General features: G+C 39.0%; 3 protein-coding genes, 1 long non-coding RNA gene, 1 other non-coding gene and 1 pseudogene across 14 annotated transcripts; 2 read left to right on the forward strand and 4 right to left on the reverse strand.

The window, feature by feature from the left end:
• Positions 1–8,371: 8,371 nt before the first annotated feature.
• Positions 8,372–27,940, reverse strand: HINT3 (histidine triad nucleotide binding protein 3). Its single transcript, XM_019418271.2, has 5 exons — positions 27,612–27,940; positions 18,799–18,916; positions 14,805–14,874; positions 12,711–12,837; positions 8,372–10,599 (listed from the first exon to the last, which is right to left on the reverse strand). Exons 1-5 carry the CDS (start codon positions 27,810–27,812, stop codon positions 10,567–10,569), a joined length of 549 nt encoding a protein of 182 aa, XP_019273816.1. The 5' UTR covers positions 27,813–27,940; the 3' UTR covers positions 8,372–10,566.
• Positions 27,941–28,221: 281 nt separating this feature from the next.
• LOC109248509 (uncharacterized) lies at positions 28,222–37,349 on the forward strand. Of its 4 annotated transcripts, none has more exons than XR_002072099.2 (3): positions 28,257–28,516; positions 32,584–33,048; positions 34,156–37,349. It is a non-coding gene; the product is annotated as an uncharacterized LOC109248509 (long non-coding RNA). The 4 variants fall into 4 exon arrangements; XR_002072097.2 differs by having other exon boundaries at positions 28,259–28,516; positions 32,584–34,290; positions 35,719–37,349; XR_002072098.2 differs by having other exon boundaries at positions 28,261–28,516; positions 32,584–32,755; positions 32,919–37,349.
• Positions 37,350–44,752: 7,403 nt separating this feature from the next.
• Positions 44,753–199,238, reverse strand: NCOA7 (nuclear receptor coactivator 7). 6 transcript variants are annotated; one of them, XM_053904521.1, is made up of 16 exons: positions 198,907–199,235; positions 173,591–173,703; positions 130,490–130,710; positions 109,844–109,923; positions 106,548–106,655; positions 101,836–101,949; positions 101,124–101,249; positions 99,192–99,376; positions 94,014–95,059; positions 93,002–93,170; positions 70,184–70,331; positions 61,145–61,270; positions 59,653–59,805; positions 47,723–47,818; positions 47,211–47,284; positions 44,753–46,836 (listed from the first exon to the last, which is right to left on the reverse strand). In XM_053904521.1, the coding sequence occupies exons 2-16, from the start codon at positions 173,638–173,640 to the stop codon at positions 46,701–46,703; spliced, it is 2,832 nt and encodes a 943-aa protein (XP_053760496.1). In that variant the 5' UTR covers positions 173,641–173,703; positions 198,907–199,235; the 3' UTR covers positions 44,753–46,700. The 6 variants fall into 6 exon arrangements, with proteins under 6 accessions (XP_053760496.1, XP_019273814.2, XP_053760497.1 ...); XM_019418269.2 differs by having other exon boundaries at positions 94,014–95,026; positions 198,907–199,232; XM_053904522.1 differs by lacking the exon at positions 198,907–199,235 and adding an exon at positions 198,204–198,318.
• A 10,108-nt stretch (positions 199,239–209,346) lies between these two features.
• TRNAE-CUC (transfer RNA glutamic acid (anticodon CUC)) lies at positions 209,347–209,418 on the forward strand. Its single transcript has one exon. It is a non-coding gene; the product is annotated as a tRNA-Glu (tRNA).
• A 13,320-nt stretch (positions 209,419–222,738) lies between these two features.
• Positions 222,739–234,638, reverse strand: HEY2 (hes related family bHLH transcription factor with YRPW motif 2). Of its 2 annotated transcripts, none has more exons than XM_019418259.2 (5): positions 234,373–234,638; positions 232,363–232,441; positions 232,146–232,229; positions 229,766–229,847; positions 222,739–225,363 (listed from the first exon to the last, which is right to left on the reverse strand). In XM_019418259.2, exons 1-5 carry the CDS (start codon positions 234,453–234,455, stop codon positions 224,678–224,680), a joined length of 1,014 nt encoding a protein of 337 aa, XP_019273804.1. In that variant the 5' UTR covers positions 234,456–234,638; the 3' UTR covers positions 222,739–224,677. The 2 variants fall into 2 exon arrangements, with proteins under 2 accessions (XP_019273804.1, XP_019273805.1); XM_019418260.2 differs by lacking the exon at positions 234,373–234,638 and adding an exon at positions 234,019–234,181.
• A 21,904-nt stretch (positions 234,639–256,542) lies between these two features.
• On the reverse strand, positions 256,543–256,946 carry LOC109248531 (phosphatidylinositol N-acetylglucosaminyltransferase subunit P-like; annotated as a pseudogene).
• Between the last annotated feature and the right edge of the window lie 31,412 nt (positions 256,947–288,358).

A 288,358-nucleotide genomic window follows, 5' to 3' on the forward strand; every position in this document is an offset into this window, starting at 1 on the left:
GTAGGAGGTTGTGATGTTAGACTCACAGGCTCAATCCACAGCCAACTCTATATTAAAACGATGGAAATGCTTCTAACTATTCGCACTGGCACAAATTTCATAGTAGCACATAAAATAAGTAGTAGCATATTCACAATTTTTTTTAATTTGCATAGTCCATGTATATGTGTATTGCTTTTGAGAGTACTGAATCCTTTGCCTTATTGAGAGCAATTTCTTTTGCCTCCCACCATAACATTGTGCATAATACAAGAGTACTGCATATCCCGAGCACCATGTGCTGGGAATATACTAGATACTTAGTAGCAGTGATTAAGAATTTAGGCTGTGGTGTCAGTCTTAGGTTCAAATCTCAACTTCACTATTTACAATCTATATGTTCTTAAGCAAATTTCTTAGCCTCCTTTGACAGCAGTTTTATCTAAATTGGAGTACTACTGCCTCTGTCAAGGGATTATTAGGATTAAGTGGAATAATGTACATAAAGTGTTTAATGTTAATACCTGGTATATTGTACAAACCAATAAATGGAATTTAAGGAGACTTTTCTCCTCTTAAAGTGTGAAAATTTTCTCATAACAAACAATCTCTTTGCTAGGAAAATGTCTTGATAAGTCCACTTAAGTGATAAAGTGAGTCTCTGAGGAACACAGATGTCTCTTGGCTCCAAGGCCTCAGAAAAGGGATAAAAGTGCTCTGAGACATGAGAAGAGAGGTCAAGGTAGGACAGAGAACCAATGAAACATTAGGGGAATGACATGCAGTGCTTGATATGTCCCATCACCAAAACTTGTCAGAATCACCAAACATTAAATTTTGATGGGGCAACTTTTTAGGGGATATCATGCCTGGATTATGATGATGCTGTGTAGAGACAGCAAATGAGAATACACAGTCTAGGAGAACCCAGACAAATTCAAGTTTCACTGGTTCTTCACATGAATTTCCTTAGCTTCCTTTAAGCTAAATCCCCACTAATTCTCCATTCCATAAATGAGCAGACCATGTACATCATGAATCTCAAACTGTTGGGTACATGGTCTGGGAAAGTAGAAATTAACCCTGCATAGGCCAGGCCATTAGCAGTAGTGTGGAACTACTCATTAAACAGCCTTTGAGGAAGTCACACAGCTGTTACATGTTTTTGAGCTTAGAGTCCTTAAGAAGCAGCAAGAGAGTACGGACTTTGAAAGTTGGTGTTTAAACATCTGGAGATTTGCAATTTTTTTTTTTTTAATTTGTACTGGAAGGGGCAAGAGAGTTCATAGTCCGTCTTCTGGGAACTGCTCTAAAGCTCTGTCCATTCTTCATCTACCAGGGCAGACTTCTTAGAAACTTGGCTGCTTCTGTCAGATTACTATTGTGCAAGCATTGGAGTATCTGGTAATAGGCTGATGATGATTGGAAAACCATGGTTATTCCTGAATATTTGGGACCAGAAATTGGAGAGAAGGATCTTGAGTTCTGGTTATAACATGTTGCTATACTGCTGAGACTAGTAGGGCAGAGTCAGTGAGGAAAGGAAATGAGTAAAGAGTTCATAGGTCCCAGCAGCAGAAGTTATATGTAATGTTAAAACTGTCCATACATCTGTCTCAGCCTGAGCATCTAACACTTGAAAAGGGATTGGGTATCACAGAGAACCGTGGAGATTTGTGTACCAGTGAGGGGTAGCAAATTTATTTACAATATGTATTAAAACTAGAAGATTTTTGCAATGAGGAAAAAACAGTTTGAACAGTTTGGAGAATAAAGTTTTATTGGAAGAAGTTATGTAACAACTATGGAAACTTCACTATAGTGAAGTGAAACTTCCTGACAGAGTTTCAGTTTCATGAAATGCCAGAGGGTCTCCAGTAACTTCAATCTTAACGAAGATAATCCAGGAAGAGGGTAAGAGAGAACTAACACTGGGTTCTCTTAGGAAATAAAACAAGTAGGGACGAGGCACCAATTTAAACTTATGCAGCTGCAGTTGATTTAAGTATGACTCAAGATCTCCAGAAGTGGAAAAAAGTAGAGCTTGTCATCTGCTCAAAAAACTCCCCAGAACAAATCTGAAATGCTGATTGTAAATTAGGCCTACTAATTTGCTACCTGTGAATTGTTGGTTCTTGTGCACAGAAAAAAATGTGAAGGAAAATGGGCTGGAGATTCAGCCTTCTGTCCAGGTCATCCTTAAACTCTTAATGCTGCCACAATTCAAATAATCAAAAGCCATGCACTTCCAGACAGATGATTGAGCTAAGCTAGAGAACAACTTTTCCCATATCTTAGCAACTGGCTGCAATAGAAACAGGTTTCCATAAGGAGCCTAACCTAGGGCCTACCAAAATTAGGGATGCCTTCCTTCCTTGGGCCAGTCCTTAATTTGGTTCTTTTGTTTGCAATGAGGTTGAGATTGTAAGATACCAAAAAACATTTTACTCTACTTGTATTCCACTCCAAATACAAGGTAAGGCAAGACCTGGATATTATCCACACTGCACCAGGCTTCAACTTTGTAGCTTCGGTAGCTTTGCACATTTTTGAGTGGGACGCCATTTAAATACTTCTCTTGGGTAGAACTTTGTGAACCAGAGGTAATGTAAATTCACAGTGCATTTGCCAGGTTTGAGCCAGGCCTTTTGTCCTTCCTCCTTCCCTGCTTCCCACTTTCCTTCTCCCCTTCCTTCCTTCATTCCTAAAATATAAGAAGCAAACATGATTTCTAAACAAAGAAAGGCTTTTGGCAAGTAATATGCAAATATTAACATTCCTTCCTGAGAATCTACTGTAACAGGGCACTAGAAGGAGTTTTACTCAGTCCTACAGGACACGGGATCTTAAAGTTGGCTGCGTGTTGGAATTACCTGAGGAATTTTCAAAAATACAGGGCCTGGACTCTATCCCTAGGGATTCAAATTGAACTTGGGGTGTGGCATGAACATATTTTTAAAAACTCCTCAGTTAATTTGATGGCAACCACCAGCAACTTCATTACTTGAGAACCACTTAGAAATGCAAAGTCCTGCCTACCCTCAAATTTGCTGAATCAGAAACTCGGGGGAAGGATCCAGCATTCTGTTTCAAACAGTCCCACCAGGTGGTCTGGTGCACACTGAAGTTTGAGAATCCTTGCCTGGGAAAGAAGAGTATGGATAGATAGGCTTTGAGTCCCAGTACTGTGTACGCCTGCTTGGGGAGAGAACTTATGTGATAAATTGGCAAAATGCTGCAAATATTTTTCTGAGAAGGTGAAACAAGAAGAAAGTATTCCTCTCTTAGCAACTTGAGAATCTCCTTAGCTGAGAAAATATCTAGAATAGCCTACTTAGGTGATTTCCTGTGGGCAATGAATGTTGGCTAGAACAAAGGCTTCAGAGAGAATTTTAAAAATTCTAATGTAAAGAGAAGAGAAATATGTTCTAGGGGTGCCTGGGTGGCTCAGTTGGTTAAGTATCTGACTTAAGCTTAGGTCATGATTTTTCAGTCTGTGAGTTCGAGCCCCGCATCGGGCTCTGTGCTGACAGCTCAGAGCCTGGAGTCTGCTTTGAATTCTGTGTCTTCCTCTCTCTCTGCCCTCCCCTGTTCTCTCTCTCTGTCCTCTCAAAAATAAACATTAAAAAAAGAGAAATATGTTCTAAAGGCAAGGGGAGAAGTAGAGGAAAAGTCAGCAAGATGGCAGGAACTAGATGACACTTTACCATTGCCCTGCCAAATTTGGTTATTAAATGCTTGAAATGCTTGGTGTGGGTTAATTCTTCAGAAACTCAAAGAGGTTTTACACCTAAATTATAGTGGTTGTGCATACTGCCATTAAGAACATAAGGCCAGGGATATCCAGCTGACATCTAGGTTATACTCTTGATTTTTAGATTGAAAGTAGTTGAAATGAAAGTTATCATAGTACTCAATTAGATTTTGGTTTGTTGTGGTAACATTTTAAGGGACTCAGAGATTAAACTAAAACATTTATTGACCAGTTCATTGAGCTAAGGCAATGGGGGCATAAGATAAAAAATTAGATTCCCCAGCTCAAAAAAAGGTCAAAATCCAGTGGCAAGAGATATCCTATTATTCCCCAGTTAGACTGTGTAAGGTTCATGCTAAGAAAAAATATCATGGATTAGAGCTGAAGAACCAATACTGTGGTTGTGGATTGGAGTATTAGGGAAGACTTCCAAGAGGCAATAACCCAGTTTTGAAAAGTAAACAGATTTCCATGGGTGTGCTCAGTTTAGTTGGAATAGTAAAAATGGTTGGCATATGGGATACAAGTGCAGGAGATGAAGGTGAAAATGCTGATGAATAATTCTGAGGGAACACAGTGAGGTTTTCATAAGCAGGAAAATTGCATAATCAGGTCATAATGTAGAAAGAACTCTGATGGAGACTGTGCTAGAAAGCAAGCCAGTGGGGGCATGGAGCCCAGTCAAGTGATTCTAGAAATGTTCAGAGCAAGAGAGGATGGATGAAAAGGCAGACAGACACTGGACACTGAGAGGAATGAGTTGATTTTTGTTTCAGGCCCCTCAAGGTAACATCATGTCTGAGGGCAAATTGTTTGGGACCAATGGGCTGAGAGAATATTCAGGCATACATGTTCTGTAAACTGAATGTACAAATATGTTGAGAATACACTGGAGGGTGGACGTGGACAAAAGCAGGGAGATAGTGCAGAGGCCAACTGCAATAATCCAGACAATAGATGATGAGAACTTGGCCAAGATGACAGAAGTATGAGTGGTGGGAAGTGGTCAAATTCTGAATATATTTGGAGAATACTGCTAAGGTTTGTGAATGGGTCGGATATGAAGTATGAAAAACAGGAGTCAAGGATAACTGCAAGATTTTTGGCCTGAGCAGCTGTAAGATTGCAGTTGCCATTAATAAAAATGGGACGATGGAAAGGAATGGGCAGGGTGGAGGGAAATAAGCTTAAGGTGCCTGTTTTATATCAGTAAAAAATATAATACATTCACCTAAAAGAAAAATTGACTTTGGGATTGGTTTTGATTGTGGATTCATCCCTACCTATGTGATTTGAAATAATCATACAAGAATCTGATTCTTATTTTTTAAATTAATTAATGATTTTTTTTATTTTTGAGAGCTGGGGTGGGGCAGAGACAGAGGGAGACAGAGGATCCAATGCAGGCTCTGTGCTGTCAGTGCAGAGCCTGATGCGGGGCCTGAACTCATGAACTATGAGATCACGACCTGAGCCAAAGTTGGACACTTAACCAACTGAGCCACCCAGGTGCCCCCAGGAATCTGATTCTTCTCAATTAAAGGTAGACTTTTCATTAAGGTTATTTAAGCTGAATCAGAAATACAGGGTTTTTTTTGTATTTATATTGCTATAATAAAAGCTGATTCACAAGCAGATAATCAACAGGTATCAGCTTCATTTTAGTGAATTGGAGTAGTGGGCACTTAATGAAAGTATGGGTATCAACTTTTGTAGATGGTCTTTTGATATCAAAATCTAGAAATGTATGAGCATAGCAATAATAAAGGCTGTGCTCTTGACCTCGGATTCTTAGAAGAGGTATGTCTACAACTCTGTCAGTGGATCTTTCATATATTAGGATCAATTTATTATACATCTTTTATGTCAACCTCTGTTTTTAGTACTATTTTAAAAATTTCAGATGACTCGTTGGGACTTACCCCAAGTATCAAGGTTGGTGCAACATTCAAAAATCAACTAATGTAATCCATCACATCAACAAGCTAAAAAAAATCACATGATCGTATCAATAGAGAAAAGGCATTTGACAATGCCCAACACCTATTATGATAAAAACTTTCACTGAACTAGGACTAGAGAGGAACTTCCTCAACTTTGATAAAGAATTTCTTTAAAAAAAAAAAAAAACCTACAGCTAACATCATACTTAAAGTCATAAAATCAAAGTTTGCCCACTAAAATTAGGTACAAGGCAAGGATGTCCCCTCTTACCACTCCTCTTCAGCATCATAATGTAGGATTTAGCTAGTACAATAAGACAACAAAAGAAAATAAAAGGTATACAGATTGGGAAGACATAAAACTATTTTTGTTCACAGATCAAATGGTCATCTAGGTAGAAGATCCAAAACAATAAAAAAAAAAAAAAACTGAAACCAATAAGCAAATAAATAGTGAGGTTGCAGGATAAGTTAATACGCAAAAGTCAAGTGACATTTGAAATTAAAAACACATTACCATTGACATTAGCACTCCCAAAAATGAAGTACTTAGGAATAAACCTAACAAAATATGTATAAGATCCTAACAAGGAAGACTACAAAACTCTGATGAAAAAAATCAAAGAACTCAATAAATGATAGCCCATGTTCATAGGTAGGCTCAATATTCCATATTGTTAGGATGTCCATTCTTTCCAAATTGATCCGTAAAATCAATTGGATTTGGAATGCAATCTCAATCAAAATCACAGCAAGTTATTTTGTGGATACTTACAGATTCTGAAGTTTATATGGAAAGGAAAAAGACCCAGAATAACCAACACAAGGTTGAAAGAGAAAAATGAGGTTGGAGAACTGACTCAACCCAACTTCAACACTTACTATGATGCTTCTAGTAATAAAGACCGTGGAATTGGTGAAAACAACCAGATCAATGGAACAGAACAGATTGCTTAGCAATAGACCCATATAAATATAATCAACTAATCTTTGACAAAGCAACGTAGGCAATAAAATGGAGTAAAGATAGTGTTTTCAACATATGGTGCTGGAACAACTGCATATCCACATACAAAAAAATGAATCTAGACACATACCTTACAACCCTCACAAAAATTAACTCAAAATTGATCACAGGCCTAAATGTAAAATGCAAAACTATAAAACTCCTAAGATATAAGAGAAAACCTAGATGACATCAGATATGGCAAGATACAACACCACAGTCATGATCCATTAAAGAAATAACTGATAAGATGGACTTCATTATAATTAAAAATTGCTCCATGAAAAGACAATGTCAAGAAAATGAGAAGACAAACCACAGGCTGGGAGAATATATTTACAAAAAGGTACACCTGATAAAAGTGATTATCCGAAATATACAAAGGGTTCTTAAAATTCAACAATAAGAAAACAACTCGATTTAAAATCGGGCCAACCCAGGGGCACCTGGGTGGCTCAGTTGGTTAAGCGGCTGACTTCGGCTCAGGTCATGATCTCACAGTTCGTGAGTTCAAGCCCTGCGTCAGGCTCTGTGCTGACAGTTCAGAGCCTGGAGCCTGCTTCGGATTCTGTGTCTCCCTCTCTCTCTGCCCTTCCCCCACTCACACTCTGTCCTCTCTCTCTCTCTCTCTCTCTCAAAAATAAATAAGCATTAAAAAAAAATTAAAAACACGCCAACCCAGACATCTCTACAAAGAAGATACACAGATGGCAAATGAGCATATGAAAACATGCTCCATATCATAGGTCATCAGAGAAAAGGAAATTAAAACAATGAGATACCACTGCACACTTAGTAGAATGGCCAAACCCCAAACACTGACAATGTGAAATTCTGGCAAGGATGTGGAGCAAAAAGCTCATTCATTGCTGGTGGGACATGCAAAATGGTATGGCCACTTTGGGAGACAATTTGGCAGTTTTTTATAGAACTAAACATATGCTCATCATACAACCCAATAATCATGTTCCCTGGTATTTACCCAAAGGCACTGAAAACTTATGTCCACACAAAAACCTGCATACAGGTGTTTACATCAGCTTTGTTCATAACTGGCAAAACTAGGAAGCAACCAAGATATCCTTCAGTAGGTGAATGGATAAACTGTAGTACATCCAGACACTGGAATACTATTCCGTGCTAAAAGGAGATGTGCTATCACACCATGAAAAGACAAGGAAGATCCTTAAATGCATATCACTAAGTGAAAGAAGCCAATATGAAAAGGCTATATACTGTGTGATTACAACTATATGACATTCTGGAAAAGGCAAAAGTACACAGACAGTAAAAACATTACTGCTTTCCAGAGGTTGGTGGAGGTAGGGATGAATAGACAGCACAGAGGAATTTTAGGGAAGTGAACATACTCTGCATGATACTATAATGATAGATATATGTCATTATATATTTGCCCAAACTCCTAGAATGTACCACACCAAGAGTGAACCCTAAGCTAAACAATGGACTTTGGGTAATTATATGTGTCAGTGTAGGTTCATCAATTGCAACAAATGTACCATTCTGATGGGGAATGTTAATAATGGGAGAGACTATGCATATGTGTGGGGGGAAGTATATGGGAAATCTCTGTACCTTCTGTTCAGTTTTGCTGTGAACTTACAACTGCTGTAAAAAAATAAAATCACTAAAAAACCCCACATACATTAAAAACTCCAGAGGCAAAACTTGACATAGTATTTTTCCATATTTATTTAGCCTTCTTTTATATAAGTAAGAACAGTTTGAAACAGGTCACTAATAATTTTACAATTCTGCAATTACAAACAAGTAAAATCATAACATGCATAAATAATTCTCCAGATAGTACTTTAAACATTTTAAAAACAAGTTATGAATTAGTTTTGTGCTGAGCTAATGTTATCGATAGCTACTAAGTTATCAAATATTTTACTGAAAAGGCTCAGTGAATTTTAACTGTAGTAACCTTATTTTTACAAGTAAAAGACAAATGCTGCTAAGAATATGAGGATCAATGGTTTTCCAACAGAGAAGGAAAACAACTATGAGAGGGTATAAACATATATAAATTAAATCAGTTGGCTAATCATATTTTTGAAGAGTCCATAACGCATTTTAGAATTCCTTAAATACCTTACATGTTGTTATCATCATACTGTCAATTATACCATTGCAAACTCACTTAGTACAACATGTTGTACATGCAGAAAATTCCTTTTCTGAAGGTGGTCATATTTGATTTCTGCAAACTTGCAACTGCTTATCCGTGTAGGTGCTCAGAGAGCTACTTAACAAAGCTGTCCTGGAAACCCTGGAAATCTAATTTTGAGAGCCTATAACCCCTACTTCCACTTTCAGTGAATAAAATTGAAAGTGAACATTCATTTCAATTATAAAATAAATAATAACAGAAGAACTCAAGAAAAGTACATGTGGGACTCTTGGCCTAACTGAACTCCCGCTGTCTACCTGCCTAACACTGAGTCTTAAATATTCAGTTCTACTGACAACCTGCTCTCAAAATTGTATTCCTTTCCACAGCCTCTTCTGAGAACTTTATAGCACTTAACACACTACACTATGATCACTGGTTTTGTCTTCAGATTAGCATTTGAAGACAGACTGTCCTCTCTCACTTCTCTATTTCCTGATCCTGGCAGTGTCTGGTAAATGCTAAATGCTCAGCAAATGTTTGCTAAATGAATAAATGAATATTTATTTCAGATGCTGTAACTAAACATTATAATAATTATTTCATTGCATAAAACTACGTTTAATATCATGCCAAAAATAAGAAAGAAAACTAATCATCACAGCCTGTTTCTAACATCAAAACTTTAATCCTTGTGTTCATTTATATTCATGCACATGGTATTATTATATGCCGGCACAATGTAGGATAAGCTTTCACTACCTACTCTTTGTTCACATTCACTATTGTTAGGGTAGATCAGCACAATTCCTAAAGATATAGGTCTCATGAAATGATAGATCAATAATGCTAACTCAGTGCTATTAAAATAAATTTTCTCACCTAAGCTTATCTATCACTACTTTCTAATCAGGATTTCTTCATGATAAAAGCTAAGCATAACCACTTTTGAATGCTACTTTTCCTTTGGTACAATAAACAAACCATAAAACAACAGTTTCTGTCCAGTTTTAATAACATTATTATAACCACTTTGTATTTCTTCCCCATTTATGCTCTTACAGGTAAAATTCCATTACAGCAACTTCTCTTGGATAACCAAGTTGATTGTTCTTGTAAATTCACCATTAGAAATTACTTTACGTATATTATATAGCTTTCAATTTATTACAAAAACATTAGTCTTTCAGAAGTGAAAACCACCCGAAATCTGAGTAAAACGGAATACATATACAATTCTTTCCAGCAACAAGAACAGAGCTCACTATGTAGTATGGTACTCTTTGTTTTTAAATTTCATGTGTAAAATTACAGAACTGTCAAGAAATGGTTACTTTTCCCCCCTTTATAGTAATAAAGGCTCCAACAAAATCAGCAAAGTACTTTCTATATCAGTTTATTTTTCATAAATAAATCATGATTATAATTGACTACTGGAAAAATGAAAACATTTGAACTTTTAAAAAAGAAAATAGAGCCCTCCCTGATTAACAGAACTTGTTTTAATGGGATATTATCTACAGTATCTTATACCTTAGACATGTAACCATTAAAACAAAGAAGTTAGTGACAAAGTATCCATGTAACTGTATCACAGATCTCAAGAAACATTCAAAAAAGATTTAAGGCTACCCAGTAATAGCCTCTCATAAAACCCAACAAATCTTACAATGGCAATTAGACTTCAAAGGGACCAAAATATTAGTTTATGTTGAGCCAAGATTAGGAAAATCTTCCACTGTTGACATTTTCATGTTCTTAGTTTTTCAATCAAACAATCAGCCTGTAATTTTGAAAACATAACATATTTTTAAATTCTAATTATTAACAGCCTACATGAAATAATTCTACTGGCATCCCTATTATAATAAGTCACAGCAGAAGAGGTGGATATGACATATTCTGTTCCTAAAAATATCTTAAAAATTTTCTCAATAGTTTTATAAACTATAGTAAAAGGGTTCAATATTGTATATAAGTAGGCAGATTTTTATCCACATTGCATATTTGTTAAAAAGCTTCAATAAGAAAGGGAAAATAAATACTGACATTTTAAAAAGTAAACTAGATGTGCAAGAATCTTAAATGCATAATACTAAGTAAAAGAAGCCAATTTGAAAAGGCTACATACTGTATTTTTCCAACCATAAGACATTCTACAAAAGGCTTAAAACTGTGGAGACATTAAAAAGATCAGTGACTACACAGAGGATTTTTTAAGGCAGTGAAACTATTCTGCATTATACTATAATGGGGGATACATGTCATTACACTTTTGTCCAAACCCATAAAATATACACTACCAAGAATGAACCCTAATGTAAATCACGAACTGTGGGTGATAATGATGTATCACTGTAATTTCATGGGTTATAACAAATGTATCACTATGGTATATAGGATGTCTATAGTATGGGGGGCAGAGGTTATATTGGAACTCACTGTACTTTCCATTCAATCTTGCTGTGAGCCTAAAACCACTCTAAAAAAAAAGTAAACCAAAGTCTTCTAATTATTATTTCAAATGCTTTTCTCAAACATCTTATATATCTGAAACATCATATAAGAGATTTTGAAATAAACCTTAATAATCTTTCTCTTAATTTTCTTCAAAGTCTCATAATACATACTGACAGATTTAAGAAGAGTTCAGATTCACAGGATGAACCATTAACAGATCCTATAACTTACAATGTTCATTCATTTTTTTCTAACTAAAAAGTCATGTAAGGAAGTATAGTTAAAAACCCTACAAGAATATATTTTAATGAGTTTTTTTATTATAAAAGCATGGATAGTGTAGAAAATCAAAAATACAAATAAGGAAAAACATTCCTTTTTTAATCACACTGATTTTTTTAAAGAGACCACACCAACTGCCCTGTCAAACATCCACTTTTTAAATTTTGAACACACACACACACACACACATATATCTTAAATTATTTTTAAATTAATCATCTGGACAAGTTAATTAGAGGGATAAGTTTGAAATATGAAGTTTCTAGAAATCATGCTTTTTAATTTCTTGTGTACCATGGCTATAATAATAATATGCATTAACTAACAGTAATTATTTAATTTGTAATTCAGTGATAATTGGTATATGGCAACTACGGGTCACCTTAACATCATGAACACAATAGCAACTGGTATATTACTTAGTCAAGTGGCCTTGGAAGGACAGTCACTTATCAACTAAGGCTTGACTGTCCAGCAACAGGCCTATAATCAGCTGAATTCTATTCTACTTTTGCACTAGCAAAACAGAATTCTGCATTTTTTTAGGCTCAAAGCTTCAACCTCAGATCTGACAGGTGATGCTACTACTGCAGTCCTTTTCTAAACTAGAAAATTACAAAAATTCATTTCTATAATAATATTGATGATGATAACAAAGGCAGCAGGTAATATTTACTAGCACTATTTGCAAGGTAGTTTTAAGTGCTTTACATACAAATTATCTTATCAATCCACTTATCAACTCTACAGGTAGGCAGTATTCCTTATCAGTAGGTAACAGATAAAGAACTTGGGCCTTAAAAAGTTTACGTGACTTGCACACAGTACCTCAAATAACTAAGGGAGCCACAGTTTCAATCCAGATTGGACCCTGGATTCTAAACTATTAATGCCATGGTTCTTTTATATCATACTCACTGCCTGCAATGGAGAGACTTAGCCATAGCTTCTCTTCCTACGGATACAATAACCTGGAAAATCCCTCAAATTAAAAATAATTATTTTGCATACATTCGAGCAGTATGTTAAAAGAGATGATCAGGTCTATGAGAGCTGTAAGTGCCTAGTGTTGCCAAGAAAAGAAGATCTACAACAGAAAGGACAAATATTTTAAATACTTTTGTATGCAGCTACTACAATAGTAACACTTACTGTGATAAACCAATAGGAATTCACTTTATAAACCAATTTTGATAAGAAGCCAAGTTGATCGACAGGTGCCAGAACATGAAGGTGCAAGTGGGAAATGGAACAAAAAGGCGGCATATGGAAACCCATTCTAAAACAGAAAGGTAAGAGATACTTGGCAAATCAGTTCTACAATAGTTTAAAACTATTTTTTTTACGATAAAACACATAAACATTAAGGACGTCCCAAACAGGTTACCACTCAAGTATCTTTTACTGCCTTCTTTCTATACTTAAAAGTATTCACAATTCCTCCTCTTTTCATGAAGTTCATAGTAACAAACTCTTCATCAAGGAAGGGCTTAAAGGCATACTATGCCTCAGTAAAACTTTGATGAATTCTAATTTGGCATTATGTTTTATCACCTTGGTCCTTAACATTTTAACCTTTAATTTTCCTAAGATATGGCTCTGCAATGAATCTTTAAAAAAAAAAAAAAAAAATTACAGGACACTCAAGTAGAAGGGTTCCTTTATTCCAGGACATAGCCAGTAGATGGTGTGCTTTCTCCTTTAATAGTGATTTCCTTACCAACCAATATTTCAGTAATGAGATTAATGATACCATTATTTTAAAAATTTTATCATCACTCAAGTTTCTTAATAATGAAGATAACCTAATTATTCACAATTTATCTGCTTTATAAAACAGTCATAAGAGAATTCCTTGGACTACTAACAAATTTCTACTAAGAAATGTGATTCTACCTCTTAAAAATAAGTTCACAGTTTTGTTAAGTCCACTTAGCAATTCTGAGTGGAGCAAGGCATACCTGTAAGAATAATCCAAGCCTAGGAATATTTGCCTGCTCAAATATTTGTGAGTCTCCATTAAAAAACAAACAAACAAACAAACAAAAAACTCCAGTGAGTGGAGTGTAGGAGGAAGGCATGGGAGAAGGGCTATGCTGCAGCAACAGTATAGCTGACAATGTGGAGTCAGATACACAAGACAGATTGAAAAGCTTCCACCACTACTGAGAAAAGGAGACTGGGTCTTCCCTCCATGAAACAGGAGCTCACATAATATAGAATCAACTAATCTAAAAGGTAGAAGCGACTCAAGGGTTCATTCAACCCTTTCATTTCAAAGACGGGGAAGCCAAAATCCAGAAAGTGGGAGACTTCCCAAGGTCCCCAAGTAAGGAAGTGGTAGAGACAGGCTTGAGACTCAGGGCTCTTGACTCTCATGGTGCCGTTCATTCTTCTAGTAGACACTCCTGTGACTGGAAAGGCAATGTGCTGCTTTTGGCCAAAGGGTCTCAAATACTATCTGTTCCTTGTCATTATCACTCTTGAATAGTGCTTAACAGATTTCAGAGCGTTTTCTCACACACCATCTTATTTGAGCCCATAGGTAGGCAGAGCAGGTGTTATCTTGGGGAGGTTAAATGTCTTCAGGTAGCACAGCCAGTACAAGCACAGTACTCAGCAAGTAGCACAGATAACATCAGAATTCAGATCTCTTTCACTTCCAGTTCTGATGTTAGACGTGATCTCTGCTACACCTGCCTTGTTACTCCTTTGGTCACACTAGGCAAAGTCACAAGTCTTTTAAAAAGGAAAAAACCCACCATTTAGATTAATTAAAATAATTGCCAAGTTGAATATTTTTATTACATGCTTTTTGCTCAAACTTTGGCGAATGCCAGAGTTCAGTTCAGCAGGGAAAAAACTCAAGTAGTTTCACACAACAAGTATAATAATACATTTTTAAATCATATAAAATATTTTCTAAAGAAATTCAATTTACACACAATTTTATAGAAAAACACATCTTGAACAAAGAAAGGTAGACTCAACTATTTTACCTATGCACTGCTTAAATATACTTGTCTGTCTAAACTATGAGTGGCAATCATTAGAAAATCTTGAGACATGACAGGAGGAAGACTTATTTATTAAATTTACACTACCACTGAACAATGAATGCTTCACTCTCAGGAAAACTGCATTTAAACCAGGCTCTCTGCTGCCTCTGCTCTCATTTCCCACGAAGAAACAATATTTCAGAAAAAACAATTGCATATATTGGTTTCTATCTGCAAGTACACATACCTCGCATTTTTGAAGTCAGTGAAATTATTCCTTTCAAGAATGCTTTTTCCAACAGTTACCATGTTCTCAACTATAAAACAGAAAAATGACATTACACAGCAGGAGACATTACTAAGTTGTAATTAATATTAATTTTTAGTGTCCCAGTCAAAAGTTGTATCAAATGGGTAAACATTTAAACCGCCTGTTTAATAGTTTTAAGTTCCTGAGAAGTTTGCCCATCAGCACTGAAATGAAGGTTCAACCTATCACAAAGCGTCATGTATAGGTTGACTTTGAACAGCTGTTAAGGGGTACTATCAAGTGACTACTTAGGACATCTGATCCTACTGAAGTCTAATTCAAATCATAAGGAGACCAACTAATAAAAAAAATACTTGAATTAAGAAAAGACAGACGGGAAAACTTTGAATTTGTCTTTCAGTCAAAATTAGAGATATGATAGCACTTTGTGTCAGGCCACCTTTGACTAGCTAAATGTTTGTATAATTGTTTTGGCTTCCAAACTCTCTCTGCCTTACTGTCTTTATTATCTTGGTCCTTTATGGCCTTTGGATGGAAATATGCTTCCCATGAGAAAAAAATTTGGTAACCTGCAATGTCCAAAGCACAATGCCAAGCTTTAGACCCCTTTTATTTCTGAATGGAGTAGTCAAATATTTAGAAGAGGAAGAAATGAGAATCTACAGAAGATGGTTATCATAAAGAGGATTATAAAATTATTGCTAATTTTTCTTCTCTAAGTCAGGCTTGAGCCAGGAGGACGACAGTAGCATATCATCCAAAAAGGCTCATTACTTCAAGCAAGATTGTATCTTGTTTTCTTTTAAAATATTCCCAAGATCCTAGACATGGGGGTAAAGAATGTTTTTTTTTTCTTTTAATTGCTTTAAAGCAATGCTTTTAACAGTACCATATTATAAGGTGTGTAGATGTAATATATATGACAACAATAACACAAAGTGGTGCAGAGTTACATTTTTCATGAATTGCTACAATGTGAAGTCTAAGTAGACTGTGATAATTACACAATGTATATTTTAATCTCTCTAGAGCAACAATTTTTTTTAATATGAAGAGAAATACATGAAAAGGAAAGAGATAAATTACAGTGGAATTATAAAAAATATACATGTATCTGATCAACCACAAGAAGGAAGGAAAGAAACAGAGCAATAACAAAAAATGGGGCATAAAGCACCTGGGTGGCTCTGTTGGTTAAGGGTTCAACTCTTGATTTTTACTCAGGTCATGATCTCATAGTCATGGGATCCAGCCCCGTGGCAGGCTCCATGCTGAGTGTGGAGCCTGTTTGGAATTCTCTCTCTCTCTCTGCCCCTCCCCAGCTCATGCTCTCTCTCTTTCAAAATAAATACATTTTTTTAAAAATGGGACAAACAGAAAACAAATGGCAAGACAGTAGACCTAAACTGAACTGTATCAATAGTTACATTAAACATTTATGAACTAAACAATTAAAAGTCAGATTTTCACATTAAATTTAAAATAGAATTATAAATAAGCAAGACCCAAGTCTATTGCTATCTTCAAGTCTTTAAATATTAATATTAAATTGGTTGAAAGTATAGAAAAAGATACCCAATGTGAACAATAAGAAAGTTAAAGTAGCTAAATTAATATCATACAAAATAGACTCAAGAAGTATTCCCAGAGATCAAGAGGGACATTTTACAATGATAAAAAAGGCTCAATTCATTGAGAAGGCATGACAATCCTAATTATGTATTCACTTAAAATCAAACTCAAAATACATGGAGTAAAACCTATTGTCTCCTTTACATTTCACTGTTATGCCCTCTGTCTTTCTTTATACTTGGTTTTGACTGATTCACCTTTCTAGCATCCTAAGGCAGAAACTTAGGTTATTGGTTTTAAACCTCATTTTCTAACATAAACACAGACAGCTATAAATTTCCCTGTAGGCATGGTTTTGGCAAATTCCACAAATCTTGGTATGTTGGATTTTTGTTACCAATCAATTCAATATTGTTTTCTTTGATCTATTTATTTAGAAATTATTTAAAAGTATGTTAATTTAAAAATACTTAGTGCTATTCTAGATTTTATTATTTTTCTAGTTTAATTCCATTGTCATCTGAGAACAGATGTTATAAGATTTCAATCATTTGAAATGTATTTAGACTTAGTTTACTGCCCAGAATATGGCCTACCTTGGTAAACATGTGGTCTCAACAAACTGTGTATTCTATAGTTAAGTGGAGTTCTATAAATATCAGTTATAATCACAGTGCTTGTGACAGTGTTATTGAACTCTTCCATATGCTTATTATTTTCCCAACTTTATAAACTGTATAAAAATATTAATTGCAAGATCTTTTTTTTTTTTTTAAAGTTTATTTACTTTGAGCGAGAGAGAGAGCAAGCTGGGGAGAGCCAGAGAGAGGGGAAGGGACCTAATCCCAAGCAGGCTCCACACTGCCAGCATGGAGCTCAATCTCACAAACCACAAGATCATGACCTCAGTTGAAATCCAGAGTGGGATGCTTAACAGACTGAGCAACCTAGCACCCTGAAAGAACTTTTAAACTTTTATTATGAAACTATTAAAATATAAACAAAATCAGAAATAACAGTGTAATGAAACCTCAAACACCTACCATGCTGCTTCAAAACGGGTAACATTTTATTTGCAACAATTATAACAACTTTCAATAAAATAGAAGAAATATTAGAAAAAGAAAACCAAGCATTAACATATTTTTCGCTCCTTAAAAACAGTATAAAAAGGAAATACTTAAGGCATGGTAGCTGTTGCTTGATACTAAATATTGCATATATATTGGCCTTTACCTGCTGGAATGAGTATGAAATGTACTCACAGAACTTAAGATGACTAAGGCATTTGGCAATATGGAGAAGAAACAATTTAAAAACGGGTAATTCAGTAGTCTAAACACTAATGAAGTACACATCAAAGTTTTCCCTCAAAGATATTTCTTATTCACCTTCAAAAAAAATCTGGCACAGGGGCGCCTGGTGACTCAGTCAGTTGAGCATCTGACTTCAGCTCAAGTCATGATCTTGTAGTTCATGAGTTCAAGCCTCACATCAGGCTCTGTGCTGACAGCTCAGAGCCTGGAGCCTGCTTCAGATTCTGTATCTCTCTTTCTCTCTCTGCCCTTCCCCTGCTTTCTCTCTCTCTCTCTCTCTCTCTCTCTCTCTCTCTCTCTCTCAAAAATAAATAAACATTTAAAAAATTAAAAAACAAACAAAAAAACCACCAAAATAATCTGGCCCAATTTATCTATTTTATTGGCTACTTAATTTACTGACCAAACTAATCCCAGACCCTGTTGGCAAAGGCTATCAAAACATATATGAAGTGAACTTAGAAATGTCTTAGTAAATGATAACTGGTAACTCACAGAAATCATGAGTAGGAAAATACAGGATAATCCTATAAGGACAAGATTCAAAATCTTCTTTTCAGAAGTGAAAAATTCATTGCTAAACCTCATAACTAAATTTTGGTGTCAGTTCATCTACACCAGAAGCTTACAAGGGAGGTACCAATATGGTCTCACTCCCAGGCAATATGAGCTTCTAGGCCATATCACAACTTATTTGCTTGTTATTTTTTAAATAGCATCTTCCATTTCCAGAGTCGAGAAAAGCCATCACTTAAAAAAACAAAAAGAGGCATTATCTTTTAGGGATCTTAAAGATTAAATAACATGATGTCTGGAATTTCAAATCCAGTGGGAGAAGGTTAACACATGAAAAAGACTGGCCACGAGTTAATAAATGTTGAGCTTGGGTGATGAATAAATGGAGACTACATTATATTCTTTATTTTTGTATATATTTGAAAATTTTCACAGTGGAAATTTCGAAGAGTCATAATGCTCCTTTTTCATAATATCTGCCAGACTTGTTCTCTTTTAAATGTCACGGCCATCACTGATGCCAACTGAAAACGATATAACCAAGAAGAACACTACTGTCCTCTTACCCAGTTCTATGTGATCTTTCTTTAGCTCTCTGCAGTTTCCAATATGCTTCTTTGGCACCACAAGATAATGATGAGGTGCTGCTGGTTTGATATCTTTGAAGCAAACTAGGTCTTCATTCTGAAGGAGAAAACATATCGTTTGTTAGTGGATTTTTTTTTTTAAGAACTTCCTAATGCTGTTCTGGCATGTCTTGAATACCATAAATCTCAGTCTGATAGGGAAATAGTACTTACGTTACAACTAAGCCCACCTGGGCAATTTTGTGAATATGCATTTAGTCCACAAAGACAAGCCTTACTGCCCCTCATGATATGCTCATTTATTCCAGAAAATGAGAAGATTTATATAAAGCTAATTTCAGGAAAAAAATTATCAATGAAGTTAATTAAAACTTCATTACCAACAATGATAGAGTTTTATTTTCATTAGATATTTCTCCATCTCTACCTACCTAAGGGTCTTTCACTCTTAATATGTACTTCTAAAGTTTGCCTACAGAAACATAGCGAGATTGATAAATTCTTTTTCACATACAATTTTTTTACAAAATAGATATTCCTCAATTATAACAAGAAAATCATCTAGCATCTACAGAGATTACCTTTTTAAACATTTTTCCATAAACTGTATATAAATACATTTGTTATATTTGCAACATTAAAAAGCCTTTGAAATGCTAAAACAAACTCCAGTATATTGTACTAAGTGTCCGATCCATTAAATCAGAAGGTAAATTAGCGCAATTACTGTGGAAAACAGCATGGGAGTTTCCTCAAAACATTAAAAACAGAAATATCATATGGTCCACCAGTTCCACTACTGTGTATTTACCAAAAGAAAATGAAAACACTAATTCAAAAACATATATGCACCTCTGTGTTTAGTAGAGCATTATTTACAATAGCTAAGATATGCAGGCAACCCAGGAATCCATCAATAGATGAATGAATAAAGAAGATGATGTATACACACAATACATTCAGACATAAAAAAAAAAAGGACATTTGTGACAACATGGATGCACCCAGAGGGCGTTCTTATGCTAAGAACAAATTGGTGGTTGCTAGAAGAAAAGGGGGCGGGGCAAAATAGGTGAAGGAAATTAAGAGGTACAAAGTTCCAGTTATAAAGTAAGTTATGGAGATGAAAAGTACAGCATAGGGAATATACTCAATAATATAATAATGTTATATGGTGACTACACTTACCATGGTGAGCACTGGGTAATGTGTAGAATTATTGAATTATTATTTTGTACAGCTGAAATTGTCATTGTGTGTCAACTACATTTCAGTAATTTTTTTAAGTCAAAAATCACTATCAATCAGTATATCAACAAGTTTCCCTCAGAAAAATTCCCAGAATACACTGTTGCTCATTAGTTCTCTGTTTCAAGATCAAAAATTCAATTTAATGAGGGCCTCATATCCTTACCAGTAATCTTGGTTTCAATGAGAACAATGGTGAAAGTCCATTGTACATATTATACCATGAACTTTCTTATCAGGAGCCATACTGCTCATCACCTAAGGTTCAGGGGACTGACAAGTCAACTTTTGATAAGACCACACTTCAGAAAATGAGACTTTTTTGTCTACTTTAGTCCTCAGGAGAGCCATGATTGAAATGGAAGGCAGCAAAAACAGGGTATTATGTGTCCCTTCCCTATCTCAAAATTTCTATAAAATGCCCACAACATCATGTTATTAAAACAGTGTTTGGGGTGCCTGGGTGGCTGAGTTGGTTAAGCGTCTGACTCTTGATTTTGGCTCAGGTCATGACCTCACAGTTCATGAGTTCGAGCCCTGTGTTGGGCTCTGCACTGATAGCATGGAACCTGCTTGGGGTTCTCTGTCTCCCTCTCTCTCTGACACGCCCCTGCTCACAATCTCTCTCTCTTTCAAAAATAAACATTTAAATAATAATACTAATAATGTTTAATTATTGACTTTGTTGCTGTCCTCACTTAACATACCTTCAACCCAAATTTGCAAAAATGAATAGGCACAACAACATGAAAATCTTGAATATTATGCAGCTTTTAAGAGTAACTTGTCTATGTATCCCTTTGAATTAGCATTTTTGTATTCTTTGGATAAATACCTAGTAGTACAATTGCTGGATCACAGGGTAGTTCTTTATCTTTTTAACTTTTTGAGGAAACTCCATACTGATTTTCAGAGTGGCTGCACCAGTTTACATTCCCACCAACAGTGCAAGAGTACCCCAATGGCTATAGCAGCATTATCTACAATAGCCAAATTACAGAAACAGCCCAACTGTCCACTGACTGATAAATGGATAAAGAAGACGTAGGACATGTGTGTGTGTATGATATATATATATTATATATATAATGGAATATTACTCAGCCAAATCTTGCCATTTGCAATGATGTGGATAGAGCTAGAAAGTATTATGCTAAGCAAAATAAGTCAGAGAAAGACAAATACCATATCCTTTCACTCATATGTGGAATTTAAGAAACAAAACAGACGAGTAAAGGGGTAAAAGGAAGAGAGAGGCAAAGCAAGGAACACATTAACTATAGAGATCAAACTGATGGGTTACCAGAGAGGAGGTGGGTGAGAGGATGGGTTAAATAGGTGATGGAGATTAAGGAGGGCACTTGCTGTGATGAGCACCAGATGATGTATGGAAGTGCTGAATCACTATATTGCATACCTGAAATTAATATTACACTGTATGCTAACTAACTGGAATTTAAATAAAATCTTTTTATTTTTTTTAAAGAGTAACTTGTCGGGGCACATGGGTGACTCAGTTGGTTAAGTGTCCAACTTCAGCTCAGGTCATGATCTCACAGCTTGTGAGTTTCGAGCCCTGCATCAGGCTTTGTACTAACAGCTCAGAGCCTGGAGCCTGCTTTGGATTCTGTGTCTCCCTCTCTCTCTGCCCCTCCCCTGCTCATGCTCTGTCTCTCCTGTCTCAAAACTAAATAAACATTAAAAAAAATTTTTTTAAGTGTAATTTGTCTATAAGATGAGGATGGGGAGGAGGGGGAAATGGTTACTTTTAAGATCCTGTAGTAAACTTAGCCTATGCAATCAATGATTGAATTAGATTTCCATCAAGCTTTCTAAAATATTGAAATTGGCCCTCTGATGTTACCCTCTCTCCCACTGCTACTATTGAACCAGCCATTATTTAGACTTTTTTTTTTTTTTTTTTTTTTTTTTTTTTTTGTGAGAGACAGCACAAGCAGGGGAGGGAAAGAGAGAGAGGGAGAGAGAGAGAATCCCAAGCAGGCTCTGCCCTGTCGCTGCGGAGCCCAATGTGGGGCCCAAACTCACAAACCATGAGATCATGACCTGAGCTAATAAAATCAAGAGTCAGGCGCTTAACCAGCTGGGCCACCCAGGTGCTCCTTTTAGACTCTTCATTTTAAGAAAAACTTTCTCCTATTACAAAGATACAATGACAAAAAAGTATGAAATGATGCATGTACAAAGCTATCCTTTACAGCATGATTTGTGATAGAAAAAGAAAGAAAGAAAGAAAGAAAGAAAGAAAGAAAGAAAGAAAGAAAGAAAGAAGAAAGAAAGAAAGAAACAAGAAAATAACCCAAGGGTCCATAATTCAACTAGGAGACTGGTTGAATAAATCATAGTAAATACATACAATAAAGTAATATATAGCTATAAAAGGGAATGAGGATCTTTATATACTTATGAAATGATTGCTGAAAAATATTTTTTTTTAATTTTTTTTTTAACGTTTACTTATTTTTGAGACAGAGAGACAGAGCATGAACAGGGGAGGGTCAGAGAGAGAGGGAGACACAGAATATGAAACAGGCTCCAGGCTCTGAGCTGTCAGCACAGAGCCCGACGCGGGGCTCGAACTCACGGACCATGAGATCATGACCTGAGCCGAAGTCGGACGCTTAACCGACCAAGCCACCCAGGCGCCCCAAAAATATTTTTTTTGAGAGAGAGAGAGAGAGAGAGAGAGAGAGACAGCATGCATGCGCAGGGTAGGGACAAAAGGAGAGAGAGAATCTTAAGCAGGCTCCGCACTCAGTATGCAGCCCAACGCAGAGCTCAATCCCATGACCCTGGCATTGTGACCTGAGTAGAAATCATGAATCAGAAGCTCAACCGACTAAGACACCAGGAGTCCCTGAAATATACTTCTAAGTTAAAAAAATAAATAAATAAAGCAAGAAGCAGGAGAATTGTTAGGCCATGTCTCGTGTAAGAAAGAAGAATACAAAATTAAACATACACATACATATTCTTACAATGGAAGAAGGATAAACCAAAAATATGTTTTTTAGTTTTTTAGTTTCTTGTGAAGGAAGAGCAACAGGGTAAAGATGACAAGAGAATGGATGCTACATTTTTCCGAATGTACTTTTCTTTACAATTTTGACTTTAAAACATGAATATTTAACATACCTTTTGGACTTAAATAGAAAAAAAAAGGTAATCCCTAAAAACTGAAAACAAACAGAAACAAATAATCCTAACTGTATGCCATGTTGATAACACAACTACACAAAGAAAGATATTTCCAGTAACTCTAAAACAGAATTTTGATTCTCCATTACTGACAACCACTAAGTGAGAAGTTTTCCTTTATGCTTTCAATGCAGATCACAGCGAGCTTGTCAAGTATAGGACATGCCATGTTTATCCTTGAACTTCAAGTGAATAACACATGGTAAACCTGAAAAACTGTTTAATAAATAAATGTGAATAAATGACAGAAGCTTAAATACAAAGATAAAGCTATCAATGCTCCCTCCTCTAATCCTCGGAAGAAGGAAAGAAGAAAGAAAAGAAAAGAAAAGAAAAGAAAAGAAAAGAAAAGAAAAGAAAAGAAAAGAAAAGAAAAGAAAAAAGAGAAAAGAAAAGAAAAGAGAAAAGAGAAAAGAAAAGAAAAGAAAAGAAAAGAAAAGAAAAGAGAAAAGAAAAGAAAAGAAAATGGTGTTGGAGCACTTGAGTGGCTCAGGTGGTTGAGTATCTGACTTTAGCTCAGATCGTGATCTCGCGGTTCTTGAAACTGATCCTCACCATCAGGCTTGCTGCTGTCAGTGCAGAGCCCACTTTGGATCTTCTGTCCACTCTCTCTCTGCCCCTACCCTGCTTGCTGTCTCTCAAAAATAAATAAACATTTTTTTAAAAAAATTTTAAATGATGTCATTATAATTTTTACATACTTTTCCAATAAGAGATGGACTTTCCATGATCTTTCAGTCTGTCCTTGCAAAACACCTTAAGTTGGAATTTTGGCCACTGTTTGATTTTAACAGTGTTTCTTCAGCCTTTTTTCATTATCATCCCCCTAAGGAAACTTTATAGATTTTTTTTTTCTAATTGCTCCCCTCATCTGATATTTTAGAACCACAGCCATTCGGACATCCATTTATATCCTATATGCTATGCCTGTATTTCATATATATAAATAATAAGCTTTTTGCCCCTGCCCCAGGCAAAAACATCAATTTTTAACACTTTTGAGAATGCACAGATTAGACAAACAGCTAGTGTCTCTTGACCTCATTATACCACTGACTCTAAGCAATGTAGGCTAAGCATCCACTTACATACAACAAATAAACTGCGGTGAACAGGGTAGGTAGGTACTCAACCTCCATCGCAAATACTTCTGTGTCTTTAGTACTTCAGAAATTTTAAAAAGCCAAAATCCCCAGATGGAACTCAGCTCTTGCCAATTAGATGTACTTCAGACCTAGGTGCTTTGACGAGCTAACCTGAAGCAAAGCCATCTTTCTGTTGCTTCAGCTAGTTCCAGCCGGCGAACTGGTCAGCTGTAGGACTACCCAGTTTCCTTTTTCTTCCTTTCCCCTCCCATTCCAATGTCTAGTCAACAGTTTCCTGGGAGTCAAGAGACACACAGGAGACACCTTTTGTTTTGTCGCCATGGCCTACCGGTGTGGAGCTAGCAGGTGCAGTAGAGCTCTGCCGCTGTGTTGTTGCTCAAAGAAGAGTAGAAATACGTAGGTGCTACTGGCCTTCGTTGTCCAGAGGTCAGAAATGCAAAACATCCTGCAAGAGGCGGAACAGCCGTGCACAACGAAGCAGAATCCAGCCCAAACTGCCAACAGTGCTCCCACTGGAGAAACCGCTCAACAGTGGCAGTCACACTGCTTCCTCACCTCTGGGTCACACCTCAAGAGACCTCTTCCTGAAGTCTCAGCTCCAAAGGCTGACTGCAGCACAGGAAATGACTCCTCAGGGCTCCAGTTCTGCAAAAGCTGTTCTGGATGTCATTCTTGAAGGCTTTTCTAGATCCTGTTCCTTCAGCCCTTGCAACGACTTTTTTAGCAACTAATTCCCTATATTAAATCCATTTCTGCTTTAAATAACTAGTTTTTATTTCTGCAACTGACCCCTAATATCTAAAGCAAATTAAGAAGAAATAACATTTGAAGGAACATTTCAGTACCCTGCCATCTGAGGTTTGATTTAAGAAGGGGGAGGACATCAAAGTTAAACTAGTATTTCCTCAGTGTGGTCTCAAGCAAGGTGAAAATAAACATCCAGCCTTGTGTTTCTCAACATTCTTCACTGTCACCCCTCAAAAGACATTCTTAAGACTTTTTTTCCTGATTCCACTGTCATGATAGTTTAATACCGCAGATTATGCTTTTTCTGTTTGTGTCCACTATGTTTATCTTTGCCTCATACAAAAAGAGTAAGATACCACACCCCAAAACCAACTTTTATCCCCTCAGAAGTGATATCTCCCCCACTGAGAATGTGTGGTCTACTATTTGTTTAGTCTCTTCAGTACACAACAAGAAAACACTATATGGATGCTTATGGAGTGAGGAACCTTCTCTAGCTTTTGCCAGAAAGGTTTCCCAGACTGACCCACACATTATGCTAGTACCTCCAATGATTCCAAATCAATGTTCTCCTCTGTACTTAATTATAAATCTACTCTACTTTATATAAACCCAATAGTTTCTAAATATTTATTTCTAAAAATAAACATATATGAATTAATATAGGAATATAATGTGTATAATACAAAATACATAGGCTAAAGATTAGGTTCTCTTTTTAAAAACATAATCTTTAACATTTAATGAGCTCTGATATATCAAATCATTCTAGATTCAATTGTAAAAAGATCTGCACCTTTTTGAGGCACTATTGTACAAGCATGTGCATCTTGCTTATGTTCTGTATTGCATGGACTAATGTCTATATTCATCGTGTGCCCCCTAGATAGGGTATAAAAGTAAAAAGTGTTTATTTGTCTAATTTCCTCTATAAAAATGTCCCAGGCTTTTCACATAATTTTCTCTGAAAATGTTCTTCACAAAGAAAAAACCCCGACCTTTGGCCAAGAAAAACAACAACAACAAAACCTGTGATACAAGTTTGGGCCATCCCACTCCGCCCCCCCCCCCCCCAACTATTTGTAGACAAACTTTTTACACTACTAGTATCTACTATCTCCTAGTTTTCCTCAACATCGGTGCTGGAGTGTGCAAAATTTAAAAGCAGTCTCTGGGAATCTACGAAATACTGAATTCTGTGAAGTTAAGAACCTCACTTTACCTCTTGCTAGCCTAATTTTAAATTTAGTAAAATAAGGAGTGAATGAAGGAGGAGAGCTTGGTGGTCCCTGCTGACTCTATGGATCAGCTCAAGAGGCCTACTTGGCAGACAACCGACTACTGGGTCTTCCCCCCAGTCAGCTGCTGCCTGTCTTCACTTCTTCCCCCATTCAGCACAGATGTCAAGGTCCATCACTTCAGCCCTCTGTCCAGCCATAATTTCTTACGTTTGTTCCACTGCCCTTCTGTAACACCCACAGAGCCAGACCCAACCCTGGGTTGACACAACTGACCACCTGGTCTAAAACTAGATTGGGGCTGTGGCTGGCGGGATCAAACCGAACCAAACCCCCAGCTCAGCAAAATACTGCAAGCGGTAGAACCACCTCACCAAGCACAGAGCACTGTCATCAGTTGTCTCCTCCGTATTCATGCCACCCTTTAGATTACAAGAGCTGAACACTGACTATCCTTTATCCTATTCGCCAGTGAATCTCCGACACCAGGTGCTTAGAACAGATTCCAGTTCGCTTTTAACGAATGCATTAATGATTACTAAAAAGATACCAGAATCTCTGGAGCTGATCCTCTCCAAAGGCTGCTTCTTTAAAGGCAAGTAGAACCGGTAGAAGAAAACGTGTAGCAGGTATCTGTGTGCAAGCATCTGAGCAAAATCTTAGTGCTCTGAAAATCTGCATACATTCCAAATGTCCACACCTGTAGGAACTGTACCCTGCAGTGGAAATCTGCGCCGGCTAAGAAATAGTTCGACCTCTGCCCCGCTCCCCCCCGCCCCCAGCCTAATTCCAGTCTCACAAAGAAGCTTTCCCCAATTACCATTATCTCTTTTCCACCAGTTTGCTCCTCAGTAGCAGTAGCAGACTGCGCAGAATTTAAAAGCAGTGTCTAGAAAGCAGGCGGTGGGGGACACGGCGGAGGAATCCCTCAATTAAAAACATCACAAATGCTATTTTCTGCCAAATACCTGGTATCAGCAGACAGAAGCCGAAGTGTTTGGCTTTATCACTACAATGTCCTCCCTTCGGCACAGCAAGGATACTGCTGGAGACAGTCCCCACTCCGAAAGAAGCAAGTCCGTCATTAACACCACGACACCCAGCCTCCCCAACCCCGGTCCACACCTGCGAGGCCTCCCTCCTTCCCGGGAGCCTGACACGACCGCACCACGGTCCGCCACGCGAGGCCTCGGACCCGGGGCTCCCGCACCCACGCCCGGTCCGCTTCGCAGCCCACCTCACAGTCCAGGAGCTCGGTGCCCGGTTCCTGCCGCCCCGCGATCCGGCAGAACACGCACTTGCTACTGTAGTCCTCGGGCTTCGACGATCTTGCGACAACTTCGGCGGTCTTCGATGAAGACACCTTAGGTTCCGCAGTCGCCGCTGCCTCAGAGCAAGGCTCGGATCCCACGCTGTCGCACCTCTGCTCCTCCGCCATCGCACCCGCCCCGGGTGGCCAAGAGCTATGACGGCTCGGGCACCACTGGCCCTGCGCAGAGTCCGCCTCCTGCAGCTCCTCAGTTTTACCTGGAGGCGTCGCCCTTCGCCTGCCGCAGAGAAAGGCAGGGAGTTGGGCGCACGCGCTGATCCAGGATGATGATAGACAAAGGGCGACGCAGGGATGGGCCTCAAAGCCAGGGAACACGAGGGGGCGTGCCAGTACGCACTTGGGTGCTAGCGGGAAAACCCGTTGGTAGCTACGGGAGTCGCCCCGCCCCCTCCGTCTCATTGGTAAAGACGCAACACGTCCTTCGAGACGCAGGAGCGCGCACCGTCGCGATGACGTCACCTGCGCGCTCTCAGGTCTGGCAAAAGGAACTTGGTGGGTACGTTGGACTTTCTTTTCCGAAGGTGGAAGTTCGCTTTATTTTGAAGAAAAAAAGAAAAAAAAAAAGAGAGAGAGAAAGAAAAAAGTGTTAAAAATTTCGTACGTTTTAAACGAATGAGCACAATTTCTAGAGCCTGCTTTTCAACATAGATTATGTTTGATCTTTTCTTTCGTGTGTGCATTTTCAGCCACGATGGTTTGCTAAAGCTCAGAATATCCAAAACTGAACTTCATATCTCTGTCTACTTTTTTGTTGTTTACAGCACCAGCTAGATCAAAATAGCGGCTTTTATTTCACATTCCTCAATACACAGGTAAATGTGGAGTCTTGTAGTTTATAGTCTGTAATAGTCCAGAAATTCATTGCTCCTGCTTCATGCTTTCATGCTACAGTAACCCTCTAATTAGTTTCCCTCCTCCATTCTCCTGTTACTCAGTAATTATCGCGCCCCCCCCCCCAAAAAAAGCCCCAATTTGTTAATTTGATACTCAGGGTTGACTCTGATTTGACCTAAGCTTTTCATTTTGTAATACTTGGCATTTACTGAACGTCTAAAATGTGCCATATATTTCTCTAATTGTTAAAATAAACAAGGTTGGTTTAGACCACTAAGATAAAAGTTGGTCTAACTCAGGAATCCACCAGCATTTTTTTTTTAATTTTTTAATGTTTATTTATTTTTGAGAGAGACAGAGTGAGCTGGGGAGGGGCAGAGAGAGAGAGGGAGATACAGAATCCGAAGCAGTCTCCTGACTCTGAGCTGTCAGCACAGAGCCTGATGTGGGGCTTGAATTCACGATCGGAGAGACCATGACCTGATCTGAAGCTGGATGCTGAACCGACTGAGCCACCCAGGTGCCCCCACCAACCTTTTGAACACAGAACTCCTTTATTCACACTGAAAAATTTCTTAGACTAGCTTGTTATAGTAACCTTGTTATTTGTTGGCTTAGAAAATACGTAATAACAAAGCCCTATTGTGAATGCAGTCGTTTTTGAATGATTTCTGTTGTATTATTTGAAGACATTTAGGGGTACCTGGGTGGCTCAGTCAGTTAAGCCTCTGAATCTTGATTTCAGCTCACGTCAGAAAATCACGGTTGGTGGGTTCAAGACCCCCATGGGGCTCTACAGAGCCTGCTTGGGATTCTCTCTCCCCCTCTCTCTCTCAGCTTTTCTCCTGCTCGCTCTCTCTCTCAAAAATAAGTAAACTTAAAAAAAAATTATATTTTTAAGTAGTTGTACACATGTGTTCAAGATATTTTTCATTCCTTTTGCAGTTTTCCAATGGTTTGGGGGACCACTATAATAGCTTCCTAGCCTCTCTCGGGAGTCCAAGGCAAAGTTCAGAATCGATGCACTACTTTGCCTTACTTAAGTATCCACTATTTTCATGCACTGTAATATACACTTTGATATACACTTTCACATCACTTTGTTTTTATCCACACTTTTCCCTCTGAAATATCTTTGTTTCCATCTCTGCACATCCACTTTCCAATCCATTCCTCAAATGCTACTGTGGTAGCTACTGTGGTCCCCTCCCTAAGGAAAGAAAAAAAAAAAAAAAAAAACAACCCTCAAGGCAACCTGGCTATATATATGCCTACGTGACAGCATGCCTCACAACCTTGTAACATGAGACCACTTAATCAGGCTGCATGTTTGTGTGTTACCATATATGGGAAACCAAGAAGTAAAAAATATATAAAAAACTATGCCACATGGCATTCGGGGCTCAGTTCTTTGGGTACAAACCCAACTGAGTGGTGCTGGCAGGAATAAAGTTGCTTCCTGGAAAGAAAAGCCTTAGTGTCACGACTCCCTGTGCAAGAATCCTGCTACACTACCTCCTTCATGACATTTTTTTTTTAAATTAACCAAACTGAAAATAAGTACTTCCTCTTGTGAATTCACATAGCAGTTTTTCAACACTTCTCTTGTAGAACTAAACACTTTGTATTGTATACTATTTATGTGGATATCTTTTTTCTTACTAGAAATTATGTTCCTTGATAAAAAGAACAAGTGTCTGAATCTACTGTAGTGCCTCCTATAGCCCTTTGCTTGTAGGTAGACACTTAACAATTGCCTAATGAATAAAAGTGTCTAGGAATAAGGTTGCTGCATGGAAGTGTTCAGATTGCACACTGTACAAGCGTACTATAAATGCAAATGTGTTAATTTGCATCATAGATAAATATCCTCTAAAATCACAGGCAGGCCTAAGAGTTCCAGAGCAGTGGAGAGCTGGGTCCTACAAAAACCCACATTGGGGGGGGCGCTTGGGTGGCTCAGTCGGTTGAGCATCTGGCTTCGGCTCCGGTCGTGATCTCACAGTTTGTGGGTTCGAGCCCCGCATAGGCCTCTGTGCTGACAGCTTAGACTGGAGCCTGCTTCAAATTCTGTGTCTCCCTCTCCGTCTGCTCCTTCCCCCACTCGTACTCTGTCTCTCTCTCTCCTTCAAAAATAAATTAAAACATTAAAAAAAATTTTTTTTAAACCCACATTGGGTGCATATGACCACACACACACACACTCAGGAGACCATTCACCTACACACTGGCACATACCTGCACAAGGTGCACCTGTCCTGTCTTAGTGACACCTGTGATTGGTCCCTCCCCTACCTGGCAATTTTGAAGACTCCCTTCCCATTCTCCAACTTTGAGCTTGATAGAGGTGTCTGCCATGGAAGTGGGAGAAGCAACACAAACTATTTAAAACTTGTCTGGAGTCTTGGTGTGGGATCACGCAAAAGCATAGGCAGTTGTGTGCACACAGAGCTGCTACCAGTTGGTGCTCTGGTTAGCCCCCCTGGGAATCAGCCATTTGGGTTTTGTGACAATAACTACATTTTACTTGTGGAAATGGAGTGTTTTCTGATTTCACAAGGGCACCATATGGGCTAGTAGCAGCCTTGCTTCAATCATGCTCTGGAGTCAGAAAATTCTACAACTTACCATCTGTGAAGATGTAGGCTAAGTTATTTATCTTTCTGTGTCAAGGCTTTCTTCATCTATAAAATGAGGATAATAATAATGTTTAATGCAAACATTATTTTGAGAACCAAAGCCTGGAAGCCTGGCACAAAACTCTCAATAAATGTTAAAAGTCATTACCAATAAATAGGTAGTGATGGTAAGGGATCATATGGTTTACTTGCATTTAAATATAGAAGGTTCAGTGCTCCTATTTAACATAGAAACTGAATTAGACTTTTGTAACATCGTTTCCTCTCCCCCATTTTCCCCTCCCCTCCTTTCTCTCCCCCTGACATACAAAAAGCTGTACATATTTACTAAGGTTCTTCTTTTTGGCTACGCTCACCCCCTTGGTAATCTCACGTCTGTGGTTGTGAACACATGTATGCCAGTGACTCCCAAATTTAAATCTCTAGTACAGACCTCTTCCCTCAACTCCAGACTTGGGTAGCCAACTGCCTATTCAACTACCTTATGCACATGTATAACATATATTATAAACATGTCTGAAACTAGGCTATGGGGAAAGCTCTTTCCTTCCCAAATCTGCTACCATCTTACTTGAGGGAAAACTCCTTTCTGCCATCCACTGAGGACAAAAATTTTGAGATCATATCTGATGCTTCCCTTTAACTCCATATCCAATACATCAGGAAATTTAAAGTACATCCAGAATCTGATGTCATCACTACTGTCAACCTTGGCTGAGCTACCATCACCTCTTATGTAAATTATTCAATAACCTATATGGTCTCCCTACTTCGAACCTTCTTCCTGCCCCCTTTACTGTGTAGTCTTAACACAACAGCCAGAGTGACTCTTTTAAAATGTGAATCAGATCGTGTCACTCCTCTGTTCCACATCCTTCAATGGTTCTATATCCCACTGAGAGTAAAAGCCAAAGTACTTACTTATGAGGATCCATAAGTCTCAACATAATAAGCCACCTGCCCACCTCCTCACATTCTGACATCAGCTACCACCACCATTTCCATTGCTTACTCTACTCCAGCCACACTGGACTCCTTGTTGTTACTTATGCCAGCCAGGCATGCACCCACATTTAGGCACAATGGTTGTCCCTCTGCCCAGAACACACTCCTTTCTACTACTGGCAGTGCAGATTTCTCCTCTCACCTTTTTCAAGTCTTTGCTCAAATGTTTCTTCCCTAATGAAGTCAATTCTGACCACCTTGGCAACCTACCCCTCATTCTCACCCCCTAATTCTCCCTTTCCCTTTTTCTGTTATTTCCATCCTGCCCATTACCTTCTAGATATTTATATTTAAATATTTAAATATTTAATATTGTTATATATTATTATTGTCTGTTTCATCCTCTTTGAATGTAATCTCAAAAATTCTCAGGAATTTTTATCATTTTTGTCTGTTTTTAGTTCATCGAAGTATCCTCAGGATCTGCATGTGGAGTATAGATACCAAGTGTAATCAAGGACAACTCCAAGGTTCTTAGTCCAAGAACTGGAAGGTCAAAGCTGATATTTACTGAAATGGAGAACTCTGCAAGAGCAGGTTTGGGAGCAAGGAAGCCTTGGAATTCAGTTCTGGGTATATGAATTTGAGTTGCTATATCAGGCTCTTTAGAGTAAGTTTGTTGCAGTAAACAGCTCCAAAAATCTTAGTGCCTTAAAACAAAAAAGTTTATTTCTTGCTCACCTGTGTGTCTGCTGCATGTTGACTCTGGCTGTGTTGACTTCATCCCATGACCCAGGCTGAAGGAGCAGAGATGGTTCTGATTTTAGAACAGACGGAAGAAAGAGCACAGTGGAGCCGCATCATGGCCCTTAAGGCTTCTTCTCAGGCTGGCACAAGTCACTTCTACTCATATGTCATTGATCAAAGTAAGTCATGTGGCCAACTCTGACATCAAGGTTAAGTATAATCCTAGGACTGTAAAAAGCAGAAGGCAAAAAATATTTCAAATAATAATACAGTACACTGCAGATGCCTATTTGACATTTAAGTGGCAATGTCACTAGGTAGTTGGATGTATGAATCTGAAGGTCAGGAGAGAAATCCAGGCTGTATATATGAATTTTAGAATCTTTAGCATGTAATATTTACATTCCTGAAGTTAGAAGAGATCACCAAAGGAGTAAGTATAAGTAGAGAAAAGTTCAGAGGACTGAGCCAGGGGCACTCTGGCAATTTAGAAATCAGAAAAGTGAGAAATAATCAACCATGACTGAGAAAGAGTGGCCCTGGAGTCAGTGGTGTGCTGGAGGTAAAGCAAAGATGATCTCGGGTAAGAGGGGGTGATGAGCTCTGTCAAAGCCTGCTGATAGGATACAAAGAGGACTGGCAGTTGAGTGGAAGTTGTTGTAAAGCTGAGAAAAGCAGTTTTACTGCTGGGGTTGGGGAAGAAGCCTCATTCTAGTGGGTTTAAGAGAGAATGGTAGTAAATGAAGTAAAGGGAGCAAATGTGAACAGACCAAACAGATTATTCACGGGAAGAAAAAAGAAGGTACTGAAAGAATGCCAAAGACACAGCTACACTGGTAAAGATCAGAGAAGCAGAGATGCTGGAGTTCTGAGTACAGGAGCAGAGTGGCTGTTCCATCTCAAATACACATCATTTAAGTGCATCTACTCAGGTGTCTCCATTCCTCACCACCAGAGGAAGCTACATCAACCCACCACCCTTTCCCGATCAATTAACTCCACCTTTATAACATTTAAAAGTTTCTTTCCTTGTACATCTTCTCTAAACCCCTGGTCTTGGAGTGCCCCAGATTTTACTCCTTGCTCTTCTTGTCTATCTGCATTCACTTCCTTGATCTTATCCAGTCTCAAAGCTTGAAACATCTATATGCCATGACTCCCACATTTCTAACTTTATTCATCCTTTTCTTCAAATCACAATCCAACTGCATACTTGGTATTTCCATTTGGGTGTCCAATAGATTGAACTGCTGCTGATAACCCTACTATAAACCTCTTATTCACAGACCTCTGACCTCGGCTGATGGCATTCTGATCCTTCCACTTCTAGATTCTGTGACTCCTCTGCTCAAAACCTCCAATCCCATAGGCAGAATGATTAAGAAACTTGCCCAGTGTCATCCCATTAATCAATGACAGAGGTGAGACCCCAATTCAAGCAGCTTGATGGGAACCTGTGCTCTGCACCACAGTACTTTGACACATGCGCATGCTCAGTAGGTTACACGATGTTACGTCTAGTATGAGTCCCTGTTATATAGACATATGGATTTGTAAGAAAATGCGAAAAGGATATATACCAATATATTTGCACTGTGATCTCTGGATGGATAAGTTATGGTTTGATGTTTTTCCTTGATTTTGTTTATGTGTATTTTTTACATCTTCAACAATGAAAATATATTACATTTACCACAAGGAAAATATCCTTACAGATTTTTTTTAAATTCAGGATTCCAGATGAACTTCATTCCCTTTAATCATTCTGTTTAATAAACAAACATCTCATTCCATAAATTTTTGAGTTGCTCAACCCCGATATCAGAAAGTACAGGACATTTTCAGGCAAATTTTGTTCGTATTTTTGGCAGAGATGGACTATAGAACTGGTACAACTATACATCGGATACAGTATAGTGTGTCTCTTCCCTTTTCAGTGAGATAGGGAGAGTGTGTGGGTGGATTTATCTTAATCTCACACTGTGTCTCCACAGTAGACACCCTTCTCCACATCCTAAATAGAAATTTCCTAAACATAAATACAAAGACCTTCCCTGGCTTCTACTTTGTAAACGGAGACAACTTTTTGCTATTTCACCAGTGTCTCAAGAATATTTGATTTTTATTTTCTTTTAATTTTTTAAAAATATTTATTTTTGAAAGCTAGAGAGAGCATGAGTGTGAGTGACTGAGGGGCAGAAAGAGAGGGACACAGAGAATCCGAAGCAGGCTCCATGCTGTCAGTGCAAAACCTGATGCGGGGCTTGAACCCAGGACCCACAAGATCATGACTGAGCCAAAATCAGACACTCAACTGACTGAGCCACCCAGGTGCCCTAAGAAAATTTGATTTTTCTGAAGGTAAGAGGAAAACAAGCATGAACACATTTCTCCTTCCCTAAGAAAAGCAGTATAAAAGGAACTATTTCAGGCTAAAATGGCTATTGCCTGGTACTAAATATTAGATGTGAACTGGCCTCCATCTGTTGGAATGAGTGACGTGTCAGGCGAAGGAAGGGGAGGGAGGAGTGCTTATCTGTGGGAAAGGAGAGAAATTTCCAGTTTCTGGTTACTGGGCTGCCTTACTTAAAACTCTCTTTGAATAAATATTGGCAAGTGGCCCAGAGTCCCAACTTGTGGCTGTTTGAGCTTTGCTAAAGTGCTTGAAGGAAAGTCCTGAATTGTTGTTCTTAAATGGAAACTGTAAGTCATTTGTAGTGGAAAGGATGACAAAAGAAAAAAAAATCCCTTCTTACAACAACTTTGATTCCAGCCATTCCCCTGATGAATTATTTTGTTTATTTGTGTACAGGTGTAATGCAAACATTTCTGCTTTTTTTCCCCCATAGTGCTTTCCTGAAAGCCACGTCTTCAAACAAATTGTTGAAAGTAATTCTTACTTTATCAGGAACAAAGTTACACTTGGACTTTGTATTTTTGATAAAGAATTCAGCATAAACAAAGTTCGATATAACCAACACCCTAATCAGTAGTACTAACTTACCTTTGTCTGGCATTTTATAATTTTCTAAAGCACTTTCTTGTATGTACATTAATTTGATTCTCTGACAATGCAGAGAGGTAGATATTATTGTCCCTGGTTTAGAAGTGGATAAAATGAGACCCAGGAAGATGAACCAACCTACTCAGGATCGATTTAATTGGTGGTTGATAGAGGGGGCTATCCTCCACCCCTTCAGTAGGACCAGAGGTACTTTCTGTTGCCCCCAATGGACAGAAGACAGCTACTATGTAAATTAGCACACCCCACCATCTTGAAGTTAGTGTCAATTTTTAGTCAGATCCACACTTGCATTTCTTTATAACTTCAAGGCCAAATAACTCATCTACACCATTCATTCCTGTTCTTATTACTTACCCTCAAACTCTTTACTCGTACATAAATTGCCTATGCTTCTTTCCCCCAGCTTCTTTCCACCGCTGACCTCTTTGAAACTCTTTCCACTGCAGAAGCCACAGTTTCATCGTAAGCACTCTCTATAGCCTCAACATCCTCACAGAGCCATACCTTCACTTTCTTGCCTCAAGTGAAACCTGGCTTTTCCCCCAAAGACATCACTTCCCTTGAGCCCTGACAAACAAAAACTGCTTTTTCCCCTGCCTTTCAACATGCTGAGAGGTATGTGGATGCAGTGTTGATATTCTCCTAGCTTCTAGCTGCCAGTTCCAGGTGATTCCATTCTTACCTGTATGAAACTCCCCAGTTTATGCCCCCTTTTGAGTCTCATGCTGTAGCATGAGGTGTAATCATCATCATCCACCAGCTTAAGGTCACTCCCCCAGATTCACTGAAAGCTTCAGCACCTGGCCCACACAAATGCTGCCAGACTCCCACTGTAATCTCAGACAGCCTTCATGCCCATGATTCACAGCCCCTCAAGCACCTGGATTCCATTGCCCTTTGCCTCCATTCCTCTTTAACACAACTCATTCCTGTGGCAAAATCCTAACTTTATGTTTACTCACATGCTCTGAAAACCAGAACTCTAGTGACCCTTCACACCTCTGCAACTTTGACACTTTCCTGACTTCTTAGTAATTTCTGTTCTTGATCTTTCTTCAATTCTTTGAGTTGCCCTCCCATCTTCACTTTCATCCTTGCCCAGCATAGACCCCAAAGGCCCATAAGTTCTCTGAATGGCTTCTGGGTACCCACCATGCCCTCCTTCCATCTTTGCTATACTCCCAACCAATTCGCTCTCTTCTGTGGTTATCTGAGTGGTTAAAGGCATGGGCTGGGGAAGCCTGTTTCTATCATTTGAAGACTTTTTCCACCATGTAATAATTCTACCTTGGACAAGTCATTAATTTTTCAGGGCTTCCATTTCCTCAATTGGGAAATAGTAGTATCTTATCTCCTGACCATCATAAATTATTGTGAATATTAATTGAGAATATATGTAACATGCTTAGAATAGTACCTATCTCATAAGTACTCAATAAATGTTTAATAAACTGCTTTATGATGTTTCTTAAAAAAAATCACGTAGCCAGATTAATAAGTACCAATACATGCCCAAATCTGCAAAGCAAAATGTAATCCAACAAACACCCTCTTTTTTCACTCCTTCCCTAGATACTGCCTGCTTCAGGGAGACTTTTGAGACAATACCTTTGTAGGGCCTGAGAACCTCTGATTTCATCATATTAATTATTTGTCCTCCTCATCAGAAGTAGATAGGATTAGCAGGCTGACTAATGTTTATTATTTGTAAGGCAGGAATAGCAAGGATTTCATGTGACCACTTCCCAGAAGACAGACTAGAAGAAACAGGCAGAAGGCATAAATAGGCATCTCATAAGAGAGAAAACATGGATGACCAAGAAACATATTAGAAGATGTTCATCCTCATTAGTAGGGAAATGCAAATTAGAACTACAATGAAATAACCTTGCACACCCTTGAAAATGGCAAAAATGAAGAAATTTAACAATATCAGATGTTGGACTAGGTATTCTTATGGTGGGCATGTAAATGATACAATTGCTTTGTGAAACATTGTGGGGTTTTGTAAACCCAATATTCACATACCCCAGGGACCAGCAGCTCCATCCATTGAGAGTCTTTCACATTTTGTCAACCAAACATAACAAAAAGCACAAAGCTGCAAATAACCCTATCCACTGACAGGAGAATGGATAAATAGTGGATAAATAGTGGTATATTCACCAGAGGAATATTTAACACACACACACAGTAAAATATAGCTGCAGTAACAACATGAACGAATCTTAGAAACACAGTTAAAGGGTAAAGAAAAAACAAGTAAATGTATGTATTATAATAACACTTTAAATATATTAATCTATTTAATTCTCACAATATCTCTTTGAGGAAGGTACTATTGCTCTCATTTGACAGATAAGGAAACTGAGGCACAGAGGAAACAGTTACAGATGAGAAACCAGCTAATAAGTGGAGGTTGCAGGATCTAGTTAACATTTACTACATGCTTACATAGTATCAGACACTGTATTACCTTGCCCATACCCACATTATCTACTTTATGAAAGATGCTCTTATAAAATGTCCTTCTTGGTTGTTTTTGTCTTTGCCTGATAAATCTTCCTAAATAAACACAATAAGTTAGAGAATCCAGTTTATCATTTGACTTAGCACTCTTCTCTCAATCCCATAACCTAAGTGCAAACTCAATGGATAGTTTCCTCTTCATTTAAATGGTCTTCAGAACCATTTTCTAGGATTTGCTTTTGGAAACGAAATGTAACCCCCAGCCAGTGTCCTAAATCCCTGAGGCCCTGGAACTTCCCTACAGCCTACATTTTTCAGAATGCCAATAACTAAGAGATCTACAAATGAAGGAATTCTTCTCCCAAGGGCAACCACACATGCCACCACCATCACGACCACCATGCCCCCCAAATATAGGGAAGACCTAAAGGGAAGTACCTGAGGAGCTAGAGGAAGGATCATTCTTTCCTGCACCACAGTCTTAAGACACATGCTTGGAAGTTTGTGATTGAATATTGTATGGGGTGGAGGAGGGGGAAGAGAGCCAGGAATCCAAAACCTGTGGTTCAGTCCCAACTCTGATGCTTAGTTGTGGAATGTTGGGCAAATCCATTAACTTCTCTGGGGCTCACTTCCTTCAGTAATGCACTTCAGTTAAACTTGACAAACATTTATTGAATGCCTCCAGGGTATCATGCACCCTGCCAAACATTGGGGTTATAAGGATAGATAAGACCTGATTGGCCATAAGAGGAGCTTCCAGCCATTAAGGAGCTTTCTGTCTAGAGTAGAGGACTGTGGATTTTGGTGCCTCAGGTGGTGAAGCAGAGTGTGGGTAACCAGGTAGTAGAGATATTGCAGAGACTATACAATGTCAGTGTACTGCTATGGTTAAGAGCTCAGCTCTGGGGTCAGTCATAACTAAACATATCCTGGCTATAACCCTCAAGAGTTCTGTGACTTCAAGCAAGATTTCTTCTCCTGAAGAATCAGTTTCTTCATCTTTAAAACAGAGGTAATAATTATACTGTCTTCATTTTGAGGATCAAATAAGATAACACATATAAAAATGGAAGGTGAGTCATGATCAGTAAATGTTACCTGTCCTCCTCATTCTTCCCTTAGCACTGTTATTACTGTTATCACATCAGTTGTTCCTTAAGGCATTGTGACACGGTTTGGAGATCCAGGAAGTTGTCCATCAACACTGCTCAGCTCTAGCTAACTCACTGGGGGAATAAGATGAACATTCAGTTCTTATCCCAAAACCTTTCCTGAAGACATTGACATGCATTAACAGGATGATTACTGGCTAGTGCAAGGTGGAATTTATCTTCGAGGAGGTTATTTCTAAATATTCTGAAGTATGAGAGGGGTGTGTAATTTAGCATAGCATAAGCAAGAGGATAATTTTAGATAAGGTGAAGGATTGTGTTGATACATACTTTTGGAAGATGTTTACGTGAGGAGTGGATATCATGCTAAATAAATTTGATCTAATAAATTAGGGCCCAGAAGTTATAATGAAAGTGATTAATAAATATGACTACAAAGCAATTATAATTAAGAAACTCTTCATGTATATTAAAAATATAACCTGAATGAAATATATTTTTTAACATTTATTTATTTATTCTGAGAGACCGAGAAAGCACACGAGCAGGGGAAGGGCAAAGAGAGAGGGAGAGAGAGAATCCTAAGCAGGCTTTGTCTGCACTGTCAACACAGAGCCCAACTCAGGGCTCGATCCCACAAACCGTGAGACCATGACTTGAGCTGAAATCAAGAGTCAGACGCTTAACAAACTGAGCCACCCAGGCTCCCTCTGAAAAAAATATTATGTGTATATATATATATATATATATATATATATATATGTGTGTGTGTGTGTGGGTGTGTGTGTATGGCTGATTTTGTGACTATGCAAAGAATGCTTACAAATCAGTAAGATGATGAAAACTTAATAGAAAAAAATGCAAAGGACTTGGACAGAACATTCAGGAAAAACACAAAAATAGCCAATAGATGTGGGAAGATGTTCAACATCATTGATGTGAAAAAAAAGATAACATTTTAGCAAAGATTAAAAAGAGGAACATAATCAGTGTTGGTGAGAGTGTGAGGTAACTGGCATACTCATATATAGTTGGTGTAAACAAGTTAGTGTAACTTTTATGAAGGAATAATTAATAGTATCTTTTTAAACAAAAAGTGTAGTATAACTCTGACTCATTGCTAAAAATTATCTAAAACATATATCATTCATAAAGGCACTATATACACTATATAGAAGGATCTTACTCAATTATTTGTAATAGCCAAAAAAATTCTATCAATGACAAACTGTTTAAAAATGACAGACCCATGCAATGAAGAATGAAGCGCATATACTGATACAAAATGTTCACAGTATACTGTTAAATTTGAAAGACAACTGAAGAACAGTATGTACAGTATGCTTCTGTTAATGTGAAGAAGATATAAATAAGTATATGTGCACAGAAATGATCCAGAAGGAAACACAAGGAAGTTTGATGCTTTTTACCTCTGGGAATGTAAGGGAGAAATGTCTGCCTTTTACTGAATTGCCTTCTGTACTGTTTGAAAACTTTATCATGAACATGTATTACTTTTGTAATAAAAAAAGGAAACAAAACCTTAGTAAAAATATCTAAAGAGCAAATAGGAGCCATTTCAATGTGTCTGAAAATAGTTTTCATAAGTTGCTCTCTTAGAAAATGAATTTTCCTTTGCAACTCACATCATTAGTTTTTTTTTCTCCATTTGAAGGAAGAATTCCTTTATTATTTAGTAATGATTACTTTATGCTGAGCACTATTTTGAGCGTTCTAATCGTCATGGTGGTCTACAATCATGGGTGGTCATTATTATTATTCTCACTTAAAGAAAATGAGGCACATGAAAGTTAAATTACTTAATCAAGTTCACATAAATAGTAAGCTCTAGAGCTGAGATTCAAACCCAGAATGTTTGGCTCCAGAATCCATGCCTTAGGCACTATGCCTGCTCCTTTTGAAGTCCTTAGAAGCTTTGAGTTCTACCTGGATGATCTGATAATGTGACCTATGCCTTATACGGTGAACTCTCCCTGTGGCATCCCAGGTCAAACCTATCCACTGTTCTGACCCTTTGGAGAACCTAATAGAGAAACAAGATGCTGCAAGAGGACAAGATGAGGCCTTGCTGGGTATGGAGTAATAACGGGGCCTTTTAACAACTCTAAAGGTTGACACAATACCTCAACACAGAATATCTTTGTAGAAATATCCTTACTGTTAACTGGAGTCTTCAAAGATGAAAGGGCTGATCTGAGTCAGCTGTTAGGTAAAATGCTGTTGATCCATCAGCTAGTGGAGATTGAGGTTAAGCCAATAAGGATTGCTGTAGGGAATAAAGGCTGAACTCATTGGCTGAATTCCATTGTTTTCAAAGTATGTCAAGGTAAGGAGGATTATTTTTTTTTTACCTGCCAAGACATGAGAAAACATGCCATGTCATCCAAGTTTATTGAACGTGAATGTGTTTCTTGGTGTTTCTTGTTTAGCATTTTCCTCAAGGGTTACTAAGAAGCTAAATCAGGGTTCCTTTTTGTAACCCTAGAAGTGGAGTGGTTGGTCAAATGATGGGCCCTTGTTGACGAATAAATAGGACAATAAGATCATCTAATGGTCTTTAATGCTTTTTGGTCACCCTTCATTCTAACATGTTGATAGTGAAAATTTTCTCCACATGCAAGGTTCTCTGGGTGTGCATGTTGCTAGCGGGCATCCCAGCTGGCAAGCTTAGTAAAGAAGATTGGTCACCAAATAGAACTTATTTGAGGCACTCTTTTTTTTTTTTTCCACCAGCCATTTTATTATTTTAAATTTTTTTCTGTAACAATGGATTTTTTAATTTTTATTTTATTTTTAATTTTTGATTTTTAAAAATTTACATCCAAATTAGCATATAGTGCAACAATGATTTCAGGAGTAGATTCCTTAGTGCCCTTTACCCATTTAGCCCCCCCCCCCACAACTCCTCCAGTAACCCTCAGTTTGTTCTCCATATTTATGAGTCTCTTCTGTTTTGTCCCTCTCCCTGTTTTTATATTTTTGTTTCCCTTCCCTTATGTTCATCTGTTTTGTCTCTTAAAGTCCTCATATGAGTGAAGTCATATGATTTTTGTCTTTCTCTAATTTCACTTAGCATAATACCCTCCCAATTCCATCCACGTAGTTGCAAATGGCAAGATTTCATTCTTTTTAATTGCCGAGTAATACTCCATTGTGTGTGTGTGTGTGTGTGTGTGTGTGTGTGCATACACACACATCTTCTTTATCCATTCATCCATTGATGGACATTTGGGCTCTTTCCATACTTTGGCTATTGTTGATAGTGCTGCTGTAAACATGGGGGTGCATGTGTCCCTTTGAAACAGCACACCTGTATCCCATGGATAAATGCCTAGTAGTGCAATTGCTAGGTCGTAGGGTAGTTCTATTTTTAGTTTTTTTGAGGAAAGTCCATAGTGTTTTCCAGAGTGGCTGTACCATCTTGCATTCCTAATTGAGGCACTCTTGGCAGTTCATTATTCTTTGATGATTCTGAAACTGGATGCACAATTCTGTGTAAGGAATAAATTGTTTTTCCTTCCTGTGGTTCATCATGCATTGTGGATGGGTGCCTGGTGAGGGATATGGCATCCTACAGGACTACCATTAGCAGTAGAATGTCCAGTGTAGGAACAAAACACATGCTGATGGCCATGGCAGAAAATCTTGATTTGAAACAAGGCCTGGGAGAGGTTTTCAGTAATCCTATAGAGATTCAAGTTTTCAGTGTGGAAGGATTCAGGGAACTCAGCTCCCTGGTTGCTCACCTAAACAGTAAGACACACACTGTTATTTTAGGTGGTGCCACACATGTAGATAATAGCATAAATGAAAGGACTCAGAACTAAAAGTTCTCTTCTGGTGAGGAAATAATAATCTGAGTTGATTGCTGATGAATTGCTGATGAAATACAATTAGGCTGTGTCAAATCTTCATCTAGAACTGTGCTGTTCAAAATGGCAGCTGCTGACCACATATGGCTAAATTTAAATGAACTAAAATTAAAAATTCAGCTCTTCAGTTCCCCAAGTCCCATTTCAAGTGTTCAACACTATTAATGGTAGCTAGTGGCTACCATAAAGGACAGTGAAAAATTTACATTACTGTAGGATGTTCTATTGAGCAGCACTCATCTAGAAAATAAACAATAGATCCTCAAAGATATTTTATCAAGAAACACCATTTTGGTGGTTTGACCACACCAAGGATGCCCTATCTAGTTTTTATTCTGAACCACTAGAAATTTGAATTAGAAAGGAGGGTAGTAAGACCTTAGATTTTGGTGTGAATTGTAAAGACTAATTTTCTCAGTAAAGACAATTTTGTTAGGGAATCACTATGGATAATAGTCCTAGGCAAGGAGGTGGGAGCAGAGGATGTGATGCTCTGAGGTTAGGGTTTCCTCTGAGAAAAACTGTGTGACCCAATTGGGCAGAAGGAAGTGGTCAGAGGAACTTTTGATATTTGCATAAGGGGTAAGTGTAACTGACCTAGAATTTCTGGAACTCCCTTTGGCTTAGACCTCCTTTTCTTTCTTTGTATGCTTATATTTGTAAAAATAAGTTAGGCATCTTAAAAAGAACATGAATCTTAGCTTCCCTTTCTTGTTTAAGAGACTCTCAATGCCTTCCTCAAAAGCAAAGTGTTCTTTTGTTAGTCTTGTTTCACAAGGCTTTAAAACTTTAAAAGTAAATAAAGAAAAGGACATAAAATAAAGGGCAATAATACGTCTTACACTCATTCAGGATGTCCCTGGTGACTTGTAGCATGGGCATAGATCTAAACCATTTTCAACAGAGCCTAGTGAGACATTAGTTTGCCCCCTTGCACCCTAGTCTTTTGATGTAGATTCATGAACTGAGAAATTGAGAAGCAGTGAAAACTGACATCTTCATCTGTAGGACCTAGGGGGCAGAGACAGGATAGCTGGGATCAAAAATATTGATCGGAGGGTAAGATCCTTCATTGATATTAGGAAGTATGTCAAGAGAGATGTTAAAAAGAACTATTCGAAGAACAGCTAGAAGGATTAAGAACAGAGAAACTGGTAGGTAGAGCCAAGAGTTATCTCTAGTAACTGTAACGGGTTTTCATGAGCTGATGAGAAAGTAAGAGGGTGGCTACTGGGAACAAAAAGGGACTTTCCAAGGCAGCAGTAAAACATGAATACTGGACCTTGTTTAATCTTGCATATTTCATCATCCTCTCACACAAGTAAAACTTCTAGCATCCAATAAATACCTGTTGAATGAATCCTCGGGAAAGAAAATCACACTGGATGCATAAATTCCTTTATTGAAAATATTGGGCTAGCACTGCATTACATATACTCAATATCCATAAATGAAGGGCCACACACTTCTGATTGGACAATACTGTTTTAAATAGAGAATACAGCATCTGGATATGCTCTCACAAATATAATATCATGGACTAAACTAGGTAGGAGTGAACTATATGCAAAATGACCATTTTGTTCATTAATAGCATATGGTTGCAAATGGCATAAATGGTAAACTTGATCATCATGAGACATTCCTGATATCTCACACCAACACATCATTAACGAGCAGATTAAACTGTCAATATGTTGTTAATCAAGAGTTCTCAATAAGAGAACCTGGGTGAAAGCACACCAGGGTATATATTTAAGATTTAATAGAATTCATTTCAACTTGCATGGAATGTGAGTAGGGTAAAATAATTGCTGATCTGACAGGAGGCCACTTGGCATTTGTTCTCTTTTGTAAATATTCTAATAAGAGAATAATCTAAATTAGGAAATATTATGCCAGCTTAAGGCTACATTCTAAAGATGGTTTCATTTTTTTAAATGCAGGTATATAAATACTACTTGTTATTTATGTTCCCTTTCAAAGATCACAGGGGGCGTAATTTATGACAGACCACTTCTCAGCTTTGGCTATTATTTAGAAATTTTTTCCATTAGCAGTCTTTGGCTTTCATAAAAGTTTGGCAATCAGTAATATTGTTTAGTTTTTACCAAGGCTTTATTAGCATTTTTAACAAAGAGTATTTTATGATGTGAAAATGGGTTGATGTTAGAAATAGTTTTTACTTTTTATTCCAATTTTTGTATGAATGCATTTCTTTGCATTGCTTTTTCTCAAATGAAAGAGTCTAGAAACCAAGACAATTGGGCTAATTTGACATTTTTCATTTGGTATAAAATATGCAGAAATGAAAACATTCAGTCTCTTTGAAAACAGAGGCCTGTTCATTAATTTAAGAACTTGGGGGAAATTATGCACAAAACACTATGAAAATAAAGTTTTTGTTATTAACACACATGATATTATAAGAAGCAAAACACTTTCTGTTCAAAGCAGGGTTTGTTCTAAGTCTAGATTCAGAAAGGTATCCATTTCTGTAAATATCAATTTACAACTGTGAGAAATGGCTTCTTCTTTACAACAATTATGTTCAGAGTAAGTAAAAATGTATCTTTTTAATGGCTAAATGGAAAGATGGCCTACAATAGTCAAATCAATAAACATTGGTAATGAGTTTTTAAAAATTCAGAATTATGCTGCTTAAGACCTATCACCCTAAACAATCAGGGCAAAAGAAAATTCAATATAAAACTATATAAATCAAATGGGTTTGTTGCCAAAACATAGCACAAATGTATACATTTCTTTATTTCAAGATTTGACACATTAAAAGAAAAACTGCCAACACATTTTAGACAATATTCTAGAAATAATAAATAAGACAATTAAAAAAATCATATATTCCCTTTAAGTGCTGAGCACTTCCAATTTTTCTAAGTGAAACTAAGCTTTTCCATGGCAAACAATAGTATGCTGTACATTTTGGTAATGAAAATTATGTTGATAAATACACAAGGCATGTATATATTTCCACAGTATCTTTTTTTTTTTCACAGTTACCAAAAATAAAAATAGCATTCAACTCATACATCTATAAATATTTTGATTCCTCACTGCATGGATTTGAAGGAAGTGGGAGCATAAAGTCTTTCAACAATCCGGACTTCAAAATTCTTTCTTTGTTGTCTGCCCTCCACATGGACCTTTCAGAAACTCTCTGCAATGTGACCATGCTCTGAGATGATGGCAGAAAGAAAGCGTTATGGTGGGATGAAGCAGTCTGGGCTGTGGCTAGGTCTTCCAGCCAGCTTTAGGAGGGCTGATGGAACCCAATCTTTTTAATGTGGTATTTTAAGGCAGTCTGAATTTCACTCGAATGTCCATACCTCGAGGTCTTGAACTATGAAGTCTTCCTTTTTGGAAAGAATATCATTATTGAAAGTGCTGCAGGAGTTGCTTCGTCCATGGTATAAATCAGCATCTAGCCATAAACCAAATCGTCCCCTGAAAAGATCAAAAATACAAAAAAGGTGAAAACATTTCAATCTCACGTGGCATACCTTCTACCCTCCCTCGCCTCATCTTTCCTTTATGCTATAGACAGACAAAACCCTAAACTGCTTGTAAAACAAAGTCTACATTTCCTTTATTTCATTTAAATGACCCATCTTTCCCAAAAGACAAGTGATAGTAGTCCATCATTTAGACACATAAGTCATTTCATCTCTGATTCTTAGCATCCTATGTTAGGCCACTGTCCTAATTACTCTAAGCACATGGCCTAGCTAAAATCACCTGACACAAGGTTTTGGTTATCTGGGTCAAAACAGACTCTCACAGATCAGGTGGTAAATAAATAACAACAACAAAAACCTTACCCTCCACCACCAAGTTCCAAAGAACTTATGTCTCCATTAATAAAGTATGAGTTTTCTCCACTCCACTTAAAGACCTTAGGATAGAAACACAAGACAGAGAACAGACATTTCAATCTGGAGAATCAGTGAAGAGGGAATTATTAGGATAATACCTCTGTAGAGAAGGAAACTGCCCATTAGCTGAGGAAGTTCCTAATTGGCAGATCTTTCCTACACCAGGATGAGAGCTTCAAAGGGGTTATGAGAGGAAAGACCTCTCAAGCACATGTTGGCTCTGACTTGCTATCCCTCCCTGGGTCCCAGAACATGCACAAGAGCAGTTTCCAAGGCCCAATGAGGGGCCCTAAAAGCACTTTGTGTGCTACAACCATGAAAAGCTGACCCAGGCTAGAACGAGTCCAAATGAGGTTATGGGACAGCTGCTGCTCCCATGATAGTCCCCCACCTCCAACCCCATCCAGACTCCTGACACTGGGACATTGGGAATTTAGGTATTTCTTTCATTTACATACCTTGAAATTGGGGCTAAATGTGTAGAGAAAAGTTTCGCCAGTGCCGTAATAGTGGTCACTGAACTTGAAAGGATGAGTTGCATATGCTCCAAAAATCTGTCAAAAGAAAACAGAAACATTATCTACTTTCAAACCTAAATGTCCCAAAGAGTGGCGTTCTGAAATATTTTAACATAATCCTGCTCTGAGATATCATTAACCCTCTTTCAGCAAAGACCATTACTAAATTTGAGTTCTTAAATAAAAAAGCTCACCCCCAACAAGCAGATAAATAAAATATCCCTAGTTCTAATTGAAACTCAAGTGGCTCAAGGGAAACTTATTTGACAAAGGCCAACGATTATTCCAATTTTAAAGGACTTCCAAAGTCTACTATGGGGTCAAATTTCCTTTAGTGAATATGGATGACATGCTGGGAACATTAAACAACAACAAGCACCTTGCACACTGAAATGAGTGGTTGAAAGACCAAAATCATGTGTCTTAAGTGTTTTATAAGTGAATTCAAGGCCAGATATTTACCCAGAAATAATAAATGTTTTCTCTTTTGATTTATAAAAATTAGTTCTCAACATGCTTATTAAAACTGTATCCTTAACATAAGTGATCTAATATCTCTCAGCTGAAATGCCTTTTAAGAAAAAAATAATTCCATAATACAATGGGCTTTAGGGGTGATTTAGATGTATTTGAACCAGTAATTTGTCCATTTTTCCTTACTGAGGGTTTGAATAAGCAGGGTTTTCAGGATTATGTGGGCCCACTGTCCCAGCTTCCTATCCTCCTCACATCCTGAGCAGTGCTTGCAAGGGTGAGAGCTGGCAAGAGTGAACATTATATTTTGAAAATGTCCCTAAGTGATTCTGATATACTGTCTACTTCAAAACCCACTTGGGAATCACTGTTTCAAATGGAGGCTATCTTAGCACAATGCACTCTAGTTCCATCCATGTTGTTGCAAATGGCAAGATTTCATTCTTTTTTGATTGCCAAGTAATAATATTCCATTGCATATATATACCACATCTTTTTAAAAAATTTTTTAAATGTTTGTTTTTGATAGAGACAGAGCATGAGCGGGGGCGGGGGGGGGGGGCGACGCACAGAGAGAGAGGGAGACATACAGAATCTGAAGCAGACTCCAGGCTCCAAGCTGTGAGCACAGAGCCTGATGCGAGGCTCGAACTCACAAATGGTGAGATTATGACCTGAGTCAAAGTCCAATGCTTAACTGACTGAGCCACCCAGGGGCCCACAGACCACATCTTCTTTATCCATTTATCAGTCGATGGAGATTTGGGCTCTTTCTGTAATTTGGCTATTGTTGATAATGTTGCCATAAATATTGGGGTACATATGTGCCCCTTCAAATCAGCACTTTTATATCCTTTGGATAAATACCTAGTAGAGTAATTGCTGGGTAGTTCTACTTTTAGTTTTTTGAGGAATCTCCATACTGTTTTCCAAAGTGGCTGCACCAGTTTGCATTCCCACCAACAGTGGCATAGTGCTCCCCTTTCTCTGCATCCTCACCAATATCTGTTGTTTCCTGAGTTGCTAATTTGAGCCATTCTGAAAGGTGTGAGGTGATACCTCACTGTGGTTTTGATCTGTATTTCTCTGATGATGAATGATGTTTAGCATCTTTTCATGTGTCTGTTAGCCATCTGGATGTCTTCTTTGGAAAAGTGTCCATTCATGTCTTCTGCCTGTTTCCTCACTGGATTATTTGCTTTTTGGGTGTTGAGTTTGGTAAGTTCTTTATAGATTTTGGATATTAACCCTGTATCTGATATGTCATTTGCAAGTATCTTCTCCCATTCCTCTGGTTGTCTTTTAGTTTTGTTGATTGTTTCCTTCACTGTGCAGAAACTTTTTATCTTGATGAGATAAACAGTTCATTTTTGCTTTTATTTCCATTGCCTCCAGAGGCATGCCCAGTAAAAAGCTGCTGCAGCCAAGGTCAAAGAGGTTGCTGCCCATTTTTTCCTCTAGCTTTTTCATGGTTTCCTGTCTCACACGTAGATCTTTCACCCATTTTGAGCTTATTTTTGTGTATGGTTTAAGGAAGTGGTCCAGTTTCATTCTTCTGCACGTTACTGTCATTTTCCCAGCATATGCTGAAGAAACTGTCTTTTTTTCCATTGGATACTCTTTCCTGCTTTGTCAAAGATTAGTCAGCGATACATTTGTGGGTCCATTTCGGTTCTCTATTCTATTCCACTGATCTGTGTGTCTGTTTTTGTGCCAATACCATATTGTCTTGATGATTACAGCTTTATAATACAGCCTGAAGTACGGAATTGTGATGCCTCCAGGTCTGGTTTTCTTTTTCAACATTACTTTGGCTATTTGGGGTCTTTTCTGGTTCCATAAAAATTTTAGGATTGTTTGTTCTAGCTCTGTGAAGAATGCTAAGTGAAATCAATCAGAGAAAGACAAATATCATAGGATTTCACTCATTAAATTTAAAACAAATTTAAGAAACAAAACAGATGAACATAGAGGAAGGGAAGGAAAAATAAGATAAAAACAGAGAGGGACGCCAACCTAAGAGACTCTTAAATATAGAGAACAAACTGAGGGTTGCTGGAGGGGAATTGGGAGGGGGAATGTGCTAAATGGGTGATGGCCATTAAGGAGGGCACTCTGTAAGTGATGAATCACTAGGTTTTACTCCTAATACCAATACTACATTGTATGTGAAGTAACTTGAAGTTAAATAAGTAAATTAAAAAAAAATAATAAATGGGGGTTATCTGAAAAATGTCTTATAACTTTTCAAAATTATTATAATTGGATTACAGTCATTGTGAAATCTCTTCTTTACCAATTACACGTAGTTCCTGGCAACCTGAAATACTAAAAATTAGACAGGATAGAAGTCTAGAAACTCTTTCTAACCAATGTTCTTCACACTCCCTACTACCAAACCTTTCCCTAGAGCTGCTAAGAACAAACAAAACAGTAACAAATACATCAAAAATCCATTTCCTTTCTTCTGGTGATATTTCAGTAAAAGAACTAAAGTATAGCTGTGATAGGCATCTTTTTTTAAAAGCATGGGCTTAAAATAGGACAAGAAGGGCAATGGCCAGAAGTGGAAGAAAGTTATTCCTTTTCTGATCAATGAATAGGAAAAGCCACCTTACCCACTCACCTTCTCAGGATTCTAATTATATTTTTTCTTAGCTAATATTTCTTAGCAATCATGGAAACCTACTTAAGGACTAGAGATTGGATGATACTAAGGAATTACTGTTTTGTTAGGTATATAGCATTGTGGCTATATAAGAAAATGTCTATTTTCTTTTTTCTATTAATTTATTTAGAAAGGAATTGTATTAATATGTATATAATGATATTGTTGGGTCTAAACCATTAAAAATGTAATACATTTGGCAATAATGGAACAAAGGAATCCTTGGGGAAAAAATTAAGACAACCAAAAGTGGAAAAAAACCCCAAACAAACAAGGTTAATATAACAAAATTTATAAATGTATATTTGCTCTCCTCTCTTCTCTCAGCTTTTAAAAAAAAATTTTTTTTTTTAACATTTATTTATTATTGAGAGACAGAGAGAGAGCATGAGCCGGGGAAGGGCCGAGAGATGGGGAGACACAGAATCCAAAGCAGAGTCTAGGCTCTGAGCTGTCGGCACAGAGCCCAACGTGGGGCTTGAACTCACAAACTGTGAGATAATGACCTGAGCCGAAGTCGGACGCCTAACCGATGGAGCCACCCAGGCGCCCCCTCTCAGCTTCTTTAGTAGGAAAATTTATATAAAGTAATAATCATAACAATTTATTTTTGGGTTTTTAATATATATCAATGTAATATATATAACAAAATTACCACAAAAACTGAGAAATTTAATTGAGCAATAAGGGAATAACATTTCTGCACCTCACTGGAATTAAGCTAGTATAAATCAGACTTTATCAATTGCTTGATGATCGCTCTATTTTCCACAATGCCTTATGGCGTATATTTCTCCACAGTCTAATTTGACTAAAACTGAGCCCCTTTGCAGGGGTTTCTTTGGCCAGTTTATGAAATTTACCCTGACTCCAGGAAGGCCCTCATTAGTGGTCTCTTTTCCTGGTTCTCTCTGGTAGACTAGATGGTCTTCAGTTTGGCTTGTTGTCTTCATGCAGATGCCAACCTCCTCTTCATCATTTTCTAGAGTATCCTTTGACTTGAACTTCTCCATACTCTTCTAAATAAAGTCAGTTCCTTTGGGAAAGCTTCAAAATCTGTGTACCCTCCATCCTTTCTTTTTACATATTCATAAAGAGTTAAAAATTTGTATTAAGTTGATAATGTAATATTACGTGAGCTTCAGATGTACATTATAATTTGACATCTGTATTCATTACAAAGTGACCATCTCCATAGATCCAGTTACCACCCATCAACCATACTTTTGACCCCTTCTTTCCACTTTGCATACAACCTACTGCCCTTTCCCTTTAACCATCAATCTGTTGTGTCTAAGTTTTTGTTTTTATTTATTTTTTTGTAGTTTTAGACTCCACGTGAGTGAAATCATACTGTTTCTTTTTCCTGACTTATTTCATTTAACATAATACCCTCAGGATCCATCCATGTTGTCACAAATGACAAGATTTCAATCAATTTTATGGTTTAGTAGTATTCCAGTATGCATATCCACCCATGTGTATATATGCCACATCTTCTTTATCCATGCATTCATAGATAGACATTTAGGTTGTTTCCATATCTTAGCTACTGTAAATAGTGCTGCTATGAACACTGGGATGCATATATTTTTTTGAATTAATGTTTTTATTTTCTTTGAGTAAATACCCAGTAGAGGAATAGCTGGATAGCATGGTAATTCTACTCTTAACATTTTGAAGGATCTCCATACTGTTTTTCATAGTGGCTGCACCAATTTACATTCTTACCAACAGTGTGTGAGGGTTCCCTTTTCTCCACATCCCCACCAACACTTGTTATTTCTTGTGTTTTTGATGTAACCATCCCAGCCAGTGTGAGATGATATCTCATTGTAGTTTTGATTTTCATTTGCTTAATAATTAATGATGTTGGAACATCTTTTCATGGGCCTGTTGGCCATTTGTAACTCTTCATTAGAAAAATGTCTGTGCAGATCCTCCACCCATTTTTTAACCAATTGTTTGATTTTTTTTTGGTAAAGTCATATGGGTTCTTTATATATTTTGGATATTAATCCTGTGTTAGATATATGATTTGCAAATATCTTCTCCCATTTAGTAGGTTCCCTATCCTTTGCAGTGCAGAAGCTTTTCAGTTCAATGTCCCATTTGTTTACTTTAGCTTTTGTTTCCTTGGTCTTTGGATTAAGATTCACAAAAACATCACTAAAATAGATGTCACAGAGTTTACCTACTATGTTTTCTTCCATGAAACTTATGGTTTCAGTTATCGTGTCCAAAACTTTAATCCATTTTGAATTAATTTTTGTACATGATGTAAGTCAGTGGTCCAATTTCATTCTTTTGCATGTGGCTGTCTAGTTTTCCCGGCATCATTTATGGAAAACATTGTCATTTCTCTGCTGTATGTTCTAAGCCCCTTTGTCATAAATCATCCATATATGTGCGGATATATGTTGCATTGATCTGTGTGTCTGTTTTTATGCTAATGCCATACTGTTTTAACTACTAAAGCTTTGTAATATAGTTTGAGTCAGGGAGTGTAATACTTCCAGTTTTGTTCTACTTCCTCAAGATCGCTTTGGCTATTTGGCATCTTTTGTAGTTTCATACAATTTTTTTAAAATTATTTTTTCTAGTTCTGTGAAAAATACCACTGGAATTTTGACAGGGATTGCGTTGAATCTGTATAAACTCTGGGAAGTATGGACATTTTAACACTATTGATTCTTTGAACTCATATTTTCCATTTGTGTCTTATTCAATTTCCTTCACCAGAGTCTTATGGTTCTCTGTGGACAGGTCTTTCACCTCCTTGGTTAAATTTATTCTTAGTTATTTTACTGTTTTTGATACAATTGTAAAAAGGACTGTTTTCTTAATTTTTCTGATAATTCATTATTAGTGCATAGAAATGCCATTGAGGGGCGCCTGGGTGGCTCAGTCGGTTAAGCGGCCGACTTCGGCTCAGGTCATGATCTTGCGGTCCGTGAGTTCGAGCCCTGCATCCAGCTCTGTGCGGACAGCTCGGAGCCTGGAGCCTGTTTCAGATTCTGTGTCTCCCTCTCTCTGACCCTCCTCCGTTCATGCTCTGTCTCTCTCTGTCTCAAAAATAAATAAACGTTAAAAAAAATTAAAAAAAAAAAAAAAAAAAAAAAAAGAAATGCCATTGATTTCTGTAGATTGATTTTGTATCCTGGAACTTTACTGAATTATTAGCAGTTCTAACAGGTTTTTGGTGGAGTCTTCAGAGTTTTCTATATAAAGTATCATATCATCAGCAAATAGTGACTGTTTTACTTCTTCCTTTCCAATTTGGATGCCTTTTATTTCTTTTTCTTGTCTAAGTGCTCTGGCCAGGAATTCCAATAATATGTTCAATAAAAGTGGAGAGAGTGGGCATCCTTGTCTGTGACCTTAGAGGAAAAGCTTTCAGCTTTTCACCAGTGAGTATGTTAGCTGTGGATTTGTTATATGGACTTTATTATGTTGAGGTGCATTCCCTCTACACTTATTTTGTTGAGAGTATCATAAATGGATGTTGAATTTTATCAAATGCTTTTTCTGTACCTATTCAGATGATCATTATGAAATTTAACTTACACTTTGTTAATGTGGCATAGCACATTGATTGATTTGCAAATATTGAACCATCCTTGCATTCCTGGAATAAATCCCATTTGATCATGGTGTATAAGTTTTTTAATGTATTGTTGAATTTGGTTTGCTACCATTTTTTTTGAGGATTTTTACATCTATGTTCATTAATGATAATGGCCTGTAATTTTCTTTTTTTTCTCTTTTGTCTGGTATTGGATATCAGACTAATGCTGGCCTCATAAAACGAGTTTGGAATTGAAACCAACATTGTACTATATGTTAACTAATTAGAATTTAAGAATAAAAAATATAAAATAACAGAAATATAAAATATTTAAAAAATGAACTAAAATATAAAATATAATGTAAAATAAAAATAAAATAATTGAGTTTGGAAGTGTTACATCCTCTTCAATTTTTTGGAAGAGTTTGAGAAGAATACATATTAAATCTGCTTTGAATGTCTGATAAAATTTACCAGTGCAGCCATCTGGTCCTGGACTTTTGTTTGTTGGGAAGTTTTTGATTACTGATTCAATCTCCTTACTAATAATCAGTCTGTTTAGATTTTCTATTTCTTCATGATTCAGTCTTGGAAGATTGTATGTTTCCAAGAACTTGTCCATTTCTTCTAGGGTGTTCAATTTCCTGGTATATAACTGTTCATAGTAGTCTCTTATAATTCTTTATATTTCTGTGATATCAGTTGTTAACTTCTCTTTCGTTTCTGATTTTATTTGGGCCCTCTTTTTTTCTGGTGAATCTAGCTAAAAGTTTGCCAAATTTGTTTTATCTTTGCAAAGAACCAGTTCCTAGTTTCACTGATCTTTTCTATTTCTTATGAAAAAAAATTTTTATTTCATTTATTTCCTCTCTGATCTTTATTGTTTCATTCCTTCTACTAATTTTGGGCTTGTTCTTCCCCCCCCCCCCCACTAGTTTCTTTAGGTGTAAAGTTAGATTACTTGAGATTTTTCTTGTTTCTTCAGACAGGTCTATATTGCCATGTACCTTCTCTTTTAGAATTGCTTTTGCTGCATCTCGTAGATTCTGGTATGTGGTATTTCTGTTTTCATTTTTCTCTATATATGTTTAAAATTTCTTCTTTCATTTTTTTCAATGGCCTCTTGGTAATTCAGTAATTGATTTTTAGTTTCATACCACTGTCTACAGAGAAGATGCTTGATATAATTTCAGTATTACTGAATTTACTGAGACTTGTTTTGTGGCCTAACATGTGATCTTTCCTAGAGAATGTTCTATGTACACGAGTAGAATGTGTATTCTGCTGGTTTTGGATGGGATGTTCTGTATATATCTATTCAAAGTTCATCTGGTTTAATGTGTCATTTAAGGTCAGTGTTTTCTTACTGATTTTCTCTCTCTCTCTCTCCACACACACACACACACACACACACACACACACACACACACACACTACTTAGTTTGTTATCTTTACTTTTTTGTCTTTTAACCTCATACCTGCTTTTGTAAGTACTGCCAGGTCTGGAGGAGGCCAGAGGTAGGCTGCTTTTCACACCTGGTGGGGCAAGGGCTGAGGGGATCTCTGCCATGGACAGGGGCCAGGCCAGGGCAAGTTTGCCCACTGTGTCTAGCAGGACAGTGATTGTGGCAGATAAGCACAGGCTGGGGTGACCATGTGCAAGGGATCTGACGAGGGCCACAGTGGACAAGTGGATGAGTGCAGGGCTGGAGAGAGTCTGTGGTGGATGAGCACAGGGCTAGAGCTAGCCTAAGTGCCTGGTGTGGCAGGGTAGAGGCCAAGCTGGATGAGCACTGGGCCAGCCTGGTGGGGTGGGGTTACAGGGGAACACAAGGTAAGCCTGTAGCACTAGCAAGAGAAAATGACAGCACCAAAAACACCACCCACCAGCACTAGGGTAGCAAGGAAGTAGTGTAAAAAAATGGCACCCTCCAGTGCCTGTATCCACAGAGAGATCTCCATCAGACTCCTGCCCCACTGGTATACTTTCTAAAACTAGTCAACAGATCTTCCTCACATGTGGTCCAGGTGCTTCTCAAGCTACTGCCTCTGTGTTGAGACTCAAAGCAAATGAGTCCATGTGTGGCCCCTCAATGATGGAATTTTCCTTTCCTACAGCCCTTGTGCTCTCCTGAAAATTAGCCTCAGGTTTTCAAAGACAGTTATTTTGGGGGTCTGCCTCTCTGGTGCAGGTCCCATGGGCTAGTGTGTCTAATATGGGACCTGAACCCCTAGATTCTCAGAGAGGAGCTGCATGTTTTGGGATCTCTCTCCCTCTTGTGGGTCGCTAGGGGGGTTCCTGTCAAGACTGCTTTTCTGCCCCTCCTACCCATCTTGATGTGGCTTCTTTTTGTCTTTTTTTTTTTTCTGTCCTGTGTTATAGAAGATCTGTTCTGCTAGTGTTCAGGTCTTTTTCAGAGAGAACTGTTCTACAATTCTAACTTGGGTGTGTCCATCGGAGGAGGTTAGCAGAACTCTGTGTCTTATGATCCACCTTTTCTCCTAGAGCTAGGAGCCAGGGGTTCTGGTGGGCGAAGCAGCAGCCACTGGTCTTGGCTTGCCTCAGCTGGCATGGAATGTCTGCTCTAAGAGCTGAGGCAAGGGCTTTATACTCCTATTTTCTCCTATGCCTAAGGTAGAGCATCTCCCCTATGAATAGCGGTTGGGTAGAAGAAAAGAATCCTCTACCTCTAAGCCATACTTGCCTGGAATTTAGCCTCTGAAACACCGATCTTGGGTAGGTTATAAGAAGTGCTGGGGACCTGCCCCTAGAAAGTATATCATAGCCCTTGCATGGGAGCTGGGGGAAGTGGGAACCCCATCTTCTTGTCCACACAGGAGCTTCCATCAGTCTGAACTGAGGGCTGCAGGGAAGGAAGCAGGTTGTGCTTCAAATGCCACAGAATCTCACTAGTACTAGTGATTTATTAGATTTTCTTAAATAAATGTTTCTTCACTTGCTGTATGCCCTTAGGACAATTTTCAGAGACTTTAAGTGATTATTGTTTTTATAATTTCTACCAGTTATGGCTGTTTCACTGACGGATTCTGCAGAGCTCCTTACTGCTACCATTCTGCATATGTAATTCTTTTATATTAGAATTTTCCATAATTCATTCCCAGACAGATTTACAGGTGTTGTTCTATCATGTCCTCAAACACAGCAAAGCCACATTCTTGCCTTGGGGGTGAATGGGGTGTGGAAAGCAGAGTTGGTATCCAGGTGTTTTCAAACACAAGCGCCTCCAGGGTACCAGATTCAGTAAGACTACATCTCCTGATGAATAGAGGAGCCTTCAGGTACAGGCCTCCTTTACATGCCTGCTGACAGGAAGCTTGGTGGAATTGTGCGGCACACCTGCTCTGTGTTGCCAACACCTTCCCCAACAAATGTGGTATCTTTTGGTAAACTAGTACGAGAACTAATCTATACTTATGGTGAGGGTTTGTGTGTGGTCTAAAGCCATCTAGCCATGTCTCATCTAAAACATAGCATCCAACATCTCAAACATTTCACTGAATCCCTGAGTAATTCTATTTTACATGTACTTCGTTATTACTTTTTAAATTTTTTAAAGTTTATTTATTGAGAGAGAGAGAGAGAGAGAGAGAGAGAGAGAGAGAGAGAGAGAGAGAATCCCAAGCAGGCTCTGCACCACCAGCACAGAGCCTTACATGGGGCTCTAACCCACAAACCACAAGGTCATGACCTGAGCTAAAGTCTGACACTTAATGGACTGAGCCACCCAGGTGCCCCAACCTTTGTTATTATTTTAATTTTTTACCTTGACTGTACCCAGCTGGATCATGATTAAATAAAGTGTCATCAATCAAGAAATAATAACAGTAACCATGATAATAAACTTCTCCCCATACTTCTTTATCTATAGTAACACAGCAATAAAGTCCCAGAAAAGATCACAGTTGAGAAAGACAGTGCCTTCAGTACTCCCATGTCTCCACTAATTTCTCCTAAGACAAATTATGATAGCAAAGATCTATTCCCCTAAAATGATGCCAATTATATAGCTTCACAGCAAGCTCCCCAGGGCTTAATAGTGCCCCATATGTAACAGGCACTCATACATTTTCTGAACATATGAATAAATGAAAGACTGTTGAATAAAACCTGCTTCCATGACAGAAAGAGAAAAGAATGACATCTATATCTTACAAATGTAAAGGAATTTCATCTTGATATAACACAGACCAGACCAAAGTGAATAAATAGCAGATGAGACGTCTTCCTTTTGTGGAGCAAATGCCTGACTAGGTAGTATATGAAAGAAATCTATAAACATTCCACTCATACCCCAAGCTGACTGACAGAAGCACTAGTGAAGGTACATGGGGGTAATACCTAGAATTCTCCTCTGCCTCCAAGACCCACTACAGCACAGGTGAAAGGGCAGTGAGCAATGGTACAGAGCATTCTTTGCTATTTCATAACAATCGGGCCCCTCAGGTTGAACACACCCTGGCTCTGAATGGCTCTCCGTCTCAGCAACCGTGCCAGCACGTTTGTGGGTACTACCTCAGCTCCTGGAAAGAGTTCTGATATGGCACAAGAGCTTTCTGTAACTATCTCCCTTTCCAGACTTGACTTTTCTCCAACTTTTCAGGCTTTAGGTTGTGGAATATCAACATTGCTTCCTACTGTATGGTGAGCACAGGAAAAAAAAAAATTCTGTAGAATATGACTGTATTTGGAGATATGCTTCATTTTCCTTTTTGAGATGCATTCTGAAGTATGTAGGGGTGAAATGACATAATAATTGGGATGTACTTCAAAATACTTCAGCGAAGATAAACCAACAAAGAAAGACAGATGAAGCATATGGGGCAGAATCATGCTAAGTGTAAATCTGGCTGATGGGGAATTCTTGTACTGGTCTCTCTCCTGTTGTGTAAGTTTGAAAATCTTCATCAAAACAAATGTTTTCTATGAGGGCTGCCTAGGTAGCTCAGTTGGTTGGGCATCTGGCTCTTGAATTTGGCTCAGGTCATGACCTCAAAGTTCATGAGTTTGAGCCTCACTGGCAGTGCAGAGCCTGCTTAAGATTCTCTCTCTCTCTGCCCTTCCCTCTCTCTCTGTCCCTTCCCCCCTCTCTCAAAATAAATAAATTATTTTTGTTTTTCTATGACAGGAACAAGCCTCACCTGATTATCCATATCTTTGATGACCAACAGGACAGGACTGTCTAGTGATGCTGACTTCCGATAAAGAGTTTTCAAACTGGTCCCATGCTCTAATGTGCTATATGCAAGTCTCCATGGATACCCTTGTACCCTTGCTGGAAGGCGTCGGGCCAGCTGCAAATCCAAAGAAGGAGATGTAAATATACAGTTTTCCCACAAATCCCTCATAAGCTTATAGCACAAAGCAAGAACCTGAGGCTCAAACTCAAAATCACACTTACTCACATGTTGTTCCTCTTTACTCTGGCAAATATTTGTCACTATAAACCAAGAAAGAGAAGCGAGAATCACTGCTTGATGGTGTTGACCTTGGTAGGGATGCCAGCCAGAGCACACATTCCCTTTCAGGGCCATGAATGAGGGGTCACTATGCAACTATGCATTTGAAGATACAGCGCCCAGCTTGATATGAATTAGACACAAGCTCTCCCTTTTACACTTCAACCTGACCTTCAGCAAACAGTTCATGGTTCTCTGATGGTTCTTTCTAAATGCTCATAGGCTCAGAACTACTACTGATATTGGCAGCTTCTCACAGAAGTGAGAACAAGAAAACATAGGTGTTTTATGCTAGTAGTCAAATAAATGCAGTCTGTCCTCATCTTGCTTGTATCTTTCACCTACATTAACATTTAGCTTAAACTGGGCTGCCATAAATACCAATAATGCATATCTCTTCAAAACTACTGACAAAGGAGGCTATGAAGTAAGGAAGTTTTCAGAATGCTTAACATCAGTTCTAATATCAGCATGAACTCCATCTCCATAACTGCTTGCTCAAGTCTCCTGGCTTTCCTGAGCCTTCATAGGCTCATCTGCAAATTGAGAGATTGAACTCGATTCTTTAATGTCTCCGAAATGCAGATTTCTGAGTTGGCTAGTGGGAGACATGCAAGAGATTCCTTACTCAAGTTCAAACGCAGCACATGATAGTATTTCATAAGAATTGAAGAGACTTTCAGAAAAGATAGTGAACAAGGAAAATTAAGGAAAAAAAGGAAAATTACTCCTAGTGGTAGGTAGTTTTCATAAAGCTAGGGAAGTGTATTTCCTATATGACTTTAATTGAACCCAAAAAGTTGAAAAACCATTAGAACTCTGCAGTAATCGCCAGGATAAATTTAAATCCTCTTGTGAATGTTAGGAATATGCACAGGACTGTGGTAGGATAATTTTAAAACTGTTTTGAAGACATGAAGTGGCTTTTCATTCAGGTTTAGGAGATGGATGTAGTTTCTGGCCAAGTCTCCAGACTCCCACGAAGGTGACCCGGAGTGCTAACGTAACCTTCTGAAGCGGAGAAAGGACACGGACATTGGTTGGGCTGCTGGTGTTCTTTCTTTAAAACCTGGCCCTTCCTTCACCCCCAGTGAGAGGAGCAAATGCAGTCAGGGATGGAAAATGCCTTTTTCAGGCCTGGAAGCCCCGCCCTATGTCCCAGGGGAGCGCCCACCTGCTCGATGTGCATGTTCTCTAGGAGTGCGCTATGGGGCTGCAGGACTGGTAGGGCCACTTCATCGTCCTCTTCATAGTAGCTGCAGGTGCTCTTCCTGCGCTTTGCCTCCTCAACGGTGATGATCTGAAACGGAGAAGACAAAGCCCCCAAAACCTGATATGCTTGCTTTTCCGCCGCCTGCTAAAAACGGCCTCAGGTACACGGTTGCCCAGAACAGGTGGAGTTTTAGCAGTAAGACGTAAACTGAACCAGGACTCTGGGAAAAGGGCTAATTTCAACTTCAATTTCTGAACAAATGCAGAATTTAACACAGTTCAGCTGAGGTACTTAATACGTACAAATTAAAGTCATAGGGTTTCCACCTTTACTACGGCTGCCAAGTGCTCATTGAGGGTGCATCATTATGCATAACTCTACAGGTGACATACCCTGCATCTAAATTTGAATTGTTAAGGGACAAATCAGGAATCATTCTGTAAGTCTTCTATAAACAGGATAATTGGTAAGTAAGATTAGTTTTTTTTTTAATTTTTTTTAAATTTATTTTTGAGACAGAGAGAGACAGAGCATGAGCAGGGGAGGGGCAGAGAGAGAGGGAGACACAGAATCTAAAGCAGGCTCCAGGCTCTGAGCTGTCAGCACAGAGCCCAATTCCGGGCTCAAACCCACAAACTGTGAGATCATGACCTGAGCTGAAGTCGGACACTTAACCGACTGAGCCACCCAAGCGACCAGATAAGGATAGTTTTTAAATCAAGACTCCTACGAATGTTTTCTCTTAAGGCTATGGCACATAGCAACAAACGCTGAAGAAATAACAAATGGTAACATCCACTAGAAGCAACAATACAAAGAGACACAAAGCTAAATTTAGTCTAAATTATAATTAGGTTACAATTCTTTATGTATGATTTAGAAACTATCAAAATATTTTTTCCTTAAAAACTGAGAAACATGATTTTATACACATTTATTATTTCACTGTAACTTGCTTATGAACAACCACAGTCCATTTCAATTTAAAATCTATTTTTGGGGGGGGGGTGCCTGGGTGGCTTAGTCTGTTAAGCATCTGACTCTTGATTTTGGCTCAGGTCATGATCTCAGGGGCTCCTGTGCTGACTGACAGGGCAGAGCCTGCTTGGGATTCTCTCTCTCTGCTCCCTCCCCTCCTTGCGCTTGCGGTCTCTCTCTCTTTCTCTCTCAAAATAAACTTAAAAAAATTTTTTTAATCTATTTTTTGCCCCTCCTGGATAAATCACTAAATTATTTTGAAATTGAATGATACAGATAGGGTGATTAGCTCAGCAGAATACCTGGGTACTAAATTTAGTCACTTTTGCATCATAGAGAAACAACATTTAAGTTACATTTAGTCAAAGTTGTCAGATAATGCACTACTCCATTTCCAATATGCACAGTGATTAGTTACCTGCCACTATCTGAACTAGATTTATAGGTAAGGAAATTAGCTAACAAATTTTACTATCTTCTCATGGGAGATTTACTTAAAAAACAAAAACAATAATAAAAACACTGTCAAAGAATCACAAACCCAGCATTTTAAAGGTATTAAATAAAGCACACCTTTTTTGTGAACTCCACATTTAACACAGGTACAAAGAGGGCTATGGAATGAAAAAGAATAAAATAGGGGCTTTTGAAGGGGCAAACCACATCATATCCATCTCCCAAACATTCCGCTGAAATGTCAGCACAATCCTTTCTCATTAGAAAGCATCTGAAAACATACTGAGTTGCAGATCTCTGAGGATTCACTGACATCTTATTAGCTCCCAGGGACTCCAGCATACCTTCACAAAAGGCTCTTGGTCCGGTCTGGCACAATAGAAAATCTGAATGTCCAAGGGCAACCTTCGGTCTCGCATCCTGACGGGGGGGAGAACCGTCTGCTTGCTTTCTAACGAGGAACAGCTTTTTCTCTGCCTTCACACCATTGTTGCTTACAGCCACGCTGAGCTACAACTGTTTTTGCACTATCTAGTTTCCTGCGTGATTGAGTTTCTGTTTCCCTTAGGAGAGGGCTCAACATTTCTACAGGAACACACCCAAATTAGGATTTAGAGCAAACACACACTTCCTGTCAGGCATTGCTGTGAGGCTGTAAAATGACACTTTCACCTTTGAAACGGTAGTTTCCTAACTGCAACAAAACTCCATTGTTGTTTTGTTTCTTTTTTTCCCCTTTTCTTCTTATACTTTTCTTCCTAATAGTCCTCTGGCTAAGCTAGCTCTTCTAGTCCTGCCTCTTCAGAGTTTTTTCCCAGCACCTTCTCTAAAGCTAAATTTCCATTTTTAAACTTTATGTATGTTCCTGACATAGGTTTGAATCTCAAAGGAGCCTTTACCCAAGGTAGGTATATTACACTTACAACAAGGGCATTTCACCTCAATGACACATTATGTTTGTCGGATATGCGGACCTTAAAAGAATGGGAGAACGTCCTGGTTTATATGAGGCTGAGAAGAAGGCTACTTTACATTCAGTGTTTCAAAAGAGCTGACAAAGGAACATTTACCTCCTTTCCTTTTAGAGTACTCATCTTAATGACTAATAAGCATGATGAGTTCTCCTCTACTTCCCAGATCAGATGGCAGGGGGTTGGGAAAACATGTAGATGACCACTGCATCAATTTTCAGTGATCGTTCTGTGACTCTTCCAGATCCAAAATGGCTTTTGTTTTTGGGTACTGCTGAGCACATCAGAGTGCTATTGTACAGCTCAAGCTGGGGTGTGTTCTCATGAGAATTCTGGCAGACAACTCCATGACCAGACCCAGGTCAGCTGGAACTGATTTTCAATGCAAGAACCAGGACACAATTTGGGGCAGAATCACTTGGATTTTGTGCCAGTGAGACAGCACTGGCACTCTCTTCAGTTCCTGGCACTTCAAAACAGCTAGCATTTACTGATCTCTCTCTCGATGATGGCAAGTGTCAGGTACTTGGCCAGGCTTGGGGACACAAAGCAGTCCACAGTCTCGAGAGGGTGAAGAGACAGCAGAGAGACATTTATAAATAATATGAATGCCACTCCATGTAATATAAATGCTAATAGTAGCAACTCAAAGGTGGGGGCACCTAGAGCCTTGGGAGATGGCTTATTCACAGAGTGGATGGGGCTTCAGTTTGAGAGCAGAGGGTGCAGTGTGGACAGATGTCGGGGGTGGAGGGTACAGAAGGAAAACAGGTATGTTTGTTCTAGGTTCACTATAGCTTGGGAATAGAAAGGAAGAGAAGTAGAGATGAAGCTGTGGAAGGACAGAAGTGGAGAAAACCAAGAATCTTAATGCCATGAAGAAGCTGAGAACTTATCCTAGGGGCCACTGTGTCTAAAACCTGGCTATTCTTCAAAATCTAGGAGCTTTAAAAAATACAGATTCTGACACTCCTCTCCCAGACCTACTAAATTTCTGTCTCCAGTGGTAAAGGTCTAAGAGTCAGTTAAAGGAAAACAAATCACCAAGTGTTGGTCTGATGATTGGCCAGGTGGGTAATGATAACCATAGGCAATGGAGAGTCCCTGAGTGTTTGAAGCATGGGAGTATATGATCATATGTGTTATTTAAACAAGTTAAATAGATAGCGCAGAACATATATGAGACCTTTAAATATGATGAAGGAAACATCAGAAACCATTAAGTAGGGTTGGAAAAAATTACCTATTAAAAATATTACCTATCATGTATCAATAAATCAACTGCAGACTGAGTGGGGTTTAAATTGATACTACAGGGCCACCCATACCTAAAAACACTATAGGGGGAAAACAAAAACAAAAACAAAAACACCCAGCCCTTCCCCTGCTCACACACATGCTTCTGCACACATGTGCTATCTCTTTCTCAAGAAAAAATAGAGGAGAAGGGCACCTGGGCAACTCAGTCCGTTGAGCGACTGACTTCAGCTCAGGTCATGATCTTGCAGTTTGTGAGTTTGAGCCCTGCATCTGGCTTGCTGTTGTCAGCACAGAGCCTACTTCAGATCATCTGTCTCCCCCTCTCTGCCCCTCCCTTGCTCTTGCTCTCTCTCAAAAATAAATAAATATTAAAAAAAGAGGAGACAAAAAATTAGTATCATTTAATCATAAAGAGCTCAGTATTAAGATTCTTCTAGAAAAATGAGCAAAGGAAATGAGTGGGCATCACACACACACACACACACACACACACACACACACACACACACGTGTTTTTCATCTATTCTTTCCTCAACCAAGGAAATAAAAATTAAAATATATCATTTTTATGCTTCCAAATTAGCATAATTTTGGGGGGAATAACAGTAATAATCCTTGCTGCTGGAATAAACACAGTGAGAGGGGTATTCCTCACATTGCTGGCAAGTTAAGTTGCCATATATATAAAAAAAAATAGGATCCTTTAATACTCTTCTATCAACTAATGTCACTCCTAGGAAACTAAGGGAACAGTAAGGGTTGCAGATCATTTCACCCTTGTGAAAAACTTGAACCAACACAATGATTCCTAAAAGTAGGGAATTGTTAAAAAAAACTATAATTGAGATTTTAAATGTCATGCAACCATTAAAATGAGGCTTAAAAACCTTGAAGATGACACAATTCCCACAAGATGTTAGGTGGGAAAACCAGATGCAGAACTATACATAAAACATGATTGCCCTTTGCAAAACTAAAAAGACTCCCTACCCCCAAACCCCTAAGAAAACATCCTAAAATAAATGAGAAAGAAGGGAATTGAATTAAAATGCACAAAACTGTTAAGGGTGGTCACATATTTTTAAATGTTCTGCATTGTACTTTTCTGTAGTTTCCAAATTTCCTACAATAAGCAGGTGTTACTTATATAAAATTAGGACATAAAGCTTACTTAAAGAGTCTGTGTATGAGAGAACAGACTGGTGGTTGGGTTGGGTCTGGAGGTGCCCTTGGGAGTCCAAGTGAAGGATGCAGACAGGCTGACTGGGGCACGTTTGATGGAGGGAAGCAGAGGTCTCTGTACCATATAAGATCACAATCAATAAAACTCTGACTAGATATGATGAAGGAAAAGAATCTAGGATGATATCTAGGTTTCTAGCTTGGACCACCACCAATTGAGATGGGAATATGTGAGAAGAAGCAAGTTTGGGGGCATGATGAGTTGTTTTGGACATGCCGAGGATCAGACACCTGCTAGCTTCCGGGGGAGTGACAGTCCCCCTCCGGTCCCCCTTCCCAAAGGAGCAGCAATGCTGTTGCAGTGGCTTGGCTTGACGGTAATGCTAGTACGGGGGGCCTGCTCCTGCATGCAAGGGAGTGTGGCAAGCATTCTGCTGCTCGTTGCACTTTTGGACTCTCTCTGCCATGTGGCCAGAAAACAGGGATAAGGCAACCTGACCAGTCTAGCCACTTCTCTCTCCAGTTATGAGCACAAGTATTAGCATAAGCACGAGGAGCTTGGAATAGGCCAACCAAGTTCTTCCTCCTTCTCCATCCCTTCTTCTTTTCCTCTTTTTCCACCACAGATCTAGAGTAGTTTCTTAGAGGGATTTGCCCTCTCTTTCAATCTCCTCAGTGGCTCAGTCCGAGAAGGCCTGGGGCAGACTGCCCAGGCCCACACTAGATCTTGAAGCAGACCTTTCTCTCCCTGTATACCTCTTTAGCTCCTTTCCCTCTGGTACTGGTAGATGTGGCCTCTCTCTCCTCCCACTGGGGTTAGCAAGAGCTGAGATTCAAGGATGGGATTAGTGGAGAGAGGCAGAACAGTCCTTCAAAAGGGGCTGCTCCCACTCAGGATATTCAGGCCTCATCAGGCAAGGATTAACCGCCTTCCCCCGCCCCCCCCCACCCCCCCCCCCCCCCCCCGCCCACCATGTTATCTAACCTTCTCTCTGGAACTCCATATTGGAGCAAGAGGCCACAGTCTCAGTAAGAAAATGAACACTTCAGGGGTGCCTGGGTGGCTCAGTCAGTTGAGCATCCTACTCTTGGTTTAGGCTCAGGTCACGATCTCACAATTTTGAGAGTTTGGGCCCCACATCAGGCTCTGCACTGACAGTTCAGAGCCCGCTTAGGAGTCTCTCTCTCTCTCCCTTTCTTTCTGCCCATCCCCCACTTGTGCTGTCTCTCTCAAAAATAAACTTAAAAGTAAAAAAGAAAATGTACATTTCCTGGCTTTGCTTCCTTTGTGCACATATCTTATGGGGGCCTCTTAGACAGAGCTGATTAGGTGAGGACAGAACTTGATATTCTTGGGTGCCTTGGCCAGAGTATCAGTATCACACCACCTCTGCCTCATGGGTACTTGCAGCTGTGCCTGGGGGGCGGCTATGAACTCTAGAGTAGCAGCTCGGGAGAAAGAGGTATGTGGTGTAGGCAGATGTGGGAGTAGGCAGCATAAGCTACAAGAGTTGATGAGCTCATCCAAGGAAGATGTAACAGATGAGAAGAGGGCCAAAGACAAACTCCCAGAGACAGCATGAGAAAAGGGACCAGCAAAGTTGACTTGGAAAGACTGGCCAGAGACAGGAGCAAAAAAAGAAAAGAAAAAAAAAATCAGAATTTATATAAAAAGCCAAGGAAGAAAGAGCCTGAAAGGCTTAAACAGCTTCAAACAGTAGTTTCAAATAAGAAGCTTTGTGAACTATGGGGAGACATAACAAGCAAATAAATTTGGGGACAATACGCTACAGAGCTATCAGGCAGTGAGACAGGAAGTGAGTACAAGCATACATATGAGAGAACCTGGCATTCCAGAAGGCATCAGACCTAAGGGGCAGGCTCATTACCCTTGCTCGTCCCAATCTGGCAAGGTTCCAACCTTGGAAGGATCCGACTGTGCACTTGATGAATCTAAAACGAGGCTGGGATTCCTGGAGAAAATCACCCCTCACTGTAGCCTGGGGCCACTATAAACATGGCAGACCCAACAGGGCTCTCCATACCAGACAGCTACCCCATGACAGCCCTTCACATTGAGCCTAGTCTTGAGGCTATTTCATACCGTCTCCATATTTCTCTAACTCCTCCTTCACTTCAGGAGATCCCCTTCCTTCCACTGCAAAGAAACCATCGGATGAAAAATGCCACAATTTACCACCACTCAATCGGCATTTTATTTGCACACATCCTATTCTTTTCTACTGCCCACCCACTTGTCTAAAACCAATCCTATCCCTATTTCCACTTCTCTGCCAATTCTCAGAGATCTGCTATCCTGATGAGTTCCTTCCTCATTCCCTTATCTTCTGACCTTCTACCCTGGGGTTCCTAATGACCTCATCCAAAAGGTTAAAGTCGCTCTCACAAGAGGGAAAACCTTCCCAACCTCACCTATTCTTCCAGTTCACCACCTCATTTTTATCCTCCAGAACCAAATTTGAATTGTTTGCCCACCTTTACTAGTTCAATTTACTTATCTCCCACTCATTCTTTGAACCATTGGAATCTAAATTTTGAACTTACCACTTTAATGAGACTGCTCTTGTCAAAGTCACCAACTACCTCCTTGGTTTTAAGTCCAAGAGACATACCTCAGTTCTTATCTTCTGACTTTTCTGCAGCATAAGTCATTTTGACCATGACTCCCCTCTCGAAACATTCTCTTCCCTTGGTCTCTAAGACATGACTTTCCTTGTTTTCTACCTTCTTTCCTGGCTGCCTTTGTGGTCTCTACTGCCTTTGGCCCCTTTAAATGGAGGTATCCCTAAGGGTTCTAGTTTGAGCCCTGTTCCCTTTCCACTGTAAATACTCTCCTAGGATGACCTCATCTATACTCATAACTTCAACTTTGCCACTGATTGCCAAATCATGTCTTTAGATATTTCTCCTAAGTTTTATTCTGTCTCTCGAACATTCCACAGACACCTCAAATTTAGATTAAAACCAGAATGCAGAGCATTTTCTACTAAATCTAATACTCTTGCTATGCTCCTATCTCAGCGAAGGGCAGGTACCACTGCCCCTTCAGTTCCCACTCTAAAAACAAAGAGTTCAATCTCCATATATTCCTTACTTTCCACATATAATTAATTACTCACAAAATACTGTGTATTCCAGTTTCTAATTATCCTTCAAAAGCACTCAATTTTCTCCACCCCCACTGCCACTCTTGCAGCAACCATTATCTCTCGACATTGATCCTGCATGGGCCTCCTAATGGGTCTCTGAGCCTCAAGTGTTGTCCAACTCCTCCAATCTCTTGAACGTCTGCCAGAAAGAGAGAGCTCTCTCAAATGCATATGTGTGTACACTTCTCCAGACTCAAAACAGTTCAGTGCCTTCCCACTGTCTTTAGGAAGATAGACATGATCCATAGGTCTTTTGTGATGTGTCCTTACTTTCTTTTCCTGCTTCATTTCTTGCCCCTCCTTCAGCTTTGCACCCTATGGTCCAGCCACACTGAACCTGTTAGTTTATAAAATGTCCCACATCCTGTTTCTCCCTCTGTCATTCCTCTGCACAGATTTTCCTTTCTGGCCAGAACATGCCCCATGTCCCATTCTACCCCAACTGCCTGAACTCCCCCTTCTGATGTTTGTTCAGATCACTCCTTCTGGGCAGCTTTAACTGATCCCCCTGGCTCCATTCAGGTGCCTGGCCCCATGCTCCTACAGCACTTGGCACTTCCCCTATAATGGCAATTATCTCATTATATTATAATGATTCATCTGTACTCCTTGATGCTAAATTCTGCTTCTCTCATCCATTGTGCCATTGAGAAGGGCTTGGTAAGTGCTCAAAAAAATTATGAAGGGCTTTTCAGACCACATTAAGGAGGCTGAATTTCATCCTGTACATAAAGGGGACCCATTAGCAGTTTTTAAAAAGGAAAGTGAAATGGCCTGGCAGCGGTAATAGTGGTGGTATTTATGTGACACATACAACTGGCTCAAACAGAGGAATAAAGTTATTTCCCTCTATAACTTCAAAAGTGCACAGGAAATCTAACTTCTTGCCAGCCAAGCAGTTCTTGGTATCTGGACACAAGAAAATTTTGATTGCATAGTGTAATTTAATGGCCACAACAGTCTAGCCCCTCTTGAGTGCTCACCTCCCAGCTCTTGGTGGTTGGCTCACTGAAGAAGTTGTCGATCATATTCAGTTCTTCCTTTTCCACGACCACAAAGCCTTGCTCTTTGGCATCTTTCCCATAGACGTCAGGAGACCACTGAACAAAGAACGTGTACAAATGATCCACCCTGAAAAATACATTCGTCATAGGAGTTAACACCAAATCTACTTTCCTGGCAGGCAGAAGTAGGAAGTTGGGCACTTGCAACCATCCTTTTCCTGCTTGGCAAATCTGTTTTGCTAATTGGGAAATTTTGCACTGTGAAGATGACCTCTATGAGCGCATTCCAAATTTGGAGAATAAGTCAACTAGTGAAAGTAGAAGCCCACAGATACTGAGAACCTGTCTCAATCTGAGGAAAAGATCAAGAGAGGGGACGTAAAATTGAAACACATAATGGAATCTTTACACCAAATATTTTCTCCTTGTTAGGTCTTCATTTATTGGACACTTGTATTCAATGGGAAAAAAAAAACTTATCTGAACATTTAACTGGAAAAGATAAACAATACTTCAGTGGGTTTTTATGTAACTGAAGCACTGTTATCATTTTAACAAAACACCTTTAATAGCTACAAAGTAAATAATACTAATTGTTGTTTTAATATTAGAAAGAGACCTGATTTATTGACACGGAAATGTGGTTGCCTTCCTATTTCTCTGTTCTCTTACACATATTTAACACCTGGAGGTACTGTAGCATCTTACCAAACTAAATCAATAGAGAGATGGCTAATTCCCAAGCAGAGAATAAGAACTCTGATCCCAGCACTTGCAATATCCCCCCAGGTATGAGAATCACAGGCTCTCTAACCTTCGATTCTACTCCCACATCCATCACAGTGGCTGGAGAGAGTGACAGGTATGATCAGATGATTCTTAAAGTCTTTTCTAATTACAAAATGGGAATTTCAATGTAAGCCTACTGTCTGGGGCAATATTAACTTATTGCTAATTTTTAAAAAGTTGTGATTATGTAAAAATATTATAACAACATCGCTATAGCTTGAATGTTTGTATCCCCCCCAAATTCATATGTTGAAGCTTAACCCCAAATGTGATGGTATTTAGATATAGGACCTTTGAGAAGTGCTTAGGTCATGAGCCCTCATGATTGGGATTAGTGCCCTTATAAAAAGAGGTCTCTTTTCACCATGTGACACAGTGAAAGGATAATTGTCTATGAACAAGGAAGTGGGCCTTCACCAAGACAAATCCGCCAGCACCTTGATCTTAGACTTCCCGGCCTTTAGAACTGTGAGGAATACCTTTCTGTCATTTATAAGCCACCCAGTCTTATGGCATTCTGGTATAGCAGCACAAATTGACTAAGACGAATATTAAGAGAACTAAAACAAAAAAGAAATGACCCCCACAATTCTGAAATCCGAATGCAGCAAAAGGTTTTTAGGTTTCTGTACTCCTATCTGCTCTTGTCCACATGCATATAGTTTTCTTTTCATTGTCACATCAGGATCAAAATACAATTGTTTGCTATATATAACATTAAATCGCGCACATTTGCCATGTTGCTAGTCTTTGTACGGATTCATATTGGCTAATTTCATGAAAGTACTAAGTCATAAATAATCTGAATTCCTGTGTTGTCAGGATATTTAGCTTCTTCCCAAGTTCACATTACAGTGAACATCCTCAGGCTCTATGCCTTTCACCATCTTTTGCATTATTTCCTCAAGGTGAGTTCCCAGAAACAGGATTACTGAGTCAAAGGGCATGATTTTATATCTTGTGATTCATCCTGCCAGGTGGCTTGTGAAAGGCTCACTAGTTTACTCCTGACACCAGCAGTTTAGTTTGCATTAAAGTTCCATAACAATCTTGATTATGCTTTTTCTAGAAAAAGAATTTAATACATATTTAAGTTTTACCTTATGCACTCGGCATTTCTCTGAGTGTTGATGCACTGAACAAGTTTCAAATGTTTTCTTCCTGGCTATAGCTTTTCTTTCACGAATTAGCTCTTTGTGGCTGTGAAGTCAGTATTTTCCTTTTCAATTAGTGGAAACTTTTATAGAATGTAAACATGAACCACTACCAAACGTGTTTCAAAGCTGTCGTTTTCCTTTTTATATTAATCATATCCTTCCCGTCATAGTACAGGATTATCAATTTTCATATACTTTAAGAGTATATTTCCTTTGAGATTTCTCCTACTCCGCATGGAGAGTTGGCATCCAAGACAAGGTGTGCATCCATGTCCATGATATACTATCATTTCTATTCTTTTAAAAAAACAGATATAGATATAATTGTACATTGATGTGATGGTTAATTGTATATGACATCAACTTGGCCATTTTTTGGTCAAACACTGGTGTAGATGTTGCTGTGAAGGTGTTTTTTAGAAGTGATTAACATTTAAATCAGCAGACTTTCAGGAAAGCAGATTACCCTCCATAATGTGAGTGGGCCTCATGCAATCAGTTGAAGGCCTTAAGAGAAAAAGACTGAGGACCCCTGAACAAGAAGGAATTCTGTCTCTAAATAGCCTTCAGACGTGACACTACAATCCAAGTTCTCCCTGGGTCTCCAGCCTATCAGCCTCCCCTTGTAGATTTCAGACTTGCTAGCTCCCACAACCACGTAAACCAATTCCTTCAAACAAATCCTTCTCTCTATATGTATTTATATGTACATATCCTTTTGGTTCTGTTTCTCTGGAGCTCCTGGACTAGTTAGTACAATGGACTATTCTGAAAGGGTATATAAGAAACTGATCGAAATGGTTACCTCTGGAGAATGGAATGGCGTGGGAGAAAGACATATTTTATATCATATGGATCTTTAAGTTAATTTTTGGAATAGGCAGGACATTTTCCTGATTCTAGCATCAAAACTGTATTTTAAAAAGCAAATAATGAGAAGTTTCCTTCTCACCCACATCGCTGTCCACCAAATTCTGTGCTCACCCTTTTCTTTTACAGGTGACCACTTTATTCATTTCCTGTATATTTTTGTAATGTTATATAGATATAAATATAAATATATATTCTTTTTGTCTTCCATTTCTACAAAAGATTGCACTATTCTCTGTCTTGCTGTCTTTATTTAACAATACATCCTAGTATCTTTCCACATCAATATATAGATGGCTTCCTCATTCTTTCTTTTATAGCCACAGAGTACTTTACTCTGTGGATTAGCCAGCGCTTATGTAATCATCCTCTATAGATGGACGCTTGGGTGGTTTCCAAGACTGTATTGTTACAAATAATGCTGTGACAAATAACTTCACATGTGAGTCACTTCACACATGTACAGGTATAGTTGTAGGATATATTCCCAGAAGTGGGACTGTGTTGTCAGAGGAGGAATTCCCTTCTAAACTTGCTATGTAAAAACGATATTGCCCTTTTTAGGAATGATATCATTGTTTGTCTTCCCATCAGCAATACACACACACACACACACACACACACACACTCTCTCTCTCTCTCTCTCTTTTGAATAGCAGCATTCAAAACATTTATACCATGCAGTATACATTCTCCTATGAAAAATTAACTTAGAAAATATTAATCACCACTCCAGAGAAGTTTGATGAGTATACAATGATAACTCCTTCAGTTTCCTAACACTTATAGTGTTAAATATATATATATTAAATATATAAATATTACATATTATATCATATATAATATAATATGATATAATATATATTATTATATATCATTATATTATATTACATATATTTTATATATTAATATATAAGATATATAAATATATTAAATATATTTATTAAATATAACATATATAAATATATATTAAACCTAAATATATTTTTATATAAGTAAATATAAATATATTAAACATATTATACTGTTAAATATATTATTTTATATATATATATATATATATATATATATATATATATATATATATATATAGTCCATCTCAACTATATTTTGTAATAGAGACACAAATATGCTTCACTCTAACTCCTGGAAAGGAAGATATTTACTATGCTCATACCTACAATGAATAAAAGGATTTCCTAATTATTTGTTCGCTAGTTTTCCTGTGAGAAAGGAAAGAGCAGTCCCCGATACCTGCCAGCTAGCCTGGGCCTATCAGCCAGGCCCAAGTGTTGTTAAAAAGCTGGCGTGGCACTCACAGCGAGGTCCTCATATTCTCCTGTTGAACATAAACAATTTCACAAAACATCAACATCAGACAAGACCACTCTTTGACCATGATGAATCACGACAAAAACAAGACCCCTCTGAGGTCTCATATCTGAACACAAACTAAAAACATGAATACTGTCCAGCCACAAAAATGACCAACAGCCCTCCAATCTGGGTGATATGAGTGACTCTGCTGCTTTACTAATTATAGCATTGAGCTCTTTAGTCTATTCCTTCCTTCCTTCTTTCCTCTTAGATAAGACTTGTAAGATACCCAATCATAGAATGACCTCTGCTTCCTGATAGCATCTAATCTAGACCAAATGTCCACTCCCGTAAGTCCTCCCCTGAATCACCTAACACAAATCTAAATCCTGTCCTCCTTTCTAGCACCCTCTTTCTGAGATGGCCCACAGTCCCATGGTGTGTATTCACTCTCCCAGCAATGAATCAACCCAACTCATTCAACTTCAGTAGGTTTCTGGTGGTCTCTGGCCAGAGGGCACTGCTTCCTTCAACTCCCAGTATTGCCCTCATAGAGATTACCTTCAGGAATATTAGAGCTGATGGGGATATTGGGTATTATTTAATTCAACTAACTCTCCTTAAATATGAGAGAATGGGGGCTCTGAAGTCTACCATCAGCATCACAGCCAGGGCTAGATCTTCTGAGGTGACAATTAGGGTTCTTTCAATCATACTAGAAAGCCCTCCCCTTATTCCACACTGATTTCTAAATTGCTTCCCAGTTAACTTCCTGGTTCTGACACCAGACACATTTTTGTCATTTTTTGGACCTACTTTCCATGAAGGACTGCTCATTTGTTCTCCAATATTTGACCCTCATAGGGAAAGTCACTGTGTAAGTATGGACACGGAAGAAGCACGATAAAAGCTCATGCTGACACATATCCCTGTGCAAGACTGCAAGGGAATGAGGAGGGAGGTGCAGATTTGGAATTAAGATTTCATTCTTTCTTTTTAAAAAATTACATTTGAGAGAGAGACAGAGACAGAGAGAGAGTGAGCATGAATGGGGGAAGGGCAGAGAGAGAGGGAGCCACAGAACCTGAAGCAGGCTCCAGGCTCTGAGCTGTCAGCACAGAGCCCGACACAGGGCTCAAACACACGAACTGCAAGATTGTGACCCAAGCCGAAGTCAGACGCTTAACCAACTGAGCACCCAGGCGCACCGCCCCCCCCCCGCCCCCCAGCCATATTTCATTCCTTCTTAGACATAATAAGAAAATATAAATTGTGCAAACTGTGGGCCAATAAAGATTTTAATGAGAGATCCTATCCTAGAAATTGCCAGTCACTTCCCTTTTTGGTGACGAAGACATTAAGTTGCTTGAGGAGACCCTTTGAGCGGTCCTTTTAATTATGTAGATGTGAGGGTGAGTAGGATTTATTATTCTGGAGGAAGGTATAATTGGACATTCCGTACTTGATGAAGACAACTTTTTCTTACAATCCACTTGGAGGGGGATGGGAGGGAAGATTTGTATAAAGTCCAAAAGATTTCCTGGGAAGGAGGAATCCTGTGCCTAATACCCTCCCTTTTGAAGTTCAGATTAAAGCATCTCTGATTAATTAAGGTGTTCCAAATGGAGGTAAACCCATAGAAAAAGGCAATATCCTTTTCCCCACCCACCCTTCTTGAAAAGAAACTCTTCAAGGTAGTGGAGGGAATGGTTTAGGCTGATAACCTGGGATCCTTATGAATGCCATGATTATTTTGGGAATAGGTCAATTTGGGCAGAGTGTGCTGATGGTAAAACTTAGACCAAATTACCTGCCACACTGGGCATACCAGGGAAGGAAATGGCTACTTATGTCATATGTGTAAGTTTCTCAGAAGCTGTAACAAGGTGTAGGGGTGGGGACAAGGTCAATGTTGGCATAAAGCATTCTTGCCTGCCAGTGCCATTCTCTCCACAATAAATATCTCAGTCTGGGGCAGGAATCTGGGATGACCTGATAAAAGGGCCTCTTCTCCCAAACCTCTTCCCTTGGGACTGCTGGGTTTCCAGTGAGTGGTGAATCAAGCCTCTGGATTTGTTTGTTGCCAGAGTGAGTGTCCTATTCTGGAACAGCCTGTAGTGTGTCAAAGAGCAGCCAGAGCAGCCCTTTACACTGGGTGAAGCATTTTGGACTTACCATAGAAAACAGGATCTAGAAAGGAGGGAAGGGGTATTCTCAAAGTATCACAGAAAAGAGGGCCAGAGTAATAAAAATTTTTAATATTAAACAGAGAACTGAGCTTATGTTTTAAGCAATACTGATGACATAATCAGTGACCTAAAAAGATGGGATTCCCTCTTTCAAGGGCGTTACATTGTACAGCAGCTCTAAGAGGCCAAGTATTACCATGCCCAACTTAAAGATCAGGAAATTAAGGCTTAGCACATTCAATAATGTGCTCAAATACACCCTCTCTGGAAATGTTCCAGCTAGTCTAAGCTAACTGCCTCTTCTTTTATGAATTCTCTACTGCAAGGAAGACAGTACATTTTTGTACCTGTCCACAGTCAGATGTCTCATAGTATAGGTCAACTACTTCCTTGGCTTTGGGTTTCATTAACGAAGCTTAAGTAATATTAGTGAGGTGCCTTAGGTGGCCCTTAAGGCACATGCTGCCCTCTAGCTCTTCTTCCTCCTATACCTTCTGTCAATAGGCTCACAGCACTGCCAAGACTCTGTTCCATGCTTGGGCAACATCACAGAACAGCCGCCTCACCTCAGCCGTGCTTCTAGGAATGCTTCTCCACTGGCTGAAATGGACAAGAGAGAAGCCCTGAATAGCCTCCTTCTGGTTTCAGGGGGTAGGCTCTATCCCTGCCACCAACAAAGTCACTCCAACCTTGGGAAGCCTCAGGTAAGCTGAGATGAGAAACCTCAAAAGTACGTTCTGCAAATGGGGCATCCTAATGGAAAATGTTCATGTCCCTTCTCTCAGATATGTTCAGGGCACCAGGACACCCTAATTTCCCTCAACAACAGCCTCTCACATAAAAACTCATTCTCTCACATGGACATGGCCCTCATACTATGCTTCTGAAGGAAAAGCAAAAGGAATGAAGAACTAAAATGCCCTGTGCCACAAGAGAACATTAAAGTTCATTTGGAACCAATCTGATTACTTAATTCTTCGGCCTCTGGAGACCAAATGGAAGGAATCAATGTCCCTCTTTCTAGTTCTACTTCTGCTCAATTCTCTACCCTTTGTTTATTTTTTACAACTTAATTGGGGGGGGGGGCAAGGAAGAGGATATGACCTCATCTTTTTTCCTTCTATATTAGAGTGACTGTAAGTTTATTTAACCTAATTCTTGGAATGGTTATTTTTGGCTAACTGGGTTTTCCTGGTCATTAGTTCTCAGAAGTCAACCCTGACCTCTGGAGACAGGCCTCAAAGTTCTGGAAATTCCCTCCTTGTCCCTTTGCAGACCTCCCCTTCACCCACTCCTCCTCCTTTCCGTTCCAGCTCTGCTCTCACCTTGACCCCCACTCTTCCTCTCTCCCCATCAGCCCCTCCTGGATTCACATACTTCAGGCCAATCTTTCCATTTCATCCTCACTGGCATGCCCTAGAAGTTCAGCTTTGATCCTCTTACCGCACCTGCCCTTCCAAACACCTTCTCACAGAAACAATCACCTTGCTGACTCCTCTCTTGGGACGATGGATGTTGCTGGGTTTTCTTATTTGTGCTTAATGGATTCACTACACATCAAAGGCACCTAACCTTGGCTAAGAAAACCCTCCCTCCCTCATGGGGCTCCCTACTGACCCCTAACTCATTTCCTTTACTCTCTAAGCAGTAGCTATGCCAGACCTCTGCTTTTGCAAGCCCTCTACCTCGCTCTCCTACCTGCCTTCCTCTCTGAACAGAGGACTCTCCATTGTACCATCCCAATAATGCACTCCCCTCCACCTTCCCTCTTAGCATCTTTCTCTTCAGAAGAAGGAACTTCTCTTTTACCCATTTTAACCCTCTTGTCTGTATTTTCGACAGTCCTGATGCTTGGTGAACTTCCTCCATTACTTCCACCCTACCTCTCCATGCCTTCATTTCCTTCATCTTAATCCACAAACCTACTTGCATTTCCCCATCCATCAATATAAAAGCCTCTGGATTTTGTTTCTCCCTAAAACTCCCTTCCTATAGGCAATCTTCCCTTCAGAGCATATTGTTAGCATTTGGGTTAGCATATCTTCCAACTTCTTTTCATTCTGGAATTCTTCTTTTCTGATTTTATTAACCTTTTAGCATATGCCATTTGTTAAACCTGCCTCAGATACTCTCTGGATGGAGGCAGAGTTTTTAACCTTGTTGACTCCCTCCCTACTTCAGTGAAGCTGATTTTCTCAAAAGTGATCTGTCAATCTCAACAGTCATCGTTTGTCTTGACTTCTCAGAGCCTGTTGACGGTTTTTTTTGAAACCCACTCAGGAACTTACCTGTGGTTTCTGATGAGTCACTGAACTTCCCTGGCCTTGGCTGCCTAAGGATACCTCTGGTCAAGGCAATACAATTACCAGTAATTACGTCCACACTGGCCAGTATCAGGTAGCAGTGGGTGTGGTAACATACGTGAGCAGGGAATGAGGTCAAGTGCTAGATCCTACAGAGCCAAATATTTAAGGGGGAAGCAAGAGAAATAGTCCTGGAAGGAAGCCAGGAAGAAACGACAGGAAGGCAGAAGTGATCTTATAAAATGCAAATCTGATCACTTTCACCCAGCTGTATAAAATCCTTCCAAAGTCTCCCTGTAGGTTTAAGGACAAATTCAAACTCCTTGGGGGTGCCTGAGAGCTTTGTTTTGTGCCAATCTCCAAAATGTGCTCTTTCCTCCAGCAAGAGGCTCTTGTACCTTTGCTCTAACATCCATTCTTATGCTGCTGCCTCTTTCCTTTATTATTCTTATTTTTTAAAAAAGAGTGATGACAAGGGTAAGCCTAGAGAAGAATCCTCTCAGGCTGGGATCAGAGGCCAGGGGCCATCGTTACTCTGACTGCTGAGGGAGGGGAAATGGCATTCTACTGCAGGGAACATGTGCAAAAGGACATGGCATTTAAGAGCAGGGTGATGCTAGAAGGAGGGCAAAGTGGACACAATAGAAAGAAGGGCAATGTAGTCAGGTCGCGGATGACTTCTAATTGAGGATTTTGTAATGAGGACAGGGCCATGGAGATTCAGGAGACCCAGGCTCTGCCCTAGAGGACTCAGGTTAAAGGAGCAAACAAGAAACCCAAACAGTTCCAACAACACAGGGACAGAAGACAGTTGGCATCTGAGCAGGGAGGTGCAGAGCAGGAATTCCTGAGGGGTGGAATTAAAGAGCAAGAGGGAGTCTTTGCTCAATGGAATGGCCCGAAAGGAGAATGAAAAAGCCAGAGGGGCTGGGTAACTGGGTGGGTCACAGAAAGTGCTGAGCACAAGATAAACTGCTTGGATTTTACCCTGAGGCTACTGTTCTCCAAAGTGTATTAGGAGCGGCTCCAGTGACTTCAGATGGTACACAGAGGAACATATTTTAATAGCTACAGTTTTACTTAAAGAATACTAGTAGTAAATACAGCTGGCACATTAAACTTCTGATTTCACAGATATTACTGCTCAGGAAAAGGCTAAGTAAAAACATAACTGACAAAAGTTTTCTAAAGACAATTATTAAGTAAACAGTAGGACAGATGGTATGCAGACATGGGAATACTGGTGAAGGAATGTGTGAGTGACTGAAGCTTGAGAAAGCATCACTGTGGACACTGTGGAGGCAACAGCCAGAGCTTTAGTAGGAAGTGGCCTGGCCAGATCTACAGTTTAGAAAGACCACTGTGGAGCCAAGTAGAGAAGGTCAGGAAAAGATGGGACTAGAAACAAAGGCTCTGTTGAGAAGGCTACGTTAGTGATCCAGCCAAGAGATCAAGACCAGAGCCCAGACATGGCAGCAGACACAGGAGAAGCTTGCCCACATTGTCCTCCAGGCACAAAACCAGAGCCAACTCATCCAGCAGCAGCTAATACACCAAAACCTGGTACTCAGGCTTTGTGTAGGTTTTCTGTCTAGTTACAAACTGGAGCTTAGTTACATTTCTTCATAAACTTCAAAGATCCTTATCATCACCACAACGCTCCTTTAGGGATTCACTCCAAGGAAGCCATCATATTCAAGTTACAAATCCCCGTTTAGCAGATAAAATTGTCATCTGTGAAAAAGAAATTCAAAGAAGGTAAATGATATAAGTTCTTGGAAGGCAGCACCCTTACCTCAGAGGCAGCAAAGCATTAAGAGAAGTAATAGTAAGGGTAGTGGCATAAATAACTTTAAGTGCATTGACAAGTTCATTTTTTCCCTCATAATAACCCCATGAGGTAGCCAGTATAATTATCATTTCTGTTTAATATAAGAAGAGAGAGATGCTTAAACAGATTAACTTGACCAACACCACACAGTTTGTTATGGGTAGATCTGAGATCAACCTTAGGTCAGTTCATGGTCTCAACCAATATGCTTCACCATTTCCTTTATGGTTAGTCTCACTGTTGTTTCCTTAAAACTCCGTAACTGACAAAACTAGAGGGTTGAGGGATATAAAACATGATGAAAAATCTGAGTTGATGCATGTGGAACTTGAGAAACTTAACAGAAGACCATGGGAGAAGGGAAGGGAAAAAAGTAGTTTCAAACAGAGAGGCAGGCAAATGCATAAGAGACTCTTAAATACAGAGAACAAACTGAGGGTTGATGGGGGTGTGGAGGAGAGGGGGAAATGGGTGATGGGCACTGAGGAAGGCACTTGTTGAGATGAACATTGGGTGTTGTATGTAAGCGATGACTCATGGGAATCTACCCCCAAAGCCAAGAGCACACTATATACACCGTATGTTAGCCAACTTGACAATAAATTGTGTTAAAAAAAAAAAAAAAATCTGAGTTGATGCTTGGAACAAAATATTACTATTCATACTTTAGGTATATGGGCTTTAGGTACAATTACAATGTATTTTCTTAAAATTAGCTATGGTGGGATTTAGTTACTGTTACCTTTTTTCCCCTTATTTATTTATTTATTTAAACATAGTTATGAGGTAAAGTAAAAAAGCACACATGTCTAAGGTAAAGAAAGACCTGAACTCCCGAACTGGTTCCATTTGTTACTAGCTGGAGGCTTTGGGAAAGTTCCCTAATCTCTCTGAGCTTCTAAAATGAAGATAAGAAAACCTAGCTCCTCATAATAGGTGTCTGAAACATTAAATGTACAAGGAAGTTCTATCTACTTTCAGACAGACCTTTTACAAAGTCCCTTCCCTGTGATTATCTAAAATCTTGTTACCACATAGACCAACAAACTTGACCAAAATGACCTAGAAGCAGTTAAGGCATTCTTGTCTTATCAAGGGCCACTCACCAGTAGGAAAAGAAATACACAGCAAGATATAATCCCTCAACCACCTGATTTAAAAATTATAAGCAGGAACCATCAAACAATTTACTAGCTATGCATTAGAAACATATGTTATGGCACAGAGAATGGGAAATAATAAGACAAGGAAAGGGAAGAAGAGAGTAAGAATGTGACTCAGAGAGTAAGGAAATATACATGTATGCAGTCCTCTCATTCACTTGTATTGTTGATTATAAATTAAAGATAGTCCAGTGCACTTCAATCTAAAACTTCCCCAGGCCCCATTCTGAATACAGCCAGGGAAGCCCAAGAACACAAAGCACTGCGGATCACAGAGGTTGTGTACTAAGAAACTACCACCTCTGAAAACCTACCTCAATGGCCTGACCCAAGGTCCTTATATGAAAAAGGTCATTCTCCTTGCCCTGTAAGGTCCCTTTCAGATTCAATATTCTACAATTCCAAATGAAACCAATGGTTAGTACTGCCCTGGTGTAATGCTCATTCTTAAAGGTCTTAGTGTGTTCATAAAAAGAAAATTTATTTACAAAATACCAACTAAATATGCTTCATTGTCCTAGTTCACCAAAAATAATACGAAAGTTCTTCTGAGAATCATTGATCGGAACAATTACAGTTATAAAAAGGATCACTTAAAAATAAGAAGAATTTGGGTGCCTGGTGGCTTAGTCGTTAAGCATCTGACTTCAGCTCAGGTCATGATCTCATAGTTCATGAGTTTGAGTCCCACATCAGGTGAGCACGAACTCCACTTCGGGTGAGCCTCACTTCTCTCTCTCTCTGTACTTTGTGGGATTCTTTCCTCCCTCCCTTGCTCCCTGCCCCACACTTCCATCCTCTCTCTGTCTCAAAAAAGAAAAAAGAAAAAATTAAAAGTTTATATTAATATCAACACTGGAGGCCTCAGGATGGTGGCCCATACCTTGGACTCAGTATCTGTACTTTTTTATTTAAAACAGTGGCTAATACTTAAAAATTGGGGAAATTTGACACACATATTCAACTTCTTTTGAAAAAGATGGGAAGGCCAAGCAACCCAAGGCTCACATTCCCACACAGCAGCATTCCACTGGAGGTACAAAGGCACACAGGTACGCAACAGCTGGTCCCTAGAGCTGGTGACTAACTCTAGCCTCCCAAGCTTCCCTCCCACCATTCCTCCCCCTGGCTCCTGCAGGCCTTTCAGCTTGCAATAATTACTTCCTACATACTTACTCCCAAACAGTGTGTGCAGCACCCATTGGCATGAACTATTCTGCAGCGGAAACAGGCCACGATCTACACTCCAAAGTGCTGGTGTTCACTCCTGCGTCAGAAAACACAGCCACCCCAGCGAAGAGCTCCTACAAAGGGGGTTATGTTTCCATGAACTTAGGTCTGGCTATACAGTCACTGATTAACTTGACGCTTTTGCCAAAGCTGGTTACTGAAATTACTGAAGGGTGGCTGACTAATAGTGCTTCTAGAAGGTGATGATGAATTTTAGAACTTTAAGTTAATAAAAGCAAAAGGTAAAGTGACCAGAAAAAGAACGAGAGGAAGCAACACCACTTCAAAACATTTGAAGGCATTAAAAGAAAAGAACATTGACATAAGTGACTAATGATTCTATAACTTACATTTGTTTAGCAGTTTTCCAGAACTTAAACTTGTGTTAAATACAAAGAGAGAAAGATAATTTCTTTAGGGATAGCTTTAGAGACTTTTTTTTTAGTAATAACACTTTTATCTTTAAACATCACAACAAGAATATAGAATGATACAATTGCATGTTATACCTGAAAAGTACAGGGCTTGTATTCTGAAATATACCTGTTTGGGCTAAGTAGGGCCTAAGCTGCTCTAGTGAGATTATTTAACATCATAATCTTACTGGCACCAACAGTCATCAAAGATTTCAATTTAACCTTGAACCTGTTAAAAGCAAGAGGACTTTTGGTCAGAAAATTCAGCACTAACTATGGTTAAAGATTTCATACTAGAAAACTAGGTTAGTGTTTGATTCCTTTAATTCATCCTTTTTTCTCCAAGGAAAATGCTCTTGAGAGGATTTTGCTTAGTCTTCATGAGGGTCCTTAGGATTTGGAAATCTTTCTGTTGTAAATCTAGTTTAAGAGGAGAATCAATTCTCATTTTTATGATTTTACCTCTTATTGGAAAAGTAATGCATGCTTACTAAATGCACACTCAATATTTACTGGCAAAGAAAGATACATGTAAGTAAAAGCAGTTTACATAATACCATTTACACACACATACACATCCAATTATCATATACATATAGATACACACATACTATCATTATATTAATTCATACACAGAAAAAAGGCCAAAAGTCTACAAAAATAAAAATAAATTGTAGTTGGCTTGGTGTAACAAATTACAAGCTTTTTCCTCCTTTTTGCTTTTTTGTAGTTTTCTAAATATTATATAAAGTCTATGCATTATTTTAGTTTTAAGGAATAAGGTATTTAAATATTTTTATCTATGAGACTATAGGCTAATTTATTCATGCATCCAACCAATTAACACTTAGAAGTATGTTACATACTAGATCCTATGCTGTTTTTAGGACACAATATTAAAGACACAGTGCCAAAAGCCCCAAGTAGTCCACATCTGTAGAAGACTGTAGTTAAATGCTATGACAGAGGTGGGGGTACACTACACCTTAACTAGACAGGGAACATTTCTTGGAGGAGACATTTGAACTAAAACATGCATTTAAGGTGGGAGAGTAATGGGGCTGGGGGTGGGGAGGGGAAGCTGGATATCCCAAGCAAGCCAGCCAATAAGTGGTTCACATTTCCTACAATTGAAACATCATCAGCTGTCCACAGAAGAGTCAGCAAGGGAGGAAGAGATCCTAGTGATATCAAATGGATAGAATCAGCTGGAGGTAGTGCAGACCAGTGTGGGAAGATGACTGAGAAACAAGATTATGTCCACATTCTGGCTTTGGGGACTGGGTGGGTGGTGGTATCAGTTACTGTGATGGAGAAAATAGGAAGCAGGAGTTGTAGGGAAAGTGACAGGGACAATGGTGGAAATAAGAAACCCAGTTTAGGGCACGATCTGCCTTGAATTTTTCTGATCCATGGATGATCCGAATATTGAAAACTATTAGGTACATATGTTTTGGGGGCCCAGTAGAAAGTTCTAGACTGAAGATAGCTGGACATGATTGGTATATAAGACAGAATTAATTAGGTGCAGGCAATTGTATATATAATGAGAAACACAGAAGGTCTTTTTTTTTTTTTAATATATGAGATTTATTGTCAAATTGGTTTCCAACAGAAGGTCTTTCAAGGGGTAACATTTAATGAAGAAACAAAGGAGAAAGACTGGGAAGGAATGATAGAACGAAAGAGGGTGTCAAAGAAATGGATGATGGTCAATGGTATCAAAAGCTATAGAACATTGAAGCAAAATAAGAACACAATTATCTTCCTTTGTTTATCACAATACGTACAGAGGATGCCTAGCGATTCTAGCATTCCATTCTAAATCCAAAGCTGCAGGATGTTCAGGGAGGGACCTAGGTCTGTTTGTTTAAAGGCTTCCAGATGGCTTTATTACAAAGCTAAGTTTGGTACCCATTGATTTAAGCCATGAATTCCTTGTTAACTCTATATAGTTTCATCTCTATGACATAGAACACATTCCTTCACTGGCTTTAGTCCTCAATATTTCTGAAGTTAGAAACTTATAGGAGATTGCTCCTATAAGAGGAAAAGGTGTTAAACTTCCATTCCTTCCCCCAGTGCCTCTGTGCCTGTGGGTTATTCACCGGTCAAGTGTAGACAGAGAAAAAGATGGTTACTGCCAGCTTAAGGAGAAATCATTGTGGGGGGTACTGTTTTGAGAAACAAAGGATTTGCAAAGGTAGGGAAGAGAGAAGAACTACCCAAGTTTAGGAATACAACATTTATTATTATTATTTTTTTTAATTTGAGAGAGAGAGAGAGAGAGAGAGAGAGAGAACAAGTGAATGGGGGAGGGGCAGAGGGAGAGAAAGAATCCCAAGCAGGCTTGCTGATGCAGGGCTTGGGCCCAGAACCTTGGAATCAAGTGAACCGAAATCAAGTGTGGGACTCTCAACTGACTGAACCACCCAGCCAGCCGCCCCAGGAATACAGTATTTTTAAAAGGTGCCAAGCTAGAAGGGTCCTAGGCCTAGCAGGCAAAACCCATACAGTGACCAATCTCAGTAAGCCACAGATTCAGGCAAATGAAGAAAAAGTCGGGAAGGTAGGCCAGTCTATAAAAAGCTTTAAAAAGCAAACAAGGGGTTTAGGGCATGTGGGTGGCTCAGTTAGTTAAGCATCTGAGTCTTGGTTTAGGCTCAGATCATGATCTCACAGTTTCATGGGTCCAAGCCCCATCTTGGGGCAAAGCCTCTCATGGAGAGCCTGCTTGGGATTCTCTGTCTCCTTCTCTCTCTGCCTGTCCCCCATCTCCCTCTCTCTCTGCCTGTCCCCCATTCACACTGTCTCTATCTCTCCAAAAATAAATAAACTTAAAGTAAAATAAACAAACAAACAAACAAACAAATAAAATGACACGGGGGTTTGGACTTTAATTCTGGAGGCTTAGGATATTTTTTGTGGCAATGTGACAAGATCAAAATACCTTCTGAGGAGATCATTTTGACTATAAGGTAACAAAATAGATTCTCAAGGGAACTGTAATAGAGAACAGGAAACTGTAGTTTAAGTATAAGGCACTGTGTTCACAATAAGATTCATGTAAAATAAGGTAACTGGATCTTGTGATACTAGCTTCAAAGGAAGGAATATTGTCGGGTTTTGTTTGCTTGGGGCCAGATAGCCACTATAGCACATGAAAGTTCATTCTAATAATGAGCCAATACTAGAAGCAGCCTGCACCTTAACCCACTGCAAGTTATACTCTCTAACATTAGAGAAGGGACATTTTAGTCAAGCTCTTCGCTTCTATTCAATGTTCTGACGAGATCACCTCAATTCAATTAATGAGCACCTGTGGAGTATCATCCATAAAATATCAGTCACTTCCTCTCCTCGTAATTACTGAGACACACCTCCTCAGATGGAGGGCACTTCGGCAAGGTCCGAGGATATGAACAAATTTGGGGATGCTGCAAATTTTCATCACCTCACTAGTCAAGCAGGACTTTGAATGTTTGTGGTATTTCCCATTTGTGTTTCAGTGAATTGTCAACCTAAATAAAGGACATAATTAATGCAGTCTCAGCTGCCTGCTGCAGTGTCTGGTTATAAGAATGGGACTGAAATCAAATGGATTTGAGTATGAATCACAGATTTGATATTTGCCAGTTTGAGCAAGATGTCGAAAACCTGTTATGTCCCACTTTCCTCATTTGTAAAATGAGGAATAACACTACATGCCTCACAAAACTCTCATGAGTTTTAAGTGAAATCACCCATGCAAAGGACCGTCCAGAGTCCCGTGCTGGGAAAGAGTCAAGGAGGGCACAGACTGAGTACACTGCCTGCCCTCACAGCCCTCTCACAGCTGGGGAAAGTGAAAGTGTGCTCATGGGTGCATTTTGCACTTTATTTCTGAAAGGATTACAAAACTGAGCTTTTATGAAGTGCTTGGGAACATCAGTTATTCTTTATAGAAGAAAGTATCACGCTTTCTAAAACATAATCGACTTAACTTATACATGAGGAGTTTATTCTAAATGTGGGCAGGCACAAAATACAACTATCATATAAATCGAAGTGCTTGATGACCTTAATTAGAGGCTGATTAGAGAATATGGTATTTTAGAATAATTATTAAATATGTATTTGCATATCAAGGTATAAGTAAATTTTTATTATTAAAGGAGTCACCTAAAATAAACAGCCTCAAGCCACTACTGACCTTACTTTATATCAAACGAATGTCAAATAACAAGCACCCACTCAACTTTAAAACAGTTTTAAAGCTGCATTTTCTTCCTTACCAAACTGACAGAAATAAAGAATCCTACGACTCAGATTTCCCATCATGTGGGGAAAAGGGTACTCTCATGCTGTTGGTGTATAAGTGGTCATACACTCTCATGTGCCCTAGACATAGACTTTGACTTGGTAAGAGTACCTGAAGGACTTTATGAAGATGTTTAATGTAGCACTGCTTATAATGGCAAAAAATTTGGAACAACCTAATATCCAAAGCAGGAGCATGATTAAATCATCCTGGGAAGGTAATGGAGGGGTGCTAACTATATTTTTAATATAATATAGCATCTCATGTAGAAAATGTACATATTAAGTGGGAAAAAAGCAGACTGCAAAATAGATTCTGCTTCCCCAAACTTATCTGCATGTTCAAATGTTGCTAAGATTACCTTAGCACAATTGTTTTCAAGTTAAAAAAAATTTTTAAATACCCACAGGCTCTCTCCTTTTCTCCTATTAGCTTACTTATTACATGAATCACACTAACCAATTAATTCAGCTTGGGTTTAACATTTATGCATGACTTCACAAATTGTGCACAATTCCTGTTATTTGATTCCATTTCCATTGTATTTTAAAAGTTGGATTATATGAAATCAATTATTATAATACACTTCAGAGATTGAGACCATAAGTAACTGGGAAGAAAAAACAAGTTTCAATCTGAACAGGAATTATTGGTTCTTTCTAAAAAAGGAAATAATCTCTTAGTATTAAGAGAAAAAAAGACCATTATATTTTTTACCTAGAACAGTATCCAAATCTATGGAATACAATCATATCAAGTCTCTAAAAATTCTAGGAACTGTTTCAAGAGCTTTTCACAAGCTTCTCAAGGTACACTCCTGGTCTTATTTACCTAGAACTAGACCAATACCTGCCAGGTCCTATGCACTCAGTAAGTGTTTGTTCAAACAATACTTAACTGCTTAATGCTCACAAATGACCCATTTTTCAAACTAAGAAACTACGTTTCAAATGGATAAAGTATCTCATGCTCAGGCACAGTATTCCTAGGGATTCTCATTCATCACTGCCTGATTGCGTGACTCATTATCCCACTGGCCAGAGCAGGGCAGCCCAACTCCATACCTCTCTAAGGGCAGGGGATGAGACTTCCTATACTTCAGACACCTTTTAGCACAGGCTTGTGCAAAGTAAAGGGGCAAAAAAAGAAATGTTTGTCAATACCATCAACCTTAATGTTTGTAGTATTCTATCAAGGTAGGAATTCCCTCCAGATAAATTATTTCTTTAGAAAAAAAAAGTGTTGTTGTTATAGATATGAAACAATAGATTAATAACAAAGTTAAAATTTTTTGATGAAATCTCTGCAAAAAAGAATTAGGGTTGAGTAAAGGAAACAAAGTACATGCAGATGACTAAATTACTGTGAATACAATGGCGTATAATCAAGTTTTAAGTAATCGAATCCCTAAATTATTTGGCTATTATGGTTCATAGTCACTTTCAGAATGGCATATAGGATTGGTCTGATAGTCTAACACTTGACCAGTGGTTCTCAGTGTGAGGTTATTTTGTCCTTCGGGCAATTTCTTCCCTCAGGCAATGTCGGGAGACACTTTTGGTTGTCACAGCTGGGGAAGTACTACAGGCATCTCACTGGTAGAGGCCACGGATGCTGCTAAACATCCTATAATGCAAAGCACATTCCCTTAAATAATCAAGCAGCTCCAAATGTCAGGAGGGCCAAGGTTGAGAAATACTGTAGTAGACGATTTATACAAGGTGAAACTCTCCACTGTCCTCAAGTTTAAATTAGCACCAAGAGTAAGAGTAGGAAAAGCCTGGATGCCCCAGGTTCTGGACACTGCAACTTTCCCAAGCACACTACTGTCATCTGCAGCCAATTCAAGAGAAGTAGGTGATTCTGCAAGCTGCAGTGGAGACAGGGAGGTAAGGTAAAACGTGACATGCACTTGAACCTTCAGTGAATGTGCACATGTCTCCAGTAGCAGCATTCAGGAGTGCAAGAAGAAAGTACCAGCTTTCCTGGGTCCCCAGGGGTCCTAGATCTTCTGACAACTTCTGCCAAGTTAAATAAAGTTATTATTAAAATAAAATTATCATTAGATAGTTTTGTACCTAAAATTTAGTAACAAGGATCCCAAGAAAACTCATCCCAAACAAAGATAAATACAGACTATATGTAGCTTTCCCATCCCTGCTTCCCCTGCCTCCCACCTTCCCCATTTTCTTACTTGGTAGATTATTCATTTGGTGATGGCATTATGGAAGCCATAGAACACATTGTAAACAAAGAAGGGACTATTTTGGTAGAGTTATTTCCTAGTAATAATAACAAAAGGGGAAAAAACAAACATGTTTTAGAAGTATCAGGAACAATAAAGAGGAGTAAAATGTTTGTGAAGCTACGTCAATATCAAAATTATTAACCTCTTGTGACAAGGAGCTTCGAATGCTGGAGGAGTCAAAGAGACCTCCCATGAGAAAACTGCTGTTGAAACTCCAACGTGTGAAAGAGTCTATTAAATAAAAAAGCACATAGAAATGCCCAGCTTAATGTAACAAGGGAATCCAGAAGTTATCATCAGAGAGAGGGAAGCATTGCATGCCACGTCTTAGCTCCTTAAGGACCCTGATGATCCTGAAGTCTAAAACAAACATGACTTTTTCTTATTTCTTATGTGCACTTGGAGTTCTAGGTGGGTATTAACTATAGAACTGCTCTGTCTTTCCTAGACTTAAACTAAAATGTGGCTTCCTATAGGGTAGGTAGATAGGGAAACACATAAAAGAACAAGTAAAACAAAAATTTCCTAACATCTATACAAAGAAATCCATCATTAACACAGTGAGATATAACGCCTCCCAGAAAATGTTTGGTTAATGAATAATTAGTTCAAGAAAGAACATTAAGTGTATCAGGTTAGCCAAAGACCAATAGGTCACAGACACTATAAAATACAACATAATGGAATTTAACAAGTGATCCTACTCTAAAAAGCCCACAAAACCCACCTGTGTAAGAGGTCAAAGTATTTCAGCATTACAGGTTTCTTCTGGATTAAAAAAATGACAGTAATATAAGAACTACATGTGTGGGCCTGCTATACTTATTCTAGAAGAGTCCTTGGTACAGTTTCATTAAAGATAAAATAGGAAAAACATCCAAATTTCCTTATGTTAGAAACAGTACATTTTCAAAGAAAAAGTGATATGTATAATTGGCAATTTTTCTGGTAGACCCTGAAGGTCCACAGCACCAAAAATGTGGCTGCAAGTTTCAGTGCCTTGCTTTCCTCATCTATACAATCAGGAGTTGGCCTAAATCTCTAAGGTAGAGTCAAGTGTGAAATTTGATTTTAGAACTTTAATTTTAACAGGGCTTTAGAAATTACATTGCTTCTATTGAAATATTAAAAAAAATTTAACGTTTATTTATTTTCAGACAGAGAGAGATAGAGTGCAAGCTGGAGAGAGGCAGAGAGAGAGGAAAACAGAATCTGAAGCAGACTCCAGGCTCCATGTTGTCAACAGAGTCCAACGTGGGGCTTGAACCCACAAACCGTGAGATCATGACCTGAGCCTAAGTCGGATGCTTAACTGACTGAGCCACCCAGGCGCCCCTGATGAAACATTTTTTTAATAATTTTTTTTAATGTTTATTCACTTTTGAGAGAGAGCGAGCGTGAGTGGGAGAGGGGCAGAGAGACAGGGAGATGCAGAATCCGAAGCAGACTCCAGGCTCTGAGCTGTCAGCACAGAGCTCAATGTGGGGCTCAAACCCACGAACCATGAGATCATGACCTGAGCCCAAGTCAGACACTTAACTGACTGAACCACCCAGGTGCCCTGAAACATTTTTAAATAATAAAAGACGATAATTTTCTTTTCATCTCCCTAACATTCTGAAAGTTTCAGTGAAATACTCTAGGGGGTGCAAGCATAGGTAGAAAAGTATAATACTTAAACATAAAAATTACGTTGAATGTCCGTGTTAACATGGGTTTGTGTCTAAGACAAGAAACAGATATTGGCAAATTCATTAATTAAAATCCTATTAACTATTTTTCATGTTAAACTATAATTTATTAAAACAGGACAACTCCCTTGATGACAATTATTCTGGATACTGATCAACCAGAAGGTGTGCCCTTGCTTGGAATTTTATTTTCCTTTATTAACAATTTCATGCTTAAGGAAGCTTAAGGCAGGTGTGTTAGCCAAGAGGTCTGCCCAGGTGATAATGTTAATGACTAGGTAGGAACAGGAAAAATGTGTGAGTTTTACAATTTTATTTTATTTTATTTTATTTTTTTAATGTTTGTTTATTTTTGAGAGAGAGAGAGAGAGAGAGAGAGAGCGAGCAGGGGATGGGCAGAGAGAGAGGGAGACACAGAATCCAAAGCAGGCTCTAGGCTCTGAGCTGTCAGCACAGAGCCGAACATGGGGCTCGAACTCACAGACTGGGAGATCATGACCTGAGCCGAAGTCGGGCGCTTAACCAACCGCCTGAGCACCTAGGTGCCCCGAGTTTTACAATTTTAAAAAACTGACTGGAAGGCCTTTGTAAAGATATTTTTATTCTACCACATATACAAAAGGAAAACAATTTTTTCCAAAGATAGTATCTCCTAATTATTTTTATTATAAAGATGTCCTTAGTGATGGACTGCCAAAAAATTTCAATGCCACTATCCCTGTTGGCCTAGACTGTCACATAACTGGTAAAATATCTCCTTTAGCAATTTAAAAATACAAATCTCTCTAGAGGTGTACAGTCAGCTCCTTGAACCCACCCAAGGGACCTCACATCACACTTCTCATGCTGCTGTGTCACAAATACTCTCTCCTTAAGGCCAGAGCAAGCTTTAGTTCCCTAGAATAATAAGCACTTTAAGAACTACAACCATGCCTCTCTACTGTCCTTAGGTTTAGATCTGCTCCACGGTATCCTTGTATTCTTAACAGAATTGCACTTCTAATTAGCAGCACCCGAGAATACCTAAATCTTCCTTCATTTAAAATTCAACTGGGTAGAAAGTTATAAAAGTGTTTCAGCACACAGTACTTATGATGACCTCAAATTTGCTGAACTGAAACTACTCATTAGCAGAAACTATTCAAAAAATATCCTTCTAGAAATTCTAACATATACAATTAGGAGAAATCTCTTATTCAAGAATAAGGTTAACTACTTTAAGATTAAAAAAAAAAAATCAAGACGCAGTTAGAATCTAATGGACCAACATTTTCCATTTGAGCCCACGCTTACCTCTCCCGAGGAACAGCAAACCAGTACTCTGGCTGCTTTCTTCGTTTGCCATACTGCTGGACCATGGCTGCAGTGTGAGTGGCAAAAGATTTTCTCATTGGTTTTCCTACTTTAATGCACAGAAACATGGGTGGGGTCTTGCTTTTCTCTTCTTTTGAAGGAAGTATATCTGAATCACATATGAAAAAAAACTTCCTCAATACTGACAGTATTAGTGAAAGTCAAACCCTTCAAATTACAAAGAAGAGTGCCTGATCCCCTCTTAGTGATAGAAAATCAAAACATAGGGAAAAAAAAAAACCCCACTAAATTAGAACTAATCACATTTTTCAGACCTTCTTTAACACAAAAGGAAAAAGCGTTGGATGTTGCAGGTTGGTCTATATCATATAAGATGCTACCTACTGGGAATATGCATAAAAACCAACACAACATGACAAGTCACAAGAATATATAGCCATGAAGGGTACTGAGGACCCACTTACACCAGAAGGCAATTTAGTTTAGAATTGAAAGATCTTCAAAAACACTTCAAACCCCTGGGTCACCTGGGTGGCTGTCGGCTAAGCGTCCAACTCTTGATTTCGGCTCAGCTGGCAGTTTGAGAGTTTGAGGCCCGCATTGGGCTCTCCACCGACAGTGTGGAACCTGCTTGGGATTCTCCCTCTCGCTCTGCCCCTCCCCCTGACAAAAATAAATAAATAAAACTAAAAATTTATAAAAAAATTTCAAACCCTTTATATTTGGAAATTCAAGGTAAAAAGGAAAGTTACTTGAATTTTTTTTTTTTAAAGCAAACTACTTTTGAACTAGAAATCTAGGTTGGACCTAGTTCAAGGTCCAAAATAGATACTATTATACTGATGCTAAGTTTTTTCTCAATTAATGTATAAGTACAGATAAGCTCTATCCAGAAAAAGTTCTCAAATAATTATTCTAATTTTGCTTGCATTTGCAAGTTTCAGAAAGCCAACTATACAACAGAATATAAAGATAAACAAAAATGGCTTACCTTCAATGGGTACCTGAATTCTCTTTAACAGCCACAACTGAATTTCGGACTTATTATCCATTTGTGCGCCTTGGCAGCTGTTGTCCAGAGTAGATTCTGAAGAGATGTCTAGAGACTCTTTATTCATATTTTCTTCTGTGGAAGATGCCAGTTGCAGTGGGAGGGACACTCTCTCTTTCATCCAGGTTTTATCTGGCTCCTTACTGTCCTCAGTTGGGGGACCACCTACCTGGGGAAGAGAACTACTAAGGGTGATATCTATTCCCACTGGCTCAATACTTTTGCCATCACTTAATTCTGCCTTCTGCAAGTTTTCAGAGAACTGAGACCCTTCTTTGTTCTTATTAAGGTAATATTCAATGAGTTTAACTTTATCTAGATCTTCATGTATGTTCAGTGTGTTTTCCACCTGGCTTTCTGGGGAACCAGACTGCTTGTCCACCTCTGGCATTATATCTTGCTTCTCACAGGTTTCTAAATCTAGGGCCCCCTTCAGCTCAGCATCACTATCTGTTCCGGAAAAGCTCAGGGCTGACTGCACCTGCATTTTTGTAGTAGAACTGATTATTTGTGACTTAGCCTTCCTTAGCTCTTCTGGATCAAGAGTAAGGCACTCCTTTGAGGTGTCTCTTTTGTTCATTCCACTATCAGTTTGAGAAGAAAGTTCTTCCAAGTCAACAAAGTCATCATCTTCCCCTAAAAGGGAATTTTCTTTGGCTATAGATTCAAATGCAGCACAAGTGTCAGAAGGTTCCTTGCTGACCCTAGTCATTGTGGTAGATCCACTGGTTGCCTCTGTGGAAGATTCCAGGGTCTTTAGTTTTCCTGATACAGAGCTATCTGAGGGTTTTATGTGTGTGTATTCTGTTGACTTCTCCAGAGGTCTTGTTGATTTGGAATCTGAAGTGATGGTTCTCTCTCCATTCTGCTGCCGTTTTTCCTTGTTGAGAGATTTGAACTTACTGAATGGGTTGATATCTTTTTCTGAAGCCAGGTCTTCCCATTCTCCAGGCCTGTACAGAGGACAAAGATCCTGAGGTAGGTCACTGTCGGGGGAAAAATGGTGGGTGCACATGGAATGTTAAAAACAAAACCAAAAACAAAATGGAGGAAAGGCAAAAACTAAAACATAAACATACCACAACTTAAATTTATGTGTAAATGATTTCAGAATAAGGAAATGAAATCAAGAAATTGACTTCAAAATGAAACAAATAAACTATAAGAAGGGGTAAAACAAAGGTCCATGAGAGTCACATATCCTACTAGAAGGACATGAATGATTTTTGAGGTCATTTATGAACATGGAGATGTCACCCACCAGATTTTTAATGATGAAATAATATTTCTGATATTCGTAAAGGAAAGGACAAAGGAAATGTTTTAGTACAATGACTTAAATTCCTTAACTATGCAAAGCTTTTCCTTTTTATAAGATAGCATATAAACCAACTACATTAATTCTTAATGGTTCATTGACTGAGTTGCTACTCATTTAACTGTTGTAGAAGTTACCAGCCCCAAACCCTAATTCTGAGTTTCATGACAAAGGATCTGATGTTTCCAATAACAGACATCCTTCTCTTCCTGAGGGAGATGCAAGAAGCTTATAGCACCTGCTCCATTTTACACTTTAAAAATTTATAGAAAAGTAAACCAAATAAGCTCTTACTTATAATACTAAGTTTAAAATTCTTAATTTCTTTACTCATAACAATATCATTTTACTTTATGGTGATGGACGCTGGTTTATCATCTGAAACATACTGTCCCTTAACAACAGATGATTTTCTACCCAGGTTTGAATGACACAAAAATATTGATTAAATATGTTCTCCAAAGTTGAAAATAAATGGTCAAGAAACATAATTTTTAAGCTATGACTGGAAAAATTTTGAGTAACCTGTATTTTCACTTACCTTAGTATTAACACTGGATTAAAACACAGATATATAAAACCCTCCTAAAAAATAACATTGTTAGATTTCAGAAATAATTTCTAAAAAGCCTAGATCATATTTAGGTAATACTTTATTTTTTTAAATTTACTGTCAAATTGGCTAACATACAGTGTATACAGTGTGCTCTTGGTTTTGGGGGTAGATTCCCATGATTCATCAATACTCTATCTATTTTTCTGGCTTTGAAATAATTATGGCCATAAGCCAACAGAGTACCAGGAAGTTCTCAAGTTATAAGACTATCTCCCCAAAGTTATTTCATAAATCACACACATGGAACATTCATGCTTTTTCCAATACAAATAAAAGCCTCCATAATTGTTAGGCTTTCATAAATGCTTTAAAAAAACTTCTTTAATTCATAATTCATTTCAATTCAATAAGCATTCATTGAGCCGCTAAATGCCATATGCTAAAGGACGATCTTGCAATGTCTTTGTTCTGCAGGAACCTGCATGCACAAAAATGTTCTGCCCAACACTAGCATCCCGGGAGACATTAAAGATGCTTCCGTCCTAGAGTCAGATAAGTAGTGTAACGTGTCATAATTTCCATTTTAGGACCCCAAATTTAATTTGGCATATTAGAGGTCATAAGAAGTCTTGCAACAAAGAAACCCAGTTCTTCACATACTTGGTTAATAAGCAAAACTTTCTTCCATGAACACCCAAGACCCTTTATCATCTCTTCCTGATCTAGCTTGACCCCCATGAATAGATGTGACTACACTCTGCTCAGCCTCTTACTTTACCTTGTCTACCCCTCCCTTCTTGTTCATCTACCTAATCCAAGCGGGGATTAACTTGTTTTTTTGGCACCGTAGCTGCCAAGCACTGCTGGGGCAAAGTACACAGTGGTGTCAACGGTCTCTACTGTTAATGTTTTCCAGACTCAGCCAGACACCTAATGTTGATCAATAATCCCTTCAGTTGTTCTCTTTCTATTCTCTGTGGCTACAAAATGTCCTACACAAAAAATATAAAGCCTGAAGTAGAGGGTAGGGAGATTTCACTCACACTCACACACACACACACACACACTTTTAAAACTATTTGCACATTGCAGTTACAGAATTTATACATGCTTTATCATACGATTTTTGGTAATAATGAAATTTTAAGATATTTCTAACTTTTAAACAATTGATGGGATTCTGAAGTCGATACGAATTTTGTATCACACCAATTTCGCTCACACATTCTATTTTGCCCATTGGTGCACATATTGTTCACTAGACTGAAAAGTCTTCACATACTTGCATCCAAGGTGAGAATCAGTGAATAATTCTGAAAGAAACTGAACATAGTAGGAGCCAATTCTTAACTCTTCTCTTTCCCTCCAGCTATAGCATTAACTTCGTATCCCAGATCATTAAAAATCTCATAATGAGAGAAATCTTTCTGTAAAGACATGCCTTCCTTTCCTAATATTAAAAAGAATACTTAACATCTTAAGCTGAAGATGTACAATAGTATTATCCCATTAGAAACCATCATTGGGCAAGAAATGCCCCCATTTGCTTAGTCATTCACTTCTAAACTTAACTATTTCTTTACTTTTCTTCTTTCTTCTTGTCACAGAGAACCTAATGTTCATTCCTTATTTCTAAAACTAGCTCCGCATGTCCTCCTCTCTGCCTCCATCTAAGATCCCAAGGTAGCGGGACACTCCCTCACGAGGGTTTTCATGGAATGCCATGTGCAGTTCTATATGGTGCCATTTCGTTACCACATCTCTCCATCTGTCTTTTGCACCCAGTAGACTATAAGCTCCTCAAGGGCAGAGGCCATGACCCACTCATCTTCACATCCTTGTCACACAAGAGGCATGTACTAACATGAACTAGAAGCCTCGACTGCATGGACAAGATTCCCCAGAACAATGAACAGAGTTTCAGATATGAATTAAAGGTTCATATAACAGCTATACTTAAAAGGTATCAGGCTATTTTCTAAGAGTTTTAGTATATCAATACATTGAGTTCTTAAAACAGACTTATAAGCTGAAGAACGCTCTTCATTCCATTTAACAGATAAGAAAACTGAGGCTTGGGACTGAGCAACTCATGCAGGTCATGGGGCTGTCAGTGGCTGAACCAGGACAACCCAGGTGGTGTGGCTCCAGAATTAATTCATCACACAGAACTGCCTGGCCTGCAACACTGCCTCCTACCTTTTCACTTGGATACTTTGGTCAGAATTTAGAAACTACCTCAGTGCCCATGCTCTGCACTGGCTTCAGTGGCTTGGAGCTGAGTAAGGGCCAAGCGGGTCTGATGCCAAGGACTCTGAGAGTCCAGGGAGACCTGCTGGTATAAATTCCTAAGGATGATGTGTGTGGGTTAGTTCTCTAGCTGCCTGCCCTTCTTTTCATAAGTCCCAAGGGCTAGTTTCTCTTTGCACAATTAGGACCCACCGCTTTCCCTCTACCTTCCTATCATGGAGGTTTCTGAAGAATTTTACTACTAGGAGATCTAGAGAAACAGAAACGTTGACAAAGTGACAGTAGGAATCATATTATCCCTTAAATGAATTGATACCCTGAGCTTTCTTAACCCTCTTTCTCTTTCTTCATGGGAAGCTTCCTTTTCTCTCTTTTACAAAACAAAAACAAAACAAAAAAACCCTCAGTTTTATAAGGCAAAAATAATCAAGACTAAGATAATATTCATCTACGTTTCAGAAACAAACAGATCAGTATTGCTCTCTCTTCATACCACTTAGGGTGGTCCGGCTACGGCCACAGTGGCCTCAGCACTCTCCACTCAGAGCTTTCTCTGCAGGATTTAGGGAACACCTGAGTTAGGAAGCCTGCCTACCCTAGAATTTGAATGAGAACAAAATTCAACTAAACTAAAGAAAAATACTATTCTCTTACTGGGAACCAGACTAAAATTCTTTCGGAGAAACTATTTCTTATTTCATTGATTCATTAAGAACATGCATTGCTTTTCAGAAAAATAAGCCAAGAAATGCCATTTTTATGTGTTGGCTTTTTTGCTTTTCTCCTTTCGTTTTTATATGTGCAGCTTTTCCCTTTATCTCCATTCCCTCTCCTTTCTCTATTCTTTAAAAAATTTACTGCACAAATCTTCCACCTTCAAATTCACCTCTATACAATCTCCCACTGCTGCCAACTCCCTCACTTTTTAATTGCATTTAATTCTCCAAACACCGGAATTCTGTTTGTTTTTGGTAAACAAAGAAATATCTCTTACGATGGCAAGGCATCTTTGATCTTCATGTGGGAAATGTCGTTGTAGAGGGCAATGGAAACCACCTCTTCCATGGGGCAAATGAGGCCATACTCCTCACAACCATTTTCAATGACCAGGGGATCAGACTTATGAGGGTCAAACATGATGTTGTTTGGAGTAACAATCATGACGCCTCCGACCACACCCTACAGGAGAAAGGGACAGGACAGAATCACCACAGGCAGAAATCCAACCACAGCAGCTTTAATGGACTCGTGTTAACATTCTGTTGACTCTGGCGTACCATGGTATCCCATCACACCCCCTTTAAGGGCAGGAGAACAACAGGCTGAAGAAATGCAAAGTTGGGTACTGTGTGGTGAGGCAGAGAAAACAGAGCTGCCTCACTAAAGCAGTCAACCGAGCCTGGTTCTGGAACACCTGCTGCCATAGTACCATTGTGGTGGGATCTTGGGCTGCACATCTATGCCTCGCACTCCCCAGTCCTCTGTAAAATGGGAGGGCTGTCCCAAGTGCTTTCCCAATTGAGAACTGGGTGTTTTACAATCTACTCAGCACATGTTCACTATGTGTCCAACCAGTATATGGTACCGTACATGGTACACGGCATCTGTCTCAGAGCCATGGTGCAAATTAGAGTCCTAGTATTTTTCTCTCAAATGTTTAGAAAGGTCACATTCTATTTGTGCCAGCAAAATTCGACACAAATAGGAATATGAAATATTTTGCAGCCAGAGATGAATATAGCTAAACTATGGAGGCTAATAGTAAACAAACAGTAATTTGGTGGGAACTTTTGTCCGTACCTTGGTCAGTTTACTGTTTTATAGATGGCAACAGGGATATTATCTACCAGAGACAGCAGGACACGGAGGACTCCCCATAGGTAGATTATTTACCTTGGTCCTCTTCGTTAGTTAACTGATCATCTTTGTGAAACATTTTGCATTTCAGGCATTACTTATTCTTGGTTGCAAAAGTTAAAACGCCTATCAATAGTGTATTTTCCTACCATTTGGAACCTGGCATGAAGTCTCTACTCTGCACACAGGAATTGACTTTACATCAACATAACCCCTTCTTCAGAGGCTCACTGAAAATTGGATTTGTTCTTTGTAAATCACACCAACCACCAAAAAACTAAATACACAACACAGCAGACATTATTTTTAACACCAGCATCTCCAGCAGCAAATGGGTTGAGAATTGAACATTTCCGAAGTTAGGTACTAAGGTCTTTACATCAATTATCCCTTTTAATTACCACCCCCTACAAAGTCAATTTTATTACAGTTCCTATTTCATAGATGAGGAAAATGGAAGCTTTGGCAACTTAAATACCCTGCCTATAGTCTCAGAGCAAGCAGATAGCAGAGTTGGATTTTATTTTATTTTTTAATTTTTTTAATGTTTATTTATCTTTGAGAGAAAGAGAGAGAGAGAGAAAGAGAGAGAATGCAAGTGGGGGAGAGGCAGAGAGAAAGGGAGACACAGAATCTGAAGCAGGCTCCAGGCTCTGAGCTGTCAGCACAGAGCCCGGACGCGGGGATCAAACTCATGAAAGGCAAGATCATGACCTGAGCCAAAGTAGGATGCTTAACGGAAGGAGCCACCCAGGCGCCCCAGCAGAGTTGGATTTTAAATTCACTAACTCCAGTCTTTACTGTTAAGCGTATACTATATTGTCTCCCTAGCAATTTATAAGCCAAGAATTGAAAGATAAAATGATAAGTCCTAGATCACAAAGAATCGTATTTCTCCTAATATATAAAATGCTAGGGATCCAACAGGGGAAAACAAATGGACACTTATGAAATCTTAAGCTGAAACTTTGGGAAAGATATTTTAATGTCTCCTATCTTCAGTAGTTTGAAACCTAAGTTAGTTTTTCATGGAGTTCAAGAAAAGGAAACAAATGACACTGCCATATACCTTTCCATCAGTGAAGTATCGACAATTCATTTTTAGAAATTTTACCACGCCTGGCTCATCTTCTTCAGAAGTGGATGATAAGACTCTTTCAATGGGTTTTAAGGCCTTTCTTGCTAAGTCAGCATCCTTTAAGAAAGCAAAATTCCCAAAATCAAATGGAAGCCTTTTTAAACAGATTATTTCTATAAATCAAGCCACATAAGTTTCCTATAAGGAACCTGTTTCTATTTACCTTGAACATGAAAAAGAGCCAAATATGCTTCATTCTCCAAGAATTATCACAAATACAACTAAGTATCCAAATCAAACTAAGATTTAAACAACAACAACAGTAAGGGTGTACGTATGAACTCATAAAAATGGCTCATCAAATGTTTTTAGAAAATAACCTAAATGAAATAATTCATATTTGACTCATGGTTCAATTTCTCTAGAAAAAGGAGTAAAAGCAGTACAAATCAACTATCTGTCTCATCCAGAGTTTAATTGCATACTTTTACATATAAAAGGTGTGCATTTTTCCCTCTGAGACCTTAAATATGAAATAGGTTTCTTTTTGATAGGACATATTCTCTCAACTAAGACAAATCCTTAACCCTACCCCCTTTGGGGAAATTTCAGATGAAAACCTGTGAAAAACAACACATAAAATTCTACAACTCAAAAAATTATTTGATAAATATGAATGTTAGTTCACGAATGACATACATACAGGCAGTTTATCATATTCTGCATCTGATGATGAAGGAGACACAGTAGCACCAGGACTGGATGATGATAATCTTAAGGTACTGGAAGGAAAGTTAGCATCTGGCACGAAAAGGACCTGAGAATGGGAAAGACAAGTGAAGTGAATATCGAGATCAGGCAAACACTGGACAGTGTTTAGGGCATTACTTTCTGTACAGAATCATGCTAAGTACATAACTAAGACTTGGTTGGGGGGCACCTGGGTGTCTCAGTCGGTTAAGTGTATGACTTTGGCTCAGGTCATGATCTCACAGTTCCTGAGTTCAAGCCCCGCAATGGGCTCACTGCTGTCAGCACAGAGCCCGCTTCGGATCCTCTGATCCCCTCTCTCTCTGCCCCATCCCAACTCACGTGCTCTCTCTCTCCCTCAAAAATAAAGTAGACATTAAAAAAAAAGTCTGTTCTCTTAAAAAAAAAAAAAAAAAAAAGACCTAGTTGGCCTTCCCAAAACTTGTAAGTACCCTGGAGGCTTCTGGACTAATCCACGAAACAATTACTCATAATATGAATGCGTTCAGTGCAAAAGGTATGGAACACACCCACAGACACTGCAGGAGCTCACAGAGGGGAGAACAAGGTGGGTGAGTACTCTGGGCATGTCATATAAAGCAAGTGGGTCCAAGTGAGGCTTTGAACAGCATAGAAGATTTAGAGAGGAAAGAAGATTCCAGGGAGGGGCACTAAGGACAGGGAAGAAAGGAAAGAGTAGCATGGCATGCTTCTAAACCCAACACCTGTATCAGGAAGAAATGGAACAAATTCACGCTTGCTAACTCTCAGCAGGCCCTGAGTACTAACGTAAGATCGTTACAAGTTGTACAAGGTAATATCAATAATCTCAATAATTTCTATCACCATCAACTTATCTAAAAACAAAAATTGAAATCTCCCACAGTGTACAAAGTAGCCTCTTTCTGCAAAATGTACTGGTGCCTGAAATGTTATTATGATCTTATCATTCAACACTCTTACAGTGAGACATGCAACATTTTGGCATATATCACATACAGTCTTAAAATGATGTCCTTTAGGGCTGCCTGGGTGGCTCAGTCGGTTGAGCGTCCGACTTCAGCCCAGGTCATGATCTCGTGGTCCGTGAGTTCGAGCCCCGCGTCGGGCTCTGGGCTGACAGCTCAGAGCCTGAAGCCTGTTTCAGATTCTGCGTCTCCCTCTCTCTCTGACCCTCCCCTGTTCATGCTCTGTCTCTCTCTGTCTCAAAAATAAATATGCATTAAAAAAAATTTTTTTAAATGATGTCCTTTAATGTTATAAAACAGAATTCAGCACTAATTGTATAACAACTGTTCACACTTTCCCATCCTATCTCTGTTTTAACTTTAGTTATTTAAATCTCTCTTCAATCCAGAAAAAAGGTGAGACAACAACAAAAGACACATTCTGATAAAGGTAGGAAAACCAATATCAAGGAGAATAACATGAGGACTAATTACTACTGAAACTATGTACTCCAAAATTACCAAACACTCTTTGAGGGGTGGGCCATAAAACGGGTTCTGAGTTTCCAAATAACCAATGCAAAGGGACAGACATCATTAGTCAGCAGAATTCAACTTCCATAAGATAAAAACAAACCAGTCTTGGGGTGCCTGGGTGGCTCAGTCATTTAAGCATCTGACTCTTGGTTTTGGCTCAGGTCACGATCTCGTGGCTTTGTGGGTCTGAGCCCTGCATTGGGCTCTGCACTGGCAGTGAGGAGCCTGCTTGGGATTCTCTCTCTCTCTCTCTCTCTCTCTCTCTCTCTCTGCCCCTCCCGCACTTGCATCTCTCTCTCTCTCAAAATAAATAAACTTAAAAAAAAAAACCCAGTCTCTCATAAGTAGAAGTATTTTCTCATTAAGTCTCATAAAGAGTATCCCAGTCTGAACTACTTGTCTTTGATGATACACTGACAATTAATACAATAACCAGTTTGGGAGGACTGTTCTTAATAACATCTGCGATGTAGATCAACGGCAAACGCCAAAGTGTAGAGTTCTACAAATGTACCTTACAGAGGGCTAAAATTCTATGCTCTCTTATCTCATGTATCTGGACAAGAGGAATGAATGGATAACATTTCTTCCAAGCAATTCTCCATTAACAGTTTTTTGTATCTGAGTTTTGACAAGTGTTAGGCAACACAGGTTAGGATTCTATTGTCTGGCATGTTCTAAATGTCCAATCAAAAGGATATTTCCTGTGCTTAAACAGTTCATTACAGTGTAGAGGTGACAGTTGGTTGCTGGGACGCTCAGTCAGAAGATGTGCTACCTCAACATGGAGGTGAGCCAGGAACATGGGCAGGGGTAAGGGCGGTTTACCCACTGACTACAGAAAATAATTCTGCTCCAACACTCAGGCATAACTGTCAAATTTTTCAAAGCATGTGTAGCCAAGGTGCTCGATGAATATAAAAACAGCTTAAACCTATATCTGCAAGGTAACTTCTGAGTGTGCTTAAGATAAACTACTTGAAAAAGTATATTCTTTGTACATGTCCTGAAATTTGATGTAAGTATCCAAACTAACAGCCAAACTCAGGACCTTCTAAAACTTTTGTTTAGGCCTCAGTTGTTTACATTTATCTGCTATTGCTTTTGGTCTTTTAAGCAACAAAAGAGTCTACAGTTGTAAGATTTAAAAGCTTCAGGTAACTGCCTCTGAAAATTACTTCTTACGTGTAGTCACTTACCTAGCCAGACCAGTTTCCTTTCCTACCTCACGGTGACCATCAAATCAGTCTCTAGAAGAGTGAAGCTCACATTTCTTGGAGCCAGAGCAGACAAAAATAGTCCTGAATGATCAGATCTACTGAGAAGAAAGCAATACCTACCCCACTCAGAGTATTTAAAAATCCTTGAAAACAAAAAGTTGTCTACAGTTTTTGAAAGCCCCTTGATTTCACTCTTCTTGATTTCTTATCTTTGTCAACAAAATCCTAATTCTATCTGGGTCCTGGGACAACCAACAGCACACAACTGTTTAGTCATATGAGGGCTGGACTGCAATAGCAAATGCTAGAAAAGCCATCAGAGATAACGTGGCCCAACACCTAACTTCAGGGATTAGGAAACTGAGGCCCAAAAAAGGAAGGCACTCACCCACATCAAACAGTTACTACAAGGCCAGTCAGAAACAAAGGGTTAGAGATCCTACTTTGGTATTTTTGCCATTATAATAGGCATATTAAAACAGTCCATCGGTTACTGGACCTTAACCTAGTACCAATATTTTGTTTATGGACATAGTAAAAAAAATAAGGAATTGCTCTAAATTATTTTCCTACATTCTAGTGACTACATTCTCTGTTGTTTTTTTAATGTTTTATTTATTTTTGAGAGAGTGTAAGCAGGGGAGGGACAAAGAGAGAAGGGCAGAAGATTTGAAGCAGGCTCTGCACTGACAGCAGTGAGCCCGACGTGGGGCTTGAACTCACAAACCATGAGATCATGACCTGTGCCAAAGTCAGATACTTAAATGACTGAGCCACCCAGGTGCCCCTAGTGACTATAGACTTTAGCCTTGAATTAGTAAATACACGTCTAGGTTCTCTGCTATGGGTCAGTTACATAATATGCAGTAATACTTCAGATTATAAGAAATCCCCAAAAGGAGACATCTACTGTTAGTTTTCTTAGAAATAAATTTTCATTAATTTTTGAGAAGTTTTAATGTATATCTCCCTTCAATTACCTGGTGCTGGAAGTATGCTAATTTCTCCTTTTAACAAGAACATAAATACTAAAAGTACCATAATATAAACTAGCCAGCTTATGGCCTGTTGGCTTCATGTGCTGCCCTTGAATAAAACGCAAAGAACAATCTCACTGTTACCTCAATAAAGTTGTCTTTAAAAGTAATAGTATCTATTCTGGAAGAATTAAAGGTCACTATAATGTAGAGATGCAGAAAAATGCTCAAGTCAGTCCACAACTAAAACCAGAATGTGCTCACGGCAACCAGACGGTTCTATGGATAGGAATGGAAACTTGGACTCAGCTAGGACCTGCCAATGACTGTGTCATTTATATCTATTGGCTAAATGTAGTTTCAAAGTAGTAATAAAAGAATATCTCATTAAATATGTGGAAGGCACTAAAAAAATTGGCTGGATTAACCAAGAGTGGCAAAATTACACAATTAGCTAATTTCATTCAGTTTAATAAATAAAGTATTAATTTAAAAACCTGGGGAAGAAATGCTGTGGCTTTTTCTTGATAGTCCTGCTGAATGTCTCTGCCTCTGGCTATTTTTGCCAGGTATCATATAAATACAAAAATGAAAAAAATTTGCTTAAAGTCAAATGATGGCCATAATGTATCCCAGGAGTGGAATAAACTGAAACGTGCACTTCTAAATTAAACATTCCAAGAACATTTGAGTTACATTCTACAGAAGAAAAAGTCAAATTTAACTTCTCTTGATGCCCTACAGGACACCCACAACATAAACTAATGATAGTTAAGTAAACTGTTAATCATCTGCAAGGCATTCATTTCTGAAGTTCCTAAGTTCTACAATGCATTCAGAATTCTTGGATCTAATGGAAAGACTGTACCAATGCACATTATCAACGATGATAATCCCATGACACTAAGAGTGAAGCATTAAAAATGGCAATAAAAGATAAATGCAAAATTTCTAAAAAGTAATACCCAACAAGTAAAGAATTACCTGGCCTGGAACAATAGTATGTGTGAAAAGTTTATTCAGTTCCACTAATTTATTGGGAGTGATGTTAAACTTCAGGGCTATGGAGTTTAGGGTGTCCTGGCTTCCAGCCTAGAATAATCAAACAAACAAGATTCAAAATATAAAGCAAAATCAACAAACAAACAAAACCCTCCCTTTTAGTAAACAACATTAATCTATTTCTGATCTGAGTGGATGAAAAGTAGTTCTTTCCAGATATATTCTGAAAAAGAAAGTAAATACATTCTCCATTCTTAATAAAACCACAGAAAAGCAAAGTCTTACATGCAATTCATTTCTGGGCTCCCTTATCTTCAAATTTCAGTGTCCACTAATAGATTTCTAAATCTACTTTGGCACAACCTAGCTGTGTGGAGTAGAGGTTCACAACGTACAATAAAAACTGTTAAGAAGAGAAGAAATAAAACACACACACAGTCCCCACCCAATAGAGGAGGGCTACTTCCTCTATTCTCAATGTTCTGTCTTCTTCCCGTCTGTTCACTGCACTAAAGGCTCCTGCACGGTGACCTGTTAATGGCTGATAACCTCAGTGTCAGCACAGTGCCCAACACACAGAAGATACTCAAATGTCTGACAAATGAATATGACGGAAGGCAAGTAAATCATTATGAAATTCAGATTAGCTACCAATAACTGTTCACAGTCATTAAAATGACAACTTCTGATAGTCAGCCAGATTAGTGTTATTCTCCAAATCTGTGAAACTTGCGATTCATGCCCCACATGTATATTTCTTTCTTTCTCTAACAAAGGGTAATAGGCCTAAGAGGGCAATGAGAGGATGTGAAACTTCACAGTAAATAGCTCCACCCACAAAAATGCCCCTGGTCAGGCCAATATCCCAGACTTCTTGTCTAGGGTCACTGGATAGAACTTGTTAGTGGGAGGCCACTCTGGTGTGTGTCACTAAGAAGTTCCCATATACAGCCTTGGATCAAGACAGGTGACTGTCCCTATATTCAAAATTGGCTCCACCAGGTGAGCCCTGACCGAGGTGGCGATGTGAGTTGGCTGCAGGAGGTCGTGGACTACTGAAGATACAGATGTAGAATTAAATTCACCACTGTCCTTAGGATCAAAACTCCACCAACTAGAGGAACAGTCTCAGACTAATCAAGGTCATAGATACAAATTACACCAAAATGACCTCAAAGCATTTCTGGAACAAGTCAGTATATAAATACATGTATTTTAAAAAATAATTTAAAAATTAGCAATATATGGCCCTACTTCTACCTTGGGCAAAACCAGCCTTACTAAAAATGAAAAAGAAAAAAGACGTTTTGCCTAACATATTCAAATCCAGGGGTTTTGGGGGTTTAGAGTCAGTATGAGACACACTGAGAGTGGAGACTACAGCCAGACTGCTGGATCTGAATTCTAGACCTGCCACTTGCTAGCTGTGTGACCTTGGGTCATTTACTTAACTTCTCTGCGTTTCAGGTTCTTGATCCATCAACCAGATAATTGTAATTTCTGCTTCGCAGCACTTACTTCATGGCAAGTGATCCAAAAATTTACTTCATATTTTTAAGAAAAGACTTACAGAAATATACTGTGCATAGGGAGTTCAGGGAAGAGAAAAAACCTTAACAATCTGGAATTATTACATAACGGCAAGACATAAATACAGCATCAAGCCACAGACCCTGGGATGGATATGGGAATCACTAAATGTTTAAAACTAAACAGAATGCGAACATCCACAGCTTTGGAGCAATATAAGCAATCTATTAAGTGCTAGCATGGTTCTCTAAACATGAAGTTATGAATCACCTTTTATTTCCAATGACAAGTACAAACAATAACTTGCCAAGTAAAACTAATCCCCATAACCTACAAATCAAACAGGCAGACATATCTGCATTGCTAATTTGATCACCTGTTTATAAGAGTTAATGTGGGGGTTGATACTTACTCTCACTGCACCATTTAGTATATACTATGGGAAACGTCTCCTAGAAAACACCCCTTGTCATTTCTTTGGAGGGGCTTGTGCATAATACTGCTGGATACACACATGGCTTTAGAGTTAATATTGTTACTAATGATAAATAATCCAACACTTCTTGAGTACCTACTATCAGGTAAGGCACTGTGCTAGGTGTTATGGGGATCAATAACCTATTGTGGACCATGGTAAAGTGAAATAAATAATCACCCCAAATCCCTCTGGAAAGGACCAGGCCTATAACCCACAGAAAGATGCCTAGAGACGTTCACCGAGCACTGAGCATGAAATGCCTGTGCCAGGACTCCTCAGTGTAACTCTGGAAAGGCTTGCAAACAATTTACCATTCCAAAAGAAATGCCAGGGAAGGATCAGGTCTTGCTACTTGCCTGTACAGAGCCAGGCATAGCACATGAATAATGAGTAGGAAAAAAATGCACACGAGAAAATCACAACCAGGTAATGGCAACAGCACTTAATTTCTTATTACAAGTCAGAGAACACTCCTCAACAATGCTACTTCAAAGTGAATTAAAACAAATCTATAACTGAGTGCTCACTTTGTAACAGACCTGGGATAAATATACACAGCTCCTGGCCCCCCGGAGTTCACGCTGCAGGAGAGAAATGAACACACGGCACGTATGCGGAGGTGCCGTAAGGGACACATACATAGCATTATTCATCTACTAACTCAACAGAATGGAGGCCTATACCCTGTGAGCACCAGAAATACAATGGTGACCAAAAAAAGGATCTCTCTCCATGGGTACATGAATTAAGGCACAAGATAGACATTAAAACAATCACATCAGTGAATCAATAGTGTTAAACTGAGGTACATTATGTAAAGGAACATGAACCTATGAGAGTGAAATGAAGAGATCTGGATGGATAGTCACAGAAGGTAACAATGAACATGAGGAGTCATGGGAAGAGGATGTCAAGGGCAAAGCTCTGGCTTGTAGAAATGTACAGCTTATGGAGCTATCGCTTCTTGAAAAAATACCAGCCCTGGAGGTCTAAGTGGATAGGCTGAGTAGGAAAGTGATCTGTGATTATGGAACTCAGAAAGCACAACCGGCCGTCACTGGCATATTGAAGATAATTCAAGTCATAGGTTTACATGAGATTACCCAGAGAGAAAACATAAAGGGAAAAGAAATGACCTAGAACAGGTCTTAAGAAGCTTCCTTAATTAATGGGCACACAAAAGGAATGCAGCTAAGAGGATGTGTCAGGGAGAAACATCATGCAAATCCAGTGGTCTTAACAAGTGTTCATACCTCCTGTTTATACTTACAGTGTATTCCATAGTACCGTGGGGCTTCTGAACCACCATCTTCTTCTCTTTTTTATCATGTGTTTTGTTTTGATTGTCATCTGAAGAATAAAATGTATGTAAATGAATAATTTCATTTTCAGGAATGGAGGATAAGACACTCGGGAGTATATCAAAACTACTTTCAAATGGACTAAAAAAATAAAGCAGACCCTACTAGGAAAATGGACTATGGGCACAAATACCAATACTCTTAAAAAAAAATACTATTCATCAGTGAACACCTGAACAAATGATTTCTGTTAACTATAATTAAATAGTGCAAATAACAAATATTTTATAGTTATTAAAGGAATAGTATAAATAATACACAATGAAGTTAAAACTAGTATAGTTAAGATATAAACGACGCATAATGGAAATCAATCCTACCCTTTTAGTTTTTTTCTATTTTTTCAAGCAAAGCATAATTAAAATAACATAGTAAATCGACAATTTTATACATTACTCAATGCTCACCATTCAATGTTATTACACTATTATTGATTACATTCCCTATGTTATACTTTTTGTAAACTTTTTTTATTTAAAAAAATTTTTTTAATGTTTATTTATTTTTGATAGAGAGAGACAGAGCATGAGCGGGGGAGGGGCAGAGAGAGAGGGAGACACAGAATCTGAAGCAGGCTCCAGGCTCTGAACTATCAGCACAAAGCCTGACGCGGGGCTCGAACTCACAGACCATGAGATCATGACACGAGTGGAGGTCGGACGCTCAACCGACTGAGCCACCCAGGCGCTCCATCTGTTATACTTTTCGTCTCTGTCATTCATCTTATAACTGGAAGTTTGCACCTCTTAATCCCCTTCGCCTTTTTCATCCATCCCCTCATGGACTCCCCTCTGGCAACCACCAGTTTGTTGTCTGTATTTAAGAGTCCATTTTTTTGTTTATTCATGTGTTTTTTTCAATTCCACATTTAAGTGAAATCATATGGTATTTGTCTTTGATTTATTTCACTTAGCATAATACCCTCTAGGTCTATCCATGTTGTCACAAACGGCAAGATTTCATTACTTTTTATAGCCAAGCAATGTTCCACTATATATATATATATATATATATATATATATATATATATATATATATATATATATATATATCACATCTTCTTTACCCATTCATCTATCAGTAGACACTAAGGTTGCTTCTATATCCTGGCTACTGTAAACAGTCAATACATCTTTTCAATTTAGTGTTTTCATTTCTTTCAGTAAATACTCAGAAGTGGAATTACCAGATCGTATGGTATTTCTATTTTTAATTTTTTGAGAAACCTCCATATTGTTTTCCATAATGGTTGCACCAACTTACATTCCCACCAACAGTGCGCAAGGGTTCCCAGCCCTTTTAGAAAGTGATTTGTTAATGTGTAACAATAGTCATAAAAACGTTCATTCTTTGGTTCAGTAATCCTTCCCTAGGGGATTCATCCTAAGGCAAAATTCAAAAGAAGAAAACTGCCATATATCATAGCATATGGTTAGTGTGATATTATTGATAATACTGAAAACTTGGGACGACCAAAATGCCGGAGAACATATTATAAGTTGGGCCATAGACTTTGCTGTTTTTACAGGCCAGAACTGGTCAGCCCAGAAATTTAGCAGCTGCATTATGATTCAAATTAATTCTCATTTAAATGCATCTTAATATAATCAACCCCGATACTGAAAACACAGACAGCCATACTGCAGTGAATAAAAATTTAAATGACGAAAAATATAAAATTGAATTAACTGTGAAAAGATGCTCTAACTTGCATGTGATCTGAAAAATGCAAATTAAGACAATGCAACATTTTACATCCATTAGCATGGCAAAAATCAGAAAGCTGGAAAATTCTAGTGTTGGCAGAGATGTGAACTGTTAGAAGGGATGTAAACTGGTATAGCCATTCCAGCAAATTAAATATATATAGCCCATATGACTCAGCAATCTAACCGACAGACCTCCTCTCCCAGGAGATACATACTTTATATATATCATAAAGTCACTTGGCTTGAGGATGTACATAACCGCATCATCTGTGGCAGGGGAAAGCTGGAGGGTAAGTAAAATGTAGGAGATATGCTCTGGGATTCTAGGCAGTAATGAGAAATAACAAGCCTGAGCTATACACTGCAGCATGTTTACGTCAACAGAAAAAGAATGGGATGTACAGAACAACACCATTAGGTAAATTTAAAATAGATGCACACAGAGCAACTATACATTTTTCAAGGCCACATCCAAATAAAAGCCTACACACTGAATGCAGGAGAATGGTATGCAGTGGGAAGAGAAATGGGAGTGAGGAATGAGGATATAAGGAAATTAATGAATAAATAACAAGGAGCCCAGCTCTGACCAGTGATGACATGTCACCAACTAAGAAGTGTGATTAGCTCAGCGCTCTACACCTGAGGTCCTACAACATCCCATGCCCCACTCTTAGATCAACAGTATCATCACATCCACATGACAAATATGGGTGTACTGAGTGAGAACTCAGAAGGTAATGCAGAAACATGAAAATAGTTAATTAATTTACGTGGGATTTATCTGCCTTTTAAATCGTTCCTTTATATTATTTAATGTTAACAACCAAGAAAAAAGTCATAGATGCTGTACCTAGAGTCCCTTTGCAGTCATCTGTATGTTCAATCAGACCCATTCATAGAACCAAAGAGACCTTGGAAATCCCTCCAGACTATTAAAAAAAAAAAAAAAAAAGTGACCTCCCTACCTTCAGGTGACCACATCTAAACTACTTCAGGAAGAAGAGACTGTGTTTTTTAGATCTCTAGATTCTCTAGATAGGGAGATTTTACATGGCCTGTTGAAAAACCCCATCATACTACTTTACAACTCTCACAATCTGGTATTCTATCACGTCAGCTCTGCTCTCTCTGTCCCACACTCCTGCCCTTCTCCTTTTCACCATAAACAGTTGTCATTGTAGGTAATCTTGCTTTCAGAACAGGCTTTTCACATCCTTTTGTAAGTGCTTCCTATTTCTAGAACCTAAGCTTCCTCTTCCCATCTGTGGCAACTTCTGATCCACACCTGTCCAGAAAACTGTGCATAATTGTTTCTGGTCCCAGTGGAATCACTGCTATAAGCCACCAAACCCTGAGTTTCCATATTGCTCACCTGCAAAAGAAAAACAGGTGCTAGCTGAGCCTTTCAGGATAAAGTTAACTTGTGTACCTGAATTAGTACGAAAATTACTTCTCCTTTGTCAGAGGTGGGTAGGCCAGAAAAATGTCATAGTAACATTATAAATAAGGGGGGGGGGGAGCTTTCCCTCCAGAATCTAAGATTCTGAAATTCTTGAGGTAAAGGCCATGATGCCTACCATCTTTGAACATCTTGTGCCTTACAATGATACCTGGTATATATGTTTGAATGAACTTCCCAATACAGGTCAATGAACCTGATACACTTGATTGTGGGCAACATTTTCACTGATAGAGCATCACACCAGGAATATCATATAAACCTATCAAAGCTAGGGGCACCTGGGTGGCTCAGTTGGTTAAGTGTCTAACTTCGGCTCAGGTTATGATCTTGCAGTTTGTGGGTTCAAGCCCCACATAGGTCTCTGTGCTGACAGTTCAGAGCCTGGAGCTGCTTCAGATTCTGTCTCTCTCTCTCTCTCTCTCTCTCTCTCTGCCCCTTCCCCTGCTCATGCTCTGTCTCTCTCTCAGAAATAAAACATTAAAAAAAAAAAACAAAAAACTATCAAAGCCACAAGTCAAACACTAGGTTTTACTGTTGAGTCAATATTAAAAGCAAAGAACTGGCAAATTCTTAGAACCTAATTCGATGGTCTTCATATCATTATAGCACAAGGTAAAACTTCAGATGGATTCTTAATTTTTTTTTTCTTTTGCGTTACGTTTTAAAGATGGCCAGCTACGCGTCTCCATAAGTGAAGTCCTGTATACCTTACCTAGACATAGTCTGCAGCACATAGTCCATGAAGCACTGGAGAGGCTTCTGGCCCTGGAGAGAGCCCAGAAGAGACGGGAGCTGCCTCGGGCGAGGACGGCTCTGCCACGCTTCAGGATGGGGTTCCACCTCCAGCGTTTCAGGTGGGGACCCATGACCATCTCCAAGGGTAGAACTATCTCCCAGTGATACTGACACCTTTATTTCCAGCTTCAGCCTCCTCAGAACCTTATATGTACACAATTCGGACCCTCCCCCTGCTTTGGAAAACCTGGAGCAAATGATGTAAGAGTATCTACTGCCAGAGGGGAAACAGGGCCAGATGTCCCTCAGGAGCCATTCAGGGCAGAGCAACTGAACCTCCTATTTGCCCCGCCTCTGAAAAAAGTTTTCAGAGCCAGTTTTTTCCAGCCTAATAAGGAAATAACTGTGGCAAAACTGACAAGACCCCTAGAGGAAAGAAACATGGCACAGCCCATCTCATTTCTCATAAGCCCTGGATGTGGGGACACCTGTGTTGACTCCCCACCCAGGTGGATCTGGTGCCCTGCCCCCAAGTCACGTCTCCCCCAACCCCAGGTGTCTGCAACACAAGGCTCTTGGCTCCTGCATCTGAGGATGTCCTAGATATGAGTGTACAGACAGAAGACTCCTCTCGCTCCATGCACTGGGGCTGAATGAAGTTGATGTTCAGGAGCAGGTCCAGGGCCTGGAGGGGCATGAAGGCTGGATGTGAAGGAATCCCTTGCAGTGGTGGTCTGTAAAATCTTGGATGAGGTTACAACTGATGAAGGAATACATTTTAAGAATATCTGTGGTTTGAGGACAGAACCTAAGGAAGGCTTAGAGGTGGGGAGTCAAAAGAAGTGTGGCTGATGGGGGGTGGCGAGTAAAAGGGGAAGAAGAGGAGTGACCTAGGCCAAAGTCAGATGCTTAACTGACTGAGCCCCTAGAGACTCTTAAATACAGAGAATAAACAGAGGGTTTCTGGAGGGGAGGTGGGTGCAGGGATGGGTTAGATGGGTGATGGGTATTAAGGAGGGCACTTGATAGGATGAGCACTGGGTGTTATATGCAAGTGATGAACCACTAAATTCTACTCCTGAAACCAATACTACACTATATGTTAACTTGAATCTAAATAAATAAATAAAAATAAAACTACCAAGGTTCTAATAATACAAACATTGAAAGAAGCAGTAAGGGTCCACCCAGGGGTGGGGTCTAATCATCACAGTGACAGACCATGTGTGGAATAAGCAAATACTGTGCTGTAACAGCCACCTGTGGGGTGTAGGAGCCCCAAGCAGGGCAGTGGTAAGGGAGGGGCCCTAGGATGCTAGAGTGAGGAGAACTGCATGATGTATTGGCTTCCTTTTGCTACTGTAACAAATTATCACAAATGTGCCTCCACCTCAAAAATAAACACAGGGGCGCCTGGGTGGCTCAGTCGGTTAAGCATCAGACTCCTGATCTCAGCTCAGGTCGTGATCTCACAGTTCATGAAATCGAGCTCCATGTGCAGCTCTATGATGATAGGGCGGAGCCTGCTTGGGATTCTCTCTCTCCTCTCTCTGTCCCTCCCCCACTCATGCTCACTGTTGCTCTCAAAATAAATAAATATTTAAAAACATAAAAATAAATACAAAGTTAGTATCTAACAGTTTTGTAGGTTCCAAGTCTGACATGAGTCTCAATGGGCTAAAATCACAGTGCCTACAAATTCCAGGGAAAGACTGATTTCTTTGCCTCCTCCAACACCTAGAAGCAGGCTGCTTTCCTTGGCTCAAGGTCCCTTCCTCCACCTGCAAAGCCAGCAAAACCCAACCGAGTCCTCTCACGTGCCATTTCCTAGCTCTTCCTCCCCTTCTGCTGCCCTTGTTCACTTTTAAAGACCCTTGAGTTTATACTGGCCACACCTGGACAAGCCAGGATGTTTTCCCTAAGGTCAGCTGATTAGCAACCTTAATTCCATCCATAACTTTAATGGGTTTTGGATTTTAGGACACAGACATCTTTGGTAAGGGGCATCATTCTGCCTACCGAGGATGCAGAACAGGTACAGGAAAAGATAAGAAAAGAGGTTCAGATTGAAAGAGGGAATTTTGGTGGATTCAAGGAGCGATCTCAGCTGTGAGTGTGCTGGGGGATGTGAAGGAATGCAGCACTGGCTAGATGTTCTGGTTCTGAGAAAAAAACAGCACAAATAAAACAATACCGATGTCATTTAAACCTGGCTGCAGTCACAGACCATTGGGAACCCGGTGAAGTCAGGACAGTAGACTTTGTTCACTACTGTCCTTGAAAACAGAAACAAAAGGCAACTGTGAATTCCTTGGATCTTGATTCCATAACCTCTATTACAGATATTGGAAGGACAGAAAAGACAGTATGTGGACTTTTTTTCTGCATCCATTGTCTGAAGAAGCACAAATAGAATTTGAAAAGTATCAGGACCAATTCTGTAATGGCCTGACTCAGTGTGCACGTCTTCTTTTTTTACTTTCCTTGAACAATGAATGCTCTCTCCTCCTTCCATCTCCATCATAAGACCAACTGAATGGGGTACATGAGCTGGCAGCAAGGACACTCAACACCTTGTCTAAAGAGGGACGAGAGCTTTCCACAGCATCCAAATGAGGGGGATTTGTAGAGGCAAAAATTGTCTATGTCTCTCTAGATCTTTCTAAGAAAGAGGTACCCTGATTTATTTATTTAAAAAAAATTTTTTTAATGTTTTTATTTTAGAGACAGAGAGAGACAGAGCATGAGTGGGGGGGGGGGGGGGGGGTGGGGAGAGAGGGAGGCACAGAATCCAAGCAGACTCCAGGCTCTGAGCTGTCAGCACAGAGCCTGACACGGGGCTCGAACTCACAGACTGTGAGATCATGACCTGAGCTGAAGTCGGACACCCAGCAGACTGAGCCACCCAGGCACCCCTAATTTAAATTCAAGCTGGGGCTTCTGGGGGGCAGCTGAGCATCTGACTTCAGCGAAGGTCATGATCTCACAGTTTGTGAGTCAAGCCCCGAGTCAGGCTCTGTGCTGACAGCTCAGAGCCTGGAACCTGCTTCAGATTCTTTGCCTCCCTCTCTCTCTGCCCCTCCCCCACTCAGGCGTGCACGCTCTCTTTCTCAAAAATAAATAAAGATTTAAAAAAAATTTAAATTCAAGTTAGTTAACATATAATGTCATATTGGTTTCAGGAATACAGTTTAGTGACTCATAACTTACATTTAACACCCAGTGCTCATGCCAACAAGTGCCCTCCTTAAGGTCCATCACCCATTTAGCCATTCCCCTACCCATCTCCCCACCAGCAACTCTCAGTTTGTTCTCTGTATTTAAGAGTCTCTTATGGTTTTCTTTCCTCTCTGTTTTTCTTATTTTATTCTTTCTTCCCTTCCCCTATGTTCACCTATTTGTTTCCTACACATGAGTGAAATCATACGGTATTTGTCTTTCTCTGACTTATTGTGCTCAGCATAATACACTCTAGTTCCATCCATGTTGTTGCAAATGGCAAGATTTTTGATCACCAAGTAATATTCCACACACCACGTCTTCTTTATCCATTCATCAGCTGATTGACATTTGGGTTCTTTCCATATTTGGCTTTTATTGATAGTGTGCTATTAACATTGGGGTGCATGGGGCCACCCTGATTTATAAACAGAATCTACTTACAATGACAGGCATTTCCTTGAACTGGGAACTGATGTATTTGGCTGTGACAGTTTGACGATATTAACCATAAAATCAAGTCATGTGTCATCTCCCTTATGTCACCAAACATTTTTTCTGATTACAATTTGGTTTTGGGGTCAAAAATGAACTGAGTTCAACTAGCAATGCTGACACTTTCTCATAGCTGTGTGATGTTAACCAAGTTACCTGAAATCTTTGTGTCTCCATTTCCTTACCTGTAAAATGAAGAACTATCTCATAATGTTGTTCAGAAGATTAAATGAGATAACAAAGACAGTGTTCATCTCAGAGCCCAGCACAGAATAAGCGCTTAGCAAATGCTAGTATTATTAATAATAATGCAGTCAACATTAAGTTAATAGAAATTTGAACAGAGTAGGGTATTAAAAGAATTATCAACCTAAGCAAAAGGTTTCATTCCCAAAATACAGGAGTCATAGAAAATTAATATGATAGATTATTATAAATTATTTAAAAAAGAAGAACTACATCTGATCACTTTGATACATGCCAAAGAAGCCTTGGATGAATGAATCAGCCACTATCTTTTCTTAAAAGGAAAAAAAAAACTGTTAGAAAACTAAGAATAGGAGTGAACTTCCTTAACATGATGAATTTTTACTCTTTGATATTAAAAATCTGCTTCTGAAAAAAATCAGTGGATCCCTAAAAGTTGTAAAACAAAAGCACTTTCCCTGTGAGAATGTTCACTTCCTGGTCTGTAGTGGCTTGTTCATTACCTGAACACACCCTGAACTCAGGCACCAGTGAGGCCTCCACCCCAGCTTTCTAGAAGAGAGACTCCAAGGTGTGCAGAGGGGGGGGGAAATACCCGCAGGCACTGCGTGAGCTCCACCCCATTCCTTTTATCCCTTTGTTTTGTGGGAGACACGTGCTTAAGAGCAATTCCAGCAAAGCTTTTAAGGCTTTGGGGCATAATGTCTCCCACTCGGCTAAAAGAGGCTAACCTAATGTGATGCAAGTCTAAACCTCAAGAACTTAAGGTCATAAAAATGAGCTCTGTAGTGGAGATGAAAGCAGCAACACTACAAGCATCACAGAGACAGACCCTTTGGAGCTCCCAAGGATGAAGACGGAAAGTCTGCCATTCTTTGGAGGCCACCTTTCACAGCACTGCAACACAACACCTGTGGACCTACTCCAGGCAGCTGCCGGTTGGCCAGTGAGCTCTTCAGAAATTAAGTGCTAGTCGAAACTGTCCTAAAGCATATCTGAGGCAACCCAGATGAGTTCTGTCAGAAACGGACAGCAAATACTAACACACTAACCAGTGTAAATGTAAGAATTCGTGGTTTATACTCAACTTTGTTTTGGAGTCTAATCAAAGGAAAAGATCAAAGTTTTACATACTGAAAAGAAAGAAATGAAATCTTCATGATCAGCAGATGAGTTAACTGTCTACCAAAAGAACCAACATCATGAAAATATCCAGAACTCATAAAATTGTTCAGCAAGGTGGCCAGATATAATAGTCTTTTATATTTGTGACAGAAGTGTATTTTGAAAAGTCCCAGACATAACAGTATGAAACTAGAAAATGTCTAGGAATAATTAAAATGAGATAATGGGAAGATACATATAAAGAAAATTCAAAAGGTTAACTAAAGTATGTATATGGAAGCTTGAATAAAGGGAACTACATATAATGTTCCTAAATTGGAAATCTCATTCTTGTAAAAATTTCACTTTCTCTTCAAATCACTGTTTAAATGAAATGCAATTTAAATAAAATAAAAAAAAAAATTTGGAGAAGGGAAACATGCCGAATTGATCATCATATTTCTGTAAGCATAAATACATCATAAGACTATCCAAAATTATCTTTAAAAGAAAAATGACAGTAGGAACACTGTATTGTTAAAACAAATGATAATAAAACCATGGCAATCAAAACACTATGGTGAAATATCAAAATTCAGAACTATATTGAAGTAATTTAATGTAATATATAAATGCCTTTAGGGGTGCCTGGGTTTCTCCATTAGTTGAGTGTGGGACTCCTGGTTTGGGCTCAGGCCATGATCTTGCAAACCGTGAGTCTGAGCCCCACACCAGGCTCTGTGCTGACAGCGGGGAGCCTGCTTTGTATTCTCTCCTCTCTCTGCCCTTCCCATGCTCTCTTCTCCCTCCCCTCAAAATAAATAAATAAACTTTAAAATAAAATGCTTGTATAAGCCAGTAAGAAAAGGCTGGATTTTCCCATAAATGTCATGTAACTTCACATTAGAGGGGAGGCTTTGGCATCAGACAGACTCAATGACAGCCCCGGTCTGCCCCTTGCTCACTGTATAAGTAAGTAACTTCACTTAATCAAAGACAGTCCCCCAGCATGTAAATCGGGGATATAGAGGCACCTGGCTGGCTCAGTGAGTGGAGCATGTGACTCTTGATTTCAGAATCCTGACTTCAAGCCCCATGTTGGGTGTGGAGCCTGCTTTAAAAAAAATAAATAAATAAAAATAAAAATATAAAATAAAATAAAATAAAGTGGGGATACCAACTCTGTGTGGACTCCCACAGAGAGTTGCTGTAAGGGGATACCAACTCTGTGTGGACTCCCACAGAGAGTTGCTGTAAGGATTACATAAGGCATTTCGATCAAGGTAAAGCACTCCACAATGCATGAAAAAGGACTCAGGAAACCTTAAGAATTACTATTAAATGAGGTTGGATGAACACCAGCTAAGACTTGGAGAAAAATTCAGATCACTCTCAAATCAGTACAGGCAGATTCAAGATTTAATAGTTTAAAAAGTTAAGTTAGAAATTAACTTCTTCTTGAAGTTAGGGTGGCTGGGTGGCTCAGTCGACTGAGTGTCCAACTCTTGATTTTGGCTCAGGTCATGATCCCAGGGTCGTGGGATCGAGCCCCGCCATGTCCGGCTCGGTGATGACCATGACTCTTGAGATTCTCTCTCTCTCCCTCTCTCTTTCTCTCTCCCTCCTTCTGCCCCTCGCCCCTGCTCACACACTTACTCTTTCTAAAATAAAGTTTTAAGAAAATGTCCTTGAATAAAAATACAAGATTTGTAATTGTTTAAAGAAATGTGTTCCCTATCGGTGATAAAACATTTCTGACATTGTTGGCCTGACTCTGTCAAGAGTGCAGTGAAAATGGGGTGCCTGGGTGGCTCAGTCGGTTAAGCGGCCGACTTCAGCTCAGGTCACGATCTCGCAGTCCGTGAGTTCGAGCCCCGCGTCGGGCCCTGGGCTGATGGCTCGGAGCCTGGAGCCTGCTTCCAATTCTGTGTCTCCCTCTCTCTGCCCCCCCCCATTCATGCTCTGTCTCTCTCTGTCTCAAAAATAAATAAACGTTAAAAAAAATTAAAAAAAAAAGAGTGCAATGAAAATATTAAATGTTATATTTAATATGTTTATAATATTATGGAATACCTGAATTATAAGCTGTTACAATACAATTTTTAAAAGGCATGTCATGAGGAACCTCATCTCCTGAGGATGGAGAGGGCAGGCATGTGAGTATACTAAATATGAACTCCAGATTTTATCCTCTCTTGACACAAAGGGAAATGCCCTGTAGACCTTATTTTCCTTCCTTCAAGCATGTCACAGGCAATACAGTCCTTGACTAAAGTGAGTCATGCTGATGCAAAATCTAGAAAGCAAGAAGGGTGGGGGAGTTGTTTAAATTCTTTACCTCAGAGCCTAGTAGCGGCCCTCAGCAGGGAGCAGGCCCTCAAGTATTTGTGGAATGAGTTAACTAATCTCCTATCTAAGTGAACAGTTTATTTCAGTTGTTGAGTCAGCTTTTGACATAGCAGCCATAAAACCAAGAGCATTTCAACGTCACACATAGATGACACACATATATGATGAGCTCAGGTAGTTAGCCCAGACAGAAATCTCAACCTTATCAGCACTCACATTATAGCTCAGGGGAAATGGAAACTCCACGTATAATCAACTTTTTCTCCTTACTAAGAAACAACAATGTCCCTCGGGCTGTGGAGATGACACTAAAATTTTACTTAACTTTTGCCTTATTCCTCTCTCAGAGTTCACTCGGGGTACAACGGCTTTGCTAGGGTGTCTGTGCCAGAGGACTGGGCTTAAATTCCTGCTTCATGCTGATCCACGGTGGGGCCTTTGGGGAGTCACGCAGGTTCTAGGTGTTTTCATTTATAAAATAGGCTACTACCACCTGCATTAAATCATGATGAGTATTCAATTAAATAATGAAATAAAGCATCTAACTACAGGAGACACTCATCCAAAATAAGCTCTTTCTGCTCTTCCTTGTGCCTACAGCCGCTTCTACTCTCCTTCCTACTCTCTTTCGTACCATCCGAAAATTCAAGGTCGCTTTTGTTTTTTCAATAAGTGAATCAAAAACTTAGTTGGGTAAATTTAAAATTTAGAAGAAACTATGAAATATAAAAATTCTGTATTAATCAAAACTATACAGTCATTAAAACATAGAGTTGAATAAGAGAAGGAAATACAAATAACCCATTTTATCCCCATTCAGAAAGAACCAATGCTTACATTCTCGTGAACAGAATTCCAGCAGTTCTCCATCTCTCTTTCTGTATGTATTTAGGTGAGTTATTTTTTTTTCACAAAAATGAATCATACTCTATATACTGTTGGCAACCTGCTTTCCTACTGTAAAATTTTGTGTGTGTGAAAATTTCCCACATCTTTTTTCTACATCATTTTTAAATGGCACATAGTCTTCCATTTTATGTCATTTATGTTATTTTTATTTTTCCATTATTTAAAGCAATGCAGTGAATAAGACGTGGTATATTTACACAATGGAGTATTATTCAGCCATAAAAAAGAATGAAATCTTGCCATTTGCAATGGCATGTATGGAGACCGAGATTATAATGCTAAGAGAGACAAGTCAGACAGAGAAACACAAATACCATGATTTCACTCATATATGCAATTTAAAAAACAAAACAAACAAGCAGAGGAAAAAAAAAAACAGAGGGGAGGGGCCAGAGAATGGGTTAGGTAGATGATGGGGATTAAGGAGTGCACTTGAGGTGAGCACAGAGGGATATATGGAAGTGTTAAATTACTATATTGTGCACCTGAAACTAATGTAACACTGTAGTTACCTGAAATTAAAAACTTAAAGTAAAAACAAAGTAACAAAATAATAAAACAATGCAATATTAGTCACTGTAGTTAAATCTTCTAATATGCACATGACTGGTTCCTTAGGGTAAATTTCTACAACACAGTTGTTGGGCCAAAGAGTATGCAAATGGTAAGTCTCTTGATAAAAATGGTTATTGCCTTCCAGAAAGATGTGACCACATTACTCTCCCACTATCAATGTATTAGAGCATTTTTCCTTTGCACCTCCCCCAGTACACTTCTAATTTGATTTTTCAAAAATCACTTAAGCTGAAAAAAATCACTGACCACATGTAATCTGATCTATTGTCCTTTTCTCAGCCCAAATCACAGTTGGATATTTCTCTTACATTGAGATTTCTCCTAATACAAATGTGATATTGCAGATCAATTAGGGAACAAGATGTAGATTAAACAGATTATAATAGGACTAGACTCAGCTTTAGCTCCTAGTACAACAGGTTTTTTAAAACACAGCTGCTTGGTTCAGTGATTATACTTTTTGCTTCAACAATAACAAGAATGGATTATAATATACTACGTTAATGGGAGTGTTGGAGTTGTGAGAGGAAAAAAAAGGAGTGTCCCTTGATCACTGTCAGGTTACTAAGAGCTCGGGGACTGGGGGAAATGGGTAAATGTTGACCAAAGAATGCAAACTTCCAGTTTGGTGATCATAGTTAATAATACTATACTGTGTATCTGAAAGTTGCTGAGAGTGGATCTTAAATGTTCTCACCACAAAAACGAAATGGTAATTATGTGACCTATGGAGGTGTTAGCTAAAGCTATAGTGGCAATAGTCTTGCGATATATACATACATACACACACACACACACACACACACACACACACACATCAAGTCAACACTGTATACTTTAAATTTATACAAAGTCACGTCAATTTTATCTCATAAAGCTGAAAAAAATATACCTTTTTATATTCATGCTTTATTTTTTAAGTTTTTATATTTATGCTTTTAACTATATTTGCAACGGTTATATCTTTTCAATTTTATGTTTAATTGGTTGTAATGCTCACCACCAATTCTTTCATAAAATGACTTTCATTCTTGAGGACTAGATTGTGATAGAGTCCTCAGGGGGAAAAGAAAAAGTCTCTCCCACTCAGTAACTCCGTTTAGGAAAGGTATGACATAAATGGTATGTTTCTCAGATTTAGTATGCCTGAGAATGTCCTGTTGTCTTTGAGCTTGAAAAACAGCTTTTACTTCACAACTATGAAGATTTCATTCCTTTGGTGTTCACCGCTGTGAAGTCTGTGCCTGACTCTCTTTGTTCCTTTGTAGGTAACATTTTTTATAAAGGTTGTTTTTACCATTTATGTGTGACCTGTGAACATCTGCCATAGTTTCTCTACATGCTGAATACTCCTTCCTCATTCTGCCTAAATATGGTGAGCTCTTTTGATTTCTAAAGTCAGGTATGAAAGCATTCTTCTTTCACTGTGTCGGATTACTGCTTCTTTTCCCATTGTTTTGATTCTTCGCCAAGAACACCTTTGATTGTTAGACTCTGCTCAAGCCTCGCCCCTGTCATCTGCTCTCATCATTTACATTCCTTCCTCAACAACTTGTGCACTCTGGGGGCATTTGTCAGGTTTGTCCTGTGCACCTAGGTTTTCATGGTATGACTTCACTTAAACATTAATCTAACTTCCCTGATGGGCCCAAGAAGCACAGGCCTAATTACTTCCATCCTAATAATATCAATTTATTTTATACCCAAGTCCCTTAAGTCTCTATATTCTGCCTGATTAAAAACAAACAAACAAACACATTATTTCTTGACATCCTCTTTCCCCATTGAAGTCCATTTTAATCCTTTATTGTGTGATTTTTTTATTATTTTTTTTTATTTATTTTTTTTAATGTTTATTTATTTTTGAGACAGAGAGAGACAGAGCATGAACGGGGGAGGGGCAGAGAGAGAGGGAGACACAGAACTGGAAGCAGGCTCCAGGCTCTGGGCCATCAGCCCAGAGCCCGACACGGGGCTCGAACTCACGGAAGGTGAGATCGTGACCTGAGCTGAAGTTGGACGCTTAACCGACTGAGCCACCCAGGCGCCCCTATTGTGTGATTCTTTGGGCTCTGAACTACCAGAATGATCATTACCTTGGAATAGAAGGCAAAGTTATTATATGTTGTGGCTTGACCTACTTTTATATTTGGAAATTCATTTCTCATAATAACATAACTTTGGCTTTCAGAACTTGTTACATGAAACAGAAATGACATACAGGAAATATTCATACATGTGGTTAGAAAAAGTCTACAAAAACGTAATTTGTGTCAGGAAATGTGTCAGGATTGAATTGTGGGAAATAATTCAGCAATTGCTAATGTTCATGTTGTAGCAAAACCCAAAAATATTTAAAAAGGAAAAGTAGAAAGTTTCACTCATTATTTTATTCTTATTAAGTTTCTTTTGAATTCAGGAGGGAAAACTATGATTTGAATGATTAATACAAACATGACAGATTATTGAAAGCTAGATTGATTCTCAACACTGCAGAGGTTCTCTCTGAATAAATCTTCGACCATGCAATCACAAAAGTGCCTATAGTCTTAAGTGTTTTCTTTTTGCTAAAATAACTTCTCAATTCTCTTAAAATATCTATTTCACTGCAGTATTTTTAAAAATTAAACTTTTATGCTAAAACACTACAAAATCACGAAAATATATTTTATTCCAATTTAGGCTTGCCTCCCATATTTGTAAAATTTCTCCATCTTTTTCAAATTTTACATCTGCCTACCTGTGTTTCAGTTAAAGAACTTTCCTACTGAGGATATTACCCACTTTGAATATTCCCATTCCTATCTCCACTTTCACAGAAGCAAGGATGTGCATTATCCTAAGACTAAAGAATAACGTATTCCTTTAATATAGAAGAATTTAATGATATAATTCATGCCATTAAATATATTTTGATACTGTAATATGGACCAGACAAAAGATACATATGTACACATCTAGTAAGATGCACGATTATCAAACAATTCCTTAAGAGTTCACATAAATAAATATAAGTTTAAAAAGAGTCACATGCATCAGCAAATGTAAGTGCAAGCACAGAAGAGTTGACTTCATATATTCTAGAAGCTTTGGGGCAGTATTCTTTTTGGATGTTGACCCTGTGCCATGTGCTACACTGGGTACTGGATCTAGATTTATCTGATACCATCTGCCTCAATGTAATTAATTCACTTCCTTCTCCAACTCCCCTCTGAGAAACAAAACAGTTTTAGAATTTGCACCATTTTGTTACAATGGGGCAACTACAATGACTCAATCTTTCTGTAACATCTTTTATAGGAATCTAACTGTTGCATTCTTGTAACTGTCAGGAGATAGCAATGAATTGTTACCCAAGGCTCACATGAGGCATAGATAAATCTAATTTAACAAAAAAAAAAACACAACACATTATTTTGTCAAAATATGCTTCCTTAGATTAGGTAGATGTTAGCAATGTAGAAATAGATACCTACAGAAAGTTATTATTTTCCTTCTTTATTGATTATAGAACTTCAAATTTGTCTAATGTTCTTTTTGCAAAGCCCTTGGGTTTACTCTATATTATTCAGTTTCTATATTTTATTACTAACACTAATACGTAAAAAAAAATGTGTAATACGTAAAAAAAATTAAGAAAACAAAACTCTCTTGCAACTTTTGTACTCAGAGAAAACGATTATCAACATACTGTTTATAGGTCCTTCCAGTCTGTTTATTATTTGTCATCCATTAACTTTTTGTGTTGACTCTGTATGTTCCCTGTTAACTTCTGTGACATGTGAGGGTTATGTTACACCTGTGAGTAGCAAATTACAGGCTTTTCACCTGAAATCTAGGACCGTCTAGACAAATCCACTTGGTACCTCAAAAACATCTCCAAACATAAACACACTGAATTCTTTTTTCCTTCGTAAATTTTCCAGTTTGTCTGTTCTGGACTCTGTTCTTTTTCTCCTTCACACACTAGAATGATCACCAAATACTGCTGATTCTATGAGCAAAATATCTCCTTAAGGGGCCCTTTCCCCTCTGCCCCAGTCTCTAGCCAGTATTACTTGCCTTCAGGCTCATTTCTACCCAATGTCCTCAGATTTATCATCTTAAAACACACAATTGGGGAGTTCCCCCAATAGCTCCCTACTGATTACAGAAAAGTCCAAATCCTTAGTGTAGCTGACAAGAACCCATTTTAGTGTCTGTTCTCCCCAGGCGAGAGCCACCAGAAGTAGAAATGGGATTACTCTTGATTTGAGACCTACTGCTCCACCTAGTGGTACAGAATAACATCTAGGGATGGGAGTCTAGGGAATATGCCAGGTCAGCCCTATGAGATCAAGCAAACCTGCCAACATGGGTGTTTGTCTTCTAGAGACTGATGTGAAAAGAGACAAAGAACTCTGGAATTCAATGGCCATCTAGTGGTTTTCTGTTAGCACTGAATTCTCCTAGGGAAATGCCCCAAACCTCCAAACCAGTTATCATTACCATTCTTAAGAGAAAATGAAAAGCCACGATTGCATCTCTTTACTTATTGCTACCAAATAAAAGCACAGAATAATTCTGACCCAACTATTGCACTGCCACCTATATCCTTCCAGAATTTTCATGAACTCAAACTGAAACAGTATACATTCATCTATGTATGCAAATTTAAAGAGCACCTGTAACTCAGATACTACACAAAGCTAATGACACAGGGTCCAAGTGACGATAGCCTATAAATAGGAAATCAGACAAATAAATCCATGACAAGAGTGCCGAACGAGAGTCTAAGCTGGCCACGGACAGGTAGGGCTTCCTGAGGTGATTTTGTGGTCAAGTGAGAGTTGGTTAGGTAAAGAGCAGAGTGAAGGGTACTGTTTCAGATTTAAAGGATTACACATGCAACAGAGAGCAGCACATTAAAAGCTGTCCCAGCACAGCATCCACAGCACAGCATCATGACTAAAAGAAACCTCAATCAATAGGAATCCACCAGCCTCTTTCAGGGAAACCCTACAAAGCAAAATGTCTCTGCTTGAAAAAACTTCTTAAGCAACTGCATTTACAATAAAGATGAAAAAAGATAATATTTAAGCTGCACAACTATTTAAAGCCACACATTTTCAAGTGTCCATTTCGCACGAGTCATATGTAAAAGAAGATGAGAAATGCAATTTCTTAATCCTCTTCCTCTTTTTGGAAATAAGGGATAATACTCAACACTTTAAATTTAAAAGGGAAGTCTAGTCACAAGGAAGTTTATTCAATAGGTGACGATTACAGCTTTTTATAAAATCCTAAATGGCTAGAGATTAAAAGCATCCATTAAGCTATGTAATACATGATATAATGACATTATAATCAATACATGATAGAATCACATGTGGACTGCTACAAACCACATACTTTGCACTGCAGATACCTCATCTGTCTCTGTCGGAGAAATGTCTGCCCAGTCACATTTATTACCACTGCAAAGGGAGCCCCTTATATCTTTGATGAGCACTGCCAGAAAGTTGTATTAAAATGGAGACAAGATATGTCTCCCAGAAACTTTGGCATTAATTGTGACCAAACTTGGGGCCCTTGGGAGAAGTCTCTGCTACAAGAGCACATTTCATATAGTGTAATGCACCCCGTTCTCAGAGACCCCATTGTCTCTCTCTCTTAGCCTAGCAGTCTTACCTACCCTGTAACCTGTATGCCACATCAAGTTTTGGCTCTCAGTTCCCTTTCTTTTCGGAACATACCCCAGGCCTGCATGTGTGAGATGGGTGATCCCGGTAAAGCGGGATTATCACCTCCATCACACTCAAGTGGGATTATCACCTCCATTACGCTGGCTATGCTACTTTTGTTGACACAGTTTCAGATGCAATGAATATTCTGAGAAACTCTATAATACTGCAGACTCATTTTAACATTCCCCTTAACTAAAGGTGCCTGTTTGGCTCAGGTGGTGAAGCATGCAAGTGTTGATCTCAGGGTCATGAATTCAAGCCCCACACTGGGCATAGGTTACTTAAAAAAAAAAAAAATCCCCTCAACTAAAACTAAGTCATGGTCTTTTTTTTTTTTTTTTTTAAACTGATGGATGCTAGACCACGTCTCCACCATTTTCTATTGCCCAGCTGATGCCACATAGTACAGGCATGTGTAGCAACACATTTAAGGATATGTCTATATACCTTAAGAAAAGCATTTCCCATACAAGGTAAGTGACCAGCCATTAGATAGATACTTATTAGGGCACACTAGGTGCTGGAGGCTGGGAACCCAAAGTTAAATGAGACACACCAACATTATGTCACTGTCATCCTTTACCCAAGATTATGTATATAAAACAAGGGTGAACGGCACCTTGTAGCTCTCAATAAACTGTTATTAGGACGACAATCATCAGTTATATGTCAATATTCTTTTATTTTAAAAAAATTTTTTTTTAAATGTTTATTTTTGAGAGAGAGAGAGAGAGTGAGACAGAGCGTGAGCAGGGGAGGGGCAGAGAGAGAGAGAGACAGAATCCGAAGCAGGCTCCAGGCTCTGAGCTGTCAGCACAGAGCCAGATGTGGGGTTCAAACCATGAACCATGAGAATATGACCTGAGCTGAAGTAGGACGCCCAACCGACTGAGCCACCCAGGCGCCCCTATCAATATTCTTTTAAAAACTATGACAGACTTTTAAAATGAAAAATACTGGGGCGCCTGGGTGGCTCAGTTGGTTGAGCGTCCGACTTCGGCTCAGGTCATGATCTCACAGCTCATGAGTTCTTTTTTTTTTTTTTTTTTTTTTTTTTTTTTAGTATAAGACAAGTATTTATTTGCCAGGCACACAGAAAAATGTGAGGAATAGAAATGCTTGCATACTCTTAATTTTTTGGTGTAAAAACACCTCCCCCCCTAATGTCAATATCCCTCCTATCCCCCAAATCCCTGGATCTTGGAATGAAAGCCACTCTTCCCCACCCTCCCCTCCTTCAGCCGATGTAAGTTATGCACTCAAAACAAAAAGCAATGAGCAATATAGGGTTTTACACAACAAAAAATTAGAATGTTGCAAAACTAAGTCTTCTACAGCAGGTCAAAATGTTGCTAAACATGGATATTCACACAACATGAGAGAGGGGGTTAAATGAGCCTTTATTAGAATGTTGTAGCAGTGTGTTTTGGAGGCGGCGGCCCTACAAAATAAGGATTTTAAATTAAGTCCCTAACTGCATGGATAGGAAAACTAGGGCTGGGGCTGAAGTGGGGAGCAGTGTACCCCATCTCCACATCGACACACGTGTGTGCATGCACACAGGACACCCTTGCACCTGCACAGAGACAGCCCCGTGCACAGCACACTCATGACGGCTTCTGTCTATCCTCATGGAACTGATTTTTAAAGAGTGGGAGAAACCAAAATGAAACTAAGAGCAGACCTGATCCTCTGAAAGACATTTCTGTAGACTCGAAAGAGGGTTTAAAAAAAAAAAAAAAAAAAAAGTCTGAAGGCGAACCCTGGCAGCATGGCCCCGCTTTAAGGAAAGGTTCTAAACTAGACCCAAACAGAAACCCTGACGTCTTGGAGGGGCAGGGGCACCTCCCCACCAGACACACCAGAGCCCTGTTGGGCTCTGTGCTAACAGCTCAGAGCCTGGAGGCTGCTTCGGATTCTGTGTCTCCCTCTCTCCCTGCCCCTAACCACTTGCATTCTGTCTCAGTCTCTTTCAAAAATAAATAAACATTAAAAATTTTAAAAATAAAATAAAATAATGAAATAAAATGAAAATACTACCAGATTGCCACCAATACTCACCAGTACTATAATATCTCTTCAGTTCTGTACGCCTGATCTCCTTTAACTGATTATTTTTTCTCTTTTTTTTCTCATCAGTGATATACTCCTCTTCCACAGCAATGTTGCACTTGTCTTGTTCTAAAATGACTGCTTTCGCATCCTCTTTTCCAGTGTGGGTCCTTGTGGCAATAGCTGAGGCTGTCTCTGCATTTTGTTTGGCCTGTTTTTTCTTTTTCAATCTAGGAATGAGGGAAAAAAGGAAAAACACTGAAGAAAGAAAGAAATGATTTTCTAGGAGAAATTATATTAGTTTCATGCTGATGGGCTTTGAAAAACTACTTAACTGATATAGAAAACACTTTATATTTCTGTTAATCACATTTTCCTCTTATTGTCTTCTTTTCTAATCACTTAAAAATTCTTATTACGTGGAGTCCTGGAGTATTTCCTCAATCTTATATCCTCAGTACTTACATCTCAGAAAATTATTAGGAAATCTCCAGGCCTGGGGGAAGACTAGATTCTAAATGTTGAACATTTTTTTAAATCAAAATATACAGCTGCCATGTTTGAAGTGTTACATTAAAAAAAGAGAGAGACGGGGCCCCCTGGGTGGCTCAGTCGATTGAGCGTCCGACTTCGGCTCAGGTCATGATCTCAGGGTCCATGGGCCTGAGCCCTGTGTTGGGCTCTGTGCTGACAGCTTGGAGCCTGGAGCCTGCTTTGGCTTCTGTGTTTCCCTCTCTCTTTGACCCTCCCCCAATTCATGCTCTGTCTCTCTCTTTCCCCCAAAAATAAATAATCATTAAAAAAATTTTTTTTAATTACAAAAATAAATAAAGAGAGAGAGAGAGAGTTTCAGGTTTTCAACGGTACCTTTGGACTGATGGGCAAACACATTTGTAAGAATAAATCCTTTATAACTGATTCACACACTGAGTGTAGAACTTTGGCAAGCTGGCTCAGGTCCGAGCAATTCTTTTCCTTTATACATAGATGCTAGTGGTACCGAAGAAAGAGCTGCATTTCCAGAGACAGAAAATGCCATAATGACAATATATATAGTTATCATTATCATTACCAATATCAGAGCTGACTGATACATTAGTTAACATATTTGATGTTTTCAATCCCTTACTGAGTCAAAGATGTGTAAGAGATGAAGTTTATCATAATTTGCTGAGATCCAATAACTCAAAATATTTTCCAACTGAGGTATCACTGTAATTAATTGATGTGTCACTCTGTACTTACCAGGCTTTCTGAAGAATGCTTTTACCTTACCAGAATATAAAGAACAAGGGTCCTGGCCTCTACTATACATGGCAGTCTGCTCCAGTGTAAATATTTTTAATTAGGACTCTTTTTGCTCCCTTTCTGTTTACACACAGTCACTATCTCTGACACATACATGTCTATTTCCTTTGCTATCTGGAGCATTTATACAATTCAATGTTGGGCAAGGATAAAGAAATGTTTTGGGAGAAAAATGAAATACCCGCAGGAATAATACAGGGACTAAGGTCAGATTTTATGTTTCTTTGCTTTGTGACATCGAACAAATCCATTTAACAGTTTGGAGAGGTCCCTCACTGAGGCCTATTTAATTGGGTCCGATTGAGAGAATATGTGTCAACATGTAACACAAATAAACAAACAAATAGTAAAATATCCCCTCACATCATCACATAATGACATGAGAACTAAGCATGGTAAGATACATAATACATTCAGCTTTTGAGATAAACTCTCATATTCCAACAAAATATTTCAACTAGGCTGTAATTCACTGAACACTTAGCAAGCAGTCATGTCCTTAGACTCTAGCTGGCTAATAAATGAGCATATAGCCTAGGAGAAAGGACAGCTGGGCAAAAATCATAGATGCACATACTCCCCATCTCTTAGTTTAGCTATCTTGTTATGTTTACTTGTTAAACAAACCACAAACCAAACCAAACTGGAGATTCATAAAAAGGAGTTCTATTCAGTAGACATGTTTTTATTTTCTAACCTCAGATCCTAAATTTTTTTTTTTTCTGGTAAGAGCGAGTAGTTCTTCACAATGTTGAGTCAGATAATGTTCCTAATAAAACAATTTCTCTCTCGATCAAGATTATTATATGTGAGACTGAAATTAGTATACAGTAACCTAGACATCATGAAGAGATTAGCACTTTGCTTAGGGAGGTCTATGCAAAGAGCTGATCTCTGTATCCAAAAAGCTGGCTATGAATGCGCTGATCTTCTTCTGATATACTGGCTTATCAAAAACATGCTTGAGATGAACCTTACTGACACTTCCAAAAATCATTCCTTCCAGGAGGAGAGAAAAGAGGTGTTAAAAATTAATTCTACACAGCCTGAGATATGTTGCTTGTTCCTCTTCTGGATTTTTCCACTTTAGGTTGATTTAAATGTCCTCATTTCACAGTCCCCATGATAATTAAACTCACTCAGATCTAGGGCACATGTTTTGATGAACAGCAGCACTCTTTGGGGACATCTCATTAGAGACTGATTTTCACACAAGGAAATAACAAAATGGGATACACTGTTTTATTCATTTGCCCCTTTTCTGCACAGACCATTAATGTCAACACATATAGCCAAAAGTAATTGTTTAAAGAAAAAATGCTAGGAAACAGCAATACCAAACTTGTTTAACAGAAAACAGAATACAATTTAATACTTCACCAGTTTTACAATCAGCTACATCTTTTGTTTTGACTAGAGTACTCATGAGAATTTATTTCTCTGGAGTTTATCAACATGGTTAGAACATTCTGATCTTGTAACTGGAAATCGGATGTGAGTTTGGGAAGCCCACTGTAAATTCTTTCTTCAAAGCATGGAAGTACATTTTTTTTTTTTTTTAAATTTTTTTTTTATTTTTGGGACAGAGAGAGACAGAGCATGAACGGGGGAGGGGCAGAGAGAGAGGGAGACACAGAATCGGAAGCAGGCTCCAGGCTCCGAGCCATCAGCCCAGAGCCTGACGCGGGGCTCGAACTCACGGACCGCGAGATCGTGACCTGGCTGAAGTCGGACGCTTAACCGACTGCGCCACCCAGGCGCCCCGCATGGAAGTACATTTTTAACCCCGTGCCTAAGAGGGAAAAACTGCCATCCGATGTCTGTGGTACAGTTAATACTCTTCCAATGTTCCTGTTTAGGCCTTCTCTGTTGTTCTGCAGGTCAATATCTATCGTGGTAAGACATGCTCACAATAGGGCTTTGTTATCACTAAATTAAACTGAAAACAAAAGGTTACACAAGAAAATAAACGAAGCTTTTTTTAATGACACCAAATGTACAGTTATTCATTTTGTGGACCAAAAAAAATACTTAGCAAATCATCTTTTATTTTTTTAAAGATTTGTGGGGTTTCTAAAAAAAAAATGTTTGCTTATTTATTTATTTTGAGAGAGAGCGCATGCACGCAAGGTGGGTAGGGGCAGAGAGAGAGAATCTGAAGCAGGCTCCGAGCTGCTGTGGGGCTTCAACCCCAGGAACCAAGAGATCATGGCCTGAGCTGAGATCAAGAGTTGGATACCTAACCCACTGAGCCACCCTAGAGCCGCACTAGGCAAATCATCTTAAGCATATGAATGACTGTAAACAATGAGACATATTTAAATTTGATGGCTGTGAATATGAGTCCAAAACCCCACTTTTATTTTGTTATGCTGCATTTATCTTTCTTTAAAGAGATCATAATTACATAAGACAAAATTTTTTTAATGTTTACTTTTGAGAGAGAGAGATACAGAGCATGAGTGGGGGAGGGGCAGAGAGAGAGGGAGACACAGAATCTGAAGCAGGTGCCAGGCTCTGAGCTGTCAGCACAGAGCCCCACACAGGGCTTGAACCCACAAACCATGAGATCATGACCTGAGCTGAAGTCAGATGGTTAACTGACTGAGCCACCCAGGTGCCCCACATAAAACAAATTTTACTACTCAGCAGTCTCCTCCCACTACTAAAACCAAGCCCTGTCAATTCTGTTTCCTAAATCTTTCCTTCTCAAATTCATCTTCTCTTCTTGATCTCTGCTCCTACTAAATCATTTCAGGTTTTCATCATCTCTCTGGACTATTTTTGACAAGATAATTATTCTTTGTTTTATTGTAAAAATTATACTTGTTCATATTCAAAAATATTAAAAATGCAGAAAGGTAAAAAAGAATAAAACTTAAATGAAATGTTACCACTAAGAAGCAACCACTGTTTGGGAGAGATAACAGCAAATCCAGAAGCTGGAGAAATCACACCTTCCCCGAGGGCAGAAGAATGAGGCAGTATGGCTCCGCTGTCTTGACCCTGAGCTCTTCTTTGTACCTTCCCTACCATAAAGGAATATTAAAGGACTTATTCTGGAATCTCTTGGCTTTTTTTTTTTTTTTTATTAAAATTGTGTGCACCTGTAGGGCACATGCACACCTCACTTTTCCCTGCTAGCACCCAACCCAGAGTTAGCAGACTTAAGAAATAAACAAGGTGATATTGCTAAAGAAAGCATTTTTAGTAGCTGGATTAAAAAACTGTTTTCCTCTGAAGCATTTTCCTTTACTAAAGGAAGTAAGCTCAGGGTTCTGGCAACAATCAGAGGCAGGGCCTTGAGCAAGTTCCTTGCTTTGTCTCTGCAGGGCTCCTCTGTTGCTTGCCCACATCCAGTGGAATGAAACAAAAAGGCATGGAATGATGAGAGAGGGCTTTCTTTAGCACCAGAGTGGAAGCTTCACAAGGGCAGGGATGTGTCTAGGTTTTGTTAAAATGCCAAACTCCCAGGGCCTCTCCATGGTACACATTAGGTGCTCAGTATTTCTTGAATGGATGAACAAACTTGAATACGTTCTGATTTGGTTGAGATCTGCTTTCCTACGAACATACCATTTCACAGTCTTCTTAATTAGCATGTTGTCAAAAGTAAACTCACATCTCCTTATTAATCTCACTTGATTTAAAAACAAAATACAGGGGCTCTTGAGTGGCTCAGTCAGGTAGGCATCCGAATTCGGCTCGGGTCATGATCTCACGGTTCATGGGTTTGGGCCCCACTGTCGGGCTCTGTGCTGACAGCTCAGAGCCTAGAGCCTGTTTCAGATGCTGTGTCTCCCTCTCTCTCTGCTACTCCCCCACTCATGTTCTGTCTCTCTCTCTCTCTCTCTCTCAAAACCAAAAATAAACATTAAAAGAAAAATAAAAAAAGAAAAAAAAATACATTAGCCACATATAATTTAAAATGTATTAAACTATAGGGGCACCCAGGTGGCTCAGTGGGTTAAGCGTCTGACTCTTGGTTTCAGCTCAGGTCATGATTTCGTGATTCGTGTGTTCAAGCCCCCATTTTGGGCTCTGCGTTAACAGTGTGGAGCCTGCTTAAGATACTCTCTCTGTCTCTCTCTCTCTCTCCCCTACACTCTCTCGCTTCCTTGCTCTCTCTCGTGAGTGCTCTCTCCCTCTCAAAATAAATAAACTTTAAAAATAACTTAAGTGTATTAAACTCTAGAGTTCTTTAATTAATATTAAATTAGTTCTATCTGACTCTTTCCCTAAGGTAAGTGCCATAGACATAAATATCTAGCACTGCATTGTCCAATATGGTAACTATGAGCCAGCCACTTTATTAGTTTAATTAAAATTAAATAAAAATTTAAAATTCAGTTCTTTAGTTGCAAGAGCCACATTTCAAGAGCTTAACAGACTAGTGGGTACTGTAGTGAGTGACAAACATATAGAACATTTCTATCATCACAGAAAGTATTGGATAGTACTGACTTACAACTACTGATTCAACAGTCAGCCCTATTAGCAAGGGACTAAGGAAAGAGCGAAGATAGATATCATTTAATATTTAGACATTTAGTATATGCATAGGGTATATCAACAAGGGTACACATAAACAAAAACAGTAAAGTGAGTTTCTGGCAAGAGTTAGTGGCTAGGGGGAAAGAGAGTAAGAAAAATTACTTTTCATTGTGTTCTGTTTTGTACCTTTTGGATTTTACACTGTGTATAATAGTCAGAAAAATATATTTTTTTAAGTATTTAGTTTTTGAAGTCTCTTCCTTATGACAAGAATAGTTTAACACATACTGCCAAATTTTAAAAATCAAGTTTTACTTTTTAAAGATTATTACAGAAAGTTTTAAAGAGGGTTTTCTAACAGAAACTACTACTGAGTTGACTAATGAATGAGACACCATGCTATGTACTTTATAAATATCATCCCAGCCTCACAAAAGCCCAACGAGGCAGGCAATCTTATCTCCCTGTTACACAGAAGAAAAGGAAGGCTATGGAAACTTAGGGCCATTTCCCAAGGTCACAGGGCACAGTTAACCGGTAAAGCAGGAATTCACAAAGCCAGATGTGAGTCAATAACCTCAGGGCCTCCCCAGTCCACTCCTACAATGCTAAGGCACCTATGTATATCTTGACTTTAAAATAAAATTCACTGGGTTTTGGAAATTCTATGAACTATTTGAGGGAGAGGTGCCTGGCAATCTGGTGGGCCGAGAACATGCTTGCAGGAAGGAAAGATTTCAATTCTGGGCTTGGCTCTCCATGTAATCTGCTATGACCTTCTTTGAAAATATGACAAACCCTCTAGCACTCTTCTAAAGTAAAACAAAAGCAAGAGGCTGATGACATGATTTTCAAGCTTTGGTCTGACTCCTACAGTTTACACTTAGCTGAGATGTATGTGCTAAAGCAGTTTTGAGGTTAAAAAAAATCTTTTAGGGGCGTCTGGGTGGCTCAGTCGGTTAAGCGTCTGACTTCGACTCAGGTCACGATCTCAGTTTGTGAGTTCGAGCCTCGTGTCGGGCGCTGTGCTGACCGCTCAGAGCCTGGAGCCTGCTTCGGATTCTGTGTCTCCTTCTCTCTCTGCCCCTACCCCACTTGTGCTCTGTCTCTCAAAAAGAAATAAATATTTAAAATAAAAAATCCTTTTAAATCTAAACTGAACCTTCCCAAGACTCTGCACTCCTCTGTGCTCCCTCACACCTGAGTACATTTTCCTTCCACTGCAGCTTCCATCCTGGGAAAGTCCAGAGGCCAAGTTAGAACCACTGATATGTGAAATCACTGTATATGAACCATTCACATAAAAAGAATATTAAAAAAAAAAAAAGGTTCAAAAAAACCATAAGGGCAGTATAGTTGTCTTTTTGCTTTTTTAAAAAAAAAATTTTGTTTTGTTTTGGTTTTATTTTCTTTGAGCACACACCTTAGTGTCTCATTTCATTCAGTTACAGCTTAAGAGGAAATGAGATTTGGTGTGTGAACTCCAAAGAATTAATGAAGAAAAGGAAGCCATACAGGAATAAAGGTTAATTCAGTATAACTTTCTAACCAAGCAATCCAATAATGGAACTGGCTGCTTCATAAAGTAGTGTTCCCCATCATTAGAAATATTCAAGCAGGTCAGGTCCAAGTTCTGACCTCCAAAACCAAATGGGACTGCCCTGCCTATTTTTTTTTTCCAGATACAATTGACATAAACATATTAGTTTCAGGTGAACAACATAATGATTCGGTATTAGTATATGCTGTGAAATGATCACCACAATAAGTCTAGTTAACATCCGTCACCTCATTGATGTAACATCCGTCACATCATTACAAAATTTTTTCTTGTGATTAGAACTTTTAAGATCTACTCTCTTAATAACTTTCATATATGCAATACAGTACTATTAACTATAGTTACCATACTGTAGATTACATCCCAGGATTTATTTATTTTATGACTGGAAGTCTGTACCACGTTCACCCATTTTGCCCACCCTCCAAAATACAGTTGACCCTTGACAACACAAGGGTTAGGGCCACTGACCCCCCCACAGCCAAAAATCCACATACAACTTCTGAATCCCCCAAAACCTAACTGTTAATAGCCTACTACTGACTGGAAGCCTTACTGATAACATAAACAGTCAATTAACATATTTTATATGTTATATGTATTATATACTGTATTCTTACAATAAAGAAAAGAAAATGTTATTAAGAAAATCATAAGGAAGAGAAAATACACTTACAGTACTGTACATATTTATTGAAAGAAGTCCATGGGGGTGGCTGGGTGGTTCAAGTTGGTTAAGTGTCCTACTCTTGATTTTGTCTCAGGTCATGGTCGAACAGTTTGTAGTTTTCTGGTTTTGAGCCCCTACGTTGGGCTCCACACTGACAGGGCAAAGCCTGCTTGGGATTCTCTCTCTCTCTCTCTCTCTCTCTCTCTCTCTGCCCCTGCCCTGCTCATGCTCTCTCTCCCTCTCTCTCAAAAATAAATAAAAGGAAAGAAAGAAAGAAAGAAAAAAGAAAGGGAAAGGAAAGGAAAGGAAAGGAAAGGAAAGGAAAGGAAGAAAGGGGGAGGAAGGAAGGAAGGAAGGAAGGAGGGAAGGAAGGAAGGGAGGAAGGAGGGAAGGAAGGAAGGGGAAGAGGGAAAGAATGGCCTCAGATGGTTTTTTGAGATGATTAAATCGAATGTGTTTTCATAAAAGGAAGGTCAGTTTTCACTTTCCACTGCAAATTTCCAACTGTGATATATGCCAAATAATATCCAACTTAAAGTCAGAGGGGGAAGACAGTTAAACAAACAAACAAACAAACAAAAGCACTCAGTTAATGAAAGTTCTCTCTTAGAATTATGATCAAATAAAACCAAAAAGCTTAGGGGTAATCACCGGAAAAATATGTAGATGTACCTAATTCTAGTGCCACCCTTTGAGATAAACATTCTTTTTCCTCACTTTGTCTAATTTTGCTAATGAGATTCCCCCACCAAGAAAATTCATCAGTTAAAATGGAAATACTCTGGTTGGAAAAACCAATACAGTTAGAAAAAGAGATCCTTCAGCTCTGCGTTCAATAACTAGAGATATATCGTTATAGGTGAACACATATCCACATAATGGAATTTTTCTTGGCATCAAAAAAGAAACGCATTCTAACAAAGATTCATAAATAGAATGCCAATCAGGGACAAACCACAAAAGTTACCCTTTCTAGGATTTCTTTGGGCTATTAAAACAGGATGGGATCAGGAGATCTTCGGGGACTCTGCTAATCAAAGTGCAGGTGCCAGGAATGGATGCAAATTCTTACTCTTTCAGAGGAGACTTTGGGGTGGGTTCTTAAGGGACATTCAGAGAACCTTATATGCCCCCTTTCAGTACCGGGATGACAATGGCACTGCCACAAAATGAATGTTTACTGTGTAGAATGTTTGCCTTGTGTTTATGAAACAAGACAGGCTTTTGTTGCATATATAGATTGCCGTGTGGGAGTCTAGTTCCTTTTTCTAAGAGTCAGGATGCTGAGTCACAGCCTGAAAAAGTTACAGGGAAATCAGTGGCACTGACAATGGTAATATATAACTCGGCTATAAACTGAGGAAGGGGAGCAGAAATGGGAATGTGCTTCAGGTGATAACTGTGTGGTGCGAAGAATAATCAGCAAAGTCCTGTAAATATGGTATTTAAGTCTCAGGGATTTTACTGCTTATCAATCAAGAATAAGCTGATAAATACAGCAACAGAGAACTGAACCCAAACCTGCAAATAGAAATGTTAAGTGACAAAATATAGGGGCGCCTGGGTGGCTCCGCCGGTTAAGTGTCGACTTGATTTCAGCTCAGATTATAATTACATGGTTCATGAGTTTGAGACCCGTGTCAAGCCGCCTCATGTAGGGCTTCACTCGGAGGTTGCTTGGGATTACCTCTCCCTCTCTCTCTGCCCTTCTTCTGCTTACACATGCACATGCACACCCTCTCAAAATAAAGAAGTGACAAAGCATAAATTTTTAAATTTCTTTTGCTTTACAGTGGTATTATATATGCTTTATTTAACTTAATTTGGTTAAACTAACTGGCTGGATTAGTTCCCTATGTCTGCTCTAACAAATTACCACAAACTCAGGGGCTTAAAATAACACACATTTATTCTGACAGCTCTGGAGGTCACAAGTCCAAAATCAGCTATAGGACTGCATTCCCCACAAAGGCACTTTCCCTGCCTCTTCCAGCTTCTGGAAGCTACATTCCTTGTGGCCCCTTCCTCCAGCTTCAAAAGTCAGCAGCACAGTCTCTGGCTTACTGAAAATCACCACTGCCTGCTCTGTAGTCAAATCTCCCTCTGCCTCTTTCTTAAGTGGACACTGAGACTGCATTTCAAAGCCCACTCAGATAATCCAGGATAATCCTCCTATCTCAAAATCTTTAACTTTTTCATTATCTTCAAGGTCTCTGTTGCTATGCAAGGTGACACTCACAAATCCAAGCATTAGGCCCTGGCTATCTTTGGTGGTGATCACTCAAGTCTACCTCACTGACTAAATTCACATTTGTAATATGAATTATTGTAAACTCATCATTATATCCCATGTCCAAATCATTAGCAGATCTAAGAAAAGTTCATGGCTGGCAATGAGTGGTTAGTAAACATAGATTTCTAAAGCAAAACCAAAAAGTTTACTCAAGACTCCTGAAACCTCAAGGTGCAATGGAAATATCACAGACATGAGCTTTCATTTTATGTTGGGTGACCTCAAAACAGCCTCTTGGAGATAGGGATATTGGAAGGAAAATTTTAACAGGCAGGATTTCTAAAGGGTTAAATCCCATTTTCATATCTGATCACTTCAATCATTACTGAAATCAGCCTTTCACTGTTTATATAATCACCTACAAAGCTGAAGAAGTCTTCCAAATATCTTCTTCTTTTATTGGAGCTTCTTAGTGTGCCCAGAAATCTTTTTAAGTCAATATTTTTAAAAATATATGTATATTTTTACTCAAAACAAATCATATGGTCAGACTCCCCAGTGATGGCACTGGGATATATTTCAGCGACATATTGAAATATCAGCATAGCAGCAATATATTTCAAGGACATGATTCCTCTAGAAAAACAGAAAAATTTTGATTTCTTGAAGCTATTTCAGCAAAACAAGCAATTAATTAAAGCAGAGCTACTTGAAGTTTTCCAAGCAGAAATACAGTGATAAACAGAGGTTTTGTTCTCAGATTTTAACCTAACTCCCTGCTAACTGCTTAAACTATAGAAACATGGAGGAAAAGAAAAACTAAAAAATACAGTCCTAAAAATAATCAGTTTAGTATAAAAACTAATGCTTTCCAAAAAGCCTCATGAGTGAAACATAACATTTATGATCAGCAGAAATGTCTCGCTAAAGAAAACGATTTTGAGTGGCATAAAATTAGAATATGCTCTAACTCGACTTCTCAACCTCCTTCCAACTTTTAAAATATATTCTAATAATTTTCAACTGCCTCTGAATAATTTTAGACACACACATATACTTAACTCTCTTATTATAATGCTATTTCAACGTTATAAATTAGAGGTGGCCTCATAACGCTTCCTGTCATTATAGGTACTTTCAGAAAGAATAATGTAAATCAGGTAAAAAATCTGAAAACTTATTTTGGCAGATGCTTTCAGTTTAGTTGGTTTTCATCCAATATGCCCATTCAATTTCTTTGAATATTTTTTCTGATTGGTGTAAACTGTCCATATCCTTGGGAAATGACATTGTTCAAAAATAGGATTCAGGGGGTGGAAGACTAGTAATACCTACTTTGAAATGTTTCCCTTCTAAAATTAGTGACGAACTTTGAGGTTATTCATTCAACATGTAAGGGCAAACCGAAAATGGATTTTTAAAGAAAAATCTTGGCCTTGTTTCATTTTTCTGAGGGCCAATCTGGGGCGATAACCTTCTAAACTACATGGTAGTCTTGGTTGGGCTTTTCAAAAAGCTCAACTGGTGGTCATATCTAAAGTATACCAGTCTGCTCTTAATCATCCAAAAAGAACACCTGTGTTGTAATAACAAATAAATGCTTGGTCTTTGTCCCTCTCTGGTCTAGCATTGAACTCCTAAAAGACTTGGAATCTCCCGAGCTAAGAGTATCTTTTGTATGTTAATAAATGACTCCTGTTTGTGTGGGGAACTAAGATAGGATAGGGGCTGGTCACCACCATTAGAAGGGTGGACATTTCAGTCCCACCTCCAGCCTTCTGGGGAGGGAGAAGGGCTGGAGATTGAGTTCAATCACCCAGGCCAATAATGTAATCAATCGTGTCTATACAATGAAACTTCTGTAAAAACCTTTCGATGACGAGTTGGAGAGCTTGGTTTGGTGAACACACTGAGATGCTAGGAGGCTGGCACTCCCAGAGAGAGCAGGGAAGCTCTGTACCATCTACTCCCACACCTTGCCCTATGCATTCTCCTCCACTGGGCAGTTGCTATGTTATACCCTTTTTAATAAACTGGTAAATGTAAACAAAGCATTTTCCTGAGTTCGGTGAGTTGTCCTAGTGAACTGTCAAACCTGAGGAGGGATCACGGGAACTCCCAAATTTGTAGCCAAGTTGGTCAGAAGTAGGGGTTGACTGGGGATTCAGGACTTATGAATGGCATCTAAAGTGAGGGTAGTCTTGAGGGACTGAGACCTCAAACCAGTGGAGTCAGACACTAACTCACGGAGGTTAGTGTCAGAATTGAATTAAACAGTTGGATACCTAGTTGATGTTGAGAATCAGAGAACGCCAGACTCTAGACTTTGCCAATCTTGATGTGCCAATGTTGAGCACATCAGAGAAGATGAAAGTGAGACTGACAGCCTTGTACAAAAAACATGCAGGCTACCCTTTTCTCTCAGCAGAGATGGATGACTCAGCCTGTTGGCATGTTCTGCTTGGCCCACAAGCACTTTTTAGGACTCCAACTGGCTAACTGATGAGCATTCAAAACGGGGATGTTTCACATAAAAATCTGGATTTCAGGCTCATCTTGAAGAATTAGCAGACATAACAGCACATCTCTGGGGCTCCACATGGCAAAACTGGAGCAGAGCAATAGTAGCTTCCCTCCTTGGAAAAGGCATGTGCTGTCTCCTTGCACCAGCCTTCCTTCCCTACAGCGCACTGGCACCGGAGCCTGGTGATGATCACCTATCCACTCATTTACATCACTGCTTTGGTCCCTAAGGTCAACGTTTGTATGTTTTGCTCCAGACAGCATAAAGTTTTATTCTTGGGTCAATTCAGATCATCAGAGAGCTGCAGTCTTGGACCACACTGTGCTGGCCCACTGCAAAATATCTTTTACTGAGTCATATGCTGGCATCATGCCCTCCCTCAGTACTTTCGCTGTAATAAATTGCCTTTATGAATGTTAATAACAGACATCCACATCTTTTTAGTGTTCCTTTTATGTAGGCTGTGAGGTCCTACATAATTTTAGAGTTAAGGGTGAGGAAGGGTTTTGACACCTGGGGAACCAGTATGTCCTATACTCATGAGTAGGGAGAACTATGGGAAGGAGTCCTGTTTGTTTGTTTGTTTGTTTGTTTGTTTATTTATTTATTTATTTATTTATAATGTTTATTTATTTTGAGAGAGAGAGAGAGAGTGGGGGAGGAGCAGACAGAGAGGGAGACACAGAATCTGAAGCAGGCTCCAGGCCCTGAGCCGTCAGCACAGAGCCCAACGCGGGGCTCAAACCCACGAACCGTGAGATCGTGACCTGAGCCAAAGTCAGATGCTTAACCAACTGAGCCACCCAGGCGCCCCAGTATTCATTCATTCATTCATTCATTCATTCATTCATTCATTCATTTGTTTATTTTAAGTGATCTCTACACCCAGCATGAGGCTCAAACTTACCACCCAGGATCAAGAGTCGCACATTCTTCCCAATTAGCCAGGGAGGAGCCCCAAAAGGAGTGTCTTTGTAACAGTGACCATGGAAGTAGTTCTAAGTCAACTACACAACTAATAGCATGTACTTTAGGGTCAAGAAGGAAAGAGTTTGGTGAAATAGCCGACAGCCATGTAAAAGGTCAGAGAAATAGGGAAAGAGGTTTTTTGTTTATTTGTTTCATTATTATAGGGGTGCCTGGGTGGCTCAGTCAGTTAAGTGTCTGACTTTGGCTCAGGTTATGATCTCATGGTCTGTTTTTTTGAGCCCCGTGTCCGGCTCTGTGCTGACAGTTCAGAGCCTGGATCCTGCTTCGGATTCTGTATCTCCCTCTCTCTCTCTGCCCCTCTCCTGCTCTCTCTCTCTTTCTCAAAAATAAACATTAAAAAAAAAAAAAACAAACAGTTCCATCATATATAATGCATTTACTCCCTCTTGGAAGTTTCCTGAGAGGTAAAGTAAACATCTGATTTATTTTCTATTATTTTGTCTACTGTACTTATTTATTTGAATGTGACTTAATGCTCAGAGTGGACCAAAACAAAGCTGGTTGCATGTGGGTCACATATGTGTAGTTTGTATAAGGCATCTCAGATCCTTCTAGGATAAGGTGCGGCAGGAATGAATGAACACAGAAACAAACAAGGAAATGAACAAACATCAGTCCTGGAATAATGGATGAGGCAGGCTAATGACAGGCTCAGTTTTATCTCAATTGCATAAATTGATAAAACCCCTTAATCTGACTATGTCACATAGACTAAAAGGGACTTCATCTCAAGGGAAGTTGTTCTACACCCTTACAATGACAGAAATCAAACTCCACCCAACACGAATCTACTAATTCAACAAATAATATATTTTGAGGGGCAAGACCTAACAATTCCTCTGCCCCTTAACCCCAAATAAAGAAAACTCGACTTTCTTATTAATTCTTCTTTGCACCTAATACATCACTCGGCACACGGAGGTGAAAAAGAGTTCATTATATGCCATTAACTGAGTCATCAAGTCACCCTCTCCAACAGCAGTTTTCTACCAAGAAACTTACCCTTGGATTTTACTACACTTGTGCTGTTGTTTTGTTTTTTTTTTTAATAATTGTTAATAAAAGGCAAGGTAATTTCTCATAGATTTGCATTTATTTGTATAGCTTTAAGCATTCTGATCTCATGAATTCCTTTTAATTTTCATACACACTATAAAACCTTTTAAACCCTTATAATATTGGAGTAAGGGTCATCCAAATTTCCTGTGGATTTCCATGTTCCTACATTAAGCCATAAGAAAACTCAGCTGGACTGTATTTTGGCAGAGATTAAAGAAGACTTCTGAAGAAAATCAAAATGTAATAACAACAATATTGCATAAGATGGGGGGAAAATAAATGTGCTTTTAACTATTGTGGAGACTCTCTGGAGGGATTAGCCACAGTTCAAAAGAAAGTCAAATAAAGAAAAGTTTCAGTTCTGTTTGTATGGATTAGGCAATGCAGCTCCAATCAATAAAAGGAAGGTGCAATTTTTAACCCATATACACATTACAATTTCACAGTGACATGGGCAAAAACTAAAATTCAGCATATATCAACAATTACATCTTTAGTGAGACTGACTACCATACACACAAAACAGAAGGTGCTGTTCATCAGTATACTAATTCTTCTATATTCAGATATTGTTTTAGGGGAATTATATACAATGTTAAAGAAAGCACTGAACTGAGGTATTTTTTTAATTTTATTTTTTATTTTTTTAAATTTACATCCAAATTAGTTAGCATATAGTGCAACAATGATTTCAGGACTAGATTCCTTAGTGCCCCTTACCCATTTAGCCCATTCCTCTCCCACAAGCCCTCCAGTAACCCTCAGTTTGTTCTCCAGCACTGAATTGAGTTTTCAGAATTCTACATAAAGCTGTCACAATATTAAAAATTCTATATAGATAAAATAATTACCTAAGCTAATGAACAAACTGTCTTTTCCATTTTGTTTTCCAAGAAGCATAAATCATAAAGTCTCATGTAGGAAAGTTCCTTAAAATGTATTTCATCCATTCACCCAATGATGGAATTAAGTACCATATTTACAGGCCAGAAGATATTACCAGAAACTCACTGAGACACCACATATATCATTCTTTTTAAAAACTTTAACTGCAGCGTCTAGTTCAGTGTCTTCACCTTTAAGATCATTGTAGTACACTTTTGTTGGCCTCCCTACAGTCTTTTTTTCTCCTTGTTTTGACATCAAGTTTCAATTTTCAGTAAATACACCCTCCTCTGCCCCACCCCCTTTTAATAGTATATCTGGGTAGGGCCCCACCCCAGCTACAGGGATGAAATACTTGACCCCAGCCAATGAAAGCACTGAGGCCCCTGGGACAGCTGCCCAGTGGCAGTGACTCCAAGAACCAGCACTTGGCCTAGGCTGGTCCAATCGCAGTGAATCTTGTATGCACCACTGGCAAACACACTTGCTTTGCCTGATGTTGCACAAGGGAGATCCTGAGTTGGCAGTGTTCATCAAGGAAAATCCGAGACGACAAAAGAGTGGAAGAGCTTGGATAGAGAGAAACTGAGTCATGATAACACTATTCAGGCATTTCTGAAGTCAAATCTAAAATTTAACCTGGACTTGTAACTAATGTGTGTCAGTCAATCCCCTAATGCCTTCTTTCCTTCCCTAAGTTAGTTTGATTTGTTTTCTGTTACTTGGGATGCTCTCCTCCTGCCCTCAACAAAGGGGGAAGAGAGTCCTATTATGGAAATTTACAAAAGAAGTAAGGTTGTTTCACGACCCCGGGTGACTCAGTCGGTTAAGCGTCCAACTCTTGATTTCAGCTTAGGTCATGATCTCACAGTTTGTGGGTTTGAGCCCCACATCTGGCTCTGTGCTGACAGTGCGGAGCCTGCTTGGGATTCTCTCTCTCTCTCTCTCTCTCTCTCTCTCTCTCTCTCTGCTCCTCCCTTGCTTATGTTCTCTCTCAAAATAAATAAATAAACTTTAAAAAGTATTTAAGAAAATTAAAGAAGTAAGGTTGTGAAGGACCCCAAAATGTGGACTGGCTGAGCTGGGGATGGAGGACAGCTGGGAAGTTGGCCTGCTTTGTCATGTGACAACAAAATGGATGCCTCTTGTACCTTAAAACCACATTGTGTGTCTATCAGGATGCACTATTAGAGGACTTAAGAGAATTTTTAGGATTCTAAAGTAAATTGTCCATTTCTTTCAGTCTTCAGTAAGATCTTTACAAGAAATAGACAAGCGTAGGCTTTAATTTATCCACTGAAAGTAGAGCCGGATGAAAACATATTTCTGCTAAGAGAAAATTTTTTGTGTGTGGCTTGCAACAGTTGAAAGCCTGGTGACCAGGAGTCTTGTGGAGGTGGAAAAGCAAAATTAGCTGCCCCAAACTAAAGTTAGTGCAAAAAAGTAGGGGACGCTGCTGTACTAAGGATCTGTAAGCAGCTCTCTTCTTCAGGCCCCTCCCAAATACTGCCACTTATTCCCTCTGCCAGACACACAGGATGGTGGCCAGACCGCACTGATGCAGCTAGAATACAGTCCAGGGCTCCTCAGAAGCAAATAGTCCTCCCCAACTCAGGCCACGAGTTTTTACTGCCTGGAAGCAAAGCCCCAGAGGGTAGTGCTACTCTGAAGGCTCAGGAGATGGGCTAACAGCCCACTGCTGAGAGACCAAAATTCCTGAGCCAGTTCTATCTGCATCCAAAGTCCACGGTTCTGGTTACCAGCCGAGGGAGTTTGGCCAATGACAACAGAATTAAAGCCTGCAAAAATTTTAAATGAATTGTATTGCCAGAGAAATCCCTAATTTATCAGACATAAGAACTTATAAATGCTCAGCTCCAAAGTCATCCCTGGGTCCCCAAATCTATGCCACCAGAAAAAGGGCTACTGGGGAAGTCCAGCTCCCAGGCGGGCTCCTCCTCAGTGTTGTGGGGAAAATGGACAAGAGCAAGCTACTCTGAGCAGAACTTGTGGCTGCCCCAAGGCGGACCAGGGAACTGGCCCACTGCCAGAGCAGGGAAAACCTGCTGTTCCTGTTCAGCCAGACCAGGAAGTGCAGCAGACCACTGGCCACTGCGCTCCCCACCTGCTCCCTTTCCCAAAGGGGTGTTTTCACTTTGGTCCAGTCAGGGTGACTGTGAGCTGGACAACTGAATGAGCCACCAGGAAGCACTCCTGCCCTTTCCTACCCAGGAAGATAGGAGGCTGGCAGTCTTCCTGTCACTGTATAATGAGGGTCCAGACCCACCCCACCAGTAAAGAGCTGAGAGACGGGCAGCATGCAGCGTACAAACCCAGAAGTCTACCATTCTTAATGCCACGCCTTTTCTCTCAGGCTTTTGTTGCCACTTGCATCAAAAGGAGCACTAGCTGACAGAGAAAACAATTATTACTAATAAATCAGTAAATAATATTTACAAGGTTCTTCATTATGCTAGATGCCAGAATCTGCTTCTGAAGTTTCCAGCCATCGGTCTGATTTCTTCTTCCCTTGTATCGGAGAACTGAGTCTTCTCCTCAAGGTGGGCCTTTTCAAGATGTGAAAGCAGACAGCATGCCCACCCAGCAAGTTTTCTTCTTCTTCAGGCTAGATATCTCCAGTACCTTCCATCTCTCTTCGTATAAGATATGTCTGTACTCCTATTATATTTGTTGCTCTCAAATGAACATTCAGTTCGGTACCTGCAGTATCTCAACAGGTGCCTGAGCAGGGAGGCACTAAATTCCATTATCCCTTCCTTCAAGATGATAGTTGCTTAGGGCTGTTAGCACGCTGTCCTAGGTGGAGTAGCCTCTTCATAAATACTGATGACTGAATGAATGGAAAAAACAAAGGGAGGAAGAGAGGGAACAAGGGAGAAAAAGGAGGAAGGGGAAACAAGAACAGAAAGGAGGGAAAGAAGGAAAATAAGAAAGGAAGACAGAAAAGTAAGGAAAGACAAAAAGACAGGAAATGGGAAGGAAGAAAGGAAGAACGAAAAACTGATGTAGACCAAGACAACCCCAAAGTAGCAACCTTTTAAAAGTATGTGTCTACAGCAAAATGGTACATCCCACCAAAAACACTATTTGTACAAATGCAAGCTGGGACATAATTCTTGGAGGGCAATTTGGAATAACTATCTAAAAATTAACTGTACACAAACCTGTAAGTGTGTGTGTGTGTGTGTGTGTGTGTGTATAAATTGTGTACATAAACATAATGCAATTCAATGCAACACTGTCATAGCAAAAAATATGGAATCATCATAAAAATACGTCTACGTATAACATTAAAAACAAAAGAAGTTGAAGAGCAACAATGGGAATCTATAGGCATGGAGGAGGAAACATAATTATATACGCATGAATATTTATAACAGGATCGATATGATCCTATCACCCAGGTGACCTCTGGGGAAAGGAAATTGCAGGAGAGAAAAGGAGAAAAGGTCAGAAGGCTTTAAAAATCATTTATTTACACTACACCCTTTTACAGTTTGAATTTATCATTATCGCTTACTGTTGCTTTAAATCATGAAAAAATGGGTGAGCCCTGCAATCAGTAAAAACTGTTTTCTTTCTCATTTATCGTCTGTCCCTCTAGTCTCTATTTTCTATTTTAGTGAGAACAATGCTTCACTGTGCTGTTCCCTTGACCAGTTAGGATTCCAAACTCCTTGGTGGCACAGAATTACACACTCACGCCAAGGCGCTGCAGTCACAGAGCAGGTGACTTCAGGAAATGCCCCATACAGGGTGCCGCAGGAATAGAGAGAGCCACGAGCAGGGGCTAGCAGAGCAAGGGCTAGCAGGCCTTGGTGGGCATTTTCCAACTCTGATCTCACTTGACCCTTCAGCTGTGATCAACACTACCAACCAGACATTTTCTGGCTTTGTGGACACCAAACCACACCCTCCTGGTGCTTGTGTGCCATCTCAATCCCCTTGGGTTTCTGTTCAAGAAGGAAGACCACTGGGAGGTGGTGCCCAGGTGAACACTGATAAGATCAGAGGAGTAGGCAGAGGCTGACATGTGCAGGCTTTGTACCAAAGTGAAGAGTTTAGATTTTATTTCAAGGGCCACAAGAAACATTTAATCCAGAGGATGAGATGATCTGATTTGTATTTTAAAAGTTTTGGGGCGCCTGGGAGGCTCAGTCGGTTAGGCGTCCGACTTCAGCTCAGGTCATGATCTCGTAGGTCTGTGGGTTCGAGCCCCGCGTCGGGCTCTGTGCTGACAGCTCAGAGCCTGGAGCCTGTTTCAGATTCTGTGTCTCCCTCTCTCTCTGACCCTCCCCTGTTCATGCTCTCTCTCTGTCTCAAAAATAAATAAATGTTAAAAAAATTTTTTAAAAAAGAAAAGTTTTTCTCTGGTTCCTATGTGAAGAATGGATTGCAAAGGGCAAGAGTACTAGGAGCTAGGAGCTAGGAGACCAGCTGAAGGTTACAGCAGCTATCCAGGAGAGAGGAGATGAGGAGATGAAGTGAACAAATTTAGCTTATGTTCTGGAAGTGAAGCCAACAGAGTTTGCTAATGAATTAGGCATGGAAGGTGAGGGAAAGAAGATTAAAACCAACTCATATTTTTCAGTTTAAGCCAAGGGGTAGATGTACCCATAGTGATGGGGAAGATTAGGGATGGGGCAGGGTTGGGAGTTCTCTCTTCACACTCTCTTAGAAGACCCATGGTCATGGCTTCCATTTTTATTTTTAAACTGATGCCTCTCAACTTTACACTTCCCAGTTCAAAACTGTGCTCTGAGCTTCTCCCCTTTGTATACAATCACCTGTTCCACAAAACCCTACCCTTCCCAGAGGCACACCAAATTTAAGATGACCCAAACCAAGCCTGCCATTTGCCTCCCCAAACCTGGTTTCCTTGAGGTGTCTCGTACCTTACTGGAAAACCACTGTCCACTCAGCTGTTTTAAGTAGAAACCTGGACCCTGGATCCTGCTCCATTTCAATCTCCACATTCCACCAGTGTTATTTCCTATTGAGTTTACCTTCTGGCCTTTATACATGCAGCTTCCTCTGCCAAAAATGCATCCCATCACCCTTCAACTGGTTCATTCCTACCATCCCTCAGAGATCAGGTCAAATGTTACTTCCTCATCAGCTTCTTCCCTGATCCTCAGAATTGGTCAGGTCTTCCTGCGAAAGTCTCTATGCTGCCATTAATTTTTCTTTGTAGCACTTATCAATAGTCTAATGGAATCATCACTACTGTAATTAGCTGTTCAATATCTGGCTCTCACCATAGAATATAAGCTCCCTGAGGGAAGGGACAGTGTGTCTGTCTTAGTTATACATCACTATATACTCAGTGCTTAGCACAGCATTCAGGATACACACCAGAAGCAAAATATACATGCTGAATGAATGTTTAAGTGATGTCCTAACTAGCCACTAACTAACACCAGTTAAATAACCACCTCTGAAGGCTCAGTAACTACCAAGAAATTAGCTTAAGTAGTTTTTAACATACTTTCTAGCATTAAATTCCATAAAAATAAACAACTAAGAAATCTAAATCATATGAGTATTGATTATTCAAAGAACAAGATTCTTCATTATTTTAAATAAAATTTCTGGGGCACCTTGGGTGGCTCAGTTAAGCATCCGACTTCGACTCAGGTCACGATCTCAGAGTTTGTGGGTTTGAGCCCCGTGTCGGGCTCTGTGCTGACAGCTCAGAGCCTGGAGCCTGTTTTGGATTCTGCGTCTCCCTCTCTCTCTGCTCCTCCCCCACTCACGCTCTCTCTTAAAAATAAACATTAAAAAAAATTTTATTTAAGTTAAAAATAAAATTTCTTACAATATTCTTATAGGTGCAGAGGACTATACTATGTCCACATGTATTTAATAAGTATTATTTATATTTTTAAGTAACTTTAGTTTTACCTAGTGGTGATTTCAAACACACAAATAAGTATTTCATGAGAGTTTTCCATGGTTAGTCAAACATTTGCGTTTACTAAAAACAAAAACGAAAATAAGCCACCCACATGTTTCTTTTAATACTTCTCTGTGTATCAAATTACACATTATTTTAAAAGTTTTTTTTATCATTTCTTGCTTATCTGCCTACAAAAACATCTTTTTGCATGATGATTTTTAAAATACAGTGACAACTTCACATGCCATTTTTTAAAAAAGTTCCATTATTATTTTTCAGAGGAAACAATTTTGTAGAGCCAACAAAAAGGAAGGAAGACACAGAGGCAAGAAGGCCTTTCTTAAACTAGTGGCCAGTCTGTAATTTCTCCAAGAGGAAGTAAGGACAGAATTGAGATCTGGAGGGGTTAGGGAAAGTTCTGGGCCTTGCCTTAAAGCTGCATCTGCTAAGCAAGTATACCTTTTTTTTTTTTTTTTTTTTTTTTAAATCAGGACTGCTTGTTTATTGGGGGTGGCATGTGGGGAGTGCTGACCACAATGGCACTGGGAGAAGGGACTAGGCCCCCAAAGCAACTTCCTGCCTCCATCCTGATGGACATAAAAGACCAGCCCTGCTTATTTCTTCTGAGAATTTTAGTTGTCTGCCTAATCAACTAAATTGTTTTGTGTGTATGTATGTGACCTTCACTAGAAGCACATTTATCTTTCCTGGTTTCTGATTTTTTTTCCCATTTCTTATTTTCCCTTCAATGAGGTTAAACTATGAGAATCACTTAATACTGTGACCTCATATGAGCAAATCGCCAGATTTCTAGAGCCAACAGTTTGACTCTATGGTAACACCGACTGGAGCAGAAACTTTATTTTGAAAAACATAAATGTTGCCTTAAACAGAATTTCCAGAATTGGAAAATAATTGGTAAGACACAAGAAAGAAAATTATTCCAAAGCTCCAGAGAGAACGGAAACCAGTAACAGAATTCTGGCAGGTGGGACACGTGGCGGGGAGAAAGAAGGATCGGGGTCATGCCGGGGTACAACAACGTGACGGCGTCCCACGGATGTCAGATCTGCCCCAGAGGCCGTGGAAAATAAGGGCACCTGAGAGATCCTAGCAGTCCCTCATAAGACCTGCCAAAGAACTTCCCACTCACAGTAGCACTTCCCCAGGAAGTAAACTTGGTGCTGAGTTTCACTATAAATTGACTGTGATTTAGAGCAGCCTACCCACCAAAGCTGATAAGAAGTTGTGAACTCTGAGCATCCTTGGTGTGTTGACCCTCATGGGCCATAAATGAGGGATCTTTACTGAGGAATGGAAAATGGGACCGGCCAGAGCCAGTCGTTTGTGGGCTTATGGAACTCATTCCTACTATCCAGGGTGCAAACTTCAGTCCTTAGGTAGCACAACCAAATAACTGGTGTGTGTGCGCTTGCCCGGGAAGTAATAAAATTAATTTAGTAATTATTTTGCTGATCCTTTTCATAGTTAAAAGAGTTAGGTATTAGGCAGCTCCTTGTTTGGGGGAATAAAAGCAACAAAAATTCACCCTGGTAGAATTAGGTTTAGCACAGAAATTAACAAAGTGGCAGAAAACATCCTAAGGATTATCAAAACCACCAGTCAAGAAAGAGTAACTGATCCAGTTATTGGTCAAGGGACTGAGCCCCAATAGAAGAAATATGAAAATGACTCTCTAGGACTTTGAAGTTCTAGGTGGAAATCTTATAGATTTGGGTCAACAATATTTTCCCCTCACCTTCCAGTTGAAGATTATGACTGTAAGTCAGAGGGAAGATATGGGAGTATACAACAGACAGTGAGAAAGAACGGACCCAAATGATAGGCTGCTCTTAAAGAATATGAGGACTTTCTCTCAGTGTCCCAGTCACATGAGAGACTCAAATGGGACATGAGTGTCCCATTTACATGGGTAAATCCCATGTATTTTCATGTGATCATGCATCCATACACAGTCTCCCCTCTGCGTGAAACTTCCCTCCTTCATTCTCTCTTCATGGCATCTGAAGACAGCACAATGTCACCTCTTTTATGATGATGCCCAAGCTCTTCTGGACAGTCACTTTCACTGCTCCATACTCTTAGCACTTGGCAGTCACCTTATCCGGTATTTATCCCATAGTTACTTCTTTTATAAGCATCCTGTTATTATACCAGACTGTATATTCCTACAAATATGTTTTTTTAAATGTTTTAATTTGCATATAGTTACACACAATGTGACATTAGTTTTAGGATTACAACACAGTGATTCAACTTCTCTATATGTTATGCTACCCTCCCCACCAGTGTAGCTGCCATCTGTCACCATACACGTTATTACAATATCATTGGCTATCTTTCCCAGCTGTGCCTTTTATTCCCATGACTTATTCACTTCATAACTGGAAGCCAGTATCTCCCACTCCTCTTCACTCATTTTGCCCTGCCCCTCACCGTCCTCCCTTCTGGCAACCAACCATAACCAACCATACAGATGTTCTCTGTATTTACAGGTCTGATTCTGCTTTTGGTTTGTTTATTCATTTGTTTTGTTTTTTAGATCCAACATACGGGTGAACCCACAAATGTCTGCTGAAGGAAAGGGCAGACAAGTATGATCTCGTGGGCAGATTCTAAAAGGAAAATGGTTCAAGGGTGATATGTTCTTCTAAAACAAATTCTGTCAACTCCATCACAAATGGGTCTGTTGAAGAGGCAAAGCAGAAAGCATCTCAAGAAATAAATGTGTCCCAATGAGCTCAAGTTTTCAGTGGGCACGTACAAAAGGTGGCAGAGAGGCACAAAATGCAACAAGCAAAAGCAACAAGCAAAAGACAGAAAACTGTAAGAACAATGGAAATCTGAAGCCCAGAATGAGCCGATGTTTGTAATCAGTGCAAAGGAAAAATTCACAAGGAAATTTTAGGGATGTTGAGAGAATGAGGCTGCAAGAAGCAATACAGCCATTGGCCATGGCACGCTGGATGAAGTCAACTTAGAAGAGAGAGAAAGTAGACCTAGTCCACTCCAATGCTGCAGCTCTATCAAAGAGACTAAGTGAAAAACTAAAAAGGATAAAGCATCACAGCTAAGAAAATGAAATCCTGGATGAAGTCTCTAGCCCTATAAGAAACAATTCCCTGAGTTGTGGAACCATTGCCAGTAATCTCTGAAGAATCATAGAGAAAGACTGGAATTGGGAAAAAAAATTCTGGTTTTCAAAAGAAAAAAAAAACATATTCTAGAAATAGTACACTGAGCAGCTTGATAACGACTCCCTGAAAAATAAACTGACAGATATTAGACAAATCTTCTGTGATTAATTGAAGATAAATTGTTGACTGCCGGGAACCACCATGGGTATACGAAAATGAGTGAAAACTAACATAATTCTTTTTTTTTTTTAACAGTATTGCTAGATTTGGCATGTCAATGGGCATGACACAAGGTACAGTATATCAAGATTTCACTAAGGCCCTTGAAAATGTCTGACACTACCTTATTAAAAGATGGAAACAGAGAATTCAGTTAAGTGAACTTATGCAAGTTGATTTATAGCAAGTTGAAAGACTTAAAGATAATTATTTAATCCACCAATGATACTAATGTGCCATAATGCACACAGCTTTCCAATTCAGCATTTTCATCAACCACTTGGATAAGGACACAGAAAGCATGCTGTTCAGGTTGTATATCTGATCCGAGATAGGAAGGACAGGAAATATGTTTGATGTAAAAAATCAGCCTTCAAAATTTCTGGAAAATTAGAATAATGGCTGGAAAACAAACAAGATAAAATTAAAACTCTAATTCACAAGGGAAAAAACTTTTTTCCCTCAGTGTGAATACAACTGTTGTCAACAAACTAATACAATATAATGCTATATTAACAAAAATAAAAGGATAACAAGTAATATTCCTATCAATGCATTAATCAGACCAAACCGAGGTAGTAAAGAATCAAAAACCTGTCTTAGATGGAGAGATTTAAAAACTTAGAATATTTAGCATGGAAAAGAGAAGGTTCAAGAAGAAAATGATGTTACCTTCAAACATATATAATGATAATATATAAAAAGAGGATTTTATTTATTCTGTGTGGATCCTAAGTAATTGACAATAAGTAGAATAAGTTGAAAAATAAATTTTAACTAAAAACTTGAAAACAAATTTCTACTAACAAAAACTTTTCAATCAAGAAATGAGTAGCCTTGGGAGTCCTTGGGACACCCCCATTGCTGGAAAAGTTCAAATCCAGGTTGGAAAAGGCCTATTTGTCAGATGCAGTGGAGATTCTGTCCTTGGCATGGTGGCCCCGATGACCTTAACCCTTCAGCAAAAAGATTTTATGCTTCTGAAATTAGAAATGATGCCCATATCAAGAAGATGAGTAGAAGAAAAATGACATGTCAGGCCAACATGAACTGACATTTACTAAAGAAAATGCTCTTTTCTTTCTAATCTCTCCATCACTTCTTCCAGGCTCCCCGGGCATTACCTAATGACTACATTACCTAGTTCCTCTACACCCCACACCCACTGCTAGAGAGGGACTAAAGTTCCTCATCTGATGTGCCTATAAAATTAAGTCATTGTGAAACACTGCACTCAAAAAAGGTCTTGGAGACTGCCGTTAGAATTCTGATTGCAGGAAAAGAAATTTAACAGCTGTTATCAGAGCTGTGCAGACATAACCACTCTGCTGCACAATGTTTACTTGAAAATGCAGGAAGATTTGCTAATGGCTTGCTTTCTGTGCAGAGAAGAGGATACTACAACAGGCAACTCCAGAACAGTAGCTGCTCTCATCAAACATACTGCGCATCAAGCTCCTATACAGATGTCATTTCCCACAGCATTAAGATTAGCATTCTTCATTTAAAATAGACATGAACGATTAATGCTCACCTATAACAGAAAAGTTATATTAAAACACCAGTATTTTTTTTTTTTTTTAATTTTAGAGAGAGAGAGAGAGAACATGCACGTGAGCAGGGAAGCAGGGCGGGGGGGGGGGGGGGAAGAGAGAGAATCTTTTTTTTTAACTTTTTTTTTTAACATTTATTTATTTTTGAGACAGAGAGAGACAGAGCATGAACGGGGAAGGTCAGAGAGAGGGAGACACAGAATCTGAAGCAGGCTCCGGGCTCTGAGCTGTCAGCACAGAGCCCGATGCGGGGCTCGAACTCACAAACCGTGAGATCATGACCTGAGCCGAAGTCGGCCGCTTAACTGACTGAGCCACCCAGGCGCCCCGTGAGAGAGAGAATCTTAAGCAGGCTCCATGTTCAGTGAGGAGCCTGATGCAGGGCTTGATCCCACAATCCCTGGGATCACGACCTGAGCTGATGTCAGGAGTTGGACACTTGACTGACTGGGCCACCCAGGTGCCCCAAAAGGCCAATATTTTATTTTTAAAGATTTTTTTTTTAAGTTTATTTGTTTACTTTAAGAGAGAGAGAGAGAGAGCATGAATGGGGTAGGGGCAGAGAGAGAGGGAGAGAAAATTCCAAGCAGGCTCTGAGCTGCCAGCACAGAGCACTGTGTGCTCGAATTCATGAACTGTGAAATCATGACCTGAGACGAGATCAAGAATAAGATGCTTAACCGACTGAGCCACCCAGGTGCCCCACTAAACACCAATCTTTTAAAACCCAGTCACTTATAGTTTCTTTTTTAAATTCATATCAATAAAGAAAAAGCCTTAAACACTGAGGAATTCTCCAACTACCCTTTGACATATATTACAAAAGAGGACACATTACTGTTAAAAAAATTATGACAAAATTTCTACAAACTTCTAAATGAATATACTACAATTGAAATTTTCTAATATGGAATAGAATTGTTCTAATTATTTTTATACTATTGGAAGGCAGTATAGAAGTAGTAGTTAATAAAGGCCTAAGAGTTAAACACAGAAGGAAGAAATCCTGACTCCATTACTTATTAGCTATGTAACTTGGGGAGTTACTAGAGCACTCTAAGCCTGTTCTCTTGCCTGTCAAATAGGAAAATACCACCATCCACCTCATGGGTTATTATGGCGATGAAGTGAGGTCATATTTGTAAACCTCCTGGCATAGAGTGAGGAATCAGCAAAGAAGAGGGTAGAACCACCAATATATACAAGTATAACTTTAAACATGTTATAGACCCTGGATGGACAGTGTATAGGCAACCTGGCCTGGCTCATCTCCTGCTTTATTGCTTTGTTAATGTCCTCATGACTTTACATAAGGGTCACACATCAAGCTGGCCTCTCTGAGGAATCCCCCCCTCCACCTCTGATGGACCATCCCCATTAACTGACAAAATGCTTTACTTCTCTTCCTCCTCCATCTTTATAAACTTGCTGTCCTTGACCTCCACATCTCCCTCTTGCCATGATCCTAATTTTTGGCTTCCTTTCCCAGCCAAGTTCCCAGAAGAATTGCCTAGAAGCTCTATGTCCATTCGCTTACTTCCCATTTATATTACACTGGCTTCCCTCACTACTGCACTGAAACTGTTTTCATTCAATCAGTGACGTCCAAGTAGCCAAACCTAATGGATACTTTTCAGTCCTCATCTCAATTTACCTCTCAACTCTCATGACCATTCTCTCTTTCTTGAAATGCTTGCTCTTTGCTCCTGGCTGCTGTAATTCCGTCTCTTTTGGATTTCATCCTACTAGACCACTAAATGTTGGAGTTCCTCAATTCTGTTCCCCATTCCTAAGTTCTGTTCTCTTTTCACGTTACATTCTTTCCCTATATGATCTCATCCATTCACCTGCTGGCTGGGCCCAAGAACTCCTCAATTTCTATCTCAGCCCAGACCACTCTGCTTTCATTCCAGGTACACATACCCAACTATACATTTACTGGTTCCACTTGGATGTCTCATAGGCATCTCAAAATTAACACATCCAAACTTAAATTCTTGAGATTCCCACTCAAAGTTGTTATTTTCCCAGTTTTCCCATTTTATTTAACGGCATCTCTATTCCTCTGGTTGCTTAATCCCAGTTCCCAAACTTGGCCAACAACCCCCCGCGTGACTTGCCCCACTTCTCCACCCTTTTTGTGCAATCCTCCCCTAAAGCACTCTGTTCCAGCCACACTGGCCTTGTTGCAGACCCAGGAATCTGCCATGCCTTCTCCCCACTTAAGGTTTTTGAATCTAAGTGTTTCCTGTACTTAAAACAGTCCCCTCCATTTGTTTTTCCCCAGCCCTTCTCTTAAACACACATTTCATCTGACAGATCCTGCCCATACCAAGATCAGCTCAAATATCATTATTCTCTAGAAGTCTTCCTTGAATATCACTCCTATCTAAAATGGATACTGCCCTTAAAATTCTTTGGAACATCCTGTTGTTTTCCCTCATGGCAAACTCTGAAATTTCTAATGACATATGCATTTATATTTCCATATTTAATGTCTATGTGAAAAGTAATCTCTGTAAGAACAAGCCCCACGTTTGTTATGTTCATTATGTTCACCACGCTACCCTCTGGGCTTAACTCGTGTAGGCACGTAAGGTCTTTCTGAATATAAGCCATGCACAAGTTTCTCCCCATAACACAGAATATATTTCAAACCCAAGGATAAACACTATATGACTTTAATAAAGTCTCACATTTGAGTAAGTCAAAGAACTGAGAGATATCTTAGGTATCTACTTGCATCAGATAATATAAAAACCAAAATGAGCACTTATTCAAACTTAGAAAAAGGTTTTTCTGTGCATTAAAAATAAACAGGAAGAAAGTCAAGATTATGTAGAATACGTTCATAACTCAATTAATTTTATAATATTAAGTTTTCAGTGACCTGTTAAGACAGCACAAATTGAGCTTAGATTAAATACGTGTGTTTATAACTAATTTTTATGTTTAAAAAAATCCATATATTCTTATAAAAGAAAAATAGTTATATGTTGACATATATATAGTATGTATATGCTACTTGTTTTTACTTTTAAAATACATTTACTCGGGGCGCCTGGGTGGCTCGGTCGGTTAAGCACCCGACTTCGGCTTAGGTCATGATCGCACGGTTTGTGAGTTCGAGCCCCGCGTCGGGCTCTGTGCTGACCACTCAGAGCCTGGAGCCTGTTTCAGATTCTGTGTCTCCCTCTCTCTCTGCCCCTCCCCTGTTCATGCTCTGTCTCTCTCTGTCTCAAAAATAAAAATAAACGTTAAAATTAAAAAATAAATAAATAAATAAATAAATAAATGGAAAGATATAATTAGGAAGTTGAAAATATTAAAAAAAAATAAATAAAAATAAAATACATTTACTCTTATAAAGGAAAAATGTTCTGAAATCCTGATAATATACATTCAGGACTGTGGTTAAAAAAATTAAATTTCTCTCATTATCGAGTAAAAATAGTTGATTTAGCAAAGTAAAAGGAAACATCCCCCACAACACACACTTAAAAAAAAAAATGATGGAGCCATTGAAATGGAGATGACTCAGTCCCCAGTGACCTCACCAGCATCTGTTTCAATTACCTCTGAAAATGAAATAACCAAATTACCATTTAGCTTTCTGCTGTGCTAACAAAATTAATCTGGAATATCAAAATTCATCTGCTTTAAATTATATATTATACAACTTCTAAACCAAAACCTCTTCTAGCTCTAAAGTGTGAAGAATATGCACCATGGATGTCATAATCGACAGTAACATAGTCCCAGAGACACAGGAAAAATTAATAAAATGATTAATGACTTAGCTCTAACCATCCTTGACAGTGAGTTAAATCATGCCACCTATTCAAAATTGGAATCAATTTTAAGTCTGTCCTACTTTGTATGATACATGTGTTCTTGAAAATACATATGCAAACTATATTTTAAATGCTGTAGAGTGATTCAGAAATATAACCAGTTTTTTGGTTTTTGTTTTGTTTGTAGTATAGAAAAGAATATCTAAAGCATGAATAACTCATCTGTAACTTAGGTGCTTCCTAAGTTCACATGATCATATTTTGGTCATCTAGTCTGTCAAGTATTCCATAAATACAAACTAATAAATACCATTTTAAAAGTCAGACATATCACAAGGGGCGCCTGGGTGGCTCAGTTGGTTAAGCGTCTGCCTTCAGCTCAGGTCATGATCTTATGGTTCATGAGTTCAAGCCCCACATCTGGCCCTGCACTGACAGTGCGGAGTTTGCTTGGGATTGCCCCTCCCCCTGCTCATGCTTTCTCTCTCTCTCTCTCTCTCTCTCTCAAAATAAACTTTAAAAATAAAATAATAGATGTAATCCATTTTCTTGTTCTTGTTCTTCTATATCTTCTTCATATGCTATGTTCACACCTAAACAATTTGTCTCACAACCAACAAGCTACATTTCTCATTTCAGTCCATGTTAGGCCCACCTCAAAGTCATCTTTGATTCTTTTTCCAAGTGAAATAAGGTACACCATTCTAGTAACGGAACCACCGAGGAAAGACCTCCTTTTTGCTCTCCACTAATTTCTGCTTCAACGGAAGCTAAATCCTGCCTTGCTTTGGGAGGAGACCTAGGGTTCTCCCAATCCGACTAACTCATCTTCCCTTTTTGTTTCAAGGACACTTGGATTCATCCTCAATGGTACTAACACACTGGTCTGCTTCATTTGCTGCTGGATCACACTGCAAACCGTGAACCATGTGTCTTGCTTGGTCTCTTCTGAAACTTGGCCTGTTACCCTTTTTGCTACCAATTTCATTTAAGTGTGGGAAAGAAAAAGCTAGAACAAGTAGACAGGGCTGCTACAAATTCACTGGTATATCACTTAATGAGTTAAAAAAATATAGGGCATCAACCATTTTGTTTATGCAAACTTTACTCGAACCAGTCAATGAAGGAAAAGGGAAGTAAAAACGCATAAACACATGACCCATGGCTTAAGCACCACACATCTTTACAACAAAAGGGCTCAAGCAAAGAGCATCTCAGCTTGTTAGGACCTCTAACTATGCATCTAGAGAGGAAATAATAGGGGACTTCTTGCCACATCCCCAAAAATAGAAAGGTCAGGAGATTGGTGGCATTTTTGTTGGTACGTAGAGATTTTCAAAGTTCCCTTGAAAGACCAGAGATTCCCTACTTTGTTCCAAAGTTCCTAAAAACAATTTTGCATTGAAAATCCCCAAAAATAATAGTTTAGGGCATCTGGGTGGCTCAGTCGGTTGAGCGCTTGACTCTTGGTTTCGGCTTAGGTTATGATCTCACAGTTCGTTGAGATTGAGTCCTATGTCAGGCTCTGTGCTGAGAGCACTGAGCCTGCTTGGGATTCTCTCTCCTCTCTGCTCCTCCCCCACTTGCTCTCCCTCTCTCTCAAAATAAATAAATAGACTTGAAACAAAAAGAAAAAAGAAAATCCCACTTTAGTACTTTAATATATTTAATCTTTAAATCAGTCTCACTTATCCTCCCATGGATAACTGATAAAATTCTATAAATTCAATTCAAGATAGTTTAATGAAGAATATGGTATAATGATTATAGGTATGGGCTGTGAGGTCTAGCACAACAGGGTTGAGTCCTGGATCCTATGTGACCTGGGTCCTATGTGACTGTGGGCAAATTCCACAACATCTATAATAAAGCTTAGCAACTTTATCTGTGATTAGAATAACAGGACCTACCTCATGGAGTAATCAGAAGATTACATGAATACACAAATGTGTCTCTGTTACACAGTTCAACAAATGCTAGCTACCATTCACAGTGAATGACTGTTAGATGCAGGGCATAAAGCTAGACCTTGTCAGGAATATAAAAATGAAAAAGAACGGACAAAAACAACAAATAAAGTAGAGAAGATGACAGCGTTATGGGTACATTCAAAGACAGACTGTACGAAGAACGTCAAGAGAAGGCATTAGGAGGCCTATCAATGCCCTCTGAGTCCAGCGGCAGGGGAGGGCACATCTACGTGCATGTGTGTGTGTGTGTGTGTGTGTGTGTGTGTGTGTGTGTGTGTAGGGGTTAAGAATTAAATGAAACAGGAAAAGCGTCAAGGAGACAGTGTCACAATTACAGATGGGTTTGTTGTCACTGCATATAGGGAGAAGATGGTGATAGCAAAGTTTATTACACAAATGTGTAAGACATGTACAGAAAATCAAAGTAGGACATAAAGACAGAAAGGTAGGAATGAGCCATATGGTCTCGAATTTGAGAGACGAATTTGAGATTCAGAAGTGACACATCTGAACTGTGTCTCAGGAAGACTAATCTGGGAAGATGTGTGGGAAGATACGTACTTAGCATCTGATTTATGAGGGTAGAAGGGGTGACTGCTGGAATTTTCAGATACGAGTTTCAGGGGAAAAGAAAGAAAAATTCCTACTAAAATAACCGACAACTGGAGTCCACGCATGAGCTAGGAAGCTCCAGAGCGGCGAGCAAAAAGCATTTTCTGGTTCAGAACTCAATTTTCGCACACTGAAGAGTCACTGTACCAGCAATAATGAAAGTTTTCAAAGGCTTGTGCCAAACTGTCTCAAGCTGAGACAGTGCCAAATTTCAGACAAATTCAGAAATTAGTTCAGTTGAAGTCTTCCCCAACTGTCAGCAACATTAAAAAATGAGGCGGACAGCTTAAATCATTTACTTTTTCGAGGACTTTGGTCTTATCTGTGTCTAGAGTCTTGGGTCTTTCACTGAAGGCTGTAGCCACAGCATATTTATGGACAAGTTTCAAGGGACATATAAACTCCCTGAAAATTTAAGCCTGTGTATTTATTCTTTCTTTTTCTCATTTATTCCTATATTCCTCATTAAGACAGCATGCTCTGATGTTATTAGGTCTTATTTTTCACTGGAACTTGTTCTAAAGACTTTATATATGTATTTTAATTCAGTAGGTCCTCCAACAATATCATGAGGTAGGTACTACTGTTATTATTCTCATTTTAGAGAAAAATATACCCAAGGCCCCACAGCCAGTAAATAGTTCTACAGAGGAGAAACCTACCGGAGGCCCACAAACAAAAGTTCCCCAGGCTTCATAATCAAAATAGTTCCATTTGGTGGTTTTGTTAGGTTACAGCTTCACTGGGTCTCACTCCAGAATCTAGGACAATCCAGATTAGCCTGAGATTTCAAGGAAGAGGACACATGCTTTTTTGTCACTGATCCTTGAAATTAGTTTTATAGGGAGCCATTACACTGCACTGGGGGGAAATATATTTATATAACAGGTACTTTATGTACAGCTGTCTTTAAATAATTAGCTAATATGTATTAGATCAACAATTTTCAAAGAAATTTGTTGTTCAAAGAGGAAAAATAACCTCACTCTCAGGATACTAACCTCCAAAGACTCTTCTAAAACAATGAGTTCTTTTGATCCCACAGATCTTTTGGCCCACAATAAAAAATAATTGTAAACTGTGATTCAAGATATATGTATACTTGTATATATTTAAAACAAAATTTTCATAAAATATTATTGATTCTGACTACCTACAATGCACTCTGATATTTTATATTCAGTCTAGCATTAGTCCAGACTAATCTATTCTCTTCCATTCCATTAAAAAAAAAATGCTGGTTCTCATCCACTAAACTGATTTCAGGATGCCCCGATGGGTTGTAACCTACAGCCTGAAAAGCAGTATACTACATGGAATTAAATCAAGTAACTGCCTATTCCTTAAAAACAAAGCAAAAAAGCATGACTCTATCTGTTAATGTCTAAATGTTCATAAGCCTTTTCTTTAATCTGTAGAAAAAAGTTAATGATTTCCTAAAAACATCAGCAGCTCAAACTTGACCATGGATATTTTTCCCATTAATGAATGACAAGCAATATGTAAATGTTCTCTTAAGAGCTGCTTGATCTGAACTCAATCAAAATAATAGGAAACATAAGCCTTAAACAACATTACAGCTCATTCAAGAGTTTAATTGGTAATTAGTAATATTTTCAAATAAAGCACAAGCTGCTCTTTTATGCAAAATGTTTAAAAATATTCTTAATCTCTAAGATTAATAAAATTGCTGAATACAAAAAAATCTATAGTAATAAAAATTAAGGCTCACAAACCACTTAGGTTCTACATTCAAAAAGCCGTTTTAAATATTCTCAGTCTTTCAGTTGGTCAAAAAAGACTTAACAAACTTGCTACATGCCAACCACTATTTATTTAACAATGTAACATGGAAGGAGCACTGACCTATAGCAGAGTCCCACCCTTCCAGATGGCTCATTTGGGGGGAGACTGAGTGCAAACACATAAACAAGAGCTATGGATATCACACACGGAAAGTGTTCCTGGGCAGTGCTGTGGATCACTACAGGCACTAATGGCAACAGCCATCTTGGATGGTTCTTAGAAACTGAAATCAAATATGGTTTCCAGTAAAACCAACTAAAACACTTCCAAACCCATGTACAATTTTCCCTACTTACCACATTATGATGCTACTAACATGTTCTAATCCCCCTCTCAAAGTACAAATTAATGCTTAAGGCAATGTAAACTGAGAAATATGGAATAAAGAAAAACAATCAGTGATACAGACAAAGTAGACTGGGATTCAGGGCTCAGATCGTCGATTTAAAGGCTAAGTGATTTGAGGCAAGGTATTTAACCTCCCAAACAACAGATCCATCATCTGCATTTATATCTACTCATATGATCATTGTGAAGATAAAGTGAGAGAATGCACATGAAGGTACTTTGTAAAGTGCCAAAAAATGTTATTATTATCAACTTTTATTAGATCACTAGACAGAGAGAAACTGAGAGAATAAAATATTAACCAAATATGAAGCCAGTACAGAGTTAACACTTACCAACACTTAAAACAGTTCTATTTGCTTTTCATGTACCAACTCAATTAAAACCTGCATTATGACTGAATATCTGAATCCAACTACTGGTAATAAGAAAGTTTCTCCACAAATCTTGGACACACTAAGGTTCTACTCTAACGGTCCTTGGCCAGCAGGAAAAAACAATCTACAGACTGTTAATTAAAGGAAGGGCAAGAGTTCACATCACACCACTCCACCCATGTGGTATATTCATTCTTAGCACAGGCATACCACAAAGTGGCAGCTCTTTCCTCGAGTTCAAAGACAGCCTTTGTGGGGCTAGAGAGGGGGAGCCCTCTCTGTATCCTCAGCAATGCTGCACATCAACCAACCAGACCCATCCAGTTGACACCTACCACTGGATCTTAGACTCTACTTGCCCAAAAGGGCATTCTGGGTTTTTCTGTCCAAATGTATTTCTGCATTCATTTCTATCATAGGCAACTACTCTTTTCAGATAAGAGCAAACCTAGCGAGTAACGTGGATATCTGCAATGTAAAACCCTGACTTACATGGGTGGGATATCCAGACTACATGTTTCCTACTGCCCTAGTTGGTTAATACTCTGATGTTAAACTTGACAAGATGTAGTATGGAATGTCCTCAAGCCATAAACAAGTTTTGTTTTGTTTTTTTAAAGGTCATTTGGGGGAGCGTGGGTGGCTCAGTCATTCGAGTGTTCAACTCTTGATTTTGGCTCAGGTCACGATCTTGCGGTTCTTCAGACTGAGCCTTGTGTCGGGTTCCTCACTAACAATACAGAGCCCTCTGGAGATTCTCTCTCTCTCAAAATAAATAAACACAAACTTCTTAAAACGTTTTTAAAAAGGTCACTTAGAACTTAGGATGTACTTCTGCACATTAATTCACAATGCTGTGAACCGACCTGTGTTCTACAGGGCCCGACGTACCACTAAGTTGCCACACTGCCAAGGGCAGTATTGCAGAGCGTAAGGTGTGGTTGAAGAAGGACAGAGCTGGGCTCCAATCCTGCCTCACCTGCCTGTTGTATAATCTCACTAAAATTTATTCAACTTCTCTGAGTCTAAATTTCCATAGCAGGCAAATCATATTTGGATATGAAAATTATGTATCAGAGGCTTGGTGTGAAGGGAACATGGACCAGTTTTCCCAATCTTTTTCACAGGAAAGCATGCACAGAAGAGGACAGTACTCACACTGCACCCTGGAGTAAGATGCTACTCATGGCGAAAGGTGACCAGCCTATGTGGTCCTGCATAGCCGGCCACTCTAAAGGCTGAGGGGTTGGTGTCTGTGGCACGTACGCCTGAGACATAAGAGTGTGTCAAACCCAAGTGGTGAGGCTCTGATTACCAGTAAATATACATAAAGTGGTCTGCTGTGAGCCCAGCAGATCACTGACAATTTCCCCTCATAGGCTTGGGCTCCTACTCTGAAATAAAGAGAGTGCCCTAGAATTCTCAAAGCCCTTTGGACTATGTAATTCCACTTTATACCATTCCAGAACCTGGCTGTGCTGAGAACAACGTACGTTTGTGTGATTCCACTGTGGACCGTTATGATTCCTCCTGCCTCCCCAATTTGAACAACAAGAGCAGCTCATGGGATGAGTGGGGTATCAAGAAGAGGATTTCCGGGTGAAGATGGAGGTGCAGGTAAGCACAGAAGCTAGAGTCAGAGGTGACTGAGTACGCACTGTGCCCAGCATTCTGCATATGTTACTTTAATCTTCACAGCTATCTTGGTTTGGTTTTGTTTGGAAGAAGGAGCCACACAACGTATTATGCATATTTAATAAGAAGACTATCCAGTGGGTTCCAATATCAGACTCCAAATCCTCCTCCCTAGAAGAAGGGGTCAAACCTCAATCAGTGTAGACAAGGACCAGACCTGATTCAACTGTGGTCCTCCTCCTTTGGACTTCATCTCCTTGGTTCAGGCTGGGAAGTTTCCTTCTATCACAGCCATTTTGTTAGTGGATTATTATTAGCCACACTTAACAACAAGAAATGCAGGGTGAAATTTAGAAAACTTGGCCAAGGTTATTTACTAGACTGGTTTTCAAACACTAGGTGTTCTGCTGATGGGTCAGAGGTTCAAGGATGAAGAACCACCAGGGTAGAGGTTGGGGATGGAAGCCAGGGGTGTCAGAGGAGTGGGGGTCGGAGCTCGCTCGGCATCCTGCACCCTTCAGGGTTTGGGGTGGGAGAGTGAGGCAGAAAGAAGAGTGTCATTCCCCTCCGTGCTTCACACCACTGGCTCTGAAGGTGGTGGGTTAGAAGACAGCAAGTGGCAGCAGGATCTCTGCCTCTCCTGAGAAGCAGGAAAGAGTGGGAAGAGGCCAGCAAGTCTAGGGAAGAGGGACTTGTATGAACAAGACAGAGTCTACTGGTCTCTACTGCTCAGTGCCTATTCACAAGGCCTGTCAGACCTTATCAGAGGGGAAAAGTAAATGTACAAAATACCACTTCGGGTTAACTGAAAATAGATTGTTGATATCCTAAATTAACCCTCAATCCTGAAAGCTAGGTTTTTAAAAAGTGTTCAAACACACAAAGAACATAAAAGGACCTGCACAAAAATCAATAAATGGGTTCTAAATTCTGCAAAAGCTAACTAATGTCAAAGACAATGTGGAAGAGTTCTGTGTGGCACTATTGAAGAAAATACCTACATTCTAACTCGAAGGGGAAGGGAGAACAGAGGCCACAGTGAATAATGATGACTCCACATAACACAGGGAGTATAATTTGCTTTAGTAATTCATTTGCTTTCAAGATATGTCATGTATCAAGGAATTAATACACACAAATATAATATACCAATTTTGTATACACAAATTCTTTGCAGAAGCATGGGGAAAGGTCTCATGAATCATTCGATCTGGAATAGACAACTGGTATAAAACACCACCAAAGATCTGAAAACTAGGTGGGTCCAGGCCAGGAGATCCTGAAAACTCCTTGGTACTCATCCAGAATAAATCTACCTACTAGTGATGCTAATTCACCCTTCCATTTAGAGTTAAATAGGCACATTTCAAGATAAATTATAAAAAAGGAAGTAATGGGTGATCCTCAAATCACTAATTTCAGTCTAAAATTATTAAAATATGGTCTGTTAAACTTAACTTTGTTTGATGCTAAATTCAGAGAGAGGGAGAGGTACATCAACAAAGGAGGTAGAGTAAGGATTATTTACCAAACACAACCATACAACGTTTATGAAATGATATGGTTAAATAGTACACCAAGAAAACAGAAAACAGAGGCTATTTAATTACATGGAAGGGAAAAGGGATGAGGGAGGGGAACAGAGTGTAACATTTAAAATTTAAAATTTTTAGGGTTTCAGAAACATATTATGGTAATAGGTAGAAATAAGGACAAATCTTCCTTTTGATATACTCTGCACACTAGTAGAGATTTGTGTAAGGTAGTGTGAGTTCATCAATTCAGCCTTACCCTTGGTCTGACTTTACAGTCTGCTGTAGAAATCTTGCCTGGACTGCCCATAGGCACACCGCTCCAGAGAAATCAGCCCTATGTTGTCAGAAACTGACTTTCAAGTGGGTCCTATTGGGAATTCCACATTATGGCAATTCCATAGTTCAGTCAGAAAGCATTTGAAAAGATTTATAACTTTGGTTGGCTCTTTTCTGATAATGGAGGGCTATTTGGTTTGCCTTTTGCCTTTAAGAGCTTGACCATTTTTGGCCACCAAAGCATTGTAACAACTAAACTACAGTTTGTTTGTTCTCTCTCTCATTTCCCAGTAACTAATCATGTTAATGTGCTGTTAGAATAGCATCCCTGACTTTTTGTTCTTGGCCTGTTATCCTTACGCTCTGAAGGTCATACTTAATTTTTGGCTATGTTTTCCTTTTCATTGTTAGAATACTTCTCACAAGAGGTCAAGGCAAGCATGACAATTAAATTTTACATTTTTGAGCTGAAAAAACTGTGCTGTTCTTCCAGAAGGGTTTCATCTTGCATTGTAATGAGAGGTGGTTAACATTGAGCAGATTGCTTGTGAGCCACTAGTTACCCTCATCGTTGGAATCAGTTTAGATTTAAACTTAGAAGTCACTACAGCTTTGAAATCACTACATAGGGTATCCATAGGCAGAAAAATAAAAAAATAACTTTGAATCAAACTCATATCCCATATAAAAATTAATTCAAAATGGATGGCTGAGGGGATGCCTGGGTGGCTCAGTCGATTAACTGTCAGACTCTTGATTTCGGCTCAAGTCATGATCTCACGGTTCATCAGTTCAAGTCCCACACTGGGCTCTGCACTGAGAGTGGGAAGCCTGCTTGGGATTCTCTGCCTCCTCTCTCTCTGCTCCCTCCCTGCTTTTTCTCTCTCTCAAAAATAAATAAGTTTTAAAAAATGGATGACCAACAAATATAAAACATAACAGTATAAAACTTTAAGAAAAAAAAGACAAAAGAAAATCTTCAGGACCTATGACTAGGTAAAGAATTAGACTTGATACCAAAAGCTGAATCCATAAAAGGAAACACTAATAAATTGAATCGCATCAAAAGTAAAAACTGATGCTCTCCAACAGAGGCTGCTAAGATGAAAACAAAAGCTATAGACTGGGAGAAAATACCTATAAACCATCCGTCAAAGGACTAGTATTTAGAATGCATAAAGAACTCTCAAAACTTAATAAGAAAACAGGCAAAAGAAAAGAAAAGACATTGCACTGATGATAGATAGATAACTAATAAGCACACAAAAAGATGTTCAGATTCTTCAGTCACTAAAGAAATGCAAATTAAACCAGGAGATACCACTACACATCTATCAGAATGGTTAAAATAAGAAAGAGTGACAATACCAAATGCTGATGAGGCTGTGGAGAAACTGGGTCATTTACGCAATGCTGATGGGAAGGCAGGTAAAGTGGTACAGACACTCTGGAAAAGAGTATATGGCAGTTTCTTACAAAATTAAATATGCACGTCACATCTGACCCAGCAATTCCACTCTTGGGCATTTATCCCAGAAAAATTAAAACCTGTATTTACACAAAAACTTGCACACAAATTATCTCAGCAGCTTTAGTTGTAATAGCTCCAAACTGGAAATAAACCAAATGTCCTTCAGTGGGTGAATAGTCAGAAAATTATGAGATATGCATACCATGGAATACTACTCAGCAATAAAAACAAACATTATTGATACATGCAACATCTTGGACAGACCTCAAGTCTGAAAGTCTGTGTACCCCCAAAATGTGTATGTTCAAACCTAATGCCAAACGTGATGGTGTTAGGAGGTGGAGCCTTTTGGGGGTGATTAAGTCATGAGGATAGAGCCTTCACAGATGGGATTAGTGCCCTTATAAAAGAGGTATGAGAAGGCTCCTTGCTCCATCTGCCATGTGAGGTTAGAGCAAGAAGATGGCCTTGTATGAACCATAGAGAGGGCTCTCACCAGACGTAGAACCTGGAACCCTGGTCTTAGACTTCCAACCACCAGAACTCTGAGAAATAAATTTCTGTTACTTGTAAGTCACCCAGTCTGTGCTGCTTTGTTATAGCAGTCTTAATGGGGTATAAAACATAAGAATTGCACTAAGCGAAAAAAAATCTAATCTCAAAACGTTACATATTATGATTCCATTTATATAATATTTTCAAAACAACAAATTACAGCAACTGAGGACAGATCAGTGGTTGTCAGGGGTAGCAAGTATAGGGAAGGAAGTGAATACAGCTACAGAACGGTAGCACATGAGATCTTTTTGATCAGTATCTTCATCGTTGATGTGGCCACAGAAATCTATACATATGATGAAATTACATGAACTAAATACATACAAATACACAAATGAATGCTTGTAAACCTGGTGACATCTGAATAAAGTTGGTGGAGTGCATCAATGTCAATTTCCTAGTTGTGATACCATAGGATAGTTACATAAAGTGTTACCATTGTAGAAACTGGATAAAGCGCACAGGATATCTCTCTGTAGTATAGCCTACAACTATATGTGAATCTACAATTATCTCAAAATAACACATTTTTTAAAATTGCTATATAGTTCTTATTTATTCTAAGTGCCCTCTTTTTAATGTTTCACTCATTAGATGCCTGATTTCTTCCTTCCCCTATCTTGCTACTCTCTGTAGTCTTAATAGTGGAAAACATTTCACTGCAATTAGTCATTTAACTCTTGCCTTCCCAAAACTCTTATTCATACTTTACTATTACTAACTGGAGCACACCTTTTGGGAACAATGCTATACTTGAATAGTAACTCTTCAATGCATGAAATGGTCAAAATACTTTCCGAATCTTGGTTACTCCATTGGTAAAATAGGGGGAAACCTAGGTTAGGTTTCCTGTGAAGAAAAACAAAATAGTAAGTAAAGTACTTTGCACATAGTAGTTCCTTAAATGTTCATCGCCTTTATTTTCCTATTAACAATCTAAAACCTAGCTTAGGGGTGCCTGGCTGGCTCAGTCGATAGAGTATGTGACCCTCGATTCCAGGGTTGTGAGTTCGAGGCCCTTTCTTAAAATAAGTAAGTAAGTAAGTAAGTAAGTAAATAAATAAATAAATAAAGTAAAACCTAGCTTAATTTCTGGGTTAAAAACCTAACAAAAAACTGTTTTTCAGTTTCCAAGGCTTACATTTGGAAAACGTGAAATGCCTCTTTAACAAGCACAGACAGAGGATGTGGTGAGGCTGAATTCAGTTCTTAAAAAATATTTCAACTTAGGAGACCATAATGATAGTTAAAAAAATTGTTTTATATTTATTTATTTTTGAGAGAGAGAGACAGAGCGTGAGCAGGGGAGGGGCAGAGAGAGAGGGAGACACAGAATCTGAAGCAGGCTCCCAGCTCTGAGCTGTCAGCACAGAGCATGATGCGGGGCTCAAACCCACAAACGGCGAGATCATGACCTGAGCCCAAGTCAGACACTTAACCAACTGAGCTACCCAGATGTCCTAACCATAATGATAATTTTAAACCTATGTGTTCTCACTTTGAGTGAGACTCACTTTGAAAACATTCTTTCTGTCAAAATGGTGTTTTAGCGTATCATTCATTTTATTATGAAGAGTAGCTGCCCAATATATGGTTAAATCTATAAAGAGTAACCGATCATAAAAACCAGATTATATCTATTCACAAACAAACAACTGTATGTTAGATGAATTCAGCTTTAATAATGACACAAACTCCAATGGTGGAAATGCATCCATTCCATCTACCCACAAAAATACTTTTTAGTAACAGAATCCTAACAAGGCAATAAGCTTTCAAGATGTCATAGATTTTCAGTTACTAAACCAATCAAGCTACCAAGCAGCAGGAACTAAGCATTTAGGATCTAAAATTCAATATAGGATGCTAAATGTGGGGATTCTGAGCAATGTGCAGCTCAGTGCATAATGACAGTTAGATTCTCTGAGCAACAGTGGCCTGAGAGAACTGTCAAAGGCAGAAAGACAAGAACCAAATGTTACTCCTCTACTGTAAGCAAGTAAAAGGATGACACAAAGCATATTTAACTTCTATTAGCTGCCTGCTTTGTTTATGAACACTTACAAAACACAGAATGCCAAGTCATACTTGAGGACAAAGTCTTCTCTCAAACATTTTCTTAAAGTACTGATAATTTTGCAAAGCAATGCTTACCGAGCAAAATAACTTTGTTTTCGTTCCTTCTTCTCTTCCTTGGTATCCATAATATACAATCAAAATGCAAAGTATTTGGAAAAGTCCTTCTTTTTAATCAGCGAGTCATAACCCTACAATAAAAAAAAAAAACAAAGTGACTATAAATCAAGAAGTTTGTAATAGCCAGTATGAAGAAGAAAGCAGAGTGAAGATACATGGCCCCACCACAAACAGAAGATAAACTTTAAGCTATAAAATGCAGTCATGTTAGTAATACACGAAATGCAAATACTCATGGAGGGTAATAAAAACCCACAATTAGAATGGAGGTGTTAAACTAACATAAAAGGTAGATAGGAAAATAAACTGAAGTATTTTCCTCATAATCAACAATTATTTCAAAATGTGCTAAAAGGAAAACCACTGATTTTTGAAGATTTTAGGCTGCCTCTGCAGAATCTAATTATTTTTTTTTAATTTACAAACTCATAATCATTTTTTACAAGTAATTAATAATGAATATGTCTCATACATAATTTTGAAAAATGGATCACTTAGGTGTTTTACAAGAATGTTCTTTCTTTAAAAATAACATCAGTGTTCCATTTTATTTTCGGAAACATGCCAGTGACTACATCCCACTTGAGCAAATGTGGAAATGAAAATACAAAGCCTCAGGAAGTTATTCTTCAAAATGGCTTTAAATGCCTGCTCTGCCTCTCCCTCTCCCTACCCTGCTATCCTCACCTATGCTTCCCAGGAGCGGCTTAAACCTATAATAAAAGGTTGTCTCCAGATCAATCTTCCTTAAACACCACTTTCATCATGCCACTCCCCTGCTCAAAATTTCCAATGTCTACTTACTGCCTGATTCACAAACCTAAATGTTCTGCAAAGCATTAACATTTCCTAAAATCTGTCCCCTCATCCTAAGGGGTATCAAAGTTAAAGCAAAGAATGTTCATCGATCAAAATTACTTGCTAATTCATTTCAATTCAATGAACAATTTTTCTTTAAGATTTCATTTTTAAGTAATCTCTGCACCCAATGTGGGGCTCAAATCCACGACCCCGAGATCAAAAGTCACATGCTCCACTAAGTCAGCCAGGGGCCCCTTCAATGACAATTTAATTCACATACATATTCGATGGAAGGCACTGTGATAAAAATCAGAGGCCACAGATACATAAGCCACGATATTTGCCCTAACAGAGTTTATTGTCTTACAAGGGAGATGCTTAGGATGTCAAGTCAATGGGACACCGACAGCTAAGGCGGTGGCACAGGTGCTCCTAGAGCCCAGAGGAAGAATACTCAGCCTTAGGCAGGGCCCCCCCCCACACTCCCCATGCACCCCAAGATTTGAAGGATGAGTATGGGTTTCTTACTTGAAGGGTTTCCTGTGTTTTTCCTAGTAGGACACATATTTCCCTGCTGCTCCAGGATTAAATGCGAAGCAGGGCAATGGTGGGGTGAGGATGAAGACATGGGCAGGATTAGGGTCATGGCAGGCCTTTTTATGTCACACTAAAGATCTTGATCTTAATCCTAGCTATGAATTGTGTGCCGCCCACCCTTTGCTGCTCCTATGTCAGACGTCACGAAGCAAATCGTGCTGCGCTCGCTACAGACATTACTGAATTGATCAACATGAGATAAAAGCAATTTTCTCATCCCTGATGTACATGAAAGAAGTTGCCAGAGCATTTTACATGAGGGAGTGTGATATACCCAGGCTGTAAGGATGGACTTGAGAGGGTTGAGAACAGCATGAAATAGATCTGTTGGGAAGAAATGACAGACGGTACAATAGTTCAAAGAGGAGGACCCACACTTAGGCAGCAGAATCCAACACAGAAAGACGGGGGAATGCATTCAAGAAATATTTAGGCAAATGAGTCAAGACCTGGTGACTCATTCAGCGTAGACAACATGACAGAGGCAAGATGAAGAATGCCCTCCAAATATGTGCTTGAGGGGCCAGGTGGAGGGTGACACCACAGATATGATACGATGGACGTGAAGCAGGCAGGCTGGGTGTGGGCTGGGGGCATGGAAACAGATAAAAGATCAATTTGGGACACGTTGCCTTTGAAGTGCCTGTGGGATAGTCAGCTGGAGACATTCACCAGACATTTGATTACGTTTAAAGTACACGAGTGCAGTGAGGGCTAGGGAAAATGGTTTAGAAATTATCAGCATATGGTTGTGGTTAAATAAAAAAAAAAAGAACGACAGCAAGCAAGCGAGCAACAGTATGATGATGATAACACTCTGCGAACACACCGCTACACCTAAAGCCCTGAATGGAAACAACAGGGCTGCGTTCTCCACTCCTACTGTCTTACCTCCACGTCCCTGGCATGTACCTTGCCCTCAAGGACTTTATCAACCGGTAAGGAAAATAAGATAAAAATATGTGTGCAATAATAAATAGATATGTGTGCAAATAACTAGAATAACAGGTAGTAACCTGGAGCTGTCCAAAGAAGTAAGCATACAAAAGACGCAAAGTTCCATTTTGATGGAGGTAATAAAGTAAGGCAGGGCAGTGAAAATTTGAACAGGTAAAGAGAAGGGAGAGACAGCATTCCAGAAAGAGAGATCAGCTGGGCACAGGTATGTACAGGAAAAGAACAAGACACAGTCAGGTAAGGACTGAGTAGCTACCAGGTAAGAAAAGGAAGCAATCCTAATGCCTGCCTACCGCGTCACTTACTTCAACATATCAGGCGCACGTTCTCTCTTCTAATCCTTACAACCATACTGTGAGTTTGGTATCCTTATTTCCACTAAACAGAGGCTGAGAGATACTAACTTCCCTAGCACCAGCTGTGGCAGAGCAGGGACTTAAAGCCAGTTTGGCGCACACTTCAATGCCTTTCAATAACCTGTGGAGCTAGAAACCTTTAGAAATGAGAAAAAGCAGTCTGGAATCAACAGCATCCAATGCCTCAGCACAGATTCCGCAGGTTAGAACAAATGGACCTGGGCCTTGGGGAAGGGGGTCACTGAGATCTCCAGCAGGACCATGTCAGCTCAGTGGTGGGAGTAGAAGCCATACCTCAAGGAATGAGCATTCATTCAAGAAGCTGGGTGATGACAGCAGAGAAAGGAAAGACAGTGGTGTCCAACGCTCCTGAGGTCAGTCTCACACTGTGGGCTGAACCCACTGGGGTCCCCTCCCTGCCCCCAACTCTGTACCTTAATCCCTATCCTTTCTCCAGCTTCAAGTGACTTGCCTACACTCCTCTGTGTGACCAGATCCCGCATAAGGCCCAGCTCTGCTCTAACGCCTTCCCTGACCTCTCGTGTGCTCTCTCTCTTCCTTAGGAGCTTAGTTCACTCGCCACCCAACACTCACCGTGAGGCACTTAGTCATTCACTGTGTGATGATGCCGCTTCACTTAGCCTCCTCGGCCACAAACAAACCAAAAGCCCCTTCAAGTCAAAAACCACCAGATTTCACAACTTCCTTTTACTTCCCTAAATACCTAACACAGAACCAAGCAGAAAAAAAATCCACATAAAAGCTAAGCAAGGAATCAATCCAGGATTGGAGCAAGGTCAATTATATGGCAAACAAATAAAAATCCGAGAACCACCGCCTGCCCCCCCTCCCCAATTAATAATTACTTGGGGGCAAGGGGTATAGATGCAAGCCAGTCTCTCTCTCAGACTCCAGGAAGGATGAGAATCCCAGCTCTCCGCCCTGCTCTGGGCCAGGTGGTTTATTTTAAAGTTCCTCTCCTGCACGCTGCCACATGTGATGCTCCCTGTTTATTAGATTTCTCCTCATGAATAAAAATGAAGTCATAACAATCTAATTGGAAAATTTTTATATTGCAAGCTGAGCCAGAAACTAATATTTGGTTCTAGTGGAAAAATATTGACAAAAATAAGCGCAAGAGAAAAAGATTAAATGATCCAAGAACTGACATCTGGTGCCGCTGTGTCTGTTTAGAACTTGCAAAGCTTCCCTTTTTTTAAATATTCTATTTGATAAATAAAAAACATACTAATCTCTGATTTCTTTTAAATTCCTGGGTATTTTTCTATTCCTTAAACAAGACGTACGCAGTCCTTTCAGGTCAAGACACACCAACAGATTACCCAGGAAGAGAGCAGCAAAGGTGCCGTAAAAATGATTTGCACAGAGCACCATACAGCAGCCTTCATGCTTCACTGAGGAACCAGAGCTCCTTAAATCAATCTCTAATGGGAACTACATTTTCCATTATAAGTGGTTATAATGGGCTTCTTAAAAGCCCTTCTTTCATTTAATGTTGACTCTTCTTCACATCAATAAACCCGAGACTCATCCAAACACTGAATTACAAGACTCTCCTGCATTTACGGCACATTACAGACCAAAAAAGAATTTCATGAGGGAAGCACAAGACGAATCTTCTATCTAAATATTTCTGCTCCTGATCTTAAGTCAGGAGAGACAATTTAAATCTAAATTCAGTTCATTATGAAAATTAAAAAAGCACGTGCAAAATCCTTACCTCGTAAGAACTGCATTACCAGCAAAGTGTTCCCTGTTTGAGACCGTGGCACCACTCAGAAAGAATTTAAGCACAGAGCTATAGGAGACTCCCTAAGCACAATAAACCAGTGTGGACCCACACAGCCCAGGGTGGCTTTCTGACTTTGCATCTGATAGCTTGCAGCTCCTTGCACATTCAAGTATAACCAGCCTAGACTAGAAAAACACCAGTGTACCTATCATGGCCATAAACTGTTTTCCCAACAACATGTTTCCTATTATACAAATAAAATAATGGCTAGAACATGCTTTGAGGCTTGGTCACGCTAAGTTGGCCACTTAAGGAACAGACTAAACTGAACCTTTCTAATGCAGATACTTCCTTCTAGAAAATGCTTACACTTCTACAGAAATAGAGTAGGTGTTCAGTCATTCTCAAAGCTACACATCTAAACAAAGGAAGGATGTTCAAATTTCAGCATTAACCAAGGTCAGATTTGAATACTCTCTTTAACAAAAAACATGGGAAGATGTAGAAATAGATACAAAAGGGTGCCACAAACATGTAAGGGGAGCATCAAGGAGATAACACCCCCAAGTAAACAAATGTGTGTCAGAAAACCAAAACAATAGAAAACAGAACCTAACAGCAACCCAAAGCAAAAAAGTTATGCCTGAATCAAGGTGATGATCAAGGACAGGCCAATGGTCTGCTACTTGGAAAAATGGGACAAAGCCAACAGATGGCAAAATAAATGGGAGAACTCATCAGCTCTTATTCCATTACTCTTTGCCTAGGGAACTGAAATTAGAGCCATAAAGAATTAAACAAATGTGAGTTTCATTGAAGAGAAGTAGGGAGAGGGGTGCCTGGCTGGGCCAGTCAGTAGAGCATGCAACTCTTGATCTTGGGGTCCTGAGTTCAAGCCTCATGCTGTGTGTAGAGTTTATAAAAGGAGCAAAGTAGAGAGATTTTATCAAAGCTCCTAGATACTTTAAATGAAGACCCATCTCTAGGCTAGCTAGATCATTCTGTATGTTCCATCTAAGAGAATGTACAAATGAGATTTCTAAAAAGTCACTGGCAAGGTCAGGGATTGTCAAAGGTGTGAAGACTGCCAGCAGCATAACAGTGCACAAATACATTTTTTTTTTTATTTTAATTTTTTTATTTTGGACACTGATAAAAATTTTTTTAATTTTTTTATTTTTTATTTTTTTAATATAATTTATTGTCAAGTTAGCTAACATACAGTGTAGTCTTGGCTTTGGGAGTAGATCCCTGTGATCCAACACTTACATACAAATTGTTGGGCAAATACATTTTAATTTTCAACAAAAGTAAGCAAAGGGATTGTGCAAATTACACACTGCACACCATTGCATAGATTCCCAGCAAAACATTAGAAATGATCACTACAGGCAGGTTAGCCAGGACTTGGAACAGCAGGCAGTGAAACCTGGGATACAGAATATTTACAGAAAACCAATGATTCAGCAGAACAACAACAAATGAACAGACCCCTTTCTGAAGCCTGTACCTTGGACCAAGTACTCTGCTGGAGACACATGATGAAGACAGCATTCATGGGCCAGGAAGTTCAGGTGGAACAGGCAACCGAAACCCAATGGCTCGTAAGACAAATGGCAAATCCTCTGATATGGGCAGAGCACGGAGGGGAAGCAACTAAAGCAACTAACTCTGCCAAGAGTTTCCCCAATGATGCACGCAGAAGAGAGGTTGGGCTCATTAGGCAGGCTGAGGATGTGCAAGCTGTCATCAGACAATGTATGATGATCAGGGAATCCTGAGTGGTCTGGGATGGCTGGAGTACAGATCCAGTGGAGGGGAGGAATGATGGCTTATTCAAATTACACTGACCTAATTTCCCTCTTGGACACAGATACTGTTCTCATACATTACGGAAATGAGGTAAACACAGTATAACTACTTAAAGGCATTTGATAAGTTTCTCTTGATCCGCTTATCGATAAGATGGAGAAATGTGGGCTGGACATGGGTGGATGCTTCTATGATTAGGTCCATAAAGGAAAGCACTGAACCACTGTGCCAAGAGCTATGTGCTGACCAGCCCAGAGCAGGCAGCTGACCTCTAACTTCACCCTGGAGGGAGGATGCTAATAGCTTAATGCAGTATTTGTTCTTAGCCTCCATCCTCATCAGTAAATTTACCACTGACTTGGATGAAAATAGGGGCCTCCTCGTTAAACTTTTGGAAGAGGGGTAAATACCACCTCAGATAATAGTATTTGGATTCAGACAGACCTCAACAGTCTGTAAGAAGGTAGAATTTACCCCATATGAACCTGAGGTTTCACATATGGGTAAAGAACTAAGGAATGAAAGAGACAGAGTTTAGCATTAGCACAAGTGAATATGATCTGCACTTTTAGGTGATAATAAGCTCCATACACCCAGCAGTGTGATTCTAATGCCCTTCCCTTCAAAGCAAACAAAACAATCCCACTTAATCAGCCCAGAATAAAAAAAAGATTATGATGGTCTGTGCCACCCTTCTTGAGGATTAGAATATATTAAAATGACTGCATTTAACTCTAGGTCTTACACTATAGGAGAAATACTAGGAAAGTGGAGGAACCAGGATGGTTAAGTGACGTAAAACTAAGTTTTAAGATTAATAGTCAAGGGAGCTCATCAGATTTAGCCTGAAAAGAGTTGGGATGAACTTGACAGCTACTTCAAACATCTGAAAGATCTTATCTGGTCTCAGATTTAGGCTTGTACCAATAGACCTTCAAGGGGAATAGGAATACCTAGGACCAAGCATAAGATACAGAGGGAGAGGGGTCTTGGCTTAACGTAAAGAAGAACTGTCTCACAGACAGATGCAAAGAGCCGCCTCCAGACAGGTTGGCTTCCTAATCTCCAAACGTGACTAAGCACAAGGTGAACAACCGCTTCAAGAGATCGCTGCAGACCAGCAGCTCTCAACCTTATCAAATCAACACCCTTCATCTAAATAAATGTGTATTTTATAATATGCCCCTTATAACACTGAAATGAAGTTCATAGCTAATATAACCTAGGTGCACAGTTAATTGTATGAAATCAATAAAATGCCCAAAGGAAAGTGATTTATAACAAGTATTTCAATAAGTAAATTCTCAGGCACAAGTTCACTAAAAGACATAATGAAATACTCAGATGCTTGCACCTACTTCTATAGGGCAAATTTAGCTATAGGAGAAATGGGATCAGAAACAATTTCATTACAAATGAAAATAGGAAAATGAAAAGCAGAGGTGAGGGGGATAAGAAGAGGTGGATAATGGGGCTGGGGTGCAGTGCATAGAACATTAAAATAAAAACTAGTGCCATAAATAATAACTGGGTATTTCTCTTTTTTTCCTGAATTTTCACTTATTTTGGAGAGGGGGGGGGAGAGAAAAAGAGTGAGCGAGTGCATGAGTCAGGGAGGGGCAGAGAGAGAGAGAGAGGGAGACAGAGGATCCCAAGCAGTCTCCTTGCTGAGATCAGAGAGCCCCATGCAGGGCTTGAACCCAGGAACCATGAGATCATGACCTGAGCTGAAGTGGGATGCTTAACCAATTGAGCCATCCAGTCACCCCAATAACTGGGTATTTGCAAACATAGTAATTTAGAACCCTTTTCTTTAGAATGTCCCAATAAATATTCACATAGGTCCTACAGAAGATACAAAATTCCTGAGTGTAAGGGACAACCGCTTGTTGTCTAGAACTGTCCCACTCATTACAGGGCATTTGGCACCTCTACCGCCCCCCAAGTAAATGCCCGTAGTGCCCCCCCATTCTGATAACCATGGGGAACCAAGTGTGCCCTGCAGGGGATATGGCACTCATCGAGAACTACCTGTTACGGCAGAAAATCACACTCTGTGGGTAAACTAACATTTAAAACTTTTTTAACTAAATTTTTTTAATTTCAAAAGTTCCTTCAAAGCTGAGACTGTATAAACTCCACACACGAGAAGTTATCTGTCTTCAAGATGCTCTGAGCTTCATCTGACCTCTTTGACCTATGTTATTAAGGCACCACAGCACCTCCGAAACAGGACAGGCCTGGTTAATATTCAGACTCCAGTATCTCCAAAGTCTGTAATTGTGGGCAAGTTACTCCTTTTCTCTGGCCCTCAGCTTCTTCATCTGTAAAGGGTTGTTTACAGATTAAATGGGTCCAAAAGGTGTCTATAGAGTCTAGTGTCCAGTGGGAACAGAAAATTATATCCAGCGAACCCAAATATTCAAGTATTCAGGAAAATTATACCTACCTTCAACATCACCTGAAGAGCTAGATTCAAATTTGCCCCAAACAGAAAAATCCCATAGTAAACTAACTCAAGCTAGGCAGCTCTCGTGAATACAAAGCTGACAGCAATCAGCAACAGTTCACTGTTTACTGAACCTTAACCACATGCACCAAGGGTTTGCTGAATGCTGTTACACACAGTGTTTAATCTTTATGACTATATGAGGGAGTTAATATTCGTAATCCTTTTCAGATAAAGAATCTGAAGTTTAGAAGGGTTAAAGAACTTATTCAAGGTCAAATAGCCATATGAGTGAGAGCCAGAATAATCAGCTTTACCTGATGCCAAAGTCAAAAGCACTAATAATGGCCTCTAATGCGAGGGTAGATCACCACACAGAATTTTCACATCAACTGCCTAGTTCTTCTTGAATTCACTCACCACTAAAAAGAACAAGAGTGTGAACACCAACTTTTTGGCCAACTGTCTTTTAGGATGTAAATCTTGAACTGTATGCAGGCTAGTTATTATTATTCATTAATGAATGCACTGCAGTGACTGTGTGAATGCATTCAATAAATATTTACTGCACTGAATGAGATTTTTAAAGAGCTAACTAGAGAGCATATTCCCTTAATCCACTAAACTAAATGAATTACCTCTTTAGTCTTAAGATCTGAAATAATATCATAACTTGGAATATGCCAGAAATATTTAACAGCCGACCATTTTTCTGTTGTTTGGAAATGCAGTCCTCTGACTATCCAATTATTTTTCCACTAAAAATCAGTAAAAGCAAGGAATCAGAATCAGAAAATGGAATTTTCACCTTTTTAAAATAACATTTCTTTATTGATTTTGTTATAAAAGTCCTTTTTTTTCTAGAGACTAAAATTGTAGGTCCTTTTTAGAGCTAAAAATTATGATTCTATAAAAATTTTACCAGAGGTATTTAATGTATTACATGAACTCCTCCGTTAATACTCATAATAATATAAGAATTCAGTTTTGAACAGTTTTCCACATGCACAAAGACAGATTAGAGGGGAAAAATAGGCAGAAGGTCACGTATAAAGTTATGAGAGGCAATGAAAACAGAACACAGTTTACTCTGCCATTCTCATTTCTCATACACAGAAAAAACTTCCTCTTTCTCACCATCAATCATTATTTATTTAGTGTCCACTACAAGCATATGATTGTCTTTCACAAGAATGGGGAAAAATCTGATGCCAGCATCACCCACATAGGTGGTTTCTGGGGACACCCCCTTCCTACTGCTCCAGCACTGCAAAATCACCCTAGATGATCTCTAAAACGAATCTAAACATGGCAGGCACGAAAGAGCATTTAAAAAAAAAAAAAAAAAAAAAACAAAACAGGTGACATGGGAACAAAAGTTTGTCCTCGATTACTTCTGGAACTCACTTTAATATTACCAGACCTATGCTAAAATCCTAGGATCCTTGGCCTTTTGTGTCCCCCCCTGCCCCCCCCCCCCCGACCTCTTCTGGCCTTGTCCCAAAAGGAATAAGCTCCACACTCTTCTGGAGTCTCTGTACTGGTACAGAACTGAAGTTCGTTCCCCAAGGCCTTGTAGAAAATAGGTGCCAATGTGGGGCGCCTGGGTGGCTCAGTCGGTTAAGCGTCTGACTCTTGGTCCCCGCTCAGGTCATGATCTCATGGTTTGTGAGTTTGAGTCCCGAATCAGGCTCCACACTGACAGCAAGGAGACTGCTTAGGATTCTCTTGCTCCCTCTCTCTCTGCCCCTCCCCACCCCCGTCTCTCTCTCAAAATAAACAAACATTAAAAAAAAGAAAGAAAGAAAATAGGTGCCAATGTGAATCACCACTCCAGCTCCCTGTACTCACAGCAAATGCTGTCACTACTGCATGGGTTGTGGTCTTATGCCAGGCCCCAAGTCCTTCCATTTCAGAACAGAAATAAATGTGAGCAGTGGTTACTACTAATTTACTACCACTACCACTGCCACTAATTTCTTATTGTTGCTTTTAGATCATTTATTGGGAGGGTCTATTTGATAGATCTGAATTAGAATTAATTGATGCAAACAAAACCAATAAAATTTAATGGATAAAAGAGGTCATAAATGGAATGCCTTTACAAAGAACATACAATTTATGGGCTTCAAACACTAGTTTTCAACAATTCAATCTGGGTGTCTTTTGAGACTACCAAGAGACATAAAAGTTCCCTTTGCCAGGTAAACCATTTCACTAAGGAAAAGGCAATGTGCTTCTTTGTTCTCTTATAGATAGTATCTGCAGTTGCATGCATTTTCAAAATACACTGGCATACACCCACACTTGTAAAAATGTAAACTAAAAAATAATTGAATTATCATTCTTTTTAATGTACTTTCAGTATATTTATTTACAATGGAGAGTACAAGAGGCAAAAGACAATTTACACTTATTCCAAAATAGTGCCTTGTCATACATACGTATTCAATCTCTTCAATTCAGTAAGCATTTGCTAAAAACTCATTTTATTTCTACCACCATACTATTTATCTAAAACCTATGAATCTAAAAAGGACTCAATGGGCTCTAAGAAAACTTTGACTTCAGACAAGGAGATAAAATTAACATAAATTTTTAAAAAATTAGAAAAAAATGAGTATTATAAAAATTAATGTCTAATAAAATGTGTTGTGTACAGAGAGGTGTTAATGGAAGGAAAAGGACAAGGTCACATGGGCCAGTGTTGTTAGGGAAGATGCTTGAAGCAGGACAACACTGAAAACAAGCATTCATGGTTATACTTCTACAGCGGTGCACGGTCAACAATCGTGTAAACCAGAAACAGTTTTACCCTTAATGAAAATGTTCTCTATCAGAGCATGTTCAAGAGGACTGCAATTCTACCAGATTCTCCTCCAATGTCTAATGTAAAGACGGAGACGGTCATGTGGTGCTTTGGTCAGTACAGTCTAAAATGTGCTAAATACACAAATATGGCTTCAGGAAGAAGGCATAATGAAAAGTGTCTAACAGGAAATCTGCCCAACACAAAATTAAATCAGCATTGTGAAATACTATGACCTCTTCTTGGAAAAAAAATGTACGGTATATTCAACTACAATTTTCCAAGAGACTGGATTAAGAAACCAAGTCTGTGGTTTAAATACATTTTCTTTTAAAGGTTTAGTAAGTTGCTCCATAAAAAAGTTCTTGTAGGATTCAAAAGAAAATGGCCCTTTGCTACACTAGATTGTTCTCAATTCCGCATTTCCTCCCTGTTCCAGAAATCTACACCCACACCCTTTGCTACGCCACCTTGTGGCGCTTTGCACTACTGTGCAAAGCCTGCATCCACCCTCTTGGCCATGTGGCTTGTTTGACCAACAGGTGGAGAATTAACAGTGTACCTAATTCAACTTGAGGCACTAGGAGGCCTGGCAAATTTCTGCTCTCCACTAGAAGAGCATGCTCCAGGTAGCAATTTTTGCTTCTTCAGCCCTGTCCAGGATAAAAACATGTAGAATTGACCTGAACTCCTACCTTAACTTTGGAATCCAGCCCACCCCTGTCAAACTGAACCAAGAGCAGCCAAACCGCAGTCAATCTACAGATTTAGGACTATGAAATAAATAACTGTGGTTCTAAGCCACTAAGATTTGGAGGCTGTTATGCAGCTGTATCACACACACAAAAAAAACAAAACAAAAAACCAATACACCCTTAGAAATTCCTGATCCACAAATTACTTTGTGGATTTTTACCAGGAAGATCAAAGCCACATATTACATACTACTGTCTATAAGAATAACTCTACCAAGGCCTGGAATACCAAAGCCCAGAGACAGAAGCAGCCAATTAATACAAATAGCCAAGAAATCTTCCTTTCCGTCCAGTTGTCATTCATCCCTTGACCAACGTGCGTGGCTATGGAAGTTTCACTGTAAGAAGGCATCATTTGACACCAAGGGTAACTCACGCACATCTTGGTATATTTACCCACAGACTTTGATGTTACTTTTTGTTATGAGGTGAACTGTGCCACCCCCTTGCCCCCATGCCAAAGGTTTAAGCTGTATCCACGATACCACATAATGTGACTTTATTTGGAAAAAGGGTACTTGCAGATGCAATTAAGATGAGGTCATACTGGAGAACGGTGGGCCTCTAATCCAGTATGACTGGTGTCCTTATAAGAGGAGGGCCACATGAAGACAGAGTCACACAGGAACACCACGTGATAACAGAGCAGATTACGGTGATGTAGCTGCAAGCCAAGGATTCCAAGGATAGCCAGCAAATCACCAGAAGGCGGAAGAGGCAACGGAGGATTTCTCTCAAGTTTCAGAGAGATCATGGCTCTGCCAACACCTCAATTTTAGAATTTTAACCTCCAGAACTGTAACACAATGAATTTCTGTTGTTTTAAGCTACCCAGTTTGTGCTACCTTGTCAGAGCAGCCTTAGGAAACTAATTCGCTTGTTTTAAATTGCATACACCATCACTGTTCCACAGGAACACCGCATCAAAAATGTTACTGCTTTATCACCATGGCTGTTCCGCCACTTTCTCTTAGAATTTACAGAAATGTCAGCCAGTAATTGAGAGCACTGGTATGACTTTTTGAGTATTAGAGCAGAAAGCTTCCACAGTTCATTAACATCTGTACCTACGAGATAATTTAAGCATAGCTATTTGAATAGGTAGACAGAGAACTGACCTGATTACCAAGAAAAAAATTCTGAACATAAACAGGGTTTTGAAATATTCTGATAACACAGCACCACCATGTATTATGCTGCTATTATCATACTTCAGCAATTTTAGTCTAACATAAAATATAGTCTCATGCTGTTAGGTTTCCCATGCACACCTATGCTATCTTGTACCATTTTCTAATTAATCACTGATCATGCCCCATTCTTCTACTCAGACTGTAAGCTCTCTAAAGGCAGGGAATGTGTCTTATGTTTTATGTGCATAAGCACATGCACATGCACATTACAACTCCCAGCTTAGGCTAGCATAGGATCTATGTTTATCAAGTTCATTTTTAATTTGTTACGGCTAAATACCTAATAGAAACTGACTTCGGGGTATAGAACAATAAAGTCTTGCCTTTTATTCAGATCAGTGGTCTCCATTTTATTTTTTTAAGTTTACTTATCTATTTTGAGAGAGAGAGAGAGAGAGAGAGAGAGAGAACAAGTGGGAGAGAGGGGCAGAGAGAGAGGGCAAGAGAGAGAATCTCCAGCAGGCTCTGCAACGTCAGCGCAGAGCTTGATGTGGGGCTCCATCTCACAAACCGTGAGATCATGACTTGAGCCGAAATCATGTCAGACGCTTAACCAACTGAGGCACCCAGGAGCCCTGGTGGCCTCCATTTTAAAAGTTATATTCCACATCAATAAAAGTACCTGAACATAAAATCCTAATATATATATATTTACTTCTACTTATTTATTTAATTTTTTTTAACGTTTATTTATTTCTGAGACAGAAAGAGACAGAGCATGAATGGGGGAGGGTCAGAGAGAGAGGGAGACACAGAATCTGAAACAGGCTCCAGGCTCTGAGCTGTCAGCACAGAGCCCGACGTGGGGCTCGAACCCACGAACCACAAGATCATGACCTGAGCCGAAGTCGGACGCTCAACCGATTGAGCCACCCAGGTGCCCCTATATATATTTTCTTCTAAAAAACATGTCTTCTGCACTAATATATGCATTGTAAAACATGTAACAAAAATAGAAGTCATGAAAAGATGATATAGACATTCTAACGATTTCTTCCCTTACCCTCATGGGGCACGTGAACCCCAGCTGGGAAACCACTGGTCCAGCATACAAGGGTAGACATATGAAAACATTTCCTAGGATTTTGTCCTTTCCAGGAAATGCAAGATCTATAAGAATCTAACATATTTATGAACTTTAAACACATTCTCTGGAAGATTCGTTAAATTGTCTTGGTCAAACAAGCAATATTTTAGAGATGATGACAGAGGTGTCCTTGCAATTAGGATTAGTTTGTATGTTACTGGACCCCAGTTGTAAACCCATTGCTAATCATGGTGCTCTCTGCAACTGAGCTCTTTGGTTTTTAGGCTTTAGGAATGAAAACATATTATCAAATTTTCAGGTAAATATCTAGAAGACTGAGAGAACCAAATGACGTAACATTCTGATTTTGAAAATAAAGGAAGGAGAAGGTTGGACAGAGGAAAGATGGAACACAAAACTCATAAATCATCTCTTAAGAATACTGTCACCACAACAACATCCAATATTCCTGTCTTCCATGTGCTAGAAAACTGAAGGGCATAGAGTAATATAAAACACAACCCTATCAGCTTACTGTAAGAACAACTAAGCCATAAAACAAGCCAATATTTAATTTGTGGTACAAATAGTTAAGGGCCAAAGTAACCATAATCAGGGTAGAGAAGATGTCCTGGAAAGTGTTTATGGAATTAAGTATCAACCTGGTGCAGAATATTGGCTTTAAAGGAAGAAATGTGCAGGAAATCTCCAATAAAGGGGGCAGTCAACAGCCCCAGAGGCAGGAATTACCCCTGTGTGTGAGAGGGGTCCTGGAGTGCTGAGTTCATTCAGATGGGGAGCAGGAGATAAGGAGGAGTGCCCGAAATGTAGAGAAGATACAGAGCCATTATCATGGCAGCTGCATTCTCTGGCTTAAACTTCCATGAGAAAGCCACCAGCACTAAAATGTCATCAATCATTTCATTTGGTCTACTTATTCTTGAAGAACTAGCCTTGGGGCTGATCTATACACAAAACAAGCAAGCTAAGTGCAAGAAAATATCAAGCAGATGGCATGTGGGTGAAAATGTTGGGGAAGTGAAATATTAGCAGATTTGAAAGGAGGAAGAGAAAGTAAAATATGTCAAAACGAATATACATTTGATAAAGAAACATTGAGAATATAAGAATCCTATGATACATTAATTTTATAATGTCTAACAAGTATCATTGTAATACATATGGATAATAAAAATGTGAAAAACAGAAATTACCTATGATCCCATCAAGGGGGGAAAAGCTTTACTATTTTGTCACTTTCCTGTCTTCTATGCAGGTATGTTTTAAAATCAAATTAGGGTCTTTGGTATACTATCACTTAAACATGACTCCACTGTTGGATTTGTCTCAAATTTTCAAATCATCATCCTTGATAACAACTAACACTTAGAGTTGCTTACTCTGTGACTGTACTTTACATATATTAACTTATCTAATTCTCAATACAGTATGGGAGGTAGATACTATTATCTTCATTTTATAGATGATAAAATCAAGGAGAAATTAACTTGCCTAAGTTCACAGGGCTGGTAAGGGGTGGAATAGGATTCCAAGTGGGGCACCTGGCTCCAGAACCCCTCCTCTTAACCCCTCGACCATTTCACATGCTGCCCAAAGACAGTACAGTAATCACTGAAATTAAGCCTCATTCCTGAATTCCTTAGGATATACTCTTAGGATAGAACCACTGGTGCCAAAAAATTCTATTATCTAAACTATTGTCAATCTAAATATACCAACATAGGGGCCCCTGGGTGGCTCAGTTGGTTAAGTGTCTGACTTCAGCTCAGGTCACGGTCTCACAGTTCATGAGCTCGAGCCCCGCATCAGGCTCTCTGCTGTCAGTACAGAGCCTGATTCAGATCCTCTGTCCCCTTCTCTCTGCTCCTCCCCCACCCACCTACACACACTCTCCCAAAAAATAAAATAATGAACATTAAAAAATAAACAAAATAAAGTATACCAACATACCTTCTCACCGCCTATGAAAAAAGGAATATGACCCAACCTCAATCTTCCCAGCACTGTCATGGACTTTTAAAATCTAATTATAATCTGCATTTCTTTGATACAATGAAGTTGAATACTTTTTCATGTCTTGGCTATCTGTAGCTACTGATCTGTGAATTTCCTATTCCTGCTATACACTGAATGATTGTGTCTCCACCACCCCCAAATTCATCTGTTGGAAAGCTAATGCCCAAGGTGATAATATCAGGTGGGGCCTTTGGGAAGTGGTTAGGTCATGAGGTCAGACTAGACCCCTCATCAATGGGATTAGTGCCCTCATAAAAGAGGTCCCAGAGAGATCCCTCGCACCTTCTCCCATGTGAGAACACAATGGGAAGTCAGCAGTCTGCAACCTGGAAGAGGAGCTTCACCACAGCTCGACCAAGCTGGTGCCCTTATCTGGGACTTTCAGTCTCTAAACTGGGAGCAATAAATGTTGCTGTTTACAAGTCGCCCGGTGTATGGTATTTTGTTACAGCAGTCTAAACGGACTAAAACAATTTCTTATAGAATGCTTTTAAAAGAGTTAAGACATATGGGGCGCCTGGGTGGCTCAGTTGGTTAAGCATCTGACTTCAGCTCAGGTCACGATCTCACGGTTTGTGGGTTCAAGCTCCATATCCGGCTCTGTGCTAACAGCTCAGAACCTGGAGTCTGCTTCAGATTCTGTGTCTCTCTCTCTCTCTCTCTCTCTCTGCCCCTCCCCCGCTCGTGTTCAGTCTCTGTCTCTCAAAATGAATAAGCAATAAAAAAAATTTTTTTAAATAAGTTAAGGCATATTAAACAAACTGTTTTGGAAAGTGCCATGATTTGAGAGATCAGAGGGCTACTAATGAACTGTTTCAGTGGAACCCAGTAGACAGGCAGTGTATTAAGGGAATCACCAAGACCTAGGGAGGAGGGTTCAGATGTAAACACTGGGACCATAAGGAATGAGCAGGCCCTCCAAACAGCCTAAAATTGTGCTTTATATCATACAGCAGGGGCTATTTTTATCTGATGGCTAGAATATTCATGACTACTCCTCAGGACACCCTCAATTCCTAGCATCAACAGGTCTGAGGAAACAAATCAGTAAATCTGAAGTTTGCTGAGGTGAGAATTACAGAAAGAAAATGAAAGATCTGGAAGGATCTCATAACTACAAAGTCATCTCACGATTTTTTCCTATTCTACAAGGCATACCTGATTAGTGATCAGAATCATCTACCAGTCAGGATTCCACATGAACAGTGCTGAACAAACACTATTATATTCTTACTCTCTAAATCCTCTGTTAATCAGTCAACAGCAAATTACCTCATGCCAGGCACTTTGCAATAAAACTGAGCACACAGGACACCCTCTGATTACTTGGCTTGGAACTAAAAATACCTCCTTCACATGCTTAGGAGTCACTTCTTAGGATGGACCACTCTCTCCAGATGATTCGTGTCATCTGACAGGGTCGATGTTTAATGGCACCCTATCTGGAGGTTTTTGCCACTCTGTGTACCAATCACAGAGGCAAACGCAAGGGCGGAGGCACAAAAGACACACTCCCAGATGTGGGCCATAATAAGCAAAAGTTATCTTAAAAGGTTGTTAACACAATGTTTGAGAAAGAATTAGTAAAGGAAGTCAGGGATGCTAGAGAAAATGATAGACATGTACTCTACTGGGGGTAGGGGAGAGTAGAAGAGGGATGAATGGTTAAATGAAAGCTTCAGCCTGGGCTTTTTTCTTTTTTAACTGATCATAACATGCTATCCAAAGTCATAGTTAATTTCTACTAGAAAAGCAATTTTGCTATTTATGAGAAATGCCTATTCCCAGTATGGAAACCAATTTGGGACGCTAAATTACGTGGGGAAGTCTCCATGAGTTTATGGAATCTCACCTAAGAATGCCCCCTGGAGATGACACCAGAAGTGAGTGTGTCTTGTTAAGCAAAATGGGAGCACAGAGTGTTCCAGAGGGAACAGCATGGAGAAGAAAAATCATATGCTATGCATATGCAGGAAGTGACAAGCGTTTTATATGGTAGTAGAGATTCTTAATTTGGGATCCAAAAGAAGGATGTGCAGGCAAAATGGTGTGTGGTGTGTGATGAGATCATGAACTTTCATTGGATTGTCATAAAAGGTCTATAATTTGGGGTGAAGGGGGGAAGGGAGGGAGTCAAGAACTGCAGGCCAAATGCATGAAGTACAAGGGGTAAAAGATGAATTCCTCCAGAGCCCAAGAGCCCAGTAAGATCTCTGGTGGACTCCTTCCTGTGTAGGATGGGAATCCTTTAGAAGGTATGAAGAGAGACGTTTAATTTTTTTAAATATTTATTTATTTTTGAGAGAGAGAAAACACAAGCAGGGGAGGGGCAGAGAGAGAGGGAGACAGAATCTGAAGCGGAGTTCAAGCTCTGAGCTGTCAGCACAGAACCTGACATGGGGCCCAACCCAAAAACTGAAGATCATGACCTGGCCTTAAGTTGGATGCTTGGACAACTGAACCACCCTGTGCCCCTGAAGAGGGAAGTGTAGAAGGAAGACCGGCTGAAATGTGGAGAGTTGAAATGTAGCAGAAAGTAAAATGCAGGCAACTGTCCAAAGCATCTGAGGAGCCAAACAAGGGCAGTGGGAATGGAGAGAGGGGAATTCGAGAAATGGTTAGTAGATAAAACAAGCAGACTGAACGTTCATATTTGCTTGCAAATGCATAAAATGTCACTGGAGGATCCCAATGAACTGGTAGCATTGGTTGCCAGTAAACAGGGGAAGCAGGTAACCAGATGGTTACAGAAAGAGGATGAGAGAGTCCTTTTATTATATACCATTTGTACCTTTTGAATCAAAAAAGGGTGGCACCTGGGTGGCTCAATTGGTTAAGCAGCCGACTTCAGCTCAGATCATGAGTTTGAGCCCCACGCTGGGCTCTGTGCTGACAGCTCAGAGCCCGAAACCTGCTTCAGATTCTGTGTCTCCCTCTCTCTCTCTCTGCCCCTCTTCTGCTTGTGCTCTGTGTCTCTCTCAAAAATAAACATTTAAAAAAATTTTAAAAAGGTATTATCTACTATTAAAACAAAATTTTAAAAAGACATATAGGTTATTGAAACGAAATGCTTCTATGTAAAAATCTGCCCACATCTCTCTCCAAACCACTCTAATGGTTAAAGATGTACTTTTTTGTTTGTTTTTGAGAGAGGCAGGGGGAGAGGGGCAGACGGAAAGAGAGAAAGAATCTTGAGCAGGCTCCACGCTCAGCACAAAGCCTGCGCAGGACTTGATCCCACAACCCTGGTATCAATCATGATCTGAGCCAAAATCAAGAGTCAGACACTCAACCGTCTGGGACACCCAAGTGCACCTCAAAGTGCACTTTTCAACTCAGATTATTTTTGCCCCAAAGGCTCCTGGACTGCACCTTAAGAAGGACCAATCTATCTGTTGACCTGGGTGACAAACATATCAAACTGAACTTGGCATCATATAAATGTAAATAATTACCTCATTAAATTCAACCAACTTAACAGGTAGTTATTGAAATATCAGAATCAAGAAGGTTTGGTCAATTAACTCAGCTTGATCTTTTAAATTTTTGGTAAATAAAAGAGGCTCTAGAAGAATCTATTAATCTGATTTATTAAAACAAAGATGAATCAAATAAATTACTGATGTGAAAGAGGTCAGATTTGAGGTCCACTATGATGAGTGTTAAGCTAGTTTAGGGTAGCTCTTCGGCTAAAATAACTTTCTAAAAATTAGGAGGAATAAATCTCCTGTTCAGCCTAACAAAACACATGAGGCAGATACTCCAGAAATGACTGACTTAAATTGAATGGTTTTACCAATTTTAAATAAGTGGTAAGTGGACATGAATTTAATAGTTACAAAATAAGTGGAATTTAGTTTTGCAAAACTATGTAACATTGTTTTCCATTTAGCTATATAAACTCAAATACAAATAAGTGGAATTGTGGGGTGCCTGGGTGGCTCAGTCGGTTAAGCGACTGGCTTTGGCTCAGGTCATGATCTCACGGTTTCTGGGTTTGAGCCCCACGTCAGGCTCTGTGCTGACAGCTCAGAGTCTGGAGCCTGCTTTGGATTCTGTGTCTTCCTCTCTCTCTGCCCCTCCCCTGCTCATGCTCTGTCTCTCAAAAATAAATAAACATAAATAAATAAATAAATAAATAAATAAATAAATAAATAAATAAATAAGAGGAATTTAGTTTTGCTAAGCTAAGGCACACTGTTTTCCATTTGGCTGTATAAGCTCAAATATACTAAACTTTCAATTCTTGTTCAAATGATATTTAATGGAATTAAGTTGTTAATCAAAAACATATGTGTCCAGAGATCAATTCTGCAAATGTTTTCATTTGGTTTTGTGTGTTATGTTTTGCCTTGCTTCACAAAGGATGTGAGTCAGCTTTAAATAATAAATTCAATAAAGTGGGAAAATATAATTATATAAAAATCAGAATCAAGAGAAACAAGGTAGAACAGAAGCCCAATACCAAGGAAAAGTCAGAACATCAATATTAGGTCATAAGTTTTTACAGGGTTATTAAAATTGAGTTGCAAATTTGATTCTGCATTTGTATGTTGCCAAATCAAAAAGGGAAATATAATCAATTATGTCATCCTAGTTTTGCATGATGAAAAAAAGACATAATAATGGTGCAGGGAAGTAAAGTTTTTCTTTGGCATTCATCACTAAATGGAACTTGCCTGGGTCTTCACACAAGAGCTGCAAAAGGAACCATGATCTTGGTAACCGCAACTCCTAAGTAACAGAACAGCAGGTTTCTTGTGACTGCTGTTATTAGCAGAATCCTTCAGCGTGAGCACAACCGAGGGGGTGGGGGTGCAAAGGAAGCAAAACAAGGTAACCAAACCACATCATTTCTGAAAATCTGGCTCAACTGCTGGTCTAACACTTAGAATTGGAATAGAATATGTGGACTTAATGGCCTTTATTCTGCCAATCTTCTGTACGCATCATTTCTCCCAGTTGAGATTCAGATCAAATTTTTGTGCAGACAACTGATATTCTCTGGTATGTACAAAGGCATTCTATGCCATTGTTCAGAGGACATTAATAGACAACAATTATTCTTCAACCACCAGTTCCCCATATTTGAAATTCAAGGTCATATAAATTTTCTTTTCCACAGTTTTTCTGCAACCATAACAATTTTGGTTCCAACATATATAAATTGGGTAGATACCACTGGATGTAAAGAACAACTACAAAAATTATGGGCTGGGATACAAAAGAACTGTGATTTAAAAAAAAAAAAAAAAGGGACAGTCAATAACATTTTGAAAGGAAGGGATAGAAATTTTGGCAATAAAATCTTGGGAAAGATACAGAAAGATAGGAGAGAGTATACTGAGTCTTAGAATTGCGTTCCAGTAGTGCATATGAGGGCAGGGTGTTGGGGGTTCACCAGATAGGGCCCTGTGAGTCATCCAATCAGAGACATTGCGCATTTGGATGCAGGACACACAGAAAAATGCCTCTCCCATTCTGAGATTAAAAACTAGCTCTTACTTGATGGTTTCAAGGCCAAGAGTGTCAGCACAGCCTAAGCACTCAATTTCTATTTGTCAAATGAACAAATAAGTGTTTATTATCTGCAACAAAGTAAAAAGCGTTTAGGCACCCATAGGTGAGGGCTCTTTTGAGAAATTAAAGTGAACAAGTAAAAGCCATGTAAATTACCTGCTCAATATTCTTGATTACAAAGATATGAAATAGAATTATCTTTATTTCGGGGAGGATTTTTGCTTCCTTTTAATAAATCATAATATTTTTCATATGTTTCCTCTCACAATTGGTTCCCCCAATCTTACCATCTTTTACATAGAAATCTGATTTCCTCCCCATCTAGGAAGAGCCCAATTAGGCTGCAGAGTAATAGTAATAAACTGTGGCTTACCATAGTTTTATGAAAGTAAGCTTTTTGGGTAGTATGTAGTGAGGATAGTGATGAGGTATTAAAATGACAAAAAAAAAAAAAAAAAAAAAAGGGGCCCCTGGCTGGCTCTTGGCCCATGCGACTCTTGATCTCAGGGTTGTGAGTTCCAGCCCCAAGCTGGGTATAGAGATTACTTAAAAATAAAATCTTAAAAACATTTTTTTAAATGACAAAAAAAGTAAAGAAAAAAAAAAAAGAAAAGAAATTACTGGACTACTCCCAGATAATTGTGTTAAATAAAGTTACTGAAAAGAGGTTAATACTGACTGACTCATAAAACTTATATAACAGGAAAATAAAAACAAAATCAAAACAGGAAATTTCATAATGAAAAAACATAGCCAATGAAATATGATACAGTTATCCTTGATTTTTCCAAGATAACACAAAATTTAAAAGCATCAAGACATGGGATCTTCAAAATCCCTGATTTCCAAAATTTGACAAATTTGGAAATCAATATGCTTATATACTGAGGAAAACCTATACAGTTGAAAATGGGTATACCATATATTTTGAAATGCTTAGGAGTCACAGTCACTTCTAAATGCTTTATTTTTACCTTTACCTGTAATAAAATATAATTAGATCATCCACAACAACTCAAATCAACCAGAGTTAATATGTCATTTACTAACCACATCACTGTTACCTCTGGAGTAACATAATTTTCTTTTAAACATGAAATGTATTCTTGAAATTGTATTTGAGAGTTTATTAGAAATATGTCTGACTATCAACGACGTTAAAAAATCTGCAAGCTTAGAATGAAATGCACTTATATTAGGAGTGGAAGAGAGTTACCTCATTTAATAACACAATTAAAGAAAGATAGCATGTGGTCCTGAGAATGCCCAAATTCATACTTAAAACTGTTAAGAGAATTTAATTTGACTCTTTGTAAAAGAGGCAATTTTTAAAATCCAGTTAAACTTCAAAAGCCACAGGACAGATACATGCAATCCTCAATTGTCTTTAGATGAAGCTTAAAACACAGTTCATTCAACAAATAACTCATGAGCGCCCATTATCCATCAGACGCATTGCATTACAGAATTGAACAAGATGAAGACTCTGTCCTCCTGAAGCTGACATCGGCTCATTTTCCAAAGCTCTAAACCTTACTTAACACGTTAATATAAAATTGGAGTTCACAATGATCTACTCTCCAAAACTCTAAAGCTTCTTGCTGAATATAAAATTATTTTTTTAAAGGACAGCCCGAGAAGAGAGAATCGTGCTCAAAGCCCTGATGTATGAACTTCACACTTGGGAGAAAAGAAAGAGTTCATAAACCAAAACACAAACCGTAACACCTAGCTGGAAGCTAGGCTGCGCCCAAGACTGCCTCTGCTGGCCGCCCGGGTGCATCCTTCCAGCAGATTCTCAACTCCCGACACCTGTATCAAACTTGCCACTCTTAAAACACATCGCTTTAGGAAAGCAGGAAGCTCCTCGAGCAAGCAACAGAATACCCCAGCCTCATCTACGTCCGGAATAATCTGACTTCTGGAATAATAATCTGACCTTCCCTAACTGGCCCTAAAATGTTGACTGTAGGGGACTGAGCCATCAATTTTATATACCAGCTAGCCAGTTCTGAAATACACAAAAAAATCCGCCGCTACTTCTACGTGCCGCTAAAATAACGCTTTGCGTGCTTACACGTTTGGCTAAAACAGGAAGAACGCATCTGCTCATCCAGCCGAAAAAATACGGTGACATATTTCCACCTGAGCTGCTGAAAATACAACGGTACCCCCCCAGCCCCCACCGCCCAAATAAGCCACGAGCCCACCGGTCCTCCCCACCCCCGCCCGCAGCCACCGGGCCGGGGGTGAGGAAGGGGTGGGGGGGCGGTAAGCGGAGAAGGGTCAAGCTCTCCTTCGCCACCATTCGGCCTTCCGAGCTCGACAAGAGGTTGTCAGGTTAACGAGGTCTGCCTCCAGCGCCATTAGCACACCTCCGAGGGCTCTGCCGAGCCCGGGCAGGAGGCAAGTTTGGCGGGTCCTGGCCCCGGCTGCCCGCCTCTCCCCAGCGGCAGCATCAGCTGCGGGCGGCTGCGAGAGCGGGTCCCCGCCTCACCCACCTACCTACAGGGCGGGGGCGCCGGCTCCGCGGGTCCGGGAGAAGGGGATCGGGCGCACGCATTTCTGGGAGCGGTGGCCTCTGCTGCTCGGCGCGGGGGAGCGCATCCTCCAGGGTGGGTGGAAGGAGGGGTCGGGGGAGGATCGTGCAGCGAGGAGGAGCAGGGACGGGAGGGAGGAGCGGCGAGGCGCGTGCCCCAGGGGACCGGCGTCCGGAGCTGATGGACTCGGGCGCCGCCAGGACTCCTCAGGCCTCTTCCCGGGCGCGGCGCCTTGCCAACCCTGCAGCTGCGCCCGCGGTCAGGGCATCGGCCGCGACAGGCTCGCGGGCCCGGCCGGAGGCGGGGAACTGCGGGTGGCGCGACGCGGTGCAGACGCCCGCCTCTAGCTCCGCCCGGCCCGCGCCACGCTCTGCGCCCCTCCGCGGCGGCGGGGGCTAGAAAGCTCGGCGGCCGGGCTCCGCGGCTCGGGCTGCGGCATCCTCCCCGCCCCGGCGACCTCGGAGCTGGAAGGCTGGGTGCCCCGACCACCCCCGGTTGCTGCAGCCTCCGCTGCCCCGGCACAGCCCCAGTCCCGGGCGCGGCTCCGCCCCGGGGAGCTGCGCGCGCGGCCTCCGCAGGCCTCGGCCCATTGTGACGCCTCCGAGAGCCAGCTCGCTGCTACCCTGGAGGCCGGACCCGGATGGTGGAGCCTGGGAGGGTCTTCTTACCTCGCCCCGGGCCGCATCCCCTACAGCTGGCCTGCCGTGGCACCGCGCTTCAAGTGAGGCTTTGAGAGCAGAGCCGAAGTTATAAAGCGTCTCCCCGGGCCTTAAAACCTTGAGTTTCCTTCCAGCTTGGGGGCTACTGGCCACAATTAATTCATCCTTCTGTCCTTTCCGGCGTTACGTTTCGCAAAGGGGCCCACCATCTCCTCCCCCTCCCGTTCCCGTTCCTGGTACTGCATCCCGGATGCTGCCAAATTATAATCATTACACTGGTCGGGACGTAGCAGTTGGGCCCTCCAGGCCGACACTTGGCAGAGACCCGAGAGAGCCTTGGTTGGGGGGAGGATTTGCATCAGCAGCGGGGCAGTGCCTGTGAGCTTCCCATCCCCACTTGGGAGCTGTTTCCTCTGTGGTCCCATGACCAGCACTGCAAGATGACTAGGAGGATTTGATCTTGAGGTTTACCCTTGCACACACACAACACAACTCACGGCGGAGTCTGCAGCTGGCCTGATAACATTGGTGTGTCAGAGGCCGTACACACAGGCCCACTAGATAGTGGCCTCCTCTGGGTTGTTGATGCTGCTGATGCTGTATCAGCCTCTCCTCAGAGGCCGAGCCAAGCATTTAACAGTGGTGGCTTTCGGATTTCAGTTGCAAGTAGGTCATGTTATACTATCTTGCGAGAAACGGAATAATCGCTCAATTCTGCACTGAACATGTATAAAATGGGGCCTCCGGTTTACATCTTTAGGCATTGTGTGATTTGCTAATTATGTTCAAGGGAAAATTCCACTTACACTACAAAGACTTGATTTTATTGAATCAAAAGAACATTGTTTGGGCTTTCCAGAGAAACTGAGCCACTCTCACACTTCTTTGATCGGTGCTTTTATGATTTGGAAATCTAAGGGTTTTTTTGTTTTTTTGTTTTTTTGTTTTTTTTAAATGGGCAAAGATAAGACATGTTCCATAGCGGTACAAACCGATAAAATCTGGAAGATTTCTTGAGCATGTGGAGGAGGGTGGCAGCTGAACTGCTTAGGAGTCAGGAAACACGGACACATGACTTGGCCACTTAGAGGACTTTGATCTAGAGCCCCAGTTCATATCCAAAAGATACCTATTATTGGTCATGGTATTTTGCCCCCAGATTCAGAATAACCCAGCTATCGAAATGTTTATGTGTCTGCGACGTGTAAGTGACAGAGTTAAGTCACCTAATGAGAATTTAGCAGTTGCTCACGCTAACAAAAGTTATGAAGTTTGCTTAGAACGCAGTGTGTAGAAGGACATTTGCAGAAATGTTCATTGAGCTGAAATTCTTGACTCTTTCCATCCTTTTGCCACCCAGAGTCTCCTTTTTTTTCTTTATATACATTCCCATGTTTTCTCAAGAAACTAGTGATTTTTTTAAGTTTATTTTTATTTATTTTGAGGGGGGCGTGGGGCAGAGAGAAAGGAAGACAGAATCCCAAGCACGCTTTGCTCTGTCAGCACACAGCCTGATGTGGGACTCAACTCATGGACTGAGAGATCATGATCTGAGCCAAAACCAAGAGTCAGAGGCTTAACTGACTGAGCCACCCAGGCACCTGGTGATCTTTTTTTATTAGACAAAGATATAACTGAGTATGTATTTTAAAAGTAATAAGCATCAATTATAAAATGTCAGCCTTTCAAAAGCACTGAAGGTAACTTAAGTATCTTTTTTCATATCTTTATGAACTTCTCTAGGACTGCATACTGTATCACATGCTTATTATAACATCACAGTGGAAGTCCTGGTATAATAAAGATTTGTGCTCCTCAGCTTAGAGGGAGAGAAAATTCCCCCTTAAATATTCTTCACTAGCTCTTTTTCATTAACTTAGCATTTATTGATTGGCCTAAGCACTGTCTTTATAGAGGAACCAGAAGAAATAAAATCATTTCCTTATCCTCTAGATGTGTGCTGTCCAAAACTGGCCACATGTGACCACTTCAATTTATTTTTTTTTTAAGTTTATTTATTTATGTTGAGAGAGTGAAAGGGAAAGCACAAGGGGGGGGGGAGGGGAGCGGCAGAGAAAGGGAGAAAGAATCCCAAGTAGGCTCTGAGAGTCCAAGTTGGGGCTTGCGATCTCACAAAATGTGAGATCATGACCTGAGCCAAAATCAAGAGTCTATTGCTTAACCCACTGAGCCACCCAGGTGCCCTGTGGCCATTTAAATTTAAATTTAAAATGTGTTTTTTCATTCAACTAGCCACATTTCAAGTGCTGAAAAGCCAAACACAGCTACTGGCTACTCTTTTGGACAGAATAGAATATTTCCATTATTACAAAAAATTATTCTGCTCTAAATAGAAGGTGAAGGGCCCCCGGATGGCTCAGTCCATTAAGCGTCAGATTTCGGCTCAGGTCATGATCTTATGGTTTGTGAGTTTGAGCCCCACATTGGGCTCTCTGCTGTCAGGGCAGAGCCCTCTTGGGATCCTGTCTCCCTCTCTCTCTGCACCCTCCTTCTCTCTCTCTCTCTCTCTCTCTCTCTCTCTCTCTCTCTCTCTCAAAAATAAATTAACATTTAAAAATAAATCAATAAAATACGTAAATAAATAGAAGGTGAAGTTTTAATTGAGAGAAAAATGAAATACTTAATCATTTGGGAAATATTAGTACACTAAAGATCAAACCTCATTAGAATGTGTACTTCTTAAGAACATGGTAATCTCTAGGAATTCAGGCACTGACTTCAGACTATAGCTTTACCTGTGCTGACCTTGCATATGTTACTTAACCGCTGTTGCTTTATCTGTAAAAGGTGGATGATAATAGTATCAACTTTACAAGGTGGATAGAGGGATTGAATGAGGTAATCCATGAATGATGCTTAGAATGTGACCTTCAAGAAAAGTTAGCTATTACTTTAATAATATACATTACTATAGTAAAGGTTTTTGTTGGTTGGTTGTTTGGTTCTTTCATTGTATCCCTGGCACTCCTCATGTACCTGGCTAGTAGGTGCTTGGTAAATGTTGAGTTAATGAAAAATTACAGTGCTACACTAATTTTATGGCTATGAGGGCCTCTGTGAAATATGAAAACCATCCTTTTTACCTCTGTTGGCCATTGTAGGGCAATTTAGGTGGAATTGTCATCTTGCTTTTTTTGGTATAAAGAACCCTGTATGATGAGACTTTGGAGTAGATATGGAGAAGCAGAGATTGCTTTAGCTCTTAACAGAAGAAAAGAGGGGTCACTTCACTAGCCTTCCTCTTTCGTGCTGCACAGGATAGAAATTGGACCAGTGGGGGGGCAACTGGATCCCTGCAGTCAGGCATCAGGTGTTCTCCCAAGCAACTTCCTGGAGGGCTTTGGGAAACATTACCAAACAATAGAAACTGTTACTGCAAATGTGTACAGTATTTTTCTTACATATATATCTAAAGATAATTTTGTAATCAAGAAGCATGCTAGTGTGTCTGTTTTTAAATGCTACACTGGTTACATTTACTTGCACTGGAATTCCAGGATATCAGCAAATAGCACTTTGCCAAAATGAAAAGCTCCCTGGATAAGCAATGAATTTACAATGAATTGAAAGAATTGAAACTCCTTTGGAATTTTTCTCCATAAGGGCCTGGAGAGGAGATTTGTGCATTGGGTGATGAGTTCGGTCTACTATCACCAAGCAGTTTCATTCTTTAGTAGTTAAACCTATCCTTTTCCTCGCACAGAAGCACCTCCTCTCACACACCTGACTTAGGTTAGTTGGAGCTCAGGGGTTCCAGAGGAGGTAAATACTAATGTCATCTCTGGATGTTTGTGGTAGTTATCCTGGACCTAGAGAGATAGAATTGAGTTCACGATTTAATAGTGTTGAAGGCAGTGGTTCATTTTTACAACTGGTGTCATTGGTACAGATCATCGTGGATTACCACCTTGAATTTTGAGAAAAATGTCAATAGGTCCTTTTGTGGATGGTCCTTTTGTGGATGGTTCAGTGCTTTTCTCGGCTTGTCATAAAATCTAAAGTGGAGGTAGAAATCTCCTTGTCATTTGAAAGGAGGAGCCTGCCAGAGTGTATTGAGAAAGAAATACTGATGTATATAGAAATGGATTGCTGTCCGGGTGCCGGTAAGCACATAGAACTTACGGTTGATTACTTAGATTAAGCCCAATAAATTTGCCCTTTTCTTTTATTCACAATTCACTAATAAGTATCTGCTCTTGGAAACTTTCCTCTGTCTTGTTTCTGCTAAAAATAGTCTGTTCAGTAGCTTGAGAATTCATCACATATTTTTTACATTTTCTGAAAAACTTAAATAAGCTGGTGCAAAGACATTGTAGCTAAGATATCATTTAAAATTCTGAAATGAATCCCTAAACTGAACTGGTAGTTGTTGTTTGACCTTGTTAGATGAAAGAAATTTAGAGTGCAATAAGCTGAATAGGGTTTTTTCAAAGGAAATCATTGTAGATTCATAAAAAGTTGGAAAAAATGTGTAGGGAAGTCTCAGGTTCCAACCACCCCCACTGACCCCAGTCGCCCTCAATGGCAACATTTGGGTAACTCCAGTACAATATCAAAACCAGAAAAATGATATTGGTATGATCTTTCAAGTTTGTATTTCATCAGTTTTACATACACTCATGTGTGAGTGTGTGTGTGTGTGTGTGTGTGTGTGTGTGTGTGTGTGTGTGTTCTAAGCAATTTTATCATCTGTACAGATTATTCTACCCACCACAATAAGACACAGGACTGTTCTAGCACCACAAAGCTCCCACAACCTACCCCTTTATAAAGTCACATCCATCCTCCTCCTCCCCACCACATCTCTAATCCCTGCAAATCACGAATCCCTTTTTATCTCTATAATTCCAAAAGTGCTGTATAAAAGCAATCATACCAGGGGCACCTGGGTGGCTAGTGTCATTTGAGCATCCAACTCTTGATTTTGGCTCAGGTCATAATCTCATGGTTCATAGGTTCAAGCCCTGCATCGAGCTCTGCGCTGGCAGTACAGAGTGTGCTTAGGATTCTCTCTCTCTCTCTCTCTCTCTCTCTCTCTCTCTCTCTCTCTCTCTTTCCGCCCCTCCCCACTCCCCCCTCTCTCTCAAAAGCAAATAAATAAAATTTTTAAAAAGTAAAAGGAATCACACCATCTGTAACATTTTGGATTGGCTTTTTTTTTTTTTTTCCACTCAGCCTAACTCTCTTGGGAACCATCCAAGGTGTTATGTGGATCAATAGCGGGTTCCTTTTTTTGATAAGTATTCCATGTTATGGATGTACCACAGTTTAACCATCCACCTATTGAAAGACCTTTCTGTTGTCTCCACTTTGGGACTATTATTAAAAAGCTGCTATAAACATTTGTGGGAAGATTTTGTGTGAACATAAGTTTTCATTTTTCTGGGATAAGTTCCCAAGAGTACAACTGATGGGTCATGTGGTAAGTGCATGTTTAGTTTTATAAGAAATTGCCAAGTTATTTTCCAGGGTAACTGTACCATTTTACACTCCCATCAGCAAAGTATGCATGATGAGTGGTGCATTTTTAATATATTAAATAAATTTATTAAAATATAGTCATACCTGTGTTTTACTATTCACTACTCTACTGTAATTACTTATTTACTTGAACCCCACCAGACTAAACTTCAAGGTCAAGAATCCCATTTTGTTCACCTTGATATCTTTGGTGCCTAATATAGTCCCTGACATATATTAGTCAATAAATATCTCTTTAATACATAAATTAATGAACTTAAGAAGAATAGCTGAGTCAGGTTGAAATCAAATTGAAAACTAAAATTGTCAATAAATTATAAGTGAATTTGAATCAGATGCCATGATTTTTCTTCTAATATATAACAACATTTTCAAATCAGAAATTGGTATTCTGTAAGTTGAGTTGTTTTGGGAAAAATTAATAAAAACTAAATGCTAAATTAGGTTGGGCCAAGTCATTCATTTTAGTACTTTGGTGAAAGCAAATGATTGGAAATAATCCAAATGACCAGTATGAAATGGCTTTAATAAAATATTGAAACAGTGGAATACTATTTAGTTATCAAAAATAATGAATAACTTTTTATGTAAAGAATGGGCATCCTTGGTAGGGGGCGGGGTGCCTGGGTGGCTCAGGCAGTTAAGCATCTGACTTTGGCTCAGGTCATGATCTCATGGTTCATGAGTTTGAGCTCTGTGTCATGCTCTGCCTGCTTCAGATTCTATGTCCCTCTCTTGGTCTGCCCCTCCCCTGCTCATGTTCTGTCTCTGTCTCTCTCTCTCTCTCAAGAATAAATAAACATTAAAAAAAAATTTTTTTAAGAATTTTTGAAATATACTTCAAAAGGTATTTTTAAAAAACTTATGTAAAGTATGTAGAGTACGTTCCTCTTTGTGTAAAAAAAAACAAAGAAATTAAAAAAGAAAAGATACATGCATAAATATCTTAATTCTCCCTAAGTCAGTCTATAAAGCATAGAGTGTGCCTGGACCATCTTGTGACAGAAAATAAAGAAGTGCTCAAAAATTTAGGGTGACATGTCAAAAGAATGCAGGAGCCAACTTAAAGGGACTCTTTCTGGCCAAATTTGGGACAATTTAATTATTAAGAAAAATGACAGTGATGGATTATAATACCTTGAATAAAAGCACAAAAACAGAAAAAGACTATGAGTCCAAACTGATATTTAAAAATTAAATAGAGAATAAAAAGAGAAAGGAGAGAATGGGAAGTTGTTTACATGAGAATGATAACACTATTTTGCAATCACCATGGTAGTAATTGATTCAAGCAAAGATTGTCAGTGGATGCTAAAACCATCAGGTGAAAGTTTGCTGAGGAACAAAAGATTCATACATTCTCAAAGTATGGTGGACACCTTAGCCAAATACTCAGAGTTACTGTATATTTCCTATAGTTGCTGTAAAAAAAAAATCCACAAACTTAAGGGCTTGAAACGACACAAACTTATTATCGTACAGTTCTGTGATCCAGAAGTCTGACCTGAGTCTCATTCTAGGTATTGGCAGAGCTGTTTTCTTTCTGGAGGCTCGAGGGGACCTGTATTCCTCAGCTTAGGGTCTCCTTCCTCCCTCTTCAAAGCCAGGAAAGGCAGGGTGAGTTTTCCTCAGATCACACAGCTAGGACACTAACTCTTCTGCCTCTCTCCTTCATTTATAAGGACGCTTGTAATAATTTTGGGCCTACTCAGATGATCCAGGATTAATTTCCTGTGTCTCAAAACCCTTAACTTCATCACATCTGCAACGTCCCTATTGCCACGTGAGGTAACACATTTATGTGTTCTGGAGATTAGAATAGGGACATCCCCATGGGGGCCATTATTCTGCTACAGCATTGATCATGAAAGATAATGTGATAGATCAGCATTATGCACATTCTGATGTAATGCACTGAGAAGAACACATCACCTAAGGTTCTTGTCAAAATAAATATTTATCTGAATTGAGGGTCTTTCTGAAACAACCGTCCTTCACTATTCAGAAAGGTCAATATTGTTAAAAAAAAAAAAATTGGGGAATTGTTCCAGATTAAAAAAAGGAGAATACAGAAACGTGACAACTAAATGTACTGTATAATCCTTGAGTACATCCTGGGTAAAAAGAAAAAATACAAAAAGTGTTGTTATGACAATTGAAAAATTTGATTATTAACTGTATAATAAATAATAATATTGTATTAAATTTAAATTTCCAGGGTGCCTGGGTGGCTTGGTCAGTTAAACATCTGACTCTTGGTTTTGGCTCAGCTCAGAGCCCCAGGACGAAGGGCTGTCAGCACAGAGCCAGCTTGGGATTCTCTCTCTCCTCTTCTCTCTGTCCCTCTCCTGCTTTCTCTTCCTCTTTCTCAAGGTAAATAAATAAACATTAAAAAAGTGAATTTCCTAAGTATGATAGTTGTATTGCTTGTTCTTAGGAAATAGATGATAAAGTATTTACAAGTAAAGTGTTATGATGTCTGCAACTAACCTAAAATGCTTCAGAAAAAAGATCAAGAGAAGTAAATATGGCAAAATATTAACAACTGGTGACTCTAGATCAGCACTGTATAATAGAAATACAATACAAGGCACATATATAATTTTAAATATTCTAGTAGATACGTTAAAAAGTGAAAATAAAGTGAAATTTTAATATATGAATCCAATATATTTCTAATTGAAAATGTAATCAATGTAAAAATTGTTCTTTTTACTTTTTTTTATTTGAGAGAGAGAGAGAGAGAGAGAGAGAATGAATGCACAAATGTGGGGAGAGGGGCAGAGGGAGAGAGAGAATAATCCTAAGCAGGCCCAGCCTAGAGCCCAGAGTCCAGGCGGGGCTCGATCCCACCACCTGGGATCATGACCTGATCCTAAATCAAGAATTGGTTGCTCAACCAACTGAACCACCCAGGAACCCCTCAACATAAAAATTATTAATGATGTATTTTACATTATTTTGTTTTTCATATTAAGGCTTAAAAAACCAGTAGGCATTCATCACTTATGGAGCATCGAAGTTTGTGCTAGTGATAGTCACACGTTGTTCATCTTACTAAATTGGGGAGCACAAGTGCAGATGAAGGGTATATATGCGTTCATTTTCCTACACTTGCAATTTCCTGTAGGTTTGGAATTTTTCAAGATAAAAAGTTGGGAAAAATACACATTCACTTGCGCATGCATAGACTGTTTCTAGAAGGATATAGAAGAAACTGTTAACGCTGGTTATCTCTGGGAAAAAGAAATTACTGGCTGGGGAAAAGAGAGGGATGGTAATTTTCACTGCACCTTTTTGTCCTGTTGTAGCATATTGTGACTAACCCTATTAAAATTATTCTAGGGGTGCCTGGGTGGCTCAGTCGGTTAAGCGGCCGACTTTGGCTCAGGTCACGATCTCGCGGTCTGTGAGTTCCAGCCCCGCGGCGTGCTCTGTGCTGACAGCTCAGAGCCTGGAGCCTGTTTCAGATTCTGCGTCTCCCTCTAGCTGACCCTCCCCTGTTCATGCTGTCTCTGTCTCAAAAATAAAATTAAAAAAAAAAAACGTTAAAAAAATTATTCTAAAAATAATATCTGCTTTATCTTTTTATTCAAAACCATACCCTTTGCTACTAAATTCTGGTAATCCCCACTTCCAAGATAAGAGCTCCACCTACCGAACTTGATTTCCTAAAAAGTCCTTGATATAGGAGAGAGGTATGTGTCCTATCTAAAATATAATTAAGTTTAAAAATTACTTGTGATATTTCCATATTTATCAGACCTGAAAAATCCTTTTATCTTCCTGTTTGCATATCATTAAACAAGTGTAGACAAATTTTATCAACAATCTAAACCACCTCTGAGTTGCTGAAGACAAGAAACAATATCCAAGCACAGGCTCACCCAGATTCTGCGGTGGTGGATGCCCGCTGGAACTCACAGTGGCGCCGGGGGTTGTGAGCAAGTTCATTATGAATTTATTATGTTTTACTTAAGCCTCCTTCCATCTTGCAACGGAGCGAGGTCTCTTGGGTTACATTTGTTCAACTGTAACGGTTGGCACTTCAAAGAGGAGTTACATCCTGTTGCCTTCTGCTCGTATTTCAAGAGGGTTTCTGAATCGAGGATGGGCTGTAAGGTTTCTTTACTCCTCTGGTAATTGCATCATTTCCTGGCCGCGTCTCGAGCATAACGCGGAGAGATGAAGCAATTGCCCAGATAATAACACTGGAAAAAACAAAAAACAAAGGATAATGGAAACACAGCGGGTGACAAGGTTTGGTGGATCCGGGTGCAGATGCTGTCCCTGGTTCTTCACTCGGCACGGCACCCGCAGCTCTCTCGGCTTCGTTAGCCTGACTCCCAAGTAAGTAGTCATCATCAGGATGGATACACAGTTGCTTCCTAAGAGGCCACGTGACCCTTCGGCACCTACAGCTTTAGAGCCCGTGCCTTGTGCCAAGGACGCGTACGGTGTCCCACCCGCCAAGACAACGTGAAATGCGCTCCGCCAGTGACAATCTAGATTGAGTACAATGTTTAGTGGCACTTAACATCTGCGTGAGAGGGAAAGACAGAAAGCGACAGAGGTTAGGTTTAGAAAGAGCAGCTAGATGATTAAGAAAATAATAAAGCAAATTACAAGGTTCTCTAACATTACAGTACTCTAACTTGTGTATAGGCACCGACACAGTCAGACATTCATAATTAGAATGAAATTTCAGGACGTCTTTTCTAGCAGGGCATTTGGAAGAGGATTGGAGTTGGAAGCTCCAGCTTTTTCCCGCAGGAGCTGCCTCGGTGCTGGGCTCGGAGCGCAGAAACTGTGCCTCAGTTTTGGAAGCTGAGACTCCAAACCCAAGCCAAGTAGGTGGGGCTTAGAATCACAATCTTTTCTACCGGCCAGATTTACGTAGAGATTTTTAAAGCAGCAAATACACTTCAGTAACCCGTTAAGCCAAGCTCCCTGGTGGTCTAGTGGTTAGGATTCGGCGCTCTCACCGCCGCGGCCCGGGTTCGATTCCCGGTCAGGGAAACGCTACTTTTTCCTACAACCTAAAAAAGTTTTGCGATCTTAACTGCTTTTTATCGCGGATGCGTCATCCAATCATAAAAATTGAATTCGTTTTTAAACGCTATTTGATCTCAGATTTAAAATACGCCTTTTTTTCCAGCCCATGTACAACAGGTTCATTCCCTGCTCCTCAAAGCATCCTGCGGGGCCGCTGCACGTAGGAGAATGTAAACATTGGGTTCCACCTGCTGGGGCCCTGGTAGGATACCTTACCCACATAGGAACTGGAGAGTTGGAAGGGAACACGGTGGAGGTCCTGTGAGATAAGCAGGGGAAGCCTGGTTAGAGAGGAGGGTGGGTGAAGAGGAAGACAGTAAGCAGAGTGGTGAGTGGGGAAATGAGGTACACTTCCTGTTGCAGTGCCTGTCCCCTTAAATAAACTAGAGTGCAAGCACGTTGTGGGAGGAGAAGCAAAGCACAGAACGGCCTCTGTACATAATTACAACAGAAATGTCCAGAAGCAGAGCAGGGAGAGCCTTGGTCCCCAGCACACCAGGAACTGGCAAATAAGACTGCCTATCACAGTTGTGTAGGAAATCAAAGGAGAATATGAGTAAGGTTTTGATTACGGCCTATTAATTTGGAAAGGGTGCTGGTTGGGAGCACGGCAAAGCAGGAGGCGCTGTTACATTTAGATCTGGTCTGAAGAGGTCATCCAAGTGAACTTGTCCTGTACAGGGAGTGAGATTTTTGACTAATATTGATAGATTTTGAGGAGATTCAGCTCTGAGGTGAGAACTGAAGGCCCAAGAGTGGAAATGCTTCCTAGGAGATGATTGAGTGCAGCATAAAGAGCCAAAGTTTGCAGGCTTGACTTCCACTAGAGCAGAACTAAGTAGGGAAGTCTAGAGAAGAGTCAGTACAAGTAAGGTTCAAATAAGCCAAAGAAGAAAGAGTCTGGAAATTGCACTGTTATCTTTAATAGGATAAAGCATATTTCTCTTGTTGGTTAGTTTTTTTTTTTTTTTAACGTTTATTTATTTTTGAGACAGAGAGAGACAGAGCATGAACGGGGGAGGGTCAGAGAGAGGGAGACACAGAATCTGAAACAGGCTCCAGGCTCTGAGCTGTCAGCACAGAGCACGCCGCGGGGTTCGAACTCACGGACCCGGAGATCATGACCTGAGCCGAAGTCAGCCGCCCAACTGACTGAGCCACCCAGGCGCCCCTGTTGGTTAGTTTTTTAATGGAGTTTTATTTTATTTAGTCTTGGTGTCATCCTTATTGTGTTTCACCTATTTTATTGTTATTTTTAGTCAAATAAGTACACTTTTCCTAAAGAATATCATCATTTAGACACAGCAACACTGTATCACATTATCTACACATAGCACAAAGTTGCTGCTTTGTAGAGCCAGAATATTGTGCTCAATTCTGTCCTTATGAGAAACGGGGTAAATGCTGAAGGACCATTTGTAGAAATATTCCACATATGAATAGGTTTCTTAAAGGTAAAGGAATAGAAAGTATTTAACCTGCACAGATGAAAGCAAAGGTTATTTGCTGCATACCAAAAATATTTTTCTGGGCTTGTCAAATTATTTAATTTTAAACACAAAATCATCATCCATCCAGGGTTGGGCTGATGCATAACTAAATATAAGGATGCCTGAGAGGAACCAAGGGTTGTGGGGGAAAGAAAGGGCAGGACTTTCACCAGCATCTAGTACAGTGCTTAGTATATGGTTGGTGCTAAATGAATGGATTACTTAATCAATTAAACCAAGAAATAGATTGCTAAGACTTTACTTGAAAACTATCATATATATGTGAAACCCTCATAATTCTATTTCCGTATGAACCACAGTTCTGTATTTCCACTGACAGAAGTGGAAAAAGAATTAAACTGAGTCAATCTGAATGATATCCACAATTTAATGAGTTCTTTTAGATTCTGAACACTGAACTAAGCCCCTGATCTATAATAATTGAGTCAATTCTTACAACAATTATCCTTGCTTTGGAGTTTAGGAAACATAGACTCAGAAAGTTTTGTAATTTAGTTGAAATAACACAAGTGTGTGGGGGAACCAGGATTCCAACTTGATTTGCCCAACCTAAATTCTGTATTCTTTAAGACTCCCCACACTACAACAAATTTTCTGGTGGTACATTGGTATCTTCTTTAGACCAGTTTTTACAAATAGCGTGGCTCATGGGGAATGTTACATAGAAGCAAAGAGGAATTATATGATATTTCAGGTTCTCTTTTAAAGGTATACTTGAATTCTTTGCATGGCAGATTTAGTGAAAATCAACTCTAGTAGTTTGTGGGGGTTACCAGATTCCAGAGAAATACGTGGAAAACTTTTAGTTAAGATGTAAGTTCAACAGCAAACACAGTGTACTTGTGTTTATGGCTAAGCATGTTGATTTGTGAGAGTGTTTTTTTCCTTCACTATTATTTTTATATATTTAAAAATCATAGTTGCCACACCTCCATGTTGATCATTATTTTATTGACTTAAAAATGACTCTTGTGGGGCGCCTGGGTGGCTCAGTTGGTTAAACGTCTGACTTCAGCTCAGGTCATGATCTCGCGGTCCGTGGGTTCGAGCCCCGTGTTGGGCTCTGTGCTGACCGCTCAGAGCCTGGAGCCTGTTTCAGATTCTGTGTCTCCCTCTCTCTCTGACCCTCCCCCGTTCATGCTCTGTCTCTCTCTGTCTCAAAAATAAATAAACGTTAAAAAAAATTTTTTAAAAATGACTCTTGTTTTTTCATCTTCTTCCTTTAGTAAGTAGGCTAGAGAAAAATAGTATTTTCACATTAGTTACATAAAAGGAAAGCAACTTCAGTTTAAACCATGGACCTACTTGATTAGCTTTTTCTCCCAACTTATTACTTCCTCTGAATGTCTATACTATATGTAACATAATATATATTATTTTATATAATTTGCTACAGTTTTGTATAAGTTGTGTTTTCGTAAATTCCTTAAGGTCAGAGTTTGCCTTGCAAAGTGATAATCATATCATTAGTTGCTCAAAAATTGTTTCTGTATTTTGGTCTTGGTAATTAGTGTGATGCCCAAAAGCTCTGAAGTGATAGTAAGCCAAAAGCTCCATGAAGGCAGGGTCTTTGTCACATTCATCTTTCCATCCTGTGGGTTACGTCAGTACTTGGCACGTAGGAGCGTTTCAAATGAGGATAAATGAAAGAATGAAGCAAAAGACTGGAATTTGCACGTCTCAGAAGAAACACAGGTGACCAGTAATGGTTTTAAAAAGTATCAACTTCTTTTGTAATCAGGAAATAAAAATCCCATCAAAGTGGCAAAAATGAAAAAAAAAAATCTAACAATATCGAGTGCTGACAAGGATATAGAATAATAGACACTCTTACACACTAATGGCAGAAGTGTGAATTGGTGCAATAAAATGACTTTGGAAGAAATTTGGTATTATCTGGTAAAGTTGGAGGTTCTCATACACAGCAAGACAATCCCTGGGAAATCCTTTCACAAGTGCCTCAGGAGATACATAGAAGAATGCTTACTGTGGCACCATCACAGTGGACTCAAACTGGAAGCAACCTAAATGTGCCTCAAGTAACTAAGGGCACCTGGGTGGCTCAGTCAGTTAAGTGTCTCACTCTTGGCTTTGGGTCAGGATCCTGTGGTTTTGTGAGTTCGAGCCCTGTGTTGGGCTCTGCACTGACAGTGTGGGGCCTGCTTGGGATTTTCTCTCTATATCCTTTCCCTGCTCACACTGTCTCTGTGTCTCTCAAAATAAATAAATAAGCTTTAAAAAGAATAGTAGAGTGACTAAATATATTGTGGTATAATCATAAAATGAAACACTGCAGTGTAGTGAAAGCAAATGGATTACAACTCCTCTTATCAACATTATGAAGCCAAGAAAAATATGATTTAATTTTAAAAGCAAATGAAATACAGAATGATTCCATATTCTATTAAGTTTTTAAATGCTAAATTAAAAATATTGTTTACTGGTATATACACAGATGGTAAACTAAAGAAAAGCAGGAGAGTGGTCATTCCTGGTTCATGGAAAAAATGGAGGAAGGATTTGGCAAGAAATAAGCAGGAGTATTTTGAAATACTGGTAATGCTCGCCTGGGTGTTCAGGATTGTTAATTCTCATTTGATTATTTATAACTTATATATATATTATGCTATTTTCCTCCATCAATTTGATGTTTAATTAAAATAAAAAGCAAAAAGGAATGAATGATATGTTTGGGCAAACTTTTTGGGATAATGGCATGTCAGTAATATTTAGCTGAGGAAAATCTCACTCCTTTCAGTAGTTATAATCTGTAATGTATTATCTGTATAGTATCTGTATAATCTGTAAAGTATTATACTTTTCTAAGTAGGGAAGTTCCAGGCATTTTGAAAATGATAAATGCAAAAATACACCACAAGGTGGCACCATAGCCTCAAGTATCTCATTTAGGACGTATTTAATCTAAGAAACCCATACTCGCCTTGGCAATGTTGGTATAGTTAAAATCTAGAGTTTATTGTACTCCTAGGGAGCAACAGAGGATTTTTATTCCTTTAGCTTCTTTATTCTCATTTCATCAATTATGCTTGATTTTACTTGCCAATATACTGTGCTATCAGATTAAAGTTTGAGGGAAGCAATTCAAATAAAGTCAACACAACAAGTACGCAGGTCCAGCTTATGAGGTGTCTTCATTCATTCTCCATTCAGTCAGGCAGTCATATATTTGTTCATTTAACCAATGTCCACAAATGTTTACTGAGCTTTCTTTCTGTAATACACATATGTCAAAAAGGCCCTGGAGACTTAATATGAGCAAAACCGGTCACTACCATTGGCTTTTAGCGTGGTGGTAAAGACGGGCAATAATTATATAATCACAAATTTAAATTGCAACTGACAGATTCTATAAGAAGTATGTGATTCTACACTAAGGCAGTTGGAGATATGAGCAGAGTATTCCATCTGTTGAGATCTGAAAAATGATGAGTTATCTAGGTGAAAAGGAGAGAACAGAACGTTCTGAGTAGAAGGAACAAATTCAAGTCCTGGAATCAGGAGAGAGCAAGGAGAATGCCAGGGGCTGAAGGAAAGCCATTGTGGCTGGATGGCAAGTCAGAGGTAGTAAAGTAAGGTGAGAGGGGCCTAAGGAGTGGGCAGGAGACAGATCTTGCATGGCTTTAAAGCCTGAGATTAAGGATTCTGTCTTCATATTAGGAGGACTGGAGAGCTACAGAGAGGAGAGTGGGTGTAGCGGCCTAAAGCCCATGCCCTGTCACTGGTAAACCAGTAGCTTTAGCAGTGTCTAAGAAACATTCTGCCCTCGGTGCTGGACAGTGGCACAGCTCTGTTCACCTACATATGTGTGATTTGCTTTCTGATGGTGAAGGATACCATTTAAAGACAGTAATATAGGGGCGCCTGGGTGGCGCAGTCGGTTAAGCGTCCGACTTCAGCCAGGTCACGATCTCGCGGTCCGTGAGTTCGAGCCCCGCGTCAGGCTCCGGGCTGATGGCTCGGAGCCTGGAGCCTGTTTCCGATTCTGTGTCTCCCTCTCTCTCTGCCCCTCCCCCGTTCATGCTCTGTCTCTCTCTGTCCCAAAAATAAATAAAAAACGTTGAAAGAGAAAAAAAAAAAATAAAGACAGTAATATAATTTCAATCTCAGCCATATTCATTAGAATCAAGATTTTTCTTCTAAAGAAACATGACTCCATTGTATTTATTTTGAATCAGTCTAAAAACCATTGTTTTTGAAGACAGAAAGCATTAAAGCATGATTTCTTAACAAACCAATAGACCCATTCAGCTCATTCATAACAAAATAAAAACCTTTCATATCTAAAATATGAAAGGTTTGAAAGACGGGTACATGGATGGCTCAGTCAGTTGAGCATGCAACTCTTGATTTCAGCTCATGTCATGATCCCAGGGTCGTGGGACCAAGCCCTGCTTCAGGCTATGCACTGATGTGGAGCCTGCTTAAGATCTCTCTCTCTCTCTCTCTCTCTCTCTCTCTCTCTCTGTCTCTCTCTCTCTCCTCCTTCCCTCTGCCCTCTCCCCTGCTTGTGCTGTCTCTCCCTCTCTAAAATAAAAAAAAATAATAATAAAAATAAAGCTATGAAAGAAAATGTTTATGGTCATGTTGTCCTAAAAAGAACTCTGTATTCGAAATCAGATCTGGGTCACATGACTGTGAGAAAGGTTATCTAATTTGGCTGGGCCTCAGGTTTCTTCATCTGCAAAATGAAGCATTGGTCTAGGTTATGTTCTTCTAACCCTGAAATTTTGTAAATCTGCAAATATATTTATATAAAGCAAAATGTACATGTGAATAATTTAATACAAAAAGAATAGGCGTTGGGCAACTACCTTGGTATGTATTTGAATAAAGTTGTGTGAATGGGGCTGAATGAGACTTATTTTGGATCTTAAGACATTTTCAATAAACTAAATTTTAATAAGCTACACTACCATTTATTGATAGTGTTCTATGTACCAGATCTTATGAAGATTATGTCATTTAATTCTCAGAAAATTCTTGTGAAATAGATGTTGTTTTTAAATCCTGTTTTACTAATTAAAAAACAAAATTTACACAGATTCAGTAATTTGTCCAAAGTCACACAACTAATACATCTGAAGACCTATCTTGATATATCTGACTTCAGAATTTGTCCTTTTAATCATCATACTATTTATTATATTCCTTAAAGAACTGGGATTTAAAAAAATGACATATATATTAAGTAGAGATAAATTTGTTATTATATATATGGATTTCAAGTTATTTCTAAGTGATTGAATAAGTACAGGAATTTTAATAAGCTCCCACATCTTACAACAAACAAAACTGCTTAATAGACTTCATTTAACTCATGCACTATCCTAGATATGGCTGTCAAGTTGCACTATTAAGCAAACCATCTCCTTGTTAATATGTTTTTGCTGTATCCATAAAGGATATGCTTACAGAATTTTAACACCTCAGCTATACATTTTAAAGAAACAAACAGCTACCATCATTTTTCTTCCTATGTCATATCCTGATGACAAACAATGGTGAACTTTGTTTCTCCTTTAGTCTCAAGCTCCTGATACCCAGAGCAAGGAAGCTGCCTGTTGGACCTTGTTTGGAGAAATGGCTAAATGCATTTATATTGAGTTATTGCTCCTGTGTTGTTTTGTCTGTGGCTCCTGCTCTTGGGCATACTCAAGGTTTCATGGTCACATCAAAGGCATTGTGTTCTCTGTTGTGAGAACTGGTCAGTGTTGGTCAGATAATTTATCGTTTTATTGCTGGGACCCATTCTGATGATAGTCATGCTCAGTAGGCACTTGGTGTTTATGTCTGTTCCCTCAGTGCAACACATTTGCCTTAAGCCTGCGCTTCAAGAGTCAGCTGTGATGAACTTATGGGTATCTTGAGGGTGGGGGTTCTTACTGAACCTTCAAAGGGGGCACATGGCCTATCAAGCCTCCTTACCGTAGGGGTAAAGGATGTTTCTCATCAGAGGCAAATCTTGCCCACTGAGCTTATCTGATGGTCACCAGGCTATATGTGGGTTTGGTGATGTTACCATCTCCAGCCATTTGTATAGTGCTGTGCTTATCTTTCTGACAGAAAGATGTCAAGACAATAAAATAAATTTAGCAGTGGCTGCCTGTGAGACAAAAATTTAAAAAAGGGTGCCTTGCTTAGTTCCTGTTTAGGAGGTGGCGTGTGACTATGACAGAGAAATGTGTTATGACGAGAGTAGAATATGGTCTATGTGCCTCTGTGTTTTCCCCTCCTGACTGTGAACAAACACATCTCTGTCATCTTGCCAGACCTCAAGAGAAGCCTATTTAAAGCAGGAGTACTGGGACAGACTGACTAGGATAGGGGAGAGGGCAACCATTGCTGGTCCAGGAGAAAGCCTACACAAACAGCTACACAAAGAGCTAGTTGGATTGTTTTGGTGGGGAAAAAAAAAAAGGTATTTATGTTCTCTGTAATTAGGAAAAAGGTTTAAAAAGAAGTGATGAAAGATCTTGGAAGCAGAGTTTCACAGTATGGTAAATAATATTCAGCTTGATAGCTTATAATCACAAAAGGCAGGGTTAACTCAATTAAAATACTTAGCTCTTTTATATGAGTTTTTGAGCAATTTAAAACTAAGTTTTAAATTTTAAGGTTTAAAATTTAAGTTTTACAAATTCCCTTATACAAGTCAAACATTATGAATAATAGCCATTCTTTGAGAAATACTTTTTCTTCCACATGAGAAAACGGGACTTTGTTATCACTGCGGTGAAAACACAAAACTACAATGCACACTTAATGTAAGAAAGTTTAGAGTTAACTTGCCAAAGATACTCAACCTCATTTTGTCCCTTAAAAAAAGAAAAAAAAAGCTTACAAGGCATTCTATTACATGCATATCCATTTCATATGCATGAATCTCTTCATTCCCACAGACTAATAGAATGACAACTGAGGTCAAGGAAACAGAATATTCAATTCCCAGAAGACTAAGAACTTAGAGGCATATAAAAATGTCTCTAGTTATAAGATTTTTTAAAAACTGTACCCATATAAACTCTTAACTGTTATGGAAAACATGCTTAACTGTAGGCCAAAAGGTTTAGGCTAGTTCAAAATCCCTTCCTGTTAATAATTTACAGTTACAGTGGATGCGTTAGTGGGCAAGTCTTTCTAGGCCAAAGGAAGAATGTTGTTTAATGACATGATGACCTGGAATGTATAAGGATTCAGAATGATCCAGCATTCTCCCCCTCACCAAAAACCCATCTTTTACATTCAGTAGAAGACTGAGGTATAACGTTTCTTTTCAAACTCAATTTTCTCAGATACCTTTTTTTTTAAGTTTGTTTTATTTATTTTTATTTAAGTAATCTCTGTCCTCAATGTGGGGCTCGAACTCACAACCCCAAGATCAAGAGTAGCATGCTCTTCCAACTGAGCTAGCCAGGTGACCCCAGATACCTTGTCTTAATACTTCACCGTTTTACTTCACCTTTGCCATCACCTTGAATGAGATTATAGGATATTCTTTGGTAGACATTACTGAGGGTTAAGGTCACCAATCAAGGTAAGGTAGGTATGACCTGCTTGAAAGTTGAAAGTTAAAACTAGGAAACTGCCAAAACTATTTCCTTTTATGTTGTACAATGGAATAAAGTGGGGTTATTCTTTTTTTAATTCTTTCATATATTAAAAGGGTAAGACAGGGGTGCATGGGTGGCTTAGTCGGTTGTCTGACTCTTGATTTCGACTCAGGTCATAATCTCACCGTGGTGAGATCAAGTCCCCTGTCCAGCTGTGCCCTGACAATGCAGAGCCTGCTTGAGATTCACTCTCTCCCTCTCGTTCTGCCCCTCCCCCACTCCTGCTCACTCACGGGCATGCACATGTCCTCTCTCTCCCTCTCTCAAAATAAACAAACATTAAAAAGAAAGAAAGAAAAAAAGCGTTAGATGGTAGAGGCTCTTATGCTAATACTATAGACAGATTTACTCTTATCAATAATCCAAAATGATCCCAGGAAGGTTGAAATATTCTTGGTTAGTCTGAGGCCAAAAAAGCAGTGTCAAAAGCCATAGCCCAGAGGTCAAAGGTATGGGCTGAAGAATCAGACAAGCCTGGGTTGAGTCATAGCTTAAACTACTAGTTGCAACCTTGGGCAATTAACCACTTATTTTTCAAATCCTAATATGTAAAGCAAAAATAATATATGTGCTCTATAGGACAGTATGAGGCTTCACTGACACAACAGATTTCACACACTTAGCATAGAGCTTAGCACGGAGAACAATGAACAGCATTTGCAGTGAGTATTCGCGTTTTGTCTTTGTTAGATCTGTGACTTAGGTTGGCCTGGCTCTGTCAGTTACAGCAGAGGACCCAATTCCCTGACCAACCCCATTCCTGTCTGTTCCTTCCAAAAGAGAGGGAGAAAGTACCACCTGGTACCTAGAGAGCCATTTCTCGTATGCCTTTGGTCCCTCATACAAGATTGTGTATGCAAGCTAAGGGGCTTTTTTTCTCTTTAAATTCTCCCATCTGAGTTCAAAGACTTATCCTTCCAAAGAATATGAGCTATAGTCACAGTTTATGATGTCATATTTGCTGTAGCACTTTGTTTTAGTTGCTGAAATATTCACAACCTCAGTTATTGCTTAGATCTTAAAAGAATTACAAGGGGAAGTCAAACTCCATTCTTCAGTAAAACCAGAACTGGGAATAGTCCCACTGGGCAATGAAAACATGAAAAGCTAAAAATACATCTATCTTTAGATCATAAAGCTTACAAAGTTAATCCAGATTCTTAATTTGACTAGGACCCTATCCTGATGCGGTTTGTTTTGTTTTAATTCTAGAGAGAGAGTGTGAGCAGGGAGGAGGCACAGAGGGAGAGAGAGAATCTTAAGCAGGCTTCATGCTCAGCTTGGAGCCAGACTTGGGGCTCAATTCCATGACCCTTGGATAATGACCTGAGCCGAAATCAAGAGTTGGATGCTCAACTGACTGAGTCACTCAGGCACTCCGGGGTATTTTTAAAGTAAGCTACTTAGCCACATTTTAATCTCTGTACATCTCTAGCCATGGATTTTTAAACTTGTACTTAAGTACACTATTATACTATAGTAGTGCCTCAAATCCAAGATGTACTTTTTTTTTTTTTCTTTTTAACACTCTAGAAATTGGGATGTCTTATGATCAATGGATAAAGTTCTGTTGTGATTCTTTTCCTTAAAAACTGATCTTAGGGGTGCCTTGGTTGGGTAAGCATCTGACTCTTCATTTTGGCTCAGGTCATGATCTCACGATTAGTGAGATTGAGCCCTGATCTCACTTTTAGCACAGAGCCTGCTTAGGATTCTCTCCCTCCCTCTCTCTCTGCCTCTGTCCCACTCATACTTTTTCTCTCTCAAAATAAGTAAACTTAAGAAAACAAAACAAAACAAAAAACCTGATCTTAAACCAACACTGTCTCTTGCAATTGATGGTCTTACTTATGGAAATTGCTGTGTGATGTGACCTAATGACGTAATGATTGGAAAAGGAACAAGTTGATTATAAAAAGAAGATAACCCCAAAGACTTAAGATTTATGATACATATCATATGTACATGTGGGTCATTAGAGCACATTTGGCCTTTTTTAATGTTTGAACCAAACATCCTCCTCGTTAGTATAGTGGTGAGTATCCCTGCCTGTCATAATGTTTGAACATTACTTTAAAAGTCCCTCAGACTTATTCAAATTATGATGAATTATCATGTTTGTAATAGTACAATATCCCAATGAGACCAAAAATCCTCTCCCACTAGTTCTCAGGAACCTCTTGTCTCACTCTCATGGCACTTCCTTATTTTGAGGGTCCCTGTGAATAGCTAGAGTGACAGTCACACCTATAATTGTCAGGCTATAGAATCACATTAGCGTGTGCTACCCACATGTCATTCGAAACTTAACATGTACAGACAGGGTACACGGTAGTTATTCAATAAATACCTTCTGGCTCACTGATGGGAAATACAAAAGTGTGTTTTAATTCCTGTTGAACTATATTTCTAGGCCCAAAATGGAGCTACTCCTACCCAAGTGCTACATGAACAGATGGACCTTCAGATAGCTTTTGAGTGCCTTTAAACGTTCCACTTGACTAGAGGTGTGGTATATCCAGATACTCAATCCCCCGATGCCAAGCCGACTCTGGGCCTTCTCACCCTAAACAAGGTTGATTATGTAACCCTGCCAACCAGATATTTTCCATTTTTCTCTTCCCTGTTCTTTATTCTTTATTCTATAAAATCTTCCTTTTGCCCCATTTTGCAGTTCTCCAAAAGGAGACTGCCTCATGAAGTGTTAAATAAAGTTTGTATCACTTAAATTGTTTTCTTTAATCGTTTTCTGACATTGGGCATACATACAGCTTTTAACATTTGGGGAAAACCAGATTTCTAATAATGTCACCATTTTCCTTTTATCCTATGAAAAATCCCTTGAATTAATTTTGGGATTAACTTTTACATAATTAAAAGCCACTAATAAATCAAACTTGAAAAGTTATTTTCCTCCTGGACCATAAAAACTATTTTTTTTTTTTTTTTTTCTGTTTTGGGAGCAAACATGAAAGCTACCACACTTAAAGGCAGAACACCACTTTCACAGAACATTGTATCAGAGATGGGAAACAGTTGTTAAAAAGAAACATCAGGCTCAAAATGGAGTCACTTGTGCAAGACCCACATAGGCAACCAAGACTTAATATCTAACCAAACTGCAGTGACCTTTAACCAGTCAATCTGGAATTAACCAATCAGTACCAGTGAGGCCATCTGCATGACAGACCGCCACCCTTTCCCCAAAGGAAGGTGACCTTGCCCGAAACAATTCATTCTTTGTTAGAAACTTCCTTTTGCAGCCCCCTTCTGCCTATAAAAGCCTTTCATTTTGTATACCTTCTTGGAGCTCCTTTCTATCTGCTAGATGGGATTCTGCCCGTTTCATGAGTGGTTGAATAAAGCCAATTTGATCTTTAAATTTACTTAGTTGAATTTTGTTTTTTAACACAGCAAAATGTGATGTCAATAGCTAATGATGTGAAACACTTATCAAGGACCAATTAACTTCAAATGACCAAAATTATAGACAACGATCACCTTTAGGAACTATGACACCCCTTAGCAACTATGTCGCAAGTTGTTTTGCAAATATTTTAATCAATTAATTGGAAAAATAACAGCCTATATGTAACAGGGAAGGAAAAAAAATGTAAGGAAAAACCAAAAAGGACAAGAAAGGGAGGAAAGGAGGAAGAAAGTGGATTTATCTTAAACTATTTAATCCAAATTAAAAATAAAAATTCCTGATCTCTAAAATGGTTTACATTCCAAAAAAGGAAAAGAAATTCTTTGAATGCTGACATTACAACAGGCACAGAATCAGCTACTAGATCTTAAAATAAGAATTACTTCTATGCCTATTGTCCACAAATCATGACTCAAAAGCAAACTTCAAATACTACTAAGTCCATGTCCTTATTTGCTATTTAACTCCATCAGAGCTAATAGAAGATGCAATGATCACAGAACTTATAGACAGGAGGAACAAAGTGATCTGGTTTTGCTCATATTTTACCCACATACAGACAGAAATTAGAAAAACTATATACTTAATTTTTCAAAACTAAAATAATGTTAGAAACCTCACACTTTTCCCCTTAATAGCATAACTGACATGAATAAAAACATTCTTTTTTTAAAAATTCTTACGTTTGGCCCAATAGCTTCAGGAACTGAAATAATCTCTTCTAGGCTTTATTGAAGGAGGGATATGTGCACAATTTCTATAGCATCAAAAGAAAGTTTCATTGAGGTAGGTACAGAGGATTTCTCATCAGGAAGCATGTATATGCTTATCACATATACAGGTGATGTTTTAAAAACCCTCTACAAATGTTTTTGAGTTACAAGATGTATGACACATTCTAGCTTATTATCCCAGGTTCAATGTACTATTATTTGGAGCTCTTGTATTTGCACTTTTCTAAGAACCACGGTTAAGAATAAAAGGCAGAGAAAACTGATCACTTCCTGTCTCCAAATAATGTCAAACCCGCCTATGCTGAATTGATATACAAGCTCAGATAAACACTATTTTCAGGCAAGCTGTGAATTATATTAAATGACTCTGAAAGTGAAAAAGAAAAGCCACGGCTTAAATTGTTAGTGAAGGAAGGCCTTGCTTGAAATTCATGTCAACTTTCCATTCTGCAAAGCAACTCATCCACATAGAAATAGTCAAAAAAAGGACTTCATTTAATTAGTGATATTTAGACTTTTGCATAGAAAAAGGTTACAAAGTAATGCAAAAAGGACTAGGTACAATAATTTTAAAACAAATATTTAAAAGTATAATTTTGTATAATGTTTAACATTCTCATGTTTATTGCTTTCTCCACACAGCAGAGAAATGAAGTGCGTAATAATACATGCTGTGTCTTTACCTTTCAAACATAAAATCTCACGTGCTCAATTTCAATGTATTAAGAGATTATTTTGTCATTAAAAATAAAAAAAAAACACCGTTATGCAGCACTAGTCTAGGCATGAACAAAAAATAATTTATGTACATCCCACTGCATACATTCATCTTGATTTGGGATCAAATGCAATCATGAGCTTGACAAAGAGCATTTAAAAATCGTGGCTTTTCTCTTCCCAATGCTCTCTCCCTGTCTCGTCACCTCCAGAAATGCAGCTTTTCCCAAAGGGCGACAAGAATAGGTATTACACATTATCAGGACAAAATGAAGAGGATAAATACGTAAAAACAGTCCAAATGAAACAATAAATTAACCTAAACTTTTAGACACTGGAGAGTTTTCAAGTTGGCATGAATCAAATAGCTTCTGGGGGGCACATGGTAGGCAAGTGCTTCTAGGTGCACTCTATGTATGGTTTTACATAAAGAAGCACCAAATTTTGAGCCATGGAAAAAAAAAAGTGCCTGGGGGCTTGCAGGCAGGGCAGAAATGGCTGTTAATCTGAGCACTGATGGAATAATTGCTTATACCAATGCATTGCTAAATGTCACCATTTGGCAGGCAAGTCTGTACAAAGAAAGAAAACTAAGATAAAACTAGGTCTTTCAACTTGAAAATTATTTTCAGCAATCCTTTTGGCCAACAAAAACCTCTTGGTTTCAACAGAGTACTCTTCGCTGGCATTTTATTAAAATGTCTGCAGCCTAATGCAAGACTTCTGTCCCTTTCCTGTCTTAACCTAACCTCTATGATCTTCTTTACTTGTGCAATGTTAATCTGTTCACAAGAAAACTTTACTAGCTCAGGCACTTATGAAACACAAATATTTTTTTTCCATCTAGTTTCAAGAGAATCCAGTCAGGGTTTTGGTTTTGTTTTTTTTTTTTCTTCCCCAATTCAGACATACTGATGCACTCCTGGATGGTACAGTCCATATATTTCCCAGGAAACTTCTAAATGAAAACAAGTGTGAAGTTTTCAAAAGTTGCTGATGTCAGTTACCAAGCTGCCTTAAACAAAACAAGAGAGAAAAGATAATACCACATTTCCACTTGTGAGGTTTGTGTCTCAAATAGCTTTATTGTTCCTTTGTGGATCTGTAGACATCTGTATGGCTACTTTCAGGGTGCAGAGGTTTAAGCTGACTCTGAAATGAAGGACATTCAGTTACTATTGCAAAAAGTTCAATGCAAACTTAAAAAGCTCCCACTTCTGTCCCCCAGGGTCGGTAAGGTTTACTGTTTGTTCCGCCGCTTGTCTGCTGAGGGCTGGAGGTGGCTGACACCGTTAGGGGCGGGCTGATGGCGGTGGCGGCTGCCACTGCTGCAGCTGCGTTCGGGGGGAGCATGGGGAAGGCCCCCGCGAAGGACAGAGGGAAGCTGTGCGCGGCTGCGGTGGCTGCTGCAGCGGCTGCGTGGACAGTGGCCGAGAGGGACAAGAGAGAGGTGGACAGAGGTGGCACGCAGGGGGCAACGCTGCCCGTTGACGGCATCCGAAGGGCAGAATCGGCGTGGGCAAACGTGGCCGTGAGCAGGGCGGAGCCGTGGGCAGGAGGCACTTCTGAAGCCGTGGAGAGGCGACAAGGCGTTGACTCGGAGGCGTGGAGTCCGTTGGGTTGGAGCAGGGCAGCGGGGAGATGGTGGAAGGCCGCCGCCCAGTGGTGCGGGTGCAGGGGGTGATGGTGGTGGGCCAGTGAGGACGTCATGGCCGCCGCCTCCCGCTGCGAGGCGCACGTGCTGAGATGAGAGACCAGTCGTACCCGCAGGGGATCCGAGGAGTCCAGGCCCTCCACGGAGCTCAGATACCTGGCCACCTCCGTTAAGCACTCCCGGAATCCAATGCTCATGAAGTCCATGGCAAGAGCATGTGCGTCAAAGTAGCCTAGAAGGGGGTTTGAGTGAAGTGGGGGCCAGGGCAGGGAGTGAGAGAAAACGGCACGATTACTGTGAGTAAACACCAACTGTGCTCCTCTCGGTGCTGCAGAAGATTCAAGCGGGATGACGACCCTTTCTCAAAATGTTGCCAGTTATTTATGGTTGTAACTTCTGCAGAAGAAAGTACACTTTGCAATTCACATGTGTGACAAGGCTGGCAATGCTATATGCTACAGTTGTTCTTGCAACCAAATACTACGGTGGGGAAAAAAATTAAGAACATCCGTGTTTCAAACACTTCCATAAAAAACCAGGAGGGGATGTCTCTCCTTTTGTACGGTGGGATAGTGAAATTCCCTCGTAAACTTTTGCATGGAAGTACCGAGTTTCAGTCTCTTTGTCTCTGTCACATGAGGTGGAGATTAAAGGGTTTATCTGAAACATCCTCACTCTTGGCATTTGTCACAGAGATATGAAATGTATCTTAGCAGCTTGAAGACCTTCTTTAAAAATATGCTAGAATCTCTTAATAAACTCAACAATGTTTTTTGACTGTTTTTTTTTTCAAAGTGAAAACATCTTGTCATTAGTTTGTAACAAAAAGATTTGATGAAAACAAAATGACTTTTTAAAAATCTTGGTTACTAATTTGAAGATCTTACTTTTCTATCATGCAATATCAGGCTGCTTTACTGATAAGAGATTACTATACCTCTTTGCTTTTCTTAAATTTAAATATATATTTCCTTCAGTGGTTAGCTTACATTTTCCTGGCATCTACCCAGGAAAAAGATGTGCATTAATTTTTCAGTGTGTATGCATGCACAGCCCACATCGAAGGTCACTACCGTAAAAATGGCTGGAGCTGGGTCACATTTAGAAGAATCCCTTTTTATCCACTGATAATACACTGGACAGAAAATAATAAAGTATTTTTATTAATAGTGCCAATTTAGGATAGAATAATCAGACAATTGGGGAAATGTCACCACTTTGAATGGGTGACCTCTAATATGTACAAATGCATCTTTTTTCAGATTCTTTCTCATTTGTAACTTTTTTTTTTTTTTAGCTATTTTCAAATTAAAAATTTACTCAGTTTTGGGATATAGGTATATCTAAATGAGAAATACCACAAAGTTATTTTCGTCTAAGGCATTTATATTCTCTTTTTCATGTTTCTGTAGATCAAAGTATTACCTGTTTCATTTATCATCCACTAAAAATTAAACCATCTTATTCTGTAATCAAAGCATTTGGAAAATAGTATTCACAATATTCACAGTCCTAAATAAAGTTAGAATATCAACAGAAATTTGGAAGTCCCAAAAACACATCTGAGGCAAAAAGATACACCTTGAAAACAGTAAAAATAACAGCACAAAGCAGATACAAGAGAATATCATGAAATGTGGGAGATCAGCAACAAAAATAGTTAGCATCCCAGAACTTCAGCTTAGTTAGCAACAAAGTCCCTGGGATTAAGAGGGAAAGCTCTTCCTGAAGACGACGCCTCCGTGGACAGATTTCACATGAGGACCCTCAGGGTTCTTTGCGGGGCATTGCAGGCTTCTAATTTTCATGAGGTAAGGAGGGAGGAAATCAACAGAAGTCAGAGTCCAGAAATGCAGAGGGATCTAGAAATTTAGGTTCCTCTACTAAATTCTCTCTAGAAGCTACCTCAATACCAAGATAGACTATAAAGAATGGAACAACATAATTGGAGCCCCAGGAGCTTCCAAGAATTTTCATGAGCGGGTACAAGATGATTGAAAGTTGTGGTTTGCCAGCTGTATGTTGTTATACGTGGCTGAGTTCTCTGTTGCATATTGAGGAGTATCAATTGTGTAATTCCTATTATGTTGCTGAATGCAGAGGGAAATGGCAACCAACAGCTGTCTCCTGGGAATAGATATTGGGCCAATAATAAAAGCACACAGAGCCATTCCACACCACTTCCTTCATGCCATCACTGTTATGCAGCTTTGAGTGAATAAACTCACAACAACCTTGTGAGGTAGACACTATGGCTATCATCATTTTGCAGATGAGAAAACGGGCTCAGCGAGGGTTAGTAGTTTACCTAGGGTCACAGAGCTAATACATGGCAGATCAAGGATTTGAAACCAGGCAACCCAACTGCAGAGTCTATGCCCTTCACCACTGGGAGGCCCCTACAGCAGTTGTGAGTCTTTGATGATGTGAGCTCACATTGCCCGCCCCTCCTGTTTAAGGCCCACATTTTCTCCTATGGGATGACCTCTCTAATGACTTGGCAGTCAGGCGACTTGTGTGGAGCTTGCTTGGAAATGTCTGTTCATAAACTATTCTGGGATGAATTTTAGGACTGTTCAGGTAGCCAAGAATAGCAACCAAGAATGGAACTTAGTTTTTATAATAAGGCATAAGAACAATATTACTCTTTAGAAGTATAGCTCATGCCAAATATTTGAAACCCTGATAAGAATTCTTGGCCTTGTGGTGAACAACACCAAGGGAGGCAGAGCAATCAAAAAGCTGTTCCTGCACCATCACTAACTCAACTAGTCTTCTACATCTGAAGTAGCAGGTGCAGAGACAAAATCATGGGGCTGAAAGTGCTTTAGAGCTCAGAGTGCTAGTGTAGGCCTCACAGTACTGCAGAGCACTTCTGCCTTGGGTTAAAGGTCAAGCAGCAGCCAAGCTGGGCTGGATCACTGGCTTCTACGATTTCATCCAGTTCTCCTCTATTATGTAAGAACTTTTACATCCTATTCTGAGGGTTACATTTTAATGATTAGAAATCACAATTCCATACCCATGCAGGATGGTTTCTAGAGAAGGTGGGCTTCTCTTTAAAGTGTTTACTTCCCACCTAAAAGATTGTGAAGGCCAGTGCTGATGTTTTGTTTTTTCAGTTTACTTATTTTGAGAGAGAGAGAGAGAGAGAAAACGAACGAACAAACAGGGGAGGGGCAGAAAGAGAGGGAGAGAGAGAATCCCAGGCAGCTTCCACACCATCAGTGAGGAGCCCAATGTGGGGCTTGAACCCATGTACTGTGAGATCAGGACCCAAGCCAAAACCAAGAGTTGGACACTTAACCAGCTGAGTCATCCAGGCACCCCCAGGGCTGATGTTCTAAAGGGCTTCAGGGGCGCCTGGGTGGCTCAGTCGGTTGAGCATCTGACTTCGGCTCAGGTCATGATCTCACAGCTTGTGAGTTCGAGCCCCGCATCAGGCTCTGTGCTGACGGCTCAGAGCCTGGAGCCTGCTTCTGCTTCTGTGTCTCCCTCTCTCTCTGCCCGTAACCTACTCACATTCTGTCTCTCTTTCAAAAATAAATAAATATTTAAAAAAATTAAAAAATAAATAAATAAAGGGCTTCAGCAGTATGGCCATACTGGAGTTAAGTACTGAAGTACTTCTATACCAATTGGTAAATAGCTACTTCCCTCCAATGCTTTGGCTCTGCTCTGATCTAGGGAAAACTGTGATACTATGTGATAAAAAGCTAATGCTGAGCAGAGAAGCCTCCAGGATGGAGGGAAGCACTTAGCCCCTGGTGGTACCCTCTCCCAACCCAGTTGTCAAATGTACTGAGTAACAAAAATACTCTCGGTTAAGGTGAATAGCAAAGGCTTGCTTGAAGGCTAAAAACAATACAAAAGGGCAAAATCAAGTCTCAGTAACATGTGAGAAGAAGGATAATAAAATGTGAATAAGTTATTACAGCTTTCAGGATCTCAAGTCTATTTTCAATATAACATGAGGGTCCATCCCTGACCTCTGGATGATTCTAGTACAGAAGATATCTCTCCAGGGCACTGGGCCAGGGGCACCTATTCCTGTTTGCTCTCTGCAGGAATGACTGCTCCATTAGTAGTTTCCAGTCCAGAGAATTACTACCTACACTTCAAATGTTCTGTCTGGTCCAAACCCAAGACCAAGCAAAATCTGAAAACAATGAAAATAATTCTTAAGTCAATTCCTTTGAAATAGTTGTACTGTATTGAGTCCCAGCCTTGATCTAATGGAGTCTGGGGGAAGGGAAAGAAGAAGAGAAAAAGATTGCCTTTAACCTCCTGTTTATGTTTGGATGTTTGTGTGTTTGTTTTGTCTTTCTGTACAGATTCCAGCATGTGCTTCTGAGGTCCCAAACAAATCTCTGACCAGGCTGCTGTGAATGAAGCTTTACTCCCACAGTATTATGAAAGCAAACACAAGCCCAGGGTCAAGTGCTTCTTTTGTTCCAGAAGTTCTTTCCCACGAGTTCAATCCTGCCATTAGCATTGATTTCTACAGCTTTAATCTGGGACCTCCTATCTCAGCTTGTTAAAGAACTGTTCAACTATGACTTTCCTATAATCTTAGGGGAGGGGAATGAAAAGAGAAAGGCGGAAAGGGGGTAAAAATGAAGTCACCTACTTACCTTTACCCCCAGTTGCCTGAAGCATCTTTAAATGATCTACTGTCATTTGCAGTATTTCGGCTTTCTCTAACTTTGCAGATCCCTGCATAAACAAATCATGAAGTCTTATAAGTCCTATGGAAACTGACTTGGAACATTTTACACTGGATTTTCAATTTTTCTTCTCACTAGAAAAGTCTAAATTTAATTTTTTTCATAGAAAAATCTGAATTCTTTGCAAACTTTACATGCAAACAATAATTATTACATCATACCTAATGACAGATATTTGCCAATTTATCATTTAAAGACTAAAAGGCATAACAAATAATTTTTTAATCATATGATTAAACTATATTCCTAAGATTACTCCACTAAAACTATTACACTGCAAAAATGTCAAATCTTGTATCCAATCTCTACCCTATATTGGGGGACATTCAACAGTCTAGATCAGCTGAATCCAACTCTGAAGGTTAAGGAAATAGGATCTTAGCAAATTAGATTTTTCAAAAATAAAAAGTCCTAGTAAGCCTTTAAGATACACCCCTGGTAAGGAGAACCAAAAACAAAAAAGGGAAGACTTAAGGTTTTTTGGGGTTTTTTTTTTCCAAAAATTACCAGCAGGTGTCACTGTGAATGCCAAGTTCATAAACAAGAAAGCATAATTTACTCCTACCTAGTAAGCATCAGAAATGCTTAAAGATTATTTGAACCCTTTAGAACAGTTCTTAATAAAATGCCTTGGGAATATATTTATACGTTCTACTTTTCAAAATAAGGCAACCTCTAGAAACCAACCAAAACACAAAATGTGCCACCTTGAACTGCCTCAGAGGACTCTGGGTAGCTTCTAATTTCCTGGAAAAACTAAATAATTAAATCAATGTGTCTTTCTCAAAAGGAAACTGAAGTTTTCTTCAAGTTCCTATGCTCTACTTTTTTGTGAAAATTATCAGCACCCTGTACATGGTGAGAGTGCCAGAGTCATTGAAACCGCTAGAAAGAACACTCTTCTAATCACACCGTAACAGGGCCAGCTCGCCAGGGTTGGTAGCCAAGCCTGGCAAATGGGAAAGCCTGTGTTTATGGTAACTAACTGCCAAACAACTGAGGTTAGCTTTTAAGGTTTAAGTCGACATTTAAGAAAAAAAAATCTAACAAACTGATGGGAAAAATACTCACCAAATAACTGCAGACATTTTGGTACCCAAAGTGAAAACAGTGATTACTGATGTTTTCATTTTCAGCCTATTGTCATTGAAAATGTTACTAATCAAAACTACAATTTCCACGTTACATTTAGCTTACCAAAGTCGGTTTCAGCATATAGGTATCTTTTTTTTTCTCTCACAAATGTATAATCAAGAGCCTGTTACATCTTGCACTTCTGTCAATATTCACTTTTTCCATCAAGATGTACAGGAGTTTCAGTGAAAGTAATAACAAAATTGCAGTTTCTGGATAATTGCCAAGGGCTTTTGTAGGGCTTGCTGTATAATGTTTGTAGTTCATGAAGTAAACAACAAAATGACATAAACAAACAACTGCTGTCTTATACGCTATTCGAATTAAATTGAAAGTATTTCCAACAGTGTATGATGCCATATTCTTTGAAAGATGCTCTTAGAAATCTGTGCCATTAGCCATTGTGGCAAGAGATATAAAACTTTTCCAAGAAAACAAAGGAAGATTTAAACATTTGGCTTCCTCCCTTTCTAAGTATGCAAAAAAAAAAAAAATTTATTTTATTATTTTTTTTTTTTTGGTAAAGGAATACTTGAATTCTGAAAGAGGGAATTGTTGGCTAGTTTTATTTTTATCAAACTTCCAAAGAGATGCCCCAAATAGAACACCACTCTATTAATCTAGGGATTAAAAATGAAACTAAATGATTTGGTAAATAAATTGTATTAGTATTACCATTCAGGAACTAGAGCTAGAAATGTTACTTCCTGGACTTTTGTTATTTTTAAAATAAAAAGCGCTTCTTTTTTTTTTTAGCAGTTTACAAAAAAGTGAAATTTTGTGATATATATGTGTGTGTGTGTGTGTGTGTGTGTGTGTGTGTGTGTGTGTGTGTATTTAAAGAGTACGACATACAGCTGGGTTTTGAACAAAACCACTACTGGTCTTCATAGAAAGAACAGAGAAAGCATGAACACTGTTACCCTTAAGGGAAAATAAGCTGAAGAATGGAAATGTTTTTCAACTTCATGATGGATTATGTTTTTAATAGTTTTGCCACAACAAAGCATTTTATTGAAATAGCTGCTCTGTGCCAGATCAGGGCACATACACCATTATTTTAATGAGCTTTAACAAGAACCCACATTCCCAGATGAGAGAATCAGATTTTCTGAGTCTTTTGGTAGGGTGGTCAGGGGTGAGGGTTGCTTACTTGTTTCTCAAAAGCAGTTGGCACCAGTCGTCTCAACTCCGATAAACTGTTATTTATCCGATCTCGACGCCTTTTCTCTATTATCTATCCCAAAGAAAGCAACACAACAACAAAAATTTATGAATACACAAATGATAAAATTACTCTTAATGGAAGAACACCACTGTTATACATTAGTCTGAATCACATGAACTAAAAAGAAAAAAAAATCACATACCCCTCTCCTTTTCTTTCTTGCCATAATCTGAGATGTTGTTGTTGGGGAATTCGATCTAATCACAGAGCTAGTACTTTGCCTGTGAAACAGGAACAGTACATCAGGTGCTGCATTAACATAACAATGGTTTCTTCTGGGTACTTCATAGCACCCATTAAATATTGAGCGACTGCACAGCTCAGGTCTATATTATTTTATTCTTAATTCTTACTTTTCTCTTAACATACTTTGTTTTCAGCCCTTATATCTCTTTCCATGCCTTTTTTTTTTTTTTAACAAGTAATCCAGACGCCAAATCCATTGGCAAAAACATCTCTCAACTTTTAAGTCTTGCAGTGAAAAAATTACAGGCCGACAGAATGAGAAGTTAGAAATTAGTACTTCCTGGTGCCACTCAAAAATGTTTCTTGAAAATCAGCTAATCTCTAATAGCATCCTTCCTGCACCCTCCTCGTCAGACCCACTAAGCAAAGCAAAGCAATTTTAAAATAAAAGCCATGTTTAGCACCACTATCAAACAGATATAAGGTCATCACATGTCAAACTGTTGTCCCTAGATGCAATCTTCAAAATAAACAGAAGTTATCTTACTATCTCAAAACTTCAATTAGACATATCTCACAACAGAAAAAAAAATGTAATGTTTTGTATACTAATCTTCCAAAAGAATGCCCCAAATTAAATACGGCACTGATAGGGAAATTAAAATTACATCAACTACTAGGTAAATGTTTTAGTTTGAAAACGAAACTGTAGGTGAGTATCCCCTCGTCTTCAAGCTAAGCTTAAATCTCTATAGGGGCTGCAATCAATCTTGAGTTTACTAATGAAAAGATATTTTATACTGAAAGTTCAATCAATTATCACCTATAACTTTTATGATGCTTTCTAGTTTGTACATGTTTCTCTTCATAATTCGTGGATACTATGCTTCTTTATGTTCTCGAATTCTCCAGGTTGCTGTTATTTGCTCTTTCATTTTAGAAATGTTGCACACACCAGGTTCTTATTACCTCACCTTCTCACTTCTGGATCTTATTTCTGAATTAACTGTCTCCCTCAGTCCCACCCCATCTCAACTGGTTTCATCTTTCACAAGGCTTCTTCTGTTTTTCAGATCTCATTTTTTTAAGACGACACACACTTTAAAAATAATTAAAAGATACTTTGCAAACGCTTCCTGTAAATATCTTTGCTGTTGCTGATTTCACGCTTTGGCTTGTGCTTACGAGAATAACGATGTGGAAAGAAAACCAGTATTCCAAAGGTAGGAAGAATTTTGCTCTTTGAGTGACAGCTGCAGATAAATAATTAAGGAGCTTGTGGGGATGCCAATTAGAAGCAATTATCATTTGACCCGCCTTGGCACTAAAATGCCTCGGTAATCTCCCTCTGTCACTGGAAAGTGGAGGTCTGGCTTCTGTGATCACGACTCCGATCTTTTCCAGACTTAACAGCAAGCAGTCGAAGAGATGATCTACGCCCGAAACGATCCGTCACTCACTCTCCCGTAAACCCACTCACACACGGCCAACGGAAAGCTTAACCTCCTTAGCCTTAACATCGCAAACTACTTTAATGTCTCCAAAAGGCAAGTCATCATTTTAGGCTCTTGAAACTTAAAAAAAAAAAAATTCAATCTGTTTTGCTCTTCACCTGGCCCATCCTTAAAGTGCTCCCACAGTTTCAGAGGCGGGGGCGTCGCCCGTCGCCAGCCGGTCCGCTTGCCTAACGCTGACAGCCTGGGACCCTCCCTCGCCAACTCCTGCGCAGTCTTTCAGTCGCGTCCCCTTTCCTCTCCGCCCCACCCCTGGTGTGAAAGCCGACATCCCCCGCCCCACCGCAACGCACGCTCCGTGAGCGCCCACCGCTCAAAATTTCCCGGGCAAAACTTTCCCCGCTATGTTAGGACGCCGCGGAGAGGAGCCTTGGGATTTCCAAGGAGCCGCTCGCGCACAAAGCTCCCCGACGCCTCGGGCTCCGGGCAGTTCCCGTCGAGCCCGCGCTCACCCCGAGTAATTGTTCTCGCTCCCCACGTCGATGGTCTCGTCCATGTCGCTCTCGGAGGTCGTCTCCTCGCAAGGGCGCTTCATCGCGGCGAAGACGGCGCTGGGCACAGCCCAGCCCGAGCCACCGACGCCGAGCGGGGCGCAGCGCCCTCCCTGCCTGCCTCCTCCCTTCCTCCCTCCCTCTCTGGGCCCGGGCAGGCGCGGCTCCCGCGGCGACGCGGTCGGCTCCTCGCGGCTCTTTCCCACGCCGCAGCCGAGCTCGGCCGCAAGAACCGGCGCCGGCCACGCCCCTCCGCGCGGGCGGGGCCACCTCGCCCGCCTCCCGCGCGCAGGCCCCGGCCGCCCCGCCGGGTTCCGCCTCCTCGGGGTCGGCGTGGCCCACGATTGGTTGGGGCGGAGGGGCGGGGCCGCGCTCGCCAATGCTCGCGGCGGAGGCTTCTGCAGAGGCGTGGGAACGCGGCCGCGCACCTGGGGTCCCGGAGCTGCGCGCGGGCGGGAGAGGCAGCGGCGAGCCAGAGCGTGAGGTTGATAGCTCCCGCTAGGGCAGCACGCGGACGTGGGCGCGAGCGCGGCGAGAGAAGGCCGCTGAGGGGCGGGCTCCGGACCTCGGGTTTCGGCCCTCCTCCTCACCCCCCCACAGTCTGACGGTGAAGTTTCTGTCTTGTGTTTAAAGAATAACTCCAAGCGCGTGGCTGAGTGTGAGCGAGCGTGTAGTGACGTTGGGAGGCGCCGTGGCTTAACCGAACCGCCCCACTCGGCCGTCCCTCGTCTGGACCAAAACTGCTGACTGGCTGACCCTGACGGTCACATTTGCCCTCTGGGGTTTTAGAAAACCTTAAATGAAAGTTGCTTTTCTCCCTGGCAACTCTCGAGGCTGCTTCCGCGGCCTCTGGGCTGTGGACAGATAAGGACGTGAGTTTCCCCGACCAGGTACTTAACCGCTGGCTGTCGGAGGGTCTGAGGTCGGCTACCATGTGACGTTCGCTTTGCTCTAAATCAGTTATTTCCATTTGGCCACAGGGGCCTTGGGTAGTAGACTCCGCTGAGTAGACTGTGAGCCGGAGTTGTGTCTCCTCCGGCGGCGGGAAAGACTAGAGCAATGGTGCAGGTATTTCAGGACACACTTTTAGTAGTTTTTCAACTTCGAGGTTTTCGGGCTTGGATTACCCGGATGATGGCAGTTCTCCGCTCCCCTTGGTGTGTGCCGTCGCAGCGGCAGAGTTCATTAGAATCCCGAACGTGAAAAAACCAAGCTTGGAAAATCAGTTTGTTTTCTAAAGGACGAATTCGTGTCCTGTGTTCAGTGCATTAGACAACGTGGGTTGTAAAAACTACAGAAGTGCTTGGAAAACATGTTTTTAAGCGGCTCTTCCCTGTGTTGCGGGGCTTGGAGAGGCTACGCCGACGTGCCTCCGCGAGGGCAGGAGCTGGGCAGACCCAGAGCGAGAGGCGGCGTCGGCTCGCCCGCCCCGGCGCCGCGGTACCGGGAGGCGGGCGGCGGGTTGGTCGCGGGCGAGCCGGAGGCTTCTTGCTCCGGGACAGCTCCGTGCTTAGTGGAGAAACGGCTCTGAGAAAGGGGCGTCTGTCATTCATCACAACCCTCCGCCACGGACGGATTCCTGATTTTCTAGGGATCTGATTAGGGCGTCCCTTTGACACTCCATTCTGTCCCCACACAAGACCGGCGCGGGCGGGGAGGAGGAGAGGAAAGGATGCGACGGGAAAAGACTGGGCCCGGGCGGGGGTTGGGCGGGGGAGAGCGGGAAGGACGTGCAGCCAGCGTGTTAAGCCCTCATTAAAACACAAAACCCCTTCCCCACACGCCCTCGTTTCTTTTGTGCGGTCCCCACCGCGGTGCCTGCAATAACCGTGTGAACAGAAATCCAAAACGTTTCATCCTGACTTCTGAAACTTAACCCCAGGCAAAATACACAGTCGGCGGGGGCCGAGCGGGCCCTGGTGGGCTGGACCAGGTCAGCTCAGGACGCCCGGGACGCGGGGGTGGGGGGCGATGACCCCCCCGCCCCCCCCCCGCCCAATTCGGCCGTCGGCCTCAGGGTGGGAGCCCAATCCGCGCGGGTCTCTGGGCCTGTGCTGGTCTGCAGTGGCTGAGTAGCTGGGCAAGCCGAACGCAGCTGAGCCGGCCCGCATCCCTCGGGCTCTCTGACCTCCCCTACGCCACTCAGCTCCAGATCCCCGCAGGCCTGCGGGGCTGAGCCCGACGCGCGTGTTGTCCGCCCCGCATCCAAGGAGGATGTGCCAATGACCTGTCCGCTCAGGCCACAGGTGAATGCGCTCCAGCAGGCCTGGCGCGAACTCAACCTTCACAACTTTCAGAGAGGGCTGCACGTCTTTCTAAAAACAAATGCCTACAGGTGCAATTAACGTTTGCCACAAGAGCAAGTAATCCCGCGCTTCTAAACGCCAGAGGCAAAACCTGAGATAGTCACTGAAAAAAAAAAAAAATAGAGTTCATTCTCACTATATTAGTGCATTTGGTTACTATAATTGTGAAAAATTGCAAAGAGGAAAACGGTTTGCTTGCAATAAAGTAGCAACTACTTATATATAGTTTTTCCACATTTGCCTTTGAAGACTTAACTGTTCTAACGTGTTATAAAGAAAAATACAGCACGGAAAAACACACGCGGATTTAATGTCGATTACTATTATTATTATTATTATTATTATTTTTTTTTTTTTTACAAAGAGAGTCATGTATTAAAACCTTTTGGAAAACCGCTGGCACATGGTAAGCGCTGTATAAGTCTTTTAAATAAACAAGAATGCTTAAGACAAAAGACCTCGGTGTTATATGCTCACTTATATGCAAAATACTTAATAGTAATTAGGAAGCATGGGATTTTTCAATCAGGTCTTTTATTTCCCTCAAGTATCCTATTTGACTATCTCCTGGTTAGGCGTCTTGCCTGATCTGTCTTCCACTGAAAGTGATTCTCAGGTCAGAGGAGGAAACAGAAGGAGGAAACTCTTTAAAACGCCCCAGTTTGCTTAGGAACCGTTGTGGATTGTCGGGGGCTGGAGGGGGCTGGAGGGGTGGCCAGTGCGGAGAGAAAGAAAAGAGAATGAGAGAGCGGCGGGATTTCAAGCCTCAACGCCCCTCCGCTACATGCTTTTCAGCGAAAGTTGGTTGAAGGCTTACTAAGAGCCGGGACAGAAGAAAAGATGTCCGATTGCAGAGCAAACCGCGGTTCTTTCCTTTTCAGAGATTTGTACAATGAGATAATGAGACCCAAAGATATGAAGGACTTTCCTAGAAACGAAATGCCATTAGGAGAGAAAGCCCAGAGCGACGGATCTAAAGGGAATGGAGGAGGGGAGAATCTGCCGTCTTCCCGAAATTGGTCATCTAGCTCATGTTTTGTGCTTATGTGATTTAGCTCACTTAAAGACATGAGAGTGAGATATCGAAAGCCAAGATCTGGAAACCTCAGACTCAATGGCCCTGATCCCCTTCCCCAGTTCTTCTCCCACCCATTTAATTTTACAGCTGTTTAAATTACAATTTTTGTATTTGTATTAATAAGTTTGGTGGTATTGACCTAGTTTTATCTTGTCCCACAAAATTTGAGTTTTCTTGCACAAATTAATGAAGTGATTGCTTTGCTGTAATTCTGAAATTCTCCTGGCAGTATTTTGGAAAGGAACCTGGGAATTAAAAAAAAAAAATCTTCTTGGTCTGCTTTTTTGTTCATTAGAGCACTCTAATGTTTCAAAATCACTTGTCATATGTTTTGGTATTTGTGACTTCTTTGAATCCTTTGAGGTGCTCCTTACAATTACTTAAAAAGTATCTGCCATTCCAATGTTTGGCTTCTCTTAAGTCACCAAGGCATGGCACCATTTAAAAAAAATGTTTAATTTAGTTCTCAGTGAGATTGCAGGCAGTTCTGTTATGTAAAGACTTTTATGTTAGTCTGAGAAACCTAAGTGCACAGAGTTCAAATTGAGCAGTCTAATTTTTTGCCCTATCTGAAATACGTATTATAATTATTTACACAGCTTTCTCTTGCAAAGGGAAGATAAACAGGTTGCTGAGAAGTGGTAGTCTATTTGCAATTGCTGGGGCAGGTGACCAGCACGTGCATCTGTGGGCAGCTTTGTTGGGCTGCCCTCCCTGACTACAGGGCTATTGTGAGCTGGCAATGCTTTAAAGTGTGTGAAAAAGCTGCCCCCTGAGAGTGGAGGCCAAGGGCAAGATCCTTGTAAATTTTAATACCTTTCTCAACATCAGGCTGGCAGAAGGCAGGCCAACCGAGGGTCATGTAAGACAGAACACATGTTAGGAAGGCACTAAAGTAAAACAAAGCTGAAAGCAAGTGCCAATTTAGGCCCACCAACCTTGAAGTCATTGATAAAAGGGAAATGCTTTACTAGCTAACAATTATTTTTGCCTAGCCACATAAAGTACATCATATTTCTTGGCTTGTCCCAAGTAGTGCTACTTACTTATTTGTTACATCAAAAACTCTGAGGTAGGAAATCTTATACCCAAAGCCCCCTTCCTTAGAAGTTAGAATGTTTAAATTGATTTGTTATTAAGGGGTTATTTATTTAAAAGCTTTTATTTCAGGAATGGTGTTATTAGTTCTTAGAACATGCCCAGGAATAGAGGCTGGTTTTATTGCTAGACCCTTGAGGAGAAGGTTGTATAATTAAGTAACTAGTTTTCCATATCCCTGTAAGCAACAGTCAAAAGATAACTTCACCCACTCTTATCAACTTCTTCTTTGTGAGGACTAAATTGATGTTGGGCAGGCTTTTCTTTCAAGGAAATTCTTTTAAATTTCTGTTTTCTTGAAGTTGGTTTGACTGCGAGATATTTTTTTTCCTTTTTAAGGATAGAGTTAGTAAGGATATATTCACTTCTCTCATGGAAGAAACCTTTTAACTAATTGCATGCCCATCCTCTAGAGTATGGCCTGACACGTACTGGGTGTACAATAAATGGTTTGAAATGAAATCCTTTTTGAAACCAAAGAACTCCCTACTCCTTTCCATATATATAGAATTTAAATACATTGGCATAAGTAACTAGAAATAAACAACCATGAATTTAAACACCAGGAAAGCATGTACTGTTAATGGGACCTTAGTTTAGCCCAGAGCTTCCTGGCAGCCAAGTCAGAAAGAGAAACATAGTGTTTTCTAATTCTTGTAACCAGAAAAGAGGAAGCACATCTGTTTTTCAATAAAGAAAAACTTTATCCAGCAGCTGAATTCTAAAAGAACTACATGATTGCTGTGTTCACAGACTTAAAAAATTTTATTTAAAACAATTATACTTTGTCTAAAATTCTCTTCCAAGTATTATATTAATTATAAAATGAACAATAACATTCATATTATGCAAAAAATGAAGACAATAGTTTATCTACTAATAGCCCAATAAGCCATCTACTAAGCTCTCAAGAGTAAATAATTGCCATTAATAGGATCTGTGCCTCAAAGAGTTTCAAAAATCTGGATTCTCCACAGTAAAGTTTCTGCTTTCAGTTTTAGAAAAAAAAATATATCAAAGATTCGTGGATCTGGTTGGTTGGCATTATTTGATGAAAGTGAAAGAAAGAAACTCTACATGTTTCTGAAATATCAATTTCTGTGGAAAAATATAAGAGTAAAATTATTTCCCACTAGAATGCAAATGAACACCTATATTTTCTTAACATTTTTATTGGAACATTTTATTAGATGTGTGCATATTTATGCCCTTATCTGCTTATTTAAAAATTGATAGATGACTTTATGGAGAGGAGAACTCTCCTAGGTTGGAAATAAGAACTTGCTAATTTTAGATTTTCTGTGGAAAAAAAAAATAGCAGGCTATTTTTGTACCTTCATGCTTTGCAAACCTATTGAAGTGCATACTTTATGAGAAACATAGAAAAATAACAAGTTTTTCCCCCCCAAGACAGGGCTGTATTGGTTTTAGCAGATTCTGGTTACCCAGAATTTAAGTAATTCTGGGTATCTATTGGTTGAAAGGCAAAGCACAGAAGTTTAAAAAAAAATTTCTGCCTTTAGCTTTCAAAATAATTCAATGTAGTAATGTAAGAATTGGAGATATAGTTTTTAGAGATAGATTTTGGTTTCAAGTAATAGCTCATTCCACTTCTAGGAAGTGAATACTTTAAAGAAAATAACAGTTCTTTTAGGACTTTGGCATTCATTGGTGCAACACAACCTGTTTGGAAACAAAATGTCACGGTGCTTGGTAGAGAGCAATCATGCTCAGCTGCAGCATGCAGAGAGGCTGTGTACTGTGCCTTGACTATGTAAGAAAGGTGCATCTTGAATATGTAAGAAAGGTGTTTCCATAGCACTTTTAATCTGAGAATTCGAGGGCTTCATTGAATCATGCATGAATCAAAACTCACAGCGTTGTAGGATTTACTTGTCAGCGCTCGCTATCAAGATTTTGCTAGAATAGTCTCAACAGGAACATTCATAATGTCTGAAAATAGGTCAAAATATGAATAGGAAATAGAAGAGCCATACAAACGTTGTTTATGGGTACTTAACACGTATACCTATCTACAAGTAGATAGAAGTGTCTATATGCAGATTGATATAAAAAGCACAAAGTAATTAAAAGTTTTTAAATGGACATGACTTGATTGTTAGTAAATAAAAGGCTATGGTAATATCTGGCATAGAGCAGATATTCAAGTCAGGAAAGTGCAGCATTGTATAATTAAACCACCATTTGTAAACCAATTTACAAATTTTGTAAGTTTATTTTCTTTATTTATGAAAATTGCAATCATTGTATTCAAGTTTATTTTATTTTATTTTAGATACTGAAATACCTTGTCTTTTGTCTATTCTATTGTGTATTTTTTTGTGTATTTTCTAAGTCTCTTAGAAAAGCAGACTTTTGTATTTTGAAGCTCTTGGTGCAAGGGGAATAAGATTGTTATATTAAAAGGTTGGGAGAGTGATTTTTTTCTGGTGTTCAGGTGAAACACCTGAGAAATCATGCTCTGCTTGTGTGAACCCATGAAATATTGATAAACTGACTATATTTGTTTGCATGATTCTAGTTGTGATAACAAAGGTGTGAACAAAATTTAAAATTGAAAAAAATCCAACGATGATTTAATGTGTTTGTATGAATTGGGAAAAGAATGTCCATACTTTGATTTTTGCAGTGAAATACTGTTCTCATTCAAAAATGTAGTTTGAGAACTAATATGTTGGGAACATCAGAGTGGGGGCTAAGTAAACAGAACTGTGGGGGTGGGGAATTATCTAAAAATGAAACCAAAGAGATTGTGAACAGAGATCACTGACAGAATTGTTAGTTTGTATACTTGAAAGTAATAAGACTCACTCATTAATCCTGCCTGATTTTTCAGACTGTGCCTGTCTTAAATTCGTTCTCATTTCCAGGCCACTGATGTACTGAATACCTACTTTGAGCAGTGCTCCCTGTTAAGCAGTGTGGGTAATACCTGGTGAATAAGACTTAATTTCCACTCTCAGGAAATAGCAGGAGAAATAATATAGGAGTCTAAACACAAAGAACTGTTACACAAGATGGGATTTATTTAAGGCCAAAGTAAAAAAAAAAATTGCATGCTATGGACATAAAGCAAAAAATTCATTTTTCTTTTCCTTTTTTCTTTTTTTACAGTTTGTTTGTTTATTTATTTATTTATTTATCTATCTATTTATTTATTTATTTATTTATTTTGAGAGAGAAAGAGAGAGAGAGAGCACTCACACGAGCAGGAGAGGGGCAGAGAGAGAGGGGGGGGGAGAGAAAGAATATACCAAGCAGGTTCCCTGATGTTAGCCCCACTCAGGCTCAATTTCAGAACTGTGAGATCATGAGATCATGATCTGAGCCAAAATCCAGGGTTGAAAACGTTTAACCAGCTGAGTCACACAGGCACCCCAATGAAAATTCGTTTTTAAAGGGAGATTTCATGAGTGGTAGTTCCAAAATTTTGGGGTAGAATTAGAGGGAACCAATGATGTTGGAAGGGTGGGGGTGACCCAAGGATATTTGTCTTCAATTTCCACTTATATAATAAGCACGATTTTCATTTAGAGATTATGTTTATTGGGATGTCTTTGTATTGCTGTCAAACGTTATGAGGAGGATTGTCTAATCCCTTATCTATCCCTTGGTACAATCATGGGAATAAGAGAAAAAGTGGCATTTGAGCAAAGTTTTGAAGGATGTCTGGAATAGCTACAATCTTAAATACACTTTCTTGGGGAGGGATCAGCATTTGCAAAGATACACGGAAGCTGAAGAAGCAGGTGAATCTTAGGAAAAGAGGTGATCCTTAGCTGGAGTGTAGGATATGGAGGAAAGGTGGGTAGAAGGGAGAGAGTTGTGTTGGGGGAAATGAATTAGGTTGTATCCAAACCATGGAAAAGCTTGCCTGCTAAGCTGGGTGTCTTGAAGTCATTTGAGAGTTACTGGAGGTTAAGAGAAATGACATGTTCAGATCTGTAATTCATTAGATTGATCCAATCAAGTTTCTTCCTTGTTTTAGTTGTCATCACTAATTTGAATCAAAAACATTGTAGTAGAAGAAAAATTCCAGGAAAATTTGTCCTTCTAAGTGGAATTTTTGATATTCATTGTTTCTCTGCATAAGTCTTTATGCCACTGGATGAGCATTGTCACGACTGTTAACTTGGCCTTCAGGAAACTCATAGTTTTCTATAGGTTACTTGGGTTTATTTAAAATGACCCAATTTAGATGAAAGAACATGTTCACTGTCTATTTTGTGGAGAATTTACGGAATTATGCCATGACTTACACATCAATATTTACAGATTTGTTTTAAAATCTGCCATGTCATTATTAAAATAAGCATAGGGTTATACTCTTAAGGATTAAGAGAATTTTCTAAACATGAGATTTTCAGCTTCATTGACTTCAGAGTAACCTATGGCACATGAACACTGCTAGCTAACTCAGATTTATCCAGATTAAATACTTGCAGTGAAAGATTGTGCCCTGATTCCTTCCTGCTACTTTCCTTCTGAAAGAGAAAAATAGGATACAGTTACTTTTCTACAGGCTACCATAAATATTTAAGGATATTACAATTGAGGTGTCCTTTAACTGTTTTTAGACTCGTATTGTTACATTCTTCCCTGAAAGACCTTGTCAAAATAAAAGAAACTTGCATCTAAATATTGAATATTCAATCAGTAAACAACAATAATGTTTAAGAAGGAAATGCAAGACAGCCTTAAAATAGTGATTTTCTTTTAGTCACTGTATTACAGGTAAGAATAAAACAAAGCTCCTTTTAGTGAATAAAGGTTAACAAGGTGGGGCCCTTATTGAATCAGAGCGCAAAACTTGCTGTGCTGAGATTTGCCATCAGATATTACTTTACATCCATCTCCAATCCATTGATCAATCATCTAGTGAGCTCTTTAAGGAATTCAACAGCAGTGTAACATGCGATTTGGGTGGGGGGGGGGGGGACTTCCTATCCAGAAAATACATTAATGGTTGGAATAGCTGCCATTTATCAAGGGCTTGCTTTGTGCCAGTTAGCTAACAAAGCACTACATGGATTCATTTATTAAATACTTACCAGAACTCCTTGAGGTAGGACAATCATTATCTTTATTTTACTGGTGAGAAATCAAACCCAGTGAGGTTAAATAACTGCCCAAGGTTTTATGAGTATTAAGTGGTAGAGTCAGGTTTGACCCAGGAAATCCAAAACTGGGCCAGTGCTCTACCCACTGGATATTGCCTCCAAAAAGGATGCATCTGGCACAGACAGTGCAAACAGGTAGAGGCAATGCAGTTTGAGAAAAATTTGTTTCCCAAAGACCATTTATAAATGTATTGTTTGGGCCAAATCTCATAGCAACTATGTAATACATGGTAGGTTTTTTGTTTTTGTTTTTTGGTTTGGTTTGGGGTGTGTGTGTGTGTGTTGTTTGTTTGTTTGTTTGTTTTGAGGGTCTACCTTCAAAAAGCCTACCTACTTCACAACAGGAAAATTTGTGGTTAAGAATATAAACTTGGCTTCAGACAGCAGGAAGGTCTTTCCCAACTCTGTCACTAACTACATGGCTTTGAGCGCGCTCCTTTTTTTGAACCTGAGATCTCAGGTGTTAATGACACCTAAATAAAAGGGTAAGGAACAAATAAAATAATGGGTATCAAGTGCTTAGTGACATGCTGAACACATGACAGGAAACAGATATTATAGCTAATTAACTAATTTGGGTCCTGAGAACAGGAGACCTACTTTCCTGTTCCTTTTGTATCTTTATTGAAATTGAAACCATGTTTTATTTTTTTTTTATATTACAGTAGCAATACATGATTACTGCAAAAAAATTAGTAAGCTGAGTTAGCAGTAACATTTAAATTGCCATTTAACTTAGTCAACAATCACCATTAGTGATTAGGATGATCATTCTTCCATTTTTTTCATCTTTACAAAATATGAAATGGTTTTGCCTAGTATTATTTGGTAAATTGCTTTTTAAACCTCAATTAGAATAGTGAACATTTCCTGCATTTCATTAAATAGTCTATAGCATCATTTTTTTTTTTCCTAATGTAGTAATTTTGGTATGGATGTATCATAAACTTACTTAACTGTTTCTTATTGGGCAATTAAATGGGTTTACAATTTTTTTCTATTATGAACAATGCTGAAATTTAGAAAAACCTTATAGATCAAAAAATGTGTATGCATTTTAATTATTTTGGTCTAAATTTCTAGCTTCAGGTGACCAAACAGTATTCACCTTGTAAACACTTGATATTTCCTGCCAAATTACCATTAATAACAGTTGGACCAATTTATTTCTCTGCCAGCAATGTGTAAGAATACTCAGTTTTCTGAATCATCACCAACATTAGATAGTTCAATAGTTGCCAACCTGATAGGTGAAATACTATCTATCATTTTTAGTTTTTTATTATTAATGATATTAGAATTTTTTTCATAATCTTATTGGCTATTTATAATTTTTTTGTGACTGTTAATATACTCAGTTTTTCTTTTGAGGTAGTTGTCTTTTTATTATTAAAGATGCTAATTATAAACCGAAGCACTTAATGTTTGTCTCATATATTTTCAGTTTGTCATTTTCTTTTAAATCTTATTTATGAAGCTTTGATGTTTATGCATAGAGATTTTTACTTTTTCAACTTTATATCAATATTTAATATTTTTTCCCATTAAGAAACAATCTTTATTCAACCTAGAATTTATTTTGGTATATTTTTTTTACGTGGGAATGAATTTTAGTTCATTCAACAAACATTAACTGCATGCCTGTAATGTACCAGGTGTCATGCTTTTGCTTGGGAAATCACCGGAGCACAATGCAGGCGGAATTCCTGCCCCAGGAGGAAGTTCATCCTTTAAATGAGTTATTAGTTGTCTCAGAATAAACCGTTGATGCTCAGACATTACCTTTTCACTGACTTAAATTCCTTCTTAATTGCCTACCAAATCCATGTGTATAATCGGGTCTGCTTATAGAGTTCCTATTTGATACCATTGACTTGTTTCTCTGTTCCTGTGCCAAGATCTCACTGTTTTAATTGAATTATAATTTAAAACAATGTATTTTAATAAATAGACAAGGGATAATTTCATTCTTCATGTTTTTTTTTTCTTTGTTTCATGGCTTATTCTTTCTTCCTTTTTTTTTTTTACTATTTTTTTTATTTGTGGCATAACATGTATACTATAAAACAAAATCTTCCATTATAACTGTTTTCACATGTACAATTCAGTGGCATTAATTATATTTATGACATTATGCAACCATCACCACTATTTCTAAAACTTTTCATCACCTCAAACAGAAACTCCATGCCCATTAAATAATAGCTTCCTATAATCCCCTTCCCGAAGCCCCTGGTAACTTCTAATCTACTTTCTCTCTCAATGAATTTGCCTTTTCTAGATATTTTACAGAAGTGGAACATAATATTTGTACTTTTATATCTGCTTATTTCATTTAGCATGTTTTCATCCACGTTATAGCATGTGTTATAATTTCATTCTGTCTTATGGCTGAGTAGTAGTCCATTATATGTAATACCACATTTTGTATATCCATTCATCCTTTCTATTTATATAGTTGGTAGAGGGTGCAACTCATCATCTCGGGGTTGCAAGTTCAAGCGCATGGTGGGTGGAGATTACTTAGAAAAAAAAAACCACTTGTACTTCTGGAAGAACTTTAGAATCATGTTGTCAAATATTTCCTCCATATCCTCTAATGTCTTCCTAACATCCTCTCAAGTGCCTTCCATCCCATGAATCCTATCTCCCCAAGTTGCTAGTCCTGAGTGCCTTCATAAAGTCCCAAGCCCACAATTGTACCTTGATCCTTGAACATTTCCTTCCCTCAAGCTGTCCCATGCTTTAAAATTAGTTACTTCCAGAGGCTCCTGGATGGTTCAGTCAGTTAAACAATCTGACTCTTGATTTCAGTTCTGGTCCTGATCTCACAGTTCGTGAGTTTGAGTCCCACATCGGGCTCTGAACTGACTGTGGAAGCTGCTTGGGATTCTCTCACTCTCTCCCTCCTTCTGCTCCTCTCTCTCTCTCTCTCTCTCTCTCTCTCTCTCTCTCAAATAAATAAAAACTTAAAAAAAAATTAGTTACTTCCATTTTCATTCTCCTAATAAGAATGGACAGTTCCTTATTATAATCGATCTCATAGAGGTATTGGGAAAACAGTGTGAATTGTCTCTAAGCTGTGAATGTTAGATGTCTCTTGGCCCTCTTAGTAGGAATGTGTATTTTAGGAAAAGGATGTTTGTGAACTCAAATGATTTGCTATTTTTTTCAAATTCCAATGGTATAACAAAGTATACATATACAAAATTTATGTTAATTGACTGTTATTGGTAAGGCCTCTGGTCAACATTAAGCTATTAGTGGTTATGTTTTGGGGGAGTCAAAAGTTATATGTAAATTCTCCATTAGTGACACCCCTAACCCCTATGTTGTTCAAGGCTCAACTGTACTAGATTGGTGGTGTTTATTCTCCCACTGTGTATGTGTAATGGAAAGAGCAATGGCTTTGGAATTAGGCTTAAGTTCTCAGTCCTGTCACTTAGTAGCCTGTGTTATCTCAGCCATATTAATTTTTCTTCTAAGACTTAGTTTCCTCGGGGCGCCTGGGTGGCTCAGTCGGTTGAGCGTCCGACTTCGGCTCAGGTCATGATCTCGCAGTCCATGAGTTAGAGCCCCGCGTCAGGCTCTGTGCTGACAGCTCAGAGCCTGGAACCTGCTTCAGATTCTGTGTCTCCCTCTCTCTGACCCTCCCCCGTTCATGCTGTCTCTCTCCGTCTCAAAAATAAATAAACGTAAAAAAAAATTTAAAAAAAATAAAAAAGACTTAGTTTCCTCAACTGTAAAATATACATCATTGAGTTGTTTTAAAGATCAAGTAAGATAAATAACATGAAACCTTCTCACTATATATAGTCCATTGTATATTCTCAATGAAGGTCAATTTCCTTTTCCTTCCTTCCCTAAATAACAACAAAAATAGTCTGTATGGGGAAAAGCATTCGTAGCACTGAATGTCAACCCTTCTTGGTTAATGGCTGAATAAAGATAGCGTGTTAATTTTTCAAAATGCCTCAATTTTCCTATATGTAGCTTTTATCTCACCCTTCACTAAATTATGGTGCTTGCAAAGCTCCTTGAACTTTACCAGTACAAAGCATACTGTTAGCAGGATGGAATTAACATTATCCCTGGTCTATAAAGTATCATACCTGCATTTGTAGTGAAAGGGACATATTCTTGCCTGAGTCCTGCAGCAGTGTTTTGCCACCTGTAACAGTGCTGAATAAAAGTGGTCCCATCTATCATTTCTGTAGCTCTTCCTCACAGAAGCAGTCTTGATAAGGATAAGAAATCCAGGACATCATAGTATCAACAATACTTTCCTCTTCAAAGCCGTCTTTCAGACAAGGCTCTGACTGTGCCTTACAAACACTAATTATATAAATCTTATATACTATTGCTTTGTGGGAGGTGAAGTATTTAGTAAAAATGATCATCTGAACAGAGATTGTCTGTGTGGGGGCAGGATGGAAATATGAAAAGTGGGAAGTGGGTGCTCAGCATACAGTCATCGCTGTTACAAGGTCAGCTGTGTGCTTGGCTAGGACTGTATACACTTCTGCTAGGTTTTCAACTAGTGAGTAAAATACAGGCTATTCTTTGTTAGAAATCTGTGAGTGGTGTGAGCTCCTTGAATACTAAAGATGTTAATTCTTATGGTTAATTCTGCATACTGCATACGCAGTGAGGCACCCTGAGGTCATATGATGAAGAAGCAACTTCAGGTTGAGGTCAAACTGAGTTAGGATGGCTCAGTCTGACTCTGTAGGGAATTAAATGGTAAATAAGAAATCTGGGGGACCCTCATCAGAGTATCTTACTGGTAGAGAATGATTTAGTGGAGAAATGAGCTTTGAAGTTAATAGCAATAGTGTATAGGATTTATATGATTTATATGTCTTAGTGTCTACACTTTTTATTTTGTTTTGTTTTTGTTTTATTTTATGATCTTTGTTCCTAATCGGAGGGCCCTTGCATCACGGTGATTCACAATAATAGTCATGAATATTTTTTTTTTGAAAAAAAGGCATTTTTTCTAAAACCCAAGAGAAATTACATACTTATTATTTATTTAAATGTTTAACAATGCTTTTTAGGCAACAGAAACGATATCTATTTATGTCACAATGATACTGAGTAGATTAATAAAAATGTCAATTCATTCTCAAAGTTTCAGTGCTTCAGCTATCTTCAAAGTTTCATTTTTTACCTTTTAGGATTTCTTAAAATTTATGTCATTTTTTTTACCTCTTAGGATTTCTTATAATTTATGTGTCTCTGATTAATTTTTAAGATGGAAAACCAAACTAAAGTTTTGTGGTTTGCTGGATAGGTCATTTTTTTGCAATGTAGAATTAGTGTAGAAAAATAATAAAGAGGCCTTGGTATCCAGAATCTAGCACAGCACCTGATACTCATAAGTGCTCCATTAATATTTGCTAAAAGAATCCGATATATTGCCATAAACTGTTTTCCTTGGTTGAAATCTTTGCTAACTTGATTCTTTGTTTCTGATAAACTCATTGTTTCTACATTTAAAAAAAATGTAGTTTAAAATAGAAGGATTATTCTGACAAAAATCTTATACTTGCCCATAGTTCTACTTGTCCAGAAAACAGAGGAGCTACTGTGATACTTAATAGGAACTACCTGGAGTGAACGTTATTTATCTTCCCAGTACCTACTCCTACTTGCTCTCCTAAATTGCAATACTCAAAATTTCCTTTGAGGAGCCACGCCTCATCCCTGTGTAGTAGCCATTAGCTGAGGCGAGATTGAGCGGACTCCCATCCAGGGGTCGACACTGAATTGGGATAGACCAACCAATCAGAACGTTCCCGTCTGCTTGTCTAGGCTTATGTATGCATATACATAGTCCCCAGGCAACTGGGATTGATGCTTGGGAAGTTCAATCAGGGAGCATATTGAGATGTGAGTGAGAACGTGTGAAACCCTCCTTCCTGGAAGACTCGTTTCGGAATCCTGAAGGAAGTCTTACTAGACCCTACATGACATTATGGAGAAGGGCAAAACCAAGGAAACTGTAGAAAAAAAGAGCCATGTCCCTGACTGAGCTATACATGAAGCCAGTCCTAGCATTGAGTTTACTGTTTTAAGAGCCACCATGTCGCTTTTGTTTTTTAAACCAGTTTGTACATGATTGCCTGTTCTTTGAAAGGGGAGGAAAACTTTAATGGACATATAGCCTTATCCTAATCATATTCTTTTACTGGGAAAAAATTTAATTATTAGATTATCTGCAAAAAATTTTGATTAAGGTTTTTGCATAAAGTTTTTTTTAATGTTTATTTTTGAGAGAGAGAAAGAGACACAACACAAGTGGGGGAGGAGCAGAGAAGAGAGGGAGACACAGAATCCCAAGCAGGCTCCAGGATCTGAGGTGTCAGCCCAGAGCCCAACACTGAGCTTGAACTCAGAAACCATGAGATCAGGACCTGGGCCGAAGCTGGACTCTTAACCAACTGGGCCACCCAGGCACCCCAAGTTTTTTACTTTTAGAGAGAGGCACAACTAATTTCAAAAGCACAAAAGTTTTCCTCTGACTAGAATACAAAGATACACTTATGTATTTTAGATAACAAAGCCACTAGCAAAATAAGACTGAAGTTTATGAGAAACTCCTAAGTATTGTACACATTTTTGTTCATGCATACCCAAGATATTGTAGGATTTTTTGCATGGCACCATCAATACATCTATCTTTATACACCCCTGATACCTATCAGTATACCTTTTAGGTACTGTTCATTAGAAAAACCCTATTTTGAAGGAAGTTAGAAAAAAATAGTCATGTTAACAAAAAATTCATTCAGGTAACCTTTGCAGAGTTGGTGTTTCTTCGTGCCAGCAAATCCTTTGCTTTATATTCTGCCTTGGTTTCCGTCATTGTGCATTTCAAAACCTCCCAAAGTCAGACTTTCCATGAAGAGTCATCCAAATCAGAGTATATTTGGAATTCTGCTTCTCATGACCTAGTTGTATCACTAGAGGGATCAAAGAGGTTTTGTTCTGTTTCTATAATCAGCTATTTCTTTGAGAGGGCAGATTCATAAGAGTTTGAATTATGCTTAGAAATGCATACAAGGCAAGCAGCTACATGGCATTTTAATTACCTCCCTCCACTCCAATGAAAAACAACACCAGGCACAAACAGATGTCTCAGGTTAAACTCAGTTGATTCTCTTAACGTAGCAAATAATTAGACTGTTTCCTTTCTCCCTAGGCTTTTTCTTTTCCTTTTTCTTATTTTAATCTGTTTGCTCTCCTAGCTCTTCCATTTAATTTCCAAGGCATTCACCTTTTGCTAATGTTAAGAAAATTCCTACTGGACAAATTCTTCTGCTTACTAGACCCTACATGACATAGTATTATTCACAAAGGGAGCAGATGGCTGCCTTTGGGGTCCACCAATTACAGTAGTACCTTGCTTAGTCTGAATTGACTAATTAAAATCCTCAATTAACTAGAATGGGAAATTCAGTATATACAACCCCTATGGTGACCTCATGATATAGTGAGTTTGCAAATGAGTGTTTAGAATTCTTTCCCTGCCCTTTGGGGGGATAAAAACAAAAGGTAAGGAAACGGAGTCATCTAAAGGATTTTTGAAAACTCTAAAAAAAACTCAAACCCTGAAACTATGGAGTTTTCTCTGGCATCAGTGTACATTTACCCTAAGTTCCCATATTTTTCCACATATACATCTATAATTTGTTTTTTTTAAATCATCATTGAAATTTAGATTAATCAATATTTTGAGATGTTTCATTTTATATTTAATTTGATAAGCATTTACTGCACCTCCAAAGTACTCAAAATATTATGTTGTTAAGGCAAAAAAGAAAAAAAAAAGTTTTCTAGTTACCCTTGCTGCCAAAGGAGTCACCCAAAACTGATGGTTGAAAATAACAGCAGTCATTTTATCATGACCACAGATTCTGTGACACAGGAATTCAGGAAGGCCTCAGATGGGCAGTTATGGCATTGGATATCTCATGTGGTTGCACTAAGGTAGTGGTTAGAGCTGGAAGAGCAGGTGGCTGGAGCAGCTGAGGACTTATTTATCTTCCTTCAAGTATCTTCAGGGTCTATCCATGGGTCTCTCTGAGCTGGTTTGGGCTTCCTTGCAGCATGATGGCCTCAGAGCAAATGTTCTGGCCAACAAGGTAGAAGCTAATCCCCTTTTGTGACCCAGCACTTCAAGTCTCGCAGTGTCATTGCTGCTGCATTCTGTTAATTACACATGAATTGCTAGCCCCTCCAAATTCTGGGGAAAGGGAGTTAGACTTTGTATCTCATTGAGGGAGTGTAAGTTTCTAGAAAAGCATGTGGGACTGAGAAGTGGTCATCTTTGGAAGACACAGTTTGCCATGATGAGTCAGATATAACTTCTCCAAAGAAGCTCATAGTCTAGTGGATATAACCACGATTCTCAAACTGTGCATTGAGGTCCCCCAGGTGTCTGTGAGGAATTCACAGTGTATTCACTGGATACTTTACATTTTTGCGGGAAACAATATGACATCAGTCAGACACCATGTGAATTATTACTAGTAAGTTGTTTGGACCTAATTACTTAAGAAGTGGAACTGTTAGGCATTTCTTTTGTCCTAGTTATGCCCTGAAAATAATTTATAGAGACAGAGAAAGTTTAGGAATCACTGGGATAAAAAACAAGATACAGATACTCAACTACGGTCTTAGCAGGTCCACAACTGACATTTGTAAGGTCCAGGACATGAATACAAATGGGGTTACTAGCTTGCTCCTTTCTTTTCCCATTACAGCTCCTGTGGACACGCCAGCTTTATACCTGAGCTCTGTGCATTCTCTCCCCCCACTGCAATAGCAGTTTCTCCTTGGCCCTTGGAGTGAGCACCCCAGAGGTAAGTCAGTCCTTTGGGGGGAAGGACCAGTGGGGGAAGCCCACACAGAAGCAGACTGTGTGGATTTAAGCTAGGAATTTTGGAGTCCCAGGCACCCCAAATGTGATATAGAAAGGAGATCAGGGTTCTGGATTAGCCCATTTGGAGGGGAGTAACTGGAGGGCCTTCTAAAATACAGGGGCTTAGGCAAGGCCTGGTCTAAGGGAGGTAATGAGACCCAGCACAGAACACAGCATATAATTGGTCCTCAAATTATATTTCATGAATAAATTAATCCAGAGCAGATTCTGATATGTATGATGACAGAGATTAAATACCGACTGCTATGGAAATTGAAACAAAGAGCAATTCATTCTTGGAAAGGCTTATGTTACCTTCAGAGATGAGGGAGAGAAGAAGTAGAAGTGTGATGGGAAGTCAGCAAAACGCAGGGATTAATGAAGCTGCTAGAGGCAAGCATCAGAAGAAAATCTAAAACTACGCTCACCATTAGTGGTGCATCTGAGTTTCAGGGCTTCCTGAAGCATACATAATTTGAGGGGCTCTCTTCCAAAAAAAGAATATGAAATTAGGTACGAAAAGATCACACAAATTATACATTTATAGAACCTCACAGAGTTACAAATACCAAACAAAATGTCCAGAAAGAATTGGGGCACCTGGCTGGCTCGGTCAGAAGAGCATCTGACTCTTGATCAAAGTGAATTTGAGCCTCACACTGGGTGTAGAGATTACTTAAATAAATAAAACTAAAAAAAAAAGTCCAGGAAGAACGATTTTATTTTTTTTAATGTTTATTTATTTTTGAGAGAGAGAGAAAGAGAGAGACAGAGCACGAGTCAGGGAGGGGCAGAAAGAGAAAGAGACAGGATCAGAAGCAGGCTCCTGGCTCAGAGCAGACACAGGGCTTGAACTGACAAGCTGTGAGATCACGACCCAAGCTGTAGTCAGATGCTTAACCCACTGAGCCACTCAGGCACCCCATAGAAAGAGCAATTTTCTGGATGCTTTCTTACTAAATACCAATTTTATGTTCTGTAGGGAGAACAGAAAGATAATTTGTTCTAGTGTTGGCTGAATATTTAAAAAAAATATTTATTGTTTACAAAATGTTAGCACCATCATTATTAGTAATGACATGTAAACTGCTGTCATCTGTTGTCAATTGTGAATACCTCTTGTCATGCTGTTGAACTGTTACAGACCTGCTCTATTTTAAGTATAGTTACAGCTTTCTTCCCTTCAAACCTAGAAATTCTGAAATATTTTGTTTCACACAGCTACCATAAACTATGAAAAATATGGAACTTTTATAATTGTATATATAGCGCATTCTCAAATATAGTCCTGAGAGGAGAAGGCATCTGTTTTGATTAGATCTTGATGGGAACCAAACCCTCTGTTAAAATTTTATGTTCTTGATGTTGGAAGAATTTTCTACAGATTAGCTTCTGGCTCCATAACTTCAACCTCCACCACACCTACTTTCAGAGCCAAGCTATGTAAGAATCAGCCTCTGGCCCTGTACCTTTGTGTCAGAAGACCAGGAGAGTTGACACAGTGGGCAGTGAGGGTATTCATAGAATCTATCCCCACATTGGGACAGCTGGCAAAAGCTTTCATGGAAGTAGCTGTGAACCATGTAAGTGACAATATGCTGAAGTTGTATGTATCCCCAACTTAATCAACTACTCCTTAACTCATATCCTCAAAAGCTACAAGGCTCCCAGTGCCACCTAGTATGAAGGGAGCCTGGAGAGGAAAGAGACAGGGGCCTTAACCAATTGCTGTTAAAAAAAAAATTACTTTTCACATTTTACAAAAACCACGTGCCTGTGTGAACTCAATGCTGCGGCCCTCGTAGGACCTTAGAAAGGGCCCATGCAAAGCAGGCACTTGAAGCTTAAACCTCATTCATGTGAATCCACCTTTCCCCACCATTCTCTATATTTCACGGAAGGAGACAAGTAGTGCAAACTGAGAAAACATGTTCTATAATAGAAGTAACACTGGACTGGAGTCCAGAGAACTGGAGCTTTGTTTGGTTCCAGCTCTCTCAGCTCTATTCCTTTGGGCCATCCTTTGGGACTTACTCTTGTTATCTGTTAAGTATTGGCCCTTCCTCATCTGCAAAAGGAAAGGAGAAATCAGCAGTCCAGTGTGGGACTCTTTGTGGTTCTACCTGGGAAGTAAATTATATTAAATGATGCAAATTATGTACATTTCAGTCCATATTATTTCTGTCAGTTACTATTGCCATTTCTGCAACTTGAAATAATGTGAGAATTATAACCAGCATGCAAGAACTTAAAAATATTTTAGCTCTGACATAGGGAGGTAGATGTACTGCAAAACACTCACGAGAAGCAAGAACAAATTGTCATTCTGAACACCATCACTAAAAGTACACAGAAGCACTTTTCCTCCAGTTTTAAAAAAGCTTATCTTTCAAAATGCAAAAGTCACATAAGCTACCATAAAAAACACTTCCAATGCAGACATGTATACAGTGAAAAATACAAGTCTCATCTCCAAATTTCACTTCCAAGAGGAATTACTGCTAACAATTTAGACCTGTGTGTAGCCTTCCACAATTAGTCTATGCACACACAATGGCAGATGGCATTTTGAAATATTAACTGAGGGGTTTTCTTTCCACTTTATTTCCTGGTGGTCCTGGCCTTTCACCCATTCTGTCAGCTGGCACGCATTCTGTGTTTGACACCTCAGGGAAAAGATGACCCAACAAAATACATTAAAAAAGGAAGTCAACAACTTTTGAGTCTCTAATTTTTTAGTTTCTAGTCCTTAAGGGAATAGAAAGACACAGGGAATAAAAAGAGATTTGGAAAAATATATGATAAATCGGAAGAAGGCTTAAGGCTTCCAAGACTAGATAAAAGAATTTCAATTCTTGGGAGAAGAGAGAGATTCAGAGAGGAAGAAAGGACCTCTGGCAACTTATGCTGCTTCTCTCTGAAAAATTAGAAAAAGGCCACATTTTGGTGAATGAATTACAATAAGGTGCCTTGTTGAGCAGATCCTTCCTAGGGGCAGTGGCTTAGACAGCTGACAACACCTTTGTAAAAGACAAGAGCCCCTCCTTCTTCCAACAGCCTTGGCCCCATGCCAAGGGTTTTGTCTTTCTAGATTTCAGCCCTATTCACACCCAAGCATCTTTGTCCAGTGTTCAAACTACATAACTGTATGAGACAGCCTTCCTTGTGGGTTCCTGAGAAAGAAGGTCATCTGTCCTGCCTCTCCAGCTCAGGTGAACTTGGCAGTGAAGAGACAGGACATAAGCATGCTTATGCAGGTATAGAGGTTGTTCCTGCTTTCTAAGTACACTCTCAGGCAGGGATGGTGGCCAGGCCCCAGGAGCAAAAGAGATGTCAGTGGGGTGTCTAGAGCCCTTGGATTTTTTTAATGGTAATGCAATATTTTATTTATTCTGTCCATTAATAACTAATATTAGAGAACACTTATAATATTAATGGAACTTAATCTAAGAGAAGTTCATCTTACATTTTTTTACATTTCAGTATCAGGTGATCATAAGCAGATAGTCAAAATAATTATGGCCCAAAGTATTATACCAAAAAATTTTAATAAATGCTTGGTGTTGGTGTATGTACAATTCAGATTTTGGTGTAAAGTTCTTTGGCTGCAAGGAAGAACATTTGGTTTACTTCCCTAATAGGAATGTCTCTTGATGTGGGGATGGTCTCTTAGTATTTCTTTTGCTATTGATTTTCAGCATAGTTACCTGTGATTGTAGGAATGGAGTTGAGTGTGGAGAGATACTCATCATGTTTACTCCAAATAAGAGTACATAAGCGATTACTATAGTAATGAGGAGGCAGACAGGCAGTGTAACTGCCCAATATTTTTGAGGGCAATAAGTTAAGCCTAAGGAGTTTAGCAAAGATTCAGCAATGAAAGCCCATGCAAGATATAGTATGAAGCCACATTGGGAGCTTAGGGAAAGAACAAAGGCATAAATCACTCTTTCTGGCAAAGGTAACGGTGAATTTTCCACCATTTCCCTGTGGCTTTAGATAATCTCCAACACACACATACAAGCAGTGCTGGAGGACCCACTGGACTTTACACAGTCTCTCAGAATTTCCTACAGCCTAGCATGAATGGAATGACTCTTGGGAAGGGTATGGAAGTAGCTGGGAGAGCCAGACTTGGGAAGGGGAAGACACAGAAATGATTGGCATGATCCTAAGATGGGTGGCCAGACAGGGTAAGAGTGGATCCTAGCATCCCAAGTACTGACAGAGGGCAAATCCAGTGATGAGATGTCTTTTCACTCACAGCTTGGCCCAAATAAGCCTTCCTGGAACTCAAATGCAGTATCAGAAATTAATTTTCTATTACTACATAAAAGTAAGGTTAAAACAGAAAATAAGTTCATTATTTTTTTAAGAATTACATTTCTTGGGGTGCTTGGGTGGCTCAGTTGGTTAAGCATCCAACTTCGGCTCAGGTCATGATCTTGTGGTTGGTGAGTTTGAGCCCCATGTGAGGCTCTGCACTGATGGCTCAGAGCCTGGAGCCTGCTACAGATTCTGTCTCCCTTTCTCTCTGCCCCTTCCCTGCTTGTGCTCTCTCTCTCTCCCTCTACACTATAAACTTTTAAAGTTACATTTCTTGCCTAAGTTTGTAAATCGAGATTCATACTTTGTTAGCATTGCAATGGTAATAAAATTATATGTATACTTGACAATATATCTGGAACAGACTTCTATATGAGCACATATAGATCTACCTCAGTAAAAAATCCTTTCATAATATGGCTCATGTAACATTTATCTAACCATTCGCTGGATGTTTAAGTTGTATCTGATTTTCACTCTTATGTTGCAGCAACAAGTGTCCTTTAAACCAACTACTGTTAGCACAGCCTCTTTGAACAATCTTTCTGTGTACTTAGATGGCAGGTATTGAGAGTATTACATTCCAGTTGGAAACACACACTCATCCACACAATCAGTATGAGAAATTGTGTGCTAAAATTCATGTTCTGTTGGATTTTTTTTAGCACCAATATCTTTTTTATCAAGTGAAATATTATTTGGCAAGTCTATATTTTAAAGATATGAGGTAGAGGCACTCTGGATGTGTAGAGACAGAAGGCTAGGGGATCTGATGCTTTGGTCAACTCTATCCCTGTCCCAGTGCCCCACCTTTTCCATGCCCCTGCCACTGCATCAGTTCCAATGCATAGGGATGGTACTGTGGCCCTTTTCGCACTCACTGGTCAGGAATACCACAGACAAGATTTAGGATGTTGGTCTGGCAAAGGCGGTTAGATGTCACAGGTGTCTTTTATGGCTTTTTGACTTTTGTTTTTGTGATTTAATATCAACTATTTTGAGGTTAGTTGTGCTGTCCTTTGTGTCCATGATACATAGTGTATAATTCAGTTACAGCACTTGTCACATTGTTCTTTCCTGAAAGTACTATTCATAGAGAGAGAGAGAGAGAAATGTTTCCTTTAGAATCTATAGAAATAGATTTCCTTTAGAAATAGCTCCTTTAGAATCTATACAATGTACCATAAAACTTGGCAAGTACTAGCTTTTCCATAAGGCCTTCTGAATGAAGGAATGAATGAATGAGCCACACACATTTGCACAACTTAAGACACACAAACTCTTCTTCAAGTGTATAGATACTTAAAAAAATACAAATGTATCTATTTTAGTCTCCCCTAGTCTTCTTTGGACCTACTATATAGGTGTCTGAGTCTTCTTGCTTTAGAACAGATTTATAGAAGAGGATTGGAATTGGTCCAAATGGCTCACATCATATTCTTATAGCCACCTCTGGTAGATGACATAATGAGAGCAGCATATGTACTTATAACAACTACCACTGTGTGTGAAGGATGGATTTGGTAGATGTTAAGCAAAAATGGGAATATGTATGATTTTTACATCTGAGAGTTAGGAGAATCTAAGGCTGCCCACTCCATCCAGACTTTCAATTTTGTCACCAGGATGAGTGGGCGGAAGATCCTATAGAGGGGAAAACAAAATGAAGTAGAGGAAAGAGCATATGATAAATGCCTAAATAAGTAATAGGGAGATCAACCACATGAGGATAGTAGTTTTTTTCTTATATGTTTTTATTTTAACATACTTTCAGACTTACAGAAAAGTTGCAAGAAGATTTTAAAAGATACTCTTCACCTAAAAGATTCTCAAAAAGATAAAATTGAAAGTTGCAGATATGAAGCTTCTTACCCCTAAATATTTCAAGTGTACACCCTAAAATCAAGGACATTCTTTTACATAACAAATATAATCATAAAAAATCTGGAAACTCACATTTATACAAGTTATTATTTAATATACAGATAGATTTTTCAAATTATCCAAGTAGTTCTCTTTATAGAAACCAACCAACCAACCAACCAACCAACCAACCAATCAACTAACCAATCAACCAAACACAACAGCAACAAAAAACACTGCCAGATCTCACATTGCATTGTTTAGTCTCCTTTAGCCTGAAATAGTTTGTCAATCTTGCTTAATATTTTGTTACACTGATATATATATATATATATATATATATATATATATATATATATATATTTTTTTTTTTTTTTTTTAATTTTTAACGTTTATATATTATTTTTGAGAGACTGAGAAAGAGCACAAGTGAGGTTGGGGGAGAGAGGGAAGGAGAGACAGAATCTGAAGCAGGCTTCAGGCTCTGAGCTGACAGTACAGAGTCTGATGCAGGGCTTGAGCTCACGAATTGTGAGATCATGACCTGAATCAAAGTCAGATGCTTAACTGACTGAGTCACCCAGGTGCCCCAAGTGACACTGATATTTGTAGCCAGCTATATTATAGAATGTTTCTCAATTTGAATTTGTCTGATGCTTCCTCATGATTACATTCACATTACACATTTTCAGCAGGAATTTCTTAGGAGAGATGCTGTGTCCTCAGTGCATCATTCTGCACTAAAAAGTTACTATTTTCTTTCAATGTAATTAATACATATCTTATGGGAGAAGGAACTTTGAGACTATATAGATACCTGGTTACTCTTCAAATTGGTACATACTAGTTTACCATTCATTAATGATTCTTCCCTAAAGCAATTATTTCTTTTAAAAATTTTTTTAAAGTTTATTTATTTTGAAAGAGAGAGAGAGAGCAGGGAAGGGTAGGAGAGAGAGAGGGAGAGGGATGATCCCAAGAAGGCTCTACACTGTCAGCACAGAGTCCGATGTGGGGCTCAAACTCAAAAACTGTGAGATCATGACCTGAGCCGAAACCAAGAGTCAGTCGGATGCTTAACCAACTGAGCCACCCAGGTGCCCCTTGCCTAAAACAATTATTTCAATGACAGTTGCTAAACAGTGGCTTTTCATGTTCACCATTTCTTCTATATTTACCAGTTGCTTTTGTACAATAAAGAAGAGTTTACTCTTCATATGTATGTATGTATTTCTATATGGACTCTTGATTCTTATTTTATTCAATGGGTTATAAGTTACTTTTATCATCATTTTGATGCCCAAATTTCCAAGATTTGATTAGTGAGAAGTCCTTCAAGAAGGTTTCTTTGTCCTTTTGATATATCCCCATCATTCTTGTTTTCTGCCATAAAAAGTTATTCTAGGCTCAAGTTGTATGTTCCCTGTCCCAAACTGGTTTCGTCTTGTTAGTGGAAAATGGGTATCATTGCTTCCAGTCCTTGTCAACCAACAGAGCTGGGAAAGCCACAGGGATCATTCAGACCTTTCTCCTACCCATATTTGTAATTCTTCTTTGTCAGTGAGAAAACTGGCTCCCATTGACATTGTATATCTACTCATTTGCTTAATTCTGGAATATACAGAAAGTAGTTTCAAGGGTGCCTGGGTGGCTAAGTCAGTTAAGCATCCAACTCTTGGTTTCAGCTCAGGTCATGATCTCATGGCTCATGGGTTTGAGCCCCGTGTTGGGCTTCATGTTCACTGCATGGAGCCTGCTTGGGATTCTCTCTCTCTCTCTCTCTCTCTCTCTCTCTCTCTCTCTCTCCCTGTCTCTTTGCCCGCCACCCCCCCCCCCCGACTCTCTCTCTCAAAATAAATAAATAAACATTAAAAAAAAAAGAAAGTTGTTTCAGAATTGCTAATTTCTATGTCTGAGGAAAAAACCTCCTCTGATTGAACAGTAATCATTAACGCTTTTTGACTTTAGCTTGAAGAGATATAGTCCAACTATTCCACTTAATGTTACTTGAGTTTGATCTCCCTCCTGCCTCCAATTTGGTTCATTTGTTTGTTTCCGTTTATATTCCGTATTAATTTTTTCCCCTTCATCCTTGATTTCTTGAGTATATGAAGCATTCACATGGTGCTACAGGTCAGGATTATATAAAAAGTGGTATGATTTCCCACATTTGTTTTATTCTTTTCAGCGGTCTTAACTGGTTTTCTATTTTATCCTGCTTGTGTTTCTTTATGCACAAATGAGTACTACATGTATATTTTGTAAATTTCTCTCTTACACAAAAATAACTTACTATATATACATATAGATATATTTACTTTAACAATACATCTTGGAGAGCACTCCAAATTGGTTCATAGATCTTATTCTTGCATAGTACTCCATTGTGTGGGTGCACCAGAGTTTATACTGCTTTCCTATAAATGTGCATACAGGTTACTTCCAGTATTTAAAAATTATAAATAATACAGCAATGAATAATCTAAATAATATTGTACAGATATATTTTTGGAGGTATATTTTCAAGGTTCCTACCTGTAGAATTGCTGGTTCAAAAGGCAGACACATATGTATATTTGTTAGATATCACACATCCCTGTCCATAAAGGTTTTGTACATACTCACTAGCAGTGTATGAGAATGCCTGTTTTATATTTTTTCCATATGATAGATGAGAAATATTATCGCATTATAATTTTAATTGACATTTACTTACTATGAATTAGGTTGATTATATTTTAATACGTTTATGGGCCATTTATATATATATTTTTGGTGAATTCTCTACTTGTATCTCCTGGGAATACTATTCAGTTATCTCATGGGATAAATGGAGTAAGTGAAATAAATATGCTCACCTTTGAACACTTTTTGAAAGAGTGGCCAACTCAATATTCAGAAGATTGCAGGTTTCCTCATCTGTAATCCATTTTCTACTATTGACAGGACTCTTTCTAACCAATCCCAGAGAGAAGGGATTTTACCTTGATTACAAAGATATACAAAGCAGGAAGTTCTGTAACAACTAGAAGCACTGTTCTGTTTGCAATTGAGTTTGGAAAGTTAGGGAAGAAAGAATGAAGATGAGAGCTGCTTTTTCCACTTAGTTGGGTGGTTGAATTAGCTGACCTTTAAGGTCTCTTCCACCCTGAATTTTATGATTCCATGAATCATTCCTCTGATTCAGGCCAAGTCAGTGATGAAATAAGTGGGGAGGTGTGGAGGTCAGAGGTGAGTTGGAGATGTGGCGAGTGGGTGAGAACAAGAAGAGCGAAGCGATTTTGTAATTTTTTTTTTAACATTTATTCATTTTTGAGGGACAGAGAGAGACAGAGCATGAGCAGGGAAGGAGCAGAGAGAGGGAGACACAGAATCCAAAGCAGGCTCCAGGCTCTGAGCTGTCAGCACAGAACCTGATGTGGGGCTCGAACTCGCGAACTGCGAGATCATGACCTGAGCTGAAGTTGGACGCTCAACGGACTGAGACACCCAGGCGCCCCAGAAGAGTGAAGAGATTTTAAATTGGAGTACAGAGTTAAGAAATAAATAGTTTTTTTCTCCTTTAAAAACCCAGTGTCAGAAGGGTGAATAAAAATGTACATTGGTGAAAAGGAATATTGGGTGGATAGGAAATTGGAGGGGAGTGGTAGTACGGTCATGGTAGAAAATGGACTCAGGAAGTTGGACAGGATTTTAAGGATGAACAAGATGACAAGAAGCATGATCAGCCACCATCCCAACAGGGAGAAAAAAGCAGTTATTGGGGTACACAAAGTCTTCACAGTGATTTTCCCTTCTTCCAACTTTATCTACCTTATAAGAAATGTAAGAAAACTACTTTGGATAAGACAATCTGATGTAAAATCTGTAAAAATTTTTTGAATAGAAACACATGCACTGTCTTCAGATTTTAAGGCCACACTTAGAGGACAGACTTTAAGGGAGAAGTGAGATGCCTGTATTGATCATGATATTTATAAGAGATTGAAAGTATCTTGAAGCAACTTCATGTTATTCAGCTATTCAATCATAGAGGATATTTTCCTTCAGTTGACCAAGGAGAGGTTGAATTGGCAAATCATTGCATATGGAAGTGGATGTGCCACTTTCATTTTGTCTTGGAGAAATGCTCCAAACAATAATATACAAAGGAGAAGTACGCCTAGAGAATGACAGCAGTGACAATGGCGCTATGGTGACTTAAGATGGGGAGATAATGTTTGCCTGTTGTAGCCATGATGTTGATAGTGACAATTATAATAACAATTAATACAGAGACTCACAGAAAAGCTTAAGCTTCTGTTTTGCTAGTATGCTGGTATCTTTCTATTACTAACAGGATGAAAAACATCTGAGAGTGAAAATTCACATGCAAGCAGCACCAAGGTAGCAGGAATAAGAAAACAACATTCGACTTTACATGACCTCTGTGGTTCCCTTGCTCTTCTGCGGTGGCTTCACATTGCTCAGCCTCTGAATGGCTGCAGAAGACACAATAAGTATCCCGTATCCCAGCCATTTGTGTCCCATACAGCTCTTCCATTTTGAAATGAGCAGAAAGAACAATGAAAATGTCTTTTATTTGCCTTTTGGTTCTTTTTTTTCTTTTGCATAATTGCATTAACTCAACAATTATTTACTGAAAAACTGCTCTGAGCTCAGCACTGGGTAATTTGTTGTAATCCATATGCTGCATATTATTTTATTATTGCTGTGATATGCACATAATAATCACTGATGATATGCACATAATATTTGTCTAATGAATGAAGAAATAAATGAATGGGTGGGTACAAAAGGGATATAAGGATGAATAAGATGGAATAGCTTACCTTTGAGTATCTTATAATGATGAAGTAAGTACGTAATAAACACAGGGACAGGTAGTTATGAAGCAATGTGGTAATTCAAGTGATGAAAATGCATGCAGGAGATTATAGAAACCCATGTCCCTGGCTGGTTTTGACATGAATGTGATAGAAAAATATTGCATAAATATGACTGTATTATTAGTCATACTTGTATAATCCTATCTTTTTCACTTTTTTGTTATCCTCTTCATTTTCTCCAACTTAATATTTAATTTCTAGGTTTGGGTAGACCTACTCAATAGCAAACTTTGAACTTAGTACTAGAAGTAGTTAATAGTTGTTGAGTTATCTACTTCATCTCATTTCCTAGTCAAAATATTATTGCATTTTAACTCATTAATTCTCACAACCCTTTGAGGTGGTTACATTTTTATTCCCATTATATAGGTACAAAAACCGAGGCACAGAAAGGCTAAGTAATTTGTTCAAAGACACACAGCTAAGAAGGGGTAGAATGAGGATTACATCTAGGCACTTAGTTCAGGATGCTCTTTTTTTTTTTTTTTTATTAAAGTATAGTTGACACACAATGTTACATTAGTTTTAGGTGCACAGCGTAGTGATTCCACAAGTATATACCTTTTGCTATGCTCACCACAAGTGTAACTACCATCTGTCACCATACAACACTATTACAGTACCATAGACTATATACCCTTGTATCCCTATGACTTACTCATTCCATCATTGGAAGCCTGTGTCTCCCACTCCCCTTCACCCATTTTTGCCCATCTCCTATCTCCCTCCCCTCCGGCAACTATCAGTTTGTTCTCTGTAATTATGGGTCTGTTTCTGTTTTTTGTTTGTTTATTCCTTTGATTTGTTTTTTAGTTTCCACATGTAAATGAAATAATATGGTGTTTGTCTTTCTCAGTCTGACTTATTACTTAGCCTGATACCCTCTAGGTCCACCCATGTTGTTGCAAACGACAAGATCTCATATTTTTCATGGCTGAGTACTATTCATTGTATGTATATGTGTGTGTATGGATAAAGAAGATGTAATATATATATTTATATTTATGTAAATATAAATATTTGTAATATATAATATATATTTATATTTTTATCCATCCATTCATTGATGGACACTTGCATCAGTGATTTTTGATCAACACTCTCATGCTTTTTCTCCCTTTCTTCCTCAGAACCTCAGAATGGGCTTTCAGGACTTTCTTTACATTATGATCTAAGTATACAATAAGTTTAACATGCTATTTACCTCACGAGTATTTACAAGAGCAGAAACACTAAGACAAAGGAATAATTTCTAATTGCAGAATCTCAGTTACCCCAGATAATGGGACCATTTCGTGTGGGGGAAGGGGGAGAAATCTTTAAAAATGCTCCTTAACTCATACCACTTTATTTATCCATTCAGTTGTCAGACATTTATTGAGCACATAATGGGTATGTTCCAGGTTATGTTCTCTCTGGAAGCAGCTGCTGAGATGGAATTGGAATACAAGATGTTTATTAGGGATCAACCTCTGTGAAAAGAAGCAGGTGGAAGCAAAACTGAACCAAGGGAGAAGTCACATTGCAAAGCAAGAGTGACTAAATTTGTCCATTTGGCATGAGGCTCTGGAGTCAGAACTGCCCATCAGAATTGTCCCAGATTGGCTTCGGGCCTTTATCCTCCAACATCACTCCTCTTGGTTGCTTGGTTACTAGATGCAGGCTTCCATAAAAGGGCATGATCTCAAGTGAGGCAATTCACTGTCTACAGCTGAGGCCAACCTAAACGGAGCCAACAGCTGGAGGCTGACTGCACTCCCAGTGGCTGACCAGCAAGTCTTTCCTTGAAGGGGCATCTGAATGACACATCTCTGTGTCTACCACAGGGTGCCAGGCCCTGGGCTAAGTGCAGAGAACAACTAGATAAAGCAGACACAGTCCCTTTGCTCAAGGAGAAATTGTTCCATCTGATGTATCAATGGTTACTTCTGAGTACTTTTCCTTTTTAATAATTTTGATTTCCCAAAACCCTAGATTTGCCCAAAGTCCTTAGAGGGGCTTTCCTGTTCATGGGCAAACAGTAATGATTATTGAAAACAGTGCAGGTAGACCTGGGGTTGCCCTTGGGGAAGTCACTTTTCCTGAGCCTTTGTTTGCTTATTTATAAGGTGAATATTACAATTATCCTTTGGAGAGAGTTCTAGAAACTACACGAGATATTTATACATTGTCTAGCAAAGAGTTCTAATGCTTAGTAAGTGCTCAGTAAATGGCAGCTATTTTTACTGCCCTGTTTGTCATCATTGCATATGGCTACCACCATGGGCCTTTTCTATATATCCATTATGGTGGGTTTGAATAATCTTTTCTGTCCTTCATTTTGACCATGACATATCTTCTCAAATATGTCTAGATCCTCACATTCTACTTTAAAACTCTGTAGCTCTCTGCTTCTTATGACTTCTGTCCATTTTCCCTACCTCCTGCTACTTATATTTTTGTACCTGTCTAGGTAAGCTTTAATTAATGCTTGTACTCCATCCTTAAGTTTCATTTCCTCGGCTACATCTCATGTTTAGGAAGCTTGAATCTTTTAACTAAGCAGACATTTTTGCACATTAAAATACTGTATTCTTTTGTAAACTCTTCCAGGATGACTGGAAAAGAGCAACAAACTCTCAATGACACACATTCCTTATGATTCCCTCTTTACTATTATTGAGTATCCTACAGCATATGTTTTCTGCTTGGCTTACATATAGCATTTATAGACATTCATTACTAGGGACGTAGAATCATATAATTGTAAAGCTAGAAGTAATCGTAGGAACTTTTGGCCTCATCTGCTTCATTTAGAAGATGGGGAAATTGTTCTTAGAGAAGTTAATTAAGTTGCTCATGTTCATGTAGCTAGTTAAGCAAACACAAACCTTGGTGATTAAAGTTCTTTAACTCTATGCACTTATCTGTTCTTTATTTTCTGTGTCAATAATGTTGTCTTAAGTTTCATGTTCCTTGGGTATATACACATGAATCAATATAGTCATCAGAGACTTACTCTGTAAGAACTCAATAAACATGTGAGGGTACATGGTTCTTGCCTACCTTCTGTTTTCCCAGTTAGTCACCTAACAATAAGGAGAGATGGGATAATCTTGAGCAGGTATGAGAATGTCACCATTCTCCTTTCTCTCCTGTCCCTATACTTCTGCCAGGGATCCTACGCACACCATCAGCTAGGATGTCTCTGTAAGGTGATGTTTCAGGAAGAATTGGGATCAGTTGCTTACCTTCAGGTCCCAACCATCTTGCATTCCCAGATTTTAAATGTCAGTTTCCTGGGACCTTCCTTTAGGATGAGGGCAGGACCCTATATTGCAAGTCTCAGAGCAAATGTGGACATGTGTAAGTCCAGCAAGAGATCTTAAATCTGAGCTGCTCAGGGGAATACTGCTTAGTCTGGGATGGAGAAAGGAAAGTAATTCCAGTTTTCACTCATGAGGAAGTTTTACTGGGACTTGGATGGACATTTTAGTCACGTGAATAATCCCTGCCCTTTCCCTAATACAACTCACAGAACCATGACTTTGGAGGGCTATGGGGTTTTCTCTGTTCAAGCTGTGGGTCATGGTGCACTTTGCTGACAGCTTAATGTATATTTAGGAAAATTCAGTTTGTCTTGGGCCATTTCCAAACCACAGACCTCCTTTGCATTCCTGACTTCTCTACTGTGTCCTCTATGGGATTTGCAAAGGAGGACAAGACAGTCTGGAGAGAAAAACAAATTATTCTGTGTTTATTAATCATAATGATAAAATTTTCAAGCTGGGAAAGTTATCTTTAAGTCAAAAGCTACCTCCCAAAGAGCACATAAGTGAGAAATTGCAGATTATCTCATGTGTTTCACATTTTAGGTGAACACACCTTCCTTTGAGTAACTCAACGAGTTTTGAATTGGATATCCTTTCAATGTAATGGTTGTTTGAGAAATTTTTATTTTCTTTAATTTTTTTGAGTCATGGGTTCAGCAAACATATCTTTTCCATTGCTTTTTGAAATCCAAATACCATTTTATCTCATTCATTGAGGATAGTATGGTTTATATTATTAATAGACTATTGGAACTATAAATGCTTGTTTGTAATTCCCAAAAGCCATAGAATTTTAGCTTTTACTTTTACTTTAATTTTACTCTTCTTTGTAGTTTCTAAATAATAATGAGGTCATTGCATACTTTTTACTCCTTATAAGCATCCATTCACAGGGACAGAGTGATGATTAAGGAATGAGCTATCCCTGGAGTTCAACATCTGGAGAGAAATTAGACATTGAACAGGCAATTATGTACCAAGAAGACATCACCTCCTTAATTTCCAAATGCTGTTGTTTAATTAAATTTACAATTGACACCAGATATGAATTACTAGAAGTGGCCAAAGAGATAAATGCACAAAGAAATATTTCAAGCTGTGTTGAATACAGTGGTGATTGGTTGGCAAACCTAACTTAACAGGACTGGAGAAGAAAAGTGGGAATTTTCACAAAGATAGTTCTTATTTTTAAGTTTGTAGTTTCTTTTTCAAAGGAAACCTAAATAATGGCCTTAAGGCTTTGGTTCAGGGCACAACTATTTAATCTGGTTGTTCCTGAAATGGCCTGGGTAGTCACAGTGGGCAGGGAGGGAATGTAGGACTGGCTTCATTTTTACTTGCACAGATTTAAAACACTGACTTCGTTTAAAGACCCTGAAGATATTTTATTTAAAAATATAAATTAACAAAATAAGAATAAGGAAAACTCCAAGAAAGTAGACTATAGCTGAATATTAAGAAGCCTGTATCAGTCAGATCTGCTAGCCTTTGGAATAGCGTGCCTAAGGAAGTATGAGAAACCTTGTTGCTTGATATTGTTTCAAACTGGAATGACTATTCTGATAGAAAAACAAAAGAAATCACAGCTTGCACTAACAAAAGAATAGATGAAAAGACTTAGTAAGCATTTCCACCTCTCAGGTTTTTTTTTTTTCTGTAGTTTTCCTACGTGACTATTGCCAGCATGGTAAGGATAATAATTTCCTACTTTAAAAAGTTTCTATTGGATGAATACTCTCATAAACACATAGTATAATAATAAAAAGCAAGAAATTTTGAAATCATTACATGATAATAAAATTACGAGACATGTATTTGCTCGGCCCATATGGAACAAATATTCCCCAGAATAAAGGAGAATATTGGGGAATTTTTCAGTCTGTTTTAATTCCAGAAGCTCATGGTTGATATACTGCATTAGAGTCCTCTTTTGTTTTCATAATGGACAGAAACACTCAAAAGTGGCCCCATACCATCAACTGTGAAACTGTAGCTAGATTCCTTTGGCATCCTACACACATCTATCCCCAGCACTTTATATCAGTTCTGAAATTCAACCCAGGGTACAAAAGTCAGATTTGCCACAATGTACACTTTCAGAATGCATTTGTTTCAACTTTTTAAAAGTTTAGATTCATCATTATCTGTAGACTGACTGTAAGAAGATACTTGCTTCTATTTCCTGAATGTTGAATAAAAAGAATTTTGTTTTTTGTCCTTAGAATTTTTTTTACCAGAAGAAAAAGACGCATCTGGCAAACATCCAGATAATATGAGTCTGGAGTATGGTCTCATTAGCACAAGAAAGTTTAACATTTGAACAGGTTAGAAAGGGTCCGATCTTTCAAGTCAATCAGGAGATAGTTCTGAAATATCAGCATCAGGATGTAGACTACAGCAGGCTAGAGCAGTTGGTCAAGTTCTAGAGAAAAGAGACAGGATGAGATGTTTCAGGTAGGAAGCTCTTGAGAGAGGGAACAGCTGGGCACCTGAGCGGAAGCGGTCATGCAGGTCCTGTAGGCAGAGGTCACCAAGCCCAGCTTCTGGGACGCGAGTGGATCAGAAGACACTCAAGGTGAGCAGTGAAAAGAAGACAGAAGAGATTTGTTCTCAGCCTCCTTTGAACTCCTGCTATGTGGGTGGGCCAGAGCTTGCAGGTGTCTGTAGCCAGGAGAGACAGGGCCTCACTAAGATCAGCTTTCAGTTTTCTGTTATCCTCGCCCCTTGTCTCAAGCTATTCAGCCAATATTGCATCTTTAATGGTTAAGCTCTGGGGCAGGTGGCTATTTGTAAGGCTACTAATTAGATAAAGGGACTGATTTGCACCAGGATGCAGATAATGCATGGAATTGTGCCAAGACCCACAGCTCAGGAGTTTATGACCCCCAGCTACCATGGAGACCATGCCTATTCAGTCTGAGGAGTCTTTTTGTTGTGGGATAGGAGGCAGCACACAAGGCAGAGCATCAGCTTCTGTGGAGTTTGAAACTGAAACCTGAAAATGGAAGAGAAGAGACAAGAAGGCAAGAGGGCATTAGATTCTCCATTTATGCCCAAATGGGTAGATTATTCTGTGGATTTGATTCCTGTTTGCTTGTTAGAAAAAGCAGGGACTTTCCTTGAGGGCAACTGTCAGATGAGCCCAAGATTTGGAAAGACTGTGGATCTCTTCTTCTTGCACTGCCTTCACACTTCACAGCCATTACTTCTATACCTTTGATTTCTTATCCTTAAATTTTTCCAAATTTTTTTTTTGTGTTCACTAAGCAGATATATCGTAAGCATGCTCATGACTTTAGAAAACACTGAGATCTATTTTCTGATTTTAATGTGTATAATATAATCATAGCATTCTAGAGCTGGAAGAGGCTATGTAGGTTGATGGTCACACATCCAGTTTCTCTGTGACTACCTTGCTGTCCTGATATACTAATTAATACCTCTCCCTTTCGTGCTCAAAACCAACCCAGATGGGAAATGATTATCCTATTTCAAGACTGTGTTATCCAACTCTTGATTTTATAGGCAAACAAATACCCAGAGTATTTTAAAAAACGTGACCACCAAGCTGGAGTCAGACTCTTAGAAATGGGGAGAACCATTAAAAGAGATGTCATCATAGTCATTGACATGGAGGACTATTGAATGTAGGCTTGATTGGAGGCCAGAAAAAAAAAGCAACAACGCCCCCCCAAAAAAAGAAAAAAAACAACAAAAACAGAAAGAGGCTTAAAAATTGGGAGAAGCAGAAGAGGGAAGGATAAGGCATGAGACTGGAGGAAGAGCAGATTAAAAGTCATGGGAGTAGACAACTGAAAGGATAGGAAGTTGTAGTCAGAGACTGGAATGTAGAACTTACGATTTCAGAGGTGGAGAATTAATAGTATGTCCTGACGTGGAGACCCCAGCAGGAAATGAATGACCCACTAAAGGATTAGCCAAAGAGAGTTTAATAAAAGAACCATTTATAGAGATGTGAACAGGCAAAACGAAAATGAAAACAGGAATGGTAATACATTCAGGAACTAGCAGTGGCAGAAAGCTAAGCCATTTTCATCCTGAGAACTGAAGAACCAAGGAGAGAGAGCGGTGTTATTGGAATCTGGTTGCTTTTGTAGCCACGGGAGAGGGATTGCTTCTAGGAGCTCTGGCCATACCTAGATGAATGCAGCTATTGCAAAAACCTTGGCTGCAAAAGGATGTGTGCAGATGGAATCACTGTCTCCTCCTACTCTTGGATCTCTTGCCAGGGCCTTCTATTGGTTAGACCTAACCAGAAGGCAGAGAGAAGCAGAGAAGCACAAAATCTGGATCTGACAGGCAAGCATAAAATAGCCAGCACTTCAAAGAACTGTGAAAGTAGAGTCGCAGCATTTGTCTGTGCATATTGGCTTCATCCAGGAATGGTGAGATGTGAGGTGAAGGACAGATGTAGTAGTCTTTCTCAGAGCCTTACGTATCTTTAATGTCATTCTTCAGATCTGTAATATATAACTGATTCTTAGAAAGATGACTAGAAGGCAACCTAAGATTTTGAACTCTCATAAAAAATAAAATGTATTCAGATAATTTTGATATTATCTGTATTTTGTATTCTTATTATTTCCAAGTTACAAATTTTTGTATAGACTATCCTAGAGTGAGAAACTGGTTACACATTCTACCTTCAATAGCTAGAAAATCAGAGAAAATATATGAAGCAATGGTTTTCAGACATAGGCAATGGTCAGCTCAAGGGAGTAATTCTTGAGAGAAGGGGAACGATGAAAAGAACTGTATGATTTTCACAGTTTACTGTTTGGGAGAGTTTCCAGGCTGCAACCCACTGAAGGGAACCCTTATAGAGCCTAGATGATTTACCAAAGTAAGAGGACAGAGTTTTCAGTCCAGGGAAGCCAAAGTAGCTAGAATTTTCAGAGAAACATACCCTAAAGGAAGAAGCTACCAAGTGAGAAAGAATTCCAGAACTTAATAGAGGGTTTCTCTCAAGTCCTGGACTGTATGCTTTTCTAAGCATGCATATAAGAAAGTGATTCCAGGCTGGGGAAACAAGTATTATAAGGGAGTAGCTAGAACATTCCCTACAGCTTAGAGAGGCTGGGAGTAGTTTGGGTTCCCACTAGCCAGAATAGAAAGACCTAATACAGGGGACATTAGATAGGGTCCCTGGAAAGGACAAAATTAGCTAGAAGCTAAATAGCTCCGGACTCACCCAACACTTTTAAAGCAAACATTGATAAAATCAAACTGAGTACCAGCAATTAAACTGTGTCCTAAAAAAAACTGCACAAAATTAAAAGAATATAACAAAATCCTACTGCTTAAAAACTGAGAACAAACTGAGGGTTGATGGGGGGTGGGAGGGAGGGTGGGGAGGGTGGGTGATGGGTATTGAAGAGGGCACCTTTTGGGATGAGCACTGGGTGTTGTATGGAAACCAATTTGACAATAAATTTCATATATTGAAAAAAATAAAAAAAATAAAAATAAAAACATAATATTTACTAGGTCTATCATATCAAACTTTCAAAGTGACAGAAAAATATGTCTTATAAGGTTGGGGCGCCTGGGTGGCGCAGTCGGTTAAGCGTCCGACTTCAGCCAGGTCACGATCTCGCGGACCGTGAGTTCGAGCCCCGCGTCAGGCTCTGGGCTGATGGCTCGGAGCCTGGAGCCTGTTTCCGATTCTGTGTCTCCCTCTCTCTGTGCCCCTCCCCCGTTCATGCTCTGTCTCTCTCTGTCCCCAAAAAAAAAAAAAAAAAAAAAAATATGTCTTATAAGGAGAATTCAATCACTAAAGACAAATTCAGGAATGACCCAGGAGTTAGATTTAGCTGGTAAGGCTGGCAAAACAGCAATTATAAATATACTTTTATACATTTAAAAAGATAAAGAACAATATGAACACAGTGAGGAGAGGAAACAGACAATTAAAAAAGATGAAGTGGAATTTCTAGAGTTGAAAAATATGAAATCTGAAATGAAAAGTATAGTGAAAATAATCAATACCATGTTAGACACTGCAGAAGAAAAGAATAGTGAATTCAAAGACATAGCAATAGATTCTATCCAAAATAAAATACAGAAATAAAAATGGCTATTAAAACGTGAACAAAGCATTAGTCACCCGTGGGACATAGTGTGAGACAATATCAAGTCATTTAACATAGGTACAATCGGACTTCCCAGAAAAAGAGATAGTAGAGGAATATTTAAAATAATAATCATTGAAAAATTTCTAAATTTGATGAGAACTATAAGTCCATAGATCCAAGAAGTTAAGTGAATTGAAAGCAGAAGAAATATGAAGAAAAACACACTAAGAAAGAGTATAACACCAAATTACTCAAAACTAAGAATAAAGAGAAATTATTAGAAGTAGACAGTGGGAAAAAGACCTCTTAAATACAGAAGAACAAAGATAAGGGTGATAATGATTTGCCATTGGAAATAATGCAAACCAGGAGACAATGAAGCAATATCCTTAATTTTTTTTGAAAGGAAAAAAAAAAAAAACGACTTAGAATTCTTTCTCCAGTGGAAAGATCATTTGAAGACAAAGGTAAAATAAAAGGCTTCTTCAGACATATGAAAGCTGAAAGATTTAATTAACAGCAGATATACACTACAAGAAATATTGAAGGAAGTTCTTCAGGCAGAAGGAAAATGATACCATATAGAAATCTAGGTCTACACACACACAAAAATGAAGAGCTCTGGAAATGATCATTATGTAAGTAAAAAAAAGGACAATTTTAATTTTATTTAAATATTTTTATGGGGCGCCTGGGTGACTCAGTTGGTTAAGTGTCCAACTTCAGCTCAGGTCATGATCTCAGGGTCCCTGAGTTGGAGCACCACGGCAGGCTCTGCGCTGACAGCTCAGAGCCTAGAGCCTGCTTTGGATTCTGTCTCCTCTCCCTCTGTCCCTCTTCTGCTTGCACTCTGTCTCTCTCTCAAAAATAAAATAAAAACATAAAAAAATTTAAAAATCTGTAAAAGTAATGAACTTTTATGACTCCTGGGATAGATATGCAAATATCCATCTCAGAGCTTATAAGGACTAAAAAAAACCTGCAAACAACAATTTAGAAAGTAAACTTTGCACAGAAAACACACACACACACACACACACACACACACACACACAATGTATTTAAAATTCAGTAGCGTTTTTGGATACCCTATAATCTGCATCTTCAATGAAAAATAATATTTCTTCAGTTAAATAGTAAAAATTGATTATGAAAAACAAATAGAATTACCTAACCACTTATAGATAGGCATTTTATGGTATTCTTGCATCATTCTATCTCTGTATTTCTCTCTCCCTACTTTTCTCTCTCTCTGTGCCTATCTGTCTCGTTCAAATATAAACAGTTTCAATGACAGAAAAATCTTCAGATTTTTGCTTTCTTTTTACTTAAAGGAGGTGTGAGCATTTTTGTGTCCTTAAATGTCTTTAAACATATAAATTAAGAGCTCTCTAATATCCAATTGTAGGGAAATACAGTAATTTAATAATTCCCTTCCTATAGATCATTTAAGTTGTCATATTTTCACTTTAATAAATACTGTCCCATTGAATCTCCTTTGAATGCATGTTTATTAAATCTTTATGGTACATTTCTGGAAGTAGAACTCTACTGAAAAAAGGATATGAACATTAAAAAAAGATAATGATATGTTTAAAGCAAAAATATCAGTGTATTATGAAATTTGTAACATATAGAAGTAAAATGTATAACAAAAGTACAATGAACAAGAAGAAGTAAACAGAAGTATAATGTGGTAAGGTTCTTATAATATGCAAGAAGCAATTAGTATTATTTGAAGGTCGATTGTAATAAATTAAAGATATATATTCCAAACTCTAGAGGAGTTTGAAAAACTAAAAAAGTTTACTAAACTTTTACTAAAAAAGTAAAACAAAGAGGTATAGTTATTAAGCCAATAGTGGAGATAAAATGAAGTAAAATAATTTTAGGGAACCCAAAAGGAAGCAGTTAAAGACAAAGAAAAAAAAAGAATAAAAAACAGATGGGACAAAAAAGAAAAGAAATATTAATATAATAGCCCGTTCATGATAAAAATTCTTTGTAAACTAGGACTAGAAAACTTTCTCAGCTTTATAAAGAATATATGCAAAATATCTTCAGTTGGCATCATACTTAATTTTTTTTAAGTTTTATTAATTTGTTTTGAGAGAGAGAGCATAGGCAGGAGAGGGGCAGAAAGAGAGAGAGAGAGAGAGAGAGAGAGAGAGAGAGAGAGAATTCCAAGCAGGCTTCCTGCTGTCAGCACAGAACCCAATGTGGGGCTCAAACTTACGAACCGTAAGACAATGATCTGAGCCAAAATCAAGAGTCAGATGCTCAATTGGCTGAGCCACCCAGGCACCCCTACAGTTGACATCATACTTAATGGTGAGAAACTAGAAGCTTTTTCACTAAGATCAGGTACAAGGCAAGTATATCTCCTTTCACCACGTCTTTCAATATTGTACTGGGTATCCTGCCTAATGCAATAAAGAAAGAAAAAGAAACAAAATGTATACAAATTGGAAAAGAAAAAAATAAAACTTTGTTCACAGATTATATGTCATCTATGTAGAAAATCCAAAAGAATAGACAAAAACACTCTCAAAACTATAAGCAATTACAATAAGTTTGCAGAATACAGAAGTTAATTACTTTCCTAAATACCAGCAATGAACAAATGAAATTTGAAATTAAAAGCACAATAGCATTTACATTAACACCCACCAAAATGAAATTTAGGTATAAATAATAGTAACAAATATGTTACAAATAATAACAAAATATGTACAAAATCTATATCAGGAAAACTATAAGACTAATGAATGAATCAAAGAATAAATAAATGGAGAGATATTCCATGCTTATGGATAGGAAGACTCAATATTGCCAAGATATGAGTTCTTCCTAATCTGATCTATAGATTCAATTGAATCCCAATCAAAATCTCAGAAAGTTATTCTGTGGATATTGACAAATCTAAAATTTATCCAGAGAAGGAAAAGACCCAAAATAGCCAAAACTATTGATGAAAAAGAACAATGGAGGACTGATGCTGTCCAACTTCAAGACTTACTATAAAGCCAGAGTAATCAAGACAGTGAGGTATTGGCAAAAGAATAGACAAATAGCTCAAAGCCTCAGGTTAGAGAACCCAGAGATAGGTTCACATAAATATAGTCAACTGATTTTCAACAAAGGAGCAAAAGAAATACAATGGAGCAAAGATAGTCTTTGCAGCAAATGGTGTTGGAAAAATTGGACATCTACATGTACAAAAATGAATCTATATCCTTCACAAAAATTAACTCAAAATGGATTGTAGACCTATATGTAAAACAAGAAACTACAAAACTCCTAGAATATAACATAGAAGAAAACTTAGATAACATTGAAAATCTAGAAAACCTTTTTAAATATAACATCAAAAGCATGATCCACAAAAGAAATAACTGATAAGTTGGACTTCATTAAAATTAAAATCTTCTGCTCTGTGACAGATAATGTCAAGAAAATGAGAAAAGTCACAGGCTGGGAAAAAATATTCTCAAAAGACACATGGCGTAGACACCTCACCAAAGAAGATATACAGGTGGCAAATCAGCATATGAAAACATGTTCCACAACTTATTTCATCAGAGAAATGCAAATTAAAACAAAGAGATGCTACTATACACCTATTAGAATGACCAAAATGACACTGAAAACAGCAAACGTTGGAAAAGATATGTAACGACAGGAACTTCTCATTTATTGCTAATGGTAATGGAAAATAGTACCTCCACTTTGGAAGATAGTTTGATGGTTTCTTGGAAAACTAAACATACTCTTACAAACTAAATATAGTCTTATGATCTAGCAATCACACTCTTCATAATTACCCAAAGGAGTTGAAAAAGTATGTCTGCACAAAAATCTGCACATGATGTTTATAGCAGCTTTATTCATATTTGCCCAAACTTGGAAGTAACCAAAGTATTCTTCAGTGGTTAAATGGATAAACTGTGGTACATCCAGACAACAGTATATTATTCAGCTTTAAAAAGAAGAGCTATCAAGCCATAAACAGACACGGAGGAGCCTTAAATGCATATTACAAAGTGAAAAAATCAAATTTGAAAAGGTTACGTACTATATAATTTCAACTATTTGACATTTTGGAAAAAGCAAAACTATGGAGACAGTAAAAAGATTGGTGGTTCCCAGGCGGTAGTGTTGAATAGAGATGAATAGGCAGAGCACAGAGGGTTTTTAGGGCAGTGAAAATACTCTTTATGATACATAATGATGGACACATGTTATTATATTATTGTCCAAATCTATAGAATGTATAATGCCAAGAATGAAACGTAAGGTAAACTATAGTCTTTGGGTGATTTTGATGTGTCAGTGTAAGTTCATCAGCTGGAATAAATGTACCACTTTCGCGAGTAATACTGATAATGGAAGAGGCTATACATGAGTGTATGGAGGCAGGGAATATATGGGAAACCTCTGAACTTTACCCTTATGTTTGCTGTGAACCTAAAAAATAGTCTTAAAAAATTCATGTAGTAGATTTAAACCCAAATGCATTCACTGACAATGCTATAATATGACCCATATAAATATTTTAAATTGTTCTATTGATCACATAAAGAATAAAAACATGTGAAATTAATTTTAATAAGTTAGTTAACCCAAAACAACTAAAACATTATCATTTCAATAAATAATCAGATAAATATTATTAAGATATTTTCCATTTTGTTTTCAGATAAGACTGTCTTCAAAATCTTGTATTTTATACTTAAATCACATCTCAGTTTATAGTAGCCATATTTCAAGTGCTCAATAGTCACATGTGGCTAGTGCCTATCATATTGTACAGTGTAGGTCTAAATATTCCGATTAAAAGTCAAATGTTCTCATCTTGGATTAAAAAAGTAAGACTCAGCTATATGCCATCTAACTTACTTTAAATATAAAGACACAAATGATATAAAAGTAAAAGGAAAAAAAAAGATATTCTATGAAGACACTCATCAAAATAAAGTTGGGGTTGCTATATTAATATCAAAGTAAATTTCAGAATAAGTAATATACCAGGGATTAATAGGGACATTGCATAAAGAGGTAAATCCATTAAGAGTACTTAACAAGCCCAAATATTAATTCATGTAATACAAGAACTTGAAAATATATGACGTGAATATGATAGAAATTAAAGGAGAATGAGAGAAACTCACAATTTTACTTGCAGATTTTAGCAGTTCTTTTTGTTGATAGAATAGATAGAAAAATTAGTGAGGAAAGGAAGATTAAACACATTATCAGCCAAATTGACCTGACATTTATAGAACAGTTCACTCAACAATAACAGAATAAATATTCCTTTCAAGTGCATGTGGAATATTCACCAAGGTAGACTATATTTTGGGCCATAAACCAAATCTCAATAAATTAAAAAAAACATTGAAATTATGTGAAGTATGTTCTCTAATCACAATGTCTTTAAATTAGAAATCAATATAAGAAGGATATCTATTTGAGGAATCTTCAAATTTGGAAATTAACCACCACAATTAAAAAAAGAAAAACAGGGGCCAAGGAAAAAATTACAAAGAAAACTAGAAATTATTTTCAACTGAACACGAATGAATACAGTATACCAAAACATGTGGGATGCAGTGAAAGCAGTGCTTAAATGGAAACAAAACATTGATTTCTAATTCTTTTTTTAAAATTAAAATTCATGTTAGTTGATGTATATTGTAGTATTGATTTCAGGAGTAGAAGTGAATGATTCATCACTTACATATAATACTCAGTGCTCATCCCAACAAGTGCTCTCTTTAATGCCCATCATCCATTTAACCCATCCCCAAGCCACCTCTCCTCCTGCACCCTCAGTTTGTTTTCTATGTTTTAAGAGTCTCCTATGGTTTGCCTCCCTCTCTATTTTTATCTTATTTTATTTTTCCTTCCTTTCTCCTATGTTTATCTGTTTTGTTTCTTAAATTCCACGTATAAGTGGAATCATATATTTGTCTTTCTCTGATTGACTTATTTCATGTAGCATAATACACTCTAGTTCTATCCACATTGTTGCAAATGGCAAGATTTCATTCTTTTTGATCACTGAGTAATATTCCATTGTATATATGTGTACCACATCTTCTTTACCCATTCATCAGTCGATGGACATTTGGGCTCTTTCCATACTTTGGCTATTGTTGACAGTGATGCTATAAACATGGGGGTGCATGTGCCCCTTCAAATCAGCACTTTATCCTTTGAATAAATACCCAGTAGTGTATTGCTGTTTGTAGGGTAGTTCTATTTTTAACCTTTGGAGGAAACTTATATTGTTTTCCAGAGTGGCTATACCAGTTTGCATTCCCACCAACAATGTAAAAGTGTTCTCCTTTATCTACATCCTTGCTAACATCTGTTGTTTACTAAGTTGTTCATTTTGCCATTCTGACAGGTGTGAAGCAGTATCTCTTTGTGGTTTTGATTTGCATTCCCTGATGATGAGTGATGTTGAGCATCCTTTCATGTGTCTGTTAGCCATCTGGATATCTTCTTTGGAAAAGTGTCTATGTCTTCTGCCTATTTCTTAATTGGATTATTTGTTTTTGGGGTGTTGAGTTTGCTAAATTCTTTTTTTTAATGTTTATTTTTTGAGAGAGAGAAAGAGACAGAGACAGAGTGCGAGCAGGGGAGGAGCAGAGAGAGGGAGACACAGAATCCGAAGCAGGCTCCAGACTCCAGGCTCCGAGCTGAGCTGTCAGCACAGAGCCCGATGTGGGGCTTGAACTCACGGACCGTGAGATCATGACCTGAGCTGAAGTTGGATGCTTAACCGACTGAGCCACCCAGGCACCCCTTTGATAAATTCTTTATAGATTTTGGATAGTAACCCTTTATCTGATATGTCATTTACAAATACCTTCTCCCATTCTGTCATTTGCCTTTTAGTTTTATTGATTATTTCTTTCACTGTGCAGAAGCTTTTTGTCTTGATGAGGTCCCAGTAGTTTACTTTTGCTTTTGTTTCCCTTGTCTCCAGAGACATGTCTAGTTAGGAAGTAAAGCATTAATTTCCATTACAGTTGGGAGAAGGTTATCAAATCCATAATCTAAGCTTCCACCTTAAGAAACTAAAAAAAGATGAGAAAATTAAAACACAAAGTAAGTGGAGGAAGGAACTAATAAAGACTAAAGCAGAAACAAATGAAAGAAAAAAAGAGGTAGATAGAGGAAAATCAATGAAACAACATATTTCACAGTAATTCCACTCCTGGGTACTTATCAAGCAAAAATGAAAATACATGTCCACAAAAAGGCTTGTACTTGAATACTCGAAATAACTTTATTTGTAATAGTCAACAATAAAAATGAACCCACGTGTCTATCAGTTGGTGAATGGATTTACAAATTGTGGTGTATCCACACAATGAAATATTACTCAGCAGTAAAAAAGAAACAGACTATTTATACATATAACAATATAGATGAATCTTAAAAGTATCAGGCTAAGTAAAAAAAAAAGCCAGATGCAACATTTTATATGATTTTGTTATATGAGCATGTTATATGAAATATGAGAAAAAACAAAACTAGTGATAGAAAGCAGATTAGTGGTTTCCAGGACCTAGGGATAGGTTTATGGAATTAGTAGAAAAGTGGTAGGAGCAAATTTTAGGACTGATATAAATATTCTGTATCACGATTATGATGGTGGTTGCAAGACTGTATACATTTGTCATCACTCTGAATTGTTCACTTTATTATATATAAATTGTACCTCAATAAAGTTTCATTAGGAAAAAGAAAAATTTGAGCTACAGATGATGTTTTCTAAGTTAGTTTAAAAAAATTATATGGGGGCGCCTGGGTGGCTTGGTCGGTTAAGCGTCTGACTTCGGCTCAGGTCATGATCTCACAGTCCGTGGGTTCGAGCCCCGCGTCAGGCTCTGTGCTGACAGCTCAGAGCCTGGAGCCTGTTTCAGCTTCTGTGTCTCCCTCTCTCTCTGCCCCTCCCCTGTTCATGCTCTGTCTCTCTCTGTCTCAAAAATAAATAAACGTTAAAAAAATTAAAAAAAAATAAAATAAAAATTATATGTTTACATGCTTATTTAAAAGAATAAAAATATCAAATAGAATAAAAAGATATAAAATAAAAAAGTAAAAGTTCTTTCTTGAAATTCCCACTTCTTGGGGCATATTACTAAACAGTTCCTTTTGCTTTGCTTTCCTTTCTTTTCCCTTCCCTTTCCTTTCTTTTCTTCCTCCCTCTTCCTCTTCCTTCCTTCCTTCCTTTTTTCTTTTCTTTAAAAAAAGTTTTTTAATGTTTATTTATTTTTGAAAGAGAGAGTGCAAGTGGGGGAGAGGCAGAGAGAGAGGGAGACACAGAACCTGAAGCAGGCTCCAGGCTCTGAGCTGTCAGCACAGAGCCCAGTGTGGGGCTCGAACCCACGAACCCCAAGATCATGACCTGAGCCGAAGTCAGACGCTTAACCAACTGAACCACCCAGGTGCCCCTCTTTTCTTTTCCTTTTCCTTTTCCTTTTCCTTTTCCTTTTCCTTTCCTCTCTCTCTTCCTTCCTTTCTTTCTTTCTCTTCTTTCTTTCTTTCTTTCTTTCTTTCTTTCTTTCTTTCTTTCTTTCTTTCTTTCTCTCTTTCTTTCCATGAGGACTCATATTCTATGACTTAAAAAAAATCTTGGACACAGAAATAGACTTACCTTCTTTCTTCTTACTCTTCTATTGAATGGATTACTATAAATTCATTTAACTCTTTCTCTACTGTTAGATACTCAGATTTCTTTCATGACATGCTAGAATAAAAAAGGCTACAATGGATATTCATGGGCATATGTTTTTGTGTCTTGTGCCTATTCTGGAAGATAAATTCCTAGTCATGTAATTGTGGGGCCATTATTTAGGCAAATTAAAATTTTATTTTTATTTTATTTTATTTTTAATGCAAATTAATTTTTTTTTATATTAGTGAGATGGCATTTCCAAAATCTTACTCCAGCAGTAGCTATTTCTTGGTATCCACACCAGTTCTAGGAATTACCAAATTTTCTAATAGTCCTCACCCAGTCTGAAAGGGAAGAAAATGCTACCTCTAAATGGAAACAGTCTCCTTATAACCAAGAACACTGGATAATGAGACTATATGGTAATCAATAGACTTCAGAATGGACGTACCTGCCTCCTAGAACCAGTAACTACTGATGAAGACCTCAATGGCTCTATGTGCACAGCTGCTGAATGAAATCACCTATATTTTCAGGAATCTGTCCTCTTTCTTTCATGATCATATTGCAGTATGTTTTCTTTATAGGCCTGCCAATTTAGATCTTAAGAAGTAGAGTACATATCTGCATGTCTCTTGGAGTTCATGGTTTTAGTCTTTAAATGCTTTTGCTCTCCCCAGTGTTCCTTTTCCCCATGGGTATTCAATCATGTATATGACAAACCGGCCTTACATGTGACTCTCCTAGTAATGCCATATGGTTTCCCTGAATAGGGATGGATGGAGGAATTTATTGACTTTGATCATTGCACTATAACAAATACAATTATGGCATGGGAAATTTCCTGCTAGAGTTCAAGAGAAAACAGGGGAACCCCCTCCTTTGGATGATTTGTGTGTCTGAATGAATCAGGAGGTTTTCTCCAGATCTCATCTTCTTTCACATATAATCATGGAGATGATGTGCCCATATGCATTACTGGTGAAGGCTTTCTCTCCACCCCCATTGCCAATCAAATAATCACTCCTTTAAAACAGAGGGAATGATTTAGCAGTTGAAGTGTTGGCTTTGAAACATTTAGACATGGTGGCATCTTTCAAAATTTCATCAGGATTGACTTATTCCTTCATTCTGGAAATATCACAACCACATGGAATCCTAAACCATTACAAAAGAGCTGTCTTTATAAGAACCTCCAAATTTGGGGGCCTAAGATTGTTAAATATACAAAGCATCATTTTCTGGACTTTGGTCTTACCACACAAATTAAGAACCTAAAATTCTAACATTAGTTATCCCTGGTAGGTTTCAGAATTTTATTTATTTATTTATTTAAAACTTTTTTTTTTTTTTAACATTTATTTATAATTGAGAGACAGAGTGAGACAGAGTATGAGCATGGGAGGGGCAGAGAGAGGGGAGACACAGAATCTGAAGCAGGCTCCAGGCTCTGAGCTGTCAGCACAGAGCCTGACATGGGGCTTGAACCCACAAACCACAAGATTATGACCTAGCTGAAGTCGGATGCTCAATCTACTGAGCCACCCAGGTGCCCTGGTTTTCAAAATTTTAAATGGAGAATGTAAACTAAATATTTAGTTGAACTTCTAACTTACAATGCCATATGTATTTTTCAGACAGTGCTTTTATGCTTTCTATAGTTCTATAGTTGTCCCTATGAATAGGTAAGTCATTTTATTTAGGTAATTTACCATTGAATGTTGCCTTTTGAAACTAGCAAAATTAGCCTTCTGTTTAATTTGTGTTCTTATAAGAGTGAAAAGAGAGAAATTAAATAAGCTTCAAAGCCAAGACACCCAGTTAGAATTTCTCCTTTATGCACCAATGAAGTGAATTGGCAGGGAGCTGGATGCCCCTTCAGCCTTGGCCTGGCCTCTTTGAGGACTGTCCCTGTCAGTTTTGTGACATACCTCAGTCAAGTAGTAAGGAATGTCTCTTAAGCCCACAAAGCAATGTCATATGTAACACAGTGTATGAGGAAGGCAAGCAGAGGTAGAAGCAAGGGGTCGAAGCAAAGGTCACTGGAATACAAGGAAATGCTTTTGTGTGGGAGGCACAACCTGCTGTGTGATTGCCAAGATCTCTCTGGAGGAGAATTAACCAAATTTGTTCTCACACTTGCTGGGATGGGAAGGGTCCCCATGGGTATGCAGTGCGTCGGGTGGCTGGGTCACTGAGAAACACAGGAGCCCACTTAGCCCAGACCCAAGCTAAAACCCATTAAACAATAAAAATACAGCCATGCGGTCCTTTTTTTCAGGCCTCATTAAATGGCAACAGTTCTGTGTCTTTTGGCAGCCCGAAACTTCAGCTCCTGTTGTCCCAGGAGTCTGGCATCGTGCAAGGTTGGAGAGCTGTTCAGACAATCGTCCTTTCTGCACTCCTACTTGGCTCTTGGGTTACTTCCCTGGGCTCTTGGGCTCCTGGGTAGTTTCTGATGTGATTTTCATCTGGGCGATTGCTGCTTGTGGTTGTCCTTGTTTGGTGAGTCTGTGGCAGATCCTCCCAGTCTTGGGAACAAAGGGGTTCTGATAAGTGTCTCTTCAGCAGCTGATCTCTATTAAACAATACATGCCTTTCTTTTTGTTTCTTTTCTAACACCCTGCTTGTTGTCAATGGCACTATGTCCCCCTAGTCCAAACAGCACTAAGGAATGGGATCCTTGTGAGTTTTCTTTATAAAGCAGCCAGTAGGTCTCAATAAGGACTCTTTCTTGACATCAGTCACCATCCTGGTAAGAGTCCTGGGCAGACCATTTTAATTGACCAGAACCAAATCCAGTTGTTAGAACACAGAAAATGAATGCTATTAGATTGGTTTCTCTTTGCACACTTGCAGAGTTAAAGATTAAACATACAAGCACTCTGTTACTAAGATATAATAAGCCTAATAATTTCAAGGGCTTTTTTCATCTTAAAAATTGGATGGAATTTCAAACATCATGATGAAAATATTCTCTGTGCTCACAGAGGGTTCTATGGATCCTTTATTTCCCTCTTATATAACTGACATTGATGTAGCATGAACAGATGGTTAAAGGCTCTGTTTATTTGGAATTGCAAACTAGGACGAATTTTTGTAGTTACTCTAAGTTTTCAAGTTATTCTTCTCCTCTGTGAAATGGGGATAATAACAGCACCTATCTGCCAGAGACGATATGAAGATTTAATGAAATAATCCATGCACAAGCACTTCCATGCAGTAAAGAATAAATATTAGCCATTAAAGTTTCCCTAGTACAAGTATGCAGAAATATGATACTTGTCTAAATGCATTTGATTAAAATAACTGTGCAAAATTAAGGTTTAAAAATATGGAGGAAAAAATTATAGTTTTGCGACCTACCTCTGGTGGGTTATGTCTGTATTCTAGATAAAATAAACCTTTTTGTTGTCTTCTCCTTCCCTTCTCCATGGGCTTGATGTATCCAGTGTTTGTTACCTCATCAGGGAGAATTGGGGAGTACATATGACTGATTTTTTTTTTACTCCCTTCTCTGAGTTTGTGCCTCCTGTGCGTATATATCTCTGTTAGCCCTTACTAAATTGTATTGGGATTATTCATTAAGTGGTCTGAATTATCCACTAGGCCAAGAGACATTGTCTCATTTATCTTTGTTTCCTGAGAACCTTTCCATAGCACCCGACACATGGTACCATGATAGGTCTTGAATAAATGTTTCATGATGGATCAAATGCATTTTTTTTAAGGACTTTCTGCCAGCCTATAGCAGTATTTAGTAATTATTAACTGCAGCAAGAAAACTTTTTCAAAATAAAATAAAACGTTCCCAGTAGTTTCTTTTGGATTTTGTTTCTCTTTGCCTCAGGAGACATATCTAGAAAAATGTTGATATGGCCCATGTTGGAGAGATTACTGCCTGTGCTCTCTTTAAGGATTTTTTATGGTTTCAGGTCTCACATTGTGGTCTTTAATCCATTTTGAGTTTATTTTTGTGCATGGTGTAAGAAAGTGGTCCAGTTTCATTCTTTTGCTTATGACTGCCAGTTTTCCCAATACCGTTTGTGGAAGAGACTGCCCTTTTTTTCATTGGATATTCCATTCCTCCTTTGTTGAAGATTAATTGACCATATAATTGTGGGTTTATTTCTGGGTTTTTGGTTGTATTCCATTGATCTATGTGTCTATTTTTATGCCAGTGCCATAGTGTTTTAATTACTACCATTTTATAATATAACTTGAAGTCTGAAATTGTGATACTTCCAGTTTTGTTTGCTTCAAGATTGCTTTGTCTATTCAAGGTCTTTTGTGGTTCCATACAAATTTAGGATTATTTGTTCTGTGAAAAATGCTGTTAGTATTTAAATAGGGATTGCAATAAATCTATAGATTGCTTTCGATAGTATAGACTTTAACAATATTTATTCTTCCACCCCAAGAGCATGGAATGTCTCTCCATTTCTTTGTTTCCTCTTCAATTTCTTTCATTGGTGTTTTATTGTTTTCAGGTCACAAGTCTTTCACCTCTTTGGTTAAGTTTATTACTAGATAATTTATTGTTTTCTGTATAATTGTAAAAGGGATTATTTTCTTAATTTCACTTTCTGCTGCTTCATTATTAGAGTATAGGAATGCAACAGATTGATTTTGTATCCTAAGACTTTACTGAATTCATTTATCAGTTTTAGTAGTTTTTTTGGTGGAATCTTTAACGGTTTTCTATATATAGTATTATATCATCTGTATATAGTGAAAGTTTTACTTCTTTCTTACTAATTTGGATGCCTTTTATTTCTTTATGTTTGTCCATTTGCTGTGACTAGGACTTCCAGTACTGTGTTGAATAATAATAGTGATAGTAGATATTCTTGTCTCATTCCTGACCTTAGGGGAAAATCTCTCAGTTTTTCACCACTGACTATGATGTTAGCTGTGGGGTTTTCATATAAGGCCTTTATTTTGTTGAGATATGTTCCCTCTAGACCTACTTTGCAGAGGTTTTTTTTATCATGAATATATTTTTTACTAAATGCTTTTTCTGCATCTATTGAAATGATAGTATGACTTTTATCCTTTCTCTTATTGATGTGATGTATCATGTAGATTATTGTGAATATTGAACCACCCTTGCATCCTGGGAATAAATCCCACTTGATTATGGTGTATGATTTTTTTTAATTTTATTATTTATTTTTTAAAAATTTACATCCAAATTAGTTAGCATATAGTGCAACAATGATTTCAGGAGTAGATTCCTTAGTGTCCCTTACCCATTTAGCCCACCCCCCAACTCCCACAACCTCTCCCATAACCCTCAGTTTGTTCTCCATATTTATGAGTCTGTTCTGTTTTTCCCCCTCCCTGTTTTTATATTTTTTTGTTTCCCTTCCCCTATGTTCATCTGTTTTATCTCTTAAAGTCCTCATATGAGTGAAGTCATATGACTTTTGTCTTTCTCTGACTGACTAATTTCACTTAGCATAATACCCTCCAGTTCCATCCACGTACTTGCAAATGGCAAGATTTCATTCTTTTTGATTGCTGAGTAATACTCCATTGTGTGTGTGTGTGTGTGTGTGTGTGTGTGTGTGTATATATATATATATATATATATATATATATATATATATACACCACATCTTCTTTATCCATTCATCCAGCGATGGGCATTTGGGCTCTTTCCATACTTTGGCTATTGTTGATAGTGCTGCTATAAACATGGGGGTGTATGTGTCACTTAGAAACAGCACACCTGTATCCCTTGGATAAATACCTAGTAGTGCAATTGCTAGGTCCTAGGGTAGTTCTATTTTTAGTTTTTTGAGGAACCTCCATACTGTTTTCCAGAGTGGCTGCACCAGTTTGCATTCCCACCAACAATGCAAAACAGATCCACATCCTCACCAACATCTGTTGTTGCCTGAGTTGTTAGTGTTAGCCATTCTGACAGGTGTGAGGTGGTATCTCCTTGTGATTTTGATTTGCATTTCCCTGATGATGAGTGATGTTGAGCATTTTTTCATGTGTCAGTTGGCCATCTGGATGTCTTCTTTGGAGAAGTGTCTATTCATGTCTTTTGCCCATTTCTTCACTGGATTGTTTGTTTTTTGGGTGTTGAGTTTGATAAGTTCTTTGTCGATTTTGGATACTAACCCTTTGTATGATATGCTATTTGCAAATATCTTCTCCCATTCTGTCGGTTGCCTTTTAGTTTTACTGATTGTTTCCTTCACT

The sequence above is a fragment of the Panthera pardus genome, unplaced genomic scaffold, assembly GCF_024362965.1.
Source record: "Panthera pardus isolate Hobbes unplaced genomic scaffold, ASM2436296v1 HiC_scaffold_17, whole genome shotgun sequence".
NCBI classification, from domain to species: domain Eukaryota; kingdom Metazoa; phylum Chordata; class Mammalia; order Carnivora; family Felidae; genus Panthera; species Panthera pardus.

Bases quoted from the DNA above. Each gene is read 5' to 3' on its own strand.
- HINT3 (XM_019418271.2), bottom strand. From the start codon at position 27,812: ATGGCGGAGGAGCAGAGGTGCGACAGCGTGGGATCCGAGCCTTGCTCT. The intron at 18,917-27,611 runs GTGGGCTGCGAA...TTTCTCCTTCAG, and splicing joins CCGAGCTCCTGGACTGTGAG to AATGAAGACCTAGTTTGCTT. The intron at 14,875-18,798 runs GTAAGAGGACAG...TCTGTTTTATAG, and splicing joins GAAAGATCACATAGAACTGG to TTGAGAACATGGTAACTGTT.
- NCOA7 (XM_053904521.1), bottom strand. From the start codon at position 173,640: ATGGATACCAAGGAAGAGAAGAAGGAACGAAAACAAAGTTATTTTGCT. The intron at 95,060-99,191 runs GTAAGAGATATT...TTCCCCCGACAG, and splicing joins ATCAAAGATGCCTTGCCATC to TGACCTACCTCAGGATCTTT. The intron at 93,171-94,013 runs GTAAGCCATTTT...TATGTGATTCAG, and splicing joins AATTCAGGTACCCATTGAAG to ATATACTTCCTTCAAAAGAA.
- HEY2 (XM_019418259.2), bottom strand. From the start codon at position 234,455: ATGAAGCGCCCTTGCGAGGAGACGACCTCCGAGAGCGACATGGACGAG. The intron at 232,230-232,362 runs GTATGTGATTTT...TCTTTGGGATAG, and splicing joins CAAGAAAGAAAAGGAGAGGG to ATAATAGAGAAAAGGCGTCG. The intron at 225,364-229,765 runs GTAAGTAGGTGA...ACCCCCTTCTAG, and splicing joins TCAGGCAACTGGGGGTAAAG to GCTACTTTGACGCACATGCT.